A 288,358-nucleotide genomic window follows, 5' to 3' on the forward strand; every position below is an offset into this window, starting at 1 on the left:
TTCTCATAGAAAATATATTGTGAAGAATACCTCCTTTGATTCAGCTCCCAATGCTTAACAAAAAATATTGGTCTTTGAAATACTCATCTGATCTTCAACCGGTTTAAGGACGTAGAACTTGCCGGTTTATCATTGCCAAGATCACCGGTTTATAAATATTGATAGCACCGAGTCATACTTGTAGTTAACATCCAGCTTAAAAATATACCTCTTATATGCCTATCACTTGTAGCCCCCAAGTCTTAAGAAGGTAACATAGCAACAGCTTAAGACTTGCTTTAATATAAATATCACAATCTTGAAGAAATCCAGGTTGTTCATCTCAATCACTAGTCAGAATTGAGTATTCCACATATGTAGCCCCCAAGTGCCGGGTTGTCATGCTTGCAGCAACCTGGGACTTGTAATTGCCTGATGCTCATAAAAACTTCAACTAGTGTAGCCCCCAAGGGCTGGGTCATTATGCAATAATGAGCAGGGACTTTGTAAATATAATTATGTAAACCTTGAACAGCAACGGTGTAGCCCCCAAGGGCCGGCTCAGTAAGATAATATTGAGCTGGTACTTGATATATACTTCAATGAAAAATAACATCATATGATGTAACCCCCATCATGGGGCTTGAATCCACGTCGACAAGGTTAAGAGCCTTGTGCTTTACCAACTGAGCAGTGGACCTTTCAATATAATGGATAAAAAGCTTTGTACCTTGAATTGTTGACAAGAACAATTGGTAGCCCACAAGGGCCGGCTCATTGTAATGTGATGAGTCGGGTCTTCAATAAGATGAGCAAAAAATGACTTTGCATTAGCCCCCAAGTGTCATGGTGCATGCTTGCAGCGACATGAGACTTGTGTATTTGATGTAATCTCAACATAAATAATGTAGCCCCCAAGTGCCGGGTCGTAATCCTGCAGCAACTCGGCACTATTCCTTCAATTGTAGAATAAATCATATCTATTGATAATATGATAGCCATTGCGCTAAAGCGACTTTGAAAACCTTAATCATAATACTGGTTATTGATAACCATAATAAAAATCCAGCCATGTTGGCTATTTGAATAATATACCCAATGATTTATAAGCGCATAATTCCAATGGCGCAATCCAAATATATATATTGGCGACTTATAGTCCAAAGCCAGGCCGGGTCAATAAACACTGGATTATAAGTGATTATGTACTGACAACTTGTAGTTGAAAGTCGAGCCGGGTTAATGAACACCGAGTTAATTTGATGACTGATAGTCATGCCGGGTCAATAGACACCGGTTCAACATAAAATTTATCAAAAGAGAAAAAACTCATGACAAAGGCAAATAAAACCGTGTAGTCGAGGCTTTTCAAGGGCTGCCAGGCCCAAATTCGAGGCTTTTCATGGGCTGCCAGGCCGCTGAGTTAAACCATTTGACAAAGCCTTTTAAGATGGACCTCCAACTAACCAATCATCGTTTTAACTTTGACAAGTTTAGGGTCTGCATAATATTGACTTGTCAAACGTTCGGCAGGTCATGCCAGGATTACCTGGATAGGAGTGGCTTACTTGATGAAGGCAGGTTAACCCGGGGTTTTAGGTGAATACACCAGGCTTCCAAGCCGTGGGTTGATACCCAATTACAAGGGTCCTTTCAAACTCTTTGTTGCTTTGCACAAAGAGCCCCCAAGTAACTTTGTGACCTGTGCTCAATGGGTGCCTATGTTTGAGCTGTGCATAGCATCCAGACTCTCTTTGGCCCCTTGGGTGTGAAGCTCCCAAGCTATATTGTGGCGTGATAGCCGGATTAATGGATAGGACTCTGCTTTGTCAGCTGAAGCCCCATGTAACCAATAATATGATAAGCCAATAAGGCGGGATACCCATGTTTGAACCATGCATCATGGCAACAGGTCCTCTTTGGCAACCTTTAACTTTTTGCAAGAGATAAATTCTTCTTGAACCAGGATTTTGAACCGGATATTGAGAGCGTCGGAGCTTTTGCAAGAGATAGTTTCCTCTTAAACCGGATTTGAACCAGATAGTAAGGGCTTTAGCGCTATGTCGGAGACGGGATTTCCCTTAAACCGGACTATTAAACCGGAAGCATCATTGTGAGCCGGAATATTTCTGACGGCCTTTAATTTTTTATCAATATAACAGTAACCTCCGGTACCGGGTTATCTTTCCCTTCAACATCCTGGGGCACTTGAATTTGCTGAAACTGGCAAGACTTGCTGAGTCATATCATCATAGCCCCCAAGTCTTAAGATGACTCAAGGAGTTGTCTTGAGATTCTCCGTGCTTGACCATAGCAGAAGGTATATATCATTGGTGTTGATAACACGATGTGAGTCCATAGAAGGTTGAGGTGACTGCGGCGGGTGATAAATGATCCCGTATGAGCCGTGTCAGCAACTCAGCCAATGGTTCTTTCCAACTCTCTGTTTGAAGTTAACCAAACTGTAGTGGCAGCGATTTGTGCGCATGTCCATTGAGCCATCCAGCGCAGACAGCGGCTGATGATAACTTGCCTCCAATTTGCTGAAAGAAAACCGGGCTACCCAAGCTGTGACTTACTCATACGCAATAAATGGCTCGTGCAGATAGGTGTGGCATGGCGTGTTGATGTAGACCAGGTTGCGAGAGAGGGACGGGAAATACGTCCGCAACATCAGAGGTGGTACAGACAAATGAATCGGCTGCGGCATTGTAAGCCGGTGCGGACGAGCAAGTTGTCCTCCATGTTGTAAACAGGCGCAGATGCGTGAACCGGCCGTCCGTTCATCAGGTAATGTGACACGAAGAAAAACACCATTGTAGAATGTTGCCAGCTCATGCTCCATACTGGCAGTATAAATATAATTGTCCTATGTATAAAAAACATAGCAAGGCATAGTAGTTATTTGTGAAAAGAGATCAACATGCACTTAACAAACAATATACAGGATAAATATCACCTGATTTACTTGGGCGACAGCTTTGTACGCAGACCCTGTCTCTAGGTCCAGCTTGCCCTTAAAATATTCAGTCATGGTATGCAAACCGACTGGAACAGCACGTGGGCTTCAACTTCTTCTGGTTGCTTATTTCCAGTATGCTGCTCCGGTTTGCAAATGCATGATCGTGCAATATCATATGCATATTCGTCCCAATCATCAATGGGTACTCGCTTTGTCAGTACTTTGTATTGTCTTGTGTCTTCACGTGGGGAGAAAATCCCCTCCTTCCTTTAGCAAGTTCAAAATGGTGCACGGCATGCAGCGCTATTAGCTTTGCTCTTCTGCTATTCATCTTAGGAGATGTGATGTTTATCTAAGTTAATGCCATGGCAGCAGTAGGCACACGCACACCTAATACAACCGACAGCCACCACCCTCCTTTTCCTCCATTTTTTTATTGCTTTGGACTGATCTGCTTGGAATAGGAGCTGAGGTTTCAAACCAGCGACTTGAGGCAGTTACCGTAGAGGAAACGCTGGGTTTTTTTTTAGAAAAGGAGGATGACCCCCGGCCTCTGCATCTGGGCGATGCATACGGCCACTTTATTAATTATTCTCACAAGACCTTACAAAGTAATACAACAGTAAGACTAAAGCCGCCGTCTAAGCACCTCTATCCAGCTGATGAAGGGGCGCAGATAGCCTGGGCCTAAAACCAAACAGACATCGCAGCCAAACCTAACATCTAAAGACCTGAGAACCCATCCAGGACGCCTGCCGGGCATGGTCCTCACCGGTCCGGCGTGCACTCAGATGCCGCCGCCGCCAAATGCCACTGCTCCATCTTCAGAACTATACTGATGCATCAACCTTGCTCGGTCCAGCAATCATCGACGCCACCACGGCGCCAAACGTCACCTCCTCCCTGCGCGCAAACAGCTGAGCACGTCGCGGTCGCCACTGATACACCTCAGCGCCATGCTGCCAAGTATCACCAGCCGACACAACTTGAAGTCCTTGGAAGATCTGTCGTGCGTAGCACCTGCCGACCAGGCATGACAAAGCGTAGCACCTGTCGGTCAGGCATGACTTGACATCACCCCCGAAGCTCCGTGCAAGACGAAGCCGCTCCACCTCCTGCCTCTGACCTCCAGCGCTGCTCCGCAAACGATGCTCCCAAGAGAGAAACGACACTGCACTGTCGCCATCGTCCGATCTGGAACACCAGATCCTAGGGTTTCCCCCGGAGCAGCACGAGTGGGTCGACAATAGTTACACGACGATGCCTTCATCAAGGTAACGGCGAGAACGCCGCCATCGCCTGCCGTCGGCTCGGTTTTCACCGGCAACTATGTCTCCCCTACTCGCAGCCGGGACAAGATGATGGATCATGAGATCTGATCACCAAGCCTCTGGTCGGCCATCTCGGGAAGAAGATGACCACCACGTCCAGCAGTCTCACCACGCCGGGCACACGTCGCCGCCGGCACCCCCATGGTGCCTAGAGGCCGACAAGCCCCGACGAATCCCATGCCTCGCCAGCCGTCATGGCCCAGACCCCGACACCACCAGATCCAGATCGGATTGGGCTCCAGGGCCCCAAGCCGCAACCGCCGCGGAGGCAGCACCACTGGACGGTGCGTAGCCCTCCAGCCCGCCGCCGAATCCTCGCCGGAGCTCCGCCGCGCCACGCCGCCAAACCGCCGCCGGGAACTCGCGCCGCCGCCAGAGAAGCCACAGCCGCCGCGCGTTGGAGAGGCCTGAAGCCGCAGCTGCACCGCCGCCAGGCAGAACCGCCGCCACCCAGCACGCCCTCCGCCGCGCCGCTAGGCCCCGCCCAGCCCAGCGCCGTCCCACGCTGCGCCGTCCCGCGCCGGACGCCAACCGCAAGAAGTGGGGCAAGATCCCCGCCGCCACCAACGCCGGCCGGTCTTTGCCCGGTGGTGCTGTGCGGTGGCGGCGGGGGGAGAGAGATCGACGGGGGGGACGAGGGGCGGTGGCTAGGGTTTCCCCCGAGGACGCTCGCGGGAGCGACTCGGGGTGATATAGTGAAACATCAACTGAATTTGGTGCAAGCCCTGCGGCCTGTAGTAAGGTCAGTAAGACAACAGCTATGACTATAAGAGGCCATGGCGGTTTAGCGGCGAGGTGATGCAGGCACAACTCGCCGGCGGGTTGTGGCAGAAGCAGGAGGGCCCGGCGGGTGCTGTTGGTAGCTCTCTGTTCTCTCCTTCAGTGCGGCCTGCTGAGATGGCGTTTGGAGAACGGACGGCCACTGCGATTCTTCCAATGAAACGATGTGGGCATTGGCGAAGATGTCTTGCAAATCAGCTAGATGGTTTTGAGTGCATGTGTGCAGAAGGTGACTTGTAAATTGACAGCAATGACGTAGTGGACGTTTGCATCCATCTCGGCAGATTGCACAAGAGCCGATCACCGCCGCTTACGTACGAGTTTGAATCAGTCGCAGGAAACCTGTCCGTCTTAGCAACTTACGGCGGCTCATCATCAGCGGCGTAAAGCGGCTAGGCGGTTCAGAAGCGAGGCGGCCGCACGGGAGCACGTGGTCACACGGGCGGTTCATTACAGGCATGCGACCGCATAGGAGCACATGGAAAAACCGGACGCCAGGGGCGCACCAGGGCGGCCGAACCTGATGCTGCTGCTTGCGGGTAGTGGCAGAAGCGTAACCCGGCGGAGGCTCAAGATGAAGGCGGCGCGCATCCGATCTATTGTTATTAGTCTTCAAACGAGCCATGGCAGAACGCAAAAACGCCGGCGACTCAGAAGTGGAAGCAGGCAACAGCGCAGGCGGCTCAAGGCTGTAATGGCGTGGCACAGGGGCAGGGCTAGCGATTTGAGCGGCTCGGAAGGCCTGGTAATGCCACATTGGCGGGTCAGAGCTAGCGCGGGACACGGCTGTGGAATCGGGCAGTCTGGAAGCGGCGACTTGCACGCAGAGGGGGCCGGCGTTTTAACGTGAACCATGTCCAACAGCAGTGGGTCACACACGGGAGGAGTCACCTGGCCGATCCATCCACGGCAGCCGGCCGGTTTATAGAGCGACACAGCAGCCCTGGCAGCTCGACGGTGGCCGTGAGGCAGAGCTATGGCGGGTCAAGGCCCAGATGACGGCGGTTTAGCGGCGGCGATTTGAGGCAAGCGGTTCAGTAGAGGCGAGGCCCCGCAATGGAAGCACGCCGGTGAGGCACAGCCATGGCGGAAGCGGCTTGTTGCCGAGGCGAGCGAAGGCGGCTCGCGGCCACAGCGGCAGGCGACTCGAGGCGACAAAGTCCCGTGAATTAGCACGGGGCAGTTCAGCATGAGGCGGGCGACTTGAAGCTCTGGTGGAAGGCGACTCGGACTCGCGACGAGTCGGAGGTGGCAGCTCGGAGGCGCTGGTTTAAAGCAGCGAGGTCATGTTGGGTCATGGAGGCCGCTCCAGATGCAGTCGTGTATGCGGAGTAAGAGCGCTCCGGCGGGTCAAAGGGGTGCCTCCCCGGCGGTCGTGGCCGGTTTAAGACAGCGGATGCGGTTTAAGCATGCAGCCGGTGGCGACAGCGGCTTTGGTGGTTGGCGACAGAAGAAGTGAACTGGTGAGGCGAGTCACACGCGAGGCCACGGCTGTCGTTGCCCCAGGTCAATCTGGCGGAGCGAGTAGGCAAAGCGGCGGTTCACCAGCAAGACGGAAATCCAAAGTGAGGAGGCGGTTTGAGCGGGTGCTATTGGTAGCAGCCAGACGAGACGCCGGTGGCACGGCAGAACACCTTTCGGGCACATCAGCTCGAGGACTGGCCTGGGGACAAAGGGGTCGCGGCGCACGAGGCAGCCTATTGCGGTGGCGGCGTAAACCGTCTTGGCGACTTAGTCAGGTCGGGGATGACTTGGAAGTGACTCGTGGCCCGTCCCAATAATCAAACGGAAATGGCCTATGGCCGGGCTAGTCCAAAGCCGGCTTGCAAAGTCAGTAAGGCCTGGACACAGCGACTTGGTGGTGGATCAACAAGTTTAAACAGGGTCACGAAGGCGGAGGCGAGCCAGTGGTGGCTCGTTGATGGTCGATGCGGCAGAGGCGCGTCGGCGGCTCCGGACAGAAACAGCAAACAACTCGAATCCTGGGTAGAGGCTAGGCACAGACCGAGGAGGCTTTTGGGTCGCTGCCCTCTTCGTTTCCGGGTCGTGGCCCCTGGATCAATCTAGCGCATAGCCCGAACGGTTAATGTCTCTTGGTCTTGGCGATGTGTGTGCAGCAGCAGTAAAATTTAATCTCTTCTCAGATCTGGTTCACAAAGGTGGCGGTTTGCAACGTAGCCCTAATTTTTTGCTTACCCTTTAACCTCACCGATCATAAGTCTGGTCCGATAAACTTGAAGCTGATGCAGATTCTTTCAAACCGGCTCTTCTTCGTCCGGAAAATCATGACCTCTCGATCCCTATGAGAGATCCCTCCAAGAACTCAACACCACCGTGCGCGGGCCCCACGATGGGCGCCAACTATCGTGGAATTGTCACGACAGATGTTCCTAGTGTGAGGATTTAGTCGCGAGGCCAACGCATCTATGTGGTAGCTTGAGAGGGGTTGAGCGGAATCGAGAGAACGCAACACAGGAAAAGGGTTTAGACAGCTTCGGGCCCCGGGAAACATCATCCAGTAATAACCCTACATGCTGTTTGAAGCTAGATCTCATTATCATCACGAGGGAGTCGCCGTAAACCGGCTCTCCTCTAGTTGTGTCTAGCCTTAGAGATTGTTTCTTGCTCGTCCCTCTTTGGGGAGCCCTGCCCCTCCTTATATAAGTTAAAGGGGTGGGTTACATGTAGAGTCCATCTCGAACTAAGACTTAAACTATTTTGACTTCCCTTCCTAGGCTTCTTAACGTCTGCCGGTTTAACATTGTCTATCGGTTTAACATTGTCTGCCGGTTTAACATGGTATGTCGGTTTAACATTGTCTACCGGTTTAACATGGTCTACCGGGTTATGATTGACTTAACACCTGCCGGTGCTACCATCTGTCTTAACTCTGCCGGTTTAACAGTCGCCGGTTTACCGTCTGACTTAGCCATCTGCCTTAACTGTCTGCCGGTTTAACACTCCGCCCGGGTCATACCGCGGGGTATATCCCCCACAGATTATACGCACTCTTACCTTTCCGCATTTTTGCTAGCCTCTATGGTACCGTGCATTGCCCTTTCTCACCTTGAGAGTTGGTGCAAACTTCGCCGGTGCATCCAAACCCCGTGATAAGATACGCTCTATCACACATAAACCTCCTTATATCTTCCTCAAAACAGCCACCATACCTACCTATTATGGCATTTCCATAGCCATTCCGAGATATATTGCCATGCAACTTTCCACCGTTCCATTTATTATGACACGTTTCATCATTGTCATATTGCTCTTTGCATGATCATGTAGTTGACATTGTTTTTGTGGCAAAGCCACCTTCATAATTTCATACATGTCGCTCTTGATTCATTGCATATCCCGGTACACCGCCGGAGGCATTCACATAGAGTCATATTTTGTTCTAAGTGATGAGTTGTAATTCTTGAGTTGTAAATCAATAAAAGTGTGATGATCTTCATTATTAGAGCATTGTCCCAAGTGAGGAAAGGATGATGGAGACTATGATTCCCCCACAAGTCGGGATGAGACTTCGGACTTTATAAAAAATAAAAGAGGCCAAAGAAGCCCAAATAAAAAAAGAGGCCAAAGAAGCCCACCAAAATAAAAAAAATAAAAAAATGAGAGAAAAAGAGAGAAGGGACAATGTTACTATCCTTTTGCCACACTTGTGCTTCAAAGTAGCACCATGATCTTCATGATAGAGAGTCTCCTATGTTGTCACTTTCATATACTTGTGGGAATTTTTCATTATAGAACTTGGCTTGTATATTCCAATGATGGGCTTCCTCAAAATGCCCTAGGTCTTCGTGAGCAAGCAAGTTGGATGCACACCCACTTAGTTTCTTTTGTTGAGCTTTCATATATTTATAACTCTAGTGCATCCGTTGCATGGGAATCCCTACTCCTCATGTTGACATCAATTGATTGGCATCTCCATAGCCCGTTGATTAGCCTCATCAATGTGAGACTTTCTCTTTTTTCACAACCTCCATCATCATATTCTATTCCACCCATAGTGCTATATACATGGCTTACGCACATGTATTGCGTGAGAGTTAAAAAAGCTGAAGCGCGTTAAAAAGTATGAACCAATTGCTTGGCTGAAGCCGGGGTTGTGCATGATGGGAGTATTTTGTGTAACAAAAATGAAGCATAGCCTAACTATATGATTTTGTAGGGATAAGCTTTCTTTGGCTATGTTATTTTGATAAGACATGATTACTTGTTAGTATGCTTGAAGTATTACTATGTTTATATCGATATGAACTTTTATTTTGAATCATTTGGATCTGAACATTCATGCCACAATAAAGAAAATTACATTGAGAAATATGCTAGGTAGCATTCCACATCAAAAATTCTGTTTTTATCATTTACCTACTCGAGGACGAGCAGGAATTAAGCTTGGGGATGCTTGATACGTCTCCAACGTATCTATAATTTTTGATTGTTCCATGCTATTATATTACCTTTTTGGATGTTTATGGGCTTTACTAAACACTTTTATATCATTTTTGGGACTAACCTATTAACCGGAGGCTAGCCCAAATTGCTGTTTTTTTGCCAGTTTCAGTGTTTCGCAGAAAAGGAATATCAAACAGAGTCCAAACGGAATGAAACCTTCAGGAGAGTTATTTTTGGAACAAACACAATCTAGGAGACTTAGAGTGGACGTCAAGAAGCAAACGAGGCGGCCACAAGGGTCCAGGGCGCGCCCTAGGGGGGTGGGCGCGCCCACACCCTCGTGGGCCCCTCGTGGCTCCCCTGGCCGACTTCCTTCGCCTATATATATCTACGTACCCCAAAAACATCGAGGAGCACCACGAAACCCTATTTCCACCGCCGCAACCTTTTGTACCCGTGAGATCCCATCTTGGAGCCTTTTCTGGCGCTCTGCCGGAGGGGTAATCGATCACAGAGGGCTTCTACATCAATGCCATAGCCTCTCTGATGAGTTGTGAGTAGTTTACCACAGACCTTCGGGTCCATAGTTATTAGCTAGATGGCTTCTTCTCTCTCTTTGGATCTCAATACAATGTTCTCGTCGATCTTCTTGGAGATCCATTCGATGTAACTCTTCTTGCGGTGTGTTTGTCGAGATCCGATGAATTGTGGGTTTATGATCAAGTTTATCTATGAGAAATATTTGAATCTCCTCTGAATTCTTTTATGTACGATTGGTTATCTTTGCAAGTCTCTTCAAATTATCAGTTTGGTTTGGCCTACTAGATTGATCTCTCTTGCAACAGGAGAAGTGCTTAGCTTTGGGTTCAATCTTGCGGTGTCCTTTCCCAGTGACAGCAGGGGCAGCAAGGCACGTATTGTATTTTGCCATCAAGGATAAAAAGATGGGGTTTATATCATATTGTTTGAGTTTATCCTTCTACATCATGTCATCTTGCCTAATGCGTTACTCTGTTCTTATGAACTTAATACTCTAGATGCATGGTGGATAGCGGTCGATGTGTGGAGTAATAGTAGTAGATGCAGGCAGGAGTCGGTCTACTAATCTTGGACGTGATGCCTATATACATGATCATGCCTAGATATTCTCATAACTATGCACTTATCTATCAATTTCTCGACAGTAATTTGTTCACCCACCGTAATACTTATGCTATCTTGAGAGAAGCCACTAGTGAAACCTATGGCCCCCGGGTCTATTCTCCATCATATAAGTTTTCGATCCACTTTATTTTGCAATCTTTACTTTCCAATCTACATCATAAAAATACCAAAAATATTTATCTTATCTTATTATCTCTATCAGATCTCACTTTCGCAAGTGGCCGTGAAGGGATTGACAACCCCTTTATCGTGTTGGTTGCGAGGTTCTTGTTTGTTTGTGTAGGTACGAGGGACTTGGACTGTAGCCTCCTACTGGATTGATACCTTGGTTCTCAAAACTAAGGGAAATACTTACGCTACTTTGTTGCATCACCCTTTCCTCTTCAAGGGAAAAAACCAACGCATGCTCAAGAGGTAGCACCGTCCTTCTTGAAGTTCTTTTTACCCTTGCCTTTCTTGAAACTAGTAGTCTTATTCAGCATCAACACTTGATGTTCCTTTTTGATTTCCACCTCTGCTGATTTCAGCATTGAATATAACTTAGGAATGTACTTCTCCATCCCTTGCATATTGTAGTTCATCACAAAGCTCTTGTAGCTAGGTGGGAGCGACTGGAGGATCCTGTCAATGACCGAGTCATCTGGGAGATTAACTCCCAACTGAGACAAACAGTTGTGTAACCCGGAAATAGTGAGTATATGCTCACTGACAGAACTGTTTTCCTCCATCTTACAACTGTAGAACTTGTCGGAGACTTCATATCTCTCGACCCAGGCATGAGCTTGGAAAACCATTTTCAACTCTTGGAACATCTCATATGCTCCGTGCTGCTCAAAATGCTTTTGGAGCCCCGGTTCTAAGTTGTAAAGCATGCCGCACTGAACCTGGGAGTAATCATCACTACGGGACTGCCAGGCATTCATAACGTCTTGAGTTGCTAGGGAAATGGGCGCTTCACCTAGCGGTTCTTCTAGGACATATGCTTTCTTGGCAGCTATGAGGATGATCCTCAAGTTTCAGACCCAGTCCGTATAGTTGCTACCATCATCTTTCATCTTGGTTTTCTCTAGGAACGCGTTGAAGTTGAGGGCAACATTAGCGTGGGCAACATATTGCAAAGATATTTTAGACTATGTTCATGATAATTAAGTTCATCTAATCAAATTATTTAATGAACTCCCACTCAGATAGACATCCCTCTAGTCATCTAAGTGATACATGATCCGAGTCAACTAGGCCGTGTCCGATCATCACGTGAGACGGACTAGTCGTCATCGGTGAACATCTCCATGTTGATCGTATCTACTATACGACTCATGTTCGACCTTTCAGTCTCTTGTGTTCTGAGGCCATGTCTGTACATTCTAGGCTCGTCAAGTCAACCTAAGTGTTTTGCATGTGTAAATCTGGCTTACACCCGTTGTATGTGAACGTTAGAATCTATCACACCCGATCATCAAGTGGTGCTTCGAAATAACGAACTTTCGCAACAATGCACAGTTAGGGGGAACACTTTCTTGAAATTTTTAATGAGGGATCATCTTATTTATGCTACCGTCGTTCTAAGCAAATAAGATGTAAACATGACAAACATCACATGCAAATCATAAAGTGACATGATATGGCCAATATCATCTTGCGCCTTTGATCTCCATCTTTGAGGCGCGGCATGATCACCTTCGTTGTCGGCATGAAACCATGATCTCCATCATCATGATCTCCATCATCGTGTCTTCATGAAGTTGTCTCGCCAACTATTACTTCTACTACTATGGCTAATGGTTAGCAATAAAGTAAAGTAATTACATGGCATTTTTCAGTGACACGCAGGTCATACAATAAATTAAGACAACTCCTATGGCTCCTGCCGGTTGTCATATTCATCGACATGCAAGTCGTGATCCCTATTACAAGAACATAATCAATCTCATACATCACATATATCATTCATCACATTCTTTTGGCCATATCACATCACATAGCATACCCTGCAAAAACAAGTTAGGCGTCCTCTAATTGTTGTTGCATGTTTTATGTGGCTGCTATGGGTTTCTAGCAAGAACGTTTCTTACCTACGCAGAATCCACAATGGTGATATGCCAATTGCTATTTACCCTTCATAAGGACCCTTTTCATCGAATCTGATCCGACTAAAGTAGGAGAGACAGACACCTGCTAGCCACCTTATGCAACAAGTGCATGTCAGTCGGTGGAACCTGTCTCATGTAAGCGTACGTGTAAGGTCGGTCCGGGCCGCTTCATCCCACAATACCGCCGAAACAAGATAAGACTAGTAAAGGTAAGCAAATTGAACAAACCAACACCCACAACTACTTGTGTTCTACTCGTGCATAGAATCTACACATAGACCTAGTTCTGATACCACTGTTGGGGAACATAACAATAATTCAAAATTTTCCTACGTATCACCAAGATCAATCTAGGAGATTCTAGCAACAAGAGAGAGAGAGAGAGAGAGAGAGAGAGAGAGGATGTGCATCTTCATACCTTTGAAGATCGCTAAGTGGAAGCATTACTAGAACACGGATGATGGAGTCATACTCGCGGCGATTCAAACCGCGGAAGATCCGATCTAACGCCGAACGGACGGCGCCTTCATGTTCAACACAAGTACAGCCCGGGGACGTCTCCTCCTTCTTGATCCAGCAAGGGGAGAGGAGAAGTTGAGGGAGAACTCCGGCAGCACGACGGCGTGGTGTGGAGCTTGCAGTTCTCCGGCAGGGCTTTGCCAAGCACTACTACTACGGAGGAGGTGTTAGAGAGAGGGAGGGCTGCGCTAGGGGAAGGTTGCGGCAGCCCTCCCACCTCCCCTCTATTTATAGGGGCAAGGGAGAGGGGGGCCGGCCCCCTCCAGATGGATCTAGAGGGGGGAGGCTTGCCCCCAAGCCAAGGGGGGCGCCCCCTTTAGGGTTTCCCCCCAACCCTAGGCGCATGGGCCCTAGGGGGATTTGGCACCCAGCCCACCTAGGGGCTGGTTCCCTTCCATATTCATCCCATAGGGCCCTCCGGGGCAGGTGGACCCTCCCGGTAAACCCTGGAACCCTGTTGGTGGTCCCGGTACAACACCGATAAACCCCCGAACACTTCCGGCGACCGAATAAGGACTTCCCATATATAAATATTCATCTTCGGACCATTCCAAAACTCCTCGTGACGTACGGGATCTCATCCGTGACTCCCGACAACATTCGGTAACCACATACCAATTCCCATAACAACTCTAGCATCACCGAACCTTAAGTGTGTAGACCCTACGGGTTCGGGAATCATGCAGACATGACCCAGACATCTCTTCGGCCAATAACCAACAGGGGGATCTGGATACCCATGTTGGTTCCCACATGTTCCACGATGATCTCATCGGATGAACCACGATGTTGGGGATTCAATCAATCTCGTATACAATTCCCTTTATTAACCGGTATGTTACTTGCCCGAGATTCGATCGTCGGTATCCCAATACCTCGTTCAATCTTGTTACTGGCGAGTCTCTTTGCTCGTTCCGTAATGCATGATTCCATGACTAACTCCTTAGTCACATTGAGCTCATTATGATGATGCATTACTGAGTGGGCCCAAAGATACCTCTTTGTCATACGGAGTGACAATTCCCAGTCTCAATTCGTGCCAACTCAACAGACACTTTCGGAGATATCTGTAGTGCACCTTTATGGACACCCAGTTACGTTGTGACGTTTGGTACACCCAAAGCATTCGTACGATATCCGGGAGTTGCACAATCTCATGGTCTAAGGAAATGATACTTGACATTAGAAAAGCTCTTAGCAAACGAACTACACAATCTTGTGCTATGCTTAGGATTGGGTCTTGTCCATCACATCATTCTCCTAATGATGTGATCCCGTTATCAATGACATTTAATGTCCATGGTCAGGAAACCATAACAATCTATTGATCAACGAGCTAGTCAACTAGAGGCGCACTAGGGACATGTTGTGGTCTATGTGTTCACACATGTATTACGGTTTCCGGTCAATACAATTATAGCATGAACAACAGACAATTATCATGAACAAGGAAATATAATAATAACCATTTTATTATTGCCTCTAGGGCATATTTCCAACACTGTCTTCGCCTCTTAAGCTGATAGAGGTCGTCGTCTACACTACACGCTGACGCCTGTAAGCCAAAATCGCTGGCATCGCCTCTTAGCTTAGAGGCCATCTCCAACGTTTTACCTTGACTAAGGTATTCCTCTGTCCCTACAAGTCATCTGGTGATGGGTATGAGGAAAATGAACCTTGTTGTCGTGCGTGGGATGAAAGATAAATGTTGTGGCGGGGCATTAGTTGAAGGTTGTACTAAACACTATACATTGTGTGGTTCTCAACTAAGCTTAGAGGCAACCATGTGGCCCATGTTAGAGGCAATGTTGCATCTACACATTGTTGATGCTCTAAAAGGCTAACTCGCGCACAAACTACAAACGAGAGAAACAAACAATACATATTACATGGGGAAGACCCCACCCCAACAACCACAAAGCCTGAGACGGATAAACTCGAGCATGCCACAGCAAAACACATAATCTGTTTTGCCTTCGCACCTTAAAAAATCGTCATCAACCAGGACATGCCTTTAGTTTTCTATCATCACGTCAGCATCCTCCGTTGCCTTCCATTCATCACTTGTAGGCTCCCCGCCACATTTAGGACAGTATAACCGCACCTAAACCGATCACTGTCACGCCTCCAGCGATTTTGACCCTTGGATTTCACGTGTGGGAAGTTTTTGGCCGTCAGATCGTTGTTCCAGCATCAATTTACCGTGACTGGGCTACCTGTCCTAATGGGCCGCTACTATGAAGACTATTTTGAAGGTCTGTCGTTGAATGGGCTTTATTGGCCCATTTATCTATCTATAACTCATGAAGGGTACACAATGCTTCATTGGCCCACTCCACATCCAGCGACGCTGCCCTCGACGCGACGCACGCGAGGGAACCGGCGGTGAAGGGGATCTAGCGCTCGAGGGAGCCGATGCGGCGCGCGCGAGTGAGCCGGCGGCCCAGGGAATCCAGCCAACGCGAGTCGCGAGGCGCGCGAGAGATCCACCGCTAGAGGGCCGCCTGCGCGGGATGCGGCTGAATCCGACGCCGGTCGATCCAGCCGCTTCGGGCGATCTTCCTGCGACAAAGAAAGGTGGGGATGCTGGTGATAATGGCCGATGCCACATCTACTGGAAACTGCTCCGCTCAGACTTCAAGCAACCAATTATACTTCAGTTTCTAAGCGCGCATTCATGGCGGGTGATGTGTCGACCCTTTCCTCTTCCGAGTGGTACGTGTACATATGCCTCGGTACGCCACCGCCCCCCTTCCGTTCCTTTCGCTTATTCCTGGTCGGTCCAGCTCCTCGGCTCATCTACTTCATGCTATTTATTCTCTGATCTTTGAATCGTTCCTCGTATTAATTTCCTTCACATCTCGCTTTCATGGACCACATAGGTGCTAATTCCTGTTGCTCTTGTGTGATTCAGGTTCCACGACGGCCGATATAACCATGGTGACAGCACGACAGCGGACTGAGGAGGATGAGGCAGCATCACCGGCTCGACGATGCAGAGTAGGGTAAGGAAGGAGGCAACATATGTGCCTCACTTGTGCAAGAGGATGTGGCGGCAGCAGTATTAGTTATTGGTCTAAGTCGACCAGGTAAACCTTAATGCTAGCTCTGCTCCTTCCTTTATCTCTGACTGTGATGCCCTTTGTAATTCGCCCTTCTCATGTTCATCTTGTCGGTCGCGTGTTTTCAAGGTTCAGGGCTAGGATCTGCATGGTGTGCGTAGCTCCTGCTTGTTGAATTTGTGGTATAGTTGTCGTTTTTATAAGTACCATTTTAATCTGCTCAACAGTCACCGGATGATTATTATAAGACCTCTATTTTACAATTCTGCTTCTTTGTAGTAGTATTACTTGGTGAGCACTTACTTTTTGTGAAAGGAGAAGAGCAAAGCTAATGAGAATGCAGAAACCGGCTCATATGCTGCAGGAATCGCAGACCTAAAAACACAATGTTGTCATGGGGTAATTTTATTTCCACCGTTTCAACATTATGAATATCAGTTCTAGCACAAGGTTCATTGTATGTGTGGATGTACTGTATTGTAATATTGTGACCTCTCGTGGAACCTGTATTGCCTTCACCTTTGATTCCTTCCTTGATGATATACCCACTGTATTTTAATATTCTGACCTCCCATGGAAATTGTATTTCCTTTGCCTTGATACCTTCATCGATGCTATATATATATATATCCTCTTTTCTTTTTAGATTCAGTCTTTGAGTTTTTCTCTGTTGCATTTGCAGCTTCATGGATCTGGAAGTATTGATATTGATGGTTCCAAGGGATGAAAAAGTGCTAATTGTTTTTCTCTGTATCGTCCGAGCTAATGCCAACTGATTGTTGAACAATGCTTTGAAAAAAACAATTTAGGGAACTTTTCATACCCTTTCTAACTGAGTTACTAATATGTGAAAACCAAGTGCAACCTCTTATGAATCTTGGAAGAAATGATATTCACCGTATTTGTATATTTTCAGATTTTTGGTTTCGTAAATATTTGTTGTTTAATTGGACATCCAATTGTATGTTTTGTTGTTTACATTTTTTGTGTATTCCCTTCTGTTGAAATGTAATATAGAGAAAATGTAAAAAAAACATTTATATGAGTACATATATCAGTTCCACCCATTCTTAAAATATTACTAATGTTTCTCTGAATATTGCTATTTTTTGGGATGCCATGATGCCTTTGCAAACGAGTAGACCTATAAGAAAGCTGAATACAGTACATTGGAAACCAATGAGATTCCTCTCTTCAGTTGCATACCATTATTTTGGAAATGGAGCGTACAAGCACAACCTGTAAGAAAGCACAATAGTTGAAAGCACTTGAAACAAATGTATATTATAAGAGCCAACACACTTCATATGCCTAACAATTACAAGAGCTCAAAACGCTGAAAATGTATAAAAATTATATCATATATCTAACAATTATAAGAGCCAAAATAGACGGGCGCGGCAACGCGCGCCATCAACGATCTAGTATTAGCATAAGAAGGACCCTAGCCTCTCCATCGCCTCCTCATGGTGTGACAATGCCTCTCGCTGAGGAGCATTTGCTCCCAAGCATAGTTCTCTAGTTCAATCTTCAGCTCGAAGATCTGCGCAATAATTCATAAAAGGGGCACACATAGAAGATAAATTCCACAGGCCATCTTGAATTCACTATGTTCCCGAGCTTCCATATTGCCCAACATATCGCGGATAAACATACAAATTGTAGATTCCTATTTCCAGGAATGTAATTAGGAATCCACCAAACATATTGTGTAAAGCAACCAGGTCTAGATTTTGCCCCCAAACATTTACTGGCCATACTTCAAACATATTTCGTTGTATAACACCTAAAGAACAGATGCAAAATAGATTCATTTCCCTGGTAAAAGCGACACAAAGGGTTACCAGTCCACTTCCTTTTTACCATGTTATATTTTGTTGCAATGGCATTGTGCCTAATAAGCCACAACTATATCGTATCTTTTAGCGGTATTTTAGCTTTTTCATGGATGTTTAGAAGACCTGTCAGGACCAGCATAAGATAAAATGATAATAAGCAGTTTTCACTAAAACAGTAGTTTTGTTCCATTTCCATCTAGGGGCATCCCCATCCTGGCTCAACTAATTGTACTAAGAAAACTTCTCAAACCATCCAACTGCCTCATATGCCCATTGTTTAGTGATACGTCTCCAACGTATCTATAATTTATGAAGCATTCATGATATTATATTATCTGTTTTGGATGTCTAATGGGCTTTATTATACACTTTTATATTATTTTTGGAACTAACCTATTAACCGGAGGCCCAGTCCAAGTTGTTGTTTTCTGCCTATTTCAGTGTTTCACGGAAAAGGAATATCAAACGGAGTCCAAACGGAATGAAACCTTCGAGAGAGTTATTTTTGGAACAAACGCAATCCAAGAGACTTGGAGTAGACGCCAGGGAAGCAACAAGGTGGCCACGAGGGTCCAGGGCGCGCCCCCCACCCTCGTGGGCCCCTCGTGGCTCCTCTGACCGACTTCCTTCGCCTATATATATCCATATACCCTGAAAACATCGAGGAGCACAATAGATCGGGAGTTCCGCCGCCGCAAGCCTCTGTAGCCACCAAAAACCAATCGGGACCCTGTTCCGGCACCCTGTCAGAGGGGGGATCCCTCACCGGTGGCCATCTTCATCATCCCGGCGCTCTCCATGATGAGGAGGGAGTAGTTCACCCTCGGGGTTGAGAGTATGTACCAGTAGCTATGTGTTTGATCTCTCTCTCTCTCTCTCTCTCTCTCTCTCTCTCTCTCTCTCTCTCGTGTTCTTGATTTGGCACGATCTTGATGTACCGCGAGCTTTGCTATTATAGTTGGATCTTATGATGTTTCTCCCCCTCTACTCTCTTGTAATGAATTGAGTTTTCCCTTTGAAGTTATCTTATCAGGTTGAGTCTTTAAGGATTTGAGAACACTTGATGTATGTCTTGCACGTGCTTATCTGTGGTGACAATGGGATATTCACGTGATCTACTTGATGTACGTTTTGGTGATCAACTTGCGGGTTCAGTGACCTTGTGAACTTATGCATAGGGGTTGGCACACGTTTTCGTCTTGACTCTCCGATAGAAACTTTGGGGCACTCTATGAAGTACTTTGTGTTGGTTTGAATAGATGAATTTGAGATTGTGTGATGCATATCGTATAATCATACCCATGGATACTTGAGGTGACATTGGAGTATCTAGGTGACATTAGGGTTTTGGTTGATTTGTATCTTAAGGTGTTATTCTAGTACGAACTCTAGGATAGATTGAACGGAAAGAATAGCTTCGTGTTTTTTTTGACTATATACTGCAAGGCAACAGCCTCACGGTCCTTTATTAATGCAAAGTAGCAAAAGAATTACAAAGTTACAAAACTGATCCAAGGTTAGGGAGGAGAGGCTACTTACAAAGAGGGTTTAAGGTAGGGCAGCTATCCAAGAAGTTAGACTATTTCTATATTTACACTTGATTCTATGAACTAAAAGAGAAATGTCATGAATAAAATTTCTCCTCCAGGATCTGAAAGTAGGCAACTCATTTTTGAAATCTTCCCATTCCTCTGTGTCCAAATATTCCAAGTAGCTGTGAAGACTACCTCAGATAAAAATGGGTAACCAAAGTCCTTCCTAGCAGCGCTAGCCATCTCAAAAGTAGACTGGTTAGGGTGCACATTCCATGAGATGCCTAAGTAGTTCCAGACATGTTGGCTGAAGTTGCAAACAAATAAGAGGTGAGCTCTATCCTCATGTAAGGCAGAGAGACACATAACACACGTGTCATCCTGGATTATCCAATGTCGTCGCCGCATCATATCCCTAGTGTTTAGGCGATCCATCAAGAGGAGCCAGCCAAACACCTTGAGCTTGAGTGTGCAAGAACATTTCCAGATCCACCCGAATATGGGATCAACCACGATGTCTAAAAAACAAGAAAAGTAATAAATCCTTGAATGATAATCTCCAGATTTTGAAGGCCATTTCCAGACGTCTTTTCCCCCCTCGTGAAGGTTAACCAAAGGCATTAAAGCCTGGAGCTGATTGAATTCCTCGAAGGCTTCAACTGATAAAGTGAGGTGAAAATTGTCGGTCGGGTCAGACAACTCCATCACATCCCTGATGGAAAGCGTGTCATCAATCACAAAAGAGTGAAGCATCGGGAATCGTTGCTGCATGAGAACCACATTGTTATTAAGTTGCCAATGATCCAGCCAAAAGATCACCGTATCCCCCGACCACACGTGTGGGACTGCCAACTTGCAAAACTTGTCATACAGCTTCAACACATCTCGCCACCCGAAAGAACCACAACTTTGAGTGACTTGGGGTGGCGCTGCAGCATAATATGTGTCCCAAATGAGGGATACCCAGGGCACATCCATCTTATTAAAGAATTTGAAGAGATGCTTGATCAACAAGGCATCGTTTTGTATGCTCAGATCAAGCACTCCAAGGCCGCCCAGATTCTTAGGCCGACATACCAAATCCCAAGCCGCCAATGATTGTCGTGGCGTATACGTGTTCCCCCTCCGCAAACATTGCCACATGATATGTTCAATCTGCTTCAAAATTCCTTGTGGCAACGAGAGAGTGCACAAGAAATATATTGGCATAGAACAAATAACATATTTTAAAAGTTGTAGCCGGCTCCCTTGATTCAACAAGCAAGAGGATGCAGATAATCTTCTCTCAATGCGATCCACTAAGGGCAGCAAATCATAAATTGTGGGCTGAGAGGTACCCATTGACAAACCAAGGTAGGTAAATGGCATGGAACCAACATCACACCCAAGCACAGCTGCCATACGCTTGCCCTCATCATCAGACATATTTATTGGTATCAACAAAGATTTACTAAAGTTGACCCTTAGACCCATTGAGTTAGCAAAGACCTCGAGCATTTCCTTGAAAACAATGAGCTGGCTGTCAACAGCAGGAAGAACAATTAGGGTGTCATCCGCGTACTGAACAATCAGATAATCCATCAAAGAAGTTGGGATGGGAAGTGTGAGGATGTTCCTTGAGCACATCTCATTTACCATCGACTGTAATAAGTCAACAGCAATCACAAATAACAAAGGAGATAATGGATCTCCTTGACGAACACCCGATCGACAGACAAAGTGATTACCAGGCACTCCATTTAGAAGAACCGAAGAAGACCCTGTGGACAAAATGCTATCAATACAACTTGTCCAACGGCTATCAAAACCCTTACATTTCAAGATCCCGAGAATCAGTTCATGCTCAATGGTATCAAACGCCTTCGTGAAGTCAATTTTAAGAAGGATTATGGGCCTTTTGGAGGCCTTGCATTGATGGATGTATTCAAAACACCACGCCAGGCAGTCTTGTATGGATCGACAGCGAAGAAAACCGTACTGGTTGCGATGAATACACTTTAAGATCACACCCTGTAGGCGATTAGCCAAAAGTTTAGTTAAAAACTTTAAGCAAGTATCTGTCAATGATATGGGCCGAAAATCACCAACATATTCCGGGCTCAACTTCTTGGGAATGAGGGTAATAAGAGATGTATTCAGACACTCCAGATTGCACTTCCCCTTATAAAAGTCTTGGACCAGCTTCATAAAATCCTGCTTCAAAATATTCCAACATTTCTTTAAAAAAAGACCAGTAAACCCGTCCGGACCCGGAGCGCGATTAGTGGTTATGTTCTTAATTACTGCATCCACCTCGGAGTCCATGAATGGTAAAGATAACTCCTCAAGACCATCAACCCGAGTAATTAATGTGTCTAGATCAAAACCCATTTGTATACCTTTGGATTGGCCCATTCTTTGATTAAAATCAGTCCAAAACATCCCTGCTAACTGCTGATGATCAAAGATCACCTCCCCATCCACAGACTTGATCGAGGAAATGGTGTTTCTCCGAAACCTTTCCGTTGCCATGGCGTGGAATTTTTTTGAATTTTTCTCGCCAACTTTGATGTTTCTGATCATGCAACGTTGTTTCCAATAAATAAACTGCCAATGCAAAATATCCTCAAGATGCAATTTAACAATCCTGCGAAAAGTGAACTCCGGCCAACTCAAGGGCCTAAATTCCTCAATATTATCAAGAAATATAATCACTTTATTGCAATCAGCAATGAGAGCTTTGACTGTGGACAGGTTGAGATGCCATTTCTTTAGAGCATAACGTAGTGATTTGAACTTAGCAGAAATGGTTAAGGCAATAGAAGATTTGCCCACTAGCCTGTTCCAAACCTCAGAAACACAATCAGTAAAGCCAGGCAAATCAATCCAATAATTTTCAAAACGAAAAACTTTTTCCTTGTGAATACAAGTGGCAATTGAGACCACACACGGGACATGATCAGAGGCACTGCGCGCTAGAGGAAAAACCATTGTGTTGGGATGATCGTGTGTCCAAGCCACAGATGTGAAAAACCAACCAATCTGCTCGAGAAGCGGTGAAGTTTGCATATCGGACCAAGTATATTGACGACCCTTATTGGCAGTTCGACAAGACCCAAATGACCAATTATTTCATTGAACAAAAAATTATCATTGACGTCACCACCCGGAAGATTACGGTTCTCAAGCGAGCGCATAAAGTTGAAATCACCCAAAAGCAGCCAATTCTCATCGAACTGAATATCAAGATTATATAACCATTCCACAAAATCATCATGTGCAGAACCTTGACACGGTCATAAATTGAGACAAGAGACCAAGATTTAGTGTGTGTTTAGACTGAAACTTCACAATAATTCCATAGGGTTTAGCCTCAATTAAGTTTCCTATGAAAAAGGACGAGTTCCAGATAACCACCATTCCAGCAGACGCCCCAGCCGAAGGCACGTAAACAAAATTATCAAAACACCTCAGACAGAATTTTCGAATGAAATGTTGATCAATATGCATGCATTTGGTTTCCTAGAGGCAAACGACAGAGCACCCGCTTTCATCAATCTTTTGCCTAACCGCAAGCCGACGCGCTTCAGAATTAAGACACCGAACGTTCCAACATAGAACCTTCCAATCCCTAAACATTGTCTGATTCATTACAAACCAAAACAAAACGCATTAAAAGTAGGCCACGCAATGACCTACACTAACCCACTAAACGGACAAGCACGACATAGTTCCAAACAGATAAAGACAGATAAATGGCGATTATGGTACGCCATGGACCTAAACCCTGGATGATGTAACTAATCATCAGAACTCGTGCTGGTGTTGGACTTGGCAGGATTAGCAGCAAGTTTATCCACAGAGATCTTCTCAGGCGCAATGCGAAGACGAGCACCGATTCGCTGAAGATCGGCTATAGCAGTTAGAGGAGGCACCGCAGAGCTATCTTTAGGCTGGGACGTCATGGTTTTATGCTTCTTCAGAGTGTGTGGCTTCTTAGGTGGAGTACCAGCAGTAACCTTGCGATATCCATCACGTAGGGCACTGAGACAAGCACTGCGCCAAACCTCAGAATCAACAATAACTCTAGAGGCCTTGGGCTTTCTTCCACGCTTCAGAGAGACTTCAGGAACAACAGAAAACTCAAAAGCTTCAGCAACTGGCTCATCAATATCATCAAAACAAAGAGCCCGAGCTACAGGCCTTTTAACAGGAGACACCTTCCTCCTCTGGCTGGATGGAGGAACAGGTGCAGATAGCAGCAAAAAATTGGGGGCTGGATCACTACAGAGAGACTCCCAGGATTGTTTGTTCAGTAAAGCACTAATATCAGACTTGAAGACAAACTTTGGAATGTCAGAGGACCAGATAAACAGCATCACCTTCTCAAAATTGCGCTGCCATTGCATCACAGGGGGCAAGATTGGCCCAAAACAGTGAGCACTTGCCCAATCATAAGTGGAGGCTGTTGTGGTCCCATTGGGTGTTGGAAGACAGCCACATCCGCAGCGATATTCCCATTGTTAACTGAATCTTCAGATAGCTGCAGAACAATAGATTCCTGAGACTGAACTTCCTCAACATTGGCTTGCTGCACAACATCATGGACATGTGGTGGAACATTCCGCTGCTGCTCATTGACAGGGGGTGGCACATCGTTCCAACCTAACTCTGGAAATTCAGGCATGACCCAATTGTGGCTATTGAACTGCATATTGCCAGGGAGTGGGTGCGGATTGCCATTGAAGGGCATTGGGTCTTCATCAGCTGGCAGGATATCAGCAAAATCCGCTGAGAGAATATAGACAGGCGCAATCCAAGAAATCCTAGCCCCTCCAAAATCAGCATATTCTCTGTATTCCACTGATCTTGGAACTAGAGTCGGTGCAGGGAAAGAAACATAGGCAAGAGATCGGACCAGCATCGGATCATCCTGATGTCAATGGTGGAAGTGGCCAAAAGTGCTGATAACATCGGCAAGATACTAAGAGCTCCTATAATCTAGAGGAACACCCGGCAACATAATCCATCCACGGTGAAAACCCTGTGTTGCTCTGTAGTTGATACCCTCATCATGCGGAATAAACCAAACAAATCAATCGTTACCCAAATCGAAAGGAGGATGATCTACTAAAGCTTGGTGAGCCAAAGCACTACGGAAATGAAACAAGCCAACCCCTTGAATCCACGGTTGAGCATCCAGAATAGCTCTTCCCAGGTTATTGACAACAAAATCACTGACCATATTCCGAAAGATGACAACTTCTTCAGGCAGAGGAGCTGGATTGACAATGGCGATGGCATAATCCTCATGCTGCCTATCCGGTGCCACCGCCGGCGCGAAGAAAGTGCGGGGCAGACGTAGCTCTCCGCCGTCGATGATGTCAAAACCATGCGGAAGAAAATCCATGGGGTCAAGCGCGAAGTTGGCCATAGCCGGAGCCGGGGACGGAGAGCAGTACTGGTTGGTGGTGCTGTGGTAGGCGGGTAAGACCGACGGCGGTGAGGTGGTAGGCGATAGAATCGGGGAGGGAGGCGGGGGAGGTGTTATGGGCGGTGGCTCTGCGGGCAATGGTGGAATAGGTGGGGTGGCAGGCTCGACGGGACTGGGCATAGACCCAGCAGGACTAGCTATGGTGGAAATCGAGGAGTCCCGCTCAAAAAATCCTGTTGACCGGTTGGACTCAGAAGATTTGCACCGAGGGACCCACTTGTAAGAGGGAGAAGGGCTAGAATCCGAATAGCCCTTTGCATGGTGTCCCAACCGAAAACATCTACGGCACCTAACCTGGCTGGTGCACGCGCTGGTTAAATGTCCCATGGACAAACAATTTTGGCATTTCCAAACTTTAAAAACCATGTCATCAACAAGATCATTAAACTTATCAGAATCTCCAGGTGAGTCCGATGTGTTGGAAAGAATAAACTCCTCATTTCCAAAATCAGATGGAGAAGCAGCTTGAGATATGGAGCTAGCTTGGGCTAAAACAACATTCCGGGCCGGGGAAACAGCCTGGGCCGGGGGAATAACCTGGGCTGGAGGCGTGACTGGACCAGTCAGCTCCCCCCCATGCACATGCAGATTCACATCCAAACTGGTTGGGGAGGCCACTGAAATCCCGGCCGAAGAATTGGCATGGACGTTGACTGTTACGAAAATGATGGGTGGTTCCGCCACCGTCCATCGGAGCTCAGTCGCCGGCGGCGGAGGCAAGATAACTCTCTCATGAGGCAACACAGAATACCCAGCATCAGAGACCGCATCAACAAGGCCTAGCTTCGTGTTATTTTACTACAGACTCTTGAATAGATCGATCAGAAAGGATACTTTGAGGTGGTTTCGTACCCTACAATAATCTTTTCGTTTGTTCTCCGCTATTAGTGACTTTGGAGTGACTCTTTGTTGCATGTTGAGGGATAGTTATATGATCTAATTATGTTATTATTGTTGAGAGAACTTGCACTAGTGAAAGTATGAACCCTAGGCCTTGTTTCGAAGCATTGCAATACCATTTTCGCTCACTTTTATCATTAGTTACCTTGCTGTTTTTATAATTTCAGATTACAAAAACCTATATCTACCATCCATATTGCACTTGTATCACCATCTCTTCGCCGAACTAGTGCACCTATACAATTTACCATTGTATTGGGTGTGTTGGGGATATAAGAGACTCTTTGTTATTTGGTTGCAGGGTTGTTTGAGAGAGACCATCTTCATCCTATGCCTCCCACAGATTGATAAACCTTAGGTCATCCACTTGAGGGAAATTTGCTACTGTCCTACAAACCTTTGCACTTGGAGGCCCAACAACGTCTACAAGGAGAAGGTTGCATAGTAGACATCATTTAGCCATATTCTAAAGGTCAGAGCATATCCAACATCAGCCATTTGACTAACACTCCTTTTGGATGTTGATATTGCGGCCCAGATTTTGGCATTGGCATTAGACAACCCGAATATCTCTGTTGGATGACCATGGAATTGACGCTCGGTATTGGCCCAAGATATTGGTCGGCCTACTTTCCTTCCCCGTTTCTACTATCCCGAAAGCAGAGGCTCCTACCTTGACTTCGCTCTGAATTCGGGGATCGAGCGCCCCACTTACCGGTTCGTTCGCTCACGCTCCTAGAGAACGCAGAAGCAGCGCGGGGAAGGAGGAGATGAAGGGCGGCGGCGCGGCGCACATCGAGCTCCCCAGCAGCGGAGGTGACTCTCCTTTCCTCTTTCTCCACCACAGGTGTGCCTCTCCGCGTTTCTCATACCCGCACAGGCACCTTCGGCGCAGGCTCACAACTCGCTCCCCCCACCCCGCCTCCGATGCACAAGCACTACGGCGGCTGCCGCCTTGCCTTCCATGGCGATGGCTGCATCTCTTCCCGCCCCCCATGGCTGCTGGCCTGCTGCTGCTTCTCCATGGGCACTATCCCCTAGGCCCCCATCTCAGGAAACCCTAGAAAATTAATTCCTTCTAATTTCTATACGATGTTCATCCTGTTACAAATAAACAATTCCAATGTAGAGAATGACCATCCAAACAAGCTTCAGAATTGAACCCCTTATGCGAATTTGAAGTGTCAATTTCGTGCACATCCAAACAATAGAATTCAGGTTCAATGTCAATATCAAAGTCAATCAGATTTGATATTGGGGCCAATTCAAAACCATGGCCCTCAATATCAACATCCAAATGGAGCATAACAGTTTTCTCTGTTTCATTCCATATTGCATAGAGCTCAGGGAAGATTTGTCATAGGGGCTGAGCTCCACACCAGCAATCATTCCAAAATTCAGTTTGCTCAACAACGACAATCCGTCCCCGATGTTGGAGGATGAAGAAGGTCGGTCCCATGGAAGTTTGGTGTAATTTTCTTTATTTTTAGGGAAACGTTTGGGGCCGGGGCACCGGCCGAACCACTCGGCCGGTCCCGCGCGACCTGTGCGATCCCCTTCCATCGGCCCACAAATCGCTCGCCATTAACGCCCCACGCGGCTGCGCTGCTTCCTCTCTCTTTCTATTTCATCTCGCCGGTCCCTATCTCAGTTGGTCGTCGCCGTTCGCCGCCCCCGCCGGCCGTCCTCATCGCCGGTGGCCACCCGCGCCGGCCGTCCCTGTCGCCGTTCGCCGTCCTCGCTCGCCGGCCCCGGCGGAAGCTGTAACCGCGTCGTGGCCTGCTGCAACCGGTGCCCAGGAGAGCTGCCATCATGGATGGCGAGCATGGTGACGGCGAGCTGCAAGGAGGGCGGAGCTCGCGCTGCAGACATGGCGGAGGCATTGCAGAACCTGCCGCACGCCCTCATGCTACAACCGTTTAATAAAATGCTTCAAACCAAGATGAAAAAAGCTTCAACCAGATACATCAAAAGCTGCAAGCAGTCATTGCCATGGCGGAGTGCTACAACCGTCGACATAAAATGCTACAACCCTTGATGAAAAAGCTTCAACCCGAAACAATATAGAAAGCATTAACCAAGGCTGCCATAAAGAAAAAAGCTGCAACCGTTTGATAGAAAAGCTTCGACCGTAGATGAAAAAAAGCTACAATCATTGAAAAAGAAAGCTACAACCATACACTGCATAACCAGAAAAGTTGCATCCGTTATAGAGAAAGCTTCATTCGTATGTGCGAAATGCTTCAACCTGCGCGTGTCGCCAACGAGCCGCAATCACACAGTGGATGGCTGACGGCCGTCGTCGACGCAATTTCGTGCAGCGATGAGCATCAACGACGAGGGGCGGCGGCGGAGCTACAATCGGGGAGAGCTACAAGCGTCGCCGCTGCAAGCTGCAACCGCATATGTAGTTGTTTCATGTGTCGCGGCGACGATGAGGACGGCTGGTGAGGGTTGGAAGCGGCGACGGGGACGGGCGGCGAGGGTTGGAAGCGACGACGGGGACGGGCGGCGAGGGTGTGGATGGGCGGCGAGGGATAGGAGGCGCGGCGCGGCGCAGCCCGAGCGAGGGGATCGAGCCGAGGAAGAAGAAGCTGGGGACGAGTTTTTTTTTTTGCTCCAGATCCAACCGCGCGCAGCTCGCATCGAACGGCTAGGGCTGGACCGGCCGAAACATTCGGCCGGTGCACCGGCGCCTAGCATCGCCCTTATTTTTAAGGGTGTCTGTACTGCTATGTTTGGTTAACAGACATGAGTGTTCTTTTTTTTTTGGTTAACAGCACACTTCACTTCTTCACTCAACTTTGCTAGCAGAGGGCGGGGGAATTTCACATGTAGTACAGTCATACTCTTCTACATGGAGCGAACAGAAGAGTTGAACACAACCCCGGCGGACGAACGGATGACGCGCAGCCAGACGAGGCCCGCCGCGATGCCACCAACGTCCACCTCGCCGTCGCCGGGGGACCTAGTGGCGCTCTCCGCCCGGTGCTCCACGAAGCGCGACCTCCGCCTCATCCACGGCGCCCTCCTGCGCCGCCGCCACCTCCTCCCCACCGCGGACGCCGTCGCGGCGCTCGCCAAGCTCCTCCGGTTCGCCGCCGTCTCCCCCGCCGGCGACCTCCGCCAAGCAGCCGTGATCCTCTCCACCCACCTCCCGTTCATTACCTCGGCCTCCACCCACCCCGCCTTCTTCTATAACACCCTCATGCGCGGCCTCGCCGCCTCCTCCTCGCCCGCCGACGCCATCGGGCTCTTCGCCGCGATGCGCCGCGCGGGCGCCGCGCCCGACGCCTTCACCTTCACCTTCGTCCTCAAGTCCTGCTCCCGCTGCCCCTCGGGCCGGCGCTTACCTTCCGACCTCCACGCCCAGGCGATCAGGCACGGCTGCCTCGGCGAGCTCGCCGCGCACACGCACGTGCACAATGCGCTGCTTCACGCCTACGCGTGCCGGGCGGCCGTCGACGATGCGTGCAGGGTGTTTGAAGAAATTCCGGCTCGGGACGTGATCTCCTTCTCGGGGCTGCTCACTGCGCATCTCAAAGCCAATGATCTGGACGCTGCCCGCCTCGTGTTCGACAAGATGCCTCACCGGGATGTCGTTTCTTGGACTGCGATGATTTCAGCATATGCCAAGGCTTGCCGGCCGCAGGAGGCCTTGGCATTGTTTGATGCCATGCCAATGCAGCCAGACGAGGTGACCATGGTGAGTATTGTGTCGGCGTGCACCACACTCGGGGATCTTGCAACTGGGGAGCGTGTGCGGAGGCACATTGATTCCCTTGGTTTTGGATGGATGATGTCACTTCGCAATGCACTCATGGACATGTATGCTAAGTGTGGTTCCCTCCCTGAAGCTCGAGCTTTGTTTGATGGGATGACGGTGAGGAGCTTGGCATCTTGGAATACGCTGATCTCGGCATATGCATCACATGGCGATCTGGATAACACGATTGCTGTGTTCTATCAGATGCTGGCAGAAGGAAACACTGTGAAGCCGGATGGGGTCACGTTTCTCGCAGTGCTTATGGCGTACGCATACAATGGCTGTGTTGAGGAGGGGCGAGCCATGTTCAATGCGATGCAACAAGGCGGCTATGGCAAAGTGGAACTAACAGTCGAGCACTACGGGTGTGTGGTGGACATGCTTGGCCGGGCAGGGAAACTCGAGGAGGCATACCAAATGATTGAGCAAATGCCAATTCCAAGCAATGCTGTGATCTGGGGTGCGCTACTTGGTGCTTGTCGGACTCATGGGGATATTGACATGGCAGAGCGGGCTGTGCAGGAACTAAGGAACCTAAAACCAGAGGAGGGTGGGTACTACATTTTGCTCAGTGATATGTACACTTCTGCTGGTCGGATAGCAGAGGCCACAGAGATTAGACGTGCCATGAATGAGAGGGGGGTCCAGAAGACTACAGGCCGGAGCACTGCCTTTCTGCCTCAGCTTTAGTTTACCATTATCTGGTTATCCTTAAGATCACAATTTACAATCACAAGCATTTTATGCTAGCCAGATGGTGCATACCAATCTATCTTCTCTTCACACCAGACAAGCCTATTGATTGGTCACATTTGTCTCAGTCTTCTTACCAAGGTGTGATGGTTGATATCGATGGTGCAAGGCTGCTGGCAATTATCGCTCGGTAATCAAAATGCCTGTGCTGATAGACTAGTTGAGTTGAGTCAGGTGATGGTACATAGACAATGGCAACACCAAAGCCAGTTTCAGTATTTATGTACCAGTCCATACTTGATGCTTACACACAAAGAAGTGACATTTGCGTTACTGGACCTTGAAGGCCTGAACTTCTTTAAAACCAACCCCTTCAACATCTTAGTCTTGACTACCAGGTGCACACAGTCATTAGGATTGCCTCTGGCTGTCTGGCATGGGCTAGAAACAAGTGTGTATTTCGAAGACCAGTATCATCTCACCTTGTGCGGCTCACTAATAAATGTGGCTGCCAGAAGGTGATGGAATCATCTAATGAACTTCAAGTGATTATACCTTGTGGGCTCTAGCGATAGTTACTTCAACGAACTTCAAGTAAGTAGTGAATAGTATTTCCAGAAGTCCTTAAATTTGAACTCTTGCCTTGCTGGTTTTAGAGGGATTGTTAGCAATAATGTTTAACTTTTTTTAGAAGAGCAGTGTGGTACACTACAATCATTTTCCGTTGAACTATTAGCAAGTGACAGGTATTCTTGGAATTAATTTGGTGGTTAATGAACCATAAATTGATATTCCTTTTAGAACCCAATAAACTGACAATTAAAGTCCACTAAAATGCCTTAAGATTTTCATTTTAACATGTTCTCGGTATCCCTCACAGATTCCATGTTGATTAAATTTACTCATTCTCTATGTATGATTGGCAATTCCTTGTTCACATCTTTATTATACAAGCTCATCATAAGGAAATTTCTTTTCACTCTGGGTGCTTAGCTTAACATTTGCATGTTTGATGGATGTTTACTCCTGTTGTATTATATAGCTTGAGTAGATTTTTCATACTGAGGTTCAGAAAATTAACTGTGGTTAGCTTACCTTACGGAGAATTGTTTTGGAGGAAGAGAAGAGAAAGATTGACGGATCACCACATACAGCCTGCTAGGTGGCACAGCTGGGACGAACCCGATGATGAAAAACACTATTTTTCTGAGTTGCAAGAGCCTTGACTGTAAGGTTATTCATCGTTCGCTGCTTAATACGTTGCATATGTGATGTTGACACTTAATATTGTCATTCATGACAGGTGCGCTTGTTCAGGATCCAGCATGTTGAACTGAATAAATTGGTGCAAAGAATTGGCCGGTGACTAAGTTGTACTGCCCCTTGAACGAACTTTAATTGGCTCGTGCATCAGGAGTGTATGACTCATTTACAAGATGGGAACAGAAGGAGCAGCTTCAGCAAAGTATGCTATCTGGTCCAGCAGATGAACTAAACTGAAGAATGCAGGCCACTGAAATTTTGAACCTCTGCCTTGGTCCAGTAGATGTGCAAACGAGGACCAGAAACAAATCCTGATTGACTGGGGTATCATGCTGTCCCAGCTAGATATAGCATAGTTTTTTCTTCTTCCTCTATCGCTCTGACATTCTTGTAAATACTCTCTGTTAAACCAAAATTAATAAAATGAGTTCAGGCTGGCTTTGCCCGCCGTAGTTCCCTCAAAAAAAAAAGAATGTACAGTTTGTTGTTTAACCTCTAATTATAGTGTGATATATTGATATAGGCATGTGTTCTCAAGTTTTTTTTGAAGAGTTCTTTATTTCACATGACAGTGGAGAACATTTTATCGTTGCCAGTGATTTCTGCCATAATAACATATGATGTGAAATATCAAGTACTATGAGCTATGTGAATCATACGTGAAGCAATTCACAGAGTAAACAACTTCCTACAGGCTACACTCCTGCTCTTCACCAAATAGTCTGCTACGTTGAGCAGCTGGTGCAAGCCTCCCAAGGATCTCATAAGTTAGCTATCTGGGCAGGAACCCGTGCTGCGCGACCGGGTCCTCGAACGCCATCATCTTCTCCCCTCGAGCGAACCCGTTGCGGTCGTAGCACGAGACCTCGGAGATGTCCAGCTCCATGCACGCCTTCACCAGCTCTTCCCCGACCCTCCGAGCGGCCTCCTGCTCGCCAACAACAAACAGCTCAAGTTCAGGTGACGCACCGTGCAGGTATTTGCTTCAGATGCAAATGCAATGCGAGTTGGACCGAGGACGAAGAGGGGTGGTCTGGATTACCACGGTGCTGCATCGCGGATCGCCACAGATTTCCTCCTGCAGGGTGCTGGCATAGAAAAGGATCTTCTTGCCATGGTCGTCGACGAGCATGGCATAGAGCTGCCTGTTGGAGCAGAAGACCGACAGCCTGGGCTTGGCCGCCGTGCCATTGTACTGCAGCCAAAGAGAATTCCCTTCAGATTTGCTGGTGGTGTGTGGCTGGAACTTGGAACCCACAACCCAATCCTGAGGTGACCAGCACCGTACCTTTTTCTGCAGCCGGCGGTTCCTGACCTTGGCGTTCTCCTTCCGTGCGCCGTGCCTCGCCGTAGCCTCCATCCTCAGGTACGCTCCGCGCCGGTGTGCCACCACGCCTGCGCGCAGAAAGACAGAGAGGAAGGAGCACATGACACTGGCAGCTAGGCATGAGCCGGTGCATAAGGCACGAAGAGAAGCCGGAAGGCGTTCCGCGGGTGTCGCTCACCTGTGTGGCACGGACGAGGGAACTCAAAGCAATTAGGCCTGAACACCAGGGAGCCGGAGGTGGAGGGACACGGCAATAGTGGCCGGCAGAGGGTGGCGCCTAGCAATGCCATCGCCATAGCAGGAGGAGACCAGCTCGGCCACGGCAATTTGTCGAACAGGTCGCGCGCGAGGTGCCACGGCCCAGTCCCGCTAGCCGGTGGCCACAGGATTCACACCCTGTGGATTTTCAGAGTAGAAGAACAATTCAGTGCAAAACACCTAGTGGTGGCACCGGCACCCTGTGAATTTTCCTCTGATGAACACCGACAGAGTTAGCTAGTTCCTGTCAAGGAGTAGTAGAAAAACAAGCCCAGTGCAAACACATGGCATTTGACCAATGAACAGACACAAAATTCAGGCACACTGACTGGACTATGCGTTGAACTCAGAGTTGGGGGTTTCGATTGGTCACGATTCTAGACTCTAGAGTGAGCGTTTGTTTCTCATCAGACAGATTTTTTTTTCTCGAATAACCATCAGACAGAGACATGCCTAGTTGGAGTCTAAGGATTCATATCGAACTCACTTTGTTGGTCGCTGCGTCAGAGCTCCCGTCCTGCTGCAGCGCCGGGTGGCGGATGCCGCAGCCTGCCGGCCGCCGCGAGGTCCGAAGTCGCCGCCTCGCCGCGAGCTCCTGTCCCGCTATGCTGTCGACGAATCCGCCGCCGCGAGGCCACCGTCAGGAGGGCGTGTCGCTGCTTGCGCCGTCTCGCCGTCGGCCACCGCACGCTGCGCGCCTCATCCAAAATCCGGACTCCTCCAGGGTACGGGTTTTTTCTTTGAGAGAGAACTCCTCCAAGGTACGCGAAAAACAGAGCAACGTGCAACGTTTACAAGGCCCAACTGGGCTAAGAGCCTGAGACCACTTGGGCTCCAGGACTTGGAAGAAAAGGCCCATCAAGCCTACAGAGCGCACGAGAGAGGCCGCAGCCCTCCATCCAAAAAACGAAAAGAGAGAGTCTGGCCGCTAATCACGCCACCCACCAGCGGAAACCGCCAAAACCTTTTGCTTTCGGAGGAGCAAAAAAATCTAGCCGGTTTCCTCCGGTCTTATCTCGTAACCCTTGGATTTATCTGCGCTTCCACTTTTTCCATTTAATAAATATAATCTTTCATTCATCAAGAGAAAAAAAAAACTTTTCATTCAGACCGCTATGACTATGAGTGATCGACACCTGTTCTTTTCCTTACGTCCCCAGCATCACTTTCGACCCACCTGCGTCGGATCGGATTGACCTCTCCCCGCAGATGCTTGCACTGCAGCCCGGTGCTCCTGTCGTCACTTTCTCCTTTTCTTTTCCCCACGAGAGTGAAGAAAAGGAGGTAAAAAGATGCAGAAAGGGCCGACCAATGGGTCATCTGACGTGACCTCGCGCCACGGTACCAGCCATGCAGTTTCTCTGGCAGGTGGGCCCGTCCCGGGGCTCCGGGTGCACGTACGCGGACGTTGAAAACTCTCACGCCCTCTCGTTCTTCCACCTGTGATTGCTCGCAAGAAGAAAACGCCATTGCTGGATAATATTTTGTATTGGCGCTCCTACCACACATCCCTTCGTTTTCTCAAGATGATCTTGGATACTTCGTCTCTTCTGAAATTTTGGATCCAGGACCCAAGGTGTTGGTCAACGTTCGAAAATTATATACTCACTTCATTTCTAAATGTAAGTATTTTTTTAAAAAAAATTGCATGGTAATACGTGCCTTATTTATAGAATAGATATCAAGTTACAAGACATGTAAGCATCGATCTTATAGGACTAAAAGTCTTTTTAGAGATTTAATATGGACTACATATGAAGTAAAATGAGTGGATCTACATTCTAAAATAAGTATATATATATATATATATATATATATATATATATATTTATATTGAAATCTCAAAAAAGATTTATATTTAAAAACAAATGGATTAACATATACTCCCTCCGTCCCATGATATAAGACGTTATGTATTTGGATGTAGTAACGTCTTATATTATGGGACCGACTAAATATGTTTTTGCATCATTGCATGCAAATATAATGTAGTCTACACTAGCAGCTAGATCTGGAATATACCCCCTATTATTCTCCTTTTGCAAAAATAAAAATAAAATAAATCCCAAGGCAGCATGGGAATGGATTGAGCTTTCAAACATGCAGCACAATTGGCAGTATTATGGCTACCAGATTTTTTGACGAAACAATATGAGATACTACACCAGATCGATATTGATAATACTAATAAAGAGATACTCCCTTCGTTCCAAATTAGATGACTCAACTTTGTACTAACTTTAGTACAAAGTTAGTACAAAGTGTGGGTCATCTATTTTGAAACGGAGGGAGTAGCTTTGAACGAGCGCCGCTAGGATATGAGCACCCATGCCCCCACACGTGCGTGGGCCCGGCCCTCTCTAGTGTTCGGTATTTAGATTTGTTTGATTTGATAGATATGGCAGCTACTTTTCAACCACAAAAAAGATTCACTACAAAAAAGAGGGCGTAAAGTAAACAAGAGAACATCACCTCACCACACAATATTGTGTAGTAGTGAGATGATAAAAGCAGAGAGGCCATAGAGAACTTTCTAGAATAGATAACTCAGTGACATGTAGTCGTGTCTCTTGCTGGCTTTGACAAGATTTTGGCTGAATATTCAGCACATAGGGTTTCATGTGAATTGTCTCTTATCTTATCTGAGCGTACTTCACCGTGTCGGACAAAGCTTTGTGCGAGATAGACCAGATTCTCTAGGGAGCCCGAAATGGGTACATACTAGACATGTACTAAAAAAAATTATGCCATGCATGACATGTCGTTTGAGAAAGGGAACCAGAACACGGGAACTCGGGTCGCCCCCCGCTCGGGCGACTCGGGTGGCTCCCCAACCCTAGCCGTCGCCGGGGCCTAGCCCATCCTCCTCCCCTCCTCCCGCCGCTGCCGGAGGACGCCACCGGCTTGCGCCCGGAGGCCGACGGCGGTGGCGGGGGCTCTTCCTCCCTCCCGCGTCTCAGGGGTGGCGGCACCCCAACATGCGTGGAGGTGCGGCCGATCTTCAAGCGACAGCATTGCCTTCGATGGCGTCGGCGGTCGGCCCTGCCTCGGGCCACGTGCGGCTGCTGCGACGGCTGGCCTGGATCGGGCGTCGGCGCGATGCGGTCTTCGGCGGTATGTCATCTGGCTTTAGATCGACGGCGGCGTCGAGGGCTTGGTGGACTGCTTGACGGCACCCATGGCAGATCTGTTCTGGCTGGTATAGCCGGTGGTAGTGGTCATCTTCTTCGTCGGCGATGGCCAGCCAGAAGCTTGGTGATCGGATCTCGAGATCCATCATCTAGTCCCGACTGCGAGTTGGGGAGACATGGTTGCCGGTGAAAATCGAGCCGACGGCAGGCGATTGCGGCGTTCTACGCCGTTACCTTGATGAAGGCATTGTCGTGTAACTACTGTCGACCCACTCATGTTGCTCCGGGGGAAACCCTAGAATCTGGTGTTCCAGATCGGACAATGGCGGCACTGCGGTGTCGTTTCTCTCTTGGGAGCATCGTTTATGGAGCAGCGCTGGAAGTCAGAGGCAGGAGGTGGAGCGGCTTCGTCTTGCACGGAGCTTCGGTGGAGATGTCAAGTCATGCCTAACCGACTGGTGCTACGCTTGGTCATGCCTGGTCGGCAGGTGCTACGCACGACAGATTCTCCAAGAACTTCATGCTGTGTTGGCTGGTGATACTTAGCAGCATGGTGCTGAGGTGTATCAGTGGCGCCTGTGACGTGTTCAGTTGTTTGCGCGCAGGGAGGAGGTGCCGTTGGGCGTCGTGGTGGCGTCGACGATAGCTGGACCGAGCAAGGTTGATGCATCAGTACAATTCTGAAGATGGAGCGGTGGCAGTTGGCGGCGGCGGCCTCTGAGAGCACGCCGGACCAGTGTGTGCCCCAGACCCGGCAAGAGGCTAGGTTAAGGTCTCAGGTCTTAGATGTTAGGCTTGGCTGCGATGGCTGTTTGGTATTAGGCCCAGGCTATCTGCGCCCCTTCATCAACTGGATATGTGTAGCGACGGTTTGTTGATTAGATGGCGGCTTTAGTCTTACTGTTGTATTTATTTTGTAAGGTCTTGTGAGAATAATTAATAAAGTGGCCGTATGCATCGTCCAGATGCAGAGGCTGGGGTCATCCTCATTTTCTAAAAAAAATAAAAAATGCATGACATGTCGCAAAACTTGTCCAACATCTATGTATGCCATGAAGATAATTATGAACGATATAGTTACAAAAGTAATAGTCAAATAAGCATCTTAATTGTGATATAATTTGGAATGGAGAAGGAATTGTTACTTATCTTATCTGAGTGTACTTCACCATGTCGGACAAAGCTTTGTGGCTCCCTGCACACTATATAGGATGTGGGAAGATAATCTAGAATCTCCAAAGAGGCCACAGGTATGTCATGATGATACCATAACGGTGTAAAAGCAACTCTAGTTTTTCTTAGAAAAGAAGGAATATCCCCGGCATGCATACGGCCATTTTATTAATTACTAACACAAGACCTTACAAAGTCGTACAACAGTAAGACCAAAGCCACCATCTAAGCAACATTTGTCGCTATCATTATCTAGTTGATGAAGAGGCGCTGATAGTCTGGGCCTAATACCAAACAGACCTCACAGCCAAACCTAACATCTAAGACCTGAGGTCCCAACCAGAACGCCTGCCGGATATGGGCACCCACCAGTCCGGCGTGCTCCTCAATCAGGACGCTTGCCGGGTATGGGGCCGCCACAGCCACCTGCCACGAATCCATCTCCAGAGATGTACTGCTGCATCGACCTTGCCCGGTCTAACTGCCGCCGACGCCACGCGACGCCAGACAGCGTCGACCTCCTGTGCATGTCCATCACCACACATCTGACGCCAAGCCTCCGCTGCTCCATGCCGCCAAGAGCCGCCGCCAAGAATATGTAGAAAGAAACACCGCTCCACCGAAAGGGAGGCAACACACCCCCACCCCTCACCTGCAGACCCTCCCATCCGAACCCAATGTCCCTGGCGCCGCCTCCAGGAAGGTTACGATGCACGGGGCACCGCCGACGCCCGATCCGCATCGGATCTTGGGCTTTCACCCAGACATGTGTCGGAGTGGAAAGTTGGTGTCCTCAGCAGCGCCCCCTGTCGGTGTCAAAACCGGCGGATCTCGGGTAGGGGGTCCCGAACTGTGCGTCTAAGGCTAATGGTAACAGGAGGCGGGGGACACAATGTTTACCCAGGTTCGACCCTCTCGATGGAGGTAATACCCTACTTCCTGCTTGATTGATCTTGATGATATGAGTATTACAAGAGTTGATCTACCACGAGATCGTAGAGGCTAAACCCTAGAAGCTAGCCTATGATTATGATTGTTGTCGTCCTACGGACTAAACCCTCCGATTTATATAGACACCGGAGAGGGCTAGGGTTACATAGAGTCGGTTACAGAGAAAGGAATCTTTACATCTGAATCGCCAAGCTTGCTTTCCACACAAAGGAGAGTCCCATCCGGACACGAGACGGAGTCTTCTATCTTCTATCTTCATAACCCAACAGTCCGGCATACGCATATAGTCTGGTTGTTCGAGGTCCCCTTAATCCAGGACTCCCTCACCCCCAAGGAGGAAAGCGGCACCAAAAGGCGGCGTCGCCGCTGTCGGCCAGCCAAGGCGGCCAAGGTTTCCCTCAGACACCAATCTGCTCCACCAGAACACACCGAAGGCGGATCCGGCAAGATCCAAAGCCAAACCGAGGACTGGGAGGGGAAGCATGGATGGGAGGGGGGCAATACCTCTAGATCTGGCTAGCCGTCCGCCTGCGCACGCCGCCGGTCACACGAGGACGCCGCCACGCCAGCAGGGGCCACCGCCCTGGATCCGAGGGCCTCCGCGAAGAAGGAGCGCCGAAGACCCCGCCGCTACCTTCCCCGGCGCTCGCACGGGTTTTCCCGACGGTCGTCTCTGGTGGCGGCGAGGGGGGAGTGGGGGGGGGGGCGTGGCGACGGGGGCTAACCCTAGACGCCCCAAAGTCGCCCTAGGGGCTACGCGAGGGACGGGGGAGGCGAGAGACGGGGGATATATAATAATTTGAGTTACTATATCGACTCAATTGCTATAATAATAATTTGTATGCAATTTCTGGGGGAAAAAAGTTGGTCTAGCAGATTTGATATCCTTCCCTCGATCACCTTACTTTTGGAAGGATTTCAAATCCAACCCACTTGCCTCCATATTTGGAGTCTAGGGAAGGCAATATAGCGCTCCCTTCATCCATAAATTTTTTAAAGACAGAGACATTTCAGCTAGGGCACCCCCTTTCATCATAGCCCACATTGACAAGCCATCGTCGTTTACTGCCACCTCCGCTCCCCGGACCGTCGCCACTAGGCATCGCTCGCCTTCGTTGACCCATTCCCGACCCTGCCACACGTCGCCGCAGCCCGTGCTTGCTTCCTACCATCTGACCGACCACCGTCATGGCCAGACAATGGAGCTCGACGCGTGCTTGTCTTTGCCACCATTCCTTCATTCCCCAGCTCGTCGAGAAGGCCGATGTTATGCGCTGGCTGTCTGCCATCGTCAACTCCGATCCATCTTCGGCGTCACCCATGCCACATCTCGCTCACTAGATCACAACGTGTTTGACGACTTGCCCCAAGGTATGCTTCACCAAATTGTATATGTTCACTATTGTAGCACCTCGTAGATTCATGTAGATGGCATATGATTCACAATTTGTATAGGTGTCATCGGTGGGAGAAGAAATTTTCGATGATTCATCGTCATTTTTTTATGAGTCCACGAAAGATTTGTTGGATGCCAAAGAGGGGTATTTTTTTTGTTAATGGTTGCTCAATTGATATGGGAAGAGGAGCAGATTCACCGGACAAGATTTGTAATAATGTTGTTGAATTGTTTGATATTGGTGCCAAGTTGGACTGGTAGAGTTTACATGCAAATAGACAGAAAAAGAAAAATGGAGGTTGTCATTTGGCTCCTATGTGTTTGCACGCTACCTTCGCAATCTTCAAAATTTATGAAGTGCCCTCCAAAGCGTTTGGGAGATTACGGATATGTCGACTCTCCTAGAGTTGCTCTAATTTTTTAATGTTCTTGCTAATATGGTTTAAAAAAATTCTCAAAGTTGCATCTGAAATGAGATATAGTTTGGAACAGAAGGAATATAACATATCAATATTCAATAGCAAACATCATTTTCGAGACATAATATAGCCAGCATCAATTTTGCATGATAAGGAAGGTATTTGCTGGACTAGAATATTAAATGAAGAATAGACCGTGGAACAATCAACCAAAGCACAAAAGGCTAAGAAAGTAGTAAAGTCCACACTGATTTATGCAGATCGAGCAGGCTAAACAGTTGTGGATTAAGACATGGAGGAAAGGGAAACATTTGGAGCTTTGCGACATAAAATATACTCCCTCCGTTCATAGTGTGAAAATATACTCTTATATTATAAAAGTAGAGTACGTAGGATCTAATAAACACAAATAAAATACAGGCTGCGAAATCAAACGTCTGTATGAGAAAAAAATTGTAAATCTGATCCAAAGCGGGTCCCACCTTGGACTCCACCGGCCCTTGGCCCCACACTCCGTCTACGAGTTAGCATAGAAATACTACTTGGGAAGGATCTAGAACACAGCTCGGCCAAGATGGATGCGCACGACGGAGCAAAGCACGGACCACGGAGTGCCTAGCAACGACCGACCAGTCGACACGCACGCACAGCCACGCGAAGCTGTGAACTTTGTCCACCGGTCCAGGCGACCGTGCGGTGATGCGGACGAGCAGGAGGGCGAAGCTGAACCACGTCCCTTTCTCTTTTACTACTTTCGCTTGGCACACAGCAAAGCGCGGGAAAAGCCATGCACACAGACACAGTCACGCGCCACCACCAAACAAAACGCCGGAAACGCCAGCGCTCGCACGCAGCCTCACAAACCCGTAGGCCATCCACGCCCCGACACCCGTTCCCGTTCACGCCCCCACTTCCCGGCCCCGCCGAAATGCATCTCAACTCCGAATTCTGCTTCGTTCTTTCCCTTCGACCTTTGAGTGAGTGGATATTTTTGCTTTTGTTGTGCTTTCATGGGACGGCCGGAAAGCCAACGCCGCCACGCGCATGGTACTCCCTCCTTCCGAAACATAGAGTTCGGTTGATTTTTTGTACGGTCTTAACAGCAACTCCGGCTGGGTGACCCATTTCGTTATTTCATTCCCGTTTGGGTCGCTGCGAACGAAAACGCCGGCCCGACGTCGACCCAAACCTAAAATGTGTCTGCATCGTGTCCGCGCCGACAGATTTCAGGCCCAAATGATGCGGACGCGCCGCTCGTCCCTTGGTGTCCGCCGCGGCCCCACATGTCTGCCGGCCAACCACCACACACATTCGTACACTACAAGAAATATGTTAACTAGTGACCTCCACTATTGGTCACTGTAAGGTCATAGTTTTCAATTTGTGACCTTTTTGTGATCAAAAACATATGGTCAAAAGCTGGGGGTCGTTAATTGACTATAGCGACCTTCTCCGTGAGAATGTCGTAGACGTTTACGACCAAAACAGAAAGTCGTTGAACCTATGACCTTTTGTTTTGGTCACTAGCTGACTGCCTAGGCCACGTCGGATCCGACGTGGCAATCTGACGTGGCAAAATTGTGACCAATTCATAAGGTCGTTACTTAGAATCAGCCCAGTCCATTTTGATGCTTTAGATGGGCCGAGCCCATTAATTATTATTTTTCTAGCAATTTGTGTCAACTACATGGGCCTAGACCAAGAATTTGGCCTTTTTATTTTCTAGGACACGGCCTTCTACAGTTCATTTCTTTTTTGGGCCTCAAACTATTTATAGTCCATTTCAATTTTGGGCCTCCATAACAAAATTGTTCCGGCGACAGTGAAATAGAGGGAATTCAAACAAGCATGTATCTTAAATAGCCACGGGTGACAATTTTATTTCTTTCAACACAAAAGATTCCTTAAACAGCCACGTGTACAACAGTAGGTACATTCAAATACATTCAAGCACAGGAAGTACTACCAAGGAGCTAAAACACATACTAACAGCAAACATGTACATTCAAGCATCCACATAGCTACCAAGTAGCTACCATTTCTACCAGCAACAGCAACAGCCGCCTGAAAGACAAGGAGGTGCTACCATCCATCACCAGCGGCAACCATCCATCACCACCAGCGGCAACATTTCAAAGACGCCTGTTGCTTGGCGTGCTGCATCACAAGTCCCCCTACGCACACAAAATTCAGATGTTCATCCAAGTAGTAGTGAAGTGGGTACTCTAACATTCATCGTGGTAATGCTGGAAGGAACCAATCAATCAGAAGCATCCAACCGACTGGAATATGGAGCGACAGGGGACAGAGGGAGCGGGAGTGGACCTGGATGGTGTTGCTGCTGAAGACGAACACGAGGCCCACGCCGCTTGCAGGATGGCCGACCGCCACCGACCACGTCTGGAACTTGCGCGACTGCTTCCCGATGTACCGCCCCGTCTTGCCGTCGTAGTACTCGGGGAAGTCGTCCTTGGCCAGACGCCTCTCCATCACCTCCACCGTGTTGTAGGCGATGTGGAGCCGTCCCAGCTTCATGCTCACCGCCACCAGGAGCCACAGCAGCACTGCAGTTTGCACGCGCACGACAACTTAGAACACATGTGTAAAGCACATTGGCATATAGAAATGCAGTGCATATATGGAAAGAAGAGAATACAATGCATGGGCACAGATCCAACGAGCTAATACTGAACCAACATAGATCTGGCGATAAACAGCAGCGGCATGCATCAAACAACTGAAGCTGTTCACAATAAGATCATCTATATGAGCTAAACTACCAATTTCCTATGCTATGAGGGTTATCTGATTTCAGGACATTCATATATACACCATGGACATGTATAAAACCGAACAGAAAAGTAAAATACCACCACACAACACAGGTGTGCCCTCAAGTCCTGAACCAGTAAGTAGACTAACACTGACCACATGTATAAAGCAGAACAGCAAAGTGAATACTAACTATTCTGCAAAAATAAATAAAAAGTGAATACTAACAACTAACGCATGTTTGTCCTTAAGCCAAAAACCAGTAACCACGAAGGGGAAAAGGTAAAACAAATTCATGTGTTTTAGGGGGGCATGATAGCGCAGGGTGTCATACTCAGATTCCTGGAAATACTGATACTGTACACAACCCCCTTTTCTGAAGATAAATGCCTAAAAATTTAAGTTGCAAGGAGTAGATCAAAGATTCTGTAAGCAACTAGAACAACAGGAAGGTACTGAGCACATACAACTGGCTCTAGTATACCGCCATGCATGATCACTTGTTAATATTTATATTCATCATAGCAACCTATAACCACCTATGCTTACAAATCATATCATAATGCCTATATAAGATGCAAAAAAGATATGCGCATCTCATATCAGACTAAGAGACAACGCTGCATAACAGTTCTGATCTTCTGCCAAAACTGAACACAACATGTACCAAGGAAAATCAACACTTATAGATTCATATCACACTAACAGCCAACACTGCATAACAGTTCTGAACTTCTGCCAGAACTGAACACAACATATACCAAGAAAAATCAACGCTTCTGAATTAATATCAGACTAACAGCCAGTCAACACCGCATAACAATCCTAAACTTCTGTCAAACTGAACAAAACATACACTAAAGGAAACAATCAGCAAACAAGATGAAAAGTGTAACAACCTGAGGTTCTGTCAACAGGATTTCCTCCGACGCAAGTGCTCACTCCTCTTCCATGCTTCGGAGCCATCGCTTGAACTGTATCGGTGCCTCGTGCACCAACATCACGCGGGCAAGGTACGTTCTTCTCAGACCCGAGGTTATCAGAGGCTCCCTCTTGGAGCACATTGAGCCCATGGCCACTACCCACATGGATCATGCTCCTATCGGGAGTGGCGTGGTGGTGGTGCTGCTGCTGGCCACAGAGCTGCTGCATGAAGGACACCTCCATGGAGCTGATGTACATGTTGTGGGTCTCGTTCGTCCATCCGGCCGACACCGGCTCCCCAACCTGATCACCCTGCTGAAGAAGAAGAAGTTAGAAACCAGTTTCAGTTTTACAGGCACAAAATCACACCAGATCTAGATTTATAGATGCAACCTTCAGAATTAATTATTCTATGATCAAACAAAAGCAGAGACTATATACTGGGTACTGATGCACTATTCTATGATCTGAGCTATCATTGTTTCAATAGCTTGGCAAACATTGACAGCAAAGAAACAAAAAAATTAAGTCAATATCTTTGTGAGCGTGTAGTAGATTGTTCACATCCTAATGAGATACATGGCAAAGAGGCTTGAACTATACTAGCAACAGAAAGCAGTCAGCAGTATCTGAGAGTGACTGATGGTTGTTTCAACAAACAATCAGTTTATTGACATCTTAACACGGACCAAAGAACTGTTGTTACTTCACAATGCAGATAAATAGATCGACTCTAGCAAGCAAGGACCTGACCTCTCCTCTCGGAAGAAAGGAAGAGGGTGTTAGTTTCCTTGTCACAAATTTGATGGCTAACTGACCAGTCACTACTAGCATACGAAGCTCATCTAGTCACTACTAGCATGCATACGAAGCTCATCTAGCTAACTGACCATCAAAACACGGGAGATCACCCATACAAGCCGGAGACAAATATGTACACAAGCCGGAGGCACCGGGGGAGAGAGAGGGAGGGAGAGGGCTTACGAGGCGGGCGAGGAGCCTGAGGAGCGCGCGGATCCTGGGGCGGACTTGCGCGCTGGGCATACATGAAGACGAAGATGGCGCTGGGCACCCTCTTAGGCTTGTTGGGGTCCTTGTCGGCCTTGCCCTTCTTCCCTTGGCGGCCGGCTTCTCGGCCCCCTTGCTCCTCACCGCCAACCTACAACACCACAGATCGTCAGAAACCTAATCACTGGAACAGATCTACCATGAGTGGAAGGGAGTACCTTGAGCTCGTGTCGTCGGGCTCGGATGAATGGGCAACTGTGTGTGGGGCGAGGTAAGAGTCACCAGAGCCGCACCATCGACGGAGGCGCCATCGCATCCGAAACCCTAGCCATGGGGACGTTGTCGGGGAAGGACGCAGGCAAAAGGAGCAGCACGACCGGCCTTGAGGTCCGGCGCGTCGACGGCCTGCCTGGCGTCGGGTGCCCTCACGGAGACGCCAGGGGAGGAGGCTGGTGAAGCAGCGACGGCTGGGATCGACTGCTAGGGTGGAGTACGACGAACCCCTCCCTACAGCGAGGTGTACGTCGACCGTCTGAGGATCCCGCAAACCCTAGGTCGCATGCCGTCGTGGTCCGGCCAGCTCGATGGAGCGGCGCGCATCGAAGCACGCGCGCACCAGCGAGCCAGCCGGCCACGACGCCGATGCTGCAGGGCGCTGGATCTGCTGCGGGAGGTGGAGGGAGGGAGCGGAAGATGGGGAACGATGGGCAGCGCGCGGATCTGGCGTCGTTAGGCTCGGATGAATGGGTGGCGCGAGGGAGGGAGGGACGGTGGTGGTGGCAGCGTGAGGGAAGGAGAGGTGGCGGCGGCGATCTGGAAGGGGAGGAGGAGAGCTCTCTCTCTCTCTCTCTCTCCGCATCGGGCACAATGGGTGGGTGGGTGGGACACAGCGGGTGGGTGTGGGACTGTGGGCGGGTGGGTGGGTGGATGGATGGATGGATGGATCTGTGCCATGTCATCGATCCATGGCACACATGTTTCCACCAATGATGATTAAGCTTATGCAATTGTTTTTTTTCTTTTTTTCTCTTACATATTTTCTCACCCATGTAAATAACCTATCCAATATTTACTGCAAAAGGGCACCATTTCATTTTCAAAAATATTATACAATATTGACTAACTCGGGGAGGCTTCGTTGCAACTCCGGCGACCCTCTACGATATTACATCACAACACTGGCAGCCTGACAATGCTTCATTGCAACTCCGTTGGTCCCGACAATGTTGGATCACAGCACCCGCGGTCTGCAGCGATGCTATGTTGCATCACTGGTGACTATTTGTAGCACCACCTTCTGTTGCAACCCCCGGCAACCTTGCGACACCATCCTCGTGTGCATGACCGGTGGCCACCACCCGGCAGCCTGCGGCGCCACGCATCACTACCCCAAACCAAGAGCTTCGACACCCCTCGCATCAACAAATCGTCACCACCGTCGTCGAACATCAGCCATCACAGAAATGCTCAAATGTTATGGTAGATCAATGGCTTTCAAGCCAAATGATCAATCTTATGGCCACATTCATGGCATAGTTTGTTCAAATGATCTCATATTGTGCACAAGGGTGCATTTTGTAATTCCAAACAATGTTTCCTGAGAGAGTTTTCATTTTCTTTGCACGGAAATTTCATTTTCCATTTTTTGAGTGCCCGAAATGAGATGTTTTTGTGAAGGACCTACCATATATTTGTTGCAAAAATGGACCTAATCAATTTTATAAAATACTAGGACATATATAATGCACAATTGACAAAATGGTTGGGTGAAAAAAGTTTCGATCCACCTCTGGTGAAAAAGACAAATTGCCGTCGATTCAGCTGGAAACGGGTCAAATTTGAACTGTAGCTGCCTCATAGTTTGCTCTTTATTTTTTCCAAAAATCATTTCTAGGTACATAAGTATCTATTTAATCATATAAACACCAAAAAAATTCCAAGATTCAACCACTAGCTAGGAACGGTCAAGCCCGCCGTTTTGACCGCATTTTGAAACGGGCATAAAAAATTCAAAAAAAATCAAAAAATTGCAAAACCTTCGCATTGTGTCATTATATGTGACCAAGTTTCCAGGAAAAATAATAAACTTGTAATACGGTAATTATTTTAAAAAAGTGTTCTCAGAAATGAGCTATCAAGCGTGAAGATTCATGGCTTTTAAGCCAAATGATCAATCTTATGGCCACATTCATGGCATAGTTTGTTCAAATGGTCTCATATTGTGCATAAGGGTGCATCCTGGAATTCCAAACAATGTTACCTAAGGAAGTTTTCATTTTCTTTGCACGGAAAATTCATTTTTCATTTTCCGAGTGCCCAAAAGGAGGTTTTTTTTTGTGAAGGAGCTACCAAATAATTATTGCAAAATTGGACCTAATAAATTTTATAAAATACTAGGACATATATAATGCAAAATTGACAAAATGGTTGGGTGAAAAAAGTTTCGATCCACCTCTAGTGAAAAAGACAAATTGCCGTCGATTCAGTTGGAAACGGGTCAAATTTGAACTGTAGCTGCCTCATAGTTTGCTCTTTATTTTTTCCAAAAATCATTTCTAGGTACATAAGTATCTATTTAATCATAGAAACAACAAAAAATTCCAAGATTCAACCACTAGCTAGGAACGGTCAAGCCCGCCGTTTTGACCGCATTTTGAAACGGGCATAAAAAATTCAAAACAAATCAAAAAATTGGAAAACCTTCGCATTGTGTCATTATATGTGACCAAGTTTCCAGGAAAAATAATAAACTTGTAATACGGTAATTATTTTAAAAAAGTGTTCTCAGAAATGAGCTATCAAGCGTGAAGATTCATGGCTTTCAAGCCAAATGATCAATCTTATGGCCACATTCATGGCATAGTTTGTTCAAATGGTCTCATATTGTGCACAAGGATGCATCTTGGAATTCCAAACAATGTTTCCTAAGGAAGTTTTCATTTTCTTTGCACAGAAAATTCATTTTTCATTTTCCGAGTGCCCAAAAGGAGGGTTTTTTGTGAAGGAACTACCAAATAATTGTTGCAAAATTGGACCTAATCAATTTTATAAAATACTAGGCCATATATAATGCACAATTGACAAAATGGTTGGGTGAAAAAAGTTTCGATCCACCTCTGGTGAAAAAGACAAATTGCCATCGATTCAGTTGGAAACGGGTCAAATTTGAACTGTAGCTGCCTCATAGTTTGCTCTTTATTTTTTCCAAAAATCATTTCTAGGTACATAAGTATCTATTTAATCATAGAAACAACAAAAAATTCCAAGATTCAACCACTAGCTAGGAACGGTCAAGCCCGCCGTTTTGACCGCATTTTGAAACGGGCATAAAAAATTCAAAACAAATCAAAAAATTGGAAAACCTTCGCATTGTGTCATTATATGTGACCAAGTTTCCAAGAAAAATAATAAACTTATGATACGGTAATTATTTTAAAAAAGTGTTCTCAGAAATGAGCTATCAAGCGTGAAGATTCATGGCTTTCAAGCCAAATGATCAATCTTATGGCCACATTCATGGCATAGTTTGTTCAAATGGTCTCATATTGTGCACAAGGATGCATCTTGGAATTCCAAACAATGTTTCCTAAGGAAGTTTTCATTTTCTTTGCACGGAAAATTCATTTTTCATTTTCCGAGTGCCCAAAAGGAGGGTTTTTTGTGAAGAAACTACCAAATAATTGTTGCAAAATTGGACCTAATCAATTTTATAAAATACTAGGCCATATATAATGCACAATTGACAAAATGGTTGGGTGAAAAAAGTTTCGATCCACCTCTGGTGAAAAAGACAAATTGCCGTCGATTCAGTTGGAAACGGGTCAAATTTGAACTGTAGCTGCCTCATAGTTTGCTCTTTATTTTTTCCAAAAATCATTTCTAGGTACATAAGTATCTATTTAGTCATAGAAACACCAAAAAAATTCGAAGATTCAACCACTAGCTAGGAACGGTCAAGCCCGCCGTTTTGACCGCATTTTGAAACGGGCATAAAAGATTCAAAAAAAAATAAAAAAATTAGAAAACCTTCGCATTGTGTCATTATATGTGACCAAGTTTCCAGGAAAAATAATGAACTTGTAATACGGTAATTATTTTAAAAAAGTGTTCTCAGAAATGAGCTATTAAGCGTGAAGATTCATGGCTTTCAAGCCAAATGATCAATCTTATAGCCACATTCATGGCATAGTTTGTTCAAATGGTCTCATATTGTGCACAAGGGTGCATCTTGGAATTCCAAACAATGTTGCCTAAGGAAGTTTTCATTTTCTTTGCACGGAAAATTCATTTTTCATTTTCCGAGTGCCCAAAAGGAGGGCTTTTTGTGAAGGAACTACCAAATAATTGTTGCAAAATTGGACCTAATCAATTTTATAAAATACTAGGCCATATATAATGCACAATTGACAAAATGACTGGGTGTCAAAATTTTTGATCCACCTCTGGTGAAAAAAACAAATTCCCGTCGATTGAGCTGGAAGCGGGTCAAATTTGAACTACAGCTGCCTCATAGTTTGCTCTTTATTTTTCCAAAAAATATTTCTAGGTAAATAAGTATCTATTTAATCAGAAATACATGGTTTGATGGCGAGACATCGAGGTTTGGACGGTGGCCGAGGGCCCCAACTCTAGAGCGCGTAAGCTCGCATGCCCGCCGCGTGACCGTGGCGTTGCCTTGTGTTCTGGGCGGCCTAGGCATGTCTAATGGGTTGGGCACTCCCCAGGTAGGTGCTAGGAAGAAAATCACAACATAAGATTCTCACGAGGAGACCGATCGGTGCTCAAACATGTATTAACAACCAAGTGTTTGATTTGCGGTACGGGAAATGCACATGGCTAATGGGCATGAGTTTTGGCTGAGGATGATCAGTTACTAAGAAGACCGTCTTCACAAATTTTCACCTCAAAAGGAGGAGCCTAGGTGGTACTTGCTTTACAAACTACCACACTGGACATAAATACGAATGTTAAAGCTGGGCTCAAAATAATGAATGGATTGAGCTGGCATTTGGTGGAGGATGGTTATTTGGGCATAGGAAAGCACTGTAGAAAATGGATACCATTTGGACATGCCAAAGTGGTACTTCCTTCACAAAGTGCTGCTCTGATCAGAATAGGAAAATGAATATTTTTGAATTATTTTTGAATTATTTTTGAACTAGGCAAGGAAGGTTTTTACATATTTGACGAAGATATGACCCAAAGAATTTATGAGATTTTTTTGGGAATTTTGGGAATAACAGAAATATAGGTTGCTTCACAACCTAGGGCAAAAACCGCCACATGGACATGACACATAGGCAAAACTGATGAGATGGCGCCTAGTCATAACAACCCACCACAATCTACAAGGCTATGACCATCTATATTGGTCATTAACAACTAGAAATAAGGCAGCGGACTAGCACTATTGGCTTTGTGACCTTTTCGTGTAAGGAAATTATGACCTTTCTGACAAAAATGGTCGCAATGGTTTAGGGTTTGGAGACCCTCGAACAGCTTTTGACCAATTGGTCTGAAATGGTCATAGATCTATGACCAATTCTTCCAGGGTCACTGACAAAAGGTCACTAGTTGACATATTTCTTGTAGTGGTAATTAACGCAGACACCTACCGAGGGCTCGCCTGTCACTGTGTGGAAGGGCTGCGTGCCCATACTTTTTAATGGGAGCGTACGGCGGGGCCAGCCTCATCCACTTTCCGTTCACATCTGGTCACCTTTGCTCCCTCGCCAGCGACCAGAAAATCCTAGCCAACCAGCCCGAAACCCTAGCAAAGCCATGTGTTTCTTCAGCGGGAATGGGAGGGGGAAGGGGAGGTTCAGTACCGGCCTGAGCTCTTCCCGTGGGCTTCCTCCGCCGCCGACGGCGGCTAGATGCGGCACGCCACCGCGGGAGCGAGAGCGGCTATACATACTAGTCCACCAGGCACAGTGGCATTGGGAGTACCGCCAGCCTTTGCAATACCTGGATGCGAACCTGTCGCACGGCTGACATCTGGACCCGCAACACATCCTCATCCCGGCGACGCCGTGGTCCACGCGGGTGCACGCGAAGGAGGTTCGTCGGCGGCGCGAGGTCCTTACGCCGGAGCAGACGCTACGGCGCCGCCGCAGCAGACACCGGAGGAGGCTGCCTGGCGGCCTATCAAGCCGCGTTCAGTTGGGCTGGACCACCTCCCGTCTTCATCGACCTCACCGGCGGCGACGACGACGACGGCAAGAGCAAGGGCAAGGCGGTCTACTTGGCCAGCGTGCGTGCGTTTAGTGTTTTCTTTAATGTTTAGTTAATGTTTAAGTGGACTTTTGCCGGCGGTTGACCGGCCATTTATGTATAATTATGCTTTATTAAGTTTGTTTCGGTCACATGAGCAAAAATGGGTATGCCTTCCGTTTGGTGCACCTGCCGACCCAAATCAAAAAGCGGACGCCTCATGTCTGTGTGGTCAACCCAAACGAACAAAGCGTGGCTCCGTTTGGGTCGCGTGGTTGGAGTTGCTCTAATTTGGCGCACTACTTTGACCATTAATATATACCAAAGTGCATTGCTCAAACATGTATAAATTGTATCGTCGTATTTGTCTTCCAAAATGGTTTTAGTTCATATGTCTTTATACTTATTTTATTCACAAAAAAATGTCTTTATAGTACTTATTTTGTAGACATGCAATAAATAAAATCATAGTCAAGGTTGCGTGACGAAAAAAGCCAAACACACCTTATATTTTTTTGGAAGGGGAGAGTATAACGTTGTTTCTAAGGACAACTGTAGAGGCGTCAAACCTGGCATCTGATCTCTAGTGGGTCGAGGGGTACCTTCATAACCATTCAATCACAAGTTGGTTTTCAATGTATATTTTATTTTTGCAGGTTCTCAATATACTCCCTCCGTCCGAAAATACTTGTCATCAAAATGGATAAAAAGAGATGTATCTAGAACTAAAATACTTCTAGATACATCCTCTTTTATCCATTTTGATTACAAGTACTCCGGACGGAGCAACATTGTATATGTATAGTGGATCACACGTGATCATCAACACCATGTTAAACATGGAATTAAAAGAATTATAATTTATTCTGAGCGTGCTCATGTATGACATTATTTTGACATGGAAAACTTTAATTGTTTTCCTATAGTCTCTGTAGATGATACACCACATTAAGCTCTCAGCCATTACAACTAGGATACACATAGTCAAGACCAAACAATTGACCGAGAAAACACGGGAACACACCTGCTGCATATACGGGCCATTTTAAGAGGAGAAAGAAACCCGTTGCGGCATTGCTTCATTTCTCAAGTTACCCGTCATGGAGCAAATAATCAAAGGCGTTTCTGCCAACCAACACCCATGTTGGTTGCCAAAAAAGAGGAAGAAAGAAAGCAGAGCCTTTCTTCCCACAATAAAAGAAGAAGAAGAAAGAAAACAGAGCTTTCACCCCAAAAAAGAGAGACAATTTCCCAAGTAGATGCGATGCAAAGCTGCAAAACTAACTTCCGAAATGTGGTTTACAAGTTACTAACGGATGCATCATGTGCAATGCATGAGCGGTTTCTTTCTTTCTCTTTTTTTTTGTCCCCTAAGATTGCTGAGCCGTTTCAGAATTACACGAGTTGGCTCCATGTGGAAATCAGAAAATTTTAACCGTTGCACAGAAGCACCAGCCTAATGAGTGTTGATATTGAATTCGAGTATAGATTCCTTCTGTGATGAAGGTTGTCTGCTTTCTTCCGCAAAAAAAAAAGAAGGATGTCTGCTTTGACCACTTGGGTGGCAAAGTTGTCAACTCGTCGGGTGGGCAGCCTCGGGCTGGCGTGCTTGTATGGCTTGTAGTATCGGTTTTCAGCCAGTTTTTCTTATTAACCGGTCAATTCTCTTCTATATGCAAAGGCTGAGCTCCTCCCTCTTGCTCGAAAATAAATAAATTAAATTTGAGTACGTCTCGGCTTATCGGGAAAGAACATGCTAAAGTGGTAATGAACAGTGACATGAAAAAAGGACAGGAGGGATAGCTTTCTAGCAACCAATAAATGAGTGTAACACTTGTCCATGCATCTCACGTTCCCAACTTGTTTACCTTCGGCTGTCCAGCTTCATGGAGCCCTTTATTTACCTTACCAGTGCGTTTGTGACAAACACGTGTTTATTCAAGAGATAGCCATGGACTGATCGTACAGGTTTTTTGCCCTAGTCTCGCAAACCAAAATTGCCCAGGCGAGAGAGGGAATAGATGAACCGGGGAAAAAAAATCAAGTGACCAAACGAAACGAGAACACAAAGCGCCCATATTCACTCGTCCGTTGGCAGAGAGCAACACCTGGCCCGGTCCAGGGAAGCTGAGAGCCACATGATAGAATACCAAAGTGCATGCGCTGCTATCGCCCTTTCGGAACCCATGCGCCCAGCGTGGAAGGGGAAAGCGTCTACCGTTGAAGAATGGATGGCTAATCACGCCAACCATCCTCAGCCACGAACAAACTGCCCGATCGGGCTAGTAACTAACCCTTTCACCGTGCTTACTTCCCCGGGGAGTTGACAGGAACCGGTCGGTCTACCCGAACAAATTTGTTAATTCATGCATCGGTTGTTATTTCACACACCTAGTGGCTGACTAGCACGATGGTGACGTCTACCCGAACAAACTCTAGGAGACAATTTTTTGGAAAAGCTCTTCTTCCACTTACAAGAACAGCAGCCGAGGCTCAAATTTTAGAAGCAGTTTCAAACATGAGACATGATTCTTGAGACCTCCTTAAACCATTTCCGTTTCGCAGGGTGTTGTACCCTTTTTGGCATGGAAAATCGCGCGTTGAAGCTGCCCAAAAGAACATACCAACATACAAGGCATTTTCCATGCAACAACGGACACTCACGTAAGCCACGAGAGGAACCGAAAAAAGGAAACAAATGTGCAATGCCCACAACCAAGTATTTCTTTGCCATGCAAGGGGTGTTTGGTAGTGATGTCCCTATGCAGGGACCAAAGCAAGATGGCGATGCGAATAAAAACCGCGCCCCTATGGACACAAATCTAACTTGTGGCCATCGACCCCTCCCTGTATCTAGGCGAACCGTAAAAACTACACCGTCAAATGGTTGGTGTTGATTGTCAGTCTCGCCAAGGTAGACCTCCAAGCGATCCTACGCATGCACAATCTCTTGCAGGGCTTCCCGCTGCATGATGGCTCTTGGGTGATGTTAGAGCATATTTCTTCCTAAGTGGTTTTGGTGATTGATGACAATACGTTTTGCGGATTAACCGTGTACATTGCGTATTTTACAGATTATATTAGATGGCACAAGACAGTTATTTCCCCTCGGTGATTAAGAGTGAAGACGGTTATTTTCTGAAGATTTATTTTTGGTGGATTTGAGTCGTAGGTAAACCGTACTATTAAGAGGGGGTCCGAAATGGAAAGGTTAGGGTGGAATCAACGCATACACATTTCATTTGCACCCGCTTTTCCTTCCCGGCAACTTGGAGTTCCTGCCTTTCTCTGCTTGGGCTTCCTTGTGGCGCCTAAGCGGTAATACCGCACCTGGCAGTGGTAGTACCGCTCAATGCGGTACTACTGCAGTCCAGTGCTGGGCCCACCACTGCTTAATTTTGAGCTATTGTTTCCTTCTCCGTTTTCATGGTGGTAGGGCAGTGGTGTAGGGCGGTTGTATCATCTCAAGCGGTAGTACCGCTGGTGTAGGGCGGTAGCGGTACTGCTGCTCCTACTACCGCTGGCACCACTGTAGCTCTTTTATTGCCTTGGGAAACTCGTCCGCATTTCATGGTTTTAGAGCGGTTGTAGATCCCACTAGTACCACTTTAAGCGGTACTTATGCCCTACCCATATGTACTACCGTAGGTACAACGCGTTGTGCAGTATGCATCGGTAGTACCACTCGTAGGGCCGGTAGTACCGCTCTGGTGGAACTACCGTGCCTGTGGCTAGCCCACTTGCACACCTCGGCCAGTACCACCGCGCCAAGCAGTAGTACTACTCCCTCAAGCGGTAGTACCGCTCGTGCGTATCTGCAGGCAAAAAATGGTTGGATTTGTCCCCCCACTATATAAGGAGGTCTTCTTCCCCAAGAAGACCTACCTCTTTCCCCCAAGCTCCACTGTTGCCCAAAGCTCATTTTTGCCCGATCTCTTTCCCTGCCCATCAAATCTTGTTGATTTTCTATGGTTTGCTTGAGAGGGACTCGATCTACACTTCCACCGAGAGAAATTTGATCCCCCCACTAACCCCTTGCAAATCTTGTTAGTCTTGGGTGTATGGGCACCCTAGACGGAAGAGGTCTCCTCGGAGCCACAATCCATTGCAGTGAAGCTTCATGATGGTGTTGGGAGCCTCCAATTAAGTTGTGGAGAGAGCCCCAACCTTGTTTGTAAAGGTTCGGTCGCCGCCTTCAAGGCTTCTTGGGGAGCATTGTGCCTCCACACCGCTCCAACAGAGACGTACCCCCCTATAGGGAAGGAACTTCGGTAACACATCCTCGTCTTCACTGACTCCACTTGTGGTTATTTCTTATCTTTACTTTGTGTAAGCTATTATTGTGTTATATCCCTTGCTTGCTTGCTTGTGTTGTTGTTGTTAGCATCATATAGGTTTTTCACCTAGTTGCATATCTAGACAACCTATTTGTTGCTAAACCTAATTCTTTAAGAAATGCTAAAAATTGGTAGTTGCCTATTGTAACGCCCGGATAATTAAGCTACAGTGAAACTCTGCTAATGATGCCACGTCACCTTCATTACTGTTGCTAATCTTTCGTTAGTTCAAAACTGGTGCAAAAATCAAATTCAAAATATGTCAAACAACAAAAGTTTTCAAACATCAAAACTAAAATGTTCGGACAGTGCCAAAAATGGCATAGGTAATTATGGTGTAGGAGACACAATTTTGTAAAGTACTTAAATGCTCTAAATTAAATAAAATAGAAAAGAAAATAAATAAATAAAAGTGGAAATAAAGAAAAAAGGAAAAGAAACCCCCCACTGGACCAGGCAGCCCAGCTCTCACTAGACCGGCCCACCTGGCCCAGCTAGCCAACAGCCAGCCCGGCCCCCTGCCTCATCTCCCATTCCTGTTCCCCCGACTCGGATCGGAACAGGGGCACGTCCCTGCCCGATCGCCTCGCCGGCACCGACGCCGGGAGGATAAGACCGCCACGCCCCCGCCTCCTTGATCTCCTCTCCCACTCGCCCCTGCTCGCCCTCTCGGTTCCTGCGCCTCCCTCTCCCCTCAGATCCATCTCGCTTCCCTCCTCGCTCCCCACCGCATCCGAGTGCCGCCATGGCCTCGTCGCCGTAGAACTCGCGGCCACCGCAACCTCCGCACCTCTCCGATGTGTCCGCTCGCTCCACCTCCCTCGACTACGCCTCCCCGACGAGCCGCAGGACGCCGGGCGCCCACGAACGCTGCCCCGGCCTTGTCTTCTTCCTCGGATCCCCGGCGCGTCTCCGACGAGCGCCGTCGACTCTGCAGCCACTAAACCCCCAAGGGCCTTTCGTGTGTGCCGCTCGATGAGCTCCACCCCCTTCTTCTCCCTGTTCTAGCTCCGTTTTCGCACCGTAGCTAGTCGTGCGCGACGCACCACCATTGCCAAGCTACGGCTCCGCCATCAAGCTCGCCATCGCGGACACCGAGCACAAGGCTCGCGTTCGACCATGTAACCGTGCTCCCTGCAACACCGCGACACCGGTGTTCTCTCCAGTGCATCCTCTCACTACCCCTAGCTCCATCCCCGTCGAGCTCCAATTCCGGCTGTCGCCTGACCTCGACGCAACGCTCAACCCCAGCCACCCCCGTGCCTGCGACCACCGCCACTCAACGCGCGTTATCGCGTGCGTTCGAACGCACCTATCCCCGCGACAGACCGTGCCCCGCAGCCCCGCCTTCAAACTTGCCCGAGCCTCGGCGTCCGCGTAGCTCGTCGCTGGCCACTTTTCCGTCCGGTTCCGGTGAAGCCATCACCACCACTGGACGCGGCACTCGCTGCTCGTTCGAACGCGCCCAAGCGCGCGCGAAACGACCCATCGTAGACGAAACCTGACGCATTCCGGCAACGCGCCGCCGCGTTTTGGGTCACCGGAGCAACTCCGGCGCCGGCCACCGACGTGGCCTGCCGCTGGGGTCCAGCAGGGTCACTGTCTGGTGGCCCCAGGGGCCCGACTGGCCTAGTTGACCATGGTCAACTTGTTGACTGGGCTGGTCCCAACAGCTGACCAGTGGCCCCCACCTTTAAGCTAATTAAATTAGTTGATTAAAAACTTAATCTGTCTCTGACTACTAGGCCCCACCCGTTAATTAATCCATTTAGTTAGTCTAAACCCCATGTTAGTGCCCCTGACAATGACACATGGGTCCCACGGGACCCATAGGTCAGATTTGACCCAGTCAACCACACTGTTGACTGCTGACATCACACATACATCATGCTCATGTCATCCCTTACTATTCTGGGTAATATTGATTTAAATTAATTAAATAAATTCTAGAAAAATGATTAAAACTTTAGAAAACCATAGAAAATAAACCGTAGCTCGGATGAAAAATACTTTCTACATGAAAGTTGCTCATAACGACGAGACGAATCCGGATACGCAGCCCGTTCGTATGCCACACCTCCCTAGCATAGCAGACACGCAACTTTCCCCCTCCGGTTCACCTGTCCGAAAACGCGAAACACCGAGGATACTTTCCCGGATGTTTCCCCCTTTCGCCGGTATCACCTACTACCGCGTTAGGGCACACCTAACACCGCTCATTGTCATGTCATGCATCGTCATGCTTATGTTTGCATTGTATTTACTGTTTCTCCCCCCTCTTCTCTTCGGTAGACTACGAGACCGACGCTGTTGCTGCCCAGTTCGACTACGGAGTTGACGACCCCTCCTTTTTGCCAGAGCAACCAGGCAAGCCCCCTGTGATCACCAGATATCGCCTATTCTCCTCTATACTACTTGCATTAGAGTAGTGTAGCATGTTACTGCTTTCCGTTAATCCTATTCTGATGCATAGCCTGACATTGTTGCTACATCTGTTGATACCTTACCTGCAATCCTAAATACTTAGTATAGGATGCTAGTTTATCATCTGTGGCCCTACATTCTTGTCAGTCTACCTTGCTATACTATCGGGCCGTGATCACTCGGGAGGTGATCACGGGTATATACTATACATACATACTATACAGATGGTGACTAAAGTCGGGTCAGCTTGTTGAGTACCCACGGTTGATTCACGAATTGGGGGCTGAAAGGACATACTTTCCCGACGGCCCTCTGTGTGGATCTTTGTGGTGGAGCAACAAGGCAGGTTGAGGCCACCTAGGAGAGAGGTGGGCCTGGCCCTGGTCGGCATTCGCAGGTTGCTTCATAATAACACGCTTAACGAGATCTTGGTATTTGATCCGAGTCTGGCCACTGGCCTATACGCACTAACCAACTACGCGGGAAAGATATGGGCACTCGACATCGTGGTATCAGCTGAAGCCTTCTAGACGTCAGCGACTGAGCGGGATGCGCAGGGTTGGACTGGAACGCCTATCCTTGTATAAGGAAGGCTAGGTCTTCTCATCGGCCGCGTACACAACGTGCAGGTGTGCAATGGGCGATGGGCCCAGACCCCTGCGCGCATAGGATTTAGACCGGCGTGCTGACCTCTTTGTTAGGCCTAGGTGGGGCTGCGATGTGTTGATCTTCCGAGGCCGGGCATGACCCAGGAAAGTGTGTCCGGCCAAATGGGATCGAGCGTGTTGGGTTATGTGGTGCACCCTTGCAGGGAAGTTAATCTATTCGAATAGCCATGATCTTCGGTAACAGGACGACTTGGAGTTGTACCTTGACCTTATGACAACTAGAACCGAATACTTAATAAAACACACCCAGACAAGTTCCACAGACAATCCGGTGATCGCTTTTCCACAGGGCGGCGAGGGGAGGATCGCCGGGTAGGATTATGCTATGCGATGCTACTTGGAGGACTTCAGTCTATTCTCTTCTACATGTTGTAAGACGGAGGCTGCCAGAAGCGTAGTCTTCGATAGGACTAGCTATCCTCCTCTTATTCTGGCATTCTGCAGTTCAGTCCACTGATATGGCCTCCTTACACATTTACCCATGCATATGTAGTGTAGCTCCTTGCTTGCGAGTACTTTGGATGAGTACTCACGGTTGCTTTGCTCCCTCTTTTCCCCCATTTTCCTCTTCTACTCGGATGCCGCAACCAGACGTTTGAGCCCAGGATCCAGACGCCACCATCGATGACGACTACTACTCTGGAGGTGCCTACTACTACGTGCAGGCTGCTGACGACGACCAGGAGTAGTTTAGGAGGATCCCAGGCAGGAGGCCCGCGCCTCTTTCGATTTGTATCCCAGTTTGTGCTAGCCATCTTATGGCAACTTGTTTACTTATGTCTGTACTCAGATATTGTTGCTTCCGCTGACTCGCCTATGATCGAGCACTTGTATTCGAGCCCTCGAGGCCCCTGGCTTGTATTATGATTCTTGTATGACTTATTTTACTTTTAGAGTTGTGTTGTGATATCTTCCCGTGAGTCCCTGATCTTGATCGTACACGTTTGCGTGCATGATTAGTGTATGATTGAATCGGGAGCGTCACAAGTTGGTATTAGAGCCGACTTCCTGTAGGAATCCCCCTTCCACACTCCTTGGCCGAAGTCGAGTCTAGTCACTACAAAACTTTTACTAACATGGCTATGTGCCTTACGGGCCCACGTCACCATTGGGTGGTATTAGGATCTTTTACTCCTCGACCTTTACTCTGGGGCTCTGAACTCTCTCATACTCGGGTTAAACAAAATTACTAACTCTAACATTAGGATCCCGTTACCACGTTCACCCCAAAGTTGGATAAGCCATAGTTATTCTGTAGGACAGTATTTTGAATAGTGCCCACATTGTCATTTGACTCCATTGAAATATCTTTGATTTCAGATGGAACCCACGAGGCAGGTCGTGCGCCACACGGCGGCCATTGGTGCCTTAGGATCACCTGTTGTGCTAGCTGAGATGATGACCTATCTGGGTTATCGCTGGCACCCTGAGTACACCATGTACAAGGAGTTCCAGGACTTTAACCAGGAGCAGTACCGTGCCATCGTCCACCTCTACTCTCGGGAGTATGACTCCACTACTGTGCTGCACACCGCTCATGGTGTTGGAGTGACCATTGAGATGGCAGTCCACGATGCTGCTCATGCTGCTCTGACACGTCTTCGTGGAGAGTATCGGGCGTTGGACACTTCCCCTTTCAGGCACATTCCTATCGCATCTGACGTTGGTGCGGAGGGATACTACACCGCTGCCTTCTCCACCGTCACCCGAGAGCCCTTCCACCATCAGAACCTGGTTCTGCATGCTGATGGGCTGGACCGAGCTAACAGAGCTCTTCGCCACGAGTTGTACACCACTCGTTAGCACCTCTACAGGGCTCTGACGCTGTTGCACCCCTTTGTCCGATCTGGACAGCTGCCGCGTTCTACGATCTACCCAGCCAGGACCGTGATGCCCCACGGTGTCGGTTGGCTAGAGGTGGGAGGCTACTCTCCCGCACTTGGTCCTCTTCTGCCACCTGAGCGTCGGGTTCTACACCAGAGTATCCGCGCCCCCCAGGCCGCTGATGTGGAGGACTATCCGTTGCCTCACTACCAGCTGTCAAGCTACGACTACCTTCACAGTACCTCCTGGGACTGACGTAGTCTTGCTTATTAGTATTAGATGCATTCGCCGCGAGCCTGCGTGCCGCCTATGATGACTTAGTCTATGTATTGAACTCTATGCCCGACCCCTTTTGTAAGTTGTGCCGACTACTATGTAGTATGTGTCGTGCTCCTTTCATTATGCATGTTCCATCCTGAATGATTCTTGTCTATGCAATTTTCTCAATGCTGAACTACCCCTGTTATATATTAGCAGGATGGTTAGACCAGGTGGTCGTGGTCGTGGCAGCAATGCCCCACCACCTCCTGAGTACATGGCTAGTATGATCCAACAGCTCGAATGAATCGCCAGTTCATGGAAAATATGATGGCTCAGTTCCCTCACCCCAATGTGAACCAGCAGCCAGCCCAAGTGACTCTGCAGGATTTCATGTGCCTCAACCCAACTGTGTACCGCAGCTCAACTCAGCCACTGGATGCTGATGACTGGCTCCGTGACATCACCTATGAGATGGAGTCTGCTGATGTAGCCCCTGCCCGCTATGTCATCTTTACTTCCTTCTTTCTGAAGGGACCCGTAGCTCAATGGTGGGACAGCCACAGGCGTACTCTGCCAGCTGGAACAATCATCTCCTGGCCAGACTTCCAAGCTGCCTTTCGTGCCCGCTTCATTCCTCAGGGGATCATGGACAGGAAGAAGCGTGAGTTCCGCAACCTCACCCAGGGCAACAAAACTGTGGAAGCTTATCAACGGGAGTTTCTGGACTTATCCCGCTATGCTGAAGAAGACATTGCAACTGATGCTCGTAGACAGGAGAAGTTCCGCGATGGACTACAAGCTGACATCAAGCTCGCATTGCTAGTGCATGACTTTGCCGATTTCGCCACCTTGGTGAACAAGGCCATCAATGTCGAGACTGGTCTGCAGGAACACCAAAGCTCTCACAGGCGCAACCGTAACACGAGCTCATCTTCGGGCCCGCCCTCGCAGAAGCGTAGAATGTGGATTCCCAACAGCGTGTACCATCCAACTGCACCTGCTCCAAGGCAGACCTATGCTGCACCTCGTCTGCCGCCACCACCAACTAAGCAGCCAAGGCTTCCAGCTCCACCTCCCTGAGCTCTTGTTCCCACTCCCAATAATGGTCTGTGCTTCTGGTGTGGTCAGTCGGGAAACCGTGCTAGGGAATGCAACTAGAACCAGAATCAACTGGCCCTTCCAGCTGCTGGCCGTGGTAACAACCAGGCCCGCAACAACAATGCCAAGCCTTATGGTCATGTTCATGCCAACCACACTGATCTCAATGAAGCTCAAGACCACCCTGCTACCGTGATGGGTACTCTTCTTGTAAATTCAGTACCAGCATCCGTTTTATTTGATACAGGTGCATCACATTCATTCATGTCAGAAGATTTTGCATACAAGCATGACCTTAAATGTGAGGTCATAAACACTCCACTAGTGGTAAAAACCCCCGCCAGCCAGTGTCAAACCTCTATGGTTAGTCACAACGTCCCCGTGGAAATCGAAGGGTTGGAATTTTATGCCTCTCCCATTATCCTGAAGTCGTCTAACATCGACCTCATTCTGGGTATGGATTGGTTAAAAGCGCATACTGCTTCTATAGTTTGCGCCACTAAGACCGTCCATCTGCTACACCCTTTGGATGAAATAATTAGCTACAATGCTCGTCTGGTTCAGAATGACGAGGCAAGGCTTTATGCCTTGAATGTGTTGAACGCTACACCACTCAAGGGCATTGAAAACATTCCCGTCATTCGCGATTTCCAAGACGTCTTTCCCGAAGAACTTCCAGGGATTCCCCCTGCTAGAGCTGTCGAATTCGTCATCGAGTTGAAACCAGGCACCACTCCTATAGCCAAACGACCCTACAAGATGCCGCCGCATGAACTCATTGAGCTTAAGGAGGAAATCAACAAGTCTCTACGAAGTGGTTTCATTCGCCCAAGTTGCTCTCCTTGGGGAGCACCTTCTCTCTTTGTCAAGAAGAAGGATTGGACAAACCGATTGGTCCAAGACTACCGTCCTATTAACCAGGCTACCATACAGAACAAATATCCTCTTCCTCGGATCAATGATCTATATGATCAACTGGCTGGTTTGTCAGTGTTCTCTAAACTCGACTTGAGGTTGGGTTGCCACCAGATCTGTGTTCGTGAAGAAGATACCCCGAAGACCGCATTTGTGACTCGCTATGGTTCATACGAGTACACCGTCATGTCTTTTGGATTAACCAATGCTCCGGCCACCTTCGCTCGTCTGATGAACTACATCTTCATGGAAAACCTCGACAAGTTTGTCGTGGTTTATCTGGATGATATCCTTGTATATTCCAAGAACGAAGAAGAACATGCTGAACATCTTCATCTTGTTCTGGAAAAGCTTAGAGAGCATCAACTCTATGCCAAGTTCTCCAAATGTGAATTCTGGCTACCCGAAGTAACCTATCTTGGGCATGTCATCTCTAAGGATGGTATTGCCGTCAACCCTGAACGAGTTCAGGCTATTCTCGATTGGACTCCTCCGAAGAATGTCAAGCAAGTCAGAAGTTTTCTCGGACTCGCCAGCTATTGCCGTGGATTCGTCGAGAACTTCTCCAAGATCGCTAGACCTCTAACTAACCTACTTCATAAGGGAGTCAAGTTTGAGTGGATAGAAAAGTCTCAGGAAAGTTTCCAGGCGCTCAAAGACAAGTTGACTTCTGCCCCAGTGCTTGCTCCTCCAGATACTAAGAAGGACTTCGTCATTTATTGTGATGCTTCACGCAAAGGCTTAGGCGCTGTCCTAATGCAAGACCGCAAAGTGATTGCTTATGCCTCTCGTTAATTGCGCCCTCACGAAGAGAACTATCCAGTTCATGACCTCGAGCTTGCTGCTGTTATCCATGTACTGAAATAGTGGCGACATTACCTTCTCGGTAATCGTTGCGAGATCTTCACCGACCACCAAAGTCTGAAGTATCTGTTTACTCAACCAGACCTGAACCTCTGACAGCAGAGATGGATGGAGATTGTTGCAGATTTTAACTTGGGTATTTCGTATACCCCAGGCAAGGCTAATGTAATGGCTGATGCCTTGAGTCACAAGTCATATTGCAACCACCTCCAGGTTCACAAAGTTCAACCCTCGCTTGTTGAAGAATTCAGGAAGCTGAACCTCCATATTGTTCCTCCTGGTGCTCTCACCCCCCTCCTCCTGAGAGCCGCAAAATGAACCTCCATGTTGTTTCCCAGGGTTCTCTCAATACCCTGGTTGCTATACCAGATCTTGTGGAAAGCATCAAGACGCTGTAGAAGTATGACTCTCAAGCCCACAAGATTAAGCGCTACCTTGAAGAAGGAAAGCCCTCGTTCTTCACTGTTGATGATACTGGCACTTTGTTCTTTAAAGGTCGCCTAGTGGTCCCTTCAAAAGATAACCTAGATATGACTCAAGAGGTTATGAAAGAAGCTCATGATACACCTTTGTCTATTCATCCCGGTAGCACCAAGATGTACCAAGACATTCACTAGAGATTCTGGTGGTCTAATATGAAGCAAGACATTGCTCGTTATGTTGCTGAGTGTGACGTTTTTCGTCGTATCAAAGCAGAGCATCAACGGCATGCTGGAACTTTGCAACCTATCTCTATTCCTGAATGGAAATGGGACCATGTTGAAATGGACTTCATCACTGGATTCCCCAAATCACAGAAAGGTAATGATGCTATTCTTGTCGTCATTGACCGGCTTTCCAAAGTTGCGCATTTTCTGGCTATCAAAGAGACTATCACTACTAGTCAGCTGGCAACCCTCTACATGTCCAGAATTGTCTCATTACACGGTATTCCACTGGTTATTAGTTCAGACCATGGCAGTTTATTCACTTCAAGATTCTGGGCAAGTTTCCAAGAAGCTATGGGGACTCATTTGTCTTTCAGCACTGCTTTTCATCCTCAGTCGCAAGGGCAAGTTCAATGTGTCAACCAAGTTCTTGAAGACATGCTTCGAGCTTGTGTTATTTCCTTCGGCAAGAAATGGGAGGAATCTCTCCCGTATGCTGAGTTCTCTTATAATAATAACTATCAAGCTAGTCTGAAGATGACCCCCTTTGAAGTGTTATATGGACGAAAGTGCCGAACCCCTCTGAACTAGTCAGAAGCTGGGGAACGTCCACTCTTCGGTCCGGATATTATCCAACATGCCGAAGAACAAGTTCGCATTATTCACGAGAATCTCATGACTGCTCAGTCACGTCAGAAGAGTCAGTATGACCGTCATCATTAAGACATGGTCTATCAACCTGGCGAGAAGGCCTATCTTCAAGTTACACCAATGAAGGGTGCTCACCGCTTCGGGATCAATGGCAAGCTAGCTCCTCGCTATATTGACCGCATGATCCAAACAACTTCACTCCAAGAGAAGAAGTGGACAATCCATTCAATCACCCTATTGTATTCATTCTTCAAGCTTCTATGCCTCCCGAAGAGCTTGCACACTTGCGCCCATTCACTCTTTTAAAAGATGCATGGGAACACATGTCTCTTTGTACAAGGGAAGCTCGAGCATTCAACGCTCCAACTTTGAAGTGATCCTTGATGAGGATGATGAGTTTGTGACGAATGGTGATGAGGATCCTCGTGAGCTCAACCGGAGATTGACTATCTCAATCCGAGATCACAGGAGCAAGGATATGGATGATAATTGGATCAAGCACAAGTTTCTCAAGACAATCATGCCTTACAACAAGGTCATGTGATCAGTGATCCGTCAAAGACCGAACTTCCACACCTTGTCCTCAAGTGTTGTTTTGGATGAATTAATTGTTATGAATATCTTAAACAAGACCTCCGATAATGCACTTGCGCATGCTCAACGTTCAAAGAAGCCCAAGCTTGCCTCGAAGGCCATACCGGAATAATAAGAGGAGCAATAAGAGGGCTTCCCCAAAGACACCAAATATGCTTACCATGAGCACATGGCTCTTGTGTCAAGACAATTTTTGGGCAAACAAAGAGACTCAAGGCCCAAATTCTCCAAGAACAACTCAAGTGGCTCCAAGGGCAAGCAACGTGTGAGAACTTGTTATGATTGTGGCAATGTGAGTCACTTAATGGTAGATTTCCCCTACAAGAAGAGGGAAGACAATAGTGGCAAGCTTATCCACAAAGACAAGGACAAGTCCTTCCCCAACAAGAGCAACTTCACGAAGAAGATCCCACAAAAGGGGTTGGTGGCGCAGGAAGAGTAAATCTCTGATGATGATGATGCAAGTGGTGAAGGTATGGCAACGACCTTTGTGGCCATTGCTACCACTTCCCCAATCTTGGTGTCTCTCTTTGACGCCCCCAACAAGAATCTCATCTCCAAGTGCCTCATGGGAAAAGGCATCAACAAGGTAACCTCCAACATCAAACTTCCATCACTACTAATCCCTATTTGTTGGATTGTGTGGATGAAAATGAGGAGGTAAAAGTGGATGAAGATGAGTTCAGCAAGTTCTTGGGTAAGCTCAAAGGTGAGACCAAGAAGCACTTTGTTGCTCTCTTGGAACAACTTTGTCATGCCCAACATGCGATCCTATCTAAGAGGAACTCGAAGGTCCCACCAAGGATAGAGCCGCATATTGAAGACGCTTTTGCAAGGTGGATATCATTACATCGTACCTGCAACTGTTGTTGTATTAATCTATGAGCCACAAGGACTCAGCAATCCCATTACCATGGGTATCAAGACTAGCAAAGCTTAATGGGTATGGAATGGATAAGTGGTGAGGTTGCAGCAAGCGACTAAGCATTGTATGGTGGTGAAAGCACAAGTGCTCCCTGGGTGATTTTGGTAATTAATGTCAACATATCTCTTGTTGGACTAATATTTCTACCTAGTATATTTCAGATAAGTTCAACATTGGAGTGGCATGGACATGGACAAGAGTATGTGGAACCCCTTCAAGATGCTAAGGATAAATATTGGCAAAATATCAAGACTCTACATTTTCATTTTAGTGATCCAAGATCACATTGAGTCCATAGGAAAGCCAATACTATTAAAATGGGATGAGGTGTTTCTTAATGGCTTGCTTGCTCGAAGTGCTTAGTGATATGCTCCAAAACCCTTAGCCACTTTCTCATTTCCACATATGTCCTAAACCCAAAAGTCAAACTCGGCCCCACTGATTTGATATATCCGGCTCCACCGAGTTCATTTGACATAGCCACTGCCACAAACCCTAATTAGTTCGGTCTCATTGATGGGATCTCGGTCTCACCGAGATGGGCTTGCAAACTTCCTGTTACCTATTGCAACAATTTTGGTCTCACCGAGTTTGTGCAGTCGGTCCCATCGAGTTTGCTTGACCAATCCTTACACTACCAAAAAAAGACACATCCATGACATTTTGGGCCGAATGAAATGTTTTTCTGTCATACTTATGACACTTCTATGACGATCATTGTGACAAAACCCGGTATCATCATAGACGTGGTGAGCTCCTACTTCTATCACAAAAAAATCATGACAAAAAATGGGCTTTTCGTCCTGGGCGGGCCGGAGATGCAGCTGCATGACATTCTTTGGGCCGTCATGAAAAAACCGTGGTATAAGCGAGGGCGAGGAAAATTTCGGGGAGTTCCCGGTTACGGTGGGTGGTCGGGGGCCGAGCGATGTGCGTTTCTCTCGTACTCGTACGCGTGTGGGTGCGAGGCGTTGGGCTCTAACTGAACCCGAGCGAGGCGTTCGCCTACTGAACCCGAGCGATTGCACTGCAGGCTACGCATTACTGAACCCGAGCGATCGAACGATTCCTTCACTACTATTGCTAACAGAAGCCGATCAATGCTGCCTCTGGATGAACAATGAGCATTGTTGATGGGGGGGGGGTTGGATGAACAGTTCCCAGTGGGGGTTGGATGAACAGGACCCCGATCGATCGAGCCGGTTGGGTGTGGATGAACAGGACCCCGTGGAGGGCTGGATGAACATGACCCCGTGAAGGGCTGTATGAACAGTAGCCGGTTGAGGGCTGGTTGAACAGTAGCCGGTGGAGGGCTGGATGAATAGTATCCTGTGAAGGGGTGGTTGAACAGGACCCCGTGGAGAGGGCTGGTTGAACAGTAGCCGGTGGAGGAGCGCGCGGTGGAGGCTAGATGAACATGAGCCCTTGGATGAACAGTCGCAGGTGGAGGCTGATTAGGTTAATGGTGGATGAACAGTAGCCCGTGGAGGCTCGAGGAGGTCGATGGTGGAGATGAACAGTATCCCGTGGAGTCCCGTTTTGCGGTACGCCACACCCCTCCCGATGAACAGGACCCCCGTTTTGACCGTAGCGCTCCAACACAAGTCCGTTTCCTCCGTTTTGTGGTACGCCACACCCCTCCCAATCAACAAGACCCCGTTTTGACTGTAGGAGGTCCAACAGAAGTCTGTTTCCTCTGTTTTATAGTACGCCAGACCCCTCCCGACGAACAGGATCCTGTTTCGAGCGTGGCTGGTCGAACACAAGGCCGTTTCCTCTGTTCTGCGGTTTGCCAGGCCTCATTTCCATCGGTTGTTCCGTCCAAGCCCTCCCGATGAACACGGCGACGCATTCCATTCCGACCCAGCCGGTTGGCTTCCCATGAACACGACGACAACACAATTTCTCTGTTACGACCCAGCCATGTACACGAGCCCTGGCCGTACGTATGCATGAGTAGGCATTCGAGACCCCGCCCGTATGTACCTACATGGCCGTATTTTCTTTCTTGCACCCTGGCCGCTGTACATACATGTACATGCTACATGCGCGCCTCTACTACAACACGTGCGTGCCTCTACATCGACGAGTATGTATTACACATTCACGACCAGAATGACAACGCTACGTACGCTTCGACCAGGTGGGTCCCGACTGTCAGGCACTTCCTTGAGTGCGAAGATTGATACGTCTCAACGTATCTATAATTTTTGATTGTTCCATGCTATTATATTACCCGTTTTGGATGTTTGTGGGCTTTACTTTACACTTTTATATCATTTTGGGACTAACCTACTAACCGGAGGCCCAGCCTGAATTGCTGTTTTTTTGGCTATTTTAGTGTTTTGAAGAAAAGTAATATCAAAAGGAGTCCAAACGGAATGAAACCTTCTGGAGTGATCTTTTTGGAACAAACATGATCCAGAGGACTTGGAGTGGAAGTCAAGAAACAAGCGAGGCAGCCACAAGGGTGCCGCACGCCCCTAGGGCTGGGTGCGCCCCCCAACCTCGTGGGCCCCTCGATCATCCACCGACGTACTCCTTCCTCCTATATATACCCATGTACCCCGAAACCATCAAGGGCGACCACAAAAAACTATTTCCACCAACGTAACCTTCTGTATCTATGAGATCCCATCTTGGAGCCGTTGCCGGTGCTCTGCCGGAGGGGGAATCCACCATGGAGGGCCTCTACATCATCTCGAAGGCCTCTCTGATGAGTTATGAGTAGTTTACCACAGGCCTTCGGGTCCATAGTTATTAGCTAGATGGCTTCTTCTCTCTCTTTGATTCTCAATACAAAGTTCTCCTTTCCTCTTCTTGGAGATCTATTCGATGTAACTCTTTTTGCGGTGTGTTTGTCGAGATCCGATGAATTGTGGGTTTATGATCAAGTTTATCTTTGAGAAATATTTGAATCTCCTCTGAATTCTTTTATGTGTGATTAAGTTATCTTTGCAAGTCACTTCGAATTATCAGTTTGGTTTGGCCTACTAGATTGATCTTTCTTGCAATGGGAGAAATGCTTAGCTTTGGGTTCAATCTTGCGGTGTCTTTTCCCAGTGACAACAGGGGCAGCAAGGCACGTATTGTATTGTTGCCATCGAGGATAAAAAGATGGGGTTTATATCATATTGCATGAGTTTATCCCTCTACATCATGTCATCTTTCTTAATGCATTACTCTGTTCTTCATGAACTTAATACTCTAGATGCAGGCAGGAGTCGGTCGATGTGTGGAGTAATAGTAGTAGATGCAGAATCGTTTCGGTCTACTTGTCACGGACGTGATGCCTATATACATGATTATGCCTAGATAATCTCATAACTATCTGCTTTTCTATCAATTGCTCGACAGTAATTTGTTCACCCACCGTAATAATTATGCTATCTTGAGAGAAGCCACTAGTGAAACCTATGGCCCTCGGGTCTATCTCTTACCATATAAGCTTTCAATCTACTTTTATTTGCATCTTTACTTTTCCAATCTATATCATAAAATACCAAAAATATATTTATCTTATCATATTTCCTCTATCAGATCTCACTTTGGCAAGTGGCCTTGAAGGGATTGACAACCCCTTTATTGCGTTGGTTGCGAGTTCTTGTTTGTTTGTGTAGGTGTGTGGGACTTGTGAGGAGCCTCCTGCTGGATTGATACCTTGGTTCTCAAAAACTGAGGGAAATACTTACGCTACTGTGCTGCATCACCGTTTCCTCTTCAAGAAAAACCAACGCAAGCTCAAGACGTAGCAAAGATGTAGCTAGTGGGTCCCAGCAGTCAGGGGGTGAATCATTTTTTTGCCCGTAATATGGACGCACTTCCTTGCGTGCGAAGATGTAGCTGGTGGGTCCCAGCAGTCAGGGGGAAACATTTTTTTTGCGAAATACGGTGGCCCATCTGGTGGGTCCCTGCTGCCAGGTGGAGGAATAATTATTTTGCGTGTAATAAGGAGGCACTTCCTTGCGGCTGCCATGGACCCAGCTGTCAGCCTCTCCACATACAATACCCTTCCGATGGAAGTCGTTCCTTGACCATGTTGACCACGCCGCGCCAAGAGCACCAGGGCGGTGGATGATGACGAGGCCTAGGAAGGGGACGACACGGAGCCGGGGAAGACGCGGCAGTGGAAGCCCGCGCGGAGAGTAGTACGAGGTTTCATTGGTTCGGCTGCGGTGTGAGGCTGCTGTCGCCACAGAATAACAGGGGGTGTGGGTTAGTAGAGGGTGCCTGGTCAGCGGTGGGAGTAGTAGGGGGCGGTGAGGCCTCCGCGGCATCACAGCCGGCCACGGGAGGTAGGAGCACGCGGCACGACTGGCGCTGCTTTGGCCGGCTGGAGCAAGAAGACCAAAGGTTGAAGAAGCACTACAGTCATTGGATGGACATCGTACGGTCACTGCAGCTAGAAGCATTTATATTGACTAAGTTGACAAAGCCCTTGGTACGCGTCAACTTAGTAGGCCCATAGGCCAACCTCCAAAACGGTGTGCCCCAGATGTCGAGGGGAGGAATCATTTTTTGGGTAGCTGAAGCAAGAATATCCGAGATTGAAGAAGAAGCACGACATCCGTTGGATGGACATCCAACGGCCACAACTGCTAGAACCGTGTGTTGACTATAAGTTGACAAAGCCTTGCATATGTGTCAACTTAGTTTTTTTAGGGGACACGTCAACTTAGAAGGCCCACAAGTGTGTGGCAGAGAACATATAGCCCATTTGTGATTTGTAAGAATGTACATCCCATTTCTGAATTCTAATGGAATTTACTACAGCCCATTTACAGTTTTATAAAAGTATAGCCCATTTTCTAGCTAGGACAACGATTAATTATTTCAACCAACCGCTCAAATAGAAATAAAAAAACCCCAAATTTTGATGGGATCCAAAATATTTTTATTCGAAATTTCTAGTCAGATTAAATATAATTTCAAAATAAAGTTGTATTACGTTAAAATCCAACAAAATATTGCGCGTGCAACAAGTAATGAAATTAAAAATTTCAAATTCCAATAATAATATATTTTTTAAACTAATTATGCGTTTGGTGCATTTTTTATAGTTACTGCCTAGTTATTATAATCACATCTCATTTATTATTTCTTAAAATCAATTTCCTTGTTAATCCTAATGCATACCTCATAGGAAAGTTTGCAGCCCAGTAGGGCGGAGAATAACAAGTTGACCCAGATATTGTGTACAACTGTCGTCCCAGTTGCATTGCTGATGTTGAAAAAAAGGCCTGTGTAGTATAGTACAACCTAACATGGCTACTCATCCCACATTCAGCGACGCCAGAAAGGCCCAAACAAGGCTTCTGTACAACCTTTTGAAGTCACTGAGCTCAATTAATAACTTAAGAAAAAAGTTAGATTACAGTGGAACCTAATTAAAAGCTGTCACGACCAAAGAAATAATTCAACGGGTCCCACTTGTGCATGTGTGCATGTGTGCATGCGCGCGCACGCGTGTGTGTGACCCATCGGTCAATGCTCGTAAATACATCTTTCAGCCATATGCATTGCTGATGCTCAGTAAAAACTTATATAGTTGACACAATCATATAGAACATCATAGCACACTAAACTTGCATACAAAAATTTCACGCAGGCGGCACAATCAGGATGGAAGCAGTGGATCGCTACGGGTAGGGCTATGTTGAAACCAACGAACTCGTACATAATGGTTCATCATCTTTATCAATGACAGGGAAATATCTTGAATGTTGTGCAAAGAAAATAAACAGACAACACAATAAGTTCTGCTAGCACATTAAGTTGACGTACAACCCTTTCTAAAAAAAGTTCAGGTACAAAATTAGAACAGGTCACAATCAAATGTACTGGCACATCAGTGCTTCACACCCACAGCTCGGATTTAACTAGCATCTGACAAGATTCAGTTGTTACCTCAAATTAGAGCACATCCAGGCAGCCAGCCCTGCCTCTTCTCCCAAAGAAGCAGTGGCCTCTGCCACGCGATGGAGTAGGCCCCATGCCATTCATCATTCCGAGCAACACGGGGAAAGTCTGACATTGACTCCTATAATGGACGTCATCGACGGACCCTAGCACCAGCGGCAGCGGCAGGACTTCGATTGATGGATTGACCACTTCTTCGACATGCACGAACACTCGATATAGGTACATCCCTAACGTGGTCCGCGGCGGCCTTGGTGGCTACGAATAGTACAACCCTGGTTCCTGCACCGGTATCTCAACACCAATCACCTTCGGTATGGTGGATAGCTTCTTCATCCATGCCATAATCGTCAGAGCCCAGCTGTCTGGAAGAACAAACATACTTACGAGCTCACCTCCAAGGTCATTGATAAGCTCATTCATGGACTTGCTGTTCCAAGCATGTCAAGGCATGCCGTGGAAGGTAATCTTTGTTAAAAACTCAAGCTCAGAGGGCACCGAGCCCCATCCTAGGTGCCACCGATCAGAGCTCACCAACGCGCCATCGCAGAACAAACACCGGGAAGATTTGAACACACGGTTGCAGTCGAAAGTTGTCCGGAACCTGACGAAGAATCAGCCGATGGTGGATACACTTCGACGAGCAAGTCACTTATTTGGATGCCGTGCGCAATGCCAAGAGCTTTGACAAGGTCGTTCGGTGAGATGGGAGGCTAGTCGCCATTGATGGTTACCATCAGCACTTTGCTGGCAAACTGGTCGTCAAGCGCCACCATGCCACTATTGAGCGACAGCACGCAGCGACCGAAGGCAGGACGGACCTCAGGAGCTCCGGCTTGGAGATTTGCGTTGACCGGCGACATGATAGTGTGCTTGAGTACAGGGAGTACAGGAGGGGGATTTGGGGGAACTAGAGTAGGAATCAAGATTCCAGAGGTGGAGGAGGGGTGGGAGATTGGGGATGAAAAGGTAGCATGAACTTCGAACACGCTCCAATATGCTCTCGGCACGCAAGCGCACGAAAACACCGATGGAGCCCACATGTTGGCCTAAGAGTCCTTATTCTTTCTTTTTTGGAGAGCCCAACTTTTTTTGAGGATCTTTTGAGAGCCCGACCTGAGAGTCATAATTGACCTGTTTGGCATTGCATTACTACTCGGCCCATATTCAACGACGCCTCACTGGCCCAAACAAGTGTACATCATTGAGAAGACACTGAGCTCAAATTATAAGTTGAAAAAAGGAGATATACTCTGAACACTGGAGAATGGTGATGCCATCATTTAGACCACCAGTAGTTCGAGACAATAAACAGTTCGAAACAACGATATATACAACATTCAAACACTGACTAGTGACTACTACTGACATAAACAACAAGACATGATAGTTTATAAGAAGTCTTGCTACACCACCAAAATGCACCCATCTGCAGCGCTCAGACTCTCGTGATCCAGACGAGAATGACATTCTAAACAGAGGCAACTATTACATAGTAAGAGTGACATAGACGAGGATGACCAAATGACAAGGAATATGCATAACAAAAGAGAGAACTACCCATCCAGAACAAGCAGCAAAGACAAACAAGTCATTTGAAGAGGGATGATCCAACACCATCATTTTTTGAAGCCCGCTTCAGCGACCAGTGATCCGTAGACACCAGTATTCCACCCTTTCGATGCAACAACCCAATTACCTATCAACCTGAAGGCTTGAACCACATCACTGCCTGTCATAATTGAGACATCCAAGGATCAAAGTTAATCCGGATGCCTTTGTCATTCTCACCTTCTTTTGGCTGCAGGCTGTATCGTTGACAATCAGGGGAGTTTGCTCCCGAACTCCTAGGGCTCACCGTGTAGACACAATTTTCCATAGCAAACTGAATATCTCTGCCATCAAGGTCCTTGACAGTGGTGATCTCTTGGTTAATCGGATAATTGAGTCCGAGAAGCAGAGAGTGTGAACCAAGGATGTTTACCCGCCTCTAACTCAAAAATCCTGAAGGCCCCAACAAGCCGGTATCCTGCTCATAGACGTAACAGCCAATGTCCGGATACTCACGTATTTCATGGTGCTTGTATATAGTGGGGTTTTTTGCAATATAACTTTTCTGGCTCATGTGTCCGAATGATCATTAGTCTTTTGTCGTTGTCTGATCGAGCGAGGAACCAGTTGTGCTTCCCTATTTTTGGCAAAGGTGGTGTGACTACAAAGGGCAGTAACTGTAGGGACACTGCATCATATCAAAAAGGACAGACATTGTTAATGTAAGATCAACATTGTTCAGAGTATGAGTAGGATAATGCAAGAAACAACATTGATATGTCCCTGTTGGAACTGGGAAGAAAATACAGGAAAATGTATACTGGGTTCGAAAATATAGAAGTTCCATGCATGGTTATACTCATGTTATCTCGCAATCGATTCTTCACAGGGAACTACCATGTCATGCATGTTATGTAATAATGTTCTGTCCTCACAAACAAAATCTTCAAGGTAACTAACAGACCATGCATTGTTATATACTCGTGTTCTGTGGGCAAATTTTTTGTGAGGATATTATTCTAGCCATTGATTGCTGAAGGGCGAATACAGGTATGTACACATGGCAAGCATTACATGATTTCACTACTTCCAAATATAGAGTTCTCCATATGCACATTTACTTCCCTAATGTATGGTTAGATGAAACCAATAGTGTGGTGCACGTTTCTACATCATGAAAATGAGGAAAGTAACATGGCCATTGATACACACCCATATTTAGTAGTAGTATATAGATTACTGTAAAATAAGGAGAATATCCATATATTCCTAACCGTTTGATTATTCAGGGGTACAAATTGGCTGTAATGACATGGTCACAATTACATGAATTAACTCATTCCAAATATAGCCGATTTACGACATCTCTAATACATTGCCATAGTTCTACTCAAATTCTGCTCAAACAGGGATATGCCAATCATCACAAAAAGTTCAAACAGTGTCATGGCGTCATCATTAACATGAGATGGAAACAACTTACACGCGCCATCCAAGCAATACGTGGTGCCATCTACTTTGTCGATCACGTAGATGATGCCATTGGGTTCAATAGCATCACAGAAGTGTGTATCAGCTTTGACGATGATCCACTGTGAGCTGAGTTGTCTCCAGCTAAAGAAGGCACCGGCGTAAAGATAGGTGTCGGTGTCAAAACCGGCAGATCTCGGGTAGGGGGTCCCGAACTGTGCGTCTAGGCGGATGGTAACAGGAGACAAGGGACACGATGTTTTTTCCCAGGTTCGGGCCCTCTCGATGGAGGTAAAACCCTACTCCTGCTTGATTAATATTGATGATATGGGTAGTACAAGAGTAGATCTACCACGAGATCGGAGTGGCTAAACCCTAGAAGCTAGCCTATGGTATGATTGTTGTTCGTCCTACGGACTAAAACTCTCCGGTTTATATAGACATCGGAGAGGGCTAGGGTTACACAGAGTCAGTTACAATGGGAGGAGATCTTCATATCGTATGGCCAAGCTTGCCTTCCACGCCAAGGAAAGTCCCATTCGGACACGGGACGGAGTCTTCAATATTGTATCTTCATAGTCTGGGAGTCCGGCCAAAGGTCTTAGTCCGGCCATCCGGACAGCCCCTAATCCAGGACTCCCTCAGTAGCCCCTGAACCAAGCTTCAATGACGACGAGTTCGGCGCGCAAGTTGTCTTCGACATTGCAAGGCGGGTTCCTCCTCCGAATATTTCATAGAAGATGTTTGAACACCAGGGTAGTGTCCGGCTCTGCAAAATAAATCCCACATTCCTTCGTAGAGAGAATAATATTTGTATCAATCGGATCTACTGACGTATTCCATGGCGTGACATCATGCCACAGCCAGGCTCTTTATTCATTTTATAGTTCCACCTCAGCGCGTTTAGCGAGGCAGTTTTCTTGGCACGTCTTGTCAAAGCAGAGATCGTGTCCCCTTATTCTGGGATTCTCATTAATACGGGCGTGGGTAACCCAACCGTGACTTAGGTATGACTCCCTAATTAAAAGCGAGTCTCAAACGGTTACGGGGAGGGCTCTTGGTATTCACCTCCTTTATAAAGGAACCAAGGCCCGGCTCCCTTATTCTTTAAACCAATCAAATCCGCCCCTCGCTTCGAGTTCCAACACCCAAAGCTCTAGTTTTAGGCGCTTCAGACCTTCGAAGATGTCCGGCTCCGACCCTCAAGGCCGGTGGATGCCTTCCTCCATTACGGAAGAAGATGTGCGAAAGCTAAGAGATGCCAGGTATCTAACCGGCAAAATCTCGCATAGACTGCCTACTCAAGGGCAAGCTGTTCCCGCTCCCCAGCCTGGTGAAAGCGTGGTGTTCGCATCTCACTTCCTTCGGGGACTAGGCTTCCCGATCGATCCCTTTGTGAGGGGGCTTATGTTTTACTACAGGCCAGAGTTCCACGACCTAGCTCCGGAGTCCATCCTCCAGATCTCATCATTCATTGTCGTGTGCGAGGCCTTCCTCCATATCACCCCTCACTTCGGATTGTGGTTAAAAACTTTCAAAGTGGAACCGAAACTGATCGAGGGGCAGCACGCTGAGTGTGGAGGGGCTATAATAAGCAAGATGGATGGCGCTCCATGGCCCGAAGGCTCTTTTCAAGAGGAGCTCGACTTATGGCAACGGGACTGGTTTTACATCACAGCCCCTAGGGGCACCACATGGGTGGCACCGCCTACTTTTTGCTCGGGTCCCCCACCACGGCTGGCGTTATGGGTTAATGAAGGACTTATCTGGGGGCCGCCAAAAGACGTGCCCCTGCTGCAGGGCCATATTTGAGATCTTCTAGAAAGAGATATCAATCTGACCGTAGTGGCGCAAGTCATGGTGATTCGCCGCACACTGCCCTGCAAACGTCGACCTCTCCTCCTGTGGGAGTTCAATCCGGAGGGACCACGAGTCCTACAACATTTCATGGGAATGACACCCATGGAGATGTACAAATTGTTCTTTGGATCACAAGCAAGGTGTCCGGATTTGTCTGAGGACGCAGGTCTAAGCTGCAACCGCCCGGATGCTAAAGTAAGTAGCCCCGTATTTGAACACACCATCCATATTTTTATCAAATCTACCCTTTAGTAGAGTTTCCCTTTGACCAGGAGTGGATAGCGAAGGCGAAGCTTATCAGGTGTCCAGCCCCCCTGCCCGATACCGTGCCGAATCCCATGCTAACCAGGATGCTGGAGGCCGCGCCGTTGGCGGAAGGCGAAGGGGGGAACCAAGGAGCTACCGCCTCCACGAAGGAGGCCGTTAGGAAGGGAAGAATCAAAAATTCTCCCGACCAGGGAAAGAAAAGGACTGCCTCTGAAGACCTGGAGGTGATAACCTCAAAACGGGGAAAGAAATCTTCGTCAGAGGGTTCGGCACCGGAGAACGCCCCAGCCGAATTGCCCCCTAAAGGGGGCCCGCTCTCCCCCGAGACGTAAGTGAAGGGAGGGTTCCATAATGAATCACATTCATGTTTTATTCCTGAGGACAATAACCTAAACATTATCTTGCAGTTCGGATCTCAACCCTTCTCAGCAGAGCTCATCTTTAGGGGATCTTCGTCCAGATATGATAGAGAGAGAAACGCCTCCCCTTGTTCCACCGTCTCACGAGGCTGGCGACCCCGAGGTATCGTCCCGGAGGGTTTTTTCAAGTCCGGACCCTAGAAAAGGTCGTCAGACTAGTCCGACACCCTCTTGCGCGCCGGCGGAGGGGCTGAAGGATTTGCTTAGTAGGGCGTCCATCTCAGAAGAACACCGTAAGTTGATGGATACGGTGATTGGAAGGATTTCATCCATGGAAAGCGGATTGTGCGAGGCTGCCAGGAGTTTACTAATAGGCTTTGAGGTATGTAAAAAGGTGTACCTTTTGGTAGAGCCGCATATTAAATGTGCCCTGTATGAATAGTAGCCCCTGAGACTCTGTGTGTCGTCACGAGTGACGGCGCACAGAGGATCATAACCCCAGGTATAATGTGCCGCCTATTCCATGAAGGTGGTGAGGCATTCGGTGGCTAGCCGGACTGATGAATCTGCCGAACTGAAGCGGCAACTTGACGTAGCAGATGCCGACATCGCGCTTGTACATAAGCGGCTAAACGAGGCTCAAGATATGTTCAAAAGACACCCAGTAACAGGAGCTTGATGCTCGGGCCTTATATATGTTTTATGTAGATGGTGCTGCTGCCGTGGAGAACCTTCGGGCAGAACTTGCCCGAGCAAAGGAGCAAGCAAGGAAAAGTGATGTGACTGCCGTTAAAGCGGTTGAAGAGCTAAAAGCCGAACAGGCTGCTCACCGCTAGAGCAAAAAGGAAATGGCCGAGATGGCCATAAAATTGAAGGATGCTACCGACTGCTATAGATTTCTTGAACAAGAAGATAGGGCGGCTCAGAAGGACCTTGAAAAGATCACTGCCGAAGCCAAGGATACTCGCTCTGCCATGAGAGCGATGAAGGAGGAGCTACGTCAGGCCGGAGATATCACGGCTGGAAAGCCTTATATGCTGCGGATGAAGTTCGGAGACCCCAAGTATGCTCCATTAGACCGGCAGTGGAGTTCGGAAAACACTTATCTGGATTTGGCCGCAAGTGCGGTGGACGCGACCGAACACTTCCGCAGCCGAGGTGACCATGAATTGGAGGAGCTTTTTTGGTCGCAGTACCACAATCCAGAACGCCCACTGTCAGTATCCGACCGTTTAGCCGCCTGGGCGGAGCTGAACAGATTATCCGGACTCGCCATGAAGTATGTTGCGAGTCGTCTGTGGCCGGAGAAGCCGGAGCCGAAGAGTTATTTTGGCTTGGTGCAGCAATTCCTTGGTTCGGTGCCGCATGCTGATGCAATGAAGAGGTCGGCGTGCATATAGGGCGCACAGATGGCTCTTTCCCGTGTCAAGAGATACTGGGCAGATATGAAGGCCAGTATTGTTGCGTCCCAGGATTCGGACGAAAGCCGAGTACCTGCCAAGCACTATTTTGAGGAAGTTCTTCCTGGCGCTCGTATAATAGAGTCGTAGTGCTCGAAGGATGTTATTTTCGAATAGCTTATACTATTTGTAAGAAGAATTGTGTTTTTATGAAAAAAGCTTTTTTATACTTGTGCTTGCAAGAATCAAGATGCCTCCTATGCGGCCGTTTAATGTATATATTTGTATATAACCTGAAAGATGGCAGTCGTTGGCTTCAGCCCCCACGCATAGAATGCGGGGGTGTTCGCAAGAAGGCACCTTTTCACACTTAATCCAATGTCTTGGTCCTACAAAGGAGGTGGTGGCGCGGCGAACTAGGCAACCGGACTATAATGCTTTATCACTTTGACTTAGCCATAGGAGTTTGACAGTGGGGCTACTGAATAGACCCTAGGGGCACCGCCCTCGCCCGAATTCGGGGCGCGAGTGTGCCTGACCGGGAAGCGGCCCTTCATTAATGCGGGGGAATCCTAAAGATTCCGAAAGTCATCGAGTGGTTGACCAGTCTCTCGCTATATCATGACAGTCAGTTTTCGGCTTTCTCTACTGAGGTGCTCACCCGGCCGAACCGGGGCACAATCGCAGTAGTTCTCCTGGTGCCGCGTTAGCCGATATAACGGAACGTAAGGCAGCAAAACACAGGAGCTGGGCAAACCCAACGTTTGACCAAAGACATGATTCGGAGCTGATGCATATAAGGCCAAACTCGCGACGTCGAACACTCCCTAAGGTATTCGGTCTTTATGAAGACGGGTTGAAATAGAGCCCTTGGTAAAAAAGCCCCTAGTGTCCAGGTATGTGCAAAAATTCTGGCGTGGCCACATGCCAAGACGTCAGCCTCCTCCTCGGCTATATAGAAAACCGGGGGATGTTATCAACAAGAGACAGTAAAAAAGGTTTACGCAGGGTCTTAATCTGAAAAGAATCCTTGGAACGGGTCCCTGCTGCACGTCTGCGCCTGTGTCTCCGTTGTGCCGTATCCTGTATGGGCGTAGCACGATGTTCATCTACGAAAGAAAGGAACTTAGTAAAAAATAAGCGTGCGAGAAATCTATATCGAAATAAACAAAATATAGTTAGAGCAAGAGTTGGGCCGTATTGTCTCCGGGCATGAGCACACGGAGCCCCTTGCGCGAGGGTATGCGGTATTTAAGCATGTTGACGCCGGACTCGTCTAGCCGTGTCTGGGATAGTAGGGCTGGATTTGTGGGCGGCTGTCTAGGAACCCGCACCCTTGCCCGTACTTTGGGGGTCAATTTATGTTCCCTCGTAATGAAATGATGCCCTTTGGACCAGGCATTTTAAGTGTAAGGGATGCGTAGTGCGGTATTGCGTTAAAGCAGGCGAAAGCTTCACGTCCCAGTAGCGCTTGATAGCACCTTACGAATGGGGCGATGTGAAATGTTAGCTTTTCGCTTCGGAAGTTGTCGGGTGATCCGAACGTGACTTCTAACGTAAGGGAACCCATACTTGGGGTATCCAAACCTGGCATTACTCCTTGAAAGGAAGTGTTACCGAGGTGGATTGCGACTGGGTTTACCCTGAGTTTGCGGACTGTGTCCTGATATAACAGGTTCAAGTCGCTGCCGCCGTCCATAAGGGCGTTTGTAAATTGGAGTCCGTTAATGATTGGATTTAAGACCAAGGCAGTCCAGCCTGCGTTCTGGTCTCCTCTAGAGTAATCCTGATGATCGAAGGTGATTGGTTGTAACAACCAGTGTGGTTGCCCCTCCGGGGCTGGCTGTACGGCGCGTGTCATTGTAGGTGCCGTTCTGCTCTTCCCTTTTGTCATATGAAGTAGATTTACTGTCTTGACTTCTTGTGGGAACTTCTTTTGTTCTCCAGTGTTCTGCTTGTGGGGTGCATCATCATGTTCGCTTGGTGTGTTGAGCCCCTTGTGTTTGGTGTTGAGCTTGCTGGACTGCTTAAAGACCCAACAATCTCTATGGGTATGGTTTGCAGGTCTCCCCGGAGTGCTGTGGATTTGACATATTTTGTCCAAAATTTTGTTGAGGTTGGATAGCTCGTCCCTATCATCTTTGGGGGACAACTTTTTCTGATTTTGCCGAGAGCTTTTGAATCCGGCGTTTACTGCCGTGCTCCTCGGGCTGTTGTCCTTTATCCGGCGTGGTTCTTTGTTACGACGTGGTTTCCCGTTCCCGTCTCTGGGTTCGGACGTATTCGGGTCGCTGGTGCTGCTTCTTGCTAACCAGCTATCCTCTCCTGCACAGAAGCGGGTCATGAGGCTTGTTAATGCGGCCATTGTTTGCGGCTTTTCTAGGCCGAGGTGTCTGGCGAGCCATTCGTCTCGGACGCTATGTTTGAAAGCTGCTAGGGCCTCTGCGTCCAGACAGTCGACTATCTGATTCTTTTTGATAAGGAATCTGTTCCAGAGTTTCCGGGCTGACTCTCCGGGCTACTGAGTTATGTGACTCAGATCATCTGCATCCGGGGGCCGGACATAGGTCCCTTGAAAATTTGCCCGGAAAGCATCCTCAAGCACTTCCCAACTTCCCATGGTGTTTTCGGGAAGGCTTTTAAGCCAATGCCGGGCTGGCCTTTTGAGCTTAAGGGGTAAGTATTTTATGGCGTGGAGGTCGTCTCCTCTGGCCATGTGTATCTGGAGGATGTAGTCCTCGATCCAGACTCCAGGGTCTGTTGTTCCGTCGTATGCTTCTATGTTCACTGGCTTGAATCCGGCTGGGAATTCACTCATCGGTAAAACATAGGGGGTGTGCGGCGCCCCTGTATTTAGGCATGCCGCGATGTTCGGGTATTTTTTGCATTGCATCACTCATTGGAGCTTGCTTTCTTGGCCTATAGATGGATCTGGTAGGGCCAGTTTTTTGATGCGAATTCTTGGACGGATCGCGCGCCATATTGAGTGCGGCGTTCTTTGATGCGTGAGATTGATCGTAGGGTCGTCTATCCGACCTTGTGGCTTCCTTATTTTTTGACTGTGGGGGCTTTATGGCCTCTTCATCAAATTCCGGTAGTAGTTTCCGCTTCGGATAGCTCTTTGTGTGGCGACTACTGCCGTACTTGTGTGCGGTATTGAGTACTTTGCCCCATCTGATCCTGAGTGCGTCTTCCTCTGTCTTGAGCCTCCGCTTCTGTTTTCTCAGGCTACATGCAGTGGCGACGAGCCTTTGGTGGAGGTTCTGATGTTCCAGCAATTTGTTTGGTGAGAGGTCGTCCGGGCTATTATCTTTCCCGGGGATTGGTTGTTCGGATTGTCCGTCCTGCTTGGACGGATGCTCGACGACATGTTCATCGTCCGTTGAGTCACCCTGCTCTATGGCTGGGTTTTTGTCGACGTGGGGTTTGGCCTTGCGCTTACGCTGCCGCTTTGATTGTTTTTCGAGGGGGCGGTCCCTGGTCGCATCCTTTTGGTCCTCGTTGTCGTTTCCGTTGTATGTGTCCACCATGCATACATCGTATGATGAGGTGGTTTTCCGGAGCCCTATAGGTGCTATTTCTTGATCGTCTCCTTTATCGGCGTCCATACCGTCGATATCTTCGGAGTCGAAATCGGGCATGTCGGTTATATCTTCGACAGTGGCTATCAAGTGGGTGGTGGGTGGGTTTTGAACTTCGCCGTCCGCATCCCAACCACCCCGATCGTAGTCCGGCCGGGGTTCTTTCGACAAAGAGAGGGACTTTAGCGAATTTAGGATATCGCCATAGGGCGAGTGCTGAAAGACGTCCGTGGCGGTGAACTCCATGATCGGAGCCCGATCGGGTTTGATCGAAAGGGGTGCAGAATATTCAGAGTCCAGAACAGAGTCCGACACCTCGGAGTTACTGGCCTTACAAAGGACTTGGCTGGTATTCGGCTCTATTGCCGCAGAGATTGCGGCTCCTGGGGCGGTGTCCAACTGTCCGTCCCTGGCTAGCGCAGTCGGCTCCAAACTAATGATAGGAGCGAACGCCCGAGCGGCGCTCTGGTCGCTGTCCGGTGGCAGAGCTAGATCATGCCCATCGAGACGGTGCGGCGCGCCCCGGTCGTGGCCCGAATCCGTCGAAGATCAAGTCCCCGCGGATGTCGGACGTGTAGTTTAAGCTTCCAAACCTGACCTGGTGGCCAGGGGCATAGCTTTCGATCTGCTCCAGATGGCCGAACGAGTCGGCCCGCAGTGCGAAGCCGCCGAATACGAAGATCTGTCCGGGGAGAAAAGTCTCATCCCGGACCGTATCGCGATTGTTGAGCGAAGAAGCCATCGGGCCTAAAGGCAACGACATAGAAGAACTCTCAATGAAAGCACCAATGTCGGTGTCAAAACCGGCAGATCTCGGGTAGGGGGTCCCGAACTGTGCGTCTAGGCGGATGGTAACAGGAGACAAGGGACACAATGTTTTTACCCAGGTTCGGGCCCTCTCGATGGAGGTAAAACCCTACTCCTGCTTGATTAATATTGATGATATGGGTAGTACAAGAGTAGATCTACCACGAGATCGGAGTGGCTAAACCCTAGAAGCTAGCCTATGGTATGATTGTTGTTCGTCCTACGGACTAAAACTCTCCGGTTTATATAGACACCGGAGAGGGCTAGGGTTACACAAAGTCGGTTACAATGGGAGGAGATCTTCATATCGTATCGCCAAGCTTGCCTTCCACGCCAAGGAAAGTCCCATCCGGACACGGGACAGAGTCTTCAATCTTGTATCTTCATAGTCCGGGAGTCCGGCCAAAGGTCTTAGTCCGGCCATCCGGACACCCCCTAATCCAGGACTCCCTCAATAGGCGAGTCCGCGGTCGAACAAGGCAATTAGCTTGAAGTCTGCGTAATTCGCATGTCATGTGGGCACTTGGCAGATTACAATCTTCTGCACAACAAGGTCCGTCCAACTACCGTGGTAATCTAGATGACTTGGACCGCGATGGTAAAACTCTATATAATCCAACTGAGGAAGGATAATCTTGTGGGAGGTCTGGAAGTTCACGAGCACCAACTTTTTACTGTGTTCTCAGAAGGCAGCCATCCAGTGGGAGTTCATGCCGACCCAGTACATACCTACCAAGAAGTTTTGGGGGATGGTGATCGAATCAAAGTCAAGGGAAATGATGTACGTCGACCCACTACATACCTGCAAAGAAGTTTCGACTAATGGAGATCGGATTGAAGTCGAGGGGCATCATGTACGCCTCCGTATCATGGTGAGAAAATCTTGCAAGACCACATAGCAGCAAGCAGGGGGTCTTGAAGAGCTTAGGCCTCACTTCGACGATGGCCGTGTGCATGTCCCTCGAGCATGCAGCCAGCCGCAGGGCGCTCAACATATCCATACACGAACAACAGAGGTCGAGGATGTCACTGGGGAGATTACTCCAATCGCGGCTCATATGGATGCTGCGCGGTTCGCGTTCGGCCATGGTGGAGTTTGGAAGGTGGGTTTTTTGGGGCTTGATTTATGGGGAGAAGGCTGTCGGTGTTGGAGCGGCTAGTGAGGGAATAGTGGTACTGAGGAGGTGAGTGAGGCGACGGTACACGGGGGCACAGTGAGATGGAGACGAAGATGGAGATGGAGATGGAGTGGTGCTATGGGAGGGGAGAGGGAGACGAGGCGAGGCATGCTAATGTGCTGTACAGCGGCGGTGACAGACTGCACAGTGCACAGGGTGAGGCTGACTTTGGTAACCCGAACATGCCGCCTGGACTAGTGTCTGGCGCAGGGTGTTGTCACTTCACTGTGAGGACCGGATGAATAGTATTTTGACCATCAAGTGTACCACAGTTGTACTACTACTACTACTACTAGTAGGAACATGAGTACTCCAGTACTGTATAGCGGAAATAGGTCTCCCGTGCTAGCATGCCTGTTCACTTCATCCTCCAGGTATCATCCATATTGCGAGCATAACCAAATTCTCGTGCATGCGGAAGCACGAAGATGGGCCTTTTATTTTTTTGAGGATAACCGTGTATTCCTTAACCAGAGGATGTTGTGTCTCCCACGCACGCGCCAATATCCATCTGAACCAACTACGACACATTTTTTTATCTGTTTGCATAGGTCCCACCTATCTGGAAGGATGGGAACATACACGAACAGGTACGACTCCTCAGTCTACCCACATAGCCTTTTCGTTTAGTCTACCTAGCCGTCTAATCAACTGCCTGCATGCCACTTCTCCCATTTACTTCTCCATCGGGAACCGATTTTCCTCGGGTTCTTCACCTCCCCTTCGTCTTCATATGCATCCAAACCCCACTGCGTTCACATTGTTTTAACCTCTTCACATACTCATGGAGTAATTCCGAAGCCCCTTTAAATAATCATCTACTTCAGTTAGACTAGCCATCTAATCCTAATTCTCCAAACCATAGCCCTCTCTTCGAGCGGTTCCAAATGGTGAAAGAGATTGAGATGCAGGTTTTTAGCGTACAATATGTCCTCGTCGAAGGATCGTTGAGCATAGTTGCCATCGTTACCGTCCACCCAAGGGTTGTTCGGAGTGGATCAACAATGTATCCAACTCCCTCAAAAAGGTAGAGATGAGGGTCATCGGTCTCGACGCAGAGTACACGGAGCGTGCCATGATACGTTGGAGCTTTTCCAAACACTTTTGCCCTTGTTTTGGACTCTAACTTGCATGATTTGCATGAAACTAACCTGGATTAACGCAGTTTTTAGCAGAACTGCCATGGTGTTATTTTTGTGCAGAAACAAAAGTTCTAGGAATGACCTGCAAATCCACCGAGATAACTTTTGGAAAATATAAAAAATATTGGTGAAAGAATCAAGGCCAGGGGGCCCACACCCTGTCCATGAGGGTGGGGGGCGCGCCCCTCCCCCTGGACACGCCCCCCTGTCTCGTGGGCCCCCTGATGCTCCACCGACCTCAACTCCAACTCTATATATTCCGTTTTGCAGAGAAAAAAAAATCAAAGAGGAAGTTTCATCGTGTTTCACGATACGGAGCCGCCGCCAAGCCCTAAAACCTCTCGGGAGGGCTGATCTGGAGTCCGTTTGGGGCTCCGGAGAGGGGGGTTCATCGCCATTGTCATCATCAACCATCCTCCATCACCAATTTCATGATGCTCACCGCCGTGCTTGAGTAATTCCATCATAGGCTTGCTGGACGGTGATGGGTTGGATGAGATTTACCATGTAATCAAGTTAGTTTTGTTAGGGTTTGATCCCTAGTATCCACTACGTTCTGAGATTGATGTTGCTATGACTTTGCTATGCTTAATGCTTGCCATTAGGGCCCGAGTGCCATGATTTCAGATCTGAACCAATTATGTTTTCATGAATATGAGTTCTTGATCCTATCTTGCAAGTCTATAGTCACCTATTATGTGTTATGATCCGACAACCCCGAAGTGACAATAATCGGGATACTTCTCGGTGATAACCGTAGTTTGAGGAGTCCATGTATTCACTATGTGTTAATGCTTTGGTCTGGTACTCTATTAAAAGGAGGCCTTAATATCCCTTAGTTTCCATTAGGACCCCGCTGCCACAGGAGAGTAGGACAAAAGATGTCATGCAAGTTCTTTTCCATAAGCATGTATGACTATATTCGGAAGACATGCCTACATTACATTGATGAACTGGAGCTAGTTCTGTGTCACCCTATGTTATAACTATTACATGATGAATTTCATCCAACATAATTATCCATCACTGATCCAATGCCTACGAGCTTCTCACATATTGTGCTTTGCTTATTTACTTTACCGTTGCTGCTGTTACAATTACTACAAAACTGCTATCGTCACTTTTGCCACTGTTACCATTACTATCATACTACTTTGCTACTAAATACTTTGCTGCAGATACTAAGTTATCCAGGTGTGGTTGAATTGACAACTCAACTGCTAATACTTGAGAATATACTTTGGCTCCCCTTGTGTCGAATCAATAAATTTGGGTTGAATACTCTACCCTGGAAAACTATTGCGATCCCCTATACTTGTGGGTTATCAAGACTATTTACTGGCGCCGTTGCCGAGGAGCATAGCTCTATTCTTTGAGTCACTTGGGATTTATATCTACTGATCACTATGAAAACTTGAAAGATCAAAGAACTAAAATTTATCCCTCAACTATGAGGGGAGGTAAGGAACTGTCATCTAGCTCTGCACTTGATTCTCCTTCCGGTATGAGTAAACTTGTGACACCTAAACCTGCTACTGCTATGAATTCTGATATGTCGCATGTTATTGATGATGCCACTTCTGCTATGCATGATACTTATGATGAAACTACTTCTATGCTTGATACTACTGTGCCATTAGGTGAATTTCTTGATGAACAACTTGCTAGGGCTAGGGAGAATGAAATTATTGAAACTTGTAATATTGATGATAGTGATGATGAAGGTTCTCCCCCTAAATATGAATTGCCTGTTGTTCCTGAGGGTTATGTTATGGATGAAGAAACTGCTAGAGAATTTCTTGCTTGTAATGATAGATCAGATCTTAAGAAACTATTAGCTAAACTGAAACAAAAGACTTTGAATGCTAGAATGAAACACGACCCTGCTTTTGCTACTTCACCTATCTTTGTTACTGATAAGGATTATGAATTCTCTATTGATCCTGAGATAATTACTTTAGTTGAATCTGATCCTTTCTATGGTACTGAATCTGAAACTGTAGTGGCACATCTTACTAAGTTAAATGATATGTACTAATGATGAGAAATCTCTCTATTATTATATCCTTAAGATATTTACTTTCTCATTAAAGGGTGATGCTAAGACATGGTTTAATTCTCTTGATCCTGGTTGTGTGCGTAGTCCCCAGGATATGAACTATTACTTCTCTGCTAAATATTTCCCTGCTCATAAGAAACAAGCTGCCTTGCGGGTAATATATAATTTTGTGCAAATCGAAGAAGAGAGTCTCCCACAAGCTTGGGGGAGGCTTCTCCGATTACTTAATGCTTTGCCTGATCATCCTCTTAAGAAAAATGAAATACTTGATATCTTTTATAATGGACTAACCGATGCTTCCAAGGACCACTTGGATAGTTGTGCTGGTTGTGTTTTCAGGGAAAGAACAGTCGACCAAGCTGAATTGTTATTGAATAATATGTTGACTAATGAAAATAATTGGACTCTTCCCGAGCCAATTCCTGAGCCAATTGAGCCAACTCCTGAGCCTATTCCTAAACCAAAAGAGGGGTGTTGTATTTCTTAGTCCTGAAGATATGCAACAGGCAAAAAAATCTATGAAAGAGAAAGGTATTAAAGCTGAAGATGTTAAAATACCTCCTGTTGAAGAAATTCATGGCCTTAATATACCACCTGAAGAAATACAAGGTCTTGATAACCCGACACATGTAGTGAAGGTAAACTCTCTTTATAGATATGATAAAGTTGAAGTCCCGTCTACTAAGTTTGCTAGCCAATGCTTAGATGAATTTGATGATTTTATGGATAAACAAGCAAATTTCAATGATTATGTTAGTAGACAATTGAAAAATAATGCTTATATGATTGGATGCTTGAGTGATTATATGTCTAGAGTTAAGGGTGAACTCAAACTCACTAGTAAACATGTTTCTATGGTCACAACTCAAGCTGAACAAGTACTTAAGGCTCAAAATGAATTGCTATATGAACTAAATAATAAACATGATTTTGCTGTTAGAGTGGCTTTTAGAACTGGTAGAATGACTCAGGAACCTTTGTATCCTGAAGGCCAACCTAAGAGAATCGAGCAGGATTCTCAGAGAAATAACCTAGATGCTCCTAGTTCTTCTAAAAAGAAGAAAAATAGAAATGATAGGACTTTGCACGCTTCTAGTGAACCTAATGTAGAAACACCTGAGAATCCTAATGATACTTCTATCTCTGATGCTAAAACACAATGTGGACATGAACATGAACCTAATGATAATACTAATAATGATGTTCATGAAGATGCTCAACCTAGTAATAACAACGATATAGAAATTGAACCTGCTGTTGATCTTGATAACCCACAATCAATAAATCAACGTTATGATAAGAGAGATTTTGTTGCTAGGAAACATGGTAGGGAAAGAGAACCATGGGTTCAGAAACCCATGCCTTTTCCTCCTAAACCATCCAAGAAAAAGGATGATGAGGACTTTGAGCGCTTTGCTGAAATGATTAGACCTATTTTCTTACGCACGCGCTTAACTGATATGCTCAAAACAAACCCTTATGCTAAATACATGAAAGATAGAATTACAAATAAAATAAAAATACCTAAAACTGAAATCTCCACCATGCTTGCCAACTATACCTTTAAGGGTGGAATACCTAAGAAACTTGGTGATCCCGGAGTACCCACTATACCATGCTCCATCAAAAGAAATTATGTTAAAAATGCCTTATGTGATTTAGGAGCCGGTGTTAGTGTTATGCCTCTTTCCTTATACCGTAGACTTGAATTAAGTAAGTTGACACCTACTGATATATCCTTGCAAATGGCTGATAAATCAACTGCCATACCTGTCGGCATTTGTGAGGACGTGCATGTCGTTATTGCGAATGTTACTATCTTAACAGACTTTGTCATTCTTGATATTCCTGAGGACGACAATATATCGATTATCCTTGGTAGACCCTTTTTAAATACTGCAGGTGTTGTTATTGATTGCAACAAAGGCAATTTCATCTTTCATGTTAATGGAAATGAGCATACAGTACACTTTCCGAGGAAACAACCGCAAGTTCACAACATAAACTCTATTGGGAAAATTCCATCAACAATTATTGGAGCTTTTGAATTTCCTCTTCCTACTGCAAAGAAAAAGTATGATATTATTATTATTGGGGATGTTCATATCCCCGTTGAGGTAACCTAGTGTCACATCGAAATTTCTCCGGTTTCATGCGATTCGGAATGAGTTTGTTAACAAGACTTGATCAACCTTGTTAGTGGATTCCTTTTGATGATCATGAGATGGATGAAACTAGAGGGCACAACCTTCTGTACCCTCTCTTTACTTTCTATTAGTTAGAATAAATATAGTAGAAATGGTATATTTTGTCTATTTTCTGAATTATCCATGCAATAAAAAATATCCCGAAAATAAAAGTTCTACAAATGCCATGCCAATTTAATATGATTTTTCTGGAATATTTGAGAATATTTGGCACTAAGAACACAACAGGGGGAGCAAGCACCTGGCCACGAGGGTCCAGGGCGCGCCCACCCTTACAAGGTGCGCCCCCTACCTCGTGGGCCCATGGTGGCTCCCCTCCACTTATTCCTGCACCCACACACTCCTTCTTCCTCCCAAAAAAAATCCCCATCTAGCTCAAGCACGAGTTCCAGCTTGTTTTGCTGCGATTTCCGATCTCCTTGCTCAAAGCTCCATTCATAAAACTGCTTTGGGAGATTGTTGCTTGGTATGTGACTCCTCCAATGATCCAATTAGTTTTTGTTCTAGTGCTTTATTCATTGCAAATTCTTGCTGCCTTGGTGATCCTGTTCTTGAGCTTGCATGTTAAATTTATGAGGTCCAAGTAATTCTAATGCATGATATAGGCTCTAGGCACTTATGGGAGTAGTTGCTATCAATTATATTGAGTTTGTTTCACTTTTATTTTAAGTTACTAAAAATTTCAGAAATTTTTAGAAAATATGAAGAGGTTGTTCTTGAGGGGCTCTTCTAGCCAAAGCTCCAAGGATAAGCAAGCTAAGGAGAAAGAAAAGGCCAAGTATAATCTTCTTCGCATAGCGGAAGTAAGGCCTTGTGAGTGGCCATGTGATAATTTCTTGAGAGCAGCCGAGATTTATGAAGACTTTTATTCTTTGGCTGAAAATGCGGGCCTCACCGACTTCCTCCACGACCGAATCAAACAGTATCTCTTACTTACCAATACTTTCGTGCAAAACTTTTATTATCATCCTAAGATTTCACCTCCTTCAGTATCTTTTCATTTATATGATGAGGCTAAGGAAATGTCATTACGTAATTTTTGCGCGGTTTGTAGAATACCCTTTGAAGGTAGCTTAGATGAACCACACCGTAAAGATGTGGATGGTTTCATTGATACTATTACTGTAGGGGAGTCGAGTAAGGGCTTCGATGCAAGAATCACTAGCATACACTTTCCTGTTTTACGCTACTTTGCCATATTTGCTAGTCGATGCTTAATTGGTCGTGGAAATAGTGGAAACTTCAGTGTTCTTGATATTATTTTTCTGCTCCATGCCTTATTCGGTGATAACACTTTTAGTATGGGCGCCGTTATTGCTAAATGTTTAAGCCTAAACCGTACAAAGGGCCCCATCTTTGGAGGTTTCTATGCTGCACTCCTTGTTAAACACTTCGAGATACCTATTAGACATAATGAGGAAGAGGAGACAGTGCTGCCTCTTACCCTTTTAGATTACACGAGCATGGTAGCAAATGAGTTTATTGTTGACAACGATGAAAAGATGCTTTTGTATAACCTGAGATTTAATAAGAAACACAATGAGATTATTACCCTGCCTGCACCTTCTTCGTTTGATTTAATTGCAGGTCATTACCTTGTCTTGCCAAAGGCAGTGTACGCGCATCAAGGCCAGACATCTACTCCCGAGCCTGATACGGAACCACCACTAGACCCCTATCGTCCATCATCTTATCAGTGGGATTCGGAGGAGATCGCCAGCCAGTGGTATCTAGATGACACTCCTCAGTACACCGGGGAGAGTAGCCGCGATCCTTGGGCATAGACCAACTTAGGCCAAAAACCTAAGCTTGGGGGAGTACGTATTTCTCACCGACTTTACATTCATGTTCACACATTATTCTAGTTGTCGGTGCTCATACTCTTTCATTTTACTATCCATGCTAGTTTAATTTCTTTTTCCTGCTTTCTTCTTGTGTGTTTGATAAACCTTAAGAAAAACAAAAAAATTAGTTAGTTTAATTTCCATGCTTGTAGTAGAAATTAAAAAGAAAACCCAAAAAGATTTCTCATTCTTCTTTTGCTTGTTGGGAGCTTTCCCGTGTAAATAGTTTTATTTCTTTTCCTTCCTTTGGGGGTCAAGAGTAGAAGACCATAATGAAAATGCTTAGTGGCTCTTATATGCATGATTGTTTATTTAACCAAGAGCCCATATTATCTTGTCTTCTCCCTTGATTTGAATGCTTGCAGATTCCAGCTTAGTCCAATGCACGTGCACTCTTATTATTATACACATCATTTGGTTGTGCAAGTGAAAGGCAATAATGACGATATACGATGGACTGATTGAGATGAGAGAAGCTGGTATGAGCTCGACCTCTCTTGTTGTTGTAAATATGATGAGTTCATCGTTCCTGATTCAGTCTATTATGAATAAACATGTTTGCAATGACAATTAGAGATTATAGTTGCTTATGTCATGCTTAATTAGCTAGGAGCTTATAATGGTTTACCTTGCGTGCCAACATGCTATTAAAATGGTTGTGATGTGGTATGATAGGGTGGTATCCTCCTTTAGATGAATTGAGTGACTCGACTTGGCACATGTTCACGCATGTAGTTGAAACAAAAATCAACATAGCCTTCATGATATTTATGTTCATGGTGGATTATATACTACTCATGCTGGCACTCGGTGTTGATTAATTTTAATGCATGTTCATGAATGTTGTCGCTCTCTCAGTTGGTCGCTTCCCAGTCTTTTGCTGGCCTTCACTTGTACTAAGCGGGAATACTGCTTGTGCATCCAAACTCCATAAACCCCAAAGTTATTCCATATGAGTCCACCATACCTTCCTATATGCGGTATTTACCTGCCGTTCCAAGTAAATTTGTATGTGCCAAACTCCAAACCTTCAAATGATATTCTGTTTTGTATGCTCGAGCAGCTCATGTATCAACTAGGGCTATCTGTATCTTCCATGCTAGGTGGGTTATTCTCAAGGGGAGTGGACTCTGCTCCTCATTCACGAGAAAATGGCTGGTAACCAGGGTGCCCAGTCCCATGATCAAAAAGATCAAAGCAAATCAAAATAATCAAACAAAACGCCCCCTGCATTGTTGTTAGTTGGAGGCACTCGTTGTTTCGAGCAAGCCATGGATTGATGCTTGTTTGTGGTGGGGGAGTATAAACTTTACTATTCTGTTTGGGAACCGCCTATAATGTATGTAGCATGGAAGATATCAAGATCCCATAGTTGTTATGTTGACATGAAAGTTAACTGCTCCAAATGTTATTTATCTCAATTTCAAAATCGAGCTCTGACACCTCTACAAATCCCTGCTTCCCTCTGCGAAGGGCCTATCTATTTACTTTCATGTTGAGTCATCACCCTCTTATTAAAAAGCACCCGCTGGAGAGCACCATGTATTACTATTAGTTTATATCAGGTATGACTTGATTGGATCTCTTTTACCATGAATTACAATGTTTAGTCAGTCCTTGATCTTTAAAGGTGCTCTGCATTTATGTTTTGCGGTCTCAGAAAGGGCTAGCGAGATACCATCTTGTTATATCATATTATGATTGTTTTGAGAAAGTGTTGTCATCCGACTTTTATTATTGCTCGCTAGCTGATTATGCCATTGATATGAGTAAATATGAGACCTAAGTGTTATTGTGAATATGGTTAGTTCATGATCTTTGCTGAAAACTTGAATGCTGACTTTACATATTTACAACAACAAGAGCAAATAGAGTTTGTAAAAGTTTTTCTTTATCACTTTTAGTTTGTCAACTGAATTACTTGAGGACAAGCAAAGGTTTAAGCTTGGGAGAGTTGATACGTCTCCAACGTATCTACTTTTCAAAACACTTTTGCCCTTGTTTTGGACTCTAACTTGCATGTGAATGAAATTAACCCGGACTGACGTTGTTTTCAGCAGAACTGCGATGGTGTTATTTTTGTGCAGAAACAAAAGTTCTCAGAATGACCTGCAAATCCACGGAGATAACTTTTGGAAAATATAAAAAATATTGGCGAAAGAATCAAGGCCAGGGGGCCCACAGCTTGTCCACGAGGGTGGGGGGCACGCCCCCTGTCTCGTGGGCCCCCTGATGCTCCACCGACCTCAACTCCAACTCCATATATTCCGTTTCACGGAGAAAAAATCAGAGAGGAAGTTTCATTGCGTTTTACGATACGGAGCCGCTGCCAAGCCCTAAAACCTCTCGGGAGGGCTGATCTGGAGTCCGTTCGGGGCTCCGGAGAGGGGGATTCGTCGCCATCATCATCATCAACCATCCTCCATCACCAATTTCATGATGCTCACCGCCGTGCGTGAGTAATTCCATCGGAGGCTTGCTGGATGGTGATGGGTTGGATGAGATTTCCCATGTAATCAATTTAGTTTTGTTAGAGTTTGATCCTTAATATCCACTATGTTCTAAGATTGATGTTGCTATGACTTTGCTATGCTTAATGCTTGTCACTAGGGCTCGAGTGCCATGATTTCAGATCTGAACCTATTAGGTTTTCATGAATATATGTGAGTTCTTGATCCTATCTTGCAAGTCTATAGTCACCTATTATGTGTTATGATCCAACAACCCCGAAGTGACAATAATCGGGATACTTCTCGGTGATGACCGTAGTTTGAGGAGTTCATGTATTCACTATGTTTTAATGCTTTGGTCCAATACTCTATTAAAAGGAGGCCTTAATATCCCTTAGTTTCCATTAGGACCCCGCTGCCACGGGAGGGTAGGACAAAAGATGTCATGCAAGTTCTTTTCCATAAGCACGTATGACTATATTCGGAATACATGCCTACATTACATTGATGAACTGGAGCTAGTTCTGTGTCACCCTATGTTATATCTATTACATGATGAATTGCATCCGACATAATTATCCATCACTGATCCAATGCCTACGAGCTTTTCACATATTGTGCTTTGCTTATTTACTTTACCGTTGCTGCTGTTACAATTACTACAAAACTGCTATGGTCACTTTTGCCACTGTTACCATTACTATCATACTACTTTGCTACTAAATACTTTGTTGCAGATACTAACTTATCCAGGTGTGGTTGAATTGACAACTCAACTGCTAATACTTGAGAATATACTTTGGCTCCCCTTGTGTCGAATCAATAAATTTGGGTTGAATACTCTACCCTCGAAAACTGTTGCGATCCCCTATACTTGTGGGTTATCATGCCACTGGGAAGATGCAACGCGCCGCCGTCCTTCAGCTGTGCCTCGAAGATGATGTTTTGGTGTACCACATCATACACGCGCCCTCCATACCAGGTGAGCTTCACGATTTCTTGTCTTGGGAGGACATATACTTATATGGGGCAGCCACTGAAGGGGACAAACAGAAGCCGGAGCCGTACAACCTTGATTTGAAAAGCATTGCTGACCTACAAACCAGAATCAAAATTCTTGTAGAAGATTGTGATAAACAGACACCATCCCTATTCAACGTAGAAAATTTTGTGCTCGGTACAAATCTTCAGAAGGGTGACGAGACGCTGGCATTAAGGTCGTTTGGATGGGAGAATTATCCCTTGATGTACGAGCGGATAAAATATGCTGCCCTCGATGCCCGTGTGAGTTTCGAGATAGCTGCCAGGTCCAAAGAGAATAATAATAATAATAATAATAATAATAATAGTAATAATAATAATAATAATAATAATAATAATAATAATAATAATAATAATAATAATAATAATAATAATAATAATAATAATAATAATAATAATAATAATAAGAAGAATAAGAAAAGAAGAAGAAGAAGAAGAAGAAGAAGAAGAAGAAGAAGAAGAAGAAGAAGAAGAAGAAGAAGAACATACCCTATGTTAGTCATGAACCAAACATACCCTAAGTTCAACCATGGAGTCTTCTAGATTCTACATGTGGCAGAATCTGGTGGAATGTAGATGATATCCAATGGCCAGTAGTGCTCGGATTTGCCATCTTAGTACCGTCGTATTGGCTTCATCCAACGACCAACTTTCCAAATTATTCACACACTATATAGGGGTATAGATGTTTGGTTTGCGGCCTAAGGTTGCCACGCCTAAGCTTAGGCGTGCCACAATATCTTAGGCATGCGTTTGATTCATTGCCACACTTGTGGTTTGCCACACTTTTCTTGCTACATGGTCCACATGTCATAGACTCAACTTCTTGCCAAATCTTGCCACACTTGTGGTGGCCATTTTGTTAGCCACATTTTTTGTGGCAGACATACTTTGCCTAAGATTAGTTGTGGGAAAGTTAGTCATGAACCAAACCGACCCTAAGTTCAGCCATGGAGTCTTCTAGATTCTACATGTGGTAGAATCTGGTGGAATGTAGATGATATCCAATGGCTAGTAATGCTCGGATTTGCCATCTTTGTACCATCGGATTGGCTTCATCCAACGACCAACTTCCAAAGTTATTCACACACTATATATGGGGTATAGATATAGATGTGCCGGCCCGTGCGTTGCGATGGATCCAAAGTATATCTATTTAGTGGAGTGCACTCTAAACACATTATCTATTTATTTTTCTCTAACCTTTCGTAGCCATGCAACCAAGCCACATAAGCTTCATGGGTGCCCCCCACATCATACTATTCATACTACGTTGACTGAAAAAAGATAAGTTACTCAAAACAAGATCTACCCGTTTTTTGTTCCTACGATGTTGTGCCGTGCACGCACCTAGTTATATAGTGGTAGTACTAGTTGTATATTACAAACTTGGTACTAGTAGGAGTAGTAGTACGGAATGCTCCTACTCTATCAACGAGCTCCATCTGACACCAAATTTCTTGGCTTCCGTGCTACAGCTAGATCTTCCCCTCGGTTCTGTTTTCCAACCCGGCGGCGGGCGGGGTGCGGTTTGCCAATAGTCGGTTTGCTCAACGGCGGTCCCACATGAAAGTGAAAATGCTAGGCAACACGTCGTGCTGGACTGGCCGTGGAGTACTCCCGATTCCCGGGCATGTGGGGGTGCAACGCGAACGCGGCATGCCTTTTCCTTTTACTAGCAATGTGCCCGTGCGTTGCGACGGATCAAAAGTAGTAGAATAGTAGTACTTGTTCACAAACTTGAAAGAAATCACTCTTGTTTTGATATACTCCTAATATATTACTTTTCACTTAAAATATATTTCTTAGGCTGTTTTGATGAGGTGAGGGAGGAATGTGGCTGCTTTCAAGATAATAAGGTGTTTTCTGCAAATTGGAGCAGAGAAGTGGGCTGTTGTTGCAAAAATGCCACAACTTACCTCACAGTCGTTAGATGTAGATCTAATGGTCAGAAACGATGGATGGTAGACACACCACCATCACCAACTGAGTCTTTTATAGGAGTAGGAGTAGAGAAACATGTATAAATTGTAACATTTGGTTTTGCTCCTTGGCACGATCGATAGATAAAAATAACGATTGGAAATGCTAGGGCAGGGCTATTTCCGCCAGATAAGCAGGGTATGTAGTAGCTAGGTTGGTGCATCGTCGGTTTGGTCACATGCGGTCCTACATGTTTTAGTGTTTCTAGCAAGATGCCTGCGCGTTGCACGAAGTTGATTGAAAAGGTAAGCACAACTTATAAATTGACGGATGGAGTACTAGTTACAGTGATGCATATAATTAAGCAAAGGGACCACACATATTGGTATTGACTGGAACGAGAATGCAACAACACAATAAGAATTAAGGCCATGATGATATAGTCGTAGTGGTGGTTACAGGAGGCAAGAAGAAAAATGCACCCATCAATGTATGACCTCCTCCTCCTCAACTTAGTGCGCCGGGCCACCGACCGATGGCTAAGGAGCAACGACTTTTGTGGCGAGGTCAAGGTGCTTCTCAGCAAAGGCATCCAAGGCTTCTAGTCGGTTGAGGAAGGCCAACGTCGTAGCGTCATCACTGGCCTTGTAGATACCTATGTACACGATTTGCTCGTACACCTGGATGTGTAGGTCGACGAATTCTTGCAGGGCGAGGCCCCTCACGGCGAGCATGACCTCCAGGTGGACATTCTTCGTGGCGTTGGCGGGCAGTCGTAGGGCCACCGTTGCTTGAAAGAGGTTCTGGCCGTGGAGGCCGATTAGGGTGGAAGGCAATGAGGAGCCCAGGCACGCGGGATGGAGGAGACGGCGACGTCGTCCGCGAGCTTCTTGAGGACGGTGAACTTGTTGGTGGCCACTGTCGCACCAACTCTTCGGATGGCTTCCGAGGAGCCGTTCTCTGGCATACTACCTGGCTGGGTGGCCCGCCGAGCTTTCTGGATATGGGCGAGCCCGCTCGGTGCTTCACCAACCTTGCTTGGCCCAACGGAGCCAGCTGCCGCCCCAAGCGGGCGTGTGGTTCAGCAACTCGCCGCTTCAGTTCAGCTCGATGAGGAGTGGCGAGTTGCTCCACGCCGACACGGCGGCGAGCATGCCGGTACGGGCGTCGTCGCTACGGTGTTGTACCGCGCCACCAGTGTCTATGGTGGCCGCGCCTCCCGTGTATGTGGGAGCGCCTCCCGTGCCTGCGGTCGCGACTCCCGTGCCTACGGTAGCGCCATGCAGGCAGAGACAGAAGCTGGGTTCGTGGAGAGCAATGAGTCGGTGGCCAGCTTCTCCGTGTCCGCCGCCATCATCAAGGAGAAGTAGAACACGGGAGGCCGCCGACACTTGGGTCCCATGAAGGCCACCGTCGAGGCGACGACTACGCATTCAGGTGGTTTCTTTGCTGCGTCGTCTCTTCCGAGGACCTTCGTCGACCCCGCAAGTGTCTATCGGACATGAGGAAGGCAAAGGGATCCATGGGCGGCCATTTAGATTATGTACTCCCTCTCCAGTTGGCGGGAAATATTTGTTCTAAGAATGGATAAATTGTATGTATCTATAACTAAAATAAGTCTAGATACATCCATTTATAGGACAAGTATTTACGGATAGAGGGAGTATTAATTAATACCAAGAGAGCCGGATTAGCACCGCTTAGTTCATGTAAATGTAATGAAACCCATCATGTTTATATGAAGATCTGGCTTTTTTATATGAAATCCTTCATGCTTATATGAAATTAGTCCATGTTTGCACGAATTTCATCTAGTTGGTTAGAGTTGTGAAAATGTATGCCGCTGACGTTTGATGTCGTCCTCCACGGAAGGAAGCGGGAGGAAATTTGCCGGCTGCCGTTAGAGATGCTCTTATGCTGGAAATAATAGAGTGACATCCAATCCATTTGAGTTAATTGCATGTATGGTTGTCCCTCTATAAAAAGTTAATTGCATGTACAGTGTACACGTGACTTGCAGGGTGGCTACAGCTTCGTATAGAAAGTTAAAAAGAAACAAGTCCATCCTTAATCTTGTATTCTAAGTACTCTATGGGTTCCACTATCAGTACAGTAGCGAAAGAAGTATATATTAAATAAGTAATATATAATATAAAATCAAAAGTTAAAGACAGAATTCGAACTCAGGTCATCGCGTTGCGAGCATTCGGCGCTAACCAGTCCAACACATTTTTGTTGTAGAACATGCTGGCGATATATCTCCATGTCTACTCTTATACTCCATCTGTTCCTAAATATTTGTCTTTTTCAGATTTCAAATGGACTACCACATACGGATGTGTATGTAGACATATTTTAGAGTGTAGATTCACTCATTTTTCTCCGTATGCAGTCACTTTTTGAAATCTCTAACAAGACAAATACTTAGGAATGAAGGGAGTAGAAAACAGAGTTGGTGATGATGGTGTGCGTGCCATCCTGCAATATAGGCCGTCGGATTTATATCTAACAGATAGGAAGGAAACTATGGCAATTTTGCAAAAATATACACACACCCCTCTCCATGTCCACAAATAAGGCCTTCCCATGTTCATCCTTTTCTCTCACAAGATAAACTACTCATACAAATGCATCTTGATGTTCTGTGCAACACACGGGCATCTAGCTAGTTTCTTTTAAAATAGTTACTGTGATAATTGGTTTGAAGTGATATATTTTATGTCTACCCCGATTTCAGATTCACTAGTAGTAACAAAGAAAAGGTTGCCTTGTTAATTATCAGAAAACAAGGTGAAAACTATCACATGAGGCCGGTAAAAATGAGGCGCACTGGGTTCAGCGTCATCGTCACTGCAACTGTGCGCACGCAAGAAGTCTACATATCGAGGGGGCTACTGAGCGAGGCACGGAGACACAATGTTTGAGAGAGAAACCAATTGACAGATTCAGATCGAGTTGTCACCCTTCTGCTATCATTGTTGGGGTGGGGGGGGGGGGGGGAGGGGGAGGGAGAGAAAGACGTATCGAGAGTGTGTGCGGTAGGCACACATGCACAACTAGCGAGTGTGTGTTTATGTGTGTGTGTTTTAAAGAGGACTAGATAGATTACTATCAAGATTGAGGTGCCACCCTACTGCTTCGGTGTCGGATAGTGTGTGTGTGTGTGTTTGTGTGTGTGTGTGTGTTTGTGTGTGTGTGTGTGTGTTTGTGTTTGTGTGTGTGTTTGAGAGAGAAGCCAGTCGATAGATTAGTATCAAGATCGAGGTGTCACCCTACTCCTTCGATGTTGGGAAGTGTGTGTGTGTGTAGGGGGGGGGGGCAGTGACACTTACATATCTCTACTCTTATAAATAACAGAGTTGGTGATGATGGTGTTCCTGCCATCCTGCAATATAGGCCATCCGATTTATATCCGACAAACAGGAAGGAAACTATGGCAATTTTGCAAAAAGATACCCACACCCCTCTCCACATTTGCAAATAAGGCATTCCCTCATTCATACTTTTCTCCCACAAGATAAACTACTCATACAAATGCATCTTGATGTTTTGTGCAACGCATGGGCATCTTGCTAGTAGGGAGAAGGAGTTTGTGTGACACATATCTAGCTATATTAAGGGATAGGTAGATAGCATGTGTGTGAGGCATACTTAAAGTATCACGAAGATAAACAAATGGTGTGCATGCAAGTGCCGGAAAAATGAAGCGATAAATAATTGTGTACGCGCGCGCGCGCGTGTGTGTGTGTGCGTGCGTGTGCATGCGCGTGCATGTGTGTGTGTGTGTGTGTGTGTGTGTGTGTGTGTGTGAGAGAGAGAGAGAGAGAGAGAGAGAGAGAGAGAAATCTCAAAAGAAAAGGTGCTCTGCTGGAATCCCATTGTATGTATTCATATGGTTCCGGAACTCGATCTAACCTTAGGCATATGTGTGAGAGATATAATTATACTTTGAGACATTAGTGGCTGTGGGTGGGCGGAATTAAAGGGGTAGGCGTGTTCTACAGAGAGAGCATGTGTGTTTCTGTGTGAGAGACTTGTAGGACGGGGTAGAAAGACGAATTCTAACCTTGATGGAGGGAGAGAAATACATGAAGTGCGCGTGTGTGATTCCGATGCCCACATGGAAATGAGATATGTATGTGTGTGAGAGAGATTGCACAATTTGTTCACGTATCACTATCTAGCAACCGTGGACGTGCATCGCTAGAACATAAATCAATATCTACTTCGTATCGTGGCCAAAGGTACAATATTGATTCAACGCTATAAAGATTGGACACTCACATATCACATTTTTTTCTATCTAAATAAACCGTTTTAGTTGTGCATGCCAAAGTTACAGTGATGTTTCTTCTAACAACCAACATAGCTATCATGTGCATGCACCGTTGTTACTCTTGCATTCAAATTCATTAGTCTTGGATGATTTAAGCTTCTACTATGAAGTAATATATGTAATATTCATATATGAATTCAACGGGTACGCAATTTATGAAATGGAGGCTATGTAATCATATGAGGTAACACTTTCAAGTAGCGGACTACAATATCCATTTCTTTATGTGCGCCTCTACACTAACACGTCAATGCATTATGTTTAAAGTAAATAACCAATGGCACTAAATTATCTATTTACACGAGAAATACATAGGCTGGGCGTTTGATCCTTTTTTTGTGAACGCGCCTCTACACCCGTACGATTGGCCGCGCCCGTGTGAACGTCCAAGTTATCGGCGCATCATCCCGAGTTATTGTCTTTTTTTCTAGGGTGGACTTCACACCAGTTATTAACTGCTGACGCGTGCCCCGTGTACACAGTCTTGCATGATCTTCCCACTAGTATAGTCCAACATTAGTTGAAACTGGATACGAACGATCCCGCGGGTGGCATAATCTCCCGCCTCATTCTAAAATTTCCGCCACCTAGTCTTTAGCATGTGAAATTCCCCATTTGTCCTTGGTGCACGGAGAACAACAATTACAATACCGCCCTCATCTACATAATAGGTCGGGGCTGCTTTGGTAACTTCCGGTTCTCCCCACCACATGACACCCCCATTTCCTCTCCCCCTCCCCCCAAAACGACTAACTCCACAACACCAGAGCATCTTACATCACACCGTCCATACTTCATCGGCCTTTCTACCCCTCCCTTCTCAAAACCCTAGACTGCTCATCCACCGGCGTACCAGAGCCCATTCACTCCCAGCAGCGTCCACCTCGCCAGATCTGCTTCTGCGGCCGCATCTACCCCTCCCACCCCCCTAGAAACAAGTAGACTGCTCATCCACCACTGTACCACAGCCCATTCAGTGCCGGCCTTATCCACGACGCCGGATCTACTTCGCCGGTACTCTCGTCAACCGCAGCGCATATGCAGCGACTCATTCATACTCCCCACCGGAGACGCTTCATCCACACCCTCCGGAGCCGCCCCACCGACGCCCCTGTCGACGGCCTCTAATCCTCTTCACCGACACCTTCATCAACCCTACCAGAGCCGCTTCGCCGACACCATCGTCAACCCTACCAGAGTAGCTTTTCCTATACCATTCTCAACCCTACCGGGGCCGCTTTGCCAACTCACAATTCCACGGCCTCAGATCCTCTTCCTCGCACCCTCATCCAACCTACCGGAGCAGCTTCTGACGTCCCGTCCATGGCCGTAGATCTGCATCATCGACACCATCCTTAACCCAACCACCGGAGCAGCTTCACCGACGCCCTTGTCCACGACCATAGATCTGCTTCGCCCACACCGTAGTAAAACCTACGGAGCCGCTCCACAAACACCCTACTCGACGGTTCTAGATCTCCTTACAGGAGCCCGACAACCAGCGCAGCGTCATCACCCTTGATGTTTCTAACCTGATTCCCACCGTCTGGCAAGATGCCAAGCACCCGCCACGGCCTAGGTACTTGTCACCTTTAAACCCGTCCAGCATCACCTGCCCGATGTACTTCAAATATACTAACAGGTCGCTATTACCTGTTATGCAGCTGGCAAAAACTACAAGGACGATGTTTCTTCTGGATATAAGAGCTTGGCCAACCAAGATCCTGGACTGAGGCATTGTTATGATCTTGTAAGTGCGTCTCTCTCTCTTGTATTGTTCTGTGCCTGCCAGCATGCTTTGCTAGGATTTTCGACCAGTAATCCCTTTGTGCAGACAATGATTTCTACTACTGGATGCTAAATTAGATATGTAGATGTCATACATGATACTACCTCGTACCTCCATTCCTAAATATAAGTCTTCCTAGAGATTCCACTATAGGCTACATATGGAGCAAAATGAGTGAATGTACACTTGATAATGCATCTATATATATCTGTATGTGGTCCATACTGGAATCTCTACAAAGACATATATTTAGGAATAAAGGCGGTACATTATACAAAATCTTAGGTGGCATGTTGGAATTCCAGTGCACTACATTAGGCTCCCTTCTAGTGCCTGCTAGTCCAGTACACAAACTCATGGCTAGTTTATGCTACGCACATAATCATTAATTGGTGGTTTAAATATGTGCAAGGGATATGCAATGTATTATCATGTAGAGATGTCTGAAATTAGCCGTGTCAACTTGCAGATAGGGTTACACAATGAAAAAGTACAAGATGTATGTGGCAATTTCATGGAACATCGCAAAAAAAGGAGAGGCAGCGGTGAGCCTATACAGTGGGCTATGGTATGTCACTCCTCCATTGCAATCATCGTGACATGTTATTTGTATGTTAGTTCTCTTGGCCAAGTTTCTTAGGGACAGTTATTACGAGTTATCCTAAGAAAACAAGCACCTGTGAATATAAGCTCCACGTAATAAGCCAACCCGTTCTTTTCATTGCCTTCCTTTTCAGCTTATATTTGGTATGATCAGTGAAAAGTCTAGATTGCATTATATTTTTTCATTTTGTTGCCCATATGAAAATTAATTTGACTTGCAAACATCACAAATTGAACCCAATGCAGTAATTAATATGATAGGAAAATAGACCATCACTATTTGTTCAAAATGCAAATACAACGATACCATCTACTTGGCACAATCTACTTTGGTCAATGTCTTCCATAGAGACCCCATTGCCTAATTTAAACGAAGAACACATGGCCCACATTTAAATGAAGAACAATTATTTATTGAAATTCGATGGTCCAAGTGACTGGTTATTATCATATAGCAGCACCACCTGAAAGCATCATATAGCAGCAGCAGCTCATAGCAACTCATCATACAGAGCAGCAGCAACAACAGTGTGTAATTCATCATATACCAGTAGCAGCTCATAGCAATTCATCATATAGCAGCAACAGGAGCAATTCATAGCAATTCATCATATAGCAGCAGCAGGAGCAGCTCATAGCAATTCATCATATAGCAGCCGCAGGAGCAGCTCATAGCAATTCATCATATAGCAGCAGCGGAGCAGCTCATATCAATTCATCATACAGCAGTAGCAGGAGCAGCTTATAGCAACTCATCATATAGCAGTAGCAGCTCATAGCAATTCATCATATAGCAGCAGCAGCTCATAGCAATTCATCATATAACAACAGCAGGAGCATCTCATAGCAATGCATCATATAGCAGCAGCAGAAGCAGCTCATAGCAATTCATCATATAGTGGATAAAAAAGAAAATTTGGCAAAAAATCAGAGGACATCCTCACCTTATTGGATGAGCTCATCCTTCAACATCACCTCAAGGCCACGACCTGGGAAGAGGGGAGGGGTGATAAGGTGCCTTCTGCCGCAGTGTGGCATCAGCCGTAGTTGTGTGGCGCCCGCCAGAGTAGTGCGTTGGACAGACCACAGTGGGGCAGCTGCTGGAGACCATGAGAATGAGGGGCGGCACCAGAGGGAGGAGCAGCCAGGGAGATTTGCCCCTACCCGCCGACCATGTAGCCTAGCTAGACAAAGCATCATCGAGGACCAGGCCAGATGGGACCAGTGGTGACGGCTCGCTGGAGGAACCCTGGTGCTGCAGGCAGGGGATCGAGGTCGAGGGGAAGGGGAGAGGAGATGCAAGCGGGAAGGGCAATGAACGCTTGCGTGTTTGTTTTCACTTGAGGGTTAGGTGTGACGCGGGCGTCAGCAGTTGCATTTTGAGTGTAATATAGGCGGACAACGGAATCATTTCACTGTTCCCCTTCCCTTCAATTTTTAGTGAGGTTCTACCTGAAACACCCCCCTCCAAAGAGAAATAAGTTAAGGCCAAGCCTATAACTCAAAAATGATTTCTTTACATTTTTTATGGCTTATTTTGACAATAAGCCCTGAAAAGGCGGAATCGAACTGGCCCTTGACCTGCAATTCAATTGTGCGTGCAATGATGAATCACTCCTGCCTGCTATAGTGTACATTTAGGCATCATCATACATGTGCATTCCATTGTAGAATCTAGAATATGCAATGTTTATGTTAGTTCATACGTTGCACATGATGTTTAAATGCCCCTTAAATTTGGTCAGTCAAGTGATGGTATTTAAGCATCCTTCTTTGCTTCTTTTTGTTGATATGTAAGATTTGCTCACATATCTGTTCAATTGCTTGTTTGCATCAACCAGCCATACTAGGACTGTTTGCTTTGATTACTTGCTGTTCTTGACCTAACACTCTAACAGAGCTTGTCAACAATTTAAACACTAAGGGTTGCTGTAGTGGGGCCTTGTCTAACTCATAGGTTACATAAAGGTTTGGCTGTACACTAAAGTAGGCTCTCCAAGAGTACCTGGAGATCCAGTTCAAAGGTATGCCTAGTTTTTACATAGTGCAGACATAGTAAATGCTCATTTCATTGTGTGCAAGTGCAAGAGATGCGGCATGTTTCATTATGTGGTGTGGTTTTGTTATAATCTCATCCTTTTATGTTCACAGACTGGAAAGTATGCATATTTATCTTCCAGGGAGACGAGTAACTAGTTTGTGTCACCTTCTAGAGGGGGTGCAATGAAGATAAGATCGAGGATTTCCAAGTACAAGATGTTAGGAAGGAGCCTTGCAAGGGAAGTAGGAGCTGCGCTGAGCCTCTTCAACCAGTTAAGGTAAGTCACTGTATCCAACTCAACAGTTCAATTCCTTGTTTGTTTCAGGCATAGTTAATTTGCTCTTTTCAATTGCTTTATTTGTCCTCAATTAATGAGATGCCCAAACAATGATGCCTGATGTTGGGTACTTGTATAACTATTAGTTGACATAATTAAAGGCCTTACCATTTAATTACTCTGCCGAAGTGTGCCTGAAGCTTTGAAGTCTCTTAACCAACTATTATTGCATGAGGCTCACAATCTAGTTTATACTAGGCTAATGATTGCATAGTTTTGCTTGTTGTAGTAGGTTTGTATGAATCCCTCTCCTATTCATTATGCTCCCTAAGACTTGAATTGAGCTATAGAATGGCCAACTACTTGCTTAATTATACGCAACGTGCTGTCTAAATTTGTAACTTGTCTGTGTTTTGGATTGGTCCCCAACATCATGCTCCTCTGGTGAGCTAAGAGAGATTTCTATATGCAGGCTGCACATACTACCTTTTTTATAATTTTTAAAATATCACCTGCTTATGCTTCATGACGTGTAACATTATTGTTAGTCATGTTTTGCCATGTACAAAATAGTCTGTCTTGCTCGCTTCACTGTTGTAACTATATTTTTGCCCTAGTCATGTGTACATACAGAAACATTTCAGGATGAAGTGACATCAACACAAATATCTGTGGGTAGTGCGGCATGGCCGTTACTGAATGATTATGGATTGGAATTGGAATGTGTTGATGTTCTCGAGCATCAACTAGAGGTGGCAAGACTACATGCACATGATTCTCAATGTACAATCAACAAGTTGAGACTAGACATGCAGGTATTAGATGCAGGAGTCAAAAAATGAAACAAGACACTGAGGTAACCACAAAGGAATTGGAGATTTTGCAGACTGAAATTTGTGCTATCTGAATCTGGCCAATCCTATTTTCTGAAGAGATTATAGTTCAAATGGTAAGTTCTGTTGATGCGTGTCCATGATGTATGAGCTTTATTTGTCCAATGTATGTGATTTTTTGTTTGTGTATGCTTTATTATCACTGGTGCCGAACTATAATGCCCAGTGGGTATATTCGGCTGTAATTTCTTTATTGTATAGTGTAGGATTATTCTAGGTTTCTATGCCGTCTTTTTATTATATAGTGTATGTTTTTTTAGAGGCGATAGTATAGAGTAGGATATTTATTGAATATGCTATATCGTTGAGACGGGGGCCAACACACCCAAACATTTCCTGGACGCCATACAAATGAACAAACATGTGTAGTCAAAGCGGGCCTTAATTGGGCTGGTCAAAATAATATTCAGTGGATCCCAAATGATGTGGCCCACCGTAACAACGGCTCTTAGCAGGCCGTCAACAGGCCTAAAGCTCGATAGGGCCGTATAAATGGAAATGGCCCACGGGCCTTTAGCAGAACGGAATAAATGTCAATTGTGTCTCGGCCATTTTACTTTACGAGCCAGTAAGAGGCCGAAAGTGTTATGGGCTAGAGGAGGCCCAATTTGCAAACTAGGCTGTTAACAGGCCGAAAGTCGCGTTGGGCTGAAATGATGCCCTGTGGAACGTGGGCCCCTAATGGACCTTTGCCCTGCTGAACATGGGCCACTAATGGACCTAAAGTCAAAGGACCAACTGTTGTGTGGGCCATTAACAGGCCGAGGGACAAAATGGGCTAAGAGTTGGCCCGTTTACCGAATGGGCCGAGGACATGCCTAAAGTCACAGCGGGCTAGAATTGGCCCAACTGCAGAATGGGTCGAGAAAAGGCCAAAAGATGTTCCGGGACATCGACGGGCTGGAACTAACGATGGGCTATTAATAGGCTGAAAGAAGCTCGGGCCGCAATTGGGCCCAAAAACATGGCGGGGCATTAACGAGCTTAAACTGACGATGGGCTGGAAATTATAGAATCTAGAATGGGCCTTTGATGGGCCAATTTTGTGTAACTTGTATGGGCCGTACTTGTAAATGGTCCTGACTCAAGTAGGCCGCTAATGGTCCAGACTGCTTAATTTGACAGGCTCGACCTTTTCACTGGAATGGGCCTCTGTTGGGCCGTGCCATGTGTCGGCGTATCATAGGCGGCTCCTGTCTAATCAGTGGATGACATCTGTCCCAATGGTGAGGCAACACGTGTTTCCTCTGGCCAATGTGAACTTTACACATGGAAAATCCCCATTGGTCGTGGATGTTAGCGGGTTATCGGATCCAAAACCGGAACCGATAGCTTAACGGTGTCCCGTTATGGTGGATGCCACGTGTTGGTCACCCTTGACGAAAGCACTTCTATGACGCACGATTTATCATCATGGAAGTGGACACTTCCATGCTGATAATTTTGGTAATGTCATGGAACACTTCTATGATAGCACAAGTATGACTATCTTGATTGTATCATAAAATCTTCACGGATGTACGTGCATGACAGAAAACGTGACCTACTGTGACAAACACATATCATCACGGAAGTGTATTTTTTTGTAGTGTTAGTTTGCTTATTACCAAAATCGGTCTCACCGAGTTTGAGTAATTGGTCAAACGGAGTTGAGGTTTTACCCTAAGCCCTACACATCGGTCCCACCGAGTTGACCTTGTTGGTCCCATTGAAAACTCTAACATTCACATTTTGACCTGAGTCGGTCTGACCGAGTTTTACTGTTCAGTCCCACCGAGTTTGGGAATCTGTGTGTACCGGCTAGATTTTATGTGGAGTATATATATTCCCCTCCACCATTCTTCATTAGTGAGGAAAGCCATCATAATGTACCTACACTTCCACCATTCCAACCACAAGAATCTTGATCTCTAGCCTTACCCAAGTTGCTTTCCACTCAAAGCATCTTTCTGCCATAGCCAAATCTGTGTGAGAGAGTTGAGTGTTGGGGAGACTATCATTTGAAGCACAAGAGCAAGGAGTTGAGAGTGGTGTCTCCTGGATTTGTTAGGTGTCACTTGGGAGCCTACGTCAAGATTGTGGAGTTGAAACAAGGATTTTGTAATGGCAAGGAGATCGCCAACTTCGTGAAGATCTACCCAAGTGAGGCAAGTCCTTCGTGGGCGATGGCCATGGTGGGATAGACAAGGTTGCTTTTTCATGGACCCTTCGTGGGTGCAGCACTCCGTGGACTCGCGCAATTGTTACCCTTCGTGGGTTGAAGTCTCCACCAACGTGGATGTACGACAACACCACCTATCAGAACCATGCCAAAAATCTCCGTGTCTCGAATTGTGTTTGCACACTCCAATCCCATCTCTTTACTTTCTTGCAAGTTGCATGCTTTACTTTTTGCTGCTCATATACTGTTTGCATGCTTGCTTGATTTGTATTGTGAATGCTTGAAATTGTGCTAATTTCCAACCTCAACCTGAAAAACTTAAAAACCGCTATCTTTGCTTGTTGAGGGTCTAATCACCCCCCTCTAGACACCTCTTATCGATCCTTTCAATTGGTATCAGAGCTTTGGTCTCCATTGCTTTGGTTTAATCACCATTGGAGGAAGATGGATGAGTCTACGTTGGGGAGTCTTAGACGTAGAATGCCTATGCTTGATGGAGAGTTCTTTAGTGAGTGGAAAAATAAGATGCTTGAAATATTTCATGAATATCACTTGAGCAAGTACATTACTACTCCTTGTGAACCCCTTGTTGACCCCTTGTATCCTACCCATGACGAGTCTCTTGACATGATTCACAATCTTAGAACTATCAATCTTATCACTAGAGGTTTTCCTAGAAATTTGATTGGTCACTTGCCAACTCTTGGTTGTGCTTATACTATATGGAGATTTCTTGAGGAACGATTTCCGGACTATTTCTTGAAAAACTTATACGAGATTCTTCACAAGTCTATTGTTTTGAATAATATTAATCCCAATGATCCTAAGTTTGGAGATTGTTTATTTGAGCTTCACGACCTTATGCGTGCCAAAGGAGATGTTGGAATCATTAGCAATATCATTTTCGAAGCTATTAGAATTCATAGAGATGAACATTGTCAAAATCATATATCTAATGAATCACTCTCTCTAGGAAATGATCATTTGCAAGACGATGTTGAACATGTATACTATGATGAGGATGATGATAGTGACTATGATCTCAATGAGTCCATGAGACACTTTGGTTTTATGGCTAACCTTCGTGGCGACATGACTGGAGGAAAGGAATGGGTCCTTGATAGTGGATGTGCTGACACATGACCGGAGACAAATATATGTTTCACGAGCTTGTTGAAAATGACGACCCTCAAAAGTATGCCACTTTTGGTGATAACTCAAAGGGTAAGGTGGTTGGCCTCGGTAAGGTGGCCATCTCACATGATAGCTCCACACAAAATGTTATGCTCGTTGAATCTCTTGGCTATAATCTACTTTCTGTATCTAGACTAGTTGACTTTGGATTCAATGTCCTATTTACTGAAGTAGATTGCCAAGTGTTTTGAAGATATAATCATAAAATGGTCTTTTACGGCATACATAGAGGTGATCTATACATTGTTGATTTCACTAAAAAGGCTCAACCTAGAATTAATTGCTAAATCTTCTAAAGGCTGGTTGTGGCATAGACGGTTAGGTCATGTGGGCATGCAAAACCTTGACAAGCTCATTAAAGGTGATCATATCCTTGGTGTTAAAGATGTCATATTTGACAAGTATAGAATTCATACTGATTGCCAAGCAGGAAAACAGGTTGGAGGAAGCCACCCCGTGAAGAACATCATGACCACATGGAGGCCGTTCGAACTACTACATATGGATCTTTTTGGTCCCAATGGCACAGGAGTCTTGGTGGTAACTCCTTTGGATTGGACATTGTTGATGATTTTTCAAGATTTACATGGGTGTTCTTTCTTGATGATAAATCATAGGTCCGAAAGATCTTTAAAAACTTCGCTAGGAAGCCCCAAAACCAATTTGAAGTGAAGATCAGGAAGGTTCACAGCGACAACGGAATGGAGTTCAAGAATGCCAATGTGGACACCATTCTTGACGAAGAAGGGATTTCACATGAGTTCTCGGCTACGTACACACCTCAACAAATTGGAGTTGTTGAGAGGAAGACCTGGACACTCATCGAAATGGCGAGAACGATGCTTGATGAGTACACGACGCCAAAACACTTTTGGGCGGAAGCGGTTGAGACAGCTTGTCATGCAACGAATCATCTATATCTTCACAAGCTACTTGGAAAGACGGCATACGAGCTTCTCACCGGTAACAAACCCCAAGTTGGATACTTTCAAGTATTTGGTTCAAAGTGTTACATTCTTGATAAGCATCGTTGTTCGAAATTTGCTCCTATGTCTCATGAAGGTTTCTTACTCGGTTATGGCTCAAACTCTCACACTTACCGTGTCTTCAACAATTTCACCCGAAAGGTTGAAGATACGGTAGATGTGAAGTTTGATGAATCTAATGGCTCACAAGTAGAGAAATTGCCAATTGATGTAGGTGACAAAGATCCTTCGGAAGCAATCCAAGACTTTTCTATTGGCAAGATTCACCCAACGGAGGTGAAGGAGAGTACCTCGTCCGTCCAAGTGGAAGCCTCAACTTCACGCCAAGGTGAAGCACAAGTTGACTTGGAGGCATCCACGAGTGGGGCACATCAAGATGATGGGAATGAGGATGTACAACAAGATGAACCTCGACGACCTCCTTCTCCACCTCCACGGGAAAACAACAACGCCAAAAACAACGAAGAAAGACAAGAGGAAGAACAAGATAATGAAGAGGATGTTCCACCCTGACCCAAATAGAAGCTCTCACGAGTTCGAGCAAGAGTCTCAAGAGATCATCCCGTCGAACAAATCTTTGATGACATTCAAACCGGGAGAATTACTCGCTCTAGAACTCATTTGGCTAACTTTTGTGAACATTACTCATTTATTTCTAGCATTGAACCTATGAAGGTCGAATAAGCATTGGAAGATCCGGATTGGATAAATGCCATGCATGAAGAGCTACACAACTTTGAGAGGAACCAAGTGTGGATGTTGGTTGAAAAGCCCAATGAGAAGCACAATGTCATTGGAACCAAATGGGCGTTTCAGAACAAGCAAGATGAAGATGGACAAGTTGTACGCAATAAGGCTCATCTCGTTGCTCAAGGCTACACTCAAGTCGAAGGTATGGACTACAGTGAGACTTATGCCCCCGTTGCTAGACTTGAGTCCATTCGCATCTGACTTGCTTATGCCAATCATCATGACATTACCTTATATCAAATGGATATCAAAAGTGCTTTTCTTAATGGTGAAATTGAGGAGGAAGTTTATGTTAAACAACCTCCCAGCTTTGTTAATCCTAAGAAACCCGACCATGTTTACAAACATCACAAAGCTCTTTATGGTCTTAAACAAGCTCCTAGAGGTTGGTATAAATGCTTGACTAAGTTTCTTCTTGAAAAAGGGTTTGAAATTGGTAAAATTGATTCTACACTCTTTACTAAAAGGGTTAATGGAGAATTATTTGTGTGCCAAATTTATGTTGATGATATGATATTTGGATCAGCTAATCCTCATTTTAGTGAAAAGTTTGGGAAGCTAATGTCGGAGAAGTTTGAGATGTCTATGATGAGTGAACTAAAGTTCTTTCTTAGTTTGCAAATCAAGCAAACTAAGGAGGGAACCTTTATCTCTCAAACAAAGTATACCAAGGACTTATTCAAGAAGTTTAACATGCAAGAATGCAAAGGTATGAATACCCCCATGCCTACTAGTGGACATCTTGACTTGACAAAGGATGGCGAACTAGTTGACCAAAAGGTTTACCGCTCTATGATTGGTTCATTGTTATATCTATGTGCCTCCCGTCCCAATATGATGCTAAGTGTGTGCATGTGTGCACGATATCAAGCGCCCCCCAAAGAATGTCATCTTAAAGCCGTGAAAAGGATAGTGAGATACTTAATACATACACCAAATTTTGGCTTTGGTATCCTAAGAGGTCTTCTTTTAATGTTGTTGGCTACTCCGATTCGGACTTTCCAATGACATGGTTCATAGAAAGTCCACTTCGGGTACTTGTCAATTTCTTGGTAGATCTCTTGTGTCTTGGTCCTCCAAGAAACAAAACTTGGTATCCTTATCCACCGCCGAAGCGGAATACATTGCCGCCGGTTCATGTTGTGCTTAGTTACTTTGGATGACTGAAACTCTTAAAGATTATGGGATATATGTGAAACATGTTCCATTGTTTTGTGACAATGATAGTGCTATTAAGATTGCTCATAATCATGTGCAACATTCTCGAACTAAGCATATTGAAGTTCATCATCATTTTATTCGAGATCATGTTGCTAAGGGATCAAACTTAATCATGTTCGTATCGATAAGCAATTGGCGGATATATTCACCAAACCACTTCATGAGAAAGTGTTTTGCAGGTTGAGAGGTGAATTGAACATCATTGATGCCTCAAACTTGGAGTAGAAACTCCATGTGGATTCATGCAAGGCATGATCCTTTCTATGACTAATCCTTGATATTTCTCTTATGATGATGATCATATGTCTTGGATATACTTGTACTCTTGCATGCTATCTAACCCTTGTAGGTACATGGATAAGACCAACTCTATGAGATTACCACTCAATCACATTCTAAGCAATCTCTACATCTCCAAGTCTCTACAATATGGTGGTTGAAGACAAGGAAGCACGAATCCATTCAATATATCCTTTGAAGATTTCCTAATATCAAATTTCAATTAGTATCAAATTTCATGATTGTCACTTTGGATACACAAGTGCTCTTCCTTGCAAGACTAAACCATGTAGGAAGATGAACTTCAACTACAAGTGGTGATCCCAACTCTTGATGATCTACATCAACTTGAGCACCCTACACAAGTTCAACTACATGACCAAGTTCAACACCACCACCCAAGCTTTACCCCAAGACATGGGTCAAAGCAACTCCACAAGATGTAAATACATAAAATTGCTTAAACAAAAAATGGCAACTCCATTTTGAGCTTAAACGATGAGTATGACCTATGATCAAGTGTCTTCACTTGAATCCTAAGTCAATATACCCTAACATAGGTGAATTTGTCGTCGAGCAATTCTAGAAAAAGTTCTCTGTTGTTTCTTTGTGCTCTTGCATTTGTCTCTTGCATGCTTGTTCCCCTTTCAAAAAAAACTTCATCTAGATTTCTTTTCTTTTCTTTTCTGTTCTGCATTCCCCGCATCCAATTCATTGCAAATCCTTTAGTTAGTTCCTTGCATATCCTTGTGAGATCTTAATTGCCTAAGTGAGCTGAGGTGACAAGTGTTTTTCTCTTTGGTTTGAACTCGGCCTCACCGACTTGTTTACTTCAGCTGAACCGAACCATCTCGGTGCCACTGAAAATAACAACTCGGTGCTACCGATGTCAATACTGAGATAAAAACTATGTGACTTGCATCCTGCATATTTTCCCAGCTCACTCAAAGACACTTGTCCTCTACCAGCATCCTATTACATGTTGCTTTGTAATGTGTCTCAAGGACCAAACGTACTTGACTCATGCTCTAGAAGTCCCTTCTTGGAAATTGATGTCAAGGGGGGGGGGGGAGAGCACACCAAAGCTTATCACATAAGAGAGAATGCACTCCTAAAGCATCTCCTGATGCTTCTTATTCTTAAGAGGAAAGTTGTCTCATGTCTTCAAGAGGGGAAAGACATGATAGTATATGTTATGAGTTTCTCTTGCTCTGGTTATTTTCTTGTTTGCTTTGATTCTATTACCCTATCTTCTCCCATTATCCAACGTCAGATTCATGGGGGAGAAAGACACCTAAGGGAAGAAAATCTTTTGTAATTATTTGCGTACCTTTATCCTTGGGGACATGTCTATAACCAAATAGAGTACCTAGTACTCACTCTCAACATGTCATCCCAGTCTTGGTATTCTTGTGATCTCCTATTCTTGCTCTGTCTAGTAGATGTTCTTATGTTATCTAACCTTGTTTACCTAGGTACATCTCGTCCAAAGCTAGTTCAAGACCACAAGGTAAGTATATGCATCACACTCATGTGCATGAGGATCTCTTGCTATGGTATATTTTTTTTGCAAGAGAGACTCATAAACATGAAGGTATATTTCGAGTATCTACACCATTTGCTCTGATGCATATAGCCAAGACACATGTAACTCATTGCTTGCTCTATCATGCTTATGCATTCTCATACTCTTATGTTCTATTATCATATGACTGCATACATGTAGGGGGGGGGGCTAATGCATGTTGCATGTCTTTCCAATGTTTTACTTGCTATTTCCTTATATCTTTATCTAAAGCTTTGATGTATGTTGTCATCAATTACCAAAAAGGGGGAGATTGAAAGCACACGTGTTCCCTGAGTGATTTTGGTAATTAATGTCAACATATCTCTTGTTGGACTAATATTTCTACCTAGTATATTTAAGATAAGTTCAACATTAGAGTGGCATGGACATGGACAAGAGGATGTGGAACCCCTTCAGGATGCTAAGGACAAATATTGGCAAAAGCTCAAGACTCTACATTTTCATTTTAGTGATCCAAGATCACATTGAGTCCATAGGAAAGCCAATACTATTAAAAGGGGATGAGGTGTTGATTAATGCCTTGCTTTCTCAAAGTGCTTAGTGATATGCTCCAAAACCCTCAACCACTTTCTCATTTCCACATATGTCCTAAACCCAAAAGTCAAACTCGGCCCCACCGATTTGATATATTCCGCCCACCGAGTTCATTTGACATAGCCACTGCCATAAACCCTAATAAGTTCGGTCTCACCGATGGGATCTCGGTCTCGCCGAGTGGGCTTGCAAACTTCCTGTTACCTGTTGCAACAATTTCGGTCTCACCGAGTTTGTGCAATCGGTCCCACCGATTTTTCTTGACCAATCCTTAGTTTGCTAATTACCAAAATCGGTTTCATCGAGTTTGAGTAATCAATCAAAATGAGTTGAGGTTTTACCCTAACCCCTGCACATCGGTCCCACCGAGTTGACCTTGTCGGTCCCAAGAAAAACTCTAACATTCACATTTTGACCTGAATCGGTCTGACCGAGTTTTACTGTTTGGTCCCACCGAGTTTGGCAATCTATGTGTAACGACTATATTTTATGTGGAGGCTATATATTCCCCTCCACCCATTCTTCATTAGTGAGGAAAGCCATCAGAACGTACCTACACTTCCACCATTCATTTTCTCAGAGAGAACCACCTACTCATGTGTTGAGACCAAGATATTCCATTCCAACCACAAGAATCTTGATCTCTAGCCTTCTCCAAGTTGTGTTCCACTCAAATCATCTTGCCACCATAGCCAAATCTATGATAGAGAGTTGAGTGTTGGGGAGACTATCATTTGAAACACACGAGCAAGGAGTTCATCATCAACACACCATCTATTACCTTTTGGAGAGTGGTGTCTCCTAGATTGGTTAGGTGTCACTTGGGAGCCTCTGTCAAGATTGTGGAGTTGAAGCAAGGAGTTTGTAAGGGCAAGGAGATCGCCTACTTCGTGAAGATCTACCCAAGTGAGGCAAGTCCTTCGTGCGCGATAGCCATGGTGGGATAGACAAGGTTGCTTCTTCGTGGACCCTTCGTTGGTGGAGCCCTCCGTGGACTCGTGCAACCATTACCCTTCGTTGGTTGAAGTCTCCACCAACGCGGATGTACGATAGCACCACCTATCGGAACAATGCCAAAAATCTCCGTGTCTCTAATTGCGTTTGCACACTCCAATCCCATCCCTTTACTTTCTTGCAAGTTGCATGCTTTACTTTCCACTACTCATATACTCTTTGCATGCTTGCTTTATTTGTATTGTGAATGCTTTAAATTGTGCTAATTTCCAGCCTCAACTTGAAAAACTTAAAAATTGCTATCTTTGCTTGTTGAGGGTCTAATCACCCCCGCTAGACACCTCTTCTTGATCCTTTCAGGTGGCTAACTTACGATTACAAGAATAAGATGAGAAGCTAACGGTCGCAAACTAGTAATGATCAAGACGTGATCCTAAACTACTTATGTTCAAACATAACCCCACCGTGTTTTCTTCTCGAACTCACCCGAAAAGAGACCATCACGGTTACACACGTGGTTGGTGTATTTTAATTTGAATCTGGTGTCAAGTTTTCTACAACCGAACATTAAAAATTCCCATCTGCCACATAACCATGGGCACGACTCTCGAAAGTTTAAACCCTGCAGGGGTGTCCCAACTTAGCCCATGACAAGCTCATGATCCGCGGAGACAATCCTCCATCTCAGGACATCCGACCAGACTCAGGATCCTGGTGCACAAGACATTTCGACAATGGTAAAACAAATCCAGCAAGACCTCCCGACGTGCCGACACCCTGATAGTAGCTGCGCGTATCTCGTCTCTGTCCACGGTCGGATGAGCTAAGCTTACGGTCGATGAGATCCAAGTTGCCAAGGGGGCGCCACAAGGTGCTCTAGTTTGGTCCAGCGCCAGCAGCACTGCCCCCCCTGTATTATGTAGAATTACTCCTCGGGTAGCGCTAACTCCCTAAGCATGAAATTTCATATCAAGTTTAGTTATTATGTTGGGTAAATGGTAAAACCAATGTTGGGCCTTGCTAGAAGAGTTTTATTCAAAGCGAACTGTCAAGAGGGGCCCATAAACCCTCATTGTGTTAGGGACGCAAAATCAAGGAACATGACACAGACGTGATGGAAACTAGGGCGGCAAGAGTGGAACAAAACACCAGGCATATGGCCGAGCCTTCCACCCTTTACCAAGTATATATGTTCATTAATTAAATAAGAGATATTGTGATATGCCATGATATCCATGTCCCAACATGGAACAACCTGCAACTAGCAACACTATAAGAACGGCTGAGCAAAGCGGTAACATAGCCAAACAATGGTTTGGTAGGATGGTGAAAAAGCTTAGAGGCTGTTTCATGGCAATTTGGGGCGCTTGATAAACAAGTGGTAGGAATCGCGACATAGCGATAGCATCGAGACAACTAGCATAGCAATGATAGTAGTGAGATCTAGGGTAACGTCATATTGCCTGAAATCCCTCTAGGAAGAAGACGAACGGGCATAGACAAACCAAGCGTAGTCGAACGAATCCTCACGATCACAATGAAACATGAACTATCGAGAAGGAGCACAACCAGAAAGAAGCAAACAACACGGTAAACACCCAACACATAAACATGGCATGATTCTCAACAAAGTATGATGCAAGAGAAGGCTATATGATTCTACTCATGGCAAGATATGATGCATACAAGAACATCACATCAAAGCAAGTTTAAATGAGGCCGGGAACAACATATAACAATTTCGGTAAATCCTCATATGCAAATTTCAAAATCGGTTCAGATCTGAATAACACATCATGTTCAAGTTTCTAAACAACAAGTTAAGATGCACCAAGATGATCTACACTAATTTCTAGTCAAGTTACATATAAGGTTCATTTAATTCGGAGCTACAACCTAGAAGATATGAGCAAATCAAGTTAAACATGGCATTGATGCAAAATGCATTCAAACATCAAGCAAACACACTCCAAACATGGATGCAACAAGATATTCTGAAATGACATGCAAATCTAAGCAAGTTTGATATATGACATGATCAAAACAGAGCAACGGATCAACACAGACACTCCAAACAAGTTATATCAACAATCTGCCCAAAACAGCAAGTAGGCACTTTGCAATAAGCAAAACAACATCCTACAGGAAACCTATGAGCACACACTTGACATGAAATTCAAGTGCAGATAACATGCTTCAAATAAAATTAAGGTTCAGGTTCATAGGCATAAAGATTATTCCAAGATGATCAATGCAAAAAGAAACTTTAGAACACAGATTATGACAGTGAAAAACAGGGCATATGCATGAGCAGAGTTAACATGATGACAACTCGGAGACATGAAACAAAGATGCTACAACAACTATACATAGCAACCAAGGGCATGGAATAAAATAGCACATAACAAAGAGCAAATAACATCAAGGCATCATATGCATATGACTCATGGATTAGTGGAAACCATCAAGACAAGTTTGAATGTTGAAACAGTTTCAGCAAGTGTAAAACAATAACATCATCATAACCTGTTTGCAACCTTGGAACAGAGATCATTAAAGTCCAAAAATTATCAAACTTGGCATGTGGACAAAGTAATCATAGTATAATTAAATTCATGTAACTGGAGCATCTCCAAAATAGGCATTGATTAAATAATATTAAGCTCACAACATGGCATCATGAAGTTAACAGAAAACTGGAACATCATTTAGGGAAGTTCTTAACAATGAAAACATATGCTACATGACATATATGAGGCATGTAATGGTATGGAATGATAGAGGATAACATGGAAATCAAAACATGTCAACTAAGCATCTCCAGATTATGCATGGATTAGATGGTAGCATCAAGCAAACATAGCAACAGGATATGACAGATTCATACTTGACAGAACATTAACAACAAGTAGCTCACTTCACAAGCTTGTTGCACTCACCACATGGAATACCAAAATACAGGGATTGCACCACTGCAAATATGACATGATTAGTCTCCTAAAACATGTTGATATGATGCTCAAAAGAAAATCACAAAAAGGATATAAAAAAGACAAATAGGCAAGTTTTAACAGTTTTCAGCATTTAACATCAGCAAGCACTTTCGCAACAGGGATTAACATGTCAAGATTCATCCTAACATGAACTAATATCATATCAACATGTAGAGCACTCTGAGCTAAACATTTGCATATGAAGATCATCACCATAGCTCCAAGAGGTACAAAGTTACAACACTCACAATATGCCTAAATGATGTTAACAGGCAGCAGATTTCAGCAGTTTATATCACTTAGCAGTTTTGCAACGATGCTTAAGGCATCAAGTTGAACAGTAACATGCATGAAAACTACTCAAATCATGTAGAGCATTCAGAGATGAACATTTTGACATATCATGCACGCAAAGCGGAGCCACATGCACGAAGTTATAGACAGTTAAACATGCACACATAACATAGAAAATCTGGGACTTGGAAGAAATTATACCCTCGGGGACGGGATCTCGGGCGGACATGTCCGTGCCTGAACGAACATGTCCGGCGGCTAGGGTCCACGTGGCAGAGGAAGAGGAGGCCGTGGTCAACGCCGCCGGCGGTGGCGGTGAGGAGCTCCGGTGAGTGAGCTGGGGAGGCTGACGGTAGCGGTGATTGAGGGAGTCCTAGATTAGGGGGTATCCGGACAGCCGGATTGTATACATCGTCGAGACTATTGAAGCGTGAAGATACAAGACTCAAGACTTTGGCTCGTGTCCGGATGGTACTCTCCTTTGCTTGGAAGACAAGCTTGGCGATCCGGATTTTATATTTCCTTACTTGTAACCGACTCCATGTAAACCCTAGCTCTCTCCGGTGTCTATATAAACCGGAGAGGATGGTCCTTCAGAAGGCCGATCACAATTACAATCATACCATCATAGGCTAGCTCCTAGGGTTTAGCCTCTACGATCTCGTGCTAGATCTACTCTTGTACTACTCATATCTTCAATATCAATCAAGTAGGAAGTAGGGTTTTACCTCCATCGGGAGGGCCCGAACCTGGCTAAACATTGTGTCCCTTGCTTCCTGTTACCATCAGCCTAAGACGCACAGATCGGGACCCCCTACCCGAGATCCACCGGTTTTGATACCGACATTGGTGCTTTCATTGAGAGTTCCTCTGTGTCGTCGCTTCAAGGCTTGATGGCGTCTTCAATCGCCAACGATACGGTCCAGGGCGAGACTTTTCTCATCGGACAGATTTTTGTGTTCGGCGGCTTTGCACCGCGGGCCAATTCGCTTGGTCATCTGGAGCAGATCGACAGCTATGCCCCTAGCCACCAGATCAGGTTCGAAAACTTGAACTACATGGCGGATATTCGCGGAGACTTGATCTTTGACGGATTCGGCCCAGTGCCAGGAGCGCCAGACAGTCACGACGAGTACGGCCTAGACCTGCTGTCGGACAATGCTCAGGACATCATCCCTGCAGCAGCCCCAGATCTTAATCAGGAGCAGGTTGCGTTGCCCAAGGACGGAGGGGTAGACCCCGCCCCACAGTCCGCACACTCATCGGCGGTGGAGCCGAACACAGGTCTCATCTCTGTGGAAGTCTGTAACCTCGGGCCCCCGGACTCGTATCCGGTTGTTGGTCCCGGTCCACATACCCTCGAGCCAATCAAACCAGGTTGCGCTCCGGTAATGGAGTTTACCGCTGCAGACATCTTCCAGCGCTCGCCCTTTGGCGACATGCTGAACTCATTAAAGTCTCTCTCTCTTTGTCAGGAGGCTCTGGGCCGAACTATGTCCGGCCTGAGTGGAAAGCAGGCGACGAGGAAATTCGTTGCCCACCCACCACCCACTTCATTGCCACGATCGATGATTTAACCGATGCTCTTGACTTCGACTCCGAAGATATCGACGGTATGGACGACGATGCAGGAGAAGCTCCAGAATATCTGGGGCGCGGGACTACTACCTTGTCCAACGATATATACATGGTGGATATGCCCAAGAAGGACGACAGTGATAATCCGGAAGATAAAGCACCCGGACAAAAGCCAAAACGGCGGCGCAGACGCCGCTCAAAGTCCAGCAACAATAAAAATAGCGACAAGAGCGCAAGAAGGGTTGATATACCAATAAACCCCAAAGGCAAGAACGACCACATGGACCCAGCGATGGAGCGGGACGAGCCAGGTCACGCCAAACCGAGTTCGGAGCAGATACCCGATCACAATGATCCGGAGGGACGAGCTCCTAAAGCCGCCCCCGAACATGAACACAGTCCGGACGACGATGCATTCACCATTCCGGACGAACAAGTGGAACGAGACAACCTCCACCAGAAACTTATGGCCACATCAAGAAGTCTAAAGAAGCAGAAACAACAGCTTAAGGCCGCACAGGAAAAGCTCAGTCGCAGATGGAATAAAGTGCTAGACACTGAATAAAGATACGGCGACGATCGCCATACAAAAATCTATACAAAGCACAAGCTACTGCCATAATTCGACGATGAGGCCGTTCCACCAAAGAATAATATGACCAGGAGACCAGACGTACCGCCTCACAACCACAACAGAGCGGCTACTGAAAACGTGCATGATCTACGTGAGAAGCCGGATAAGAAGGCCGGTGCAGCCATGTCCATCTACGAATCTAAAGGACACACCCCTGCGAGGGACTATGGTCACCCCAACGCTCATACAAGCCAAATACCAGTCCAGAACAAACTCCGGACACAACAATAGCCGACTACATGCCACAACGCGCCCAGATACAGAGGGGCTACTCACCCCTTGTGCTTCATCGAAGAGGTACTGGACCATGAATTCCCACAAGGCTTTAAACCTGTGAACATAGAGGCATACGACGGTACAACAGAGCCAGGGGTCTGGATCGAGGATTTTATCCTGCATATTCACATGGCTCATGTGGACGACCTCCACGCCATCAAATACCTTCCCCTCAAGTTGAAGGGACCAGCTCGACACTGGTTGAAAAACCTCCCCGAAAATTCAACCGGGGGTTGGGAGGAACTTGAGGACGCTTTCAGGGCCAACTTTCAAGGGACTTATGTCCGGCCTCCAGATGCAGACGATCTAAGTCACATAATCCAACAACCCGGAGAGTCCACCCGCAAGCTTTGGAACAGATTCCTCACTAAAAAGAATCAAATTGTCGATTGTCCGGACGCCGAAGCCTTAGCGACATTCAAACACAGCATCCGTGATGAATGGCTCTGTGACACCCCAAAAATTTTAACCTTGTTTTACTAATTAAAATTTTGCCAGGAAACTTAAACTTTTGTTTTCTGGATTTTCTTTTGATTTCAGAACCTTTCTGTTCTTTATTTTTATGGAGTTTTTACCCCAAGTGAAAACTTCCCAATTTTATTTTGCACTTGTTTACCCTCTCAAGAAAAACACTTCTATTATCAGTGGATTTATTTGCATAAAATTTTGCTCTCTGAGCTTTATTCCTTAAAATGGTTTTTCATTAGTTTTGAAGACCTTTTTGAACTACAACCATTGGATAAATTTATTTAAAATTCCAACCAAAATTTGGAGATGTCATGTGATGTTTTTAAATCACTTTTATGCAAAAATATCTCCTGTTCATTGGAGATTTTGAGCTCTACACCAAGTTTTCAAATCTGGTCCAGTGGGCAATTTTGCCCTACAACCTATTTAAATGTTTCTTTAAAACTTCCACCAAAATTATGGGATGTTAATAGGAGTATATTATTCAACTTTATGCAAAAACCCAGTTTTGTTCTTTGAAAAATTTGAGTGAATCAACCTCATTTTCATTCTTGTCCAACTTGATGGTTTGTACTGGAACCATATTTTTACTTGCTCCTTTACCCATGATTCCTTTTCCTGCTTATAGACCACCCTGCAGAACCCTTAAGTCCAAGAGAGTGGACACATGGGAGGATTTTAAGTGTATGCAATCATGCCTTTTTCTTTCTGTCCAAAACTGAAGATTTGCAAAACTTGCATTAGCAAGTTTATGGTTTTGCCCAAATGACCTTGCCACCCTCTCTATCATCTAAAGAGACTATGATCTAGGGACTTTGGCCACCCAAAGAGTTGCCTAGGGACTCCTGACATTCTGTCGAACACCTTGAGTTCATGAACAAAATTGATATGCTCATGAGTTTGCATTGCAGACTTGCCACAACAGCCAAATGAGCATGTCCACTAGCATCCCAGCTATCACTAGCCTAGATCCGTTGGTCACCAGCCCCTCCTATGCCCTCAAGCACACGCTGGCATTTAGCTGAACGGTTGGCGTGCGTGCTCTGGGCGCGCCCAGGACGCGCATTTTGCACGTGCGAGCACCGAGCCGCCGCGTCGCACGGCCGCGAGATTGTGCAACTCCCGGATACCGTAGGAATGCTTTGGGTGTACCAAACGTCACAACGTAACTGGGTGGCTATAAAGGTGCACTACAGGTATCTCCGAAAGTGTATGTTGGGTTGGCACGAATCAAGACTGGGATTTGTCGCTCCGGTTAACGGAGAGGTATCTCTGGGCCCACTCGGTAGGACATCATCATAATGTGCACAATGTGACCAAGGGGTTGATCACGGGATGATGTGTTATGGAACGAATAAAGAGACTTGCCGGTAACGAGATTGAACAAGGTATCGGAATACCAACGATCGAATATCGGGCAACTACAATACCGCCAGACAAAGGGAATTGTATACGGGATCGATTGAGTCCTTGACATCGTGGTTCATCCAATGAGATCATCATGGAACATGTGGGAGCCAACATGGGTATCTAGATCCCGCTGTTGGTTATTGACCGGAGAACGTCTCGGTCGTGTCTGCATGGTTCCCGAACCCGTAGGGTCTACACACTTAAGGTTCGATGACGCTAGGGTTATAAAGGAAGTTTGTATGTGGTTACCGAATGTTGTTCGGAGTCCCGGATGAGATCCCGGACGTCATGAGGAGTTCCGGAATGGTCCGGAGGTAAAGATTTATATATGGGAAGTCCTGTTTTGGTCACCGGAAAAGTTTCGGGTTTTTTCGGTAACGTACCGGGACCACCGGGAGGGTCCCGGGGGTCCACCAAGTGGGGCCACCATCCCCGAAGGGCTGCATGGGCCAAGTGTGGGAGGGGACCAGCCCCAGGTGGGCTGGTGCACCCCCCCACAAGGGGCCCAAGGCGCAGGGAAGAGTGGGAGGGGGCAAACCCTAGGGCAGATGGGCCCTAAGGCCCACCCCAGGTGCGCCTCCCCCCTCTCCCCCTCTGGCCGCCACCCAGATGGGATATGGAGGCTGCCGCCACCCCTGGGGAGGGAACCCTAGAGGGGGCGCAGACCCTCCTCCCCCCCTATAAATACATGAGGTCTGGGGGCTGCCCAACACACGAGTTTCTCCCCCTATTGGCGCAGCCCTACCTCTCTTACTCCTCTCCCGCGGTGCTTGGCGAAGCCCTGCTGGATTGCCACACTCCTCCACCACCACCACACCGTTGTGCTGCTGCTGGACGGAGTCTTCCTCAACCTCTCCCTCTCTCCTTGCTGGATCAAGGCGTGGGAGGCGTCACCGGGCTGTACGTGTGTTGAACGCGGAGGTGCCGTCCGTTCGGCACTAGGATCTCCGGTGATTTGGATCACGACGAGTACGACTCCTTCAACCCCGTTCTCTTGAACGCTTCCGCTTAGCGATCTACAAGGGTATGTAGATGCACTCTCCTTCCCCTCGTTGCTGGTTTCTCCATAGATAGATCTTGGTGACACGTAGGAATTTTTTTTATTTCTGCTATGTTCCCCAACAGTGGCATCATGAGCTAGGTCTATTGCGTAGATTCTTTGCACGAGTAGAACACAAAGTAGTTGTGGGCGTTGATTTTGTTCAATATGCTTACCGTTACTAGTCCAATCTTGTTTCGACGGTATTGTGGGATGAAGCGGCCCGGACCGACCTTACACGTACTCTTACATGAGACAGGTTCCACCGACTGACATGCACTTGATGCATAAGGTGGCTAGCGGGTGCCAGTCTCTCCCACTTTAGTCGGAACGGATTCTATGAAAAGGGTCCTTATGAAGGGTAAATAGCAATTGACATATCACGTTGTGGTTTTTGCGTAGGTAAGAAACGTTCTTGCTAGAAACCATAGCAGCCATGTAAAACATGCAAACAACAATTAGAGGATGTCTAACTTGTTTTTGCAGGGTATGCTATGTGATGTGATATGGCCAAGAAGAATGTGATGAATATATGTGATGTATGAGATTGATCATGTTCTTGTAATAGGAATCACGACTTGCATGTCAATGAGTATGACAACCGGCAGGAGCCATAGGAGTTGTCTTTATTTATTGTATGACCTGCGTGTCATTAAACAACACCACGTAATCACTTTACTTTATTGCTAACCAGTAGCCATAGTAGTAGAAGTAATAGTTGGCGAGACAACTTCATGAAGACACGATGATGGAGATCATGATGATGGAGATCATGGTGTCATGCCAGTGACGATGATGATCATGGAGCCCCGAAGATGGAGATCAAAAGGAGGAAAATGATATTGGCCATATCATGTCACTATTTGATTGCATGTGATGTTTATCATGTTTATGCATCTTATTTGCTTAGAGCGATGGTAGTAAATAAGATGATCCCTCATTAAAATTTCAAGAAAGTGTTCCCCCTAACTGTGCACCGTTGCGAAAGTTCATCGTTTCGAAGCACCACGTGATGATCGGGTGTGATAGATTCTTACGTTCACATACAACGGGTGTAAGCCAGATTTACACACGCGCAACACTTAGGTTAACTTGACGAGCCTAGCATGTACAGACATGGCCTCGGAACACAAGAGACCGAAAGGTCGAGCATGAGTCGTATGGTGGATACGATCAACATGAAGATGTTCACCGATGATGACTAGTCCGTCTCACGTGATGATCGGACACGACCTAGTTGACTCGGATCATGTAATCACTTAGATGACTGGAGGGATGTCTATCTGAGTGGGAGTTCATGAGATGAACTTAATTATCCTGAACATAGTCAAAAGATCTTTGTAAATTATGTCGTAAGCTCGCGCTTTAGTTCCACTATTTTAGATATGTTCCTAGAGAAAATATAATTGAAAGTTGACAGTAGCGATTATGCGGACAGTAGAAAGCTTATGTCCTTAATGCACCGCTCAGTGTGCTGAACCCCAAACGTTGTCTGTGGATGTTATGAACATCAGACATACACGTTTTGATAACTACGTGATAGTTCAGTTAAACGGTTTAGAGTTGAGGCACCAAAGACGTTTTTCAAAACGTCACGGAACATATGAGATGTTTCGAGGGCTGAAATTGGGATTTCAGGCTCGTGCCCACGTCAAGAGGTATAAGACCTCCGACGATTTTCTTAGCCTGCAAACTAAGGGAGAAAAGCTCAATCATTGAGCTTGTGCTCAGATTGTCTGAGTGCAACAATCACTTGAATCGAGTGGGAGTTGATCTTCCAGATGAGATAGTGATGTTTCTCCAAAGTCATTGCCACCAAGCTGCTAGAGCTTCGTGATGAACTATTACATATCAGGGATAGATATGATGATCCTTGAGGTATTCACGATGTTTGACACCGCGAAAGTAGAAATCAAGAAGTTGCATCAATTGTTGATGGTTGGTGAAACCACTAGTTTCAAGAAGGGCAAGGGCAAGAAGGGGCACTTCATGAAATGGCAAATCAGTTGCTGCTCCAGTGAAGAAACCCAAGGTTGAACCCAAACCCAGGACTAAGTGCTTCTGTAATAAGGTGAACAACCACTGGAGCAGAATTACCCTAGATACTTGGTTGATAAGAAGGCTGGCAAGGTCGATAGAAGTATATTGGATATACATTATGTTAATGTGTACTTTACTAGTACTCCTAGTAGCACCAGGGTATTGGATACCAGTCCGGTTGCTAAGTGTTAGTAACTTGAAATAAAAGCTACAGAACAAACGGAGACTAGCTAAAGGTGAGCTAACGATATGTGTTGGAAGTGTTTCCAAGGTTGATATGATCAAGCATCGCATGCTCCCTCTACCATCGAGATTGGTGTTAAACCTAGATAATTGTTATTTGGTGTTTGCGTTGAGCATAGACATGATTGGATTATGTCTATCGCAATACGATTATTCATTTAAGGAGAATAATGGTTACTCTATTTATTTGAATAAAGCCTTCAATGGTCTAGCACCTAAAAGGAATAGTTTATTGAATCTCGATCATAGTGATACACATTTTCATGCCAAAAGATATAAGATAGTAATGATAGTACCACTTACTTGTGGCACTGCCATGTAAGTCATATTGGTTTAAAACGCATGAAGAAGCTCCATGTTGATGGATCTTTGGACTCACTCGTTTTGGAAAAGTTTGAGACATGCGAACCACGCCTATTGGTGTATACGCATGAAGAAACTCCATGGGGATGGATCATTTGGACTCACTTGATTTTGAATCACTTGAGATATGCAAATCATACCACGTAGGCTAGATGACTGAAAAAGGCCGCGTTTTAGTAAGATGGAACAAGATAGCAACTTGTTGGAAATGACACATTTTGATGTGTGCAGTCCAATAAGTGCTGAGGCATGCAGTAAATATCGTTATGTTCTTACTTCACAAAATGATTCGGGTAGATGTTGTATATTTACTTGATGAAACACAAGTCTGAATTATTGAATGGTTCAAGTAATTTCAGAGTGAAGTTGAAGATCACCGTGACAAGAGGATAAAATGTCTATGATATGATCATAGAGATGAGTATCTGAATTACGAGCTTTGGCACGCAATTAAGACATTGTGGAAATTGTTTCACAATTAATACCGCCTGGAACACCATAGTGTGATGGTGTGTCCGAACATCATAGTTTCACCGTATTGGATATGGTGCGTACCATGATGTCTCTTATCGAATTGCCACTATCGTTCATGGGTTAGGCATTAGAGACAACCGCACTCGTGTTAATAGGGCACCACATAATTCCGTTGAGATGACAACGTATGAACTGTGGTTTAGAGAAACCTAAGCTGTCGTTTCTTAAAAGTTTGGGGCTGCGACGCTTATGTGAAAAGTTTCAGTTTGATAAGCTCGAACCCAAAGCGGATAAAATGCATCTTCATAGGACACCCAAAACAGTTGGTTATACCTCCTAATTCAGACCCAGAAGCAAAAGTGATTGTTTCTTGAAACGGGTCCTTTCTCGAGGAAAAGTTTCTCTCGAAAGAATTGAGTGGGAGGATGGTGGAGACTTGATGAGGTTAAAGAACCATCACTTCAACTAGTGTGTAGCAGGGCACAGGAAGTTGTTCCTGTGGCGCCTACACCAATTGAAGTAGAAGCTTATGATAGTTATCATGAAGTTTCGGATCAAGTCACTACCATACCTCTTAGGGTGACAAGGATGCGTACTACTTCAGAATGGTACGCAATCCTGTCTTAGAGGTCATGTTGCTAGACAACAATGAACCTACGAGCTATGGAGAAGCGATGGTGGGCCTGGATTCCGACGAATGGCTCGAGGCCATAAAATCCGAGAGAGGATCCATGACTTTGGAAGAAATACTTGATGGTCGTAAGGCGGTTGGGTACGGATGGATTTTAAAAGAAGACAGACAATGATGGTAAGTGTCACCATTAAGAAAGCTCGACTTGTCGTTAAGATGTTTTTCCGACAAGTTCAAGGAGTTGACTACGGTGAGGCTTTCTCACTCGTAGCGATGCTAAGAGTCTGTTGGAAATGGATTAGCAGTTACTACATTATTTATGAAATCTTGCAGATAGAATGTCAAAACATTGTTTCCTCGACAGTTTTCTTGAGGAAAGATTGTATGTGATACAACCAGAAGGTTTTGACAATCCTGAAGAATGCTAACAAATATGCAAAACTCCAGCAATCCTTCTAAGGACTAGAGTAGGCATCTCGGAGTTGGAATGTACGCTTTGATGAGATGATCAAAGATTTTGGGTTTATGCAAAAGTTTATGAGAAACTTGTATTTCCAAAGAAGTGAGTGGGAGCACTATAGAATTTCTGATGAGTATATGTTATTGACATATTGTTGATCAGAAATGATGTAGAATTTCTAGAAAGCATATAGGGTTGTTTGAAAAGTGTTTTTCAATGGAAAACCTGGATTGGGCTACTTTAACAATAAGCATCAAGATCTATAAGATAGATCAAAATGTTTAATAATACTTTCAAATTAGCACATACCTTAACATGATCTTGAAGGTGTTCAAGATGGATCAGTCAAAGAAGGAGTTCTTTCCTGAGTTGTAAGGTATGAAGTTAAGAGTTAAAGCTCGACCACGGTAGAAGAGAGAGAAATGACGAAGGTCGTCCCCTATGCTTTAGACGTAGGCTCTATAGTATGCTATGCTATGTACCACACCGGAAGTGTGCCTTGCCATGAGTCAGTCAAGGGGTACAGGAATGATCCAGGAACGGATCATTGGACAATGGTCAAAATTATCCCTAGAGGAATAAGGAAATGTTTCTCGATTATGGAGGTGATAAAGGGTTCAGCGTAAAGGGTTACATCGATGCATGCTTTAACACCTATCCGAATGACTCTGAGTAGCAAACCGGATACGTATAGTGGAGCAACCATTTGGAATAGCTCCAAGTGGAGCGCGGAAGCGGCATTTACAATATGACATAGAGAATTTGCAAAATACATACGGATCTGAATGTTGCAGACCCGTTGACTAAAACTTCTCTCACAAGCAAAACATGATCAAACCCGAGAACTCATTGAGACTTAATCACATGGTGATGTGAACTAGTTTAGACACTAGTAAACTCTTTGGATGTTGGTCACATGGCGATGCGACCTATCAGTGTTAATCACATGGCGATGTGAACTAGATTATTGACTCTAGTGCAAGTGGGAGACTGTTGGAAATATGCCCTAGAGGCAATAATAAATTAGTTATTATTATATTTCCTTGTTCATGATGATCGTTTATTATCCATGCTATAATTGTATTGATAGGAAACTCAGATACATGTGTGGGTACATAGACAACACCATGTCCCTAGTAAGCCTCTGTTGACTAGCTCATTGATCAATAGATGGTTATGGTTTCCTAACCATGGACATTGGATGTCATTGTAACGGGATCACATCATTAGCAGAATGATGTGATGGACAAGACCCAATCCTAAGCCTAGCACAAAGATCATAGTTCGTATGCTAAAGCTTTTCTAATGTCAAGTATCATTTCCTTAGACCATGAGATTGTGCAACTCCTGGATACGTAGTAATGCTTTGGCTGTACCAAACGTCACAACGTAACTGGGTGGCTATAAAGCTGCACTATAGGTATCTCCAAAAGTGTCTGTTGGGTTGGCACGAATCAAGACTGGGATTTGTCACTCCGGTTAATGGAGAGGTATCTCTGGGCCCACTCGGTAGGACATCATCATAATGTGCAAAATGTGACCAAGGGGTTGATCACGGGATGATGTGTTACGGAACGAGTAAAGAGACTTGCCGGTAACGAGATTGAACAAGGTATCGGCATACCAACGATTGAATCTCGGGCAAGTACAATACCGCCAGACAAAGGGAATTATATACGGGATCGATTGAGTCCTTGACATCGTGGTTCATCCGATGAGATCATCGTGGAACATGTGGGAGAAAACATGGGTATCCATATCCCGCTGTTGGTTATTGACCGGAGAACGTCTCGGTCATGTCTGCATGGTTCCCGAACCCATAGGGTCTACACACTTAAGGTTCGATGACACTAGGGTTATAAAAGAAGTTTGTATGTGGTTACCGAATGTTGTTCGGAGTCCCGGATGAGATCCCGGACGTCACGAGGAGTTCCAGAATGGTCCGGAGGTAAAGATTTATATATTGGAAGTCTTGTTTTGGTCACCGGAAAAGTTTCGGGTTTTTTCGGTAACATACCGGGACCACCGGGAGAGTCCCGGGGGTCCACCAAGTGGGGCCACCATCCCCGGAGGGCTGAATGGGCCAAGTGTGGGAGGGGACCAGCCCCAGGTGGGCTGGTGCGCCCCCCACAAGGGGCCCAAGGCGTAGGGAAGAGTGGGAGGGGGCAAACCCTAGGGCAGATGGGCCCTAAGGCCCACCCCAGGTGCGCCTCCCCTCTCTCCCCCTCTGGCCGCCACCCAGATGGGATCTGGGGGCTGCCGCCACCCCCTCCCCTCCCCCCATAAATACATGAGGTCTGGGGGCTGCCCAACACACGAGCTTCTCCCCTTATTCGCGCAGCCCTACCTCTCTTACTCCTCCTCTCCCGCGGTGCTTGGCGAAGCCCATGCTGGATTGCCACGCTCCTCCACCACCACCATGCCGTTGTGCTGCTGCTGGACGGAGTCTTCCTCAACCTCTCCCTCTCTCCTTGCTGGATCAAGGCGTGGGAGACGTCACCGGGCTGTACGTGTGTTGAACGCGGAGGTGCCGTCCGTTCGGCACTAGGATCTCCGGTGATTTGGATCACGATGAGTACGACTCCTTCAACCCCGTTCTCTTGAACGCTTCCGCTTAGCGATCTACAAGGGTATGTAGATGCACTCTCCTTCCCCTCGTTGTTGGTTTCTCCATAGATAGATCTTCGTGACACGTAGGAAAATTTTGAATTTCTGCTACGTTCGCCAACAGCCAGGTCTATCTACGGATCTAAAGGACACACCCCTGCGACGGACTATGGTCACCCCAACGCTCATCCAAGCCAAATACCAGTCCAGAACAAACTCCGGACACAACAACAGCCGACTACATGCCACAACGTGCCCAGATACAGAGGGGCTGCTCACCCCTTGTGCTTCATCGAAGAGGTACTGGACCATGAATTCCCACAAGGCTTTAAACCTGTGAACATAGAGGCATACGACGGTACAACAGAGCCAGGGGTCTGGATCGAGGATTTTATCCTGCATATTCACATGGCTCATGTGGACGACCTCCATGCCATCAAATACCTTCCCCTCAAGTTGAAGGGACCAGCTCGACACTGGTTGAAAAACCTCCCCGAAAATTCAACCGGGGGTTGGGAGGAACTTGAGGACGCTTTCAGGGCCAACTTTCAAGGGACTTATGTCCGGCCTCCGGATGCAGACAATCTAAGTCACATAATCCAACAACCCGGAGAGTCCGCCCGCAAGCTTTGGAACAGATTCCTCACTAAAAAGAATCAAATTGTCGATTGTCCGGACGCCGAAGCCTTAGCGGCATTCAAACACAGCATCCGTGATGAATGGCTCTGTGACACCCCAAAAATTTTAACCTTGTTTTACTAATTAAAATTTTGCCAGGAAACTTAAACTTTTGTTTTCTGGATTTTCTTTTGATTTCAGAACCTTTCTGTTCTTTATTTTTATGGAGTTTTTACCCCAAGTGAAAACTTCCCAATTTTATTTTGCACTTGTTTACCCTCTCAAGAAAAACACTTCTATTATCAGTGGATTTATTTGCATAAAATTTTGCTCTCTAAGCTTTATTCCTTAAAATGGTTCTTCATTAGTTTTGTAGCCCTTTTTGAATTACAACCATTGGATAAATTTATTTAAAATTCCAACCAAAATTTGGAGATGTCATGTGATGTTTTTAAATCACTTTTATGCAAAAATATCTCCTGTTCATTGGAGATTTTGAGCTCTACACCAAGTTTTCAAATCTGGTCCAGTGGGCAATTTTGCACTACAACCTATTTAAATGTTTATTTAAAACTTCCACCGAAATTATGGGATGTTAATAGGAGTATATTATTCAACTTTATGCAAAAACCCAGTTTTGTTCTTTGAAAAATTTGAGTGAATCAACCTCATTTTCATTCTGGTCCAACTTGATGGTTTGTACTGGAACCATATTTTTACTTGCTCCTTTACCCATGATTCCTTCTCCTGCTTATAGACCACCCTGCAGAACCCTTAAGTCCGACAGAGTGGACCCATGGGAGGATTTTAAGTGTATGCAATCATGCCTTTTTCTTTCTGTCCAAAACTGAAGATTTGCAAAACTTGCATTAGCAAGTTTATGGTTTTGCCCAAATGACCTTGCCACCCTCTCTATCATCTAAAGAGACTATGATCTGGGGACTTTGGCCACCCCAAGAGTTGCCTAGGGACTCCTGACATTCTGTTGAACACCTTGAGTTCATGAACAGAATTGACATGCTCATGAGTTTGCATTGCAGACTTGCCACAACAGCCAAACGAGCATGTCCACTAGCATCCCAGCTATCACTAGCCTAAATCTGTTGGTCACCAGCCCCTCCTATGCCCTCTAGCACACTCTGGCATTTATCCGAACGGTTGGCGTGCGTGCTCTGGGCGCGCCCAGGACGCGCGTTTTGCACGTGCGGGCACCGAGCCGCCGCGTCGCACGGCCGCCTCCCCGCGCCCGCTCTGGCCTCTCCCCACTCGCAGCCATTACGCCCGCCCCTCCCTCGCTGTAGAGCCGCCCCTGGTGCCCTACAGCACCGCCGTTAGGTCGGCAATGGCGGCTAGCGGCCGGCCACAGTGCGCCTCTGCCATGGACGGCGCCGCCCGAGCCACAACTCCTCGCCATCTTGCCTCGTGAGCAGGCCGCCCTTATCTCCGAGCCGTCTGCTAGCGCCGACCCTGCTCCGGCCATCGCCATGTCGCTCTGCCGCAACAGAAGCGATCGACCGGCGATCTTATCCCCGACGAAGGCGGAACTAACCCTCCCCGGCTATATATAGCCCCAGGCCTCGCTCGAGTCCCCTCAGGCAGCCTTGTACCACCCCTCTAGAGCCCCCCGTAGCCAGCAAGCGCCGAATGACGGCCGTCTTCCTCGTCCCTGATAGGTTCGGCCACCGCCACACTCCGGTGAAATCCGGCCAAGACCGAGGCCCCAGACCCCTCCCGTGCTTCCATCCTACTCCCCTCAACCGTGCGGAGCCGCCCACCTTCTCAGCGTCGATGGGGAAGCACCATAGCCCGAACCCTCGAACCTCCCGAAGCTGCCGTCCGCCACAAAGCTCGCCGCCGGCGACTCCCTTCATCCCCGCCACCCACTCGACCACCGGGAGGACCGTCGTGGAGTGGCGGATTCATCCCCGTGCTCAGATCCCCGAGGGATGCCTCCGTTCGCCGGCAAGCCTCGCCGGAGCTCCGCCTCTGTTCGGTCGGAGGAGACGGCGCGCACGTGGACTAGTCAAACCTGACCAGTGGACCCGCGGGACCCACTGTCAGTGACCCACGCGTGGTCCACGCTGGAAAAGTGGAGACGTAAACTCGGAATACGCCTTCGACGTGGTCAGTTTTCGAAACGTTTTTCCTTTTTTCTGTTTTATTTTAAAAACAGATTTTGACCAAAACTTTGACTGACCATAACTTTTTAAATATAACTCCAAATAAGTTGATTCTTTTTCCTACCTCTCTCAAATATTGTCTAGTTTATTTTCAGATTTATTTGTAAATTTTTCATACAACTTTTTGGTACTGTTTTTGAAACTATGTATTGATTCAAAAATATTTTAAATAGGATTTTTGGAGAGAGGAGAGAGCTTTCAAAAGTTTTGGAGTGCACCCTGCCTTCCCCACCACTTGAAGGCAAGCATTCTGAACTCGGGCATAATTTTGTGTGTGTTGTGTGACACGGTTACAATACCACCTCGACACGGAGTGTCCGTTATTTTATGTGATGATATGTTCAAACTCATGAGTGCATATTAATGATCTCATGCATATTGGAGATTTCCTTGCTGTTGGAAATGGTCATGCTTGTGACAGTAATCATCCTTGTATGCTTTTCGTGCCTGCCGGAAGGAAGCCGGGAAAGTCTCTGTCTTGGGTATACTTGAGCTTGTCCCTAGTTCCTCGTCGAGGCGAGTGTGTCCGATATGGCATGATGGGGTATGATGAGTGGTGATTCTGTCTGTTGGATAAAATATATTTGTTATGGTAATCATGCAGGGAATACTTAAACCTCCTGCGTCGACCATGGATCGAGTCTTGTTCCGGTAACCCCCACACTTGTTTCGTACTACCACTTGTCCCTGCCATAGGTAGGGTACGGTTCAGTAAGTTGTCAACCCCTTTCTAGCACACACCGTACAGAGGGGCCGGGATGAGGGTTCCATGGCCCTGGATTAAAGCCAGTCATCCGGTCAGGGGGCATGGGTGTTTCGGTTGTAGCCGAGGGGGTAGCTCCCCCAGTTTTCGCGCGGTATAAATTTTGTGATCCCATGCTAATCGAGGTTGTAGCCTCCCCACTTAGAGTTTTGCTTGACTAGTGTCATGGGTGATTGCAGACACCGGTAGGTTAGGCTAGTGTGTGCGGTCAGGTGTGTTTTCAATTAAAAGACCGTAGACGGAATTAGTCCCGATGGACTAAAGGAATCCGTTACCCGTGGGTAAAGAGTACACCCTCTGCAGAGATTAAATCTATTCGAATAGCCGTGTCCATGGTTAAGGACTACAGTCTGGGATGGGTCAAGTGTCGGTCTTAGTGTCGGTCTTCGGAGGAGAAACTACTAAACCAGAATATGGATCATGACGTGTGACATATGATGATTATGATTTTTATTATTATGGACTAACCCCTTTATATTATTTGAAGTATGGAGTATCCCTGGGAAGGTTCTACCTCCTGGATATTCGTTGTGATTATTTTTCTTACAAGCCCTTTATGTGGTGTCGCTCAGACGCCCGACTGTGCATGCTTGTTATTTACTTTATAAGCCCTTTATGTAGTGTCGCTCAGACGCCCGACTATGGCATGCTTGTTATTTACTTTATAAGCCCTTTATGTGGTGTCGCTCAGACGCCCGACTATGGCATGCTTGTTATTTACTTTATAAGCCCTTTATGTGGTGTCTCTCAGACGCCCGACTGAGGCATGCTCGTTATTTACTATCCTTTCGAGACGCCGCTTCAGACATCCGTTCGGTGCAATTTACTACTACTCGGTTATTACATATTCATGTTGCATATAATAACCTGCTTGCATGCATCAGAGATTTTATTTTATGACTGACATTGTGATCGTGGAATAGTTTAGAGCATGATTTGTTATATTATACCCGTGTTCATAATGTTTGCGAGTACATTCAAAGTACTCACTGGCTTGTCCCTGGCTATTGTCTTTGCCAGATCTCTTGCATGGAGAGGAGCGTTGCGATGACAGCCCCGGAACCTAAGCAACGGTGATAGCAGCCCCGCGAAGATAGGAGTTAACCTGGTCAGTTGTTCCTGTGGGAAATGGAGTCCCATAGACGCTGTTGTACAACAAACCGCTTCCGCCATCAACCACTAGCAACCTTATGTTGTACTCATAGGCCAGAATTGTCTTGTACTACATATTATGTATTTTTCTTAGAGTTTTTGTATCAAGTTGGTGCCTCATCAGCTAACAGTAATCCTAGGGCTGGTGAGCACAAAGGCCATTTTCTGGGAAATTAATACCCGGAAAACCGGTCGTGACAAACTTGGTATCAGAGCCAGGCTGACCATTGGCTAATCCTATCTTAGCTAGCTCAAAAACCTAGGTAAACCAACCCACCGGACCTTAACCAAACCCCGACCAAGCTTCTCGTGCAAGATAGCCATACAGTGACCCCAACACTTTTGGCAGTCGGTGCCCAACCTATCAACCTAGCCTGTCGATCACGTGCTAGTGACTGACACCTATATTATCCCATTTGCAAGCGTGCGAAGGAAGACTCCGTCCCCTTTTCCATAAAAAGGGCACGCTAGCCTCAACATAGCACATCACAAACTCTTTCCGAAACCGAGCTCTAATGCCAGGACCCATTGTCCACAATGAGACCACAGCAACCAACCTTGGAGGTTTTGTGACCGTGCTCGCAAACCTCACCCACCGTGCCTTTGCGTTAGAAGAGCCCCCAGAATATGTCATGTACCAAGGACCCATGAGCGGTGAGAACCATCAATTCTGGGCCACTGTGCATGTCTATGGTAGGGGTCTATCGCCCGGACGCCCCTACAGGTTCACCGGAAGGACAACTTCCTTTGAGCCACAAGCCATCCAACTAGCTGCTCGAGAGGCTATAGTTCAACTCCGACACTTGTCGCCCAGAGTTAACTGTCGCTCGTTCTACTACTACCCCAGCCGTGATGGGTATGGTAGGCCACCCCAGGTTGCCAACGGAGATCACGAGACAGATCCTGCATTATTGCATCTGGTGCGCTATGTAAGTGCACTAGAGGAACTGTTCGATCAGATCACTCTAGATCTGATTGCAGCTCGAGGAGAGCTGGTTCGCCGAGCCCCGGCTAGAGAAGAGGATGAGCCCAAGACCGACAATCCAGTCGTGCTATTTGGACAACCGATCGAGTCCCTAAGGTCTGCCCCAGCCATCGACCAAGGTGCTTTGATGACCCCAGAAGTGCTTCGTCGCCTTTTGGGAACACGCTCCAACGGGATTGTGGCCAACAATCCCTGCGATGGTCATCATCACTACCCCGACCCTGCAGCCCCTCAACCCCCTCCAGCTAATCCCGACAGTGAGACCCGAGGAGAAACCTCGACGTCCACAAGGCGCGCCCGCTTGGATATCAACGAGGTAGACTAAGTCACTCGAGTAGTACCGAGTCTTAGTATACCCCATGCCCTGTAAATTATGTGGTCATGTATCACCATGTTGAAATGTTGTCTGTTCGTGCGTCCCTATTTTTAAATTGTAGCCATGCATAAGTGCATTGGTGTACGGCTGCAATTTTTAATTCCAGGCGTAGCTACCAAAAACCAACCCCGATGACTCCCACAGTAACACGTCACGTTTGTGAGATATGTGTATCTGTGGCTTTGACCCCGACCCCATGAGAGCAGAACCGACAAACTAGTGCCCTTCACCACGGTAAATAACCCAGCCCCAAAGCTATATAAAAGGCCACCTCATGACCTTGCAAAGCACCGCTCACCTTGTGCACCACCCTCACAATCATTTCTTGCCATGCCAAGCCCTAGCATTTATCTGAGAACCCCAGACACAACCTCGGGTAGCTTTGTCAAAATATTGTGGGACTTTACCTGCAGTACCATGGGTTCTACCCAGCCACCCCAGTACGAGCTGCTCAAATCGAGAATCACCCCATCCACCTCGAAATATTGGGCAGTAGTGCACATCCCTCCCGTAAACTCAAACCAAGACCCAATGGAAGTCTCCTTCCTGGGGAAATCTATGCCAGCTCCACAAATGGCCATAGAAGCGGCCGCACACGAAGCGTTTGCTCGCCTTCGATTCACAGTACCTTATGCCAGCGAACGAGGGTATTATTACTTTCCGAGCCGTGCAGCACCCGGAGAAGTGACATCTTTTCCCGGTGGACGAATTGAGAGAGACCCAGTACTGGCCAACCTTGTCCAGTACGTCATCGCTCAAGAACGCTTGACCCAGCGAATAATGGGTTATCTCCAGACCCTCGCTGATTTAAATCCTCATATCGCCATCGGTTGACCACTGAGTCCCAACCAGGAGAGATGCATTCATCGACTGGTCAATCCACTTCCCCCGATAGAAGAAGAGTGTGTCCTGATTCTAGAGACTTTTTCTCAGGACCCTGTCCATTTACCACTATCGTTGTAGATGTCATTGCTGTGTTTATGGTCCTTTCATTTATTTATGTGTTGCAACTCGTGTGTGGTATCCTAAATTTGTGCGATGAATTAAATCGTTAGTTTCAACCAATGTGAGTGATTTTACTACGGTAAAATTTTATTGGCTGTTTTCACTCTCAGTAAATCCTAAAGTGAGATTTTTCTCGGAGTTGTTGCAACATACATTTCTTCACGACATAGATTTTTATTTTGTACAGCACCATAACAACAGTCTCACGACCCCAACCACGCGATCTGGTGCAAATCCACGTGCACTTTTTGCACCAAGCTAATCACCTCCCTAACACCCCGCAGTCTCAGAGGAAGAGATTTGTGAGTAATTACTCGGGTACAAGTTACCCTGGCACCCTGACAGCAGTTAGTACCTGACACCGCACCTAATCATCGTGATCACCGCCACCGCGGAGAGCCAACACTCGAGCGGCCGCATCATGACGATCATCGAGGATCATCACGCACAGGAGCACGGAGAACCCCAACAATGCCGCCAACCCTCCGCACATCAGGATCGTGTACCAGTCCGGCATCACCTCCGCCATTAGAGCCTCGTCCCAAGCTCCTGCAGACAGAAATGAAGGAGAAGGGAGGAGAACGAGGAGTGAGGCCAGGTGTGAGGAAGAAGAAAGGAGCACCCCGGTCGTTTTATAGCTCGAGATCGGTGTACAGTGGGCAAGGTCCACCAGCGCTGCTCGTCACTCGAACGCCGGTGTTCGGAGGCGAATCCGCGAGTAGTGCCGACAGCGCACTGGCCCGTGAGGTGAGTGCACACTGCGCCGGTAGCTAGCATGCCGCGCACAACCATAGGTACGGCCTAGATGCCCTACGTGCTAGACGTCGCCGGTGGAGAAAGCACGGGAAAGCGCGCGGGAGAGAGGAAGAAGGGAGAGAGCCGGAGGAAGAGGAAGAGACTGACAGTGGGCCCCGGGTCCACCTGTCAGCCACAGAGAGCACTGTGCTCTCGGGTACGACCAGCATATTTTAGAATTTAGAATTTATTCTAAATTTACTGTGTCCGATGTAGAAATTGCTTGTTTTTTCCCCAAAACCGTGGATTTCTCCATGCAGCGCCAGTATCCCACACTATAGTTTCACACCACTTATTGCCCTCTCCCTGTAGCCGCATCTTACCGCTTTAAGTGAAGCGATTATTTTGATATGGTAAAAAAATATTTTCAAAAACAAGCCTTAGCAAATCTCGAGGACGAGATTTTACTTAAGGGGGGTAGTGTTGTGACACCCCAAAAATTTTAACCTTGTTTTACTAATTAAAATTTTCCCAGGAAACTTAAACTTTTGTTTTCTGGATTTTCTTTTGATTTCAGAACCTTTCTGTTCTTTATTTTTATGGAGTTTTTACCCCAAGTGAAAACTTCCCAATTTTATTTTGGACTTGTCTACCCTCTCAAGAAAAACACTTCTATTATCAGTGGATTTATTTGCATAAAATTTTGCTCTCTGAGCTTTATTCCTTAAAATTGTTTTTCATTAGTTTTGAAGCCCTTTTTGAACTACAATCATTGGATAAATTTATTTAAAATTCCAACCAAAATTTGGAGATGTCATGTGATGTTTTTAAATCACTTTTATGCAAAAATATCTCCTGTTCATTGGAGATTTTGAGCTCTACACCAAGTTTTCAAATCTAGTCCAGTGGGTAATTTTGCACTACAACCTATTTAAATGTTTATTTAAAACTTCCACCAAAATTATGGGATGTTAATAGGAGTATATTATTCAACTTTATGCAAAAACCCAGTTTTGTTCTATGAAAAATTTGAGTGAATCAACCTCATTTTCATTCTGGTCCAACTTGATTGGTTGTACTGCAACCATATTTTTATTTGCTCCTTTACCCATGATTCCTTCTCTTGCTTATAGACCACCCTGCAGAACCCTTAAGTCCAAGAGAGTGGACCCATGGGAGGATTTTAAGTGTATGCAATCATGCCTTTTTCTTTCTGTTCAAAACTAAAGATTTAAAAAACTTGCATTAGCAAGTTTATGGTTTTGCCCAAATGACCTTGCCACCCTCTCTACCATCTAAAGAGACTATGATCTGGGGACTTTGGCCACCCCAAGAGTTGCCTAGGGACTCCTGACATTCTGTCGAACACCTTGAGTTCATGAACAGAATTGACATGCTCATGAGTTTGCATTGCAGACTTGCCACAACAGCCAAACGAGCATGTCCACTAGCATCCCAGCTATCACTAGCCTAGATCTGTTGGTCACCAGCCCCTCCTATGCCCTCTAGCACATGCTGGCATTTAGCCGAACGGTTGGCGTGCATGCTCTGGGCGCGCCCAGGACGCGCGTTTTGCACATGCGGGCACTGAGCTGCCGCGTCGCACGGCCGCCTCCCCGCGCCCGCTCTGGCCTCTCCCCACTCGCAGCCAGCTCGCCCGCCCCCTCCCTCGCTGTAGAGCTGCCCCTGGCGCCCTACAACACCGCCGTCAGGTCGGCAACGGCGGCTAGCGGCCGGCCACAGTGCGCCTCTGCCACGGACGGCGCCGCCCGAGCCACAACTCCTCGCCATCTGGCCTCGTGAGCAGGCCGCCCTTATCTCCGAGCCATCCGCTAGCGCTGACCCTGCTCCGGCCATCGCCACGTCGCTCTGCTGCAACAGAAGCGGTCGGCCGGCGATCTTATCCCCGGCGAAGGCGGAACCGACCCTCCCCGGCTATATATAGCCCCAGGCCTTGCTCGAGTCCCCTCGGGCAGCCTCGTACCACTCCTCTAGAGCCCCCCGTAGCCAGCAAGCGGCGAATGACGGCCGTCTTCCTCGTCCCCGACAGGTTCGGCCACCGCCACACTCCGGTGAAATCCGGCCAAGACCGAGGCCCCAGACCCCTCCCGTGCTTCCATCCTACTCCCCTCAACTGTGCGGAGCCGCCCACCTTCTCAGTGTCGATCGGGAAGCACCATAGCCTGAACCCCCGAACCTCCCGAAGCTGCTGTCCGCCACAAAGCTCGCTGCCGGCGACTCCCTTCATCCCCGCCACCCTCTCGACCACCGGGAGGACCGTCCTAGAGTGGTGGATTCATCCCCGTGCTCAGATCCCCGAGGGATGCCTCCATTCGCCAGCAAGCCTCACCGGAGCTCCGCCTCTGTTCGGTCGGAGGAGACGGCGCGTGCGTGGACTAGTCAAACCTGACCAATGGGCCCGCGGGACCCACTGTCAGTGACCTACGCGTGGTCTATGCTGGATAAGTGGAGACGTAAACTCGGAATATGCCTTCGACGTGGTCAGTTTTCGAAACGTTTTTCCTTTTTTCTGTTTTATTTTAAAACAGATTTTGACCAAAACTTTGACTGACCATAACTTTTTAAATATAACTCCAAATAAGTTGATTCTTTGTCGTACCTCTCTCAAATATTGTCTAGTTTATTTTCATACTTATTTGTAAATTTTTCAGACAACTTTTTGGTACTGTTTTTGAAACTATGTATTGATTCAAAAATATTTTAAATAGGATTTTTGGAGAGAGAAGAGAGCTTTCAAAAGTTTTAGAGTGCACCCTGCCTTCCCCACAACTTGAAGGCAAGCCTTCTGAACTCGGGCATAATTTTGTGTGTGTTGTATGACACGGTTACAATACCACCTCGACACGGAGTGTCCATTAGTTTATGTGATGATATTTTCAAACTCATGAGTGCATATTAATGATCTCATGCATATTGGAGATTTCCTTGCTGTTGGAAATGGTCATGCTTGTGACAGTAATAATCCTCATATGCATTTCGTGCCTGCCGGAAGGAAGCCAGGAAAGTCTCTGTCTTGGGTAGACCTGAGCTTGTCCCTAGTTCCTCGTCGAGGCGAGTGTGTCCGGTATGGCATGACGGGGTATGATGAGTGGTGATTCTGTCTGTTGGATGAAATATATTTGTTATGCTAATCATGCAGGAAATACTTAAACCTCCTGAGTTGACCATAGATCGAGTCTTGTTCCGCTAACCCCCACACTTGTTTCGTACTACCACTTGTCCCTGCCATAGGTAGGGTACGGTTCAGTAAGTTGTCAACCCCTTTCTAGCACACATCGTACAGAGGGGCCGGGATGAGGGTTCCATGGCCCTGGATTAAAGCCAGTCATCCGGTCAGGGGGCATGGGTGTTTCGGTTGTAGCCGAGGGGGTAGCTCCCCCAGTTTGCGCGCGGTATAAATTTTGTGATCCCATGCTAATCGAGGTTGTAGCCTCCCCACTTAGAGTTTTACTTGACTAGTGTCATGGGTGATTGCAGACACCGGTAGGTTAGGCTGGTGTGTGCGGTCAGGTGTGTTTTCAATTAAAAGACCCTAGACGGAATTAGTCCCGATGGACTAAAGGAATCCGTTACCTGTGGGTAAAGAGTACACCCTCTGCAGAGATTAAATCTATTCGAATAGCCGTGTCCATGGTTAAGGACTACAGTCTGGGATGGGTCAAGTGTCGGTCTTAGTGTCGGTCTTCCGAGGAGAAACTACTAAACCAGAATATGGATCATGACGTGTGACTTATGATGATTATGATTATTATTATTATTATGGACTAACCCCTTTATATTATTTGAAGTATGGAGTATCCCTTGGAAGGTTCTACCACCTAGATATTCATTGTGATTATTTTTCTTACAAGCCCTCTATGTGGTGTCGCTCAGAAGCCCGACTGTGGCATGATTTTTATTTACTTTATAAGCCCTTTATGTGGTATCGCTCAGACGCCCGACTGTGGCATGCTTGTTATTTACTTTATAAGCCCTTTATGTGGTGTCGCTCAGACGCCCGACTGTGGCATGCTTGTTATTTACTTTATAAGCCCTTTATGTGGTGTCGCTCAGACGCCCGACTGAGGCATGCTCGTTATTTACTATCCTTTCAAGATGCCGCTTCAGACATCCGATCGGTGCATTTTACTACTACTCGGTTATTACATATTCATGTTGCATATAATAACCTGCTTGCATGCATCAGAGATTTTATTTTATGACTGACGTTTTGATCATGGAATATTTTAGAGCATGATTTGTTATATTTTACCCATGTTCATAATGTTTGCGAGTACATTCAAAGTAATCACTGGCTTGTCCCTGGCTATTGTCTTGGCCAGATCTCTTGAATGGAGAGGAGCGTTGCGATGACAGCCCCGGAACCTAGGCAACGGTGATAGCAGCCCCGCGAAGATAGGAGTTAACCTGGTCAGCTGTTCCTGTGGGAAATGGAGTCCCATAGACGCTGATGTACCACAAACCACTTCCGCCATCAACCACTAGCAACCTTATGTTGTACTCATAGGCCAGAATGGTCTTGTACTACATATTATGTATTTTGCTTGGAGTTTCTGTATCAAGTTGGTGCCTCATCAGCTAACAGTAATCCTGGGGCTGGTGAGCACAAAGGCCATTTTCTGGGAAATTAATACCCGGAAAACTGGTCATGACAGGCTCGCCAGACACCTCGGCCAAGAAAAGCCAAGAACAATGGCGGCCTTAACAAGCCTTATGACTCGCTTTTGTGCGGGTGAAGATAGCTGACTAGCCCGTAAAGGCACCAGCGACCCCAGCATGTCCGAAATAAGGGATGGCAATGGGAAGCCACGACGTAATAAACACAAATGCCAAAACAAGGAGGAGAGCCCGGATAACACAGTGGTTAATGCCGGATTCAGGGGCTCTCGACCTTATCAGCAAAAGAAGCCATTTAAAGGCAGTAAAGAGGGGCCGTTCGGTCTGAACAGAGTCCTGGACAAACTATGCCAAATTCACGGCACCCCGGAGAAACCTGCAAACCACACCCATAGAGAGTGTTGGGTCTTCAAGCAGGCCGGCAAACTAAATGCCGAACACAAAGGGACGGAAACACCAAGTGAAGACGACGACGGACCTCGCCAGCCGAACACTAGGGGACAGAAAAAGTTCCCGCCAGAGGTTAAAATAGTAAACATGATCCACGTGATTCACACATTCACGAGAAGGCTAGAACATGTGCTCAGAGACACGCACGATGTAGAGCCTATCGTACCCACATCTGGCTACTGGATGTCTCGTCCGATCACTTTCGATCTCATGGACGGCCGAACTAGTATTCGGCGCGGAGGATCACAGGCCTTGGTACTTGACCCAATAATCAATGGATACCGTCTCACCCGTGTCCTCATGGACGGCGGCAGTAGCCTCAATTTAATATACGAGGACACTGTTCGCAGAATGGGGATAAACCCATCCAGAATTAGCCCAAGCAACACCGCGTTTGGAGGGGTGATACCAGGCGTTGAAGCCTACGGCAGGGGCTCCGTCGTGCTGGAAGTAACATTCGTCCCCCCAGGCAACTCCAGAAGCGAAGAACTGCTCTTCACCATCGCACCCTTCCAAAGCAGCTATCACACATTGCTAGGAAGAACGGCCTTCGCCCGCTTCAACGCATTGCCGCACTACGGCTACCTTACACTCAAGATGCCTGGTCCACGCAGCGTCATCACCGTTAGCGAAATCACAGAGCGCTCTTCACGCGCGGAGACTATAAGCGGCCTCTAATATCAGAAAACTTGACTGGTCATTAAGACCGCAGACACGGTTAGACGAGTCCGGTAGCCTGGTTAAATTCAACCGGGCACCGCATATGTAATCCCATAGCGGAAACGAGGGGCTATAAATATTTAATACAGCCCCACACTTGGCTCAACCTTATTGGTAAGCCAATATCTTACACTTTTACTATCTATCGCATACTTACGTTGTACTCTCCTATGAGTTTTCCTTTTTTTAACAGACAACGTTCGCGCGATACCCATCCAGGATACGACACAATGGAGACAAAGGCGCAGACGTGCAGCAGGGCCCCGTTCAACAGGTTTCTTTTTAGATTAAGCCCCTGCGTAAACCTTTTTTATTGCCTCTTGTTGTCTAAACCATCCCATGGGTTCCATACCCACAGAGGATACTGTCGTATTGGCATTTCGCCACGATAGAGTACCGCACGTACCTGTTAATACAGGGTTCATAATGAATGGGCATTCTTGAGCCCATCTTCTGTTATAAAGCCCGAACACCTTCGGGAGTGTTCAGCGTAATGAGTTTGGCCTTATATGCATTAGCTCCGAATCATGTCTTTGGTCAAATGTTGGGTTTGCCCGGCTCCTGGGTTTGCCGCCTTATGTTCCGTTATTATCGGCTAAGGCAGGCCAAAGGAGAACTACTGCGATTGTGCCCTAGTTATTCCGGATGAACACCTCAATAGAGAAATCCGAAACTTGACTGTCATGATACAGCGAGAGACTGTTCAACCACTCGAAGACTCATCGGAATCTCTAAGGATTCCTCCGCATTAACGAAGGGCCGTTTCCCGGCCATGTACACATGCGCCCGTATTTGGATGCACGCGAATGTACCAGGGGCTACATAGGAGCCCCACCGTTATATCCCATGGCTAAGCGAAAGTGTTACAGCTATATAGTCCGGTTGACTAGTTCGACGTGCGATCACCTCCTTAATGGACCAAGACGTTGGATCAAGTGTGATTATGCATATTTTTCGCGAACGCCCCCGCATTGTATGCGTGGGAGCTGAAGCCAACGACTGCTATCTTTCGGACTACTTATATATATATATATATATATATATATATATATATATATATATATATATATATATATATATATATACGGACATACAGGGGACACAATCATATTATCAGGCAATAAGTATAAAAATAGCCTTATAATCAAAATAAATATTGTTTTTACAATGATTCGACTTATCAGTCGAAGAGGACATTCCTCGAGCACTGCGCCTCTATTAGGCGGGCACCTTCGGTGACCTGCGCCAAGTAGTGCTCGGCCGGATATTGGCCGCCCATCGGATCCTGGGTCGCTATAATGGTGGCCTCCATATCCGTCCAATAGGATTTTATGCGGGCAAGAGCCATCCACGCACCCTCTATGCACGCCGACCTCCTCATGGCGTCAATCCGAGTTACGGCCCCAAGGAATTGCTGCACCAAACCAAAGTAGCTGCCCGACTTAGGCTCGTTTGGCCAAAGATGGTCTATTACAGACCGCATTGCAAGCCCGGACAGCCTGTGGAGCTCCGCCGTAGCAGCCACCCTCTCATTTAACAGCAGCGGGCGAGTGGGAGCACTGAACTGTGACCAGAAAAGCTTCTCCACTTGTTTATCACCTTGACCCTCGAAGAACTTAGCGGCGTCAGCTATACTATTCGCCAGGTCCGCATATGCGTCTGCAGGACTCCAACTCCCGGCCAAGGGAGCATACTTTGGATCCAAAAACTTTGTCCGCAGTAGGTAGGAGCCCCCAGCCACGATTTTGTCGGCCTGTTGGAGCTCATCCCGCATACCCCGGATCTCGGTCCGCATCTCCTTGGCGGCATTAAGTGCCTTGTCCAGCTCGGCCGAACTAGCCTTATTCTCCTTCTCAAGGAGTACATACTGGTCGGCGGCATTCTTCAACTCCTCAGCCATTTCGGCTATCTTTTCCTCGCTTCGGCGATGAGCAGCCTGTTCGGCTCTCAACTCTTTGGCTCCCTTTCGGGCAGCCGTACTGCTAGCCCGAGCTTGTTCCTTGGCCTGAGCAAGTTCTGCCCTTAGGGCCTCCACGCAGCAGCACCATCTGCAGTGCATACACATGGCATTAACATTATGCCATTCTCACATTTTCCTATACAATATAATAAGGGAAGTAGAGCACATACCTTGCGATTCTTCCAGCCGTTTGTTCACCAGCGTGATATCGGCATCAATAGATCCGATCTGCCTCCTTAGTTCGACAACTCCAACAGACTGGTCGGCTGCCGGATCCTTATATACCTGCGCACATGTACAACACAACCACTAGTATATGATCCCCTGTTTGCCGCCTATGGCATGCAACCAGAGTCTCAGGGGATACTACCCATAGGGAGCACACCTAGCGCGTGCCTCATAACCAAAAACTAGTGCATTTTTCACAACATACCTCAAAGCTTTTGAGCAGGCTTGTAAATGCCTCATTCAAACCGCTTGTAGCAGATGAAATCTTCGTAAGCACCGTGCTCATTAAAGAATGGTGCTCCTCCGAGAGCGTGGCTCGCTCCAGAGGTCCCGTCAGTACATTCGGCCAGACATCGAACTATGTCGGACCCTTCTCATCGCCCCCCGTGGGAGCCGAACGCTCCGGGCTCAGGGCGACTGACGTGTTGGCCTCCGGCTTCGGCAGGTCTGGACTCCTCTGTGATGACACCTTTGTGTCACCTGCTTCATGAGGCAGAGAGGTGGGTGGGGTCTCACTCTCCATCATCTCCGGAAGAAGATCCCCCGAAGATGAACTCTGTTGAGAAGAGCTGCTCGCCGGACTGCAAAAGACGAAGTCCCGGTTATGGATCTCGGAGAAACACCATACCTTTGAATTAACGATCAATTTACAGCTCGGTGGAGGGCTGGCCCGTTGGTGGGCATGACGCGGTGAGGGTGCCCGTCGCGGCAGAGCCCCCTGGTAATACCTTCTTCCCTTGCTTGGGCGTCTCCGCCTCCAAATCTTTGGAGGCTGCCCTCTTCTTCCCGCGTGGGGAGGAGGCTTTAGCCTCCCCTTCCCGGCTATCCTCCATAGGAGAGGTAGCGATTCCCCCGGTCTGGATGCGTAGTGCGTAAAGTTCGTCTTCACTGCCCTTTCCTTCGCCTTTCCCTGAGGGGATTTTGCTGAGCGCCCGGCCAAGCATCTTTGCAATGGTTGGACTAGGCGAGCCCTCAGGAAGTGGTGTCGGACACCTGATTCTCTCCGCCTTGTTGAGCCATTCCTGGCCACGGAGGGATTTTCGGAATAATAGTTATGATAAATATAAATGAAGTGTTCGGCTTTAAGGTTACTTACTTGGGCATATAAGCGATTGCAGCTTAGACCCGCATCCTCGGTGGTGTCCGGACACTTTACCTGTGGTCCGAAGAATAATTTACACATCCCTTCGAGCTTCAGGCCGAAGAAGTGCTTAATAGTCCGTGGACCCTCCGGATTGAACTCCCACATCCGGAGAGGCCGACGTTTGCATGGCAACATCCGTCGGACTAGCATCACTTGCATTATGCTGACAAGATTTATGTCTCTCTCAATAAGCTCCCGGATGCGATTCTGTAGTTCTGGTACATCGCCAGCAGGCCCATAATTCCATCCTACGCCAGTCCAAGACGCTAACTGTGACAGAGGGCCCAAGCGGAATTCGGGGGCGGCTACCCACTTTGTGCCTCTGGGAGCTGTAACATAAAACTACCTCCGTTGCCATACATCGGATACATCCGGAAAAGAGCCCTCTGGCCATGGGGCATCAGAGTTCTTGCTTATTATGGCACCTCCACACTCTGCATGTTGCCCCTCGATCATCTTCGGCTTCACATTGAAGGTCTTGAGCCATAAGCCGAAGTGTGGGTTGACGTTGAGAAAAGCCTCGCACACAATAATGAACAACAAGATGTGGAGGACGGCGTCTGGAGCCAGATCATGAAAATCCAACCCATAGTAGAACATGAGCCCCCGCAAAAAGGGGTCGAGGGTGAGGCCTAGGCCTCGGAGGAAGTGAGGAACAAACACAACGCTCTCGTTGGGCTCCGGTGTGGGGATAACTTGCCCCGGAGCGGGAAGCCTGTGGTGGATATCGGCCGTCAGGTATCCGACCTCCCTAAGCTTCGTAATGTCCTCCTCTTGAATCGAGGAGGCCACCCACCGACCTTTTGCGTCGGATCCGGACATACTGGAGGATCTGGGGTGTGGGAGCTTAAGTTTTGAGTGCTGGAGCTCGAGGTGCAAGAAGGAGCAGGAGAGGTGGAAAAGAGGTGTAGGCCTCGACCCCTTTATAAAGGGGATGAATATCAAGAGTCCTTAGCATGACCGCTTGAGACTTATCTAAAATACACGGAGTCATACCAACGGTCGCCGTGGGGTCGCACACACCCATATTGATGAAAGATCCCGTAATAAGAGGAACACGATCTCTGCTTTGGCAGGACGTGCCAGTAAAACCGCCTCGCAACGCGAGTCGAGGTGGAGCAGGAAACGCCAGTTCGTGTTGGAACAGGCCACGATGCAAGGACACGACCTATGCTATGTTCCCTACAATGGTGTGTGAAGATCATCTCACAGATCTGGACACGGTCTACGTGTTTGATAATAACCTTGGAGTATTCAGAGAAGGAACCCGCCTTGCAAGGCCGAAGAAAAGACTGCACGCCGGACTCATCGTCATTGAAGCCTAGTTCAGGGGCTACTGAGGGAGTCCTGGATTAGGGGGTATCCGGACAGCCGGACTGTATACATCATTCAGACTATTGAAGCGTGAAGATACATGACTCAAGACTTCGGCTCGTGTCCGGATGGTACTCTCCTTTGCGTGGAAGACAAGCTTGGCGATCCAGATATTATATTTCCTTCCTTGTAACCGACTCCATGTAAACCCTAGCTCTCTCCGATGTCTATATAAACCGGAGAGGAAGGTCCTTAGAAGGCCGATCACAATTACAATCATACCATCATAGGCTAGCTCCTAGGGTTTAGCCTCTACGATCTCGTGGTAGATCTACTCTTGTACTACTCATATCTTCAATATCAATCAAGCAGGAAGTAGGGTTTTACCTCCATCGAGAGGGCCTGAACCTGGGTAAACATTGTGTCCCTTGCTTCCTGTTACCATCAGCCTAAGACGCACAGATCGGGACCCCCTACCCGAGATCCGCCGGTTTTGACACCGACAGTGATGTGGATCCGGCCGTCCCCTGGCCGCATCTGGCCGGAGACGGGGCCGCTGGCGAGCTGGGGCGCGTGATCCGACCGTGGGCAACAGGGCTCCAGCGCGGAGGCGGCGGTGCGCTGTCGAGGCTGTAAGCGAGCAAGTGAGGGGGTCGGGGCGCGCGGCGATGCGGGGCACCGGCGGCGATGGTGGAGTCCGACGGCCGCACTAGTCGGCGAGGCGACGCGGGGTCGCGACCTCCGACGAGGTACGGGCAACAGGTATGATGCATGCGGGGAGCTGCGGGCGATAGGCGATGGTGGGCTGCTCGGGGCCGGTTCGGCCCCGGGGCGGGTCGGATCTGGGCCCGCGACGGTGGAAGCGGGGCAGGTAGGCGAGGTGGTGGCGCAGGAGTGGTGGAGGCCGGCTGAGGGACACCTGGAGGCCTCGGATTGGCCCAGAGGCAAGGGCGCAACAGCGGTTGGCATAACTAATAGCGACAAGTGGCGGTGGCTCGGTGGCTGGGCATGGAAAACGAGGCACGGGGAGGCGGCTGGTGTCGGGTTAAAACCGCCGGATCTCGGGTAGGGGTCCCGAACTATGCGTCTAAGGCTAATGGTAACAGGAGGCTGGGGACACGATGTTTACCCAGGTACGGGCCCTCTCGATGGAGGTAATACCCTACTTCCTGCTTGATTGATCTTGATGATATGAGTATTACAAGAGATGATCTACCACGAGATCATAGAGGCTAAACCCTAGAAGCTAGCCTATGATTATGATTGTTCTTCTTGTCCTACGGACTAAACCCTTCTGTTTATATAGACACTGGAGGGGGCTAGGGTTACACAGAGTCGGTTACAGAGAAGGAGATCTACACATACGAATCGCCAAGCTTGCCTTCCACGCGAAGGAGAGTCCCATCCGGACACGGGATGGAGTCTTCAATCTTGTATCTTCATAGTCCAACAGTCCAGCCAAAGTATATAGTCCGGCTGTCCGAGGACCCCTAATCCAGGACTCCCTCAGTAGCCCCTGAACCAGGCTTCAATGACGATGAGTCCGGCACGCAAATTGTCTTCGACATTGCAAGGCGGTTTCCATCTCCGAATACTCCAAGGTAGATTTGGAACACATGAATCGTGTTCGACTCTGCAAAAAAATTCCACATACGACCGTAGAGAGCATAATTTCTCGTGAATCTAATCTGGTGACAATTTTTATGGCATGGCATCATGCCACGGCCCGGTCATTATTCAAACCGTTTTTTCCCAGCCTGCTACTGCACATATTGCAAGGCGGTTTTATGGGCATGTCTTGTTGAAGCAGAGATCGTATCCCCTTATCACCGAATTCTCATCAATACGGGTGTCGGTAACCCAACCGCACCATCGATGTGGCGGTTGGGTAATAAGAGAATGTATAGGGAAAGTGGGGAGGCGCACAGTTTCTATCGCCTCTATAAAGAGATAAGGACTCTTCATTTTCACCCATGCCTTCTTCTCCCTCTGCTCATCCATCCTCTTTCGCTCAAGCTCTAGCGACCAAACCCTCACCTTCCCCGCAAATTCATTCAAGCATGTACGAAGCAGGAGGCAAGTGGATGGCCTCCGCCGTCACGGAAGAGGACATAACAAAGCTACGGGAGGCTGAATACCTGGCCGCAAACATTGCGCACAGGCTTCGGCCGAGGGGAAGATCATCTATACTCCGAAACCCCAGGAGAGGGTGGTGTTCCTCCCTCATTTCATCTGCGGACTGGGATTTCCCCTCCACCCATTCGTCCATGGGCTCATGTTCAACTACAGGCTCCATTTTCACGATCTGGCCCCCAACTTCATCCTCAACATCTCGGCTTTCATCGTCGTGTGTGAGGCTTTCCTCCGCATACCTCCCCACTTTGGCCTATGGCTGAAGCCAAAGGAGGTGGGCGGCCAGCAAGCGGAGTGCGGGGGCGCCATGTTGGGTAAGATGCCCAATGTCGCTTGGCCCGAGGGCTCCTTCGTGGAGACAGTAAAGGGGTGGTAATTGGGGTGGTTCTACATCACCGAGCCACGCAACGCCAACTGGGCGGCGGCCCCCGAATTTAGATCCGACTCCCCCATGCGGCTCACCTCCTGGAAAGAGACAGACTTAGCCTGGCGGTCCATGACCGAGCTGTCCGGACTTCAGAAATGTGTCCGGAATACGGTAAGCAAGAAGATCAAGCTCGTCAACATAGTACAAGTTATGCTCCTCCGTCGGATCCTTCCGTGCCAACGACGGGTTTGCAATCTATGGGAATTTGACCCGGCCGAACACCATACACTACGAGAGCTCTTCGACACGACGCACGAAGAAGTCTGGAAATTGCTGTTCAAGGCCAATGAGGTACCACCACCCATAACCGAAGATCGTGGGCTCAGCCTAAAGCGCCTCGCCAATCCGGTAAGTTCATGTGTTTCGCAGGGTGTGCTCTTCATCAGCACATCTGGAGGAGGATCTTAAGCTTTTTGCACTGTTTCCGCAGGATTGGGTAGCAGTGGCGGAGCGGATCGACTGCCCGGTTCTGTTACCAGAAGATCCGGAATCGGAGCTTCTGACGAAGATGTTATTTCCGGCACCCTATGAGGTGCCGGAGAAGAAGGCCAAGAAGGCGGCCACAGGAACCAGGAAAGGTCTCTGGCGCAAGGCCATATTAGACTCGTCGTCCGAGGACGGCGATGCAGATACCTCCCACGACGACGGGGAGGAAGAAGAAGAAATCCCCCCTCCCCGCACCGGGGAGGAGAAGAAGAGAAAAGCCGCCCCACAGGGGGAGGCTAGGACGCCTAAGAAGGGAAAGACATCCCTTCCGGACTACTCCACCACGACCGCCTACAGCGACAAGGAGTGGTTGCCCAGGGACAAGCCCCTGGCAAAGTCGTAAGTATCCGTACTCAATAGTACTTTCAATGTGTTTTAGCTTCATTGCTTCTTATAATGCCGAGCACGCATATGTAGTCCGGCCAAGTCCCACATCGAGGTATCCTCTTCGGATGGGTCCTTGAGTGAATCGGAGATGAATAGCTATTCACTCCCGACGGCCACTTCCCCCCGGCCCGCGGATGACACCGAGGTGTTGTCCCAAAGGATACCGGAATAGGTGCCGACGGTTCTAGAGACGCCCCAAGGAGGAATCCCAGACGCCGGGCACATGGGGGGAAAGACCCCCATGGATTCTACTGACAGGGGCCGCAACAAGTCTGGCCCCCGGCCGGATACTATGCGAGAACCTCCAATGGTTCCGGATTCAAGTGGGCAGCCCCTCGCTAAGGAGGGCGAGCTGCTTGTGCCGATGACCTCTGTCCAGCCAGAGGCATCAGACAATTTGATGGAAGTGCTTCGAGGCGCTTCCATTGATGAAGAGCACCGTACTCTTATGAGTACGGTGATTGAGAAGGTTCGGTCCGCCAAAAGCGGATTGACCAAAGCTTGCGCTAGCCTCCTAACAGGCTTTGAGGTTAGTAACAAAAGTGTAAGAAAATATCACATTATGGACAGTAGTCCCTGATGCTCTGTTTGATGTTCAGAAAGAAAAGCCAAACGGAGGGTCAATTATTATCCGCAGGAGACTAACAGAAAATGTCAATGTGAATAAGCAGGCGTCGCTGCTGGCCGCCGCCGCCCATACTACGGAGGTTGCTGGACTGAAACGGGACCTAGGGCGGGCCGAGGAAGAGCTCGGCCCCGTGAATAGGCAGCTCAAGGAGAACAAAGGTAAGTGATACCCCGTCCATGTGTCATATAAAGGAAAAATCATTCATGCTAACAAAAGCATCATGGATTTTAATTGGGGCCACGATCGAAGTGGCGGCCCTTAAGAAAACACTGTCCAAGGCCAAAGACAAGGCGGCCAAGGAGCGTACCGAGCGTCAGAAACATGAGGCTCGGGTTAGTGAGGTCCAGCAAGAGCTCCAGGACTTTGTCAAAAAATTTGAGTCCTTGGAGCGTGACTCCAAGACGCAAGAGTCTGAGCTTGCGAAGGCCCTCCAGAGCACGCAAGATGCCAAGGCCGAAGCCCAAAAGTCCCTCCAGGAGATTCAGGCGGCCAAGAAGATAGCGGCGGGTAAGGAATTCATTATGCAAAGAAAGCATGTGAAGGAGACTTTCCTTTTACTTACCCAAATTCGGAGCTCTCCAGGGGCGTTCGCACATATGCCACGCAGCATATCGGATGCCACGGAGTTCTACCACGCTGAAAAAGGGAGCTCGACGGAGAAGTCGTTCTGGTATCAACATGCTGGGACCGAACATCCAATGCCCTTGGGTGACCAGCTGAAGCAATTGGTCGAACTGCACAAGGCGTCCGAACTGGCCATAAAGGACTTCATAGTCTGGCTGTGGCCTAGCGAGCCCCTGCCCAGCAGCTACTTCGTCCTTATAAAGCGGATGGTAAATGCATGTCCGCGGCTTGAAGTCATTAAGCGGTTCGTCTGTATTGAAGGTGCCCGCCGGGCCTTCTCCAGCGCGAAAGTGCACTGGGCGAAGATGGATGTCGAGAAGCTGGTAACGGAGGGGCCGCCATAGGGCAAGGCGCATCGCCACCCCGAGAAGTTCTATGACGGTGTTATGAAAGGCGCCCGCCTTGTGGCGGAGGATGATACGTCTCCAATGTATCTATAATTTATGAAACATTCATGCTATTTTTTTATCTGTTTTTGACGATTACGGGCTTTATTATACACTTTTATATTACTTTTGGGACTAACCTACTAACCGGAGGCCTAGCCCATATTGTTGTTTTCTTGCCTATTTCAGTGTTTCGAAGAAAAGGAATATCAAATGGAGTCCAAACAGAATTGAACCTTCGGGAGAGTGATTTTTGGGAAGAAAATGATCCGGGAGACTTGGAGTTCACGTCAGAAGAGCCTCGAGGAGGCCAGGAGATAGGAGGGCGCCCCCCCTACTAGGCGCGCCCCCTGTCTCCTGGGCCCCTCGAGACACCCTCAACCGACTTCTTTCGCCTATATAGGTCCACGTACCCTAAAAACATCAACAACGAAGATAGATCTGGAGTTCCGCCACCGCAAGCCTCTGTAGCCACCAAAAACCTCTCAGGATCCCGTTCCGGCACCCTTCCGGAGGGGGGGATCCCTCACTGGTGGCCATCTTCATCATCCCGGCGCTCTCCATGACAAGGAGGGAGTAGTTCACCCTCGGGGCTGAGGGTATGTACCAGTAGCTATGTGTTTGATCTCTCTCTCTCTCTCTCTCGTGTTCTCTCTCGTGTTCTCTCTCGTGTTCTCTCTATGACACGATCTTGATGTATCACGAGCTTTGCTATTATAGTTGGATCTTATGATGTTTCTCCCCCTCTACTCTCTTGTAATGGATTGAGTTTTCCCTTTGAAGTTATCTTATCGGATTGAGTCTTCAAGGATTTGAGAACACTTGATGTATGTCTTGCCGTGCTTATCGGTGGTGACAATGGGATATCACGTGATCCACTTGATGTATGTTTTGGTGATCAACTTGCGGGTTCCGCCCATGAACCTATGCATAGGGGTTGGCACACGATTTCGTCTTGACTCTCCGGTTGAAACTTTAGGGCACTCTTTGAAGTACTTTTTGTTGGTTGAATAGATGAATCTGAGATTGTGTGATGCATATCATATAATTATGCCCACGGATACTTGAGGTGACAATGGAGTATCTAGGTGACATTAGGGTTTTGGTTGATTTGTATCTTAAGGTGTTATTCTAGTACGAACTCTTGAATAGATTGATCCGAAAGAATAACTTTGAGGTGGTTTTGTACCCTACCATAATCTCTTCATTTGTTCTCCGCTATTAGTGGCTTTGGAGTGACTCTTTGTTACATGTTGAGGGATTGTTATATGATCTATCTATGTTATTATTGTTGAGAGAACTTGCACTAGTGAAAGTATGAACCCTATGCCTTGTTTCCTACCATTGCAATACCATTTACGCTCACTTTTATCATTAGTTACCTTGCCGTTTTTATAATTTCAGATTACAAATACCTTTATCTACCATCCATATTGCACTTGTATCACCATCTCTTCGCCGAAGTAGTGCACCTATACAATCTACCATTGTATTGGGTGTGTTGGGGACACAAGAGACTCTTTGTTATTTGGTTGCAGGGTTATTTGAGAGAGACCATCTTCATCCTACGCCTCCCACAGATTGATAAACCTTAGGTCATCCACTCAAGGGAAATTTGCTACTGTCCTACAAACCTTTGCACTTGGAGGCCCAACAACGTCTACAAGAGGAAGGTTGTGTAGTAGACATCATAGGAATGTGCCAAGGATGTAATATTTGAATGAATGTACTAGTGTCATCCTGTAATATGAAAACGAGTTCGTGTGCGCTATATTACACTAGTTGATTTAACATATTACCTTCTGTGCGACCGTTTATAAAAATCTAAAAGTTGGCCAGTCGTCGGCTTCTGCCCCCATGTAACTAGTACTGGGGCGTTCGGGATAAACCTAAACACTCTTTATCCATGTTTTTGGTCCTTTAAGGAGGTGTTTAGCGCAGCGAACAAGGCAATCGGACTATACGGCTTGATCACTCTCACTTTGCCATAGAAGTGTATAATTTTAAATTTCGGCGAAGCCCCTAGTATTCGGAAGGCCGAACTTGGGGCGCTATACACGCCTAAATCGGACAAGGCCGATTCCTCGCCCAAAGCGGAAAAAATCTTTAAGGATTTGAGACCTCTCAAACAACAACCAGCTCTCGCCACATCATGACAGTCAATTTTCGGCTTTCTCTACTGAGGTGCTCGTCCGGAAGAACCGGGACACAATCGCAGTAGTTCTCCCTACGCTACCTTAGCCGATATAGCGGAACTTAAGGCACCAAAACAAGGGAGCCGGACAAACCCAAGTATTGACCCACGACATGATTCGGAGCTGATGCATATAATGCTATAAGTGCGTGGTGCCGCACTGCCGAAAGTGTTTGGACCTTTCTTGCCGTGTTGTGGGGTACATTGAAGCCCCTGGCGAATTAAATGTACCAAAGTGTATGGGTGCTATTTATAGTATGTAGACAGTCAAGGAAAAAGATAAGGAAAATATAATAACAAGCTGACATTGTATGCTTTTTCCATTGTTATTTAAATAATATGTCAAAGTGTATGTATATAAGTAATGCGATAAGGAAGAATAGGACTATTTGACATGTCCTAACCAAGGGCAGGCTGCGTGTGGGTATGTAAAACAGGTATAACGATCGTTATTAGAGACCACCTGGGTATTTCCTTGTACTTCAAAGCCTCTTGCCTCCTTGGTTGTTCCTTCCCGTGATGAGTTCAATGATCATGCTATTTGAGAAGGCTTCCCGAAAGTAGGGTCCTGAAAAGGAAGAAGATGATGAAGGTATACGGGTCCATGGCGGTTGATCCGCACTATGGACCGCATCGTAGCCGTGCCTCCGCCTATGCCTATGGTATTTTTAGTGCGTAACTATGTACGCGTGGCACAAATTCCGCCGTTTGACTGGGACTAGTACGGAGGCCGAATTGCTAGTCGAGCTCTGGACGTGTCGGATGATCCTGTTGCAGAGTACTCCAGACACGCTTAACGGTGTCCGGGGGTTTTATCGTCGAGTTGGCGGTCTGCCTGAGAAGGTTGCTTTGTACTTCTGCTGCGAGGGCCGCAGTGTGCTCCTCCGTACGGAGCGAGCGGTCTGTGTTTCCATTGACTTTTATAACCCCGCGAGGTCCAGGAATCTTGAGCTTGAGGTATGCGTAGTGTGGTACCGCATTTAATCGAGCAAATGCGGTTCGTCCTAGTGTGCGTGATAGCCCCTACGGAAGGGGACGATATCGAAGATCAACTCCTCGCTTCGGAAGTTGTCCGGAGATCCGAAGACCACTTCAAGTGTTATTGAGCCCGTACAACAGGCCTCTACACCTGGGATTACACCTTTAAAGGTGGTTTTGGTGGGTTTGATCCTTGAGGGATCGATGCCCATTTTGCGCACTGTATCCTGATAAAGCAGGTTCAGGCTGCTGCCACCGTCCATGAGGACTCGCGTGAGATGGAGTTCGTCAATGATGGGGTCGAGTACCAATGCGGCTGAACTGCCATGACGGATACTGGTAGGATGGTCCTGGCGATCGAAAGTAATCGAACAGGACGACCATGGGTTGAACTTTGGGGCGACTGGCTCCATCGCGTAGACGTCCTTGAGTGCACGCTTCCATTCCTGCTTGGGAATGTGGGTGGCGTAGATCATATTTATCGTTTTCACTTGGGGAGGAAATTTCATCTGTCCCCCTGTGTTCGGCGGCCGGGACTCCTCGTCGTCATCGCTATGCAGCCCCTTTTCCCTGTTTTCGGCATTCAACTTGCCGTCCTGTTTGAACACCCAACATTCTCTGTTGGTGTGGTTGGCTGGTTTATTAGGGATGCCGTGAATTTGACACGAGCAATCGAGTATGCGGTCCAGACTGCATGAACCTAGATTGTTTCTTTTAAATGGCTTCTTCCGCTGACCGACTTAGATCCACTGAATCGGGCATTAACTACCGTGTCTTCGGTGTTGTTGCCGTTGCTCCGACGCTTATGTCTGTTGCGTCGTGGCTTGCCGTTGCTATCTCGGGCATATGAAGTGCCAAGATTTCTTGGCGTGATGTTACTACGAGCCAGCTAGCTGTCCTCGCCCGCACAAAAGCGGGTCATGAGTGTCGTGAGGGCTGCCATGGACTTTGGTTTCTCTTGGCCGAGGTGTCGGGCGAGCCACTCATCGCGGATGTTATGCTTAAATGCCGCTAGGGCTTCGGCATCCGGACAGTCAATGATTTGGTTCTTTTTAGTTAGGAACCGAGTCCAGAATTTCCTGGCTGACTCTCCGGGCTGTTGAGTTATGCGAGTTAAGTCATCAGCGTCCGGTGGTCGCACGTAAGTGCCCTGGAAGTTGTCAAGGAATGTGTCCTCCAGGTTCTCCCAACTGCCAATGGAGTTTGCCGGCAGGCTATTCAGCCAATGTTGAGCTGGTCTTTTAAGCTTAACGGGAGGTACTTGATGGCATGTAGATCGTCACTGCAGGCCATGTGAATGTGGAGAAGGAAATCTTCAATCCATACCGCGGGGTATGTTGTGCCATCATATGATTCAATGTTTACGGGTTTAAACCCCTCTGGGAATTCATGATCCATTACTTCATCCGTGAAGCATACGAGGTGTGCAGCGCCTCTATGCCGGGCTACATCACGACGCGGTTCAAATGAGTCTGGTCTATGGTATTCGGCCCGGCCGAACTTGTTTTTATCGTATCCGACGTGACGGTCATCATCACACGCTATGGTGCGCCCCCGCGATTCGTAGATCGATCTTGGCTGCCCTGCTTTGTTTTCCAATACGTCTCGCAGGTCCTGCGTGTAGCCCTGGGCCTTAGTGTTTTTGTTTGATTGGCGGCGGGGTGCGGGCTGGTAGGCCGTTTGTCTCGGCCACGAGGTGGCCGGTCCGCTTCGTCCTGCGCTGGTAGTGTAGGCTCTAGCGCCTCCTCCTCGAGTTGGGGTAGCAACCTGCACTTCGTGTAACTTTTGGTTGGGAGCTCGAGTCTGTATTCCTCAGCTGCCAGGACCTCAGTCCATCTATCTGTTAGCAGGTCTTGATCAGCTTGAAGCTGCTGCTGCTTCTTCTTCAGGCTTTTTGCAGTGGCTATAAGCCGGTGCTTGAAGCACTCCTGCTCGACGGGATCCTCAAGCACGACAAATTCGTCGTCGCCGAGGCTCACCTTGTCTTTGGAGAGAGGCATATAATTGTCGTCCTCCAAGTCTCCATCCGTTGTCTGTTCGTCTGGGCTAGCTTGCCCATCCTCCTGCTCGGCCTGCTCAAAGTCAGGCTGGGCTGGATTGTATTCGTCTTCGGCACCATACGGATTGCTATCATCTCATGTGACGGTACTGCTATTTCTGCCATGGCGGGGCTTAGAGCGGCGCCGATGACGCTAGTGCTTTGATTTCTTCCCCAAGGGATTATCCTTTGTTGCCTCATCGCCATTGTTTTCTTTGGGGGTGTCCACCATATATATATATATATATATATATATATATATATATATATATATATATATATATATATCATATGATGAGGTGGGTGTCTAGCGCCCTATGGGCGGCTGTTCCTGTTCTTCTCCTGCATCGTCGTCCATACCGTCGATGTCTTCGGAGTCAAAGTCGAGCACATCGGTTAAGTCATCGATAGTGGCTATTAAGTGGGTGATGGGTGGGTAACGAATTTCTTCGTCGTCCGCTTCCCACTTGAGCCAGACATAGTTCGGCCAAGAGTCTCCTGATAAAGAGAGAGAGACCTCAATGAATTTAGAATGTCACCCAAGGGTGAATGTTGAAATATATCCGCAGAGGTAAACTCCATGATCGGTGCCCAATAAGATTCGATAGGCACGGATGCGCGTGGTTCTGAACCTAAGACCGGAGATGAGTCTGGGAGTCTGGTGATACAGATCTCTATGGAGGTGGAGTCTATGTTCGGCTCCAACGCCGATGAGTGTGCAGCCTCAACGGCGGGGTCCATCCACCCGTCCTCGGTGGGCGCGATCTGCTCCAGATTAAGGGCCGGGGCAGCCGCAGGTGCGATATCCCGAACACTGTCCGAGGGCAGATCTAAGCCATGCTCGTCGTGACTGTTCGACGCTCCTGACGTAGGCTTGAATCCGTCGAAGATCAAGTCCCCGCGGATGTCGGCCATGTAGTTAAAGTTTCCGAACCTGACCTGATGGCCTGGGGCGTAGCTGTCGATCTGCTCCAGATGGCCAAGCGAGTTGGCCCGCAGTGCGAAGCCGCCGAATACAAAGATCTGTCCAGCGAGGAAGACCTCACCCTAGACCACATCGTTGCTGATGATTGAAGGAGCCATCAAGCCTTACCGTGACGACACAGTGGAACTCTCAATGAAAGCACCAATGTCGGTGTCAAAACCGGCGGATCTCGGGTAGGGGGTCCCGAACTATGCGTCTAAGGCTAATGGTAACAGGAGGCTGGGGACACGATGTGTACTCAGGTTTGGGCCCTCTCGATGGAGGTAATACCCTACTTCTTGCTTGATTGATCTTGATGATATGAGTATTACAAGAGTTGATCTACCACGAGATCGTAGAGGCTAAACCCTAGAAGCTAGCCTATGATTATGATTGTTCTTCTTGTCCTATGGACTAAACCCTCCGGTTTATATAGACACCAGAGGGGGCTAGGGTTACACAGAGTCGGTTACACAGAAGGAGATCTACACACACAAATCGCCAAGATTTCCTTCCACGCAAAGTGGAGTCCCATCCGGACATGGGACAAAGTCTTCAATCTTGTATCTTCATAGTCCAACAGTCCGGCCAAAGTATATAGTCCAGCTGCCCGAGGACCCCCTAATCCAGGACTCCCTCAGCAGGGAGGACGCGGCTGGAGCTAGGGGATGGATAGCTTAGGGGCTAGGGTTTCCAAAATTGGAGGGGGTTGGCCGTCTATTTATAGTAGGGGAGGCTAGGAGAGGGGGATTTAGTCCGATTTTGGACCGTTCGATCGCTATCGGACGGTCCAGAGCGGAGGGGGTAGGTACGTGGGCTAGTGGGCTGAGAAAAGAGAAGAGAGAGAGGAAGCCCGACAACGGTTTTCGAAGACCGAAAACGTCCCACGTTAGATTAGCCATGATGCCGCTATATGTTTAACGGTTGGGCTATCAAACGGACTCCGAATGCGACGAAACTTGGTAGGTGGTCTACCTACACTATAATAAGACTGCACGCCAACTCTCAGCCCATTCCGAGAACGTTTTTGTCCTGCTCACGAAACAAGATCTGGGAGGTGCGACGGGCACGTGTGAGTGTGGTTGGGCTCATAACGGATAACGGAGATAATTGGGAGACCCGAACGGATGCAAGTTTTGATAAACATGCAGATGAAATGCACAGGATGACATGGCAAAGTGGAACACGAATTGAATGACATGGCAACGACGACGAATATTTGGAAGACATCTGGCGCATCGGTCTCGGGGCATTACAAACTTGGTGAGGCTAATGATATCATTGAGTCTCATGAAGAGACCATCACTAACTTGGAAGGCCATAGTCGTGACTATGACGATGAGATAGAGGATCTTTCTATTTCTCTTAGGAAGAGCAAGGTCTTCGTTTGGCTCTTGAGGAGTCACAAAACATTGATCTTGCTAAGTTAAAGAAAGATCATGATCATGCTCTAGTTCTTGCTTGTGTGCTCAAATTTGAGAAGGTTGAACTTGGGGTTGGCCATGCTAGACTGAAGGAGGAGTTTGAGTTACTTGACAAGTCTCACAAGGCCTTGAAGAGTCCTCATGGCACTCTCAAGGAGTCTCATGATCAACTCCAAGTGAAGCTAACCAAGGAGATAGCCACTTACCCTTCTTTTGTCTTAATTTATAATGCCCATGCTACTAACCCTTGTTGTGAGCATGTTCGCCTTGTGGAGGAAAATGCCGAGTTGAAAGAGCAACTTGAGAAGGTCCTTGTGACTTGAATACAAGGCGAGAAGAACCTCAACGACCTTTTGAGCAATCAAAAGGAAGTTGTGGCAAAGGAGGGACTTGGGTTTGCGCCCAAGTCAAAGAAAAATAAGAAAGAAAGACCAAGCAACCTATACCTCTCAAGGAGGTATTCTTCAAGGAGGGAGAGTATGCTCTTAAGGAGAAGAACAAGGTGGTGTGTGGTGATGCCAAGAAGAGCAAAACCACGACTTTAACCCTTCTTATGTTTTATGTCATGCTAGTGATGGGCATGTTCATGCCAAATTGTTGGTTCTTCTTATGAATGCATCGAATGATTTATTTGGGTTCCTAAAACTATTATTACTAACATCAAAGGACCCATTAAAAAATGGGTACTTTAATCCAAGCATTGATATCTTGTAGGAGTTTGCTTCCGGTGGGGTGTCATGGTTGCTCGATAGTGGAGCGACAAATCATATGGCCGAGAGCAAGGACTTGGTGGTAGACGTGCAACCAAGTACATCTATGCCCACCCATCTCCAATTCAGTGGTGCTTAAACATCTAAAGTATTGGGTCTTGGCAAGGTTGTCACTTCTCAAGATTTATCCATTGAGAAGGTCATGCTTGTTGAGACCCTTGCGTACAATTTACTTTCCGTTTGTCAACTTGCACTTATGGTCTTTGCTAGTTTCTTTGATCTTGATACCATGGCCCTTTTTTGGAGCAAGACTCTTAAATTATCCTTTCTTGGGCATGTTGAGAATGGTCTCTATGTGGTTAACTTTTCTGAGCGACCCACTAAGACCGCGACTTGCGTAGTGGCTAAAGTTGACATGGGGTGGCTTTGGCATTGTCATTTAGCCCACATCAATATGATATATTTGCAAATTATCCTCAAGGGGGGCCATATCTATGGACTAAAAAATGTTAGTTTTGTCAAAGATCGTGCTTGCAGTGCTTCTATCAAAGAAAAGCTACATGAGACGGCTTACCGACCCACGACTACAATCTATTCAAAGAAGCCATTGGAGCTCCTTCACATGGATATCTTTGGTCCTCCATCTTTAGATAGTCTTGGGGGAATAAAGTATTGCTTGGTGATTGTGGATGATTAATCAACATACACATGGGTATATTTCTTCAAGAGGAAGAGCGAGACCCAACTAACCGTCATCAACTTTGCAAATGGAGATCAATGTCAACATGATGCAAAGATACTGATGATTAGAAGCGATAACGGCACCGAGTTCAAGAACTACACCTTGGATGAGTTTCTTAGTGATGAGGGGATCGAGCACTACTACTTGTGAGCTACGATGGGATTTTCCCCGAAGAGGAAGGGTGAAGCAGTACAGTAGAGATAAGTATTTCCCTCAGTAAGAACCAATGTTTATCAAACCAAAAGGAGAACCACACAAATCCGAGTGAACAATACCTGCACACAGAAAAGCAAATACTTGCACCCAATGCGGGTAAGAGGATTATCAATCCCCTTGAACTCATTACTTGCAAGGATCAAATCTTGTATAGGTAGATAGATAGATTCCAAAACAAAATAAAAGTAATAAAATGCAGCAAGGTATTTTGGGGTTTTAATAATATGATTAAAGTAGACCCCGGGGCATAGTTTTCACTAGAGGCTTCTCTCTCGAACACATAGCATACAATGGGTAAACATATTACTGTTGGGAAATTGATAGAAAAGTACGTACTTATGTCATATTCATTGCAATGATCATGTATATAGGCATCACGTCCGTGACAAGTAGACCGACTCCTGCTTTCATCTACCACTATTAGTCCACCAATCGACCACTATCCAGCATGCGTCCATGGTATTAAGTTCATGACAAACAGAGTAACGCCATAAGCATGATGACATGATGTAGACAAAGTAAACTGAAGCAATGATTTAACCCCCGTCGTTTTGCCCTTAATAGCAACAATACAACACATGCCTCGCTACCCCTTTTGTCACTGGGAGAGGACACCGCAAGTTGAATCCATTACAAAGGACCACTTCCAATGAAGATAAATCGATCTAGTTGGCCAAACCAAACGGATATATCGGAGAGAAATACAAAGTTATAGCAACCATGTATAATAAAGTTCAGAAAAGACTCAATTACTTTCAATGAATAATTTAATCATAAACCCACAATTCATCGAATCCCAACAAGCACACCGCAAAAGAAGATTATATCAGATTAGACTCCAAGAAGATCGAGGAGAACATGGTATTGAAGATCAAAGAGAGAGAAGAAGCCACCTACTTGATTGGGAGTAGCATGCAATTTCCAAAAATTTCCTACACTCACACAAGATCTATCTAGGAGATGCATAGAAACGAGAAGAGGGGAGTGTGTCTACGTACCCCATAGACCAAAAGCGGAAGCATTAGATAACACGATTGATGTAGTCGAACTTCTTCTAGCTCCGACCGATCAAGTACCGAACGTACGATACCTCCGAGTTCTACACACGTTCAGCTCAATGATGCCCCTCGCCTTTTTGACCCAGAAAGGCATCGAGGTAGTAGATGATTTCCATCATCACGATGGCGTGGTGACGGTGATAGTGAAGTGATCCGCGCAGGGCTTCGCCTAAGCACTATGAAGATATGATCGAAGGCGTAAACTGTGGAGGGGGGCACCGCACACGGCTAAGATAATTTCTAGGCTATGTGTGGCGCCCCCCATGTATATATAGGTGGGAGGGAGGGAGAAGAAGCCCTAGGGGCACCCCAAGTAGGAGGGATCCTACTTTGCTCCTGCCCTAGGCCGGCGCCCGCCTTTCCTTCTTTTGGCGATGAGGGGAAGGAAGGTGGCACCCCCTTTTCCTTTCTCCCACCAAGGGGGAAAGGCAGGAGGAGGTGGCACCCCCTCCTTTCCTTCCTTAGGGCTTGCGGCTAGGGAAAGGGGCGCACCAGCCCCTTGTGGGCTGGTCTGTCCCTCCCTCGGCTCATTAAGCCCATATCTTTGTCGGGGTTGCCCGAAACTCCTTTCCGGTGACCCGATATGTACCCGGTACCCTCTGAAACACTTCCGCTATCCGAATATCATCGTCCTATATATCAATCTTTACCTCTAGACCATTTTGAGACTCCTCTTCATGTCGGTGATCTCATCCGGGACTCCGAACAACATTTGGTCACCAAATCACATAACTCATATAATACAATATCGTCATCAAATGTTAAGCATGTGGACCCTACGAGTTCGAGAACTATGCAGACATGACCGAGACACCTCTCCGGTCAATAACCAATAGCGGAACCTGGATGCTCATATTGGCTCCCACATATTCTACGAAGATCATTATCGGTCGAACCATTATGACAACATACATTATTCCCTTTGTCATCGGTATGTTACTTGGCCGAGATTCGGTCGTCGGTATCTTCATACGTACTTAAATCTCGTTACCGGCAAGTCTCTTTACTCGTTCCGTAATACATCATCCAACAACTAACTCATTAGTCACTTTGCTTGCAAGGCTTCTTATGATGTGTATTACCGAGAGGGCCCAGAGATACCTCTCTGATACTCGGAGTGAAAAATCCTAATCTCGATCTATGCCAACCCAACAAACACCTTCGGAGATACCTGTATAGCATCTTTAGAATCAGCCAGTTATGTTGTGAAGTTTGATGGCACACAAGGCATTCCTCCGGTATCCGGGAGTTGCATAATCTCATAATCGAAGGAATATATATTTGACATGAAGATAGCAATAGCAATAAAACTGAATGATCATAATGCTAAGCTAACGAATGGGTCTTGTCCATCACAACATTCTCCTAATGATGTGATCCCATTTATCAAATGACAACACTTGTCTATGGTTAGGAAACTTAACCATCGTTGATCAACAAGCTAGTCTAGTAGAGGCTTACTAGGGACACGATATTTTGTCTATGTATCCACACATGTATCAAGTTTCCGGTTAATACAATTCTAGCATTAATAATAAACATTTACCATGAAATAAGGAAATATAAAATAACAACTTTATTATTGCCTCTAGGGCATATTTCCTTCAGTCTCCCACTTGCACTACCGTCAATAATCTAGTTCACATCGCCATGTGATTTAACACCAATAATTCACATCTTTATGTGATTAATACACATAGTTCACATAGCCATGTGACCAACACCCAAAGGGTTTACTAGAGCCAATAATCTAGTTCACATCGCTATGTGATTGACACCCAAAGAGTACTAAGGTGTGATCATGTTTTGCTTGTGTGAGAAGTTTAGTTAACGGGTCTATCACATTCAGATCTGTATGTATTTTGCAAATTTCCATGTCTACAATGCTCTGCATGGAGCTACTTTAGCTAATTGCTCCCACTTTCAATACATATCCAGATTGAGACTCAGAGTCATCTGGATTAGTGAAAAAGCTTGCATCGACGTAACTCCTTACGACGAACTCTTTATCACCTCCATAACCGACACTACAAAAAAAGACACATCCGTGACATTTTGGGCCGAACGATTTTTTTTCTGTCATACTTATGACACTTCGATGATGATAATTGTGAGAAAACCTGGTATCATCGTAGATGTGGTGGGCTCCTACTTCTATGACAAAAAATCATGACAGAAAATGGGCTCTTTGTCCTGGGCGGGCCGGAGACGCAGTTGCATGACATTCTTTGGGCCGTCCATGATGGAAAAAACCATGGTCAGGGGCGGAGCGATGCATGTTTCTCTCATACACATACGCGCGTGTGTGCGAGGCGTTGGGCTCTAACTGAACCCGAGTGATTGCACTAGCTACGCTACTGAACCCGAGTGATTCCTTCGCTTCTGCTGCTAACTGAAGCCGATCGAACCCTGTTGCCTCCTTCCCTTGATGAACAGTGAGTGTTGTTGTTGGGGGGGGGGGGGTTGGATGAACAGTTCCCGGTGGGGGTGGATGAACAGGACCCTGTGGTGTTGCCTCTGGATGAACATGACCCTGATCGAGCCGGTTGGGGGTGGATGAATAGGACCCTGTGGAGGGCTGGATGAACAGGACGACCCCATGGAGGGCTGGTTGAACAGTAGCCGGTGGAGGGCTGGATGAACAGTAGCCCGTGGAGGGGTGGTTGAACAGTAGCCCATGGAGAGGGTTGGTTGAACAGTAGTCGGTGGAGTAGCGCGCGGTGGAGGCTGGATGAACAGGAGCCCATGGATGATTAGTCGCAGGTGGAGGCTGGAGGAGGTCGACGGTGGATGAACATTAGCCACCCGAGGCTGGAGGAGGTCGACGGTCGAGATGAACAATATCCCGTGGAGTCCCGTTTTGCGATATGACACACCCCTACCGATGAACAGGACCCCCGTTTCGACCGTAGCGCTCCAACACAAGTCTGTTTCCTCTGTTTTGCGGTACACCACACCCCTCCCGATCAACAGGACCCCGTTTCGACCGTAGGAGGTCCAACAGAAGTCTGTTTCCTCCGTTTTGCGGTACGCCAGACCCCTCCCGATGAACAGGATCTTATTTCGACCGTGGCTGGTCGAACACAAGGCCATTTCCTCCGTTCTACGGTACGCCATGCCTCGTTTCAATTGGCTCCCATGCGTCCTGTTGCCTCCCGATGAACACGACGCATTCCATTGCATCCCCATGAACACGACGACAATGCAGTTTCTCCGTTCCGACCTAGCCATGTACACGAGCCCTGGTCGTATGTATGCACGAGTAGGCGTTTGAGACCCCGCTCGTATGTACGTACGTGGCCTTATTTACTTTCTTGCATCCCGGCCACTGTACGTACGTGTACATGCTATGTGTGTGCCTCTACTACGACACATGCGCGTCTACATCGACCAGTATGTACGTACACGTTCGCGACCAGAATGGCAACGCTACGTACGCTTCGACCAGGTGGGTCCTGACTATCAGGCACTTCCTTGCGTGCAAAGATGTAGCTGGTGGGTCCCAGCAGTCTAGAGGTGAATCATTTTTTTGCCCGTAATATGGACGCACTTCCTTGCGTGGGAAGATGTAGCTGGTGGGTCCCAACAATCAGGGGGAAACGTTTTTTTTTCACGAAATACAGTGGACCGTCCGGTGGGTCCCTGCTGTCAAGTGGATGAATAATTATTTTGCGCGTAATAAGGAGGCACATCCTTGCGACCACCGTGGACCCAGCTGTCAGCCTCTCCACATACAGTACTCTTCCGATGGAAGTCGTTCCTTGACCATGTTGACCACGCCGCGCCGAGAGCACTAGGGCGATGGACAACAGCGAGGCCTAGGAAGGGGACGGCGCGGAGCCGGGGAAGATGCGGCAGTGGAAGCCCGCGAGGAGTACGAGGGTTCATTGGTTTGGCTGCAGTGTGAGGTTCCCGTCACCGCAGGGCCTGGCCAGTGTGTGGGTAGAGGGATGACCTGGCGGCAGCACAGCCAACCACGAGAGGAGGGAGTAGGTAGTCCCGCTGGTGCTGGTTTGGGCGGCTGGAGCAGGAAGATCAGAGATTGAAGAAGCACGGCGTCCATTGGATGGACATCCAACAGCCACTTCTCTGTGTTGACTAAGTTGACAAAGCCTTGCGTATGCGTCAAATTTTTTTAGGACAGCGTCATCGTCAACCTAGTAGGCCCAGAAGTCAGCCTCCAAATCTGTGGAAAATAGCATACAGCCCATTAGCCATTATTTTCAATAATTTATAGCCCATTTGCTAATTCTTAAGGATATTTGAAGCCCATATGCTTTTTATTAGCATTACAGACCATATATTCTGGGCACTGCTAAATAATTCATTGAAATTTTGCATATTTCGGTGGGGTCCGAACTCTTTTAATCATGAAATTTTGAGTCACGTTAAAAATAATTTTTAAAAATTATATCAAAATAAAATTCAAAAAACAATTCTGCGCAAAAAAGAATGAAATTTAGAATCTTAACTAGCAAGATGCCCGTTCGTTGCACGGAATATGAAGATGCATCTGTATGAGTAGTTTATGTTGTCGGAGAAAAGATGATATTTTAATGTAATTGCCAATTGGCTTTGGTTTTTATAAGAGTAGAGAGTAGGGAAATCCTAAAAAATGATATTTTAATGCAATTGCCGGTTGGCTTTGGTTTAAAAATTTACAGCCCATTTCTTACAACTTATAGCCATTTTCTCAGGAAGCCCATTTCTTACTACTTACATCCCTCCTCATCTTGAAAGATTTGCAGCCCAGCAGGGCTGAGAAAAGCAAGTAGGCCTCAGCTTTGGTATTCTCCAAAAAAAAGAACTAGGCTAGCCATTTTCAGAAAGAAAAAATATATCAACTGGGCTCGTCATGTGCTTAAATAAAAGCGTAAGCGTGGGCTAGATGGGCCACAGCCCTCGCACAGCGCACAGTTGAGCTCCATCTCTGAAACTAAAAAACAATCAGGCAAGCTGCTGGGTCCCGGGTGTTATCCGCTTGTTGTGTAATTTTCTCTAGTATTGACTACATTGACAATGGTGTGGGACCTAGTTGTCAAACAATTAGGAGGAAGTATTTTTTTGGCTTGTAATAAGGAGGCACCTGCTTGCGAAAAGCAATGACCCTAGTGGGTCCCTACTGTTAGCCTCTCCACATACAGTCATCTCCTGTTTCCTCTTGGTTGTTGACCATGTTGACAACGCCAAACGGCGGCGGGTACATCGAGCGAACCAAGGCGGAGAGCGACGGCGAGGCCTCGGACGGGAACGAACAGTAGTCGTGGAAGATGCGGCAGTGTAGTGGCAGGTGGAGGGGAGTACGAGGGCAACAACATGAAACTCAAGCTTACAAATGGTACAAAAAGCCCAAGGATTAATTGCTTATCAAATTTTTAGACAAAACCCAGATTGAACATGGCAGTAACATCTAACCCAACCACTCTTTTTTGGAGTCACAAACAAATGGATCGGTCTTATCCATAAAATCAACATCCTGTGCAAAAAAATTTATGTCAGGATGACTACAACTTGTTGTAAATAGAAGCCGAGCACGTTTAGAAGCCCATTTGTCCACCTGAAACTTCTTTTTTTGATGTTCAACATGTCCGTCCGTGAGAAATCTCTTGCGGTAAAACTTAAGCCTCATGGACAATAGTAACCTCGCATTCAACATGAAGAATGTGACAAAGTTTCTATTTGCCTGGTTGGATGCATATCCTTCCATCATTATCGTCCTCAAATGAATGTCATGACAACTGAGAAAATCCTGGTTCTTATTACGCCACCGATTGGTTATATGTTTTGCTCCATGTGGTTGTGCCTAAGTAGACATGAAGATTGAAAACAGTTAAGGTCTGAAAAAAGAGTATGTCGAAAGAACGACAGTTAAACAGTTAATTCTAGTACAATATATACGGGCTTTCAATGTGCATGAAATTATCACCTCTATATATAAATTCTCTAGAGATCGAAAGCATCGCGGCAAGCCAATAATTATGTTCAGATCAAAACTAAACATTCTGATATATAAGATCTTGACAGAATCCAGCAACATTGATAGGCTATCAATAGACAAACTTTTCATTGAGCATATAACATAATATTAGTACCCAAAGTGTACTCCAAGATGATATAAAACTTATGCGCACAAATGAAAAATGCAGCTTATGTTTACAAATGTGTAGATGATAATATACGGTACCTGAAAAAGTGAGGAGCCAAACAACAACTCCTTGTGATCATTAAACGGGTCACAAATTACACCCAAAGTCTCCAGTTTGGGCGTAGAGACAACAGTTATTTGTGAAGGTCTATAACAATTATCAAGGAGCAACCTTTGAAGTGAAGGGGCATCTTCGATGATGAGCTGATGTCCTTCAAAACAAATTCCAATGCTTTTAAGGTGAGGCGACTTTATTTGGAGACAACTGATACGGATTTCTATTCCCAAAACAATCAGCAAGCACTCCAGAGCAGGGCAACTGGAGTGGATGATGTTGTGTAGTGAGGCCTCCGACGGATAAACCACCACAAGAGAAAGTTTTTTTAGTAGTAGGACTCGAAGCATTTATACTAGATCGTATGGTAGATGGCACCTAGCAAAGGTGGCGGTGTCGAGAGAGGAGGAAAACCGCGAGATGGACAACGGTGGTGTGGGCACGAATTCTTGTTGTGTTCATGGTATGAAACTTTTGTGGTAATGGTACAACTCAAACTGCTGGAGTTTTCCAAATTCAGAGGATGTCAGCCAAGTGTCCACCATGCCGGGTATGGCCAGCAGGTAGCGTGTCAGGATGCAGAGGCATTGAACGGGGCCTTGATGGTGAGAGGAGACGATGGCTCTAAGGAGATCAAATTCAGGAAGGATAGATATCTAACGACAGTTGAGATTGAGGGGCACGGTGCGCCATAGAGGGCGCCACTGAGTTGAGAGGACTTGTGTGCGGCAGCAATCCTTGGTGGGGAGAAGCGAGATGATCTCCTCAAGGATGAAGTCCGGGAGATCGCTGATGCAGTCCACCGGAGATTCTACCGGTTCCTTAGATCTGGATGGGGGGGCTCGCCGCTTCTCCTCACGCTACCGGGTGCGGGATCTACAACCGGTGTCGCCGCTGGCAAGAGCCTCATCTTCTTGGTGCTGGGGCAGCCGACTCCATTTTCCTTGTGGGCGTCGCGCCGAGCTCACAGAATTGAGCAGAGTAGCCAGAGACGAGCCTAGTGGCAGTGCGAGTGGGGAAGAAGGAGGGCTAGGGATTTCTGTAGGAGTAGAAGAAGAGGAGAAGGCGTTTTCTGTACGAGTGAGGAAGAAGGTGAGCGGGGGTTTTCTGGACGAGTGAGGAAGATTGGGGAGTGGGGGGAATTGGGGGGAGACGAAAGCGGGAGAGCGAGCTGTTTGTGTTTATAAGGCCCGCTGCACTAACTACTCGCTTTTTCCCAAGAATCACTCTCTTCTTTTGTGTTGCTGCATTGGAGCTGGCGCATGCACTTGACTTACTTGCCATGCATGCAGGATGCATGTGCCCGCCGGCCACTGCATGCGCATGGTTTGTTACTAGGCCTATTTAATAGGGTGATTATGGATTAAATTAAGGAGATTTATTTTCTCTGTGCATCTTCTTGGTCTTAGCAATTGGCTCATGGGCCTAATAAACCCGGACAGAGGGAGTATAAGTGGAAGCGAGGAAGAAGGAGGTTTTTTTCTGGGATCGCCCCCTCTTCAAGAAATATGGGCTTCTCCTCGCAACAAACAAAAAATAAAATTTTAAGATGGATAGGCTTTTGTATCGACCCAGCCGGCTACCCGTTTTCGTACTGGAGGGCCTTGTGCTAGAGGCAACCCGAGAAACGCTCTAGATTATTGCCCATTCGAAAGAAAAAAAGAGATGCCTCCAGCATATGGCTACTCATCGGTAACCTTTTTCAACTTGGCATCCACCAAATTAGAGGATGCGGTACTGGATGCAGACACTCACATTAAACTAAGCTTCAGAAGATACGGTATGCATACTAATATTCAGAAGAACAAAAGTTTAGCATGTCTATGCATCTCAATAATTCACCATCCTATAACCAATACAAAGCTGTGAGAAGGTGTGGAAATAAAGAAAATCAGTCAATGCTTCTCTGAGCAAAGGGCCTCCCTGCACACGCATTAATTTCCCGGGCATGCTTGTTTCTTCTCAATGTTGCGAGCACTTTGAGCATGTTGGCAACTCCATAGCTAGCTACCTGCCTCATCTTGCAATTGATGCTAACACATTTGCGGCAAACACATGAGGCAATAGAGATGACTCAACATGAGTCCATATTGTGTAGTTCCCCTGAAGTCATCTTCATTGTCCTGAATCTGAAAAGATAGGAAAACAATAGCAATACTTAAATGGTGTTGCAAAACAATAGCACATATCAATAGCTTGGCATGAAAAAACACGATCATCTGGACGAAGGGGATACTGACCCGCCTGAGGAAGATTATATGTAATTTCATAAGTCCTTGATTGATTTCCACCTTCGGCTGCACTGCTTGTTTTCTCCTCCACACATGACAGGATCGTTCCGCACTGCAATAAGCAAGTCAATGTACGAATAAGCTTATTTCATCTTGCGGTGGTCATTTACCTAGTTACGAACGTAGGAATACCTGGAGCACCATGAGGTTAGCTAACAGCATGTAGATGCAGCCATATAAATTTTGTGTCGTGCTACCAAAATTGAGGTTTGTATCCCTTCTCGTTATGAGAATTCTTCTTGAAGTTGGTAGAATGTGATGGCTTGTTCTTTTCATCAGACTTGCCTTTCCCCTGAAATTTGTTCTTGTTGCTTTGGGGCTGGTTGGGCTGGAAGTTCTTTTCATATACCATGTGGGCACTAGAAGCTCCCTCAGCGACCCGATCACGTGAGACTTTTTCTCTCGCCTTCTCTTCAAAATCAAGAGTCCTAATGAGATCCAAAACAGAAAACTCATGTCTCTTGTTTTTCAGAGAAGTAGCAAACCGTTCCACGAAGGTGGAAGCTTGGCAATGATGGTCCCAGCAACAAATTTGTCCGGCAACACACACTTCAAGTACTCTAGTTCCTTAGAGAGTGACTGTATCTCATGAGTCTGCTAAACAACGGAGCACTCATCAGTCATCTTGTAGTCACAGAATTGCTCCATGACGTACAACTCGTTGCCAGCGCCGAGGCCCCAAACATGGCCTCGAGCGCAGCCCACATGTCGTTGCCACTGTCAAATGACATATATGAATCCATAATGGAATCGTCAAGAACACTGAGCAAGGTGGCTTTGAAGAGGGTATCCATGTTCTCAAAAGCTTCCTGCTGTGTAGGATTAAGATCGCCCTCAGGACTACACTTAGTGTCGTCATAGCAGTACATGATCTGAAACCAATATACTGCTCTTGTGCGCCACCTTTTATATTGCACCCCCTTAAAAGTAGGCGGCTTCAAAAGCGCATCAAAACCACTTGGAGTAAATTGCCTATAATCAGGTTCTTGGATTGAATTGTTCAATATATGAGCAATTTACTATGAGATTTAATCCGAATCAGCAGTAAATAGATCATGACGACAATTGCAAAGATCAAAGTAATGATGCGGACTAAACCAAGAGGACAGAATCACATACTGTACAGCAGGAGCAGAATCGCTGTGGTTTATGTTGTCACTCATGTCGTTGATGAAGAGATTACTGAGGTCGGGGAAGAAGGTTGTCGTTGATGAAGTCGTCACTGGCAGCAGTCACATGAGTGTGCTCCCCAAAAACCTGATCACCCCTCTCCCATACAAGATCACGAAAGGCGGGTGTCGGTGTCAAAACCGGCGGATCTGGGGTAGGGGGTCCCGAACTGTGCGTCTAGGCGGATGGTAACAGGAGATAAGGGACACGATGTTTTTACCCAGGTTCGAGCCCTCTCGATGGAGGTAAAACCCTACTCCTGCTTGATTAATATTGATGATATGGGTAGTACAAGAGTTGATCTACCACGAGATCAGAGAGGCTAAACCCTAGAAGCTAGCCTATGGTATGATTGTTGTTGTATATGTCTGTCGACTAGCCTGGCCCTGGTTTATATAATGCACCAGAGGCCTAGGATAACATGAGTCCTAGCCGAATACGCCGGTGGGGGAGGAGTCCTTGTCTTGATCACCAAGTCTTGTGGAATCTTCCTTGTATGCGGCAACTGTCCGAACTGGCCCATGAGTATATGGCCATGGGGGTCCTCAGCCCAATCCAACTGATCGAGAGACGACGTGGTGAGTACCCCCTAGTCAAGGACACCGTCAGTAGCCCCCTGAACCGGTCTTCAAGTTAGGGACGCTCCTCGATTCTTCCGAACTGTTCTTCATCTTCGGTTGCTGGTCTTGAAAACTTTTCAACAAATCTTCTCATCTTCTATCTTGACGATTGCCGAAATGCATTCGACGAGTTTACACGTCGGGTATCCGAGGAGCCCCTTTAAGTTTCTGGCCTTTATCAATGCCTTGTTATCTTTATGCCACACCTCAGGTTCGAAGTTGTTCCCGGGAGGCAGTGTCCTCTTGCATCCGAGCTCTAACGCTGGACTGCATTCAAGATATCTTTTGCAGCCGAGCACCAACACCGACCGCTTTCCAGCTCTAACGTCGGAACTTTTCCGAGCTCCAACGCCGGACTATGTATCCGAGCTCCAACGCCGGACTGTATCCGAGCTCCAACGCTGGACTATGTATCTGAGCTCCAACGCCGGACTGTATCCGAGGTGTCGTAAATCACCTTGGTTCAAAGAAGTTTGAAGGAGTTTAGCCGAGCTTAATGCCGGAAATGCCCTCTAAGGAGCCAGCCACTTGCATCCGAGCTATATGCCGAACTGCTTCCGAGGTGGTTAAGCACCTTGGTCATGGGCTGATTTTTGGTCAATGTTTTTTATTGATGCAATTTATTCTCTAACGAGATATATAGCCAGTAGCCCTCAAGGTGTGTATCGGTCTAAAACCCGAGATGCACCTGAAGGATGACATAAGACCGCTGATCCCAGTAACCGCTAAGAGTCAGGTTGATTTGCAAAATCGGTCTGAGGATCAAGTCCTAGCTCGGCAGAATACTTCGGGACACAAAAAGCGGCATGCTCAATCCTCAAGACTCAGGTTGGGTGCGGCCGACCAACCTGAGGATCAAAATCTCCTCGGGGACTATATTACACTTAAAATTTTCTGCATTGGACAGGCAATGCAGTAGCCCCCGAGACACTGGTCGGGTAGCAACACCAGATTAGGGGATCGATGTGCCCCTTTAATATTTGTAAATAATAAGCCCAAAGCCCAGTAGCCCCCGAGCCTTAATGCGGGCACGGGTGGACGAATTAAGGATTGATATCCATAGTAAAATCACAAATTATGTGTAATGACTCTATGTATCCAAGTACTTTACGTCATTAACGCTCAGATCCGCATTGTACAAAACTTTGTTGACCGACCATCGGCTTCCACCTCCTCGGCCAATAGCCGAGGAGTGTTTGTCCTACTTTATAAAGCCTTTATGAGGGCAAAGATTTACAACAAACAAGGCAATCTGGTCATACGGTTTTATAAACAAAGGTACGCAGAGAGATATTTTATATTACTGTTTAACAGAAGAAATGTCTTCCAAAGAAAATAGTCCCCCTATCGGTTCCTTTCTTTGGGTTGTCATGCTAAGCATGATCATGAAACCTCAGCACCAATGTAAGAGCAAAATATCGAGGATATAGTTTGGGAGGCCAGTTAATAGCCCCTGGTATTGTTCGGCGACAGTCGAGGTCAAGCCGTAAACACTTTGGCCATTGTTATAAATGGTCCATCGTTTAACACCGTCATTGGATCGCTGACCAGTTTACGCTTATTGTGACAGACAATTTTCGGCTTTCTCCACTGAGGTGCTTAACCATGTGAGCTGGAAGCACAATCGCAGTGGTTCTCCCTTTGCACACCTAGCCGAACAAAGCGGAACGTAGGAGGCAAGCGCAGGAGCTGGGCAACCCAACTATTGACCGAAGACACAATTCGAAACCGATGCATATATAGCAATATCCGAGAATGTTTTTGCCGAATCTCTAAAGGTGTCCGGCATTGCACTATGAGACTTGTGCTGAAAACACACAAATAGTTTAAAAAGTGCCATAAGCTTGCAAAACCAAAAAATGTCAGTAAAAACTTGACGTCCGAACAAGATCAAGTGTTCGGTGCCAATCCAAAAATTGGCCTTAGCAAAAGAAGTGCTTCTGTCGTGCTTTAACATGATACATCCTATCTCAAGACTTCAAGTGGGTCAGCCTACGGCTTCCTCCTATCCCGAGGGCGGAGTACTTCTCATTAGGCCAGTTTAGCAAACTAAACTCTAGCGGCTTTGAGAGAGAAATTAGGCTCCCCGGCTAGTGACCACACGCTCGTGTCGAAAAAAGGAGTGATAGATAATAATAATGATAATAAAACTTTCCAGCGACTAAGAAGAAGAACACTTATCATAAAACAGCTCATATAAATTTAAGATCCCCCAAGTGACTTGGGTAAAAGAATGATTGCATGTACCGAAGTACTTATATCATATCTATGTTCAACCGAACTTTAAACGCGTCTTAACCAACCGTCGGCTTCTCCCTCTTCGGTCAAGGACCGAAAAGTGTTATGTACTCCATCTGTCGAGAATATCGACGGTGTTTCCAATAACCAGGTAATCAGGCCATAAGGCTATAACAGACAAAGCGCGCTCAAGGAACTTATGCTATATTACTGTGAAGTGTAAGAAGCATCTTCGAAGAAAATAGTACCCCCATCGATACCTTTCTTCGGTGCTCATTGTTATTATGAGACTTGTGTAATAGATTTTTTGTACTCATGAGTTCCGTTGTGTGCCGACCATCATTGAAAACTATAAGAGCGCTAGCTTTCGGCTTCACCCAGTCTGAGTTCCGGCTGGGATGACCCGATCGTGACAATCGCAGAGGTGCTCCCTTTACTCCCTAGCCGAACAATCGGGAACGTAGGGGTAAACACAGGAGCGAGGCAACCCAGCTTGCAAATCGCTTAAGTCAATATGGTGGATATTGTGGCGTAATACACGAACAAGGAACGAAGCCGTACAAGTATAATCATATGCAAGAGGAAAAGCTTCATGAAGGAAGCCCCCAAATGAATTGGGCATTTGAATTTATGCGTCACAACCAAAGTTTGGACAAGAATTTCTTTTTACAAGAAACTTTTTTCCAAAAAAGTATAATGCTTGGTCGAACCGAACACAAGTTAGGAATTAAAGCTTTGAGCATGAAAGCAACTTAGCTGGTTAATGTGTTCGGTATTGATGACGCGGTCCGAGCTTGATACGGGACAAGGTTCCATCCCCCAAGCCGGTCCCGAGGTGGCGGAGCGGAGAGCTCGACACGCCGAAGTGGTGACATAGCACGGTCAATGCAGACCGTCAGAGTGACTCCGAAGTCCCCGGATCATTTTCTTGTGCACAAAAAATGGTGCAAACCGGAGATAATAGTAATAATGATAATTAAAAAAAATCGTTGCATAATAGAGAATTTATGCAAAGTTAGTGATAAAAGAAATATGGCCTGGCGCCGAAGTCAATGTCGATGCAGGGCGGCGGCGTGATGCGGTAAAGGCCTGAATTCATAGGTCGGTTCGAGTTTCGGATGCGGTGTTCGCCGGACTATGTACGAAAACTGACCGGACCACCATGCCACCCTTGTTAATGCGGCCACCATTTGATAGACCTGCATACATATGATGGACAAATCAGAGTAATAATTTATTGGGAAAAATGAACCCAAACAAGCAAAAAATACTAGGATTAATAGCACCTAGCTTATTTTGTAGCAATCCGAAGAAAGGTGATTCCCAAAATTTGGACTCGATCCGCACACCTATTGCCTGATGGGCGATAAAGCAACGGCATGGCGATGCTGGCAAAGGTTGGCTCGCCGAGGCAAAGCCCTCGGTCTAGCTAACCTGATGGAGCCGGTCGGCCAGCGACGCCGAAGTCTCCGGGGTGGGTTGATGAAGAGATGATGAAGCCCCCGGTCCAGCTAACGTGATGAAGCCTCGGTGTCAGCCGATGAGTCGAAGTAGGTCGGCATGGTGGACACCAGCTTGAGAAAGCAACAGTGCAGCCCTGCCGATGCTGGTCGTGACGTGGTCAATGCCGGCTTGATGAAGTGACCGTGGGGTGATGCAGGTGTGCCCGCTCCGTGTAATCCGTGGGGCGCGATGTTGGTGACGATTTATCCTTCGCGATGCCGAACTATTGTTCGGCTGGCCGAGATGATGATCCGAAGAAATTGAGCTCGGCTCAACAAAGCGACAACGTGTCTAACGCAGGTCGGCCGCCGTGGAGTGATGTTGTCGGGCAGGTTTGACACCGGCGCGACGGTGAAGTTCGTATCACAAGAATACTTTTAATACTACTGGGATGTGTTTGAGAATAAAACAAAACACACCATAAGAAAACTTCCTTCAAAAACGATGTCCGAGATCCCGTTCATAAAGAAGATGAATTCGGGTCGGATTCGTTCTCGTGCAGAAAGTAGATCCAAAAAGTGATGCACTAGTCGGAAGTTTCCCGGAGTTTGCACGGTCGGATCGAGCTGAATTTTTGGCAGGAGGTAGATATGGTAATTCCGCAGCAAATCAACGGTTGGATCTTCCAAAGGACATCCGAGCTAGATGTTGGACACCATGCCCTAAACTCGTCCGGATTCTCGTCCAGATTCAATAGGGCTCAGGGAGATTGCCGGAGATTCCTTCATCGGAACTCGAAGAAATTTTTGCAGGGTTGTTGTAGACTTAATTCCGCATAATTCCACCGAAGTAATTGTTGAGACCCTTGCGTACAATTTACTTTCCGCATAATTCCGCATAATTCCACCGAAGTAATTGTTGAGACCCTTGCGTACAATTTACTTTCCGTTTGTCAACTTGCACTTATGGTCTTTGCTAGTTTCTTTGATCTTGATACCATGGCCCTTTTTTGGAGCAAGACTCTTAAATTATCCTTTCTTGGGCATGTTGAGAATGGTCTCTATGTGGTTAACTTTTCTGAGCGACCCACTAAGACCGCGACTTGCGTAGTGGCTAAAGTTGACATGGGGTGGCTTTGGCATTGTCATTTAGCCCACATCAATATGATATATTTGCAAATTATCCTCAAGGGGGGCCATATCTATGGACTAAAAAATGTTAGTTTTGTCAAAGATCGTGCTTGCAGTGCTTCTATCAAAGAAAAGCTACATGAGACGGCTTACCGACCCACGACTACAATCTATTCAAAGAAGCCATTGGAGCTCCTTCACATGGATATCTTTGGTCCTCCATCTTTAGATAGTCTTGGGGGAATAAAGTATTGCTTGGTGATTGTGGATGATTAATCAACATACACATGGGTATATTTCTTCAAGAGGAAGAGCGAGACCCAACTAACCGTCATCAACTTTGCAAATGGAGATCAATGTCAACATGATGCAAAGATACTGATGATTAGAAGCGATAACGGCACCGAGTTCAAGAACTACACCTTGGATGAGTTTCTTAGTGATGAGGGGATCGAGCACTACTACTTGTGAGCTACGATGGGATTTTCCCCGAAGAGGAAGGGTGAAGCAGTACATTAGAGATAAGTATTTCCCTCAGTAAGAACCAATGTTTATCAAACCAAAAGGAGAACCACACAAATCCGAGTGAACAATACCTGCACACAGAAAAGCAAATACTTGCACCCAATGCGGGTAAGAGGATTATCAATCCCCTTGAACTCATTACTTGCAAGGATCAAATCTTGTATAGGTAGATAGATAGATTCCAAAACAAAATAAAAGTAATAAAATGCAGCAAGGTATTTTGGGGTTTTAATAATATGATTAAAGTAGACCCCGGGGCATAGTTTTCACTAGAGGCTTCTCTCTCGAACACATAGCATACAATGGGTAAACATATTACTGTTGGGAAATTGATAGAAAAGTACGTACTTATGTCATATTCATTGCAATGATCATGTATATAGGCATCACGTCCGTGACAAGTAGACCGACTCCTGCTTTCATCTACCACTATTAGTCCACCAATCGACCACTATCCAGCATGCGTCCATGGTATTAAGTTCATGACAAACAGAGTAACGCCATAAGCATGATGACATGATGTAGACAAAGTAAACTGAAGCAATGATTTAACCCCCGTCGTTTTGCCCTTAATAGCAACAATACAACACATGCCTCGCTACCCCTTTTGTCACTGGGAGAGGACACCGCAAGTTGAATCCATTACAAAGGACCACTTCCAATGAAGATAAATCGATCTAGTTGGCCAAACCAAACGGATATATCGGAGAGAAATACAAAGTTATAGCAACCATGTATAATAAAGTTCAGAAAAGACTCAATTACTTTCAATGAATAATTTAATCATAAACCCACAATTCATCGAATCCCAACAAGCACACCGCAAAAGAAGATTATATCAGATTAGACTCCAAGAAGATCGAGGAGAACATGGTATTGAAGATCAAAGAGAGAGAAGAAGCCACCTACTTGATTGGGAGTAGCATGCAATTTCCAAAAATTTCCTACACTCACACAAGATCTATCTAGGAGATGCATAGAAACGAGAAGAGGGGAGTGTGTCTACGTACCCCATAGACCAAAAGCGGAAGCATTAGATAACACGATTGATGTAGTCGAACTTCTTCTAGCTCCGACCGATCAAGTACCGAACGTACGATACCTCCGAGTTCTACACACGTTCAGCTCAATGATGCCCCTCGCCTTTTTGACCCAGAAAGGCATCGAGGTAGTAGATGATTTCCATCATCACGATGGCGTGGTGACGGTGATAGTGAAGTGATCCGCGCAGGGCTTCGCCTAAGCACTATGAAGATATGATCGAAGGCGTAAACTGTGGAGGGGGGCACCGCACACGGCTAAGATAATTTCTAGGCTATGTGTGGCGCCCCCCATGTATATATAGGTGGGAGGGAGGGAGAAGAAGCCCTAGGGGCACCCCAAGTAGGAGGGATCCTACTTTGCTCCTGCCCTAGGCCGGCGCCCGCCTTTCCTTCTTTTGGCGATGAGGGGAAGGAAGGTGGCACCCCCTTTTCCTTTCTCCCACCAAGGGGGAAAGGCAGGAGGAGGTGGCACCCCCTCCTTTCCTTCCTTAGGGCTTGCGGCTAGGGAAAGGGGCGCACCAGCCCCTTGTGGGCTGGTCTGTCCCTCCCTCGGCTCATTAAGCCCATATCTTTGTCGGGGTTGCCCGAAACTCCTTTCCGGTGACCCGATATGTACCCGGTACCCTCTGAAACACTTCCGCTATCCGAATATCATCGTCCTATATATCAATCTTTACCTCTAGACCATTTTGAGACTCCTCTTCATGTCGGTGATCTCATCCGGGACTCCGAACAACATTTGGTCACCAAATCACATAACTCATATAATACAATATCGTCATCAAATGTTAAGCATGTGGACCCTACGAGTTCGAGAACTATGCAGACATGACCGAGACACCTCTCCGGTCAATAACCAATAGCGGAACCTGGATGCTCATATTGGCTCCCACATATTCTACGAAGATCATTATCGGTCGAACCATTATGACAACATACATTATTCCCTTTGTCATCGGTATGTTACTTGGCCGAGATTCGGTCGTCGGTATCTTCATACGTACTTAAATCTCGTTACCGGCAAGTCTCTTTACTCGTTCCGTAATACATCATCCAACAACTAACTCATTAGTCACTTTGCTTGCAAGGCTTCTTATGATGTGTATTACCGAGAGGGCCCAGAGATACCTCTTTGATACTCGGAGTGAAAAATCCTAATCTCGATCTATGCCAACCCAACAAACACCTTCGGAGATACCTGTATAGCATCTTTAGAATCAGCCAGTTATGTTGTGAAGTTTGATGGCACACAAGGCATTCCTCCGGTATCCGGGAGTTGCATAATCTCATAATCGAAGGAATATATATTTGACATGAAGATAGCAATAGCACTAAAACTGAATGATCATAATGCTAAGCTAATGAATGGGTCTTGTCCATCACAACATTCTCCTAATGATGTGATCCCATTTATCAAATGACAACACTTGTCTATGGTTAGGAAACTTAACCATCGTTGATCAACAAGCTAGTCTAGTAGAGGCTTACTAGGGACACGATATTTTGTCTATGTATCCACACATGTATCAAGTTTCCGGTTAATACAATTCTAGCATTAATAATAAACATTTACCATGAAATAAGGAAATATAAAATAACAACTTTATTATTGCCTCTAGGGCATATTTCCTTCAGTCTCCCACTTGCACTACCGTCAATAATCTAGTTCACATCGCCATGTGATTTAACACCAATAATTCACATCTTTATGTGATTAATACACATAGTTCACATAGCCATGTGACCAACACCCAAAGGGTTTACTAGAGCCAATAATCTAGTTCACATCGCTATGTGATTGACACCCAAAGAGTACTAAGGTGTGATCATGTTTTGCTTGTGAGAGAAGTTTAGTTAACGGGTCTATCACATTCAGATCTGTATGTATTTTGCAAATTTCCATGTCTACAATGCTCTGCATGGAGCTACTTTAGCTAATTGCTCCCACTTTCAATACGTATCCAGATTGAGACTCAGAGTCATCTGGATTAGTGAAAAAGCTTGCATCGACGTAACTCCTTACGACGAACTCTTTATCACCTCCATAACCGACACTACAAAAAAAGACACATCCGTGACATTTTGGGCCGAACGATTTTTTTTCTGTCATACTTATGACACTTCGATGATGATAATTGTGAGAAAACCTGGTATCATCGTAGATGTGGTGGGCTCCTACTTCTATGACAAAAAATCATGACAGAAAATGGGCTCTTTGTCCTGGGCGGGCCGGAGACGCAGTTGCATGACATTCTTTGGGCCGTCCATGATGGAAAAAACCATGGTCAGGGGCGGAGCGATGCATGTTTCTCTCATACACATACGCGCGTGTGTGCGAGGCGTTGGGCTCTAACTGAACCCGAGTGATTGCACTAGCTACGCTACTGAACCCGAGTGATTCCTTCGCTTCTGCTGCTAACTGAAGCCGATCGAACCCTGTTGCCTCCTTCCCTTGATGAACAGTGAGTGTTGTTGTTGGGGGGGGGGGTTGGATGAACAGTTCCCGGTGGGGGTGGATGAACAGGACCCTGTGGTGTTGCCTCTGGATGAACATGACCCTGATCGAGCCGGTTGGGGGTGGATGAACAGGACCCTGTGGAGGGCTGGATGAACAGGACGACCCCATGGAGGGCTGGTTGAACAGTAGCCGGTGGAGGGCTGGATGAACAGTAGCCCGTGGAGGGGTGGTTGAACAGTAGCCCATGGAGAGGGTTGGTTGAACAGTAGTCGGTGGAGTAGCGCGCGGTGGAGGCTGGATGAACAGGAGCCCATGGATGATTAGTCGCAGGTGGAGGCTGGAGGAGGTCGACGGTGGATGAACATTAGCCACCCGAGGCTGGAGGAGGTCGACGGTCGAGATGAACAATATCCCGTGGAGTCCCGTTTTGCGATATGACACACCCCTACCGATGAACAGGACCCCCGTTTCGACCGTAGCGCTCCAACACAAGTCTGTTTCCTCTGTTTTGCGGTACACCACACCCCTCCCGATCAACAGGACCCCGTTTCGACCGTAGGAGGTCCAACAGAAGTCTGTTTCCTCCGTTTTGCGGTACGCCAGACCCCTCCCGATGAACAGGATCTTATTTCGACCGTGGCTGGTCGAACACAAGGCCATTTCCTCCGTTCTACGGTACGCCATGCCTCGTTTCAATTGGCTCCCATGCGTCCTGTTGCCTCCCGATGAACACGACGCATTCCATTGCATCCCCATGAACACGACGACAATGCAGTTTCTCCGTTCCGACCTAGCCATGTACACGAGCCCTGGTCGTATGTATGCACGAGTAGGCGTTTGAGACCCCGCTCGTATGTACGTACGTGGCCTTATTTACTTTCTTGCATCCCGGCCACTGTACGTACGTGTACATGCTATGTGTGTGCCTCTACTACGACACATGCGCGTCTACATCGACCAGTATGTACGTACACGTTCGCGACCAGAATGGCAACGCTACGTACGCTTCGACCAGGTGGGTCCTGACTATCAGGCACTTCCTTGCGTGCAAAGATGTAGCTGGTGGGTCCCAGCAGTCTAGAGGTGAATCATTTTTTTGCCCGTAATATGGACGCACTTCCTTGCGTGGGAAGATGTAGCTGGTGGGTCCCAACAATCAGGGGGAAACGTTTTTTTTTTCACGAAATACAGTGGACCGTCCGGTGGGTCCCTGCTGTCAAGTGGATGAATAATTATTTTGCGCGTAATAAGGAGGCACATCCTTGCGACCACCGTGGACCCAGCTGTCAGCCTCTCCACATACAGTACTCTTCCGATGGAAGTCGTTCCTTGACCATGTTGACCACGCCGCGCCGAGAGCACTAGGGCGATGGACAACAGCGAGGCCTAGGAAGGGGACGGCGCGGAGCCGGGGAAGATGCGGCAGTGGAAGCCCGCGAGGAGTACGAGGGTTCATTGGTTTGGCTGCAGTGTGAGGTTCCCGTCACCGCAGGGCCTGGCCAGTGTGTGGGTAGAGGGATGACCTGGCGGCAGCACAGCCAACCACGAGAGGAGGGAGTAGGTAGTCCCGCTGGTGCTGGTTTGGGCGGCTGGAGCAGGAAGATCAGAGATTGAAGAAGCACGGCGGCCATTGGATGGACATCCAACAGCCACTTCTCTGTGTTGACTAAGTTGACAAAGCCTTGCGTATGCGTCAAATTTTTTTAGGACAGCGTCATCGTCAACCTAGTAGGCCCAGAAGTCAGCCTCCAAATCTGTGGAAAATAGCATACAGCCCATTAGCCATTATTTTCAATAATTTATAGCCCATTTGCTAATTCTTAAGGATATTTGAAGCCCATATGCTTTTTATTAGCATTACAGACCATATATTCTGGGCACTGCTAAATAATTCATTGAAATTTTGCATATTTCGGTGGGGTCCGAACTCTTTTAATCATGAAATTTTGAGTCACGTTAAAAATAATTTTTAAAAATTATATCAAAATAAAATTCAAAAAACAATTCTCCGCAAAAAAGAATGAAATTTAGAATCTTAACTAGCAAGATGCCCGTTCGTTGCACGGAATATGAAGATGCATCTGTATGAGTAGTTTATGTTGTCGGAGAAAAGATGATATTTTAATGTAATTGCCAATTGGCTTTGGTTTTTATAAGAGTAGAGAGTAGGGAAATCCTAAAAAATGATATTTTAATGCAATTGCCGGTTGGCTTTGGTTTAAAAATTTACAGCCCATTTCTTACAACTTATAGCCATTTTCTCAGGAAGCCCATTTCTTACTACTTACATCCCTCCTCATCTTGAAAGATTTGCAGCCCAGCAGGGCTGAGAAAAGCAAGTAGGCCTCAGCTTTGGTATTCTCCAAAAAAAAGAACTAGGCTAGCCATTTTCAGAAAGAAAAAATATATCAACTGGGCTCGTCATGTGCTTAAATAAAAGCGTAAGCGTGGGCTAGATGGGCCACAGCCCTCGCACAGCGCACAGTTGAGCTCCATCTCTGAAACTAAAAAACAATCAGGCAAGCTGCTGGGTCCCGGGTGTTATCCGCTTGTTGTGTAATTTTCTCTAGTATTGACTACATTGACAATGGTGTGGGACCTAGTTGTCAAACAATTAGGAGGAAGTATTTTTTTGGCTTGTAATAAGGAGGCACCTGCTTGCGAAAAGCAATGACCCTAGTGGGTCCCTACTGTCAGCCTCTCCACATACAGTCATCTCCTGTTTCTTCTTGGTTGTTGACCATGTTGACAACGCCAAACGGCGGCGGGTACATCGAGCGAACCAAGGCGGAGAGCGACGGCGAGGCCTCGGACGGGAACGAACAGTAGTCGTGGAAGATGCGGCAGTGTAGTGGCAGGTGGAGGGGAGTACGAGGGCAACAACATGAAACTCAAGCTTACAAATGGTACAAAAAGCCCAAGGATTAATTGCTTATCAAATTTTTAGACAAAACCCAGATTGAACATGGCAGTAACATCTAACCCAACCACTCTTTTTTGGAGTCACAAACAAATGGATCGGTCTTATCCATAAAATCAACATCCTGTGCAAAAAAATTTATGTCAGGATGACTACAACTTGTTGTAAATAGAAGCCGAGCACGTTTAGAAGCCCATTTGTCCACCTGAAACTTCTTTTTTTGATGTTCAACATGTCCGTCCGTGAGAAATCTCTTGCGGTAAAACTTAAGCCTCATGGACAATAGTAACCTCGCATTCAACATGAAGAATGTGACAAAGTTTCTATTTGCCTGGTAGGATGCATATCCTTCCATCATTATCGTCCTCAAATGAATGTCATGACAACTGAGAAAATCCTGGTTCTTATTACGCCACCGATTGGTTATATGTTTTGCTCCATGTGGTTGTGCCTAAGTAGACATGAAGATTGAAAACAGTTAAGGTCTGAAAAAAGAGTATGTCGAAAGAACGACAGTTAAACAGTTAATTCTAGTACAATATATACGGGCTTTCAATGTGCATGAAATTATCACCTCTATATATAAATTCTCTAGAGATCGAAAGCATCGCGGCAAGCCAATAATTATGTTCAGATCAAAACTAAACATTCTGATATATAAGATCTTGACAGAATCCAGCAACATTGATAGGCTATCAATAGACAAACTTTTCATTGAGCATATAACATAATATTAGTACCCAAAGTGTACTCCAAGATGATATAAAACTTATGCGCACAAATGAAAAATGCAGCTTATGTTTACAAATGTGTAGATGATAATATACGGTACCTGAAAAAGTGAGGAGCCAAACAACAACTCCTTGTGATCATTAAACGGGTCACAAATTACACCCAAAGTCTCCAGTTTGGGCGTAGAGACAACAGTTATTTGTGAAGGTCTATAACAATTATCAAGGAGCAACCTTTGAAGTGAAGGGGCATCTTCGATGATGAGCTGATGTCCTTCAAAACAAATTCCAATGCTTTTAAGGTGAGGCGACTTTATTTGGAGACAACTGATACGGATTTCTATTCCCAAACAAATCAGCAAGCACTCCAGAGCAGGGCAACTGGAGTGGATGATGTTGTGTAGTGAGGCCTCCGACGGATAAACCACCACAAGAGAAAGTTTTTTTAGTAGTAGGACTCGAAGCATTTATACTAGATCGTATGGTAGATGGCACCTAGCAAAGGTGGCGGTGTCGAGAGAGGAGGAAAACCGCGAGATGGACAACGGTGGTGTGGGCACGAATTCTTGTTGTGTTCATGGTATGAAACTTTTGTGGTAATGGTACAACTCAAACTGCTGGAGTTTTCCAAATTCAGAGGATGTCAGCCAAGTGTCCACCATGCCGGGTATGGCCAGCAGGTAGCGTGTCAGGATGCAGAGGCATTGAACGGGGCCTTGATGGTGAGAGGAGACGATGGCTCTAAGGAGATCAAATTCAGGAAGGATAGATATCTAACGACAGTTGAGATTGAGGGGCACGGTGCGCCATAGAGGGCGCCACTGAGTTGAGAGGACTTGTGTGCGGCAGCAATCCTTGGTGGGGAGAAGCGAGATGATCTCCTCAAGGATGACGTCCGGGAGATCGCTGATGCAGTCCACCGGAGATTCTACCGGTTCCTTAGATCTGGATGGGGGGGCTCGCCGCTTCTCCTCACGCTACCGGGTGCGGGATCTACAACCGGTGTCGCCGCTGGCAAGAGCCTCATCTTCTTGGTGCTGGGGCAGCCGACTCCATTTTCCTTGTGGGCGTCGCGCCGAGCTCACAGAATTGAGCAGAGTAGCCAGAGACGAGCCTAGTGGCAGTGCGAGTGGGGAAGAAGGAGGGCTAGGGATTTCTGTAGGAGTAGAAGAAGAGGAGAAGGCATTTTCTGTACGAGTGAGGAAGAAGGTGAGCGGGGGTTTTCTGGACGAGTGAGGAAGATTGGGGAGTGGGGGGAATTGGGGGGAGACGAAAGCGGGAGAGCGAGCTGTTTGTGTTTATAAGGCCCGCTGCACTAACTACTCGCTTTTTCCCAAGAATCACTCTCTTCTTTTGCGTTGCTGCATTGGAGCTGGCGCATGCACTTGACTTACTTGCCATGCATGCAGGATGCATGTGCCCGCCGGCCACTGCATGCGCATGGTTTGTTACTAGGCCTATTTAATAGGGTGATTATGGATTAAATTAAGGAGATTTATTTTCTCTGTGCATCTTCTTGGTCTTAGCAATTGGCTCATGGGCCTAATAAACCCGGACAGAGGGAGTATAAGTGGAAGCGAGGAAGAAGGAGGTTTTTTTCTGGGATCGCCCCCTCTTCAAGAAATATGGGCTTCTCCTCGCAACAAACAAAAAATAAAATTTTAAGATGGATAGGCTTTTGTATCGACCCAGCCGGCTACCCGTTTTCGTACTGGAGGGCCTTGTGCTAGAGGCAACCCGAGAAACGCTCTAGATTATTGCCCATTCGAAAGAAAAAAAGAGATGCCTCCAGCATGTGGCTACTCATCGGTAACCTTTTTCAACTTGGCATCCACCAAATTAGAGGATGCGGTACTGGATGCAGACACTCACATTAAACTAAGCTTCAGAAGATACGGTATGCATACTAATATTCAGAAGAACAAAAGTTTAGCATGTCTATGCATCTCAATAATTCACCATCCTATAACCAATACAAAGCTGTGAGAAGGTGTGGAAATAAAGAAAATCAGTCAATGCTTCTCTGAGCAAAGGGCCTCCCTGCACACGCATTAATTTCCCGGGCATGCTTGTTTCTTCTCAATGTTGCGAGCACTTTGAGCATGTTGGCAACTCCATAGCTAGCTACCTGCCTCATCTTGCAATTGATGCTAACACATTTGCGGCAAACACATGAGGCAATAGAGATGACTCAACATGAGTCCATATTGTGTAGTTCCCCTGAAGTCATCTTCATTGTCCTGAATCTGAAAAGATAGGAAAACAATAGCAATACTTAAATGGTGTTGCAAAACAATAGCACATATCAATAGCTTGGCATGAAAAAACACGATCATCTGGACGAAGGGGATACTGACCCGCCTGAGGAAGATTATATGTAATTTCATAAGTCCTTGATTGATTTCCACCTTCGGCTGCACTGCTTGTTTTCTCCTCCACACATGACAGGATCGTTCCGCACTGCAATAAGCAAGTCAATGTACGAATAAGCTTATTTCATCTTGCGGTGGTCATTTACCTAGTTACGAACGTAGGAATACCTGGAGCACCATGAGGTTAGCTGACAGCATGTAGATGCATCCATATAAATTTTGTGCCGTGCTACCAAAATTGAGGTTTGTATCCCTTCTCGTTATGAGAATTCTTCTTGAAGTTGGTAGAATGTGATGGCTTGTTCTTTTCATCAGACTTGCCTTTCCCCTGAAATTTGTTCTTGTTGTTTTGGGGCTGGTTGGGCTGGAAGTTCTTTTCATATACCATGTGGGCACTAGAAGCTCCCTCAGCGACCCGATCACGTGAGACTTTTTCTCTCGCCTTCTCTTCAAAATCAAGAGTCCTAATGAGATCCAAAACAGAAAACTCATGTCTCTTGTTTTTCAGAGAAGTAGCAAAACCGTTCCACGAAGGTGGAAGCTTGGCAATGATGGTCCCAGCAACAAATTTGTCCGGCAACACACACTTCAAGTACTCTAGTTCCTTAGAGAGTGACTGTATCTCATGAGTCTGCTAAACAACGGAGCACTCATCAGTCATCTTGTAGTCACAGAATTGCTCCATGACGTACAACTCGTTGCCAGCGCCGAGGCCCCAAACATGGCCTCGAGCGCAGCCCACATGTCGTTGCCACTGTCAAATGACATATATGAATCCATAATGGAATCGTCAAGAACACTGAGCAAGGTGGCTTTGAAGAGGGTATCCATGTTCTCAAAAGCTTCCTGCTGTGTAGGATTAAGATCGCCCTCAGGACTACACTTAGTGTCGTCATAGCAGTACATGATCTGAAACCAATATACTGCTCTTGTGCGCCACCTTTTATATTGCACCCCCTTAAAAGTAGGCGGCTTCAAAAGCGCATCAAAACCACTTGGAGTAAATTGCCTATAATCAGGTTTTTGGATTGAATTGTTCAATATATGAGCAATTTACTATGAGATTTAATCCGAATCAGCAGTAAATAGATCATGACGACAATTGCAAAGATCAAAGTAATGATGCGGACTAAACCAAGAGGACAGAATCACATACTGTACAGCAGGAGCAGAATCGCTGTGGTTTATGTTGTCACTCATGTCGTTGATGAAGAGATTACTGAGGTCGGGGAAGAAGGTTGTCGTTGATGAAGTCGTCACTGGCAGCAGTCACATGAGTGTGCTCCCCAAAAACCTGATCACCCCTCTCCCATACAGGATCACGAAAGGCGGGTGTCGGTGTCAAAACCGGCGGATCTGGGGTAGGGGGTCCCGAACTGTGCGTCTAGGCGGATGGTAACAGGAGATAAGGGACACGATGTTTTTACCCAGGTTCGAGCCCTCTCGATGGAGGTAAAACCCTACTCCTGCTTGATTAATATTGATGATATGGGTAGTACAAGAGTTGATCTACCACGAGATCAGAGAGGCTAAACCCTAGAAGCTAGCCTATGGTATGATTGTTGTTGTATATGTCTGTCGACTAGCCTGGCCCTGGTTTATATAATGCACCAGAGGCCTAGGATAACATGAGTCCTAGCCGAATACGCCGGTGGGGGAGGAGTCCTTGTCTTGATCACCAAGTCTTGTGGAATCTTCCTTGTATGCGGCAACTGTCCGAACTGGCCCATGAGTATATGGCCATGGGGGTCCTCAGCCCAATCCAACTGATCGAGAGACGACGTGGTGAGTACCCCCTAGTCAAGGACACCGTCAGTAGCCCCCTGAACCGGTCTTCAAGTTAGGGACGCTCCTCGATTCTTCCGAACTGTTCTTCATCTTCGGTTGCTGGTCTTGAAAACTTTTCAACAAATCTTCTCATCTTCTATCTTGACGATTGCCGAAATGCATTCGACGAGTTTACACGTCGGGTATCCGAGGAGCCCCTTTAAGTTTCTGGCCTTTATCAATGCCTTGTTATCTTTATGCCACACCTCAGGTTCGAAGTTGTTCCCGGGAGGCAGTGTCCTCTTGCATCCGAGCTCTAACGCTGGACTGCATTCAAGATATCTTTTGCAGCCGAGCACCAACACCGACCGCTTTCCAGCTCTAACGTCGGAACTTTTCCGAGCTCCAACGCCGGACTATGTATCCGAGCTCCAACGCCGGACTGTATCCGAGCTCCAACGCTGGACTATGTATCTGAGCTCCAACGCCGGACTGTATCCGAGGTGTCGTAAATCACCTTGGTTCAAAGAAGTTTGAAGGAGTTTAGCCGAGCTTAATGCCGGAAATGCCCTCTAAGGAGCCAGCCACTTGCATCCGAGCTATATGCCGAACTGCTTCCGAGGTGGTTAAGCACCTTGGTCATGGGCTGATTTTTGGTCAATGTTTTTTATTGATGCAATTTATTCTCTAACGAGATATATAGCCAGTAGCCCTCAAGGTGTGTATCGGTCTAAAACCCGAGATGCACCTGAAGGATGACATAAGACCGCTGATCCCAGTAACCGCTAAGAGTCAGGTTGATTTGCAAAATCGGTCTGAGGATCAAGTCCTAGCTCGGCAGAATACTTCGGGACACAAAAAGCGGCATGCTCAATCCTCAAGACTCAGGTTGGGTGCGGCCGACCAACCTGAGGATCAAAATCTCCTCGGGGACTATATTACACTTAAAATTTTCTGCATTGGACAGGCAATGCAGTAGCCCCCGAGACACTGGTCGGGTAGCAACACCAGATCAGGGGATCGATGTGCCCCTTTAATATTTGTAAATAATAAGCCCAAAGCCCAGTAGCCCCCGAGCCTTAATGCGGGCACGGGTGGACGAATTAAGGATTGATATCCATAGTAAAATCACAAATTATGTGTAATGACTCTATGTATCCAAGTACTTTACGTCATTAACGCTCAGATCCGCATTGTACAAAACTTTGTTGACCGACCATCGGCTTCCACCTCCTCGGCCAATAGCCGAGGAGTGTTTGTCCTACTTTATAAAGCCTTTATGAGGGCAAAGATTTACAACAAACAAGGCAATCTGGTCATACGGTTTTATAAACAAAGGTACGCAGAGAGATATTTTATATTACTGTTTAACAGAAGAAATGTCTTCCAAAGAAAATAGTCCCCCTATCGGTTCCTTTCTTTGGGTTGTCATGCTAAGCATGATCATGAAACCTCAGCACCAATGTAAGAGCAAAATATCGAGGATATAGTTTGGGAGGCCAGTTAATAGCCCCTGGTATTGTTCGGCGACAGTCGAGGTCAAGCCGTAAACACTTTGGCCATTGTTATGAATGGTCCATCGTTTAACACCGTCATTGGATCGCTGACCAGTTTACGCTTATTGTGACAGACAATTTTCGGCTTTCTCCACTGAGGTGCTTAACCATGTGAGCTGGAAGCACAATCGCAGTGGTTCTCCCTTTGCACACCTAGCCGAACAAAGCGGAACGTAGGAGGCAAGCGCAGGAGCTGGGCAACCCAACTATTGACCGAAGACACAATTCGAAACCGATGCATATATAGCAATATCCGAGAATGTTTTTGCCGAATCTCTAAAGGTGTCCGGCATTGCACTATGAGACTTGTGCTGAAAACACACAAATAGTTTAAAAAGTGCCATAAGCTTGCAAAACCAAAAAATGTCTGTAAAAACTTGACGTCCGAACAAGATCAAGTGTTCGGTGCCAATCCAAAAATTGGCCTTAGCAAAAGAAGTGCTTCTGTCGTGCTTTAACATGATACATCCTATCTCAAGACTTCAAGTGGGTCAGCCTACGGCTTCCTCCTATCCCGAGGGCGGAGTACTTCTCATTAGGCCAGTTTAGCAAACTAAACTCTAGCGGCTTTGAGAGAGAAATTAGGCTCCCCGGCTAGTGACCACACGCTCGTGTCGAAAAAAGGAGTGATAGATAATAATAATGATAATAAAACTTTCCAGCGACTAAGAAGAAGAACACTTATCATAAAACAGCTCATATAAATTTAAGATCCCCCAAGTGACTTGGGTAAAAGAATGATTGCATGTACCGAAGTACTTATATCATATCTATGTTCAACCGAACTTTAAACGCGTCTTAACCAACCGTCGGCTTCTCCCTCTTCGGTCAAGGACCGAAAAGTGTTATGTACTCCATCTGTCGAGAATATCGACGGTGTTTCCAATAACCAGGTAATCAGGCCATAAGGCTATAACAGACAAAGCGCGCTCAAGGAACTTATGCTATATTACTGTGAAGTGTAAGAAGCATCTTCGAAGAAAATAGTACCCCCATCGATACCTTTCTTCGGTGCTCATTGTTATTATGAGACTTGTGTAATAGATTTTTTGTACTCATGAGTTCCGTTGTGTGCCGACCATCATTGAAAACTATAAGAGCGCTAGCTTTCGGCTTCACCCAGTCTGAGTTCCGGCTGGGATGACCCGATCGTGACAATCGCAGAGGTGCTCCCTTTACTCCCTAGCCGAACAATCGGGAACGTAGGGGTAAACACAGGAGCGAGGCAACCCAGCTTGCAAATCGCTTAAGTCAATATGGTGGATATTGTGGCGTAATACACGAACAAGGAACGAAGCCGTACAAGTATAATCATATGCAAGAGGAAAAGCTTCATGAAGGAAGCCCCCAAATGAATTGGGCATTTGAATTTATGCGTCACAACCAAAGTTTGGACAAGAATTTCTTTTTACAAGAAACTTTTTTCCAAAAAAGTATAATGCTTGGTCGAACCGAACACAAGTTAGGAATTAAAGCTTTGAGCATGAAAGCAACTTAGCTGGTTAATGTGTTCGGTATTGATGACGCGGTCCGAGCTTGATACGGGACAAGGTTCCATCCCCCAAGCCGGTCCCGAGGTGGCGGAGCGGAGAGCTCGACACGCCGAAGTGGTGACATAGCACGGTCAATGCAGACCGGCAGAGTGACTCCGAAGTCCCCGGATCATTTTCTTGTGCACAAAAAATGGTGCAAACCGGAGATAATAGTAATAATGATAATTAAAAAAAATCGTTGCATAATAGAGAATTTATGCAAAGTTAGTGATAAAAGAAATATGGCCTGGCGCCGAAGTCAATGTCGATGCAGGGCGGCGGCGTGATGCGGTAAAGGCCTGAATTCATAGGTCGGTTCGAGTTTCGGATGCGGTGTTCGCCGGACTATGTACGAAAACTGACCGGACCACCATGCCACCCTTGTTAATGCGGCCACCATTTGATAGACCTGCATACATATGATGGACAAATCAGAGTAATAATTTATTGGGAAAAATGAACCCAAACAAGCAAAAAATACTAGGATTAATAGCACCTAGCTTATTTTGTAGCAATCCGAAGAAAGGTGATTCCCAAAATTTGGACTCGATCCGCACACCTATTGCCTGATGGGCGATAAAGCAACGGCATGGCGATGCTGGCAAAGGTTGGCTCGCCGAGGCAAAGCCCTCGGTCTAGCTAACCTGATGGAGCCGGTCGGCCAGCGACGCCGAAGTCTCCGGGGTAGGTTGATGAAGAGATGATGAAGCCCCCGGTCCAGCTAACGTGATGAAGCCTCGGTGTCAGCCGATGAGTCGAAGTAGGTCGGCATGGTGGACACCAGCTTGAGAAAGCAACAGTGCAGCCCTGCCGATGCAGGTCGTGACGTGGTCAATGCCGGCTTGATGAAGTGACCGTGGGGTGATGCAGGTGTGCCCGCTCCGTGTAATCCGTGGGGCGCGATGTTGGTGACGATTTATCCTTCGCGATGCCGAACTATTGTTCGGCTGGCCGAGATGATGATCCGAAGAAATTGAGCTCGGCTCAACAAAGCGACAACGTGTCTAACGCAGGTCGGCCGCCGTGGAGTGATGTTGTCGGGCAGGTTTGACACCGGCGCGACGGTGAAGTTCGTATCACAAGAATACTTTTAATACTACTGGGATGTGTTTGAGAATAAAACAAAACACACCATAAGAAAACTTCCTTCAAAAACGATGTCCGAGATCCCGTTCATAAAGAAGATGAATTCGGGTCGGATTCGTTCTCGCGCAGAAAGTAGATCCAAAAAGTGATGCACTAATCGGAAGTTTCCCGGAGTTTGGACGGTCGGATCGAGCTGAATTTTTGGTAGGTGATAGATATGGTAATTCCGCAGCAAATCAACGGTTGGATCTTCCAAAGGACATACGAGCTAGATGTTGGATACCACGCCCTAAACTCGTCTGAATTCTCGTCCATATTCAACAGGGATCCGGTATATCGGAGATTGCCGGAGATTCCTCCATCGGAACTCAACAAAATTTTTGTAGGGTTGTTGTAGACTTAATTCCGCATAATTCCACCGAAGTAATTATTTAGGAGACACTCGAGGAGGCGGTGGCGGCGGATACAAGTTTGCTGTCCAGAAAAACAGCACAGTCGCCTGAGGGCAATGCTGACATTGAGCCGCCGAGCTCATGGATGACTCCTCCACGATCTTGATAGAGATCGGAGTTGGTGTTCATGAAGGCCCTCATCCGAACATGACGATCGGAGGTAGGGCGCAGTCCTCGGTCAAGCCAAGGTGACCAGTCGAGCTGGTGACGAAGATGCCGAAGTCGCAGTTGATCTGCAGGCGAGCCATCGACCTTTTTGCCGAACACACAGTGGAACTCTCAATGAAAGCACCAATGTCGGTGTCAAAACCGGCGGATCTCGGGTAGGGGGTCCCGAACTATGCGTCTAGGCAGATGGTAACAGGAGACAAGGGACACGATGTTTTTACCCATGTTCGGGCCCTCTCGATGAAGGTAAAACCCTACTCCTGCTTGATTAATATTGATGATATGGGTAGTACAAGAGTTTATCTACCACGAGATCAGAGAGGCTAAACCCTAGAAGCTAGCCTATGGTATGATTGTTGTTGTATATGTCTATCGACTAGCCTGGCCCTGGTTTATATAATGCACCAGAGGCCTAGGATAACATGAGTCCTAGCCGAATACACCGGTGGGGGAGGAGTCCTTGTCTTGATCACCAAGTCTTGTGGAATCTTCCTTGTATGCGGCAACTATCCGAACTGGCCCATGAGTATATGGCCATGGGGGGTCCTCGGCCCAATCCAACTGATTGGGAGACGACATGGTGAGTACCCCCTAGTCCAGGACACCGTCAGCGGGGTTCGGAGGACTACTGTCCCTTCTCGCGGTACACATTGGAAGGAGGGCTGGAGAAGAATTGTGTGGCGACACTAAGATCTAGAACGGTGCGAAACCATATGATACAGTGGCGTCTAGGGTAGAGCATGTCAGGTCGGTCGTGTGAGTAATACCAACTATAATAGTAGGCCTTTGGCCCCCAAACCCTACTTCCAAGTCAATAATAGCCCCACCAAGGTTTGTCTAAAAAAACTGAGTAATTAAGGCGTCTGTTAATTATTAATTAATGACTTAAAATAAATTTTCCGACCAACAAAAATATAGACCACGCGGATAGCTTTCGTCCTTAAACAGGCTCATTCCCGAAGAGCGCGCGTGTAGGTTTCCTATTATCATGCTCATGCAAATGCTAGAATAGATCACATTATAAAGTGGTGCAACTCACACCCACCTAGCAGTATGGGACTAAACTTTGGTCCCACTCACACCACACTTAGAGCATGGTTAATAGTATAGCCAACATCCGGCTATATGAAGTTGACACATCATCTAGAACCAACCTAATAGCCTGCTAGTACAATAGTTAGTCCCTTTAGTATAATACTATATCATTAATAATGGCCCCACCTTTTGTCTCACAAAGTATGTTGGGGCTCCTGCTACAACCGGCTACAAGTTTACAACTCGCTTCTCTTATCTCCCCTCTTCTCTCTCCTTCAACTAAGCACAAATACTATATTTAAATCCTTATAGCCTGCTTATGTCATCTAATTGTAGTACTTGCTCAAAAGTTACTCTCCACTGTGTAGTCTGAAATGCCGGGCGTGCAGCGGGCGGTGCCCTCATCGGCGCGCCGCTTCAATGGAGGAAGTAGTGAGAGGTCGCGCCGCCCTGACTTGCCATCAATGTGGAGCGGCGGGCTCAGCTGGCACTAGGCAGGATGTGCGCGCGGGAGGGGGGAGGGGTTTTTGTTGGGCTAAGAAGGTGAGAAGCCAACTTGGGATCGGTCTGGACGGGGAAATATCATGTGCTCCCATACTCACTAGTAGTTTCATGCATATGACACTGGTCTATGTTACTACTCCCTCCTTTCCGGTTTATAGAGATGTTTAGAGTAACATAGTAATATGTTATAGTATAAGTTACTCCTGACTATGACCAGCCTTGGCCTCTCCAAGTGCTCCACCATGTATAGCTGCTAAGCCTACCACATAGGCATAAAATATGATGTGGCAAGTTAATTAAGAAGAGAGAGACTAGTTTGGTGACCGCAGGAAGAAACGGTGGAAAGACAGTTTTGAGTGTATTGCTAATTAAATGAAGCAAGCTTAGCAACAACAAACTAAGCACCTATGCATTGGAGACTTGAGTTGCTAAGCCATTTAATGCACTTAGCACCTCATCTAAGCACATCTCAGCACTTAGCACTTAGCACCCCCTTGACTGTGGACCTTGACGGTGTACGCCACCTTGTGTCAAGATCTGAGATGCCACGTGTACCAGATGAATGACTCCAAGCTCGACCAACGTGATGCAAGACGTGTGAGCTGAGGAACACTGTTGGCAACACACCCCCTCAGACTAGCCACAATGGGTAGTAACATAGACTAGTAACATGCTCATGTTACTAGACTATGTTACTATCTCTATAGTAACATATCTGTGGTAACATGCAACATTTCATTTATTAGGCTATAGACACATCTTGCCTTGATATTTGTGATGCTACTACTTTCCTCTCTTTCTTCATTTATTGCTTGCCACATCATCTAATTTACCTTGACATGTGTGATGTTACTACCTATGTTACTCCCACTATGGGTAGTCTCATAATTTTCCTCGTCATCATCTGAGTCCTAGAAGATCACACCCACATCATCATTAGGCATGCAGCCGCCTTGATAGACAACGTGCACAGAAGGAGTTGAGGCGACTGGGGGACGCACCATGTCGTGGGCACTCCGTACGTGCTCGTGTGCGTGCAGCGTGCGTGATTTTCCATCGGTGCTAGCTCTAAGGCCGAGGCTGCGGCCGTCTTCATCTCCGACTTGTCATTGAGCAACGACGGCAAAGAGGTGTTGTAAGAGATGCGTAGGCGCTGTTGTATGCGAGCTTTGCCGTAGCACGACGAATCGGATGTCGCCATAGATGGCGCACGCCTCCATGCTGCTGAGTGTGTGCGCATGCATGCGTTATTCTCGTGCATTCTGCGGCCGAGTGTGTGTGCATGCACGTGTTGTGTATGTGCGTTGTGTGCTCCATGATGTGGACGTATGTGCATGAGTTGGATCGGATGGAGTTAGTGCGTTGGTGTGTGTACATGCGTGGCTGCATGCATCCTATACATGCGTGGCTTGTTGCGTGGTTATCAAAATAAACTATAATACATCTTCAACTTAGCATCCTGATGTATGGTCTCTAGTGGTTAGCAAAGAGTTCATGTTCTTTTATTTGTTTATAGGTGGGCAGGCGGCAAAAAACAGGGGAAAACGCGCAAGGTTCCTTGCAGACGCTCCATCGCGAGGTTCCTCGCTCCTTCTCGGTCGTCAAGAATCTATGTTCTTCAACTCTTTTTTTACGTGAGCTTTGTTCATCCTTTTGCCAACACGGGAGACATCTAGCATCAAGGTTGCCGTTTCATGCAATAAAATGGAGATAATCAGATAAGCGGTGCGTAAGTGAGTCGTGCACTTCGATGGCACCTACTACGCAATATTTTTTCTCCCCGATGGCACATGAATAGTGCACGTACTCAACGACGGAGCACGGGATGGTAGCCATGTCATGGTCAGCTCTTTTTTGGAGAGAGTACGTACTAAATGACTATGATGTGTCCTGTCAACTCGTAGAACGACGATAAGCTTGCTTACTATGCCTTCTCCCTCGCCAACGCATGCGCTATGGCTCGCAGCACGAGGAGAAACTTTTTCTTACAAGCGATGGACGTGCAGCAGTTCATTTGATGTTAGATTGCCAGAAGTACTACTATAGAACCATCGACTTCCGGAAGAGGCGAAGAGCCATGCGCAAGGTCACCTATTCACCTTAGGCTAGGCGTAGTGGGAGTAACATAAGTAGGGGTACCTCCTTTTTATTCTAGAAACAACCACACACGAATATTGGACGGTACCAGCACAACAACTAAATCAAAAATCGAAACCAACCAATGAACTACTACTACTAGTGAGTGTTTTCTACTACGTATCATGTACTCCGTCTGTCCTTGTATATAGGGCTTAATGCTTTGATTCAGTTGCTGTGCTGCTACCGTACAATATTCACGCGTGGTTGTTTCTAGAGTAAAAAAAGGAGGTACTAGTATTTACTGTGGGAAAGATAAAGTGATGGTTGATTCGCCAAGAAACTTATTACTCTTGGAATATGGGAGTACCAGCGGATTCAAGGAACAAAGAAATGATGGTTGCTTCGGCCAAGCAACTTACTGTGGCGAAGGTGGGGCTCTGTGATTTGACTGCTCACTAGTCATTGCTACTATGGCGCAATGACCGGGGTGAATCTTTCCCTGTAGTTGTGCACTCAATATTGCTGCATGGCAAGTGGAGCCGGATGAAGGATGTCCCACATGTCGGCGAAACAAAGTTGAATTGTTTCTGGCATTGCTATCAATCCTTCAGGATTTGTTTATATGTACGCATAATTTTAATGAAATTGTACTGTGATGCTATGAAGGTTACAACTTTTATTCCCGCAGGAAAAAAAGGTTTCAACTTAGGATCATGTGTCTTGCCTCAAGATTATCTCGTTACAACATTCCATTAAATACAAATGAAACTACCATGGTTGCTAATGCATCTCAATGGTTCGCAGATCAGCGCCAATATTCACATCACAACTGAAGACAAAGTTGTGAGAAGGTGTACAAATAAAGAAAAATATATAATTGATCGATGTTGTTCATAGGCATGGCTCCATTTCCTTGGCACAGTGTTCATTGCTCGGCAGCTAGTTTCACCCAGCTCTGTAGCCAAGAAAGAGGTGTATGGAGGACACCACAATACGATCATTTTGTACAGCTCCACTAAAATCGAGCGGACCATCCCTGTTTGCAAACATATCCAGTCAGTGTGATTACACTAATAGTGGAACTAGATGATCAAACATAACACACACAAATAGAAGCCGATCACCTCTATGATCTCTCTTTAGGACTAACTACTTGCTGGAGAAGATTAGACACGGAGTTGGATGAGGAGGATAGCAAAACCAATCTCCCTTTCTGCAGTCCCACAGAAATGTAAAAACGTTGCCCGTGTGACATTTTGGCGGAACTGCACAAAACACACTTAAGAAAAAAGTGATTTGTGCAGTTCACCAAAAGGTCGCAATAGCAACAAGGTGAAAATGGATAGCCCTGTTCGCAAAAGGAGGTAGAAAGGAAACAATTACTGCCCAATAACATGAGTTGAAGACATATACGCCGACAAAAAAGAAGCATGTTCCATGTAATAAGGGAAAGATAGCACATGGTGGTTTATCAAAAATGGTTTGAGGACGAGATTGCAAGATGGAAAGTACGCCAGCCGAGATACATTTTAAGCAAATAACTAAAGAAGATCCACATGCAGCAACATGGGAAGATGGGCAGTGGAGCAAGGCCAAAGGAAGTTGTACCTGAGGGTCGTCGGGATGTTACTAGGAGGGCGACGGTGGCCGGGATCTGCCCATACTGCGGCAGCGAGCAAGTGGTGAAGGCCCTACCACACCGGAGCTTGGTCAGAGAGAACGGCGGGTACTGCGGATCGGGACGTGCTGCCTCAACACCGTCGAACAGAGAGACGATGCACATCCTCCCTTTCCGCCGGCGGACGGGATCCAGCCGGATCACTAACCAACGGTGAGAGAGAGAGAGGCCAGCGCTTCCTTGTGTGAGATGGTGTGACGAGAGACAAACCCATTTTTCCATTTTCCCCACGGCAATCGTTTTATATTTAGTACATGCCATTGAGGAAGATATAGCTTTACTTAATACTAATGCATCAAGTCGAACTTTGTTCCGTCTAGGCGTGGTACCGGACCCTCCTTCAAGTAAACAACCGCTACACGCATCAAATTATCACATGGGCTGCCTTTTCATATAGAAACAAAGTCTACCATGTACCCGCGCACGTGTAGCCGGGAACAAGATGTGAGTATGTGCGTCCTGGGTGCACCTCTTCTTTAGGTGCAGGTACGTACGTGGGTGGGGGTGAGAGAGATGGTTTGTTTGAAACAGAGGCAATGTGTTGATATCTCAAACAAAAAAACGTAACATATGCAATGTGCGTGAAACGGAGTCATGGAAGTGAGATATCGATAGAATTGAAAACAAGGATGAAGTGTGTGGTAGAACGATCGATAAAGAGTGCCATTGAATTTTTGTTTGCCCACGTCAAAGATACAGGGTGGTTGGCCTACTGGAATTTGAGAGGGCAGAGGTGCAGTTTTTCTCTGTGGCATGGATACCTACCTACAACGTTCGACTATCGGTGTGTGTGTGTGGGGGGGGGCAGAGACCGATCGACTAGTATATGTGTGGGGAAGGAGAGAGACCTTGCTATGTATTGAGTGAGATCAATCGACATCCATGGATATGTGTAGCAGAGGAATAAGGTTGGGAGAAAGACAAAGGTAGACTGTCGGAGGGTTGGTGGTGGAGTGGCGTCTCACAAATGGTGGGAGAGGCCTGCTAGATAAACGAAGGGTACGAGTGCAATATCAATAAGAGAGAGCGGAGGATGTCTGTCTGTCTATGTACGTGCATGTGAGAGATGGGTCGGGAGGTATGCAAGGATGATGAGGGGAGATGATATGGTTGTGGTAAGCATATGTAACTACATAGGAGGATCAACCATCGTGTGTCCGAGAAAGGGAGAGGCATAACTAGCGTGGAAAGTGTATCCGTGTGTGCGGAAAACGAATTATAGTCGACCTGGCTATATGTTGGGAGATCGGTACGTATACATGCATGCATGTGTTAGAAGCAAATAATGTCCGATGAGACAGACAGGGGGAGAGGGGTGCGGCTAGGAGGTGGTGCGAGAGGCCTACCATGTCGAGGGGGAAGGAGTGTGCGAGTATGAGATCAATGAAAAGAGGGGCGGGAGTGTGCACCTGCGTGGAACCATATTGGACATAGGGGGCATGGATGGTGATAAGAGAAGAGGGGAAGTATATATGTGTTTGTGGTAGGCACACTTGGCTAGAGAGGTATATCGACCGGTGGGTGCCGGAAAGAAGGAGTTGGGGGGCCTACACACACCGCGGGTTAACGACCTAAAAAGAAATAATGAACATGCGCGATGGAGGGGATGCTGAGGGAGGGTGAGAGGGGGGCGGGCGTGTGCATGCACGATAAAAAGTTAGTGCTAGCTAGCTACAAATAGAAGAGGATCGTAAAAGACGAACAAAGATCATAATTCATTATAAAAAAGTGGATACGGATACTTGAAGAAGATATCATAATGTAGAACATTGATTATAATTTGGTCTAATGTGTGGCTTTTGCAGCTCAGCACTAAATACTTGTCATAATGTAGGGGGCAGGGCACTATACTTTGTGTGATAAACATGGTGTACATATGGAACATGGTTCAGATTATGAATATATAGTTAGTACATCAAATGTACTATTATTTGGAATCAACATCAAGTGTATTCAAAAAATAGAATTCAAGTTCACATAGTACACATAGTTCATATCTCTCTCTATAGTAATCATGTGGTGTGTTATTAAGGTAATACACGAATGATGGTTGAAGTTGGCAACAACCATGATTGTAGATTCTTATTGAAGTAGAGAAACAAATTCAAATTCAGTTTGAATTGCAGTGGTAGTATCATTGTTGAGGAAATCGTTAACTGGTAGTTGCTCGGTTGGCTAGCGAGTACGGGGTTAATAGGCTAATCGGCAAGTTAATCGGCCATTTAATCAATTAATCGGACAATTTATCGGTTTATCGGCTACTCGATGACCCTACGAGTAGGGATTAATCCGTAAGTTAACTGGTTAATCGGATGAATTCTCGAGCAGGGGGTAGTATAGACATTTGGAATGCACTAAAATGTTGGTATTAGTAGGTTACATGCATTATACAACCAGCAAAAAACTTTAATTGGACATAATATGGATTCATACTCCCTCCTTCCATCTATATAGGGCGTAATGCGTTTTTTAAGACTGCCTTTGACTATTGACAAAATTAATAGTACATGACATGCATAATGTGAAAATTATATCATTGAAAGCTCCTTTCACACACGAATTTAACGGTGTGCTTTGTGTAAGTTGCATGTCATATATTATTGCTCTAATATTTGGTCAAAGTTAGCATCGAAAAACGCATTAGGCCCTATATAGATAGAAGGAGGGAGTAGCTTTGAATAGCATTTGTATAGTAAAACGGGACAAGACTCTCTTTGTGTGGTGTGAATAGTTTTATTTTTTTGTTTTTTTGGTTGAGGGAAGTGCGAATTGATTTGGTACGTACAATTACAACATTACATGTTAGGCTTGTCCCTAAAATTCAACCTGCGCCTTGTTATATCCCAAAAATTCACATATCGTGCTCCCAAAACTGGCGCCTTCACAACCCGCCCCTTGCTATCCCGAAATTACAACGTGCGCGAAAACTCCCTCCAGCTGCGAACTCCTGACACACAAAATCCCCCTTCTAACCCTGAGCCAAAAGGGCCGCTAGTTCAAATCAGTGGGGGTACTTTTGTAACACACCCTACATTTTGGAGAAGCATGTCCCTAAGACACGGTTCACCCCCTCCCATCTCCTCCTTTTCTCCATTCAAAATCCTAGGCCGCCATAACTTCTCCGCTCCAGCTGCGAAACCCCACCCTCCTCTGTCCGCCACCTCGCTGCTGCCCAGCCGGAGCCTCTTCCCTGACGACATTGTCCACCGCAACAGCTCGACGTCCCTCGTCCACCTCCTCGGATGAGGATCCATCATCCATCTTGTCGTCCTGCCGATTCAGCCGCCCCGTCCTCCATCTCCAAGGAGCTGCTCCGATGATCACCTCGTCTATCGTGGCTGCTCCATACCCACAGCGCCACCTTAACCTGCTCCACCGAAACCGTAGCATCCTCACCGACTCCTCGAACGAAACCAAGGCCTACTCGGCGCCACCAAAGAGTTTGTACACTCAACGCATCGCACCTTCTCCTTAACTCAAACTCCCAGCACGGACGGTGCTCCATCCCACAGCCCCATGGAGAGGCTACCTTGAAGCCGGCGCCGGGGGTGACATCTGCACAACGGCTCTCCCCCAGTGCGAGGCCCCTTCGCTAGTGGCATCCATACCAGCCGGATCTACTGTTGCTGCTCCGGCTCTTCTTGCTCTCTCGCTCGCCCAGCTGCTGCTTCTCCGGCTCTCGCTCGTGCTGCTACTCCTACTCCGGCTCTCGCTTGTGCTGCTACTGCTGCTCCCCCCTCCCTTGTGCTGCTGCTCTGCTCCGATTTAGCTACACTTCAGGCGACTAAATCGACTTTTGGGTCAGTCGATTTTTAGGGGAGGGGGCTCGCCGGAGTTAAGGAAGAACCACCCGCAGCGGGGAGGGGGGCTCGACGGAGAGGTACCCCACTTTCTATCTTAGGGTTCAGGGTGGGGCGGGGGCTTGAGGGCTGGCCGGGGTGGCGGTGCACCGGCGGTGCGGTGTTGTTTCGGGGCGGCGAGGCGACACTGGGGCCGGCGGTTCGGCCAGTGGTGGCTGATGGCTCAGGGGGTGCAGGTTGAAGATGAACTGCAGGCCCACCCTAAACTACATGTCAAGTGCGTCTCTACTACCATTGCCTTCTGTTTCGACAGTAACATTCAGATTCCAGAGTAAATTTTAGTTACGACAGTTAAGTTCAGAGTCAATAGTTTTTACCTCATCTGTTATAGTCAGGTGGTTTCTGGTGATGTAAATTTTACATCTATTTTACATCATCTATTGGAGATGCTATTAGAATCCCACTTGAGATTAACGATGTCTGTCTTGCGTTGCTTCAGCGTTGACGTCTTACGGCTCACCGGAGCTGCTCCAACGACAGAACGGTCCATCAAAATAGAGCAGTGCCCGGGACGCCGTCTACAGATTCCTCAGATCTTCCTCCACACCTCTGACAGCCACCTCTGCCTCAACTTCTTCAGCGACCAACCCAATGAGGGTGAGGTCGACACGGCTATGGCAAATATGTTGTACACTTGTTGCATCACTTATTACTCTACATTCATGCCGATCCATTAGGGCTATTTTGGTTCAACGGAAAAACATAGCTATAGGGAATTTTCCTATGGCACTCTACTATTCAATTATTCATGCATTTTGTTGAAAGGAATGGAGCAAAACATCCACCTGGACCTACTTTTCAAAATCCTATGCATGAAAACAAGACCAAGTGCATTAGTGGCAGAATAACATTCTAACTGCACACGCTTTCTTATGGTTTCACTTTATTTTGGCCATATTTCTTTGTATTCCTCTGCTATTCCTGTGAACCAAACACCCAAGTTGACAGAAATCCTGTGTTTAGAAATGCTCTATTTACCATGTGCATTCCTATCCTATTCCGGTGTTTTTCCTATCCCTGCATTTTTAGAATCATGCAAGCCAAATGAGCCCTTACAGAATTACTTTAGTTACAGGTTGGTGTCGAAGGGAACTTTGTGTGGTTTGTCCTGCTCCTGCCGCGACGTCGTCCACCTCACCTGAGATGCTCCATCGATAGAAGCATCCACCAAACCAGACATTACGACTCCTGGTCGTCTTTCGCCGCCTCAGATCTCCTTCCCTGCCGCCGGCACCCACTACAATGGCATCCCCATCATCAACTCGGCAGATGAACCTGAGGAGTACACGGGTCCACAAGAGAGGTCGCACTCTTTTGTTTCTGCTTATGTTATGCATTGCTTAAAATTACCTGCTACTTTATTGTCTTGTTCAGCTCTTAGACTCCAAGTCAGGTCCAAATTAATGTTCAAACTTGAGTTCTAAATTAGTTGTGGGGCACATATCGAGGAAGCAATGAATAGTATCTTTGTCTAATATCTGGTTCACCTAGGGTAAGCCTATGTTGTTCATCTTGGGTGGGAAACAAATAGTAAAGCAATCATCGTCTGTCTTTTTATTAAATTAAAGCAATCATCAGCCTGCTATCATTATTTTTGGATCCATCCACTGGTTGTTACCATCACTCTAAATTTCTGCATGATCTCCTTACATAATCTCACCATATTTTTTTCGTATGCATGTTAGATATTGTACACAGTCAACTTGAACATGTAGAGAAAAAGAGAAGAGTTTTGCGCGGCAATACAATGTCATGCAGACATCGCTCCATGGTGGGTTCAATAGAAAACCCTTCGCCCCCTCTCTAGATTGTAATACAGAGGAAGATGTCTGTTCTAAGGCGGATTCAGACGCAGCTGACCACTCCTATTTACCCCCCGAGATGTTTGGTCTACCTTGGCATGATGATGTTACTGATATCATGCATATGTTGCCTTGAAGTGCCTACTTTTGACATCATATATGTCATCTGCTTAGTTTAGACATGTTCTGTAATGCCACCTGTTTAGTTTCTATATCATATATGGGAATTATGTAGTCTCATGACTTTTAGCCGGCCATAATATATGTGAAATGTGCAATGCCATCCTATTTAACCAGGCATCATATATTTGAATGATATCTTACCCATCCTTTTCTTCATTACATTTCCATTTGTCGACAATGTTTGTACATTAAACTACTCTTCCTATGAATCAGCCATTTGGGTGGGAGATGGAAAAATCTGGAGTGAAAACAAGGCCTTCAGAGCATACAGTGCTACATGTCGAAGCAGATCTCTTGTTGGGTCCTGATAGCTCCTCATAGATGGATTCAGAGATAGATGACCAGTCCTATTCCCCCATCGAGAAGTATGCTCTAACTTGGCATGGTTATACTGCTCATATCATGCATATGATGTCTTGCATTTCATAGTTTAGACATCATATACACAATATTCAACACCATCTTCTTAGTTTAGACACCATATTGAATGCCCTTTGCTTAGCATATAAATCACATATGTGAATTAAATGATGCGATCCCGATTACTTAGATAACATGTAGGTGAATTATGGCATGCGATCATGTTTAGTTGTTCATCATATATTTGAATTATGTTATGCTATGCTATCCAGTTTAGTTAGACATCATATATGTGAAATTATGTCATGCTATCTGTTTTAGTTAAAGAATATACATGTCAACTATTTCATGCCCTCTTTTTTCCACACTATCTATTGTATCTGCCTCTAATACAATGTATGTACATTCAACTATGTTTTCTATTTATCAGCCATTTGAATTGGAGCGGGTGATGCCAGTATCTAGGGGAGTAAAAACACCATCTTCAAATAAAACTGTGCTACCTCTTGGTGGAGATAACACTCCGGTTGTACATGCACGAGAACCAGCCCTACCACACATAACCCAAACTATCACAGATAGTACCCCTACTGCGATGGACAGAGAACCAGCTTCACCCAATCTAACCCCAACCCCAGCAGATAGTAACCCAGTTCCTATTGACATAACACCATCTCCACCACAGAGCTCCCAAACAAGAGCAGTTAGTAAGGCAGCTCCGGTGCCCAAAGGGCCAGTACTACCACGGCGAACGCCAACTCCACCAATTAGTATGCCTATTCCCGTGGAGGAAGCACAACCAGCTAGTCATAGTTTAGCATCTATCGCATTTGATGTTGTTAAATCCTATGTGCGTATCTTCCCATCTTGGAAATATTATACTGAAGATGAAGGAAAATGCCAGTTGCAGGTGTTTGTCCAGGAGTTATGTGTAAGTAATGTTATTCATGGCAATTACTTTGCTTTGTCCCATACATCCTACATCCATGAGGGTTATAATATAACAAATTTTCCCATTTTTCTCTATAGAGAAGGACCGATTTGGAAACTCAGGAAGAGGTAACCTGTGCTAATACCTCTGCTATCTTCAAGAATGCTTGGTGGCAGTATCAGAATTACCTGAAGAAAACATACTTCACCGGCTAAGAAACTCATCAAATTCCCTTATGTTCTCCTGAGACACATTTACTGGACGATGACTAGGAACGCCTTGTTCTGTACTGGTCCCGAACAAAGAATGTGGTAAGGTCGATGAGCTCATTTTCTATTTTTAAGTACTATGTTCTTGCGTCTTATTGTACTCTATTCATGTAGAAGAAGTGCCTAAACCTGAAGAACAACTGTTCTAATTTAAGATTCCATTGCTTTCATAGTTCGAAAAAGCGTTAGGCGTTAATTTTGCGTTTTGCCACCGCCTTGCACTTTACTCACCAAAGTGCATGCTTATGCATAGTTATGCAAGGATTAAGCATAGTTATGCACAATGCGTTTTGCCAACGCCTAGAGCCTAGGCACGCTTAAGCGCTCGCTTAGGCGCGCCTTTTTTAACTATGATTGCTATCGTGCATACTGCTTTGCTCTTGTATCACTGTATTTACTCATACAAACTTATTTTTAAATTGAAGGATCCAATTGAAACTCCAATGGCACAGTAGGTAAGTTCACGCATGTTTCTTTAACAGGTTTGCTCTTATCAATAGCTCTATTGATTCAATTTCAATTGTGTATGCGGTTGACTTCTCATATCATGCACATTACTAGCATCACAACAGAGCCAACAGTGTTGTTGTACATGTAGACCCGTGGTACCCATCTGAAATCTTGTTGTGTCGTGTAGTTTCCCACGCATTGTATTCTTTCACTGCTGCTTTGTCTTGAATTGGTATTATTTGAACCATGTCTCTATTTTGATTTGGCAAGACAATGCAGTGACCATAGGACATAGATATATGTTTGTTTGATGCTTTTGTTATGTACTAGTACTTGGCAATAGAAGACTTGGTAGTTTAATCCTGTCCACCTTACTAATGAACTGGTTCACTAAAATGAGTTTCATATACTAGTACATGCTAAACCTGTTATGTGTCTGCTTGTTTCTTCTTTTAGAATGCTGACAGAATATTGGGGACGAATGCCTTATTAAGCGATCGTAAAGGAAGTAATGTAGATAAGGTTCAGGATAGTGAGACATCCTTGTTGGTCTCCAGCAAAGCTGATAAAACAGCTAAGGAAGACTATCTTGAAGATAGTGAGACAACCCCAAAGTCTTGTCTTGGTTTAGTGTTCGAGTTACTGGCCACTACCTCTTGCACAAGCTATTCAAACTCACTATCTCAATCAGTTCGGTTTCTTGAGTCTCAACTACAAGCTGAAAGACATCGATCAGCTGTGCCGCGACAAGAAGCGGAAGGACTGTGGAAGTCCCTGGAGCATTCAGATGCATACTTTCTGGTGCAACAACAAGCGTTGTAGGATTTTAGCGCCAAACAGGACAAAGCTAATAAGCTGGCTAAGCTTATTGCTAGCATGGTGGATACCCAGGACAACCTTTCTTGAGCTCTTCTGAAGTTGTTTCAGTTATGCTCTTGTTTTTCTGCCTCGTTTATTCGCATCGGTGGCCAATTTTGACGGCCAGTGTATTTAATATGTTGCTTTGTTCCCTATATTTGCACCGCTGGTGAACGTTGATGCCCAGTGGATGTAATATGTGTAATAGCGGTAATAGGCTGGTGTTAGTTGCTTGCTTATTTATTTACTTATTGTCTTGTTTAGTTGTTTGCTTGTAGTCACTGCAGTTCTTTTTCCATGTTTTTCCAGTGGCCACAATAACCTATTTTTGGTAACTAGGCCACAATAATCATGGCAACAGTCCACTGTTGTAACCATGGGCCTCCTGCGGGCCGTATGATCCATGGGCCTTCTACGGGCCGTAGGATCCATTGGTCTTATCTACGGGCTGTAGGATCCATGGGCCTTCTATAGGCACGAGGATCCATGGGCCTTCTACGGGTCGTATGATCCATGGGGCTTCTACGGGCCATATGATCCATTGGTCTTCTACGGGCCGTAGGATCCATGGGCCTTCTACAGGGCGTATAATCATTTCGCCAATCATGGGTCGTACTATTCGTGGACCATAACGGGCCGTTAATAGGCCATATTTGATAACTCTATGGAAACAGCCAACGGGTTTTTTTTGACATGAAAATGGCTAAAATGTATTAACGGGCCACAAATGGGCCGGCTGTAACCATAGGCTGAATTTAGCCCACAAGCATAAAATGACACTAATGGGCCGTAAGTAACAGAATGCTAGAAATGAGCCCAAGAATAAATGGGCCCTGAGAAGGCTGAAAGATAACATGGGCTGGAAACGGCCCAATGGAATAATGGGTCGTTAATGGGTATTAAGTGATACACTGTTCATTACGGGCCAGTTTCACCACGGGCCGTTAATGGGCCAAGAGTTACAAAGGGCCTCATATGGGCCGAAAGACGTCATTGGCCATACATGGGCCGGAAGTTAAAATGGGTTGGAATCATATTGGACGGCCCAGATGACGCCGCTGAGCCTAATTCGGATAGGTCGTAACGGGCCCTGAGTTAGCAGGCTGTAAATGGGCTATATACGAACATGACATTAACAAGCTTTCCGTGGGCCGGGCTGCCACCTTTTGACCAAGTCAAACGGGACGGCCTTTTCACAGGAATGGGCCTGTGTTGGGCCGTGCCACATGTCGACGTATCATAGGCGCCTTCAATCCAATGAGTGGATGACATCTGTCCTAACGGTGAGCCGACACGTGTTTCCTCCAGCCAATGATGATTTTACACGTGGAAAATCCCCATTGGTCCAGGCTGTTAACGGGTTATTGGATCCAAAACCAGACCCGATAGCTTAACGGCGTTCCGTTACGGTGGATGCCACGTGTCGGTCACCCTTGAAGAAAGCACTTCTGTGACGTGCAATTTATCGTCATGGAAGTGGGCACTTCCGTGATGATAATTTTGGTAATGTCATGGAACACTTCTACGACAACACAGGTATGACTATCTTGATTTTGTCATAAAATCGTCATGGATGTACATGCATGACAAAAAATGCGACCTACTGTGACAAACATGTATCATCACGGAAGTGTATTTTTTTTCCAGTGCGAGAAATATTTCCTAAGTCCTCGAAGCATTATTTCGACCGCTTTCTAGTGATCTACTCCTGGATCACTACTGTACCCCCTTGCTAAACTCATGGCAAGCCACATAAAAGGTCTGGTACATAGCATGTCATACTTCATAGAACCTATGTCTGAGGTATAGGGAATGACTTTCATTCTCTCTATCATCTGTCGTGGTCATGCTTTTGAGTCTTTACTCAACTTGACACTTTATAATACAAGCTAGAACGCCTTCTTTGACCGATCCATTTTGAACTCCTTCAAAATCTTGTCAAGGTGTGTGCTTTTTGAAAGTTCTATTAAGCGTTTTGATATATCTCTATAGATCTTGAGGCCTAATACATAAGTAGCTTTACCGAGGTCTTTTATTAAAAAAAATTCTTATGCAAGTATCCTTTTATGCTATCCAGGAATTCTATATCATTTACAAATGATATGTCAACCACATATAATATCAGAAATGCTATAGAGCTCCCACTCACTTTCTTGCAAATATAGGCTTTACCATAACTCTGTATAAAACCATATGCTTTGATCACTTCATCAAAGCGTATATTCGAACTCGGAGCTACTTGCACCAGTCCATAGATGGATTGCTGGAGCTTGCACACTTTGTTAGTACCTTTATGATCGACAAAACCTTCTGGTTGCATCATATACAACTCTTCTTAGAGATATCTATTTAATGAATGCAGTTTTGACATCCATTTGCCAGATTTCATAAGATGTGGCAATTGCTAACATGATTCAGACGGACTTAAGCATCACTACCGTTAAGAAAATCTCATTGTAGTCAACCCCTTGAACTTGTCAAAAAACCTTTTGCGACAAGTCAAGCTTTGTAGATAGTAACATTACCATCAGCGCCAGTCTTCTTCTTGAAGATCCATTTATTCTCTATGGATTGTCGACCATCGGGCAAGTCCACCAAATTCCACACTTTGTTGTCATATATGGATCTTATCTCAGATTTCATGGCCTCAAGCCATATGTCGGAATCAGGGCTCATCATAGCTTCTTCATAGTTCGTAGATCCGCCATGGTCTAGTAACATGACCTCCAGGACAGGATTACTGTACCACTCTGGTGCATATCATGCTCTGGTTGATCTACGAGGTTCAGTAGTAACTTGATCTAAAGTTTCATGAACATTATCATTAGCTTCCTCTAGTTGGTGTAGGCATCATGGGAACGGTTTTCTCTGGTGAGTTACTTTCCAAATTGAGAGAAGGTACAATTACCTCATGAAGTTCTACTTTCCTCCCACTCACTTCTTTTGATAGAAACTCCTTCTCTAGAAAGGTTCCATTCTTGGCAACAAAGATCTTGCCTTCGGATCTATGGTAGAAGGTGTACCAGTTGTTTCCTTAGGGTATCCTATGAAGACACACTTCTCCGATTTGGGTTCTAGCTTATCAGGGTGGAGCCTTTGACATAAGCGTCGCAACCCCAAACTTTAAGAAATGACAACTTAGGTTTATTGCCAAACCACGCTTCATATAGTGTTATCTCAACGGATTTAGACGGTGCCCTATTTAACGTGAATGCAGCTATCTCTAATGCATAACCCCGAAACGATAGTGGTAAATCGGTAAGAAACATCATAGATCGCACCATATCTAATAAAGTACGGTTACAATGTTCGGACACACCATTACGCTGTGGTGTTCTAGGTGGCGTGAGTTGTGAAACTATTCCACATTGTTTTAAATGAAGGCCAAACTCGTAACTCAAATATTCACCTCCACGATTAGATAGTAGAAACTTTATTTCTTGGTACGATGATTCTCCACTTCACTGTGAAATTCTTTGAACTTTTCAAATGTTTTAGACTTGTGTTTCATTAAGTAAATATACCCATATCTGCTCAAATCATCTGTGAAGGTCAAAAAATAACGATACCCACCGCGAGCCTCAACTCATCGGACCGCATACATCGATATGTATTATTTCCAGTAAGTCATTGGCTTGCTCCGTTGTTTCGGAGAACGGAGTTTTAGTCATCTTGCCCATGAGGCATGGTTCGCAAGTATCAAATGATTCATAATCAAGTGATTCCAAAAGTCCATCTACATGGATTTTCTTCATGCGTTTTAAATCAATATGACCTAAACAATAGTGACACAAATATGTTGCACTATCATTATCAACTTTGCATCTTTTGGCATCAATATTAAGAATATGTGTATCACTACAATCGAGATTCAACAAAAATAGACCACTCTTCAAGGGTGCAGATATTAGTCATATAAATAGAAAACCATTATTCTCTGATTTAAATGAATAACCGTCTTCACTAAACAAGATCCAGATATAATGTTTATGCTCAACATTGGCACCAAATAAGAATTATTCAGGTATAAAACTAATCCCGAAGGTAGATATAGAGGTAGCGTGCCGACGGTGATTACATCGACCTTGGAACTCCTGACGCGCATCATCACCTTGTCCTTAGCCAATCTTCGTTCAATCCGTATTCCCTGCTTCGAGTTACAAATATGAGCAACCAAACTGGTATCAAATACCCAGGCACTACTACGAGCATTAGTACAGTTCACATCAATAACATGTATATCAAATATACCTTTGTTCACTTTGCCATCCTTCTTATCCGCCAAATATTTGGGGTAGTCCCGCTTCCAGTGACCATGTCCTTTGCAGTGGAAGCACTAGGTTTCAGGCTTAGGTCCAGCTTTGGGCTTCTTCACAGGAGTGACAACTTGCTTGCCATTCTTCTTGAAGTTCCCTTTCTTTCCCTTGCCCTTTTGTTGAAACTAGTTGTCTTTTTTAACCATCAACACTTGAAGTGCTTTCTTGATTTCTACCATCGCTGATTTCAGCATCATGAAGAGCTCGGGAATCATTTTCGTCATCCCTTGCATATTATAGTTCATCACGAAGTTCTAGTAGCTTGGTGATAGTGACTAGAGAACTTTGTCAATCACTATCCTATCTGGAAGATTAACTCCCACTTGATTCAAGCGATTGTAGTACCTAGACATTCTGAGCACATGCTCACAGGCTGAGCTATTCTCCTCCATCTTATAGGCAAAGTACTTGTTAGAGGTCTCATACCTCTCGACACGGGCATGAGTCTGAAATACCAATTTCAACTCTTGGACCATTTCATATGCTCCGTGGCGTTCAAAAAGTTTTTGAAGTTCTAATTTTAAGCCGTAAAGCATGGTGCACTAAACTATTAAGTAGTCATCATACTGAGCTTACCAGGCGTTCATAACGTTTGCATCTTCTCCTGCAATAGATCTATCACCTAGCAGTGCATTAAGGACATAATTCTTCTTTGCAACAATGAGGATAATCCTCAGACCATAGACCCAGTCCGTATCATTGCTACTATCATCTTTCAACTTAGTTTTCTCTAGGAACATGTCAAAAAACATAGGGGAGCTACAATGCGAGCTATTAATCTACAACATAGATATGCAAATATGATCAGGACTAAGTTCGTGACAAATTAAGTTCAATTAATCAAATTACTTAAGAACTCCCACTTAGATAGACATCCCTCAAGTCATCTAAATGATATGTGATCCAAATCAACTAAACCATGTCCGATCATCACATGAGATGGAGTAGTCATCAATGGTGAACATCTCTATGTTGATCGCATCTACTATATGATTCACGTTCGACCTTTCGGTCTCCAGTGTTCCGAGGCCATCTCTGTACATGCTAGGCTTGTCAAGTTTAACCAGAGTATTCTGCATGTGCAAAACTGTCTTGCACCCGTTGTATGTGAACGTAGAGCCTATCACGCCCGATCATCATGTGGTGTCTCAGCATGAAGAACTGTCGCAATGGTGCATACTCAGGGAGAACACTTATACCTTGAAATTTAGTTAAGGGATCATCTTGTAATGCTACTGCCATACTAAGAAAAATAAGATGCATAAAGATAAACATCACATGCAATCAAAATATGTGACAAGATATGGCCATCATCATCTCGTGCTTTTGATCTCCATCTCCAAAGCATCATCATGATCTCCATCTTCACCGACTCGACACCTTGATCTCCATCATTGCATCGTGGTCGTCTTGCCAACTATTGCTTCTACAACTATCTCTACCGCATAGTGATAAAGTAAAGCAATTACATGGTGTTTGCATTTAATACAATAAAGCGACAACCAAAGGCTCCTGCCAGTTGACGATAACTTTTATAAAACATGATCATCTCATGCAATAACGTATATCATATCATGTCTTGACCATATCACATCACAATATGCCCTGCAAAAACAAGTTAGACGTCATGTACTTTGTTGTCGCAAGTTTTACTGGCTGCTACAGGCTTCTTGCAAGAACCGTTCTTACGTACGGATCAAAACCACAACGGTGATTTTTCAAGTTTGCTGTTTTAACCTTCAACAAGGATCGGCCACAATCAAATTCGATTCAACTAAAGTAGGAGAAACAGACACTCGCCAGCCACCTTTATGCAAAACTAGTTGCATGTCTATCATGGAACGGGTCTCATGAACGTGGTCATGTAAGGTTGGTGTGGGCCGCTTCATCCAACAATACCGCCGAATCAAAATAAGACATTGGTGGTAAGCAGTATGACGATCACCGCCAACAACTCTTTGTGTTCTACTTGTGCATATCATCTAGCATAGACCTGGCTCTGATATCACTGATGGGGAACGTAGCATGAAATTTCAAAAAAATAAGTACGCACATGCAAGATCTATGTAGGAGATGCATAGAAAAGAGAAGGGGAGAGTGTGTCTATGTACCCTCGTAGACTAAAAGCAGAAGCATTAGATAACGTGGTTGTTGTAGTCGAACTTTTTCTAGCTCCGACCGATCAAGTACCAAACGTACGACATCTCTGAGTTCTCCACACGTTCAGCTCGGTGACGTCCCTCACCTTCTTGGTTCAGCAAGACGTCGAGGTAGTAGATGAGTTCCATCAGCATGACGGCCGTGGTGATGGTGATGGTGACGTGATCCGTGCACGACTTCGCCTAAGCACTATGAGGACATGATCGGAGGCGTAAACTGCGGAGGGGGCCGCCGCACTCCGCTAAGATAATGTCTAGGCTATGTGTGCCCCCCCCCCCATGTATATATATAGGTGGGAGGGAGGGAGACGCAGCCCTAGGAGGGATCCTACTTGGGCTCTTGCCCTAGGCCAGCGCCCACCCCCCTTTCCTTCTTTTGGCGATGAGGGGAAGGAAGGAGGAGTCGGTGCCCCCCTTTTCCTTTCTCCCACCAAGGGGGAAAGGCACGAGGAGGTGGCGCCCGCTCCTTTCCTTCCTCTAGGGCCTGTAGCCAGGGAAAGGGGCGCACCAGCCTCTTGTGGGCTGGTGTGTCCCTCGCTCGGCCCATTAAGCCCATATCTTTGTCGGGGTTGCCCAAAACTCCTTTTCGGTGACCCGATATGTACCTGTTACCTTCCGGAACACTTCCGCTGTCCGAATACCATCGTCTTATATATCAATCTTTACCTCTCGACCATTACAACACTCTCGTCATGTCTGTGATCTAATCCGGGAGTCCGAACAACATTCGGTCACCAAATCACATAACCCATATAATACAATATCGTCATCAAACGTTAAGCGTGCGGACCCTACGGGTTCAAGAACTATTTAGACATGACCGAGACACCTCTCCAGTCAATAACCAATAGCGGAAACTGGATGCTCATATTGGTGCCCACATATTCTACGGAGATCTTCATCGATCGAACCGTTATGAAAACATATGTTATTCCCTTTGTCATCGATATGTTACTTGCCCGATATTCGATCATCGGTATCTTCATACATAGTTCAATATCGTTATCGCCAACTCTCTTTACTCATTCCGTAATACATCATCCTGCAACTAACTCATTATTCACTTTGCTTGCAAGGCTTCTTATGATGTGTATTACTGAGAGGGCCCACAGATACCTCTCCGATACTCAGAGTGACAAATCCTAATTTCGATCTATGCCAACCCAATAAACACCTTTGGAGATACCTGTAGAGCATCTTTATAATCACCCAGTTACATTGTGACGTTTATAGCACACAAGGCATTCCTCCGGTATCCGGGAGTTGCATAATCTTATAATAGAAGGGATATGTATTTGACATGAAGAAAGCAATAGCAATAAAACTGAGTGATCGTAATGCTAAGCTAACGAATGGGTCTTCTCGATCACATCATTCCCCTAATGATGTGATCCCATTTATCAAATGACAACACATGTCTATGGTTTGGAAACTTAACCATGTTTGATCAACGAGCTAGTCTAGTAGAGGCTTACTAGGGACATGGTATTTTGTCTATGTATCCACACATGTATCAAGTGTTCGGTTATTCAATTCTAGCATGAATAATAAACATTTATCATGAAATAAGGAAATGTAAAATAACAACTTTGTTATTTCCTCTAGGGCATATTTCCTTCACTAGCTATTAGCTATGGGATGGTAGGTCTGTGGTAACTACTCACGCGTCATCGGAAGGTAGCAAGGATGACGTAGAAGCCTTCCGTGATCGATTCCCCCTCCAGCAGAGTACCGGAAAAGGCCTCTAGATGGGATTGCAAAATAGAAGCCTACGGCAGTGGAATAAGTGTTTCGGGTGGATCTTTATTGGTGTGGGAATATTTTTGAATTTATAGAGGTGGAATTAGGTCAAACAGAGCAGCATGGGACCCAGGAGCTCAGGGGGCACGTCTACCCCCCGGGGCGTGCCCTGTGAGCTCGTGGCTCTCCCATTGGTCTTCTCGCCTCCTCTCAAATCTTCTAGGGTCCCTTATGGTCCCAAAAAATTCATCGTAAAGTTTCATCATGTTTGGACTTTGTTTGGTAATTATTTTTTGAAAAGCCAAAAACAAGTAAAAAATAGGAACAGGCATTGGCACATGGTTAATAGGTTTGTCCCAAAAATGATATAAAATAGCATAAAAATGCATATAGAGCATCCAAGATTGATAATATAATATCATGAAACAATCAAAAATTATAGATACGTTGGAGACGTATCAAGCACCAATACTCCGCACCTTATACCCCTAAAATGGTGTAGTGGAGAGGAAGAACCAAACGTTGATGGAGTGACAAGGACCGGGATGGTGAGATTCAAATCACCATACAAATTTTTGGCCGAAGCTACTAACACTGCATGTCATCACTACAAAAACACACTTCTGTGATGATACGTCTTTGTCAAAGTAGGTCACATTTTCCGTCCTGCATGTACATCTGTGATGAATTTATGATAGAATCAAGATAGTCATACCTATGATATCTGATGCATCTCCAACATATTTATAATTTTTTATTGTTCCATGCTATTATATTATCTGTTTTGGATGTTTTATATGCATTAATATGCTATTTTATTTTATTTTTGGGACTAACCTATTAACCCAGAGCCCAGTGCCAGTTTATGTTTTTCCTTGTTTTTGAGCCTCGCAGAAAAGGAATACCAAACGGAATAAAACCTTCGCGATGATTTTTCTTGGATCCGAAGACACTCCGGAGACTTGGAGTGCAAGTCAGAAGAGCCACGAGGCGGCAACAAGGGGGGAGGGCACGCCCAGGGGGTAGGGCGCGCCCCTACCATGTGGGCCCCTCGGTGACCTCCCGGCCTAGATCTTCCTCCTATATATTCACAAATATTCCCAAACCACTAGAGGCATCCATGAAAAGACTGTTCCACCACTGCAACCTTCTGTTCCCATGAGATCCCATCTAGGGGCCTTTTCCGGCATCCTGTCGCAGGGGGATTCGATCACGGAGGGCTTCTACAACAACTCTATTGCCCTTCTGATGAAGCATGAGTAGTTTACCATAGACCTACGGGTCCATACCTAGTAGCTAGATGGCTTCTTCTCTCTCTTTGGTTCTCAATACCATGTTCTCCTCAATGTTCTTGGAGATCTATCCGATGTAATCTTCTTTTGCGATGTGTTTGTCGAGATCCGATGAATTGTGGATTTATGATCAGTTTATCTATGAATATTATTTGAATCTTCTCTGAATTATTATATGCATGATTTGATATCTTTGTAATTCTCTTCGAACTATCAGTTTAGTTTGGCCAACTAGATTGATTTTTCTTGCAATGGGAGAAGTTCTTAGCTTTGGGTTCAATCTTGCGGTTTCCTTTCCTAGTGACAGTACGGGTAGCAAGGCACATATTGTATTGTTGCCATCGAGGATAAAAAGATGGGGTTTACATCATATTGCTTGAGTTTATTCCTCTACATCATGTCATCTTACTTAATGCGCTATTCTGTTCTTCATGAACTTAATACTCTAGATGAAGGCAGGAGTCGATCGACGTGTTGAGTAATAGTAGTAGATGCAGGCAGGAGTCGGTCTACTTGACATGGACGTGATGCCTATATTTAATAATCATTGCCTTGGATATCGTCATAACTTTGTGCTTTTCTATCAATTGCTCGATACTAATTTGTTCACCCACCGTATTATTTGCCTTCATGAGAGAAGCCTCTAGTGAAACCTATGCCCCCCGGGTCTATTTTCCATCATATTAGATTTCAATCTACTATTTTGCAATCTTTTACTTTCAGATCTATAAACCAAAAAACCAAAAAATACTTTACCTTTTGTTTATCTATCTCTATTAGATCTCACTTTTGCAAGTAACCGTGAAGGGATTGACAACCCCTTTATCACGTTGGATGCAAGTTGTTTGATTGTTTGTGGAGGTATTGGTGGCTTGTATGTTGTCTCCTACTGGATTGATACATTGGTTCTCTAACTGAGGGAAATACTTATATCTACTTTGCTGCATAACCCATTCCTCTTCAAGGGAAAAACCAACACAAGCTCAAGAAGTAGCAGGAAGAATTTCTAGCACTGTTGCCAGGGAGATCTACGCCAAGTTAAGACATACCAAGTACCCGTAATAAAACTCTCATCTATTGAATTACATTATTTTCCGTTTGCCTCTCGTTTTCCTCTCCCCCACTTCTTAAATGATTTTCGAAAAGATTCGCCCTTTTCTTTGCCTTTTTATTCGCCCTTCATCCATTAGATCTTTTGTTTGCTTGTGTTACCATGTACCTTCTTTTTGCTTGCATCTTTGCTTGCTAAAAGTTTCTGGATCCCCATCCACTTGCTAATCTTTTTAAATGATCCAATTATGATGAACCAATTGCTATTGATTTGGGTGCACTAGATTATTTTTTGAGGTTTTGCTCGAAATTCGTGAATCTGAAAATTGTGATGAAGTGTTGAAAGAAGAAAATTATAAAGTTATTCACGATAGTGCCTTGAATGAAAAGCATGATTGCAATGATGTTATTATAAATTCCATTAATGCCAATTGGGTTAATGATATGCAAAACCCTAAGCTAGGGGATGCTAGTTTTGCTATGTCCACTATTTGTTGCAATGATCATGATTGGGGTGATTCTTCTTATGATCTTGGAAATTTATTAAGCCCCATGATGACTATGAGATTGATGATAGTGTTTGCAATAATATTGAAAGTGGGTTTGGAAAAGTGTCAACTTTAGATCCCACATATTTGGAGAATGTTCAATCTTATGAAATTTTTGATAAAAGTGGGTTTGGAGAGGCACTAGTGCAGGATGCTGCTAACGCGACACTGCGATCAGAGACCCTTTGACGAAACTGTGTGCAATGCATTAATCGCAAAAGGTGGTGTAAAAACCCGGTCAAAAAAGGTGCAAAAAATTTGCGATGATGGATGCACCAAACATGGTTCAGATTTTAGTTCCGTGTGTGATGTAGGGCATATGATTCGGTGCAATTAACTATTTGCGGTGAGGAGCAACAAAAGAAACAGGCAATCAGATGAAGGTGTGTGCGATAAACAGCATATAGTTCACTAGGATGAACTGTCTATGATTAGCAACACAAAAGAAACGGTCAACCAGATCAAGGTGTGTGTGATATACGGAATGTGGTTCACTCGGATGAACTGTTTGTGTTGAGACAAGAGAACATAAACGGTTCAATACAACAAGATGTATGTGATACGCGGCAAACAGGTGTGTAATCAGAAATGCGAAGACCGATAATAACACAGACGATTGCTGCAAATAAGACGTGTGTGTTGTGCGATGGGATTGCATATAGATCAACAACATATATATACACACTTATAAGGACATGGTTGCATAACCAAATTAAACATCCACTTACATAGGTGCCTTCTACAACCTTGGCATTTGCACACACCAAAGTAAACTATTACATGCATAATTACATAGGTGGCTACAACACGCATGCCATTTCCACACACCAAAGTAAACTATATATTACATGCATGATTAACTACCATAAACGATCATCTTATCATCATCTACTGCTTGTGACGTTTGCTCTGCTTGTGGCTCAATCCGGACTCGTCAATTTGGGTAACAAGGCACTTCCTCATGTCAACGATCCGCCTATGCATCTCGTAGCATGTGTACACGCTCTTGGCCGCGAACCTAAGGTGAGGTTCATCCAGTCACCGCATCCAGGCCATGTGCTAGGATATGGAACTTGTTCTCTGGGCATCCTGCTTCATCTTTTTGTAGTAGGGGTCGATGATGGCCGAGGCGAGTTTAACCAAGGAGTCCTTCGTGCTGCACCAGACCCTGTAGTGCTTACAGATTTTGACAAGGTTCTTGCAGGCCAAGCCCGTAACCCTGAGCGCTTTTACATCATCGGTGGTTTCCACCGTAGCGAACTTGTAGCCGGTGTTGTTGACAAACCTAGCGAAACGGATGCAAGGCTTTGTGGCCATGCATTAGTGGTAGATGAGGACATGATGGCGCACACACAACAGGGCGATGGCAACCTTCTGATCTTTGCCGAGAAGACCTATGGTGTACTAGAGGTCGATGCCGACAACCTTGTACTTGTCTGCTGCAAGCAACTGCTCAACGATGTTGATGTAGTCGTCCACCACGTCCGGGTCGATGGTATACACCACCGAGAGATCCATCTCCCTCGCGTTGGTCTCCACTTTATGATTGTCGAACTCCATTGGAGCGCCGCTAGACATTCCCTCTCTATGTGTCGTCGTGGGTGTGCTTGTAGTGTTATGGGGCGCAATCGAAAGGTTGAAGAGACTAAGGTTATAATGGTCGTGAGAATTAAAGGGGAAGCCATACGGCCTGGAATATCAATCGGCACGCCCTGATGGCAGTTCTAATTCGCGACGCGTAACTCCATCATGCCGCACGTAACTGCATCGCTTGGCAACACGCACGGCACAACCGCATGCATATGGGGCCCCCGACATGATCATGTGAAGGCCCAACCGCTGGCAGAGCGTCCGCAGAGGGATGCAAGCAGAGTGCTCCATGGTCGCCTCAATGGTGAGCAACCATATATATGCATATAGCAGTTGGACATGCAAGGAAAAGTTGTCCACAACCCGAGCGCGTCGACGGACGCGAGCAGACGTGCCGCGGCACCTAACGGCAAGCACAACACATTGTGGAGCCTAACGGCAAGCAGAGCTTGCCGAGGGATGCGAGCAGAGGCCGGCAGAGTGATACGTGGCAAATAGAACGAATTATGCGAGCGATGTCAGAGACACCAAGCACAAATCAGATTAGAGTAGCGTGTGCGATACGTGGCATACAATTGATCCATCCTAGGTGTTTGTGATGGAATAAGCCGTGTGTGCTGTGGGCAAACGCTTGCTGGTATATAACCTCAAATTTAACCAACAAAATGTTAATGCAAGTTACAAAAATTATATAACTGGAAACTATGTTCAAATACGAATCCAACGATATAATCTTTGGCAACATGCATTCGTATTTTATTAATTAAATCCTACTTATAAACCTGGACGGGGATATAGTAGGTAATTAAATCACAAATGTTTTTTATTAAACGTATGTGTGCGTGTCCTTTCGTCCTCCTCTCACACGTCTTGTCACCCCGCTGCCGCAGACGGTTCAAGCGCAAGCTTGCGCAGTGCGCGGGGCGTTCTTTTGGCCAAACGGTGGTGAGCCCGTTCCCGAGCAACCGCACAAGTTCTCGCGCAAGCTTCCCGCCCAACTCGGTGAAATCCCCCAAAATCCCAATGATTGCCAGCCTACTATATAAACCCTCACGTCCGGCGAGTCCTGCGTCGCATTTTCCCCTCCCTCCCTGTAGCTTATCTCGTCTGCTTCTCCCACAATCGGCAATGGCACCGGACCGTCGCCGTCGCTCAACCACTCCACCGTCATCAGAGCACAGCTCCAGCTGGGAGGCTACAAAACAGCGGCGGCGCAATCCTCGGCATAGTGTAGTGCTCGTGGCGTCTCTGTTGGGTGTGCGCGAAAGACCCACCACACGCACGGCCGCCTGTTCCCGTCGGCAGCTGTTGCCAGGCACCGCTGTCGTAACAGCTCCATCAAAAGCCAGGGCCATCGCCCACTCTGCCACCGCAACCTGAAGGCCGGAGGTGGCCGTTGTGGCCGCCACCCCACTGCCGGCCACCATGGCCATCACCCGCTCCACCACCGCGGCCCGAAGGTGGGAGGTGGTGGTCGTGGCCGCTAGCCCACCATCGACCGTCGAGATCATCACCCGCTCCGCCACCACAGCCCGAAGGAGGGAGTCATAGGTGGAGGCCCGCACATGTGACAGCGACATTGGATGCTACATCGAATTCCTACGAGAGGAGGAGGAGCGCCTCGTCGAGCATGCAAACAGCCTTACCGCTGTCATGGCCGCGGTACACGTCGGCGCAGAGGTGAGGAATTAGGAGATCTACGAGAAGTCCAGACGCTTCGAGAGGGGTCGTATGGAGTGGCAGAGGGCGTTCGAGGTGAGCTTCGTTGAAGGTGCAGTAGCGGCAGGCACCGTATTGCAGTTGTCCAGCTCATTGGTAGGCTCCTACTCCTCTTCCTCTTACTGAGCGCGCTCAACAGAGGAGAGGCTGCCGGAAGTAGTACAAAGCCCCTCCATAGTAGTAGTAGTATTTAGGGGCTATTTTGTTCAGTTCATCTGACTATAGATGTGGTGGAACTGTACAACGTACTTAAAACTAGCTAGTATATATAGTTGAACTAGCTATTTCAGTACGTGGTTGACAACAGTTGGGGAAAAGTTTGGTCGGTTCAGCTGTCGAGTTGAAATCTATGCTTAATTACTGAATTTTAGTTGCAAAAATTAGATAGTGCTAGTGATTTTTAGCTGCATATTTTGAGAAATCGCAGTGTTACAAGGATTGACAAATGGAAATGTTACTAGATCAACAAATGTCAATCTTTCCAATTTGACAAATGGCAATATACCCAATATGACAGATGCAAATCTTACCAATTTGTCTGTACGTGGTTGCACATGGGTCATCCAAAAAAACCGTTTGCGTTCAAGGGAGGTGGAAATCCTGCTTGCCAATTTTTCTCTTGGCTTAGCGCTGAAGTCTCGCTTTGCATACCTTATTCAATCTGAACCGTTTGCGTTGAAGAGATGCACAAATCCTGCGCATCAAATTTTCCGTTAGCTTACTGCAGAAGACCATAGCTCTCACTTTGCATACATGTGTTCTATCTAAAACATTTGTGATCAAGAGCTGCACAAACCCTGCTCGGCACATTTTCCCTTGGCTTACTTGGGAAGCTGTCAGTGTACATACCAGTGTTCTATCTAAAATGTTTGCAATGTTAGAGTGGCAGCTAGTTGTTTCAAAATGCCTTTGTTGGCTGTTATTCGAGTGCCTTCTCTTAAAATGGACACAAAAATTACCACAGCATGTCGGGTGCCATTCCATGATAGCATGCCAAGTTTCATGAATTTCAGACAAGTTTTGGATTTACTAGAATTTAAAAAAAGTATCTCAATGTTTTGCCAGCAATCAATAGTGCCATGGTGTTTGAAATTCATTCCCATTTCTTGCATGGGCCTAAGCATGCACCCAAGGACACAGATTTGATTTTTCAACCAATTTATATGCACGGGAGCATGTGCATGTAGTTCAAATTTGAATTATGCACATAAAATACCTAGAAAGCTAGTTAATGTATAAAAATGTCTAAACGAACCCCGAAAATATCCAAAATTTAACACAACACTCTTGTTGTTCTATGTTGACACTAGAATATTTTTGAAAGCAATAATAGGCAATGGGTATCGTTTCATCCCCAAAGGTGGCACGTTCCCTATCGAAACCATCAGGCTTGTTGGGAGAAGCTCTGGTTTGTGAGAAGCTTATACCCAAACCTGCCCAAAATGGGACAACAAATTTACCACGGCATGTCGGGTGCCATTCCATGATAGCATGCCAGGTTTCATGAATTTCAGATGAGTTTTGGATTTACTAGAATTCAAAACCCAGGTATATCAATGTTTGCAGTCGAGTGACGGTGGCAGGGTGTTTGACATTCATTCCCATTTCTTCCATCGGACCTAAGAATGCAACCAAGGACACAGATTTGAATTTTCAACCAATTTATATGCATTAGAGCATGTGCATGTAGTTCAAATTTGAATTATGCACATAAATGCATGAAAACTCAATTAATGCTTAAGAATGTCCTAACGAACCCCAAAAAATTCCAAAATTTAACACAACACTCTTGTTGTTCTATGTTGACACTAGAGGAAAAAATTGAAATCAAGAAGAGGCAACGGCTATCGTTTCATCCAGAAAGGTGAAAGGTTCCTTACCAAAACCATCAGGCTTGTTGTGCGAAGCTCTGGTTTGTGAGAAATTTATACCCAAACCTGCCCCAAATGGGACAAAAAATTTACGACGGCATGTTGATGCCGCTCCATGATAGCATGCCATGTTTCATGAATTTCAGACGAGTTTTGGATTTACTAGTGTTTAAAAAACCAGGTATCTCATGTTTGTGGCCGAGTGACGGTGGCAGGGTGTTTGACATTCATTTCATTTCTTGCATGGGACCTAAGCATGCAACCAAGGAGACAGATTTGAATTTTCAACCAATTTATATGCATTAGAGCATGTGCATGTAGTTCAAATTTGAATTATGCACATAAATGCATTGAAAACTCAATTAATGCATAAAAATGTCCAAACAAACCCCAAAAAATTCCAAAATTTAACACAACACTCTTGTTGCTCTATGTTGACACTAGAGCAAAAATTTAAATCAAGAAGAGGCAATGGATATCATTTCATCCAGAAAGGTGAAACGTTCCCTACCGTGACCATGAGGCTTGTTGCGAGAAGCTATGGTTTGTGTGAAGCTTATACCCCAACCTTCCCCAAATTGGACAATATTTTTACCACTGCATGTTGCTGCCGTTCCATGATAGCATGTCAAGTTTCATGAATTTTAGACGAGTTTTCGATTTACTAGAATTTTAAAATAATGTATCTCAATGTTAGTGGCCGAGCGATGGTGGCAAAGGTGTTTGACATTCATTCCCATTTCTTGCATGGGACCTAAGGTTGCAACCAAGGACACACATTTGAATTTTCAAACCGATTATATGCACTGGAGCATCACTACAGGAATCAGGTAATTTGCCTTCTGTGAATCACAGACGGCAAATACCTGAATACAGACGACAAAGAGTTTGTCCTCAGGATGCAGATGGCAAAGTCAGACGGCAAAGACAAATCGGCAAAGAATACTTTGCCGTCAGCTTTTCATTAGACACACGGCAAAGACTTTACCGTCAGCCATTCTCAGTATTTTGCCGTCTACACAAATAATAACAGATGGCAAAGCAGCATCTTTGCTGTCAGCCTAAACATGCTCTCTGCCATCAGCCCAAATACTTTACAGACGACAAAGTTTTTTTTTAATTTTTTAAAAAATACGCTGCACACATGAACATCAACAAGGCTCGAAGGACTAGAGCAAAATTCTGCTACAACATTCTTACGCAAGAAACTTACAGATCTGAACACCAACAATTTCTTTATAGATCGAATTACAAAATTCTTCTACAACTTATTTACAGAGAAAGAGGGTACGGTGCGTTGGCTGGGGCTGTCGGTGGATCAAACGGCGGTGGCCGGTAGCTTGATACCGCATCAGGCGCGGTCCTTCTCTTCGTAGGAGGCGCGGGGCAGCCCCCGTCGGTAGCCGGCGCGGTCCTTCTCTTTGTAGGAGGAGCGGGGCAGCCCCCGTCGGCAGCTACGTGGGCCATGGAGCTGCTCAGCATGCTGCACTAGTTGGGGATGAACGGCAGCAACCCTTCTCCTCCATCGATGCTCCCTGCGACAGTCGGTGGCGCGAGCGGCGACCAGTGAACCGAGCATCGGCGGTGACGGCCGGTGTCCCGAGCACCCAAACGGTGGAGGTGGATGATGGCTCGAGCAGTGATGGCGGTCGGTGGCACTGGCGGCGGCCGATGGCTCGAGCGGCGGTGGCGCGAGTGGCGACAGGTGGCCCGGGCGGCCGCGACGGCCGGCGGCCTGAGCGGCGGACGAGGCTGGTGACCCGAGCGGCGGCGGCCGGTGGCGCGAGTGGGAAGGGAGAAGATAGGGGCAGGGATGTGGGCGGCGGCCGGTGGCCTGAGTGGCGGCGGCCGGTGAGATCGAAGCCCGGCAATGGAGTCAACTATGATGCGGGGCAGAGGTATTCGGGAGAGAAAGAGAGAGATACGAGAGACAGGTCGTGGGCGTGGAATCCGGTGGATAAGGTTGATGGGCTCTGGGTACTTGGGGTGGGGCCCGACAACATGAAGGGACGGTAGAGGGAGAGTGGTGGGCATGGGCTATGCATCTACGGTGGATGTTGCTGCCAAGTCATTTTTTTTACAGACGGCGAAGTAGTCTTTGTCGTTAGTCATTCTTTGTCGCCAGCACCCATTGGCAAAATTCGTCTTTGCCATCTATCCCGACGAAATGATGACGGCAAAGTCCAGTACTGATGGCAAATCTCATGTTTCCTGTAGTGCATGTGCATGTAGTTAAAATTTGAATTATGCACATGAATGCATAGAAAACTCAGTTAATGTATAAAAATGTCCACGGAACCCTAATAAATCCCAAAAAATTGCACAACACTCCTGTTGTTCTATGTTGACACGAGAAAAATTTTGAAAGTAAGAAGAGGCAACAGATATCGTTTCGTCCTCCAAGGTGCACGTTCCCTACCGAAACCATCATGCTTGTTGTGAGAGAAGCTCTGGTTTGCAAGAAGCTTATACCATAACCTGCTCCAAATGGGACAATATTATTTTTACCCCAGCATCTTGATGCCGTTCCATGATAGCATGCCAAGGTTCATGAATTTCAGACGAGTTTTGTATTTACTAGAATTACAAAAGCAAGCACATCAATGTTTGTCGGAGAGCCACAGTGTCGTGGTATTTGAAATTCATCGACATTTCTTGAATGGGATGTAAGAATCAACTCATGGACACATATATCATTTTACAACCGATTTTGGTGCACCGGAGCATGTGCATGTGGATTAATTTTGAATTGTGCACCAGAAATGCCTAGAAAACCAAGTTACTATATAAAAATGTCCAAACGAACCCTGAATCATTCCAATTTTTTTACGACACACCTATAGTTGCATGTTCACTGTAGATAGAAGTTCTAGCAATTCAAACACCATCATTTGCAGCTATGACCCCGTTATGTAATTCAAATCAAGATGAAAAATCAAGTAGATCGCACACAATTTATTATAACCAACTGTGTGAGATGCGGTACAAAATATCCTAGAGCATCGGTTGTGTATAGTACGCATACGGCTTATGCAAGAAGGTGTGTCGGCTATAGTGTGGGTGTGCTGTAGTCTCCTTTGTGTACCCAAATTATGCAATGACATGGATGAGCACTGTAACCAGGGAAATTGGAACCAAAATTTTTGACGCTCAAACTCATCACACACGGGTTAAGCTATCTGAATCATTTGTAATGTTCACATATTGTACATAGTTCTGAATAAGGGACCGTGTTTGATGACACTTTGCGCGCCAATTTTTTCGCTGAATCGATTCAAAATTTTCGGCTTCTGCGGAAATATCTACCTCCCCGCCCCCTTCCCCTTACCAAAAGCCACATTTCCCCTGTTTCCGGGTTCCTTTACAAGTTGAAACCTTCACTCCTTGCTTGCAGCGCCGCCCCCCCCCCCTCGCCGGCGACCCTCCTTCATACCGCTCAGCCTCGTCTATCCATGCAGGTAATCCACACCAGACCCCCCATCCCCCTCCTCCTTCCACTCCCCACATGCCTTGACCACCGGAGCGACACCTTCCACCCAAATCACCGACCCCTCCACCAAATAAGCACTGTCCTAAGCCATGGTGCACGCAGTATAGCCAGGAGCTCAAGGAGCATTTGGCAGCGGAGAAGTAAATCACGGTCGCACGCGTGGATGAGGTCACGATGGCTGCCATTCGTGCCAACCCTCAGATCTTGGAGGAGCACCTCGCCATTGAGCCACCGTCTACGCCTCACGCACCGACGCCGCGACGCGGTTGGCTACTTTAAACGACAGTTCGTGGCGTTTTCTCGGGACCACCCTCGGTGCCTTTGACGAAGACTATGAGGTGTTTTCTCAGCGTGCACGTGCTTACCTCAACTCGAGAGCCAGAAGGTTGGTGCCTGGAGCGGCTCAGGCAACCCATCACTATGACGAGGGCACCCACGATGCGGAGGCCTCGCCCTCTTCCATGTCCAACGAGCCAATCGTCATCGACATCACCGGCAATGAGGAGTAGCTTGTCTTATTAGCTCCCTATAAGGACCCATGTTCGGTTTGCTAGCTACTGCCTTTCCTTAACAAATTCTAGTGAATTGTCCTATCTACTTTTACCATGCAATATGTTTCTCTAGTGTATATGTTCTATATGTCGTGCAATGTGGTGCTCACTTATTAACTGTTTGGTCAATTAGTTGTCATGTTCAGTTAACTATTTGGTTCAATTCTGCAAATGTGATGTTCAATTCTTCAGGGTGCAATTTTGTATTGTCTTCCATGTGAGAAATAAACTGAATTTTTCTTTACAAAATACATGAGAAACAAATATAATTTCTATATTTCCAAGTTTTCAAGCATGCTTGGTTTGGTTAGCTATTTGATCTTCTAGTATGTTATACATTGTACAATGTGGCGCTCAGTTGACATTTGGTTCATTTGTCATGGTGTTTACTTAACTGTTCGGTTCAATTCTGCAATGAGATGTTCAATTGTTGTGGGTGCATTCTGTTATTATATACCATGTGAGAAATAAATCAAATTTGGTTGTACTAAATACATGAGAAACATATACAATTTCTATATTTCCAAGTTTTTAAGCTTTGCTTGGTTTGGTAACTGTCTGATCTTCTATTAGGAGTATGTTATATTGTGCACTGTGGTGCTCAGTTAATGTTTGGTTCATTTGTTGTGGTGTTTAGTTAACTAGTTTGTTCAATTCTGCAATGCAATGTCCAATTGTCGTGGGTAGAATTTTGTATTATTGTGCATGTGAGGAACAATCGAATTTGGATGCACTTAATACATGGGAAACATATACAATTGCTATATTTCCTAGTTCTTAATCATGCTTGGTTTGGATAAATGGGTTTTCCATGTGGCTTGAATTAATCTAATGAATCTGCAATGTGCTTATTTTTCATCAAAATATTTTACTAATAGCATATGAACCCTCACTTAACCTGATCACTAACTACCTTATATGTGTTGCAGGGAAACAATGAGAAGCACTGAGGTTTACAATCGAGTTTTGCACATGCATCGTCCTTTGTCTAATAGCACATTATTATGCAATTGCAGGAAACATTATAATACTTAGATTTTAAACAATTTGGTCTTGCACATGTAGGTCCTCCTATCAGAGGTTTTGACCCACTGTTTGACCCTTTTTGCATATGGGGAAATGAGTTGTCCAAGAATATCAGTCAAGTCAAGAAACTCGGCAAGATTGTTAGATAAAGAAATTAGCGACAAAAAACAACAAGATCTTTGTCTGCACAATGCAGAAGACATCAATTCACTACAGGATTGTACTAACTATTATACCTTGTCTTTTTTATTCCTTTGCCCCATTTCCAATATAGAGAAGATATTTATGCACATCCTTGTTTTCAGGCCTTTCCAAAGCAGTTCACTGATGATTACCTCTCAAACCACCTGTATGGTCAGGAGGCGAGGAAGGTATTCATACAACACCCATGTTTCAATATAAAAGTGTTCCCGAAGAGGATGAAGGATTGGCAGTCAATCATCCACAGGCACTGGCCTAAAGTTGCAAAGACCTTCAACATCAATGAAGGATCAATATTCGCCTTCTACTTCAGCAGTTTTCTAGATGAGATGCATCTGTCTATGTACCGTCTATGATGCTAATTTCAAAAGGTTATAGATGTTGCATGTGAAACTTGGTGCCGGTGTAGTTGTGTAATGGGGTAGCAGAGTGCTGAAGCTATATGAAGCTGTACTCTGATGTATTTCAGTTATGAAAATGGAATATATTGTGTGTTTAATATGAAATGTCAATTAGATCAATAAATGGATTATTAATAGGATAATTAGCCTGCTATTTGGGTTGTTCTATTGCAAATGGTTATTAAGAAAACACCGTGGGCGATGACCTTCGGCAACGCACATAGTATCTAGGAATAAACCGTGTTGGATTAATGAACAATCACACACGACATACTCTTGAAAACTGTTTGCGTTAGGCCACCTAGCACAAACGTTTACCACATAGAAATTGTGTGTGATGGACAGCCTTTCCCACACAGTTTCTTCTATGCACCGTGTGTGATGCATTCAAAAACCCAAACAATAAAATTGTTAATACCGTGTGCAATGGAAATGCTATCACAAACGTTTTAATGAGGAAAATTGTGTGTGATGTACCTGCGAACAGAAATGTTTTGCTTGGAGCGACTGTGTGGGATGTATATACGAACGGAAACGTTTACCGGGGACTGACTGTGTGGGATGAACTTACGACCGGAAACTATTTCGCCTGTAGAATTGAATTTTTTTAGCACTACTATATGTATAACCGTATTTGATCGCTCGCCGGTCGCACACGACCTCATTTTGCCGAGCGTGTGTGCCAAGAGGGTATATCCCCAATGGTTTCTGGGTCATGTGGGAGGGACCCCCCTATCACAGTCACTCACTAAGCGACGGTTCCAAATGTCATCGCGGAAAGGGGTTAAAAATCATTTGTATAGCACCGACGTCTACCAGTGAGGTCATGACTTTAGTTAATGTTAATGCCACTATTTTGGAAGAGTGTCAACTTCGCATGCATGTTGATCGTGTTGAGAATATGTTATGTGATAGCTATTTATTGAATTTGCTTATGATCCTATATGTAATTATTATGAGAGAGAGGAAAATATGTTGTATAAATTTTCATGTTACTAAATTGCCTCTCTTCATGTTGAGATTGCTATTGTTTCCTTTTTCTTCCTTGCATGTGCTAGTTTTTGCATACCTTGACAATTGTTTTGCCTATAAAATGCCTATGCATAGGAAGTAGACTTAGATGTGTCTTTCATATGTTTTATGATGCTCTCTTTGTGATTCAATTCTTGTCTTTCATATGAGCATCATCAAAATTATCAATGCCTAGCTAAAAGGCTTTAAAGAAAAGCGCTTGTTGGGAGATAACCCAATATTTTTCCTTGTTGTGTTCCAATAAATAATTCATGTAGCCTCTGGTTAGATGTATTTTTGTGTTTTAATTAGTGATTTTTCCAAGTAAGACCTTTGGGATGGCTTACGGTGATAGTTGTTTTGATCTTGCTGAAAAACAGAAACTTTTGCGCCCAGGAAAATAATTTTGATTTTTTTACAGAAGCGTGATTTTGGTATGATTCTTTTTGAACAAGATTGCTACACAAATTGCCCAGCTTTTCCTAATCTTTCAGAATTTTTGGTGTTACATAAGTATTCGAAGTTTCCAGATTGCTACAGACTGTTCTGTTTTTGACATATTCTATTTTCTATGTGTTGTTTACTTATTTTGATGAATCTATGGGTAATATTGGGGGGTATGAACCATGGAAATGTTGGAATACAGTATATAGTACACCAATATAAATAAATAATTAGTTCACAACAGTACCAAAAGTGGTGATTTATTTTCTTATACTAACAGATCTCATAAGATTTCCTGTTGAGTTTTGTGTTGTGAAGTTTTCAAGTTTTGGGTAAGGATTTGATGGAGTATGGAATAAGGAGGGGCAAGAGCCTAAGCTTGGGGATGCCCAAGGCACCCCAAGGTAATATTCAAGGACAACCAGGAGCCTAAGCTTGGGGATGCCCCGGAAGGCATCGCCTCTTTCGTCTTCGTCTATCGTTAACTTTACTTGAGGCTATATTTTTATTCACCACATGATATGTGTTTTGCTTGGAGTGTCGTGTATGATATGACTCTTTACTTTTTAGTTTGCCACAATCATCCTTATTGTACACAACTTTTGAGAGGGACACGCATGAATCGTTGTAGGATCGAAAGTATGTCTAGAGGGGGTGATTAGACTACTTGACCAAATAAAAATCTAGCCTTTTCCCAGTTTTAAGTCTTGGCAGATTTTAGCAACTTAACACAAGTCAAGCAATCAACCTACACACGCAATTCTAAGAGTATAGCAGCGGAATGTAAAACATTGCATATGAAAGTGAAGGGAAGGGTTTGGAGAGGGCAAACGCAATGTAGACACGGAGATTTTTGGCGTAGTTCCGATAGGTGGTGCTATCGTACATCCACGTTGATGGAGACTTCAATCCACGAAGGGTAATGGTTGCGCGAGTCCATGGGGGGCTCCAGCCATGAAGGGTCCACGAAGAAGCAACCTTGTCTATCCCGCCATGGCCATCGCCCATGAAGGACTTGCCTCACTTGGGTAGATCTTCATGAAGTATGCGATATCCTTGCCCTTACAAACTCCTTGGTTCAACTCCACAATCTTGACGGAGGCTCCCAAGTGACACATAACCAATCTAGGAGACACCACTCTCCAAAAGGTAATAGATGGTGTGTTGATGATGAACTCCTTGCTCTTGTGCTTCAAATGATAGTCTCCCCAACACTCGACTCTCTCTCTCATAGATTTGGATATGGTGGAAAGATGATTTGAGTGGAAAGCAACTTGGGGAAGGCTAGAGATCAAGATTCTTGTGGTAGGATTGGAATGTCTTGGTCTCAACACATGAGTAGTTGGTTCTCTCTCAGAAAATGAGTAGTAGAAGTGTAGGCACGTGCTGACAGCTCACTCTCAAATGGAGAAGGGGTTGGAGGGTTATAAATAGCCTCCACACAAAATCTAACTGTTACACACAATTTACTGAACTCAATGAGACCGAATAGTGAAACTCGATGGGACCGATCTAGTTCAAAATGTGAATGTTAGGATTTTCGGTGGGACCGACAATATCAACTCGGTGGGACAAATGCACTAGGGTTAGGGCAAACACTCATATCGGTGAGACCGATCACATGAACTCGGTGAGACCGATTTCAGCAATAAGCAAACGGAAACTTGGTCAAGCAAACTCGGTGGGGCCGATCACTCATTTCGGTGAGACCGAAATGTTACTAAAAGGAAACAGAGAGTTTGCATTGCAAACTCGGTGGGACCGATCTCTCATCTTGGTAAGACCAACACATTATGAAGGGAAATGGAGAGTTTGCAATCCCATCTCGGTGAGACCGAGATCCCTACTGGTTAGACCGAACTGATTAGGTTTTCTGGCTATGGCTATGTCAAGTGAACTTGGTCGTCAGATAGATCAAATCGGTGTTGCCAAGTTTGACTTTCGGTTTAGGACATGTGTGGAAATGAGAAAGTGGTTGAGGGCTTTGGAGCATATCACTAAGCATTTTGAGCAAGTAGACCATTAAGCAACACCTCATCCCCTTTTAGTAGTATTGGCTTTTCCTATGGACTCAATGTGATCTTGGATCACTAAAATGAAAATTAAGAATCTTGAGATTTTGCCAATATGTGTCCTTAGCATTTTGAGGGGTCCTCATCTCTAGCCCATGCCATGCCAATCATTGAACTTTCTGAAACATTAATCTTGAATGGATATTAGTTCAATGAGCTATATGTTGTTATGAATTACCAAAACCACCTGGTGATTAGTTGCACTTTCAATCATGATTTATTAGAATAATCTATGTGCTTCACTCATATCTTTTGAGCGAGGCAATTTTGATCTAGTGCTTCACTTATATCTTTTTAGAGCACAGCGGTGGCCTTATTCTGTAAGAATTATTTAAATCTCATGCTTCACTTATATTATTTTGAGAGTTTCTCTAAACAGTGTGGTAATTTTCTTTGGTTATAAATTTAGTCCTAATATGATAGGAATCCAAGAGGGATATAAGAAAAACTTTCATATAAACTGCATAGAATACTATGAGAAGTTTGATTCCTTATAATTGTTTTGAGATATGAGGATGGTGATATTAGATTCATGCTAGTGGAGTAATTGTGTATTGTAGAAATACTTGTGTTTAGGTTTGTGATTCCCGTAGCATGCACGTATGGTGAACCGTTATGTAACGAAGTTGGAGCATGATTTATTTATTGATTGTCTTACTTATGAGTGGCGGTCGGAGATGAGCGATGGTCTTTTCCTACCAATCTATCCGCCTAGGAACGTGCGCGTAGTAGTTTTGTTTCTATGACTAATAGATTTTTGCAATAAGTGAGTTCTTTATGACTAATGTTGAGTCCATGGATTATACGCACTCTTGATACCTCTCCAATGTATCTATAATTTTTGATTGTTCCATGCTATTATATTACCCCTTTTGGATGTTTATGGGCTTTATTTTACACATTTATATCATTTTTGGGACTAACCTACTAACCGAAGGCCCAACCCATATTGTTGTTTTTTTTGCCTATTTCAGTATTCGAAGAAAAGGAATATCAAACGGAGTCCAAACGGAATGAAACCTTCGGGAGCGTGATTTTTGGTACGAACGTGATCCGGGGAGCTTGGAGAAGCTCCCGAGGACCCCACGAGATTGGGGGCTGCGCCCCCTAGTAGGGTGCGCCCCCCTGTCTCATGGGCCCCTCGGGCGGCCACCGACGTACTTCTTCCTCCTATATATACCTACGTACCCCAAAAACATCCAGGAGCACCACGAGACACAATTTCCATCGTCGTAACCTTCTGTATCCGCGAGATCTCATCTTGGAGCCTTCGCCGGCACTCTGCCGGAGGGGGAATCGACCATGGAGGGCTTCTACATCAACATCCTTGCCCCTCCGATGAGTTGTGAGTAGTTTACCACAGACCCACGAGTCCATAGTTATTAGCTAGATGGCTTCTTATCTCTTTTTGGATCTGAATACAATGTTCTCCCCCTCTCTTGTGGAGATCTATTCGATGTAAACTCTTTTTGCGGTGTGTTTGTCGAGATCCGATGAATTGTGGGTTTATGATCAAGTTTATCTATGAATAATATTTGAATCTTCTCTGAATTCTTTTATGTATGATTGAGTTATCTTTGCAAGTCTCTTCGAATTATCAGTTTGGTTTGGCCTACTAGATTGGTTTTTCTTGCCATGGGAGAAGTGCTTAGCTTTGGGTTAAATCTTGCGGTGTTCTTACCCAGTGATAGAAAGGGTTTCAAGACACGTATTGTATTGTTGCCATCAAGGATAACAAGATGGGGTTTATATCATATTGCATGAGTTTATCCCTCTACATCATGTCATCTTGCTTAATTAATGTGTTACTCTGTTCTTATGAACTTAATACTCTAGATACAGGCAGGAGTCGGTCGATGTGTGGTGTAATAGTAGTAGATGCAGGCAGGAGTCGGTCTACTTGTTATGGACGTGATGCCTATATACATGATCATGCCTAGATAATCTCATAACTATGCACTTTTCTATCAATTGCTCGACAGTAATTTGTTCACCCACCGTAATACTTATGCTATCTTGAGAGAAGCCTCTAGTGAAACCTATGGCCCCCGGGTCTATCTCTTATCATATTTGCTTTCAATCTACTTTTATTTTCATCTTTACTTTTTGCATCTATATTATAAAATACCAAAAATATATTTATCTTATCATACTATCTCTATTAGATCTCACTTTCGCAAGTGGCCGTGAAGGGATTGACAACCCCTTTATTGTGTTGGTTGCAAGTTCTCAGTTTGTTTGTGTAGGTTCGTTGGACTTTTGAGGAGCCTCCTACTGGATTGATACCTTGGTTCTCAAAACTGAGGGAAATACTTACACTACACTTGCTGCATCACCCTCTCCTCTTCGAGGAAAACCAACGCAAGTTCAAGACGTAGCAAGAAGGATTTCTGGCGCCGTTGCCGAGGAGGCCTTCGCTCAAGTCAAGACATACCAAGTACCCATCACAAACCCATCTCCATCGCATTTACATTATTTGCCATTTGCCTCTCGTTTTCCTCTCCCCCACTTCACCCTTGCCGTTTTATTCATCCTCTCTTTCCCAATCTCCTCCTCTCTTTTTGTTTGCCATTTTTCTGTTTGCTTGTGTGTTGGATTACTTGTTGCCATGGAGCAAGATAATAACAAATTGTGTGATTTCTCGAATACCAATAATAATGATTTCCTTAGTACTCCGATTGCTCCTCTTAATGATGTTGAGTCCATTGAAATCAATGCTGCTTTGCTGAATCTTGTTATGAAAGATCAATTCGCTGGGCTTCCTAGTGAAGATGCCGCTACTCACCTAAACAATTTTGTTGACTTGTGTGATATGCAAAAGAAGAAAGATACAGATAACAATATTGTCAAATTGAAGTTATTTCAGTTTTCACTTAGAGATCGTGCTAAAGTTTGGTTTTCGTCTTTGCCTAAAAATAGTATTGATTCTTGGAACAAGTGCAAAGATGCTTTTATCTAAGTATTTTCCTCCCGCTAAGATCATCACTCTTAGGAACGATATTATGAATTTTAAACAACTTGATCATGAGCATGTTGCCCAATCATGGGAAAGAATGAAATTGACGCTTCACAATTGCCCTACTCATGGTTTGAATTTATGGATGATCATACAAAAATTTTATGCCGGTTTGAACTTTGCTTCTAGAAATCTTTTAGATTCGGTCGCGGGAGGCACCTTTATGGAAATCACATTAGGAGATGCTACAAAACTTCTTGATAATATTATGGCTAATTATTCTCAATGGCACACCGAAAGATCTTCTAGTAAAAAAGAGCACGCTATAGAAGAAATCAATGTTTTGAGTGAAAAGATGGATGAACTTATGAAGATGTTTGCTACCAAAAATACTCCTCTTGATCCTAATGATATGCCTTTGTCTTCCTTGATTGAGAATAATAATGAATCTATGGATGTGAATTTTGTTGGTAGGAATAGTTTTGGAAACAATGCTTATAGAGGAAATTTTAATGCTAGACCGTTCCCTAGTAATTCCTCTAATAATTATGGAAATTCCTATAATAATTCTTATGGTAATTTTAATAAGATTCCCTCTGATTTTGAGAATAGTGTGAAAGAATTCATGATTTCTCAAAAGAATTTTATTGCTTTGCTTGAAGAAAAATTGCTCAAAGTTGATGATTTGGCTAGGAACGTTGATAGACTTTCACTTGATGTTGATTCTCTTAAAATTAGATCTTCCCATCCTAAGCATGATATCAATGAGTCTCTCAAAGTAATGAGAATTTCCATTGACGAGTGCAAGGAAAGAACCGCTAGATTGCATGCTAAAAAAGAAAGCTTTATAAAAGCGTGTTCTTCTTTCTGTGAAAATAATGATGAGGATCATAAAGTTATTAATGCGTCTCCGATTAGATCTATGTTTTGCAATATTAATTTTGATGATTATGGGACTGATGATGAATCAACTTTGCCTAGAAGGCGTCCCAAGAATTCAGACTCTTTAGATCTTAATGCTAAATTTGGTAAAAGTGAGATTGGAGAATCCTCAACTTCTAATAATGTTGAACCCACTATCTCGGATTTCAAGGAATTTGACTATCATAATTGCTCTTTAAAAGGTTGTATTTACTTGTTGCAATCCGTTGTTAATTCTCCTCATGCTCATAGTCAAAACAAAGCTTTTACCAAACATATTGTTGATGCCTTGATGCAATCTTATGATGAAAAACTTAATTTGGAAGTTTCTGTACCTAGAAAACTTAATGATGAGTGGGAACCTACTATAAATATTAGAATTAAAGATTATGAGTGTTTTGCTTTGTGTGATTTGGGTGCTAGTGTTTCCACGATTCCGAAAACTTTATGTGATATTCAAGGTTTCCATGATCTTGAAGATTGCTCTTTGAATTTGCAGCTTGTGGATTCCACCATTAAAAACCCTATGTGAAGGATCAATGATTTTATTATTGTTGCAAATAGAAATTTGGTGCCCGTAGATTTATCGTTCTTGATATAGATTGCAATCTTTCTTGCCCTATTATTCTTGGTAGACCTTTCCTTAGAACGATTGGTGCTATTATTGATATGAAGGAAGGGAACATTAGATTCCAATTTCCCTTAAATAAAGGCATGGAGAACTTTCCAAGAAAGAAAGTGAAATTACCTTATGAACCTATCATGCGTGCTACTTATGAATTTAGTGCCAAATATGGCACTCGTTAGATCTATCTTCGCTTTTTATGCCTAGCTAGGGGCGTTAAACAATAGCGCTAGTTGGGAGGCAACCCAATTTTCTTTATGTTTTTTGTTTTTGCTCCTGTTTAGTAATAAATCTTGCATCTACTCTCTGTTTAGATGTGTTTTTATCTTTTAGTTAGTGTTTGTGCCAAGTAGAACCTATAGGATAACCTACGATGATAGTTGATTTGATTCTGCTGAAAAACAGAAACTTTGCGCTCACAAGAAAAAATTCAATAAATCACAGAAACGTGATTTTGCACTGATTCTTTTTGCTTCTGATCAATAAAAATATTTTCCAGTACTTCCTATTTTGGTAGGATTTTTAGAGTTCCATAAGTTTGTGTTAGTTACAGATTGTTACAGACTGTTCTGTTTTTGACAGATTCTGTTTTTCGTGTGTTGTTTGCTTATTTCAATGCATCTATGGCTAGTAAATTAGTTTATAAACCATAAGGAAGTTGGAATACAGTAGGTTTAACACCAAAATAAATAAATAATGAGTTAAATTCAGTACCTTATGTGGAGATTTTGTTTTCTTTCACTAACGGAGCTTATAAGATTTCCTGTTGAGTTTTGTGTTGTGAAGTTTTCAAGTTTTGGGTAAAGCTTTTATGGACTATGGAATAAAGGGTGGCAAGAGCCTAAGCTTGGGGATGCCCAAGTCACCCCAAGATATTCAAGAATAGCCAAAAGCCTAAGCTTGGGGATGCCCCGGGAAGGCATCCCCTCTTTCGTCTTTGTTCATTGGTAACTTTACTTGGAGCTATATTTTTATTCGCCACATGATATGTGTTTTTCTTGGAGCGTCGTGTATTATATTAGTCTTTGCTTTTTAGTTTACCACAATCATCCTTGTTGTACACACCTTTTTGGGAGAAGCCTATTTGATTAGAATTTGCTAGAATACTCTATGTGCTTCACTTATATCTTTTGAGCTTGATAGTTTTTGCTCTAGTGCTTCACTTATATCTTTTAGAGCACGGTGGTGTCTTAATTTTGAAGAAATTACTAGCCTCTCATGCTTCACTTATATTATTTTGATAGTCTTTTCGAACAGCATGGTATTTGCTATTTTCATAAAGTTGGTCCTAGAATGATGAGCATCCAAGTTGGGTATAATAAAAACTATCATAAGAAGTGAATTGGATGCTATGATCAACTTGATACTTCATAATTGTTTTGAGATATGGAGGTAGTGATATTAAAGTCATGCTAGTTGGGTGATTATGAATTTAAAGAATGCTTGTGTTAAAGTTAGCAAGTCCCGTAGCATGCGCGTATGGTTAAAGTTGTGTAACAAATTTGAAACACGAAGTGTACCTGGCTTGTGCATCCTTATGAGTGGCGGTCGGGGATGAGCGATGGTCTTTTCCTACCAATCTATCCCCCTAGGAGCATGCGCGTAGTACTTGATTTTTTGATGACTTCTAAATTTTTGCAATAAGTATATGAGTTCTTTTGACTAATGTTGAGTCCATGGATTATACGCACTTTTACCTTTCCACCTTTGCTAGCCTCTTCGGTACCGTGCATTGCCCTTTCTCATCTTGAGAATTGGTGCAAACTTCGCCGGTGCATCCAAACCCCATGATACGATACGCTCTATCACACACAAACCTCCATATATCTTCCTCAAAACAGCCACCATACCTACCTATTATGGCATTTCCATAGCCATTCCGAGATATATTGCCATGCAACTTTTCACCGTTCCGTCCATCATCATCATGACATACTTTACTTTTGTCATATTGCCATTGCATGATCATGTAGTTGACATCGTATTTGTGGCAAAGCCACCATGCATTATTTTTCATACATGTCACTCTTGATTCATTGCACCATCCCCGTACACCGCTGGAGGCATTCATATAGAGTCATATCTTATTCTAGTTTCGAGTTGTAATTCTTATGTTGTAATCAATAGAAGTGTGATGATCATCATTATTAGAACATTGCCCAAAGAAAAAAAAGGCCAAAAAGAAAAGAAAAGAAAAGAAAAGAAAGGCCCAAAAGAAAAAAAAAGAAAAGAAAAAATAAGAAAAAATAAGAAAAAATAAATAAAAGGGCAATGTTACTATCTCTTTTTCCACACTTGTGCTTCAAAGTAGCACCTTGTTCTCCATGTAGTGAGTCTCATATATTGTGCTTCAAAGTAGCACCATGTTTTTCATATAGTGAGTCTGATAAGTTGTGTTTTTCATACTAGTGGGATTTTTTCATTATAGAACTTGGCTTGTATATTCCTACGATGGGCTTCCTCAAATGCCCTAGGTCTTGTGAGCAATCAAGTTGGATGCACACCCACTAGTTTTCTTTTGTTGAGAATTCATTTATAGCTCTAGTGCAACCGTTGCATGGCAATCCCTACTCCTCATGTTGACATCAATTGATGGGCATCTCCATAGCCCATTGATTATCCTCGTCAATGTGAGACTTTCTCCTTTTTTTGTCTTCTCCACACAATCCCCATCATCATATTCTATTCCACCCATAGTGCTATATCCACGGCTCACGCTCATGTATTGCGTGAAGGTTGAAAAAGTTTGAGATTATTTAAGTATGAAACAATTGCTTGGCTTGTCATCGGCGGTATAGAAGTTGGGAACATCTTTGTGTGACGAAAATGAAGCATAGCCTAACTATATGATTTTGTAGGGATGAACTTTCTTTTGCCATGTTATTTTGAGAAGACATGATTACTTTGATTAGTATGCTTGAAGTGTTACTGTTTCTTTTATCAATATGAACTCTTATTTTGTATTCATTTGGATCTGAACATTCATGCCACAATAAAGAAAATTACATTATGAATTATGCTAGGTAGCATTCCACATCAAAAATTCTCTTTTTATCATTTACCTACTCGAGGACGACCAGGAATTAAGCTTGGGGATGCTTGATATGTCTCCAACATATCTATAATTTTTGATTGTTCCATGCTATTATATTACCCCTTTTGGATGTTTATGGGCTTTATTTTACACATTTATATCATTTTTGGGACTAACCTACTAACCAGAGGCCCAACCCATATTGCTGTTTTTTGCCTATTTCAGTATTTCGAAGAAAAGGATATCAAACGGAGTCCAAACGGAATGAAACCTTCGAGAGCGTGATTTTTGGAACGAACGTGATCCGGAGAGCTTGGAGTGCAAGTCAAGAAGCTCCCGAGGACCCCACGAGATAGGGGGTCGCCCCCCCCCCTGTAGGGTGTGCCCCCTATCTTGTGGGCCCCTCGGGCGGCCACTCATGTACTTCTTCCTCCTATATATACCTATGTACCCCGAAAACATCTAGGAGCACCACGAAACACAATTTCCACCGTCGTAACCTTCTGTATCCGCGAGATCTCATCTTGGAGCCTTCGCCGGCACTCTGCCGGAGGGGAAATCGACCACGGAGGGCTTAAACATCAATATCCTTGCCCCTCTGATGAGTTGTGAGTAGTTCACCACAGACCCATGGGTCCATAGTTATTAGCTAGATGGCTTATTCTCTCTTTTTCTATCTCAACACAATGTTCTCCCCCTCTCTTGTGGAGATCTATTCGATGTAAACTCTTTTTGTGGTGTGTTTGTCGAGATCCGATGAATTGTGGGTTTATGATCAAGTTTATCTATGAATAATATTTGAATCTTCTCTGAATTCTTTTATGTATGATTGAGTTATCTTTGCAAGTCTCTTCGAATTATCAGTTTGTTTTGGCCTACTAGATTGGTTTTTCTTGCCATGGGAGAAGTGCTTAGCTTTGGGTTCAATCTTGCGGTGTTCTTACCCAGTGACAGAAAGGGTTGCAAGACACGTATTGTATTGTTGCCATCGAGGATAACAAGATGGGGTTTATATCATATTGCATGAGTTTATCCCTCTACATCATGTCATCTTGCTTAATGCGTTACTCTGTTCTTATGAACTTAATGCTCTAGATGCAGGCAGGAGTCGGTCAATGTGTGGAGTAATAGTAGTAGATGCAGGCAGGAGTCGGTCTACTTGTTATGGACGTGATGCCTATATACATGATCATGCCTAGATAATCTCATAACTATGCGCTTTTCTATCAATTGCTTGATAGTAATTTGTTCACCCACCGTAATACTTATGCTATCTTGAGAGAAGCCTCTAGTGAAACATATGCCCCCCGGGTCTATCTCTTATCATATTTGCTTTCAATCTACTTTTATTTTCGTCTTTACTTTTTGCATCTATATTATAAAATACCAAAAATATATTTATCTTATCATACTATCTCTATCAGATCTCACTTTCGCAAGTGGTCGTGAAGGGATTGACAACCCCATTATTGCGTTGGTTGCGAGTTCTCAGTTTGTTTGTGTAGGTGCGTGGGACTTTTGAGGAGCCTCCTACTGGATTGATACCTTGGTTCTCAAAACTAAGGGAAATACTTACGCTACACTTGCTGCATCACCCTCTCCTCTTCGAGGAAAACCAACGCAAGCTCAAGTACCGCACAACTTTCGCCGGTACCATACACCCACCATATACCTTCCTCAAAACAGCCACCATACCTACCTATTATGGCATTTCCATAGCCATGCCGAGATATATTGCCATGCAACTTTCCACCGTTCCATTTATTATGACACGCTTCATAATTGTCATATTGCTTTCCATGATCATGTAGTTGACATTGTATTTGTGGCAAAGCCACGGTTCATAATTTTCATGCATGTCACTCTTGAGTCATTGCACATCCCGGTACACCGCCGGAGGCATCCATATAGAGCCATATTTTGTTCTATGTATCGAGTTGTGATTCTTGAGTTGTAAGTAAATAAAGGTGTGATGATCATCATTATTAGAACATTTTCCCATCGGAGGAAATAAAAAAAGAGGCCAAAGAAGCCATTGAAAAAAAAATGAGAGAAAAAGAGAGAAGGGGCAATGTACTATCCTTTTTCCACACTTTTGCTTCAAAGTAACACCACGATCTTCATGCTAGAGAGTCTCCTATTTTGTCACTTTCATATACTAGTGGGAATTTATCATTATAGAACTTGGCTTGTATATTCCAATGATGGGCTTCCTCAAAATGCCCTAGGTCTTCATGAGCAAGCAAGTTGGATGCACACCCACTTAGTTTCTTTTTGAGCTTTCATAAACTTATAGCCCGCGTGCATCCGTTGCATGGAAATCCCTACTCACTCACATTGATATATATTGATGGGCATCTCCCTAGCCCGTTGATATGCCTAGTTGATGTGAGACTATCTCCTTCTTTTTGTCTTCTCCACAACCACCATATTCTATTCCACCTATAGTGTCATGTCCATGGCTCACGCTCATGTATTGCATGAAAGTTGAAAAGGGTTGAGAACATCAAAAGTATGAAACAGTTGCTTGGCTTGTCATCGGGGTTGTGCATGATTTGAATATTTTGTGTGATAAAGATGGAACATAGCCAGACTATATGATTTGTAGGGATAGCTTTCTTTGGCCATGTTATTTTGAGAAGGCATGATTGCTTTATTAGTATGCTTGACGTATTATCGCTTTTATGTCAATGCTAAAATTTTGTTTTGAATCTTATGGATCTGAACATTCATGCCACAATGAAGAAAATTACATGGATAAATATGTTAGGTATCATTCCAAATAAAAAATTATGTTTTTATCATTTACCTACTCGAGGACGAACAGGAATTAAGCTTGGGGATGCTTGATACGTCTCCAACATATCTATAACTTTTGATTGTTCCATGCTATTATATTATCTGTTTTGCATGTTTTATGTGCATTAATATGCTATTTTATATTGTTTTTGGTACTAACCTATTAACCTAGAGCCTAGTGCCAGTTTCTGTTTTTCCCTTATTTTTGAGCCTCACAGAAAAGGAATACCAAACTCCTTGATGTTCTTGGAGTTATATTCGATGCAATCCTTTTTGCGGTGTGTTTGTTGGGATCCAATGAATTGTGGGTTTATGATTAGGTCATGCATGAATATTAGTTGAATATTTTTTGAATTCTTATATGTGTGATTATTATAGCTTTGTGTTTCTCCCCGACCTATTGATTTGGTTTGGCCAACTAGATTGGTTTATCTTGCAATGGAGAGGTGCTTTGTAATGCGTTCAATCTTGCGGTGATCTATATCCCGGTGACAGAAGGGGACAAGACACATATTTGTATTATTTCCATTAAGGATAAAATGATGGGGTTTATTCATATTTATTGAGTTTACTTTGTCTACACCGTGTCATCTTGCTTAAGGTGTTAATCCATTCTTCATGAACTTAATACTCTAGATGCATGTTGGATGGCAGTTGATGTGTGGAGTAATAGTAGTAGATGTAGGAAGGAATCAGTCTACTTGTCTCTGACATGACGCTTACATACATGATCATTGCCTTGGATATCGTCATAACTATGCGCTTTTCTATCAGTTGCCTAATAGTAATTTGTTTACCCACCGTATGCTATTTCCAAGGGAGAAGCCTCTAGTGAAAACTATTGTCCGGATGCCGAAGCTATTGCCGCATTCAAGCATATTATCCAGGACAAATGGCTCACTCGGCAGCTCGGCCAAGATAAACTGAGAAACATGTCAGCACTTACCTCTCTCATGACCCGCTTTTGTGCGGGAGAAGACAGTTGGTTGGCTCGGAGAAGCACCAACCCCGAAGACTCCGGCACCTCGGAAGTCCAGGACGGAAACGGAAAATCATAGCACAACAGAATTAAGCGCTACCACAATGGAAGTGAAGCCAAAGACACGGTAATAAATGCTAGATTCCGCAATTCCACATCAGGACCGCGGAAGAAACCCTCTAAAGGGAACCAGGATGGGACCACAAAGTTGGACACAATTTTGGACAGGCCCTGCCAGATCCACGGCACATCTGACAAGCCCATCATCCACACCAACTGTAATAATTGGGTGATCAAATAGGCCAGCAAGCTCTACGCCAAGGACGCAGGCAAAAGCCCCGCAGCAAGGACGACGACGAACCTCGCAGGCCAAACAACAGAGATCAAAAACAATTCCCTCCTGAGGTGAATACGGTGAATATGCTCTATGCCACCCATATACCCAAGAAGGAGAGGTAACATGCACTTCGGGATGTCTACACCATAGAGCCTGTAGCCCCAAAATTTAACCCATGGTCGGCATATCTGATCACTTCCGACCATAGGACCATCCGACAAGTATCCTTCATGGAGGATCAGCAGCCCTGGTGCTTGACCCCATCATCATTGGGTACCACCTCACCAAAGTCCTCATGGACGGAGGCAGCATCCTCAGTCAGGTTTACATGGATACAGTGAGGAAAATGGGTATAGACCTGTCAAGGATCAAACCCAGTAACACTACCTTTAAGGGGGTAATCCCAGGCGTGCAGGCCCGCTGCATGGCCACCCTAACCCTCGAAGTGGTGTTCGGCTCGCCGGACATCTTCCGCAGAGAAGACTTGATCTTCAACATTGTCCCATTTCGCAGCGGTTATCATGCACTCCTGGGTCGAACAACATTTGCTCGATACAACATTGTCCCCCTTTATGCATACCTAAAATTAAAGAGTCCCATACCTAAGAGCGTCATCACAGTCAATGGCAACATGGAGCGCTCACTCTGGACCAAGGAACATACAGCGGCCCTGGTAGCCGAACTCCAAACCAGTATTGAGGGGCCCAAGTACCAGCCTACCGTCAAGGCACGGGAAGCAAGGAAACGGGCCCGAGCTCTATCTCCATTTGAGGAGCCTCCCTACGCCATAGGTAAATAGGGATACACCCCCAACAGCATGCCCAGCCCATTCACACATTACGTGCCTTGTCAGCACAACTTCGCACTCAAAATTCCATGGGAAACTGTGGGGCCTAAGCTAAACTAAAATGCCAAGTGTTCGGATCAACCGAACCATGGTCACACATGTCTTCAGACACAAAATGGTACCATCTAGGACCTATCTGGCATTAAGCTAGAACAACACGGCGACCTCTCAAGGCTCTTTGTCAAGGGCCTGTCGGCCGATTATCGCCCCCCTCCACGGAGCTCTTCCCCCCAACAAAAGCAAAGGTGCATACGTGCAGCAGGGGCATAATAGGGACAACAAACCGCACATCAAGGCCCTGTGTAAACGTTTCATCTACAAAAACTTCCCTCTTTTTATTTTAAAGTGCCTGTAACAGATGCTTTGGCAGTTCGAACTGCATGTATAGATGTCATGAGATCATTGGAAATAAATACCACCTTCCACGGTCCTATTGCAGTCATTTACATTGCACCTTTTTCTCCTCTTCGACTAGTTCGGCACACATTTCATCTAAGATGCAATCGGCTATAGACTGGGGGCTCGATTGTAATACCCGCCCTATGCATCAAGTCTGACACTATTCTTTCTCTTTGTGTTCGGCGCGTCTCGGATATTGCATTATATGAATCAGTTCCGAATTACATCTTGGGTCAATAATTGGGTTGCCCGGCTCCTATGCTTACCTTCTTACATTCCACACGTTCGGTTAAGAAGGTAAAGGGAGAACCAATGTGATTGTATTTCCGGCTAGCCCGGTTAAGTACCTTAGTGGAGAAAGCCAGAAACAAACTGTCATAATAAGCGAGAATTGGTGAGCGATCTGCTGACAAGTTTTAAACTCAAATCAATGGCGATTACCGCATGTTATACGAAGGGCTTGTCTTTGCAAAAACCATGTGATAAAGTTATATACCTCGGCTCTCCCGAACATCACAAAACACCGGGGGCTAGTCACTAGCCCCCGCAGTCAAGCTCCTATGGCTAAGTGAAAGCACTAAAACCGCATAGTCTGATTGCCTTGTTTCCCTCACATACTACCGCCTTCGGGCACCAAGACGTTGGCTAAGGGTCATAGTGCAGAGGACGAAACACCCCTCGTAGTATCTACATGGGTGATGAAGTCGACGAATGGTAACTCTCAAATTTAAAACGGTCGCATAGGAGTCAAAGATAAATCAAAAATAATAGTACAAATGTGATAAACCATACAAAATAGCCGCATTATAAAAGCACAATTGTCATTTAACACATGTTTGTTCATTCATTCAAGGATTACATCTTTGAGACATTGGTCCTCTATCTCCCGGGCACCATCCATCACGATGGGGAAATACTGCTCGGGACGCCAATGCTCCTTTCTAGCAGGCGGGGGACTAGTGGCCATCTCAACTGACTTGATCTTCGGCCAGTGCACCATGGTCTTCGCAAAGGCCATCCAAGCCCCCTCAATACAGATGGAGCGCTTAACTGTGTCAATCCAGGAGGCGACGTCGCGCAGTTTTTGCACCAAGCTGAAGTAAGTACTCGGTATTGGCTCTGCCAGCCATAGCCAGACACAGAGGTCCTTCATGGCAGGTTCCACCATCCGATGCAGCTCCATTAGTTGCTTCATCTAGTTGCTCAGTATGGGAGGGTGTTCGGGCACCTGGTATTGCGCCCAGAACAACTTGTGTTTGGCATCACCCTCCCGAACTTTATAATACCTCGTCGCGTCTGCCAGACTCCTCGGGAGCTTCGCAAATGCGCCTGAGGAACACCAGAATCGTGTGAGCAACGCAAACCTATGGCCGCCAAAGACACTCTACCGTAAGTACGGTTTACTGTTAGCAATTTGCTTCACTTGGTGGAGCTCTTCTCGGGCGCCCCGCATCTCCGTCCTCGCCTCCCGGATCTCCTGCTTCACCTTTAAGAGCTCTGTGGCTTGACCTTTATTCTTCTACTCAAGATACTCACATTTAGTGATGACATTTGTGAGCTCTTGTGGCACTTTGTCCACTCTGGCCTCATGCTTTTGTCTGTCGGTTTTCACCGTCGATAGCTTGGCGATCGCTCACCTAGCCACCACCCTCTATTCGCCCGCCTCCTCCTTGATCTTTTCAGTTCAGCTTTGAGGTCCTCTGCAATCATAGTTAGGAACCTCTTACTTAGGGATAACCTCGAATACTTTGCTTAACAAGTAACATGGCAAATTGCCAAATCTCGACCAAACTAACCCTGCGCTTCATCAAACCACTTGTTAGGTCGATCTCCTCATCAGAGCTTTTGAGCTTCTGATTCATGTCGTCCAGCGCCGTGACATTAGCAGCCGATGCCAAAGATGAGGCCTACAATAACAAAACAAGCATGTCATTCAAACTCCCGAATTAACAGATTTTTGATCTTCCGCTAGGTTTTTTCAATCCTGACAGAGTCTTGGGGGCTGCTATATACGAAGACTGCTCAAACCATTATTCACAAAATCCACTCTATCGAAAGAATATTACATGGCTTACCTTGAAGCCAGTTAGGAGGCCACCAAAGGCTTCCTTCAGTCCACTGTTGACGGACCAAATACTTTGCAAAACAATGCCCATTAGGGTGCGGTGTTCTGCAACGATGGAGGAGTTGTTCATAGCGTCCTCCATCACGTCCGGCCACCCAGCCGCAGCCCGATCTTCGATGTTCGGCGCTGACAGCGGGACATTGGCTCCCCCCTTGGTGGAAGGCGGGATTGACGCCTCCGAGGGCCTCGGGGGCTCCGGAATTGTCTTTTGGGAGGGCTCGGATTGACTGAGCTCCCCCTCCTTGTTCGCCAGGAGGGATCCCTCCCACCACCACCTTCCGTGTCAAGGCTAGGAGGGGTCCTTCAGGACAGCACCTCCCCGGTCTCCCCGACGATCGGAGGAGGTGTGGAGTGCGACACAGTCCCACACTCCGCCAGTCCGGCTGGCGAAGATGTCCCCTCTGAGACTTGATCAGCGGGGAGGTCGCATGGTGGACTGTAACACGCAATACAAATACACCGTCAACAGTGAAGTAATAAAACGAGTGCTTGAGGAATCTTCAAATCCATACCTTTCGGAAGGGGGTTTGGCCCTCGAATGTTGCGGACTCTGCATCAGAATCCGAGCTATCATCGGGAAGGACCAACTTGGGCCTGCACTACTTCTTCGGGGCATGAGGAGGCTGCTCCTCCGCGGCATCGTGCGAGGCCACCCTCTTCCTTGTATGGGACGATTCGCTCTCCTCCTCGTCTGGATGTACTCTTCGGCGGAGGCCTTTGACGATGCCATAGACCTAGTGTAGGGTCATAGACCTGACCTATATGCCCTACCCAAGGTCACTACCCTAGAATCAAGGACGTTCAAGATATAACAAGGAGTATCAACTAAAGCCACCGAGTGCGATCCACTCGACCAGACACCTCACTCAGATACCCCCCATTTCACTCGACCTGGATGGAGTCATTCGACCATATGGGAAACCACTCGTAGTACAGAAGACCTAGAGTCACTCAGGATGGCAGCGGTCAGGCGTTCACTCCGTAGTCTTAATGATCATTGAATACACTTTAAAGTTGGCGTTACCAGTAACGCCCTGTCTTAATGTACATTGAACCCCTGTAATGGAGGTTGGCTGGGGTCCTGGTGCACTCTATATAAGCCACCCCCCTCCTCTGGGACAAGGGTTCGCACCCTTTGTAACATATACCCATATTCCAGTCGACCGCCTCAGGGCACCGAGACGTAGGGCTTTTGCCTCCTCCGAGAGGGGCCTGAACTCGTAAACTCGTGTGTACAACCACACCATAGCTAGGGACTCGCCTCCTCATATGTACCCCCTATTCTTACTATCAGACTTAGTACCACGACAGTTGGCGCCCACCTTGGGGCAAAGCGTCTTAGCAACTTCCGGCGAGGTTGCGTTTTCTCCGATCTTCATCAGCATGGTTTCTGGCAGCGGTTTGGTCATGGGTCATGAGTTCTGACTTGGTGCCCTCACTTTCATGACCAATGACTCCGCCTGGCTTCAGGAAGCTTCCCTTGACGTCGAGGCTCTCCCATTCCGCGGATCTTCGCACTTCCGCGCGAGTGCCTGCAGCGTCCTCCTATGACAACCTTCAACTCTGTATCGGTCGGCTTTCACATCGCCTACTCACTTCGCTGGACACCGCCGCAAGCGATCCGGTCGGTCGCGGCTCCAGCGATGGGTGAGGCATGCGGTGGCTCGCCAGACGATAACCCCCCAAGTCGCGACAATCGAGCCCGACGAATTTCACTGCGGTCCAGTCGACCTGTCGACTGGGTCTGCGAATACTCTTTCTGAGAGGAGTTGTGACCCCGCGGTAGAAGTCCTCATGGTCGATTCCCGTTGTAGCCCGCCTGGGTTTCACCACAACGGCGGCAACGGTGGTAGCGATGGTGCGTCATTCGACCACGAGGAGTACGAGCCCCAACCTCTCAATTCGCAGCAGAGGGAGGAGCTGCACCGCCGCAATGTGGAGGCCCTCCAGACCGCCATCATCGGGGAACCCACCGAGGCTCGGGCCATAGAGGCGGTGCGCCTGGCCACGTTGGTTGAGCGCACCCGTTTGGAGAATCTCCAACATTCTCTCGACGAATGTGCCCGTCGACTGATCCCTGAATCCAGTCGACGTTCACGACAATTGTTTCCTCCTGAACCTCAGGTATTCCGTACACCGATCCAAAATCTTGCAGCTGCTACACGTATAGCAAAGTCTATTCAGCCATCCCGTTCAGAGGCTAGGAGGGTCTTGGAACAGATCCGAGCGCTGCTCCGAGCGGCAGGAGAGCTGAACTCTGTTGTTTCCCAGGTGCGGAAATAGGATCCATAACAGGTCAGTAAGGGCAGATACAGTCCAGTCAGCACATAGTCCTGGGTTGCCTTTGCGGCATAAAGAGCGTGATCGCCACCGGGATCGGCACCTGGGAAGAGCTCATGGAGAGTTTGATCGTGAGTACGCCCGTGACTATCACCGTCGAGTGCCTTCGCCTTTTCCAAGGGATGGGTCATACGCGCCCCGGCGGTACATAGACAGGCGCCCATATGGAAATGACCGCAGAGTTCCAGTCGACCCAAGAGAGCCTAGATTCGATGCAAGGTTGGTCCTTGTACAAGGTTTGGTCGATCGGAATAGAGCATACAGAGAGGGGCTGGATAGAGACAGGACCAGTGGAAGCAGGGTTCACGTTTCTGGCCTTGAGTGTTTTAGAAGAGCCATCCGAGCCGTAGAGATCCCTCACAACTTCAGACTGGCAATAGGCGTCAGCAAGTTTACAAGAGAGTCGAAGCCCGACACTTGGTTGGAGGATTACCGAGTGGCTGTGCATATTGGAGGCGGCAGTGACGAGGTGGCCATGAAACACCTCCCTTTTATGATCGAATGTCATGTCTACTACACAACCTTCTTCTTGTAGACGTTGTTGGGCCTGCAAGTGCACAGGTTTGTAGGACAGTAGCAAATGTCCCTCAAGTGGATGACCTAAGGTTTATCAATCTGTAGGACGCGTAGGATGAAGATGGTCTCTCTCAAACAACCCTGCAACCAAATAACAAAGAGTCTCTTGTGTCCCCAACAAACCCAATACAATGGTAAATTGTATAGGTGCACTAGTTCGGCGAAGAGATGGTGATACAAGTGCAAAATAGATAGTAGATATAGGTTTTGTAATCTGAAATAATAAAAACAGCAAGGTAACGAGCGATAAAAGTGAGTGTAAACAGTATTGCAATGATAGGAAACAAGGCCTTGGGTTCATACTTTCACTAGTGCAAGTTCTCTCAACAATAATAACACAGATAGATCATATAACAAGCCCTCAACATGCAACAATGAGTCACTCCAAAGACACTAATAGCGGATAACAAACGTAGAGATTATGGTAGGGTATGAATGTCACGCCCAATATGCGACCCTATCCAAAAGGAACTCGAAGGTCCCACCAAGGATAGACCCGCATATTGAAACGCTATTGCAAGGTGGATATCATTACATCAACATTACAAAATATATGGGGATACATACAAGAGGCATACAATGCCACACGAATACAACATCACAATACATAAGAGCAACATCCGACTACGGATGAAACACAAATAGAAACTCAAACGACATCCACCCTGCTAGCCCAGGCTGCCGACCTGGAACCTATCCCCTGATCGAAGAAGAAGCAGAAGAACAACTCCAAGACAAGCAAACATCGCTCTCGCGTCATGATCATCGCATAACCTGTACCTGCAACTGTTGTTGTAGTAATCTGTGAGCCACGAGGACTCAGCAATCCCAGTACCATGGGTATCAAGACTAGCAAAGCTTAAAGGGAATGGAAGGAGTAAAGTGGTGAGGTTGCAGCAGCGACTAAGCATGATATGGTGGCTAACATACGCAAATAAGAGCGAGAAGAGAGCAAATGGACCGGTCGTGAAGCTAGCAATGATCAAGAAGTGATCCTGAACTCCTACTTACGTCAAACATAACCCAAAGACCGTGTTCACTTCCCGGACTCCGCCGAAAAGAGACCATCACGGCTACACACATAGTTGATGCATTTTAATTCGGATCTGGTGTCAAGTTATCTACAACCGGACATTAACAAATTCCCATCTGCATATAACCGCAGGCATGGCTTTCGAAAGATTATACCCTGCAGGGGTGTCCCAACTTAGCCCATGATAAGCTCTCGCGATCAACGAAGGATATACCTTCTCCCAAGAAGACCCGATCAGACTCGGAATCCTGGTTTACAAGACATTTCGACAATGGTAAAACAAGACCAGCAAAGCCTCCCACTGTGCCGACAGTTCCCGATAGGAGCTGCACATATCTCGTTCTCAGGGCACACTGGATGATTCTAGCTACGAGTAAAACCAACCCTCAAGTTGCCCCGAGGTGGCCCCGCAGGCAGCTCAGTTCGGACCAACACTTAGACAAGCACTGGCCCGGGGGGGCTAAAATAAAGATGACCCTTGGGTTGGCCGACCCAAGGGAAGGGTATAGGTGGTGGTGAGGCAAATGGTAAAACCAAGGTTGGGCCTTTCTAGAGGAGTTTTATTCAAAGCGAACTGTCAAGGGGGTCCCATAAATCACCCAACCGCATAAGGAACGCAAAATCCGGGAACATAACACCGGTATGACGGAAACTAGGGCGGCAAGAGTGGAATAAAACACCATGCAAAAGGCTGAGTCTTCCACCCTTTACCAAGTATATAGATGCATTAATAATATAAGAGATATTGTGATATCCCAACCAAAATCCTGTCCACCATGGAGCAATCTTCAACTTCACCTACAACTAGCAACGCTATAAGAGGGGCTGAGCAAAAGCGGTAACATAGCCAAGCAACGGTTTGCATAGGAAAGGTGTCAAAGGTTAGAGGTTCATGGCAATATGGGAGGCTTGATAAACAGGTGGTAGGTAGCGCAGAAAAGCGATAGAATGAAGCAACTAGCATAGCAATGATAGTAGTGAGATCCAGGGTAGCGGTCATCTTGCCTCAAATCCCGCAAGGAAGAAGAACGAGTCCATGAAGAAGACGAACGGGAGTAGTCGAACGAATCCTCACAAACGCAACATTACCGGAACTAAGAAGCAACACCGGAAAGAAAGAAACAACATGGTAAATGCACAAGCATAAACATGGCATGATGCACAATCAAGTATGATGCATGTCCGGTTTAAAGAGGCATGGCATGGCAAAGTGAAACAAACAATGCTACAAGTTAAGTGGAGCTCAATATGCAACGAGTTGCATATTGACAAAACACCACAAGCAATTAATTAGTTCCACTCGGTTAGGTACACAACAATATTAAATGTTGTTAAACATGACAAGAGGTGAAACATAATAAAACTACCTATCTAAGCAAGTTTAAATGAGGCCGGAACAACAAAACAACAATTCCGGAAAAATCCCCATGTGCATATTTTAGATTCGGTACTGTTCTGCCCTAAACCATATTTTAATGTTGTTAAACAGGAAAATAAAGTGGACCATGTTAATCTAGGCATTTTTCCACCCCATTTACATATAAATTTTATTTAAAACCGACCTACGATTATTTAGTTATGAAATAAATCATTTTAGCATGGCATATTTGCAAATTTAAACAAACAGCAAGTTAAACATTTTAAACATGGATGGAAATGGCATATTATTAATCTACACAAAATTCTAAGCAATTTACATGTTTAAACCATTTTAATCCGATGCACGGTATATTAAATGCATGAATAGCAAGGGGTTTTCTGTAAAATAGGCAAACTCTGGATAAATGGACAAATTCGTTGAACAGGAAAAAAACACATGCGGGCCGAATCTGTAGGTGGGCCCAACAGTGCACAGGTGGTGGGGGCTGCTCACCAGGCCTCATGGGCCGGTCGGTGGAGGAGGCCGAAGCAGGCCGGCTTGGCTTGGGGCTGGGCCTTGGAGAGGCGCTGGCCCACGCACTAGCGCTGGCTGGGCCTTACTGGACCACGGGAGCTGGGCCCGGCACGATCGACGCGCTGGGCCGGGGCGCTGGGGCCCATGTGGCCGGTGCGGTCAACGACGGCGCGGGTCGTGCGTCTGGTCGGGGACGGGGTCGAGGAGGACCCTGACGGCAGCGCGACGGCGGATCCCCGGTGGGCGGCGACGGAAGACGACCCCGGCGGGGCGAGGCAGGCGGATCTGGGCGCGGGCCTGCCGGATCTGATGGTTGGCACCAGATCGGGGCACGACGGGGCTCGGGCGGCGCGACGAGGCTGGAGGAGGGGCGAGGTCACCGGCGAGAGGGAGGCGCGGAGCTGCGCCATGGCAAGGGAGGCGCGTTGGGGGGGTGGCGCACGGGAGCCCGGAGGGCGAGCAGCGGCAGAGGTGCTCCTGGGCGCGCAGTGGAGCTCGTGCTCCGGCGAACGAGCACGGCGGCGGCGGAGGAGGCTGGCGGCAGCGGCTCCGTGGCGCGGGGCACCGGAGGCGCTAGGGTTGCGGGGCACGGCGACGGCCTCCTTCAGGCCCGATTAGGCCGGGGCGGGCCAGATCCGGGCCCTGCAGGCTGCGGCGGCGGAGGCTGAGGGGGAGGCGACATGGAGGCTTGGGAGTGGCCAGGGGCGCTGGATGGTGGTGGCTGCGCCAATCAGGGTGCGCCAAGTGTCGCGGTGAAGGTGGAGGGCGCCGGAATCGAAGGAGAAGGTGGGAGGTGACGGCGGCTGATGATTAGGACGGCGCGGAAATCAAGGAGAGAGGTTAGGGGTGACAAAAATGGCAAGGGGGGCTGCTATTTATAGAAAGAGGGGGTAGGGTTGGGGGTTTGAGGCTGTTTCGGAGCCGTTAGATCTCGATCGGACAGTCCGGAACGGAGAGGGGTTAGGTAGGTGGGCTAGGCTAACTAGTGGGCTGTGAAGAGGGGTTGGGCTGAGAGAAGAGAAAAGGAAAGCAGCCCGGCAGGCTTTTCGGAGACCGAAAACGTCCGACGAACATACCGACTATATCGCGGTTATATATTTAACGGTTGGGCAGTCAAACGAACTCCGAATGCGACGAAATTTGGCAGGCGGCTTGTCTACACTATAATAAGACCGCATGCCAACTCTCACCCCATTCCGAGAACATTTTTATGCCACTTATAAAATAATATTTCAGAGGTGCCGTGGGCGCATGCGAGTGTGTCTGGACTCCGAACGGACAACGGAGAGAACTGGGAGAACCCGAACGGATGCAAGTTTTGAAAAACATGCGGATGAAATGCAGATGATGACATGAGACGAGATGCATAACAAGAACAAAATGCAAAACAACAGACAAAACCCAACCATGGAGGAAATAACATATCGCATCTCCGGAAAAGGCAAGAGTCGGAGTTACGAATATGCAAAGTTGTATCCGGGGCGTTACAACACTCCACCACTACGAGAGGATCTCGTCCTGAGATCTAGGATGGCACCGGAGGTAAAAGGAAGAGGAAGATAAGAGGTAAACTAAGTTGCTTCTTCGACAAACGAGTGAAACCAAAGAACCTTGAGAGGTTGAACAAATTGAAAGAAAGAGTACACTGGAGATGAACAAGATTGCAAACACTCCGTTAGCAAAGAGGAACAAGGAACATTGGAGAACCTTGAAGGTTGCAAAGACATGAAACAAGGGCTTAACGAACGAAAGGAATATGGAGACACACCGATATCATGAGATAGCCAAAGAACACGAATGCCAGAACTTGGGCGGCACTCCGGTTGAAAAGAGATGCAAGACTTGATAAGATGAAAAGAACTTGAAGAGAGCACAACACTCCGGTTAAATGTATAAGCACGAAAATAACATGATCTTGACAAAATGAGATGATGAGTGAAAAGAGCAACATAATGTCTCCGCAAGAAAGAATAGAAGATAGATCATTGGAATAACAGAATGGAGAAGAAATGCCAACTTCTGTCACAAAATAACTTGGAAAGCACCCTTCCAAGAAGGTTAGAACGGAGTTGTTGGAAAACCAACAACGAAAAGAACAAGCTTATTATGGGCTTATGGCAAACATCTCAAAATGATGAGGTGACAACCCGCCACTAACTGAAACAATTGATTGCTTGAGATCAATGAAGATAAGAGAAACTTCTTTCACCAAGAGGATCATTAGAGAACTTGGGTCATTGATAAACACCACAATTAGCAACATTCCTTCGCGAAGGCTTTAGGTGAAATATGACACAAGATAACTCCAATGGAGGGATTAATGGATTTAAAATACCTCATTCTTGAGAACATGTGAATCAAGAAACATGAACTCAAAATTATCAAGAATGACATAACACCACCTCAAATGATAAGGTAGAACGAATTGCACTTCGAAATGCAAGATGAAGAATACTTGAACGCCTCAAAACAAAACATGTGTTGAACACCATGTTTATTTTAGAGTATAGCTTAGCGGGTCATAACTTCGAGAGAAATCTTGAAGAACAATTGAAGAATGAAAGGAATCCTTGATGAACCACCATGTAGAGCCTCCATGAAGAACTCTGGTAATGAAAGGATGATAGAAAGAAAGAGAAGTTGAAAACACAAGGTGAAACCTTGCGATGATTTAGATGGAGCTTTGCGACAATATAACCGAGAAAACTTGGAACTCCGGAAATGAAAAGATGAAACATCTCGAACCGGGAAATGTGACATGATGAACAACTCCGGAAAGAAGAAACTAGATTACTTGGATGAAACAATAATAAGAATTACATTATACCTATCCTTCACCAATTTAAATTGATGACAAGCAACGGATTTGGCATACTACTTATTCTCGTAGAAAGGATTAAGAGGGATATAGCGCAAGCTTGAGGAAGGTCTTAAACAACCACCGGTAGGATTGAAGCAACAAATGAATTGATATGATAACGAAGGAAGTGAAATCTTGAACGAACCACCGTAAGAATTGAAAAAGAAAGTAGCAAAGGCACAATTCACCGGGAAGAATTGCAAAACGAATGAAGATATTTGAGGGGATTTAGATCCAAAAGAACAAAGAGATCATGAGCTGATTAAAGAGCACTTGAAAGAAGCACCGGGATAATTGGATAACGGTAGCTGAAATGTGAGGGCGAAGAATTCTTCTAGAACGATGGCCTCCGGTTGAAAGAAATGAAAACAACTCATGAAATGCTTCGGATGGTAAGAAAAGAATAGTCACTATCAAAAATAATTATGAGGATAGCATGAAGCTAGAACCATGAATCTTTGAGAGGACGGACAAGATTTAGAGGGAAAACTCTTCTTCGGTCTTCAAAGCTGAGAAAGACGACGAGAAACCACCGAAATTACTGAGATACTCCGGGAGAATGAAAAGAGAAGAGGTTGAGCCAACAATGAAAAGAGTTTGAAAACGATCTTGGAGATGGCATCTAACTGATGAAATCCATTCTTACGTCACACTTGAAAAGAATTGAGAATAACTCCGGGGAAATTAGAAGAGTCAGGTAAGATCCTGGGAAAAGACCTGTGGGTTAGGGCCCACTCAAAAGAAAACACCGTTGGAAATGATTTTTAAAGAGAGATTGCACCGGTTGAATTAAATAGCTTGAATGAGATAACAATCTCCAAATAACTTGAACGGATTAAGAATGGAAACACAAATCTTCTAAGATATCTTGAGCACTCCGGATAAGAATAGAGAGAGGTGAACAATTAAGAGGTGCACCGACATGGAAAAACATTTGAAACGAGGAAAGGGATATGATCAACACTGAAAGCTTGAATTGGATCCACCGGAGAAGAAACAACAATGAAGGATGATGAACTTAAAACTGTTGAGCATCTTCTTGGGAAATCACCGGATAAGAACATTGACAGGAAAAGAATGGAGAAACTTCACATGAATAAATGGATACTTGATTAACATATATGAGTCCTTGAAGAAAAAGGGTGGGAGGGCGGGAAAACAAAGGCAACTTGGGATGGATGAAACAAACACCATTGAGAAAACTTAGAATTGATCTTGTGGATGTTGAAAATGATCGGATCCACTTGAAGAGAAGCACACCGGTTGGAAAAGAGTTGACATGACAACCTCAGTGATCAAGAAGGATTAGTACTCCCATAGAAATATGAGAACACCGCTTCCAAGGTATGGAATCAACACTTGACTTCGAAGCAACTCGAATACCACAAATAAAACAAAACAAAGGATTTGACTTGCAGAAATAAGCCGAAACAAATACATATGATAGAGATTTACCCAATCCCATATCATGCATCTGTAGGAAAGATATCCTAGGAGCTACTTGAATTCCCACCTATAAACTCCCGAAACTTTCTGGTTATGCAATCTGGTGTTGGGGATACAGGGGAAGCAATATATCTCACCCAAACTAACAATACCTACATCCAGTTGTATCCATCCGTCAACACATAACCAAGAAACCTTCAGAAATCGTGTACCTCAACCTTCGAAAAGCATCCGTTATATGAGCTATGGCAATACTCCCGAACTCCCCAGTACTGGGTGACGTCGAGGTTATCTCACCAACAACTGCATAAAAGAGATTTTCGATGTCGGCAAAACTCAGGTATTCTAGAACTGCAACGATAAAATTGTGACGACAACACCTCGAAGCTCAACTCCCTGGGTCAAAGCCACATAATAGACAGGAGGCACCAAGAACAATGTTCTCGTCACAAAACCATCGAAAGAATTCCAAGATACCCGCGTGATCCTAAAAAAATTTAGTGAAATTTGAGGAGAGGAAAGTCAAAACATCTACGTCAGGAGACCTCACCAGAGCGACGAAGGGACTGAGGAGTAAAAAGAATCCTACTCTCCGATATATATAATCCTAAGACTCAAAATAGTTTTCTTCTAGACTCAACAACGGCCAACAAACAAGGGTGCTCCTATGGTCGGTCGACGCTCTGATACCAACTTGTCACGCCCAATATGCGACCCTATCCAAAAGGAACTCGAAGGTCCCACAAAGGATACACCCGCATATTGAAATGCTTTTGCAAGGTGGATATCATTACATCAACATTACATAATATATGGGGATACATACAAGAGGCATACAATGCCACACGAATACAACATCACAATACATAAGAGCAACATCCGACTACGGATGAAACACAAACAGAAACTCAAACGACATCCACCCTGCTAGCCCAGGCTGCCGACCTGGAACCTATCCCCTGATCGAAGAAGAAGCAGAAGAACAACTCCAAGACAAGCAAACATCGCTCTCGCGTCATGATCATCGCATAACATGTACTTGCAACTGTTGTTGTAGTAATCTGTGAGCCACGAGGACTCAGCAATCCCATTACCATGGGTATCAAGACTAGCAAAGCTTAAAGGGAATGGAAGGGGTAAAGTGGTGAGGTTGCAGCAGCGACTAAGCATGATACGGTGGCTAACATATGCAAATAAGAGCGAGAAGAGAGCAAATGGAATGGTCGTGAAGCTAGCAATGATCAAGAAGTGATCCTGAACTCCTACTTACGTCAAACATAACCCAAAGACCGTGTTCACTTCTCGGACTCCGCCGAAAAGATACCATCACGGCTACACACACGGTTGATGCGTTTTAATTCGGATCTGGTGTCAAGTTATCTACAACCGGACATTAACAAATTCCCATCTGCCTATAACCGCAGGCACGGCTTTCGAAAGATTATACCCTGTAGGGGTGTCCCAACTTAGCCCATGATAAGCTCTCGCGATCAACGAAGGATATACCTTCTCCCAGGAAGACCTAATCAGACTCAGAATCCCGGTTTACAAGACATTTCGACAACGGTAAAACAAGACCAGCAAAGCCTCCCGCTGTGCCGACAAATCCCGATAGGAGCTGCACATATCTCGTTCTCAGGGCACACCGGATGAGTCTAGCTACGAGTAAAACCAACCCTCAAGTTGCCCCGAGGTGGCCCCACAGGCAGCTCAGTTCGGACCAACACTTAGACAAGCACTGGCCCGGGGGGCTAAAATAAAGATGACCCTTGGGTTGGCCGACCCAAGCGAAGGGTATAGGTGGTGGTGAGGCAAATGGTAAAACCAAGGTTGGGCCTTAATGGAGGAGTTTTATTCAAAGCAAACTGTCAAGGGGGTCCCATAAATCACCCAACCGCGTAAGGAACGCAAAATCCGGGAACATAACACCGGTATGACGGAAACTAGGGCGGCAAGAGTGGAACAAAACACCAGGCAAAAGGTCGAGTCTTCCACCCTTTACCAAGTATATAGATGCATTAATAATATAAGAGATATTCTGATATCCCAACCAAAATCCTGTCCACCATGGAGCAATCTTCAACTTCACCTGCAACTAGCAACGCTATAAGAGGGGTTGAGAAAAAGCGGTAACATAGCCAAGCAACGGTTTGCATAGGAAAGGTGTCAAAGGTTAGAGGTTCATGACAATATGGGAGGCTTGATAAACAGGTGGTAGGTAGCGCAGCAAAGCGATAGAACGAAGCAACTAGCATAGCAATGATAGTAGTGAGATCCAGGGTAGCGGTCATCTTGCCTGAAATCCTGCAAGGAAGAAGAACGAGTCCATAAAGAAGACGAACGGGAGTAGTCGAACGAATCCTCACAAACGCAACATTACCGGAACTAAGAAGCAACACCGGAAAGAAAGAAACAACATGATAAATGCACAAGCATAAACATGGCATGATGCACAATCAAGTATGATGCATGTCCGGTTTAAAGAGGCATGGCATGGCAAAGTGAAACAAACAATGCTACAAGTTAAGTGGAGCTCAATATGCAACGAGTTGCATATTGACAAAACACCACAAGCAATTAATTAGTTCTCTCTCGGTTAGGTACACAACAATATTAAATGTTGTTAAACATGACAAGAGGTGAAACATAATAAAACTACCTATCTAAGCAAGTTTAAATGAGGCCGGAACAACAAAACAACAATTCCGGAAAAATCCCCATGTGCATATTTTAGATTCGGTACTGTTCTGCCCTAAACCATATTTTAATATTGTTAAACAGGAAAATAAAGTGGACCATGTTAATCTCGGCATTTTTCCACCCCATTTACATATAAAGTTTATTTCAAACCGAGCTACGGTTATTTAGTTATGAAATAAATCATTTTAGCATGGCATATTTGCAAATTTAAACAAACAGCAAGTTAAACATTTTAAACATGGATGAAAATGGCATATTATTAATCTACACAAAATTCTAAGCAATTTACATGTTTAAACCATTTTAATCCGATGCACGGTTTGTGAGATATTAAATGCATGAATAGCAAGGGGTTTTCTGTAAAAACAGGCAAACTCTGGATAAATGGACAAATTCGCTGAACAGGAAAAAAACACATGCGGGCCAAATCTGTAGGTGGGCCCAATAGTGCACAGGGGGTGGGGGCTGCTCACCAGGCCTCATGGGCCGGTCGGTGGAGGAGGCCAAAGCAGGCCGGCTTGGCTTGGGGCTAGGCCTTGGAGAGGCGCTGGCCCATGCACTGGCGCTGGCTGGGCCTTGCTGGACCGCGGGAGCTGGGCCCGGCACGGTCGATGCGCTGGGCTGGTCGCGCGTCTGGTCGGGGACGGCGTCGAGGAGGACCCTGACGGCAGCGCGACGGCGGATCCCCGGTGGGCAGCGACGAAAGACGACCCCGGCGGGACGAGGCAGGCGGATCCGGGCGCGGGCCTGCCGGATCCGATGGTTGGCACCAGATCGACGCATGACGAGGCTCAGGCGGCGCAACGAGGCTGGAGGAGGGGCAAGGTCGCCGGCGAAAGGGAGGCGCGGAGCTGCGCCATGGCAACGGAGCCGCGTTGGGGGGGTGGCGCACGGGAGCCCGGCGGGCGAGCAGCGGCAGAGGAGCTCCTGGGCGCGCAGTGGAGCTCGTGCTCCGGCGAACGAGCACGGGGGCGGAGGAGGAGGCTAGAGGCAGCGGCTCCGTGGCGCGGGGCACCGGAGGCGCTAGGGTTGTGGGGCACGGCGACGGGCTCCTTCGGGCCCGGTTCGGTCGGGGCGGGCCAGATCCGGGCCCTGCGGGCCGCGGTGGCGGAGGCTGAGGGGGAGGCGACGTGGAGGCTTGGGAGTGGCCAGGGGCGCTGGATGGTGGTGGCTGCGCCAATCGGGGTGCGCCAAGTGTTGCGGTGAAGGTGGAGGGCGCCGAAATCGAAGGAGAAGGTGGGAGGTGACGGCGGCTGATGATTGGGACAGTGCGGAAATCAAGGAGAGAGGTTATAGGTGACAAAAATGGCAAGGGGGGCTGCTATATATAGAAAGAGTGGGTAGGGTTGGGGGTTTGAGGCTGTTTCGGAGCCGTTCGATCTCGATCGGACGGTCCGAAACGGAGGGGGGTTAGGTAGGTGGGCTAGGCTAACTAGTGGGCTGTGAAGAGGGGTTGGGCTGAGAGAAGAGAAAAGGAAAGCAGCCCGGCAGGGTTTTCGGAGACCGAAAACGTCCGACGAACATACCGACTATATCGCGGTTATATATTTAACGGTTGGGCAGTCAAACGAACTCCGAATGCGACGAAATTTGGCAGGCGGCCTGTCTACACTATAATAAGACCGCATGCCAACTCTCACCCCATTCCGAGAACATTTTTATGCCACTTATAAAATAATATTTTGGAGGTGCCGCGGGCGCGTGCGAGTGTGTCTGGACTCCGAACGGACAACGGAGAGAACCGAGAGAACCCGAACGGATGCAAGTTTTGAAAAACATGCGGATGAAATGGAGATGATGACATGAGACAAGATGCATAACAAGAACAAAATGCAAAACAACAGACAAAACCCAACCATGGAGGAAATAACATATCGCATCTCCGGAAAAGGCAAGAGTCGGATTTACGAATATGGAAAGTTGTATCCGGGGCGTTACAATGAAACCACCTCAAAGTTATTCTTTCGAATCGATCTATAAAAGACTTCGTACTAGAATAACACCTTAATACACAAATCAACCAAAACCCTAATGTCACCTAGATACTCCATTGTCACCTCAAGTATCTGTGGGCATGATTATACGATATGCATCACACAATCTCAGATTCATCCAACCAACATAAAAGTACTTCAAAGAGTGCCCCAAAACTACTACCGGAGAGTCAAGAACATGTGCCAACCTCTATGCATAGGTTCCCAATGTCACGAAACCCGCAAGTTGATCACCAAGACATACATCAAGTGTTCTCATAAAAGACTCAATCCGATAAGATAACTTCAAAGGGGAAACTCAATTCATCACAAGAGAGTAGAGGGGAGAAACATCATAAATCCAACTACAATAGCAAAGCTCGGGATACATCAAGATCATTCCATAGAGGGAACACGAGAGAGAACACGAGAGAGAGAACTCAAACACATAGCTACTGGTACATACCCTTAACCCCGAGGGTGAACTACTCCCTCCTCGTCATGGAGAGCGCCGGGATGATGAAGATGGCCACCGGTGATGGATCCCCCCCTCCGGCAGGGTGCCGGGAAGGGCTCCCGAGAGGTTTTTGGTGGCTACAGAGGCTTGCGGCAGCGGAACTCCCGATCTATCTTCTGTTCTGGAAGTTTTAGGGTACGTAGGTATATATTGGTGCAAGGGGTACGTCGGTGGAGCTTCGGGGGCCCCACGAGGCAGGGGGTGCGCCCTAGGGGGGTGGGCGCGCCCCCACCCTCGTGAGCACCTCCCGTATCTTCTGACGTGGATTTCAAGTCCATCAGGTGGGTTTCCTTCCAAAAATAACTTCTCCAGTTGATTTTGTTCCGTTTTGACTCCGTTAGATATTCCTTTTCCTCGAAACACTAAAATAGGCATAAAACAGCAAATCTGGGCTGGGCCTCCGGTTAATAGGTTAGTCCCAAAAATAATATAAAAGTGGAAAATAAAGCCCAATATAGTCCAAAACAGTAGATAAAGTAGCATGGAGCAATCAAAAATTATAGATACGTTGGAGACGTATCAGGCATCCCCAAGCTTAATTCCTTCTCGTCCTCGAGTAGGTAAATGATAAAAAAGAATTTTTGATGCGGAGTGATACTTTGGCATAATTTCAATGTAAATCTTCTTAATTGTGGCATGAATATTCAGATCTGAATGATTCAAGACAAAAGTTGATATTGACATAAAAAATAATAATATTTCAAGCATACTAATCAAAGCAATCATGTCTTCTCAAAATAGCATGGCAAAAGAAAGTTCATCCCTACAAAATCATATAGTTAGGCTATGCTTCATTTTCGTCACACAAAGATGTTCCCAACTTCTATACCCCCGATGACAAGCCAAGCAATTGTTTCATACTTAAATAATCTCAAACTTTTTCAACCTTCACGCAATATATGAGCATGAGCCATGGATATAGCACTATGGGTGGAATAGAATATGATGAAGGGGATTGTGTGGAGAAGACAAAAAAGGAGAAAGTCTCACATTGATGAGGATAATCAACGGGCTATGGAGATGCTCATTAATTGATGTCAACATGAGGACTAGGGATTGCCATGCAACGGATGCACTAGAGCTATGAATGCTCAAAAAAAGAAAACTAGTGGGTGTGCATCCAACTTGCTTGCACATGAAGACCTAGGGCATTTGAGGAAGCCCATTGTAGGAATATACAAGCCAAGTTATATAATGAAAAATTCCCACTAGTATAGACAACTTATGAGACTCACTACATGAAGAACAAGGTGCTACTTTGAAGCACAACTTATGAGACTCACTATATGAAGAACAAGGTGCAACTTTGAAGCACAAGTGTGGAAAAAGAGATAGTAGAATTGCCCTTTTAATTTATTTTATTTTTTGGGCCTTCTTTTTTTGGCCTTTCTCTTCTTTTTTTTGGGCAATGCTCTAATAATGATGATCATCACACTTCTATTGATTACAACATAAGGATTACAACTCGAAACTTAGAACAAGATATGACTCTATATGAATGCCTCCGGCGGTGTACCAGGATGGTGCAATGAATCAAGAGTGACATGTATGAAAAATAATGCATGGTGGCTTTGCCACAAATACGATGTCAACTACATGATCATGCAATGGCAATATGACAAAAGTAATGTATGTCATGAATATATGATGGAAGTTGCATGGCAATATATCTCGGAATGGCTAAGGAAATGCCATGATAGGTAGTTATGGTGGCTGTTTTGAGGAAGATATAAGGAGGTTTATGTGTGATAGAGCGCATTGTATCACGGGGTTTGGATGCACTGACAAAGTTTGCACCAACTCTCAAGGTGAGAAAGGGCAATGCACGGTACCGAAGAGGCTAGCAAAGGCGGAAAGGTGAGAGTGCGTATAATCCATGGACTCAACATTAGTCAAAAGAACTCATATACTTATTGCAAAAATTTAGAAGTCATCAAAAATCAAGTACTACGCGCATGCTCCTAGGGGGATAGATTGGTAGGAAAAGACCATCGCTCATCCCCGACCACCACTCATAAGGATGCACAAGCCAGGTACACTTCATGTTTCAAATTTGTTACACAACTTTAACCATACGTGCATGCTACGGGACTTGCAAACTTCAACACAAGCATTTCTCAAATTCACAACTACTCAACTAGCACGACTTTGATATTATTACCTCCATACCTCAAAACAATTATCAAGCACCAAACTTATCTTAGTATTCAACGCACTCAAAAGAAAGTTTCACATATCTTGAATACCAAGTATATTAACATGAAGTAAATTACCATGCTATTAAAGACACCCAAAATAATATAAGTAAAGCACGAGAGTTCATATATTTCTTCAAAATAAAACCACCAATGTGCTCTAAAAGATATAAGTGAAGCACTAGAGCAAATGAAAAACTACTCCAAAAAGATATAAGTGAAGATCAATGAGTAGCTAAATAATTATGCAACTATGCAAGGACTCTCTCTCATTAAAGAATTTCAGATCTTGGTATTGTATTCAAGCAGCAAGAAAAACAAAATAAGATGACATTGCAAGGATAGCACAACTCATGTGAAGAAGCAAAAACTTAGGCTCAACCGATACTAACCGATGATTGTTGAAGAAGAAAGGTCGGATGCCTACCAGGGCATCTCCAAGCTTAGATGCTTGAGACTTGTTGAAATATTATCTTGGGGTGCCTTGGGCATCCCCAATCTTGAGCTTTTGTGTCTCCTTAATTCCTCTCATATCATGGTTTCTCTTTTATCAAAAGCTTCATCCACAACAAACTCAACAAGAACTCGTGAGATAGGTTAGTATAAACCAATGCAAAACCTTATCATTTTCTACTGTAACAAATTACTAACATTATTATTAAACATTGAATACTAAATGCCTCTGCATATTTAATACTCCTATCCTCAAATAGAATCATTAAACAAGCAAACATATGCAAACAATGCAACCATAACAGCAATCTACCAAAACAGTACAGTTTGTAAAGAATGCAAGAGTATCAATACCTCCCTGACTCCAAAATTATGAAATAAAATTCCCACTGTAATAAATTTATCAGAGCTTAATATGCAAAAAGATTCAATGCTATACCATTCTCTGACTTTTCTAGGGAATTTTTTCAACAGCGGTAAACTTTCTGTTTTCAAACAGCAACATGTATACTAGCAAAATAAGCATGGCAAAGGCTATCCTTGACTTTTTTATTGAAACTAAAGATGCAAAACATTAATATAACTAACAAAAAGCAAAAACTAACAAAAGAAAATGAGGCTCCAAGCAAAACAAATATCATGTGGTGAATAAAAATATAGCTCCAAGTAAAGTTACCGATGAACAAAGACGGAAGAGGGGATGCCATATGGGGCATCCCCAAGCTTAGGCTCTTGGTTGTCCTTGAATATTACCTTGGGGTGCCTTGGTCATCCCCAAGCTTAGGCTCTTGCCACTACTTATTCCATAGTCCATCGAATCTTTACCCAAAACATGAAAACTTCAACCACACAAAACTCAAAACAAAACTCGTAAGCTCCGTTAGTATAAGAAAATAAAACCACCACTTAGGTACTGTAATGAACTCATTATAAATTCATATTGGTGTAATATCTACTGTATTCTAACTTCTCTATGGTTCATACCACTTAATACTAGCCATAGATGCATCAAAATAAGCAAACAACACAATGAAAACAGAATCTGTCAAAAACAGAATAGTCTGTAGTAATCTGTATCAAACGTATACTTATGGAACCCCAAAAATTATGAAATAAATTGCTGGACCTGACTAATTTGTCTAATAATCATCTTCAAAAATAATCAACCTAAAATCACTCTTCAGTAAAAAAATGGCAGCTATTCTCGTGAGCGCAAAAGTTTCTGTTTTCTACAGCAAGATCATATAAACTTCACCCAAGTCTTCCCAAAGGTTCTACTTGGCACTTTATCGAAACAAAAGCTATAAAACATGATTAATACAGTAGCATAATCATGTGGACACACAAAAACAGTAAGGGTAAATATTGGGTTGTCTCCCAACAAGCGCTTTTTAATGCCTTTCTAGCTAGGCATGATGATGACAATGATGCTCACATAAAAGATAAGAATTGAAACATAAAGAGAGCATCATGAAGCATATGACTAGCACATTTAAGTCTAACCCACTTCCTATGCATAGGGATTTTGTGAGCAAACAACTTAGGGGAACAATAATCAACAAGCATAGGAAGGTAAAACAAGCATAACTTCAAGATTTTCAACACATAGAGAGGAAACTTGACATTATTGCAACTCCTACAAGCATATGTTCCTATCTCATAATAGTTTTCAGTAGCATCATGAATGAATTCAACAATATAACCAGCACCTAAAGCATTCTTTTCATGATCTACAAGCATAGAAAATTTATTACTCTCCATATAAGCAACATTCTTCTCATGAATAATAGTGGGAGCAAACTCAACAAAATAACTATCATATGATTGAAAATTAAGATCAAGATGACAAGTTTAATGGTTATCATTATTCTTTAAAGCATACGTGTCATCACAATAATCATCATAGATAGGAGGCATGCTTTCATCATAGTAATTTTGCTCATCAAAGCTTGGGGGACAAAAAATATCATCTCCATCAAACATAGCTTCCCCAAGCTTGTGGCTTTGCATATCATTAGCATCATGGGTATTCAGGGAATTCATACTAACAACATTGCAATCATGCTCATCATTCACATATTTTATGCCAAGCATTCTATGTAATTCTTCTTCTAGCACTTGAGCACAATTTTCCTTTCCATCATTCTCACTAAAGATATTAAAAAGACAAAGCATATGAGACAAACTTAACTACATTTTTTTTGTAGTTTTCTTTTATAAACTAAACTAGTGATAAAACAAAAAACAAAAAGATTTGATTGCAAGATCTAAAGATATACCTTCAAGCACTCACGTCGCCAAAAAGAGCTTAGTTGACGGGGTGTGAGTACTGTTTACCTAGCCTCCCCGGCAACGGCGCCAGAAAAGAGCTTGATGTCTACTACACAACCTTCTTCTTGTAGACGTTGTTGAGCCTGCAAGTGCACAGGTTTGTAGGACAATAGCAAATTTCCCTCAAGTGGATGGCCTAAGGTTTATCAATCTGTAGGAGGCGTAGGATGAAGATGGTCTCTCTCAAACAACCCTGCAACCAAATAACAAAGAGTCTCTTGTGTCCCCAACACACCCAATACAATGGTAAATTGTATAGGTGCACTAGTTCGGCGAAGAGATGGTGATACAAGTGCAAAATAGATAGTAGATATAGGTTTTTGTAATCTGAAATAATAAAAACAGCAAGGTAACGAGCGATACAAGTGAGTGTAAACGGTATTGCAATGATAGGAAACAAGGCCTAGGGTTCATACTTTCACTAGTGCAAGTTCTCTCAACAATAATAACATAGATAGATCATATAACAAGCCCTCAACATGCAACAAAGAGTCACTCCAAAGACACTAATAGCGGAGAACAAACGTAGAGATTATGGTAGGGTACGAAACCACCTCAAAGTTATTCTTTCGGATTGATCTATAAAAGACTTCGTACTAGAATAACACCTTAAGACACAAATCAACCAAAACCCTAATGTCACCTAGATACTACATTGTCACCTCAAGTATTTGTGGGCATGATTATACGATATGCATCACACAATCTCAGATTCATCCAACCAACATAAAAGTACTTCAAAGAGTGCCCCAAAACTACTACCGGAGAGTCAAGAACGTGTGCCAACCCCTATGCATAGGTTCCCAATGTCACGAAACCCGCAAGTTGATCACCAAGACATACATCAAGTGTTCTCATAAAAGACTCAATCCGATAAGATAACTTCAAAGGGGAAACTCAATTCATCACAAGAGAGTAGAGGGGAGAAACATCATAAGATCCAACTACAATAGCAAAGCTCGGGATACATCAAGATCATTCCATAGAGGGAACACGAGAGAGAACACGAGAGAGAGAACTCAAACACATAGCTACTGGTACATACCCTCAACCCCGAGGGTGAACTACTCCCTCTTCGTCATGGAGAGCGCCGGGATGATGAAGATGGCCACCGGTGATGGATCCCCCCCTCCGGCAGGGTGCCGGGAAGGGCTCCCCAGAGGTTTTTGGTGGCTACAGAGGCTTGCGGCGGAGGAACTCCCGATCTATCTTCTGTTCTGGAAGTTTTAGGGTACGTAGGTATATATGGGTGCAAGGGGTACATCGGTGGAGCTTCGGGGGCCCCACGAGGCAGGGGGGTGCGCCCTAGGGGGGTGGGCGCGCCCCCCACCCTCGTGAGCACCTCCCGTATCTTCTGACGTGGATGTCAAGTCCATCAGGTGGGTTTCCTTCCAAAAATAACTTCTCCAGTTGATTTCGTTCCGTTTTGACTCCGTTTGATATTCCTTTTCCTCGAAACACTGAAATAGGCATAAAACAGCAAATCTGGGCTGGGCCTCCGGTTAATAGGTTAGTCCCAAAAATAATATAAAAGTGGAAAATAAAGCCCAATATAGTCCAAAACAGTAGATAAAGTAGCATGGAGAAATCAAAAATTATAGATACGTTGGAGACGTATCAGGCATCCCCAAGCTTAATTCCTGCTCGTCCTCGAGTAGGTAAATGATAAAAAAGAATTTTTGATGCGGAGTGATACTTTGGCATAATTTCAATGTAAATCTTCTTAATTGTGGCATGAATATTCAGATCTGAATGATTCAAGACAAAAGTTGATATTGACATAAAAAATAATAATATTTCAAGCATACTAATCAAAGCAATCATGTCTTCTCAAAATAGCATGGCAAAGAAAGTTCATCCCTACAAAATCATCTAGTTAGGCTATGCTTCATTTTTGTCACACAAAGATGTTCCCAACTTCTATACCCCCGATGACAAGCCAAGCAATTGTTTCATACTTAAATAATCTCAAACTTTTTCAACCTTCATGCAATATATGAGCGTGAGCCATGGATATAGCACTATGGGTGGAATATAATATGATGAAAGGGATTGTGTGGAGAAGACAAAAGGGGAGAAAGTCTCACATTGATGAGGACAACGGGCTATGGAGATGCTCATTAATTGATGTCAACATGAGGAGTAGGGATTGCCATGCAACGGATGCACTAGAGCTATGAATGCTCAACAAAAGAAAACTAGTGGGTGTGCATCCAACTTGCTTGCACATGAAGACCTAGGGCATTTGAGGAAGCCCATTGTAGGAATATACAAGCCAAGTTATATAATGAAAAATTCCCACTAGTATAGACAACTTATGAGACTCACTACATGAAGAACAAGGTGCTACTTTGAAGCACAACTTATGAGACTCACTATATGAAGAACAAGGTGCAACTTTGAAGCACAAGTGTGGAAAAAGAGATAGTAGCATTGCCCTTTTAATTTATTTTATTTTTTGGGCCTTCTTTTTTTGGCCTTTCTCTTCTTTTTTTTGGGCAATGCTCTAATAATGATGATCATCACACTTCTATTGATTACAACATAAGGATTACAACTCGAAACTTAGAACAAGATTGTCAGGACCCCGACTCAATGCCACATCGATCTAGCATGTAACACCTCATATCACTTTGCGGCCTCACGCACGGTATTCCCACGGGTGTCGCCTTACCTTTGCCCGGGACTGTTTGCGCCTTTTGGCACACGTATATGACAGTGTCGCTAGCATCCATATGATAAGGAGCCCGGGCTGACATGGCTAGTCGTAAACCCAAAGTGGCACTGACTTACAGGGACAGGCATCCATGACCCAGCATCGAACGTGTCGGTCATCAGCGAGTGAATCTAGGCTGTAGCACTGGGCTAGCAGGACTCCGGTGAACCAGGCTGTAGCGGGCTAACAGGACTCCGGTATTCATCGCGTGACATTTCCCCGAAGGGACAGACACAGGAACGAAGAAGGACACATGCCGGCCAGCCTAAGTGTTCCGGAGCAGTAGCAAGCTACCATGGCTCGGTGGAAACACTAGGAGACATTTCCCCGTAAGAGAGGCTACTAAAGATAAACAACTAGATGGTCAGATCCCACACATACCAAGCATTTCAATAACATACACACAATATGCTCGATATGTGCAACTACAACATGGCATCACAACATGACTCTACGACTCAAGTAATTTATTCAATAGGCTCCGAGGAGCGAGATATTACAAACAGGGGTCTCACGACCCAACATTCAGAGCATACAAGTCAAAGCACAAGCGGAAGCTATCATGTCTGAGTACAGACATCTATAAATGAAAAAGGCTGAGAAGCCTGACTATCTATCAGATCCTGCCGAGGGCACAAGATCGTAGCTGAGGTAACAAGCTAAACGTCGAAGTCCACGCGGAACTACTAGCGAGACCGAAGTCTCTCTGCAAAAACATAAAATAGGCAAACGTGAGTACAAATGTACCCAGCAAGACTTACATCAGAACTAACTACATATGCATCATTATCAACAAAGGGGTGGTGGGGTTTAACTGCAGCAAGCCAGCTTTGACTCGGTGGCTATCCTGAACTACGACTGCAATGTAACTCTTTTGAGGTGGCGCACACGAGTCCACATATTCACCATATCAATACACCACTATGGATCCGCTCCCGTCTCCCTACGAGAACGCCATCCATAGCACTCACGCTTATCTTGCGTATTTTAGAGTATCCACTTTCACTTGTCTATGAACTGATATAAGCAACCCAGAAGTCCTTTTCCGCGGACACGGCTATTCGAATAGATGATGTTAACCCTGCAGGGGTGTACTTCTTCATACATGTTTCCACCACTTAGCGTCTGCACACGACATGTGCTCGGCAAGACTTCAAGCGAAAGCCGACGTGGGTGTAGACCACGACCTACCTAAACACTCAAGTCTCTAGTCCAGGTTTATCGCCTATTCGGGTTCCATCCATGAGGAGATCCGGCCGGAGTTTCGCTCACAGCCCCAAACGATGTGAACAGGGTTCCCGAGATACCAAACGGGCATCCGGTACACCGTGCCACGTACCTACCGCATCACAGCCCACCCCTACGGTCAGCGCTGTCCACGGCCTCCAGTAAGCTACAAACACCAGAAACTACTTGCAACTCCTGGACAGAGGACAAGGGTGAATAAGAAGTCGAGCGGGGTCATATTTCAGGGCCCAATGTATGGTAGTAACTGAATCATGGATCACAAACACAGAACTCAGTTCCTGAGGACGGCTGCAATGAGACAACCCACCATGTACTCCTACATGGCCTCTCACCGCTACCTTTACCAAATCGTGTTCACACACTTAGCTCACACACAGTAGGACATGTTCACACACCTCTGATTCATCCCCGATGAATCAGACCTGACTCAACTCTAAGCAGTAGCAGGCATGACAAACAAGCATGAATGAGTAGGCACAACAGGGCTCAAACAACTCCTACTCATGCTAGTGGGTTTCATCTATTTACTGTGGAATGACAGGTCATGCAAAGGATAAAGGGGTTCAGCTACCGCAGCAAGTAACAGATGAATCGGTGTTGTCCTAATGCAGTAAAAGAGAGCAGGAGCGAGAGAGTAGGATTGTATCGGAATGAACAAGGGGGTTTTGCTTGCCTGGCACTTCTGAAGATAACATTGAGTCTTCATCAGTGTCAACGATCACATCATCGGTATCACGTCTATCGAGAGGGGACAAATACCGGCAACACAGAAAGGAACACAATCAATGCAATGCACAATATGATGCATGATCATGACATGGCAAAATGAATGTGTTTTGGGCTAATGCAACTAGCAACAGATTAAATGAAGTTGGTTTGAATATAAAATTCAAATTCAAACTCCATATGTGATTAATTAAATGCCCTTTATATGATTTGTGCTAAACAGCAGCTATAAGTTGTTCTAACATGCATGAAAATGGTTCAGATGGATTCCTTGAATTTTTCTGATAATTTTTCATATATAAATTATTTAATTTGGAGTTACGGTTAATTTTCTATGATTTATTGAAGTTTTAGCTATTTTCTGGAATTTCCTGATTAATATTAAATCCAGAAATGATTATGGCGTCAGCACCACGTCACAGTGACGTCAGCAGGGTCAACCGGGCCGGTCAGGGTCAAACCTGACGTGTGGGGTCCACACGTCAGTGACACAGGGGCTAATCCCGCGTTGACTCGGGCTTTGACCCGCTACGGGGCCCGCTGTCAGTGTCTGTGGGGGTGTTTAGCGTGGTCATTAGTGCTAACTAAATCAGCGCCACGTCAGCTAGTGACGCCGGCGACCACGGCGACGGCGAGACCTCGCCGGAGTTGCTCGGGACGGCGCTACAGCCCGCGGCTGGTCGCGCTGAGGGCACCAGGGGTGAGCCCGTGTTCCCGCGCATCTAGGGGGACCCACGAGAGGGCGTGGGGTGGCCGGAGTTGAGCGCAGCATCGACCCCGGCGGCGGCCGGAGCTCGGGGGTTCGCGGGACCGGCGCTGCCGTGTGCAAACGAGACGGTTGTCGCGCTAGTTTTACTCTACGGAACGAAACGAGTGCAACGGACACATGCGTGGGACCAAAAGGTCACCGGGGCTTCACCGGCGACGAGCCCGTGCGGCGGAGCATCTCGGCTCTGGTGGAGGGAGCGGCTAGAGCTCGAAATCGGACGTGGGGTTAGGGGGAAACGAATTAGGGGCTCACGGAGATCACGATGAGACGGTCGGCGTGCTCGGGGAAGGCCTGGGGCGACGGGACAGCGACGGCGATCTCCAGCGACCGAAGCTTGAAGACGAGTCGATGCGGTTGAGTTGGGGCGTCCGAGCGCTCGGGGCTTGCTCGAGGCGACGTAACAGGCGGTGGCGGAGTTTGCAGACTACACGGGGAGGCGAGAGGAGCATGGTGGGCGTGGTGGCAGCGAACGACGGCGGCGGCTCTCTGTTCGGGCGAAGAACGAAGAGGGAGAGGGGAAGGAGGGCAGCGAGTGAGGGAGAGGAGAGAGGGCCACCAGGGAGGGGTGCGTGGCATCGCGGACGGGGTCCAGGGCGACGAGAGGAAGCAGGAGGTGGCCAGGGGGAAGCAGGAGGTGGCCGAGGCCTCTCGGGCGCGCGCCACGCCTCGCCTCTGTTCGTCCTCCTGGCAGAGGAGGAAGAGGACAAGGGGGAGGAGGTGGGCTGGGCCGGCTGGCCGGTTGGTGGGCGCCAGGTGGGCTGCAGGTGAGTTAGGTAAGCTTCTGCTCTCTGTTTTATTTTTTTCTTCTGTTTTGTTTTATTGAATTTATTTTGCCACTGTTTTGAATTTTAAAATAATTCAAACAATGCCAAAAACTCCTCTGAATATTTATATTGCTAGATGGACTTTTCCAAAAGCTTATAAAATATTTCAGGGGTATTTGAAATTATATTCTAATTATATGAATATAATTCAAATTCAAATAGCTAATGAATTAAATCCAAAGTCCCAAAAATAATTCCTTAAAAATGTTCAATATTTTGGTTGGGACCAGAACCCTTACCAAAAATTATCAAACATTTAAGAAGAGCATTTTGGAGCAATGGATGAGATTTCTAGGGTTTTTGCCCCTCTTTTATTTATGGTTTTTGAGGCTTCCAAAATTTCTCAGTTCAAGTTTTCAGAATTTAAACATGATGCACACATGAAGCTAGCTAGAGCATTACCAGAAGCTAGGGATGTGACAACTCACCCCCACTAAACAAGAATCTCGTCTCGAGATTCAAGCGTAGGGTAAGGTGAAGGGGTAACGCAAACTAGTATAATCTTCACGACAGGGTGCACTTCAATTGAACGTTGATTCATTCACCATCATTGTCTTGAAGTCTTGCCTTGAGAACTCCAACTATCATGACAACGAGAGGAAAGGAAAGACCCTAAAGAATTGTTCTTCTCGAAGGTCGAACAACTCAGGATTAACCCACGGAATGAGACATAACAACATCTCTCGGACTGAGAGATGAAGCACACATCCATAGGAATGGAGTGAAGCATATGACAAGGTTCACTAGGTAGACAAAAATCCAGACTTAAGAATGTGGTGATCGGTTGTCAACGTAGCGAGGAGTTGAATTGCCGTGATACCATAACGATGCACCTTAGGGAGGTGACTCGTAGAAATATCCCCTTAAGTGGCAAAAAAGAATTACCTTTTGATTCAAAGATCATTGAAACTCTTTAAACCAACCTAAGGCAAATCACAGCAATCGATTGGCGGGGGTCGGTAGAATGGCATACTCGGACTTGGATGATGTGGATTACCTTGTTGAAGACAACGTAATGGATGAATTTCCTTATCACCGGAAATGGAAGAGACCCGTGGTAGAATGGCACATTGGCGGTGCAAGCTGGGAACAAAATGCAAATGCTGGGAATGATTCTGGTAACTGGGGAAGAACCCAACACTAGAGAGTTAATTCACTGGTTGAAAAGGTCATAGCATTGCCGAGGAAACTGAGAGGAATCCCAGTTAGAGCCGATGATAACACGTAGCGCTTGTGCGTGCTCTCAAGAACTTGAGCATTTCCATAATCATCAAGATTTTATCAACATCCGTGTCAAGGGTGCTGACAACACAACATACTACCATGATGAATAGCGATGGGCGATGCAGATGCAAAGGAGGATAACACTTTCTCAGATTTCACCTTAGCGAGGCCAAGGAAACAAAATCTGGATGATCGACCGAGAGACATTTAGCACTCCGCTTCTAATGTTCTCCTTGATGTGCTAGTGTAACCCATTCATAGATATGGTTTGATATCTAGAACATCAAGTAAAAGGTCGGACTTCGGGATCTCAAAATCCATAGGGGCAACTAGGGAGTAAATCCTACGAAATCCCTATGGGGAGGTGGCCAACTTCTTCAATCAAGATACTACAATAATAGGTCTTTCGGCTGGGTGGTGCTGGCCACGACATCCACTTTACCAGTTATCGAGGAACCAATATTATAGTTCTTGGGGAAATGTTCCAACCATCATATCTGCCTGAGATTCAGATCTGGTTGGTGTCAGGATATTCCAGACTCATCGAGTCTAGGAAGAAAAATGAAAGTTTGCAACACAAATCGACGAGATGACGTTGCGGGATTCTCGGAAGATGAACTACGATAGCAAGCTCCAAAACATGAGCTGGTTCTGCTACAAACATGTGAACACGTTGTCCCAGACAAGCATGCCCACATGGTAGTCTTACAATAAAACACTACCGAGTTCTGGTTGGGAACCATCAGCGAGGATATCGAAGTTCTTTCATAAGTACGGATTAGCTCTTATGAAGATACTCCTTCTCCTTGAACAAATCAGTCAGTGGCTTGGTGTGCTAGGATACACATATGGGATGAAGGTTGCAAGTCTCCAGACCACAGAATACTTCGCACGTGTGCATGACTGACTTGCGATGATTCCAGAGGAAGCAACATTGACTTTCTCGAGTCCACGGCGGCAACTTGCATCAAATGCACATGAACTAGAGGAAGTCACTTCTTACATCCGAACATATGCTTCATGAGCTAGCATGAACAAATGCTTTCAAAAGTTTCCAACACTAGCTTAATGTTCAGCAAAATTATGAAGAAGACAAGGATGTTGTCAATGGGCACAACAACAATTCATCTGGGTTTCCTTTTAAAAGGAATTCCATAGTTAAGTGAACAAGTGATAGCATTGGTCAGACCCAAAAGATATAATGGTGTATGCTCGAGGGATCAACCACGAGTAAGACAACATTACGAATATCGTTGGTTCTGGTCTGATTGGATGATAGCCCATACTCAATCAAAGGTTTGGGTAAGATAATAGATCCAACAATTGTTCACAAGGACCAATTGATGAAGATATCATCTTTCTTCAACACACACACACACACAAAAAGATATCCCTTAACATGAACTAAGTCGGACAAGCTTTTATCTTCCAACTCTCCAAGTTGTTGTTTAGCTTATCCAACTAGCTCAGGGTATCCAACACGGATTCTTGGAGAAGGGGTGGTTTACAGGAATAAACCAACTTGATCACGAACTCAACATAGCGGTCAGGTGACAACCTGGTAATACTTCTGAGAAGATATTCAGAAAATCACGAACCACCGGTATGTTACTAAGCTCGAGAACAATCTTGCTTTTCAGGGCAAGACGATATGATCAATAGAGCAAGGATTTGAAATAATCCTAACTCATCGATCGAGGAGTGAACCAGGAGAATGGACTAGGTAGCATGATCAACCTTAGAGTGACGATTCAATAACCAACACGCTAAGAATGAGGTTATCGTCCATTTAACTACCAAGCAACGAGGTTGCTAGGAGTATTGATTTCACACATCACAATTCATTTGTCGGTATTCCGGTTGCAATAACACAGGAACCAAGGAATGAACAATGATGGTAAGAAGTATCGCTGTACCAAGAGTTCATAGGATGGTGTGCAATTCCTATAACAATCCCGATATAAGGATGGTAATACTCCAAGGTAGAACAGAGCAAAAGCTGGATTAGCAATTTGTTCTGCGGAATACAACTACTTTGACCCAATCCTAGATATGGATGAGGTACTGGAGTTTGTTTCTCCTAGTCATTCTGCGATAGAATGGCTTGACGGACCACAAGAGTAATAGGCATCGATAAACGAACGCACGCATACTCTTGACTATCAATTGATAGACGAGGGTCAGAATGCAACTAAAGAGAACAACTCAAAGGAACATATAATTTTCTGAGTTGTGGATGCATAGATTAGTATGTCGAACCAAGTTCAACATATTTCTTCCGGATAACCCATGCAGAAAGGTAGAACTGGCAGAGTCACAATGTAGAATCGAGAACCCATCGAGAGCACTCTGATTGTGATCTTATCGATCAGCGAGGAACATCTGCCATAAGCGGTTCATAGTATTTGGAAGAAAGGAATTCCACGAACATCGAGGACTAATGCAAAGGTTACTAATAACCTAAAGGAACGAGCAAAAACTATCAACATGAAGCAAGTAGGGTGAATCTCGGGTTCAAAAACCCAAGGAGTAGAATACCTACTACTAAGTGGCATCACGGGATGCTTTCGAGAATAAAGGCCAGAATCATCACACTGGGAACACAGATCATGGCTAGACCACTAGATGATCCCCTAAGACACCTAGGGTCATAATAATATCTCCAACATATATGTCAAGGTAACAGAGTACCTCAACTCACTGATTAGTGTGGTTAATCTGGCCCATGGGAACATTGAAACCAGAGGGAAAGGATTTTGCAAATGCATCAGACTACTTTAGAAACCTGGGATGACTCGGACAGCATAACGGCTGTAAATGCTCAGAAAAGATTTGAGACATTCACAAAAATGGTGGCATAACCACTCAGAAGCACAATATCAAGGTTTCGAGATCAACAATTAACATACGGAAGTAGTAGAAACTGAACTGAGGCTTAAGTCCAACAATCTTATAAGTCTACGGATTAGTAACACGTGATCCTGATAGAAAGAAGAGATAGCCTAGTTCTTAATCCCCGCAGGAAAGATAAGATGACTCAGATCAGAAGGGCATGAGGTATAAGGAGTAAAAAGAGCCTTACGTTCCATCCCACAATCAATTCCCTTATATAACTAAAGCATTTTCTAGACTCAACTTCGACCAGTTTGGCTTGGTAATCCTACAGGCAGTCAAGCTCTGATACCAACGCTGTCAGGACCCCGACTCAATGCCACATCGATCTAGCATGTAACACCTCATATCACTTTGCGGCCTCACGCACGGTATTCCCACGGGTGTCGCCTTACCTTTGCCCGGGACCGTTTGCGCCTTTTGGCACACGTATATGACAGTGTCGCTAGCATCCATATGATAAGGAGCCCGGGCTGACATGGCTAGTCGTAAACCCAAAGTGGCACAGACTTACAGGGACAGGCATCCATGACCCAGCATCGAACGTGTTGGTCATCAGCGAGTGAATCCAGGCTGTAGCACTGGGCTAGCAGGACTCCGGTGAACCGGGCTGTAGCGGGCTAACAGGACTCCGGTATTCATCGCGTGACATTTCCCCGAAGGGACAGACACAGGAACGAAGAAGGACACATGCCGGCCAGCCTAAGTGTTCCGGAGCAGTAGCAAGCTACCATGGCTCGGTGGAAACACTAGGAGACATTTCCCCGTAAGAGAGGCTACTAAAGATAACAACTAGATGGTCAGATCCCACACATACCAAGCATTTCAATAACATACACACAATATGCTCGATATGTGCAACTACAACATGGCATCACAACATGACTCTACGACTCAAGTAATTTATTCAATAGGCTCCGAGGAGCGAGATATTACAAACAGGGGTCTCACGACCCAACATCAGAGCATACAAGTCAAAGCACAAGCGGAAGCTATCATGTCTGAGTACAGACATCTATAAATGAAAAAGGCTGAGAAGCCTGACTATCTATCAGATCCTGCCGAGGGCACAAGATCGTAGCTGAGGTAACAAGCTAAACGTCGAAGTCCACGCGGAACTACTAGCGAGACCGAAGTCTCTCTACAAAAACATAAAATAGGCAAACGTGAGTACAAATGTACCCAGCAAGACTTACATCAGAACTAACTACATATGCATCATTATCAACAAAGGGGTGGTGGGGTTTAACTGCAGCAAGCCAGCTTTGACTCGGTGGCTATCCTGAACTACGACTGCAATGTAACTTTTGAGGTGGCGCACACGAGTCCACATATTCACCATATCAATACACCACTATGGATCCGCTCCCGTCTCCCTACGAGAACGCCATCCATAGCACTCACGCTTATCTTGCGTATTTTAGAGTATCCACTTTCACTTGTCTATGAAATGATATAAGCAACCCAGAAGTCCTTTACCGCGGACACGGCTATTCGAATAGATGATGTTAACCCTGCAGGGGTGTACTTCTTCATACATGTTTCCACCACTTAGCGTCTGCACACGACATGTGCTCGGCGGACTTCAAGCAAAAGCCGGTGTGGGTGTAGACCACGACCTACCTAAACACTCAAGTCTCTAGTCCAGGTTTATCGCCTATTCGGGTTCCATCCATGAGGAGATCCGGCCGGAGTTTCGCTCACAGCCCCAAACGATGTGAACGGGGTTCCCGAGATACCAAACGGGCATCCGGTACACCGTGCCACGTACCTACCGCATCACAGCCCACCCCTACGGTCAGCGCTGTCCACGGCCTCCAGTAAGCTACAAACACCAGAAACTACTTGCAACTCCTGGACAGAGGACAAGGGTGAATAAGAAGTCGAGCGGGGTCATATTTCAGGGCCCAATGTATGGTAGTAACTGAATCATGGATCACAAACACAGAACTCAGTTCCTGAGGACGGCTGCAATGAGACAACCCACCATGTACTCCTACATGGCCTCTCACCGCTACCTTTACCAAATCGTGTTCACCACTTAGCTCACACACAGTAGGACATGTTCACACACCTCTGATTCATCCCTGATGAATCAGACCTGACTCAACTCTAAGCAGTAGCAGGCATGAGAAACAAGCAAGAATGAGTAGGCACAACAGGGCTCAAACAACTCCTACTCATACTAGTGGGTTTCATCTATTTACTGTGGAATGACAGGTCATGCAAAGGATAAAGGGGTTCAGCTACCGCAGCAAGTAACAGATGAATCGGTGTTGTCCTAATGCATTAAAAGAGAGCAGGAGCGAGAGAGTAGGATTGCATCGGAATGAACAAGGGGGTTTTGCTTGCCTGGCACTTCTGAAGATAACATTGAGTCTTCATCAGTGTCAACGATCACATCATCGGTATCACGTCTATCGAGAGGGGACAAATACCGGCAACACAGAAAGGAACACAATCAATGCAATGCACAATATGATGCATGATCATGACATGGCAAAATGAATGTGTTTTGGGCTAATGCAACTAGCAACAGATTAAATGAAGTTGGTTTGAATATAAAATTCAAATTCAAACTCCATATGTGATTAATTAAATGCCCTTTATATGATTTGTGCTAAACAGCAGCTATAAGTTGTTCTAACATGCATGAAAATGGTACAGATGGATTCCTTGAATTTTTCTGATAATTTTTCATATATAAATTATTTAATTTGGAGTTACGGTTAATTTTCTATGATTTATTGAAGTTTTAGCTATTTTCTGGAATTTCCTGATTAATATTAAATCCAGAAATGATTATGGCGTCAGCACCACATCACAGTGACGTCAGCAGGGTCAACCGGGCCGGTCAGGGTCAAACCTGACGTGTGGGGTCCACACGTCAGTGACACAGGGGCTAATCCCGCGTTGACTCGGGCTTTGACCCGCTACGGGGCCCGCTGTCAGTGTCTGTGGGGGTGTTTAGCGTGGTCATTAGTGCTAACTAAATCAGCGCCACGTCAGCTAGTGACGCCGGCGACCACGGCGTCGGCGAGACCTCGCCGGAGTTGCTTGGGACGGCGCTACAGCCCGCGGCTGGTCGCGCTGAGGGCACTAGGGGTGAGCCCGTGTTCCCGCGCATCTAGGGGGACCCACGAGAGGGCGTGGGGTGGCCGGAGTTGAGCGCGGCATCGACCCCGGCGGCGGCCGGAGCTCGGGGGTTCGCGGGACCGGCACTGCGGTGTGCAAACGAGACGGTTGTCGCGCTAGTTTTACTCTACGGAACGAAACGAGTGCAACGGACGCATGCGTGGGACCAAAAGGTCACCGGGGCTTCACCGGCGACGAGCCCGTGCGGCGGAGCGTCTCGGCTTCGGTGGAGGGAGCGGCTGGAGCTCGAAATCGGACGTGGGGTTAGGGGGAGACGAATTAGGGGCTCACGGAGATCACGATGAGACGGTCGGCGTGCTCGGGGAAGGCCTGGGGCGACGGGACAGCGACGGCGATCTCCGGCGACCGAAGCTTGAAGACGAGTCGATGCGGTCGAGTTGGGGCGTCCGAGCGCTCGGGGCTTGCTCGAGGCGACGTAACAGGCGGTGGCGGAGTTTGCAGACTACACGGGGAGGCGAGAGGAGCATGGTGGGCGTGGTGGCAGCGAACGACGGCGGCGGCTCTCTGTTCGGGCGAAGAACGAAGAGGGAGAGGGGAAGGAGGGCAGCGAGTGAGGGAGAGGAGAGAGGGCCACCAGGGAGGGGTGCGTGGCATCGCGGACGGGGTCCAGGGCGACGAGAGGAAGCAGGAGGTGGCCAGGGGGAAGCAGGAGGTGGCCGAGGCCTCTCGGGCGCGCGCCACGCCTCGCCTCTGTTCGTCCTCCTGGCAGAGGAGGAAGAGGACAAGGGGGAGGAGGTGGGCTGGGCCGGCTGGTGGGCGCCAGGTGGGCTGCAGGTGAGTTAGGTAAGCTTCTGCTCTTTTTTTTTTCTTCTGTTTTGTTTTTATTTAATCTTTTGCCACTGTTTTGAAATAAAACAAATTCAAAAACAGTGACAAAATTCCCCTGAACATTTTATTTAGCACAATGGAATTATACCAAAGCACATAAAAATGTTTCAGTTATTTGAACATATATTCAGTAATATTTGGATATAAGTTCAAATTCAAAATAGTATTGATTTAAATTCAAAGTCCCAAAATAAATCCTTTTAAAATGTTCATTATTTTTGGTTTAGATCAAAACCCTTGCCAAAAATATTAAACATCTAAAAAGAACATTTTGGAACAATGAATGAGATTTTAGGGTTTTTGCCCTTCTTTTATTTAGGGTTTTGAGGCTTCTGACTTCCTCAGTTCAAATTTTAGAATTTAAACATGATGCACAGATGAAGCTAGCCTAGAGCATTACCAGAAGCTAGGGATGTGACAAAGATATGACTCTATATGAATGCCTCCGGCGGTGTACCAGGATGGTGCAATGAATCAAGAGTGACATGTATGAAAAATAATGCATGGTGGCTTTGCCACAAATACGATGTCAACTACATGATCATGCAATGGCAATATGACAAAAGTAATGTATGTCATGAATATATGATGGAAGTTGCATGGCAATATATCTCGGAATGGCTAAGGAAATGCCATGATAGGTAGTTATGGTGGCTGTTTTGAGGAAGATATAAGGAGGTTTATGTGTGATAGAGCGCATTGTATCACGGGGTTTGGATGCACCGACAAAGTTTGCACCAACTCTCAAGGTGAGAAAGGGCAATGCACGGTACCGAAGAGGCTAGCAAAGGCGGAAAGGTGAGAGTGCGTATAATCCATGGACTCAACATTAGTCAAAAGAACTCATATACTTATTGCAAAAATTTAGAAGTCATCAAAAATCAAGTACTACGCGCATGCTCCTAGGGGGATAGATTGGTAGGAAAAGACCATCGCTCATCCCCGACCGCCACTCATAAGGATGCACAAGCCAGGTACACTTCATGTTTCAAATTTGTTACACAACTTTAACCATACGTGCATGCTACGGGACTTGCAAACTTCAACACAAGCATTTCTCAAATTCACAA

General features: G+C 45.8%; 2 protein-coding genes and 1 long non-coding RNA gene across 10 annotated transcripts; 2 read left to right on the plus strand and 1 right to left on the minus strand.

Annotated features, from left to right (window-relative positions):
• The first annotated feature begins 15,562 nt into the window (after positions 1 to 15,562).
• On the plus strand, positions 15,563 to 17,200 carry LOC123089229 (uncharacterized). Of its 4 annotated transcripts, none has more exons than XR_006442238.1 (4): positions 15,563 to 15,964; positions 16,144 to 16,318; positions 16,421 to 16,690; positions 16,974 to 17,200. It is a non-coding gene; the product is annotated as an uncharacterized lncRNA (long non-coding RNA). The 4 variants fall into 4 exon arrangements; XR_006442241.1 differs by having other exon boundaries at positions 15,563 to 15,944; XR_006442239.1 differs by having other exon boundaries at positions 16,144 to 16,690.
• An 11,661-nt stretch (positions 17,201 to 28,861) lies between these two features.
• Positions 28,862 to 32,305, plus strand: LOC123093307 (pentatricopeptide repeat-containing protein At5g61800). Of its 4 annotated transcripts, none has more exons than XM_044515230.1 (3): positions 28,862 to 31,087; positions 31,598 to 31,721; positions 31,797 to 32,305. In XM_044515230.1, the coding sequence occupies exon 1, from the start codon at positions 28,892 to 28,894 to the stop codon at positions 30,488 to 30,490; it is 1,599 nt and encodes a 532-aa protein (XP_044371165.1). In that variant the 5' UTR covers positions 28,862 to 28,891; the 3' UTR covers positions 30,491 to 31,087; positions 31,598 to 31,721; positions 31,797 to 32,305. The 4 variants fall into 4 exon arrangements, with proteins under 4 accessions (XP_044371165.1, XP_044371166.1, XP_044371164.1 ...); XM_044515231.1 differs by having other exon boundaries at positions 31,611 to 31,726; XM_044515229.1 differs by having other exon boundaries at positions 31,611 to 31,721.
• A 27-nt stretch (positions 32,306 to 32,332) lies between these two features.
• LOC123093308 (50S ribosomal protein L18) lies at positions 32,333 to 34,109 on the minus strand. Of its 2 annotated transcripts, none has more exons than XM_044515233.1 (5): positions 33,829 to 34,109; positions 33,262 to 33,479; positions 33,045 to 33,151; positions 32,799 to 32,951; positions 32,333 to 32,684 (listed from the first exon to the last, which is right to left on the minus strand). In XM_044515233.1, the coding sequence occupies exons 2-5, from the start codon at positions 33,377 to 33,379 to the stop codon at positions 32,529 to 32,531; spliced, it is 534 nt and encodes a 177-aa protein (XP_044371168.1). In that variant the 5' UTR covers positions 33,380 to 33,479; positions 33,829 to 34,109; the 3' UTR covers positions 32,333 to 32,528. The 2 variants fall into 2 exon arrangements, with proteins under 2 accessions (XP_044371168.1, XP_044371169.1); XM_044515234.1 differs by having other exon boundaries at positions 33,262 to 33,555; positions 33,829 to 34,102.
• Between the last annotated feature and the right edge of the window lie 254,249 nt (positions 34,110 to 288,358).

Source organism: Triticum aestivum, chromosome 4B, assembly GCF_018294505.1.
Source record: "Triticum aestivum cultivar Chinese Spring chromosome 4B, IWGSC CS RefSeq v2.1, whole genome shotgun sequence".
Taxonomy (NCBI): Eukaryota; Viridiplantae; Streptophyta; class Magnoliopsida; order Poales; family Poaceae; genus Triticum; species Triticum aestivum.

Excerpts from the sequence above, each read along its gene's own strand:
- LOC123093308 (XM_044515233.1), bottom strand. The coding sequence starts at position 33,379 with ATGGCGATGGCATTGCTAGGCGCCACCCTCTGCCGGCCACTATTGCCG. Across the intron at positions 33,152-33,261 it reads CCCTCGTCCGTGCCACACAG|GCGTGGTGGCACACCGGCGC; the intron begins GTGAGCGACACC and ends TTCTGCGCGCAG. Across the intron at positions 32,952-33,044 it reads ACCGCCGGCTGCAGAAAAAG|TACAATGGCACGGCGGCCAA; the intron begins GTACGGTGCTGG and ends CTTTGGCTGCAG.
- LOC123093307 (XM_044515230.1), top strand. The coding sequence starts at position 28,892 with ATGGAGCGAACAGAAGAGTTGAACACAACCCCGGCGGACGAACGGATG.